This window comes from Drosophila subpulchrella, chromosome 2L, assembly GCF_014743375.2.
Source record: "Drosophila subpulchrella strain 33 F10 #4 breed RU33 chromosome 2L, RU_Dsub_v1.1 Primary Assembly, whole genome shotgun sequence".
Taxonomy (NCBI): domain Eukaryota; kingdom Metazoa; phylum Arthropoda; class Insecta; order Diptera; family Drosophilidae; genus Drosophila; species Drosophila subpulchrella.
The window spans coordinates 678,980-967,337 of record NC_050610.1 but is presented as its reverse complement, the minus strand read 5'-3'; the positions used below and the strand labels follow the sequence as shown (position 1 = coordinate 967,337).

At 39.9% G+C, this 288,358-nt stretch overlaps 17 protein-coding genes and 2 long non-coding RNA genes across 44 annotated transcripts; 7 read left to right on the top strand and 12 right to left on the bottom strand.

The window, feature by feature from the left end:
- Positions 1-59,243: 59,243 nt before the first annotated feature.
- On the bottom strand, positions 59,244-61,025 carry LOC119547806 (52 kDa repressor of the inhibitor of the protein kinase-like). The gene is made up of 2 exons (XM_037854823.1): positions 60,100-61,025; positions 59,244-59,954 (listed from the first exon to the last, which is right to left on the bottom strand). Exons 1-2 carry the CDS (start codon positions 60,598-60,600, stop codon positions 59,619-59,621), a joined length of 837 nt encoding a protein of 278 aa, XP_037710751.1. The 5' UTR covers positions 60,601-61,025; the 3' UTR covers positions 59,244-59,618.
- Positions 61,026-69,536: 8,511 nt separating this feature from the next.
- LOC119548268 lies at positions 69,537-80,231 on the bottom strand. 3 transcript variants are annotated; one of them, XM_037855417.1, is made up of 4 exons: positions 80,181-80,231; positions 71,459-71,872; positions 71,116-71,401; positions 69,537-71,037 (listed from the first exon to the last, which is right to left on the bottom strand). In XM_037855417.1, the coding sequence occupies exons 2-4, from the start codon at positions 71,857-71,859 to the stop codon at positions 69,790-69,792; spliced, it is 1,935 nt and encodes a 644-aa protein (XP_037711345.1). In that variant the 5' UTR covers positions 71,860-71,872; positions 80,181-80,231; the 3' UTR covers positions 69,537-69,789. The 3 variants fall into 3 exon arrangements, with proteins under 3 accessions (XP_037711345.1, XP_037711343.1, XP_037711344.1); XM_037855415.1 differs by lacking the exon at positions 80,181-80,231 and adding an exon at positions 72,616-72,707; XM_037855416.1 differs by lacking the exon at positions 80,181-80,231 and adding an exon at positions 72,616-72,635 and having other exon boundaries at positions 71,459-71,894.
- On the bottom strand, positions 72,553-87,971 carry LOC119548270. Of its 2 annotated transcripts, XM_037855419.1 has the most exons (3): positions 80,526-80,935; positions 80,181-80,466; positions 72,553-74,132 (listed from the first exon to the last, which is right to left on the bottom strand). In XM_037855419.1, exons 1-3 carry the CDS (start codon positions 80,933-80,935, stop codon positions 72,888-72,890), a joined length of 1,941 nt encoding a protein of 646 aa, XP_037711347.1. In that variant the 3' UTR covers positions 72,553-72,887. The 2 variants fall into 2 exon arrangements, with proteins under 2 accessions (XP_037711347.1, XP_037711349.1); XM_037855421.1 differs by lacking the exons at positions 80,181-80,466; positions 80,526-80,935 and adding an exon at positions 87,954-87,971.
- Positions 82,383-85,173, top strand: LOC119548269. The gene is made up of 2 exons (XM_037855418.1): positions 82,383-82,750; positions 82,807-85,173. Exons 1-2 carry the CDS (start codon positions 82,383-82,385, stop codon positions 84,437-84,439), a joined length of 2,001 nt encoding a protein of 666 aa, XP_037711346.1. The 3' UTR covers positions 84,440-85,173.
- A 950-nt stretch (positions 87,972-88,921) lies between the features above and the next one.
- Positions 88,922-96,742, top strand: LOC119547199. Of its 4 annotated transcripts, none has more exons than XM_037853939.1 (2): positions 88,922-89,065; positions 94,725-96,742. In XM_037853939.1, the coding sequence occupies exons 1-2, from the start codon at positions 88,966-88,968 to the stop codon at positions 96,302-96,304; spliced, it is 1,680 nt and encodes a 559-aa protein (XP_037709867.1). In that variant the 5' UTR covers positions 88,922-88,965; the 3' UTR covers positions 96,305-96,742. The 4 variants fall into 4 exon arrangements, with proteins under 4 accessions (XP_037709867.1, XP_037709870.1, XP_037709871.1 ...); XM_037853942.1 differs by lacking the exon at positions 88,922-89,065 and adding an exon at positions 91,470-92,059; XM_037853943.1 differs by lacking the exon at positions 88,922-89,065 and adding an exon at positions 91,470-92,155.
- A 2,623-nt stretch (positions 96,743-99,365) lies between these two features.
- Positions 99,366-111,202, top strand: LOC119546749 (glycoprotein-N-acetylgalactosamine 3-beta-galactosyltransferase 1). Of its 3 annotated transcripts, none has more exons than XM_037853249.1 (4): positions 99,366-99,614; positions 108,800-108,993; positions 109,448-110,340; positions 110,482-111,202. In XM_037853249.1, the coding sequence occupies exons 2-4, from the start codon at positions 108,951-108,953 to the stop codon at positions 110,713-110,715; spliced, it is 1,170 nt and encodes a 389-aa protein (XP_037709177.1). In that variant the 5' UTR covers positions 99,366-99,614; positions 108,800-108,950; the 3' UTR covers positions 110,716-111,202. The 3 variants fall into 3 exon arrangements, with proteins under 3 accessions (XP_037709177.1, XP_037709179.1, XP_037709178.1); XM_037853251.1 differs by lacking the exon at positions 99,366-99,614 and adding an exon at positions 106,474-107,718; XM_037853250.1 differs by lacking the exon at positions 99,366-99,614 and adding an exon at positions 107,964-108,742.
- Positions 111,203-112,255: 1,053 nt separating this feature from the next.
- LOC119547596 (dTTP/UTP pyrophosphatase) lies at positions 112,256-113,544 on the top strand. 2 transcript variants are annotated; one of them, XM_037854516.1, is made up of 4 exons: positions 112,256-112,399; positions 112,464-112,708; positions 112,897-113,043; positions 113,101-113,544. In XM_037854516.1, exons 1-4 carry the CDS (start codon positions 112,310-112,312, stop codon positions 113,243-113,245), a joined length of 627 nt encoding a protein of 208 aa, XP_037710444.1. In that variant the 5' UTR covers positions 112,256-112,309; the 3' UTR covers positions 113,246-113,544. The 2 variants fall into 2 exon arrangements, with proteins under 2 accessions (XP_037710444.1, XP_037710445.1); XM_037854517.1 differs by having other exon boundaries at positions 112,315-112,395.
- Positions 113,545-113,597: 53 nt separating this feature from the next.
- LOC119546081 (argininosuccinate lyase) lies at positions 113,598-117,952 on the top strand. The gene is made up of 4 exons (XM_037852157.1): positions 113,598-113,618; positions 113,771-114,539; positions 115,060-115,460; positions 117,576-117,952. The coding sequence occupies exons 1-4, from the start codon at positions 113,598-113,600 to the stop codon at positions 117,855-117,857; spliced, it is 1,473 nt and encodes a 490-aa protein (XP_037708085.1). The 3' UTR covers positions 117,858-117,952.
- Positions 117,953-119,356: 1,404 nt separating this feature from the next.
- Positions 119,357-123,722, bottom strand: LOC119548479 (tetraspanin-6). The gene is made up of 5 exons (XM_037855750.1): positions 123,686-123,722; positions 123,468-123,579; positions 122,151-122,339; positions 121,716-121,886; positions 119,357-119,993 (listed from the first exon to the last, which is right to left on the bottom strand). The coding sequence occupies exons 2-5, from the start codon at positions 123,546-123,548 to the stop codon at positions 119,508-119,510; spliced, it is 927 nt and encodes a 308-aa protein (XP_037711678.1). The 5' UTR covers positions 123,549-123,579; positions 123,686-123,722; the 3' UTR covers positions 119,357-119,507.
- A 1,265-nt stretch (positions 123,723-124,987) lies between these two features.
- Positions 124,988-128,454, bottom strand: LOC119548761 (CD63 antigen). Of its 2 annotated transcripts, none has more exons than XM_037856300.1 (4): positions 128,317-128,454; positions 127,365-127,455; positions 125,475-126,077; positions 124,988-125,232 (listed from the first exon to the last, which is right to left on the bottom strand). In XM_037856300.1, exons 2-4 carry the CDS (start codon positions 127,431-127,433, stop codon positions 125,158-125,160), a joined length of 747 nt encoding a protein of 248 aa, XP_037712228.1. In that variant the 5' UTR covers positions 127,434-127,455; positions 128,317-128,454; the 3' UTR covers positions 124,988-125,157. The 2 variants fall into 2 exon arrangements, with proteins under 2 accessions (XP_037712228.1, XP_037712229.1); XM_037856301.1 differs by lacking the exon at positions 128,317-128,454 and adding an exon at positions 127,529-127,590.
- Positions 128,455-128,779: 325 nt separating this feature from the next.
- LOC119548759 (pneumococcal serine-rich repeat protein) lies at positions 128,780-168,257 on the bottom strand. Of its 12 annotated transcripts, XM_037856296.1 has the most exons (13): positions 168,094-168,238; positions 148,163-148,633; positions 139,662-140,198; positions 137,490-137,812; positions 136,046-137,417; positions 135,423-135,729; positions 135,208-135,363; positions 134,163-134,858; positions 133,186-133,886; positions 132,094-132,757; positions 131,937-132,003; positions 131,174-131,239; positions 129,316-129,449 (listed from the first exon to the last, which is right to left on the bottom strand). In XM_037856296.1, exons 2-12 carry the CDS (start codon positions 148,373-148,375, stop codon positions 131,221-131,223), a joined length of 5,055 nt encoding a protein of 1,684 aa, XP_037712224.1. In that variant the 5' UTR covers positions 148,376-148,633; positions 168,094-168,238; the 3' UTR covers positions 129,316-129,449; positions 131,174-131,220. The 12 variants fall into 12 exon arrangements, with proteins under 12 accessions (XP_037712220.1, XP_037712226.1, XP_037712225.1 ...); XM_037856292.1 differs by lacking the exon at positions 131,937-132,003 and having other exon boundaries at positions 128,780-129,449; positions 130,999-131,239; XM_037856297.1 differs by lacking the exon at positions 131,937-132,003 and having other exon boundaries at positions 129,279-129,449.
- Positions 168,258-214,480: 46,223 nt separating this feature from the next.
- LOC119547414 lies at positions 214,481-217,481 on the bottom strand. Of its 2 annotated transcripts, XM_037854264.1 has the most exons (3): positions 217,355-217,481; positions 214,820-216,176; positions 214,481-214,747 (listed from the first exon to the last, which is right to left on the bottom strand). In XM_037854264.1, the coding sequence occupies exon 2, from the start codon at positions 216,155-216,157 to the stop codon at positions 215,429-215,431; it is 729 nt and encodes a 242-aa protein (XP_037710192.1). In that variant the 5' UTR covers positions 216,158-216,176; positions 217,355-217,481; the 3' UTR covers positions 214,481-214,747; positions 214,820-215,428. The 2 variants fall into 2 exon arrangements, with proteins under 2 accessions (XP_037710192.1, XP_037710191.1); XM_037854263.1 differs by lacking the exon at positions 217,355-217,481 and having other exon boundaries at positions 214,485-214,747; positions 214,820-216,268.
- Positions 217,482-219,062: 1,581 nt separating this feature from the next.
- On the bottom strand, positions 219,063-219,941 carry LOC119547790. The gene has a single exon (XM_037854804.1). It carries the CDS (start codon positions 219,851-219,853, stop codon positions 219,098-219,100), a length of 756 nt encoding a protein of 251 aa, XP_037710732.1. The 5' UTR covers positions 219,854-219,941; the 3' UTR covers positions 219,063-219,097.
- Positions 219,942-220,081: 140 nt separating this feature from the next.
- Positions 220,082-221,006, bottom strand: LOC119547659. Its single transcript, XM_037854608.1, has one exon. It carries the CDS (start codon positions 220,883-220,885, stop codon positions 220,118-220,120), a length of 768 nt encoding a protein of 255 aa, XP_037710536.1. The 5' UTR covers positions 220,886-221,006; the 3' UTR covers positions 220,082-220,117.
- Positions 221,007-221,154: 148 nt separating this feature from the next.
- On the bottom strand, positions 221,155-222,308 carry LOC119547157. Its single transcript, XM_037853878.1, has one exon. The coding sequence runs from the start codon at positions 222,099-222,101 to the stop codon at positions 221,325-221,327; it is 777 nt and encodes a 258-aa protein (XP_037709806.1). The 5' UTR covers positions 222,102-222,308; the 3' UTR covers positions 221,155-221,324.
- Positions 222,309-222,313: 5 nt separating this feature from the next.
- Positions 222,314-223,371, bottom strand: LOC119547156. Its single transcript, XM_037853877.1, has one exon. The coding sequence runs from the start codon at positions 223,294-223,296 to the stop codon at positions 222,424-222,426; it is 873 nt and encodes a 290-aa protein (XP_037709805.1). The 5' UTR covers positions 223,297-223,371; the 3' UTR covers positions 222,314-222,423.
- Positions 223,372-267,551: 44,180 nt separating this feature from the next.
- On the bottom strand, positions 267,552-271,500 carry LOC119547797 (alpha-protein kinase 1). The gene is given in 1 exon segment (XM_037854813.1): positions 267,552-271,500. A coding segment is annotated over 1 exon segment (2,280 nt). The 5' UTR covers positions 270,723-271,500; the 3' UTR covers positions 267,552-268,442.
- Positions 271,501-272,262: 762 nt separating this feature from the next.
- LOC119547087 lies at positions 272,263-276,912 on the top strand. Of its 2 annotated transcripts, none has more exons than XR_005219211.1 (3): positions 272,263-272,904; positions 272,958-275,909; positions 276,519-276,912. It is a non-coding gene; the product is annotated as an uncharacterized LOC119547087 (long non-coding RNA). The 2 variants fall into 2 exon arrangements; XR_005219210.1 differs by having other exon boundaries at positions 272,267-272,904; positions 272,958-274,202; positions 276,519-276,907.
- A 3,432-nt stretch (positions 276,913-280,344) lies between these two features.
- LOC119547009 lies at positions 280,345-283,952 on the top strand. Of its 3 annotated transcripts, none has more exons than XR_005219204.1 (3): positions 280,345-281,303; positions 282,425-282,491; positions 282,554-283,952. It is a non-coding gene; the product is annotated as an uncharacterized LOC119547009 (long non-coding RNA). The 3 variants fall into 3 exon arrangements; XR_005219205.1 differs by having other exon boundaries at positions 282,363-282,491; positions 282,558-283,952; XR_005219203.1 differs by having other exon boundaries at positions 282,363-282,491.
- Positions 283,953-288,358: the final 4,406 nt, after the last annotated feature.

The following is a 288,358-nucleotide window of genomic DNA, read 5'->3' as shown; positions in this document are numbered from 1 at the left end:
CGAAACGGTTGGGATTTTTAACAAATCCGATGACAGCTGATTTGTCTAATCAAACCAAACCAGTTGCTTCTGCGCCTCTTTTTTCGAATGTGCCCTGTCATCATTGTTTACGCTTTCGTAGTGAATGTTTTAATTTCCACTGTCAAGAAGACGAACTCAGAGTTGCACCGAAAAAACATCGCCCAACTATCGCAAAAAGAGTCTGTCAAAACTGGATGTGGAACTTACTGGGAAATTTTCGGAACGGCCAACCTTTTGGTCCATCCATTGAACGGATGGTAGACGGTGGATGGATCTTTGTGGGAAGACGCTATTAGTGTTGGCCGTGGTCAACTTAGTATATTTCCTGACAAAATCAAAAAAAGGAATAAAGTTGTTTCAATAAAAAGAAAAAAATTAAAAATTAAGAGTACAAATTGTATTTAGTTTTGCGTTGTTTTGTATTTTTTCGGAAAAATTAAATTTGCACCTGCTTTCTCTTCGGATACGGTTTGCTCATGCCGATCAGCTGTCCGCTCTAGCGATTTTTCATGAGAACAAGAAACCGTATAAAATTTCAAACGCGACTGTGCGCAGAGGGTATTATATGAAAAGTTTTCATTGAAAACTTTTCGTCGAATGTCAGAGTGACTGCGAAAATTCTGTCAAAAAAATAATTTTAATAGCATATCAATCACCAAAAATACGCAAAAAATAAGATTTCACAGGGATCCTTTTTACGAAGACTTTTCGATGTTGAGTTGTATATGAAATGAACATGTGCGTCAAATTACGCTGACTTAACGGCGATGGCGGAACGGTGGAATCTGGAACATGGGCCCAATTTTTATTTTTTGATTTTCTCGGCTTCTTGGGGCCGATTCGAAAAATATGAAATGCAAAATTGTTTAGTATGAAAATATCTATCGATCTAGATAGTTTGCAAACATATCCGACTTCTAGAAATTTTTTGAGTTTTTGAGAAAATCGCTTAACAGTGAATGCACCTCGGGTTTTCCCCATATAAAAAAGGGGGGCAAATATTAAATTGCACAGGGCTCCTCACTCAGACGTTGTACCAACATGCACGGTATATTGGCAGATTGGGGATCGCCTAAAGCAAGTTCAGTGAAAAAATCATAAAGATAAAGCCGTCATTTTTTGAGATAATCGCTTTAAAGTGGGGGGAGATAAATAGTTAAAAGAAGTGCCGCCAGATTCAAATTTGAAGATCCTAGACATAAACCACTATGTAAAAAATGTATCCAGGACACAGCCATGTGAAAAAATTATGTTTCGACGCTATCTCTTTTTTCAATTAAATTGACTTTCACAGACGTTAAACCAACATGCACGAAACCTCGTTGGAAAGGAAATTAATTTTACTAATTACTAATGCGGTACGGCAAACGAAAAGGAGTCAGATTTTGAGAAAAAACCATAGTGCGTTGTGGGCATAGTGCGTTTTGTAAAAAAATTGGAACCAGTTCCACCCTGTTCTACGCTCCCAAGACACTAACCATGTGGGAAAAAAGTTACGTTTCGACGCTATCTCTATTTACAATTTATTTGACTTACGCAGACGTTGTACCAACATGCATGGTACCTCGTCGAAAAGGAAATTCATTTTACTAATTAACTAATGCGGTACGGCAATCGAAAAGCCGTCAGTTTTTGAGAAAAAAGCATAGTGCGTTGTGGGCTTCTCATTTGTTCCAAAATTGTAACTAGGAACACATTAACCTTATATCGATACCCTATATCGATACATCGATAAAAACTAAATTATGTTAAAGAATATATGCAGTAAATCTAAATGTAACAATTTTTGAATTTGTATTTGATCTGCAAGAGTATGGCTGGTCGAAACTAGCTGACTTTCTAGTTTTTTTGGGCTTGGGAAATACATTTTTGGAGCGGCACTAGGAAAGATAAAACAATAATATACTAAAACAATAAAACAATAAAAATACAAAAATCCACAGACTAGATATTATTTTAACTTCTATAAAAATGTAGTGCCGCTTATTATATAATTATTTTTATATATTTTTTCAGAAACAAACCTTTTATCGTTCCCCTTCACAAAAAGGGTGCGAAGGCGGATGCCCAGAATTCCAGAATTCCAAATTGTCGGCAATTCCTAAAGCATTTGAACGTATTATTACTTCTCATTTGCAACATTTATGTTTCTCGCTAATATCACCGTGTCAGCATGGTTTTGTTAAGCGAAGATCGACCACCACCAACCTTCTTGAATTGTCATTTATTGTAATTAATGGATTTAAGAAAAAATTCAGACTGACGTTATATATACAGATAGGCCTTTGATTCTGTCAACCACTCTCTTCAATTATTCAAATTATATCAGCTTGGGTTTCCATGTAAGCTATTAACTTGGAGTTCAAGTTATTTGAATGGTAGGACTCAGAGGGTTATATTCAAGAACGCTGTTTCAAAATTGATCTACGTGACATCTGGAGTGCCTCAGGGTAGTCATTTGGGTCCTTTGCTGTTTACTTTGTTTATTAACTATCTTCCCTCTACCATAACACATTCTCGTGTACTAATGTATGCTGATGATATTAAGCTTTGTTTATCATATGATGATATAACGTCGGGTTTTAACTTACAGTCAGATATTGATTGTTTTCAGGGATGGTGTGAGTACAACCTTTTAAATTTGAACTGCCTGAAATGCAACGTTATGACTTTTTATAGGGGTACTCCTTCTTTTGTTAGTTACTCTCTTCAAAATACGACACTCGACCGTATATATTCCGTTAATGACTTAGGCGTTCTTCTGGACCCAAAACTTAAATTTGACTGCTTTCTTGTTCTTGGCTTTATAAAGCGTTGGTCAAAAGAATTTGATGACCCTTATACAACCAAATTATTATTTACCTCCCTTGTCCGTCCTATTTTGGAATATTGTTCTTCGGTTTCGAGTCCACAATATCAAGTGCACATTGACCGTATTGAGTCGGTACAAAAAAAATTTCTTCTTTTGCCCATCGTAGTTTGAACTGGGATCAGAACGTAAGGCTTCCTTCCTATCAGAGTAGATTACTATTGCTTAATTTACCTACACTTGTAAATCGTAGAACAATGCTTGGTACTATTTTTATGCAAAATCTTATTAGAGGTGATATTGATTCTGTAGAACTTGTAAACCGCCTAACTTTCAATGTCCCTGCTAGACTAACACGAAATTGTAATCCCCTTAATTTGCCACGATGTACATCAAATTTTTGTCTGCGCGAGCCCTTTCGCGTTCTATGTAATAATTATAACAATCTTTACCATTTAATGTGCACATCAACTTCTATCCCGATATTAAAAACTAATATTTTAACTTATATGCTTCGTTCTTAGTTGCTTCTTTTATTTTCATTTGTGTCCCGTCTCTATTTGTTTTTTGTATCTTCCCCGCGAACTCTCATTTTTGGCCAAATTGATAGAAGGGCCCCGCGCGTAACAAGCACGTGCTTGGTGTCGTTGGGCCACTTGTTTGTACTGCTCGTAGTGCATCAAAGTCCATCATATAAATTTATCTAAGGCCATAGAAGCCGCTTTAGAACAAGGAGTTATAGTGACGTCAGGTCATTTATCCGATAATGAATATGAACGTATTCTTACGTTTATACGTAAAAATGTTTGTGCTGCCAACAGAGCTAGGGGCCGTCCATATACCACGTGGACATATTTTAAGCACTTAAGCACAAATGCGTTCTAAAATTTAAAAAATAGTTTTTTAGTTAATAAAAATATTTCAAACCAGTAGTAGTTTTTAAGGGAGTACGTACCTTTCAGTACAGGCAGTACTGTAGGGTAGAGCTGTAAAAACATCGATAGTGCCCCTACTCGATGTTTTCGATAGTGATAGTCCAAACCATCGATATTTTCGATAATATCAATCGAATTATTATTTAATTTTTTATTTCGTATTTTAAGCCTATTTGCTTTCAATTTTTTTAATTGCGAGGTATGAATACAGCTGCGACAAAAACCATACAATGTATTAAACTTTTAAACACACATATAAACAAATAGGTTAAAAATTTAAAAGATTTTGATTATAACAATTATATTATATTTTTTTTTTTATTCATAAGTCGGAAAACTTAAAAATTCTCGTATGCTTTAAAAAGTCGTTATAAGCCATTATCGTTTGCCTTCTGATGCTAAAATCGAGAACATTAAAACTATTAATGAAAAACCAAGCACATTTCATAAACTTTTTTTTTTATTGATTATAATTATAAGCGAAAACATGATTATAAATTAAAGTTAAGAACCAGTTAAGATAATAATGATTATAATGAAATTAACAAAAGCGAGATCATCCGTTCCTCGGGAATTACATGATATTGATATAGTTGATTATAAATTAAATAAGGTTAGAACTACTTGAGATTATAATGAATATAATGAGATGAACAAAAGAGAGATCATCCGTTCCTCGGGAATTGTTGTTGATTACGAATTAAACAAAGAAAACGTTTGATAAAAAATAAAATAACAAGTTTAGATAATCCATTCTTTGGAAAACTGCTCTTAATGACTTTGTACCACAAAAAATTAAGTCCAGCAGCCACTGATTTTTGTTAAGCATAAGGAGCGTGTTTAAATGCTTTGGCTTCAAAGAAGTTCGCCTAATTTGACCGGTTCTACTAAACATCCTCTCCGATTCGGTAGATGAAGCCGGGAAGCAGAGGTACCGCTTGACGACTTCAGCCAAGCTTGGGTATTCCAAGAAATGAGTCTGTAGATAAGAAAACGGATACATATATAATTTTTAAACATTTTATATAATTTGAAAAATATTGTTTTTATTAATTACCTTTCAATACGTAAGAGGATCCAGAGACTGCATAGAGTTAGGCTTCTTTGTGTACTGCCTAAGTGCCAAGATTGAGTCCACCCTCTTGTTATACCCTTGCAGAGGGTATATTGATTTCAGTCAGAAGTTTGCAACGCAGTGAAGGAGACGTTTCCGACCCCATAAAGTATATATATTCTTGATCAGCATGACTAGACGAGTCGATCTAGCCATGTCCGTCTGTCCGTCTGTCCGTCTGTCCGTCTGTCCGTCTGTCCGTCTGTCCGTCTGTCCGTCTGTCCGTCCGTTTCTACGCAAACTAGTCTCTCAGTTTTAAAGCTATCGGGCTGAAACTTTCCCAAAAGTCTTATATCTTTTGCAGGTAGTATATAAGTCGGAACCAGCCGGATCGGACAACTATATCTTATAGCTCCCATAGGAATAATCGGACAAAAAAATGAAAAAAAATTATATCTTTGGTGTTTTTTAGCATATAAACTCCTAAGCTTGGAAATAACAATTTTTAAATAATTTTGAATTTTGAATTAAATTTTATCGAAATCGGACGACTATATCATATAGCTGCCATAGGAACGATCGGAAAATTTGTGGAAAAATAATATGAAAAAAATTTTAGCTTCGGTGTTTTTCAACATATAACCTCCAACGCTTGGAAATAACATTTTTTAATTAGTTCTGAATTTCGAATTAAATTTTATCAAAATCGGACGACTATGTCATATAGCTGCCATAGGAACGATCGCAAAATTGGTAGGAAAATAATATGAAACAAATTATAGCTTCGGTGTTTTTTAACATATAACCTCCTACGCTTGGAAATAACATTTTTTAATTAGTTCTGAGTTTCGAATTTAATTTTATCAAAATCGGACGACTATATCATATAGCTGCCATAGGAACGATCGGAAAATTGGTAGGAAAATAATATGAAACAAATTATAGCTTCGGTGTTTTTTGACATATTATCTTATACTATTGGGAATATCATTTTTTGTGTTTTTAAATTTAATAATTATAGCTGCAAGGGTATATAAGCTTCGGCTTGCCGAAGCTAACTTCCTTTCTTGTTTTTGATTTTAGTTTGACATTTTTCTTGAACGTACCCAATTAGGGACAATCCGTCTACCTCTATTTGTGATTGTTCTTCTGGCTCTACTTCGATTGTAGGAGAAAATGTTAGCTCATCCTCTAACGCCTTCATGGCCTCCGCGGCGTTGAAAGGACTTCTAAAGGCCTCCTTCTTAAATCTCGGATCCAACATAGTGGCAATCCTAGTTACCGTCCTTTTATCGAACTGAAACAATCGAGCTTCAACTCCTTTAATAATTCACAGACTTCAAGTCCTTCTGTGGTTTGCAATTTGATTGTAATTTTTTCTAGGTTTAAGTACAATCCGCACGCCACCGGTATTATTAAAGAAATTGTCACCTTTGTATCGCCAGAGACATAATAAAAGCTCGCAAATGTCAGTCAGCAGGTTTATTTCATCTGCATTTAACATCTGCTCCGACTTCGGAGTATTTAACAGAACTGAGCTGATTTCATTTTTCAGTTGCAAAAATCTTTTCAGCATATTGAACGCGCTATTCCAGCGGGTTGACACTTCTTGAATTAGGCTATATGGATTATCACCTTGAGCCGTCTTTAATTTGGCATAAGCAGTGGCGCTACTTTTAAAATACGTCACAAATGCTTTGCACTTACCAAGTGCCGACTTGACAAGCGATGAGGACAAAACATCTTGTACAACAAGATTTAGGGTATGAGCGAAACATCCCAAATGACGCTTCTTAAGAAGTTTGCACGCATTTAACATCGTAGCTGCGTTGTCCGTGACTATAGCAACCACTTTGTTAAAAATATGCCATTCATTCAACGCGAGCTCCAAAGTGTGTGCAATATTTTGCCCGGTGTCATTATGTTCATTGACAAGAGGCATGGTTGACAAAACCACCGACTTCAGCTCAAAATCACTAATGAAGTGGCAGGTTATTGTCAAATAATTAGTGTTCGCTTTTGATGTCCATCCGTCAGTCGTGATTGCACAATATTTTATCTTGCATAAGATGTCTTGAAGTTTTGCGATCATACTTAAATGCATGTTTTTTAGATAGATATCGCGAATCTGGTACCGACTTGGTACTTTATATTTGGGATCAACAATTTGGAAGAGGTTGATAAAACCCTCGTTTTCAACAATTGAAATGGGCTGCGCACTTCCCTATCGCTCGGACATTTTTTTACATGCGCATTTAGGGGACTTACATTTTACGTGCGCTTTTTGGGGACTTACGTTGAAATGTAAAATGAAATGCAAAAAGTAGAAAACGCCCCCGGTGGCCAGATTTGTCCCTACTACTTCTTCTACTACTCTTATACTACTCAACTTTCGTCATTCAATATATCAATTCAAAAAGGTATCCCACATAAAGCTAAATTATTAAACCTAAAGGTCTTAAAGTAGATAAAGCAATAATTTTTTTAAAATCAAATTCAAAATTATCCCCCTATCCAAATGGCAAGATTGTCGATAAGGCCCATTATGTCGGCAATCCAAAACAAAAGTAGATAATGAATATATTATATATATATGTTTATTCGAACAAGTCAGGGAAGGACTCGTCCATTATGAGAGCCATTAAGTCGCCAACGGTCTCCGGCTCCGCGATCGGCTCTGCGTCTTGGGCTTGGGGTTTTATAAAGGCCTGTATAAGGAAATGGAAAGTTATAACCAAATAATATACAATATATATATCCACTTACCATTCTTTTTCTATGAATCAAGCTGGACTTGTGCAGTCTTAAATTGCGCTTCTCGACGAGTGCAGCCACATTCGCAGGCATATTTTTTTTCCTTTGAAATTGGCGGATGTCGATGGTCCCTGTAGCTCCTGATTAAGCAAAACATCTTGGGACACTGTTTGCAATCAAAGGTCCACCGGAAGTGCCTGATCACGTGGTTCCTCAGCTTCGTTTTGTTTCCAGCTTTTGCTCCACAGATTGGACACATAGATTTTACCTTGGAATTAAAAAACTTTTCGATTCGCTCCTCTTCCTGGACGTGGTCGTCCAACTTCTCATGCTCGGCTAGGGCTTTGTGGCTGTGGAGGATGACGCCGCACTCCAAGCAGTCATGAACCCTCTCTAGCCTGTCCCGGTAGACCTTGCGGATCTCATCCACGTTTAGTCCCCATGTGGGCTTGTGGGAACCATGAGACCTCGCCTGCCTTTAGGTCCTCGGTGTTTCGTACTGAAAAATAAGGAAGATTGTACATACTCATGGATCATAATCTCAGAAAAACTTTGCACTTTCAATACCTCCTGGACGAGCAAGTTTAAAGTATGTGCGAAGCACGGCAGATGTTTAATTTTAAGAAGATCGCAAGCTTTTTTCATTGTAGCATCATTGTCCGTCACTATCGTAGTAATCTTGTGCAGCACGGACCATTCTAAAAAAATGTCCTGTAATGTCTCCGCAACATTGGCGGCAGTGTGATTGGTTGGATTAAAAAGCTTTCTGGTGGCAAGGACGGCTGATTTCATTGAAAAATTGGAATCAATAAAATGACATGTCACTGTAATGTAGCCCTCATTGGCTCTTGATGTCCAGCCGTCTGTTGTCACACTTATATGTTCAGTATTTGCCAATATTGACATTAGCTTGCTTTTTAAAGATTGATATTCCGATGGAAGCATTTTGTCTCGAAAATGAGTTTTGCTGGGCATTTTATACCGCGGGTCACAATACTCTGCTAAATCTTTAAAACCATTATCAGTTACTACACTAAATGGCTGCACATCCCGCGTAATCATGAGCATAACCCTTTTGTCAATCCCTACTTTCCTTACAGAATCATTGGAATACAAATTTTCTTTTTCGAAGAAAGGAAAACCATCGATAGTGAGAAAAAACAATCGACTTTCACGAAATTTTGAGACAATCGATACTATCGATGTTTCCATCGATTGTTCTCCAGCTCTACTTTTGAGGACCCCCCCCCCCCCCCCCCCCTCCCCCCAAAACTGTCCTCGTGGTATATGGACGGCCCCTAGTTTTTTACATAAAGCCTAGTACTCACATCGACGAAAACCGCGAGCTAACCATAGGAGTGAGCGAGAGGCAAACAGGCGGCTAAAGGTTTTCGTCGGGTCTGTTTTTCAGCGCGGTACTCAGATGAGCTAAGGAAATACCAGAAAAAATACCAGATTTCGCGAGTGAATTTTCGATGAACGCCGTTAGCCGCGGCCCAAAGAATAAGAAATTTAATCTTTGGCGGTGTTCGTGCAGAAGCGGTGGGGAATTTAAAAATTAAAAATGGAAGAAAAACACCCAAAACGGCTAAAGGTCAGTGCAGATGAAAAAGGACGGCTAATTCAAGGTGTTGTCCATTGTTGTGGGACTTGACCGACAGGAAGCAATACCACAACGGGGCAAATCCGCTGAATAGTTGAAGCGCTGGAGGGGATCCACTAGAGAATCCCAGTGGGAAGGAACATGGAACATCGCTCGATCTCCGACGAGCTCTCCATTGAGGACTCCTCCTTCACCAGCTACTTGGCAGCTGGTGATGGAGCGGAGATAGAGGATGCGCCGGCTTCTATAGGGAGGAGGAAATAAGGTAGCCCGCAAAGGGACAGCTGGAGGAGCCATTACCAGCCATTATTGGCCAGCTCGGAGCTGGACTACAGATGGCGCGGGAAAGATGGCGAAGCATCCGTGGGACGAGAAGGAAGCCTTAAGCTTCTAATTTACATAAATTAAAACATTCGTTGACAATTTCATTTATTTTTATTTTAATTTCTTTGTGCACCAGCAGACTCTTCTTTTTTAAATTGCTCCAATTGATTTGTTTTCCGTTTGTCAACAAACCCAGCTGCTTGACAGTAAGACCATGCCACATGTATGGCGGGTGAACTTTGAAAACTTCGGTCACACTAAAAAGAATAAGATTTTTCGACTAGTGAAACCCTTAGCCGATCTGAGTACTAGGCTTAAGAATGCTCGAAAAAAATGGCCGAAAAAAATTGTCTTGAGCTACAAGATAGTTCTGCAAAAGTTTATTTTAAGGGGGTATTCTAGTCTAGAAATTTAAAAAAATCGAAAATTTTTTTTTTTCATAATTCGATAGTTTAGATATTTAAAAATATCTCCCTAAACGGATTTTTCAAAATTCAAATTATTTTTAAAATTATGGCTGACTAAGAGAATGTAAGTTATACGTGCTATTCTATCAGTTACACTGCCTGAAATTTAACGTAAAACTTTAAACGCGTTTTTCTCCAAACTACTTTTTCTGATACGGTAGCCATAATATTTCAAGTTCTAATCAGCCGATTTACTTAAAATTTGGCATGAATATTCTTTCAATATCTCTCTATCGCATGAACCAACAAAAATTAAGAATTTAAAATTTGTAATATTTTTAAAAAAATTGATAAAAAAAAAAAATTTTTTTTTAGTTTTGCTGGTTCATGACAGCGACATTCGTACTGATTAAGAATCTTTTTTTTTTTTTTTTTTAAGATGACCACAATGGTAGAAATCATGGCGACGAGGACACGGCCTTTTTTTTTCCCCCTCTACTTCAAGGACGCATAACTCGATGAAAAAAAATTTTTTTTTTTAAATTTTATTTTATGTACTCTTCTAAGTTAAATAAACAAATGATAAAAAACCCGACACTAAAAATATCAATTGTTTACTTTTAATTACTTGTTATAAAAGGCTCGAAACTAGAGCCTCTAGACTAGAATACCCCCTTAAATGAAAAAACTTTTTGGAAGAGAAGGCAGAGGAACCAATATCTGAACTATCAGATGTTCCTCTCCCAAGTTCTGTGTCCTTTAAAGACGAACTACGATTAGAAATTGATCCTTAAATTTCTTTAAGCTCTTCTTCAATTCCCAATCCGATAGACGAAAGTCATATATAAGCATCATTAAAGTGTCTTCGAAAAACTTGTCGGATTGGGAATGTGAGTTAAAGTGTTGACGTGGAAATGAAAAATTTCAATCCCAATCGCGAGCGCTTACAGAGTCATGTGCAATTTTAATTGCTGAAATTCAAATTCAGGAGTTTCAAGAAACAGTTCTTAAATGCTGTGCAAAGTTTACAGAGAAACAGAGCATAGAGCACGCAATAAGAGAACATTTTTTTTCTGTAAAAAATGCTTGTTCGATAAACTTTAAGTCTATTCGTCTTAATAAGGCATCCTACGCAGCTTATGAATATTGCAAAGATCCATCCTGCAACTTCTTTTAGTTTCAAGGATCATATAATGGAAATGTTAAAATTTATTCAAATAGAATTGAATTAAAACATTCCATTAATGCACAAAAAGAAATAAATAAAATAAATAATAAATAAAATATATAAATAAATGCCAACGCAAACAGGGCTCTTATTGGCAACGATCAAATTATCAATAAACAATTATCGTGCTACCGAAATTTAATATCAGAGGAGAATGGTAAAGACGATTTTGATCTATAACATTATATTTGATTTTGATTTTGATCTGAAATTGATCTGGTTAAAACACGTCTCCCTGCTTTTTTGTTGATTTGACTTTCCTTTGAGACTGCTGGCTCATGCTCTCCAGGGCATTTGATATTTTTATTAAAATCTAAGAGCTCGTGAACTATGCCTAAGCGGGACACCACTTTAAAAAAAATGCGCCGGTCACTCTACCTCAATGGTGGTGCGGAAACGAGTGAAGCTTTCAAATTTATCGATCACTAACTGCACAAAAAATAAAAGTACAACTAGAAAAATTATCAGAATAGCTCACTTCATAATTTCTCTAAAACAAGGAAAAAACATATGCACTCCTAAAATTTTGTTGTATAATTTTTAAATTACATTTTATTTGGCTTGCGTATGTTGTGCATTTGGGTTTGATTCTTATTTTAACATTAAGGACAGTTTTCTCGTCTGCATGCTAAACTAAATAAAGGAGTGATTCTTTGTGAAACGTATCGAGATTTTCTTTATGGTCTCAAAATGGTTTCATATTTTTATCACGATATTATACCATTTATATAGAATTTAAAAAAAAATATTTATCTATTTGATAGAAGCAAAGATATGGCGATGACTTTTTGTTTTAGATTATGTATAACTTTAAATTACATGGTGTAAAGAAAAATACTCCTTAATTATTATATTTGCCAACCTTTCAGATAAAAATAACTCCCATGAAAGTTTCAAAGCAACTTATAGTCCAAACTTTAAAAAAAATTCAATCGCGGTTTGCTGCAAGTTGGTATTTTTAATTTTTATAAAAAATGAGTATAATGTTCTATACATAATTCTTGTTGAACCCTACAAATATTAAAGTGGGACCTCCATGGGTTTTCCAAAAATTAATTAAAACAGTTTATATTAAATAAAAATCAAAGCAGTCTTTTCTTGTTATTATTTTTAAATTATGTTGTAACGAACTGCTTTCGACCGCTCTACGCGCTTCTTAAACGAAGCGACTAGCCCAGAGATATTGTACGTTTGTCCCACCAAATTTATGTTGCGTAGCAGCCCATGACCCAAGAAAATGCAAGATATCCGATTGGGACAAGTCGGAAAACTTTATTGTTTGTCTTGCGCTGGTAGAATTCATTTTTTATAGGATCATTGACAAAGTAAAAGTTGACAATTTAAAAGTAAAATCTACGAAATCGTTTTTAATTGTGCTTTAAAATTCTAATCAATAGAAAAATGAAAATTTTAAAAAACCGGTGCTTCTATGAATCTTTTCCCGAAATATCATCAGCAAAACGGATAAAAATGCAAGAAAATAACCAGATAGAGAAAACTAACCAATTTTACGAAAAGGTCGGCAGAGAAATGCTCAAGCAGTTAAAGGATACATTTCTCCGGACATGACTAAATCTGAGCAAATTCAGCTATTGACGATGGTTCCTAACAGCTGGAGCGCTTATAAGATAGCCAACTTTTTCAGAACCACTTCTCGGATCGCTCAGAGAGCGAAGTCATTTGCAAACGAAAATGAAGTTATTGCAGCACCGAACATAAGAGGTGGAAAAAAAGGCGAACCACCTTTAAGACAAGATTATAAATTTAAAAAAAAAGAGGAAAACAGTCGAGAAAAGCCTCGGAAGATCGACTATGTTTCGGTGAAACAATCTGATGGGTCACGAAAACAAGTTCAAAAGCGATTAATCAACTGCATCGGTCGTTCAAGGAAGAAAACATCGGACTTGAAGTTAGTTTTTCGGCGTTTGCTAAACTGCGGCCTAAGCATTGCATTCTAGCTGGTGATAGTGGAACCCATACAGTATGTGTTTGGGTTCATCACGAAAATGTAAGACTTATGATAGAGGCAGCCAATAGTGCCCATCAACCACGACGTTTTCACGATTTTATCAATTTAACAATTTGTAAAACTTCCAATTCAAAATGCCACCTGAATGAATTAATCGCATAGAATTTTATATTTTTATTTTCCTGCGATAAAATGATCAAACTTAAAACTCATGCATTTATAGCGAAAATCGGTGCGATTTTCGTTTAAAAATATTTTTCCCTGCGGCGCTTTACTTTCTCGGGTCTTACTATACTCGGTATGTATGTGTGCACCTCATTCTTTTTTTTTACTTGTACATTTCGTAATTTGTAACATAAGCACAATATATCATACAAAAAGTCGAAAAAGGTCCACCACCTAAAATGCTGTTATCGATTAATCGAAACTATCTGACGCCATTTTTATGGCGGGATATTGCTATATTTTTAAATATTCACCTCCCATTTAAAATGTTTCTTTTATGTTTTTTCGAAAACCATTAGGTTTTCGGAAAAAATTATTATAACAAAAAAGAGCCGTTTTATAAATATCTTTTGTTCTTGTCTGAAACATATTTTGATTTTCTTTATATTTTCGTTATTTTTGTTATTTTCCAAGATCCCGTTACTTGCGCCAACTTTGGCCAACTACAGGACCCAAAAACACCTCGATATATGTAGTTTGAACAAAATCGGGCGTTGGAGTTAAACGGAAGTTTATGCAAAAATTTTTCGCTAGCATGAAAATTGTGGGCGCCACAGGCTTGGGCGGTTTGTGGGCTTTAGAGTAGGCGTGGCATATTACCATAACAAACTTGCGCTGCGTACAAAGCTACGGAACCTAAATCTCTATCTTCCCAATTTTCCATCTTTGATAGTTTCCGAGATATCAGCGTTCAAATTTACGATTTTCGTGGGCGGTTTTGGGCGTTAAAGTGGGCGTGGTCATTCGATAGGTATTGAGGAGAAAAATACATTTCAGTTATAAAGTGCAGAAATGAAAAATCAATTTTCCATCTTGTACAAGAACTTAAAATATTAGAAAATAGTATACTGCTAACAACTGACAATGGAGGATTTACAGTTCGCTTTGTTTTGGGTCTAATAGTTGGAGATAATTTGGCTGTTAATGGAATTTATGGCTTCGTGCAGTCATATAATTCCAAAATATATTGCAGAGCTTGTACAAAACCTAAAGAATAATGAAACTGGATACTGAACAGTCAGAGTCCCATCTGAGGAACAGAATTAATTATGCTGAACAACTATAGCCTATAGGCTTTAGCTTAAGAACGCGTTTGCATTTTTAAAGATTTATTCCCACAATTTATGTTCTTGAAAATATTTGTTTCGATATTATGCATGATGTATTTGAGGGCGTGTGTAAATAAGATAAAGGCAACATTTTAGGCGCTCTAGTCAAAGGAAGGAAAATTTCAATATGGATAGACTGAGGTAGGAAATAAATCAAAAAGCATCGAGCTAGAAAAACTTTCATTTGGGGATGAATGAAACTCAAATGTCTTTCTAGTCAATTTCTCAACTTTGCAAATTGGTGATTTATGTCACAGCTTAACAGTGAACGCACCTCGGGTTTTCCCCATATAAAAATGGGGGCAAATATTAAATTGCACAGGGCTCAACTCTCAGACGTTGTACCAACATGCACGGTATATTGGCAGATTGGTGATCGCCTAAAGCAAGTTCAGTGAAAAAATCATAACGATAAAGCCGTCAGTTATTGAGATAATCGCTTTAAAGTGGGGGAAGATAAATAGTTAAAAGAAGTGCCGCCAGATTCAAATTTGAACCACAAAGATCCAAGACATGAACCATTATGGAAAAAATGAATCCAGGACACTAGCCATGTGAAAAAATTATGTTTAATTTTTTCCAAAATTGTAACTGGGAACACATTAACCTTAAATCGATACCCTATATCGATACTTCGATAAAAGCAAGCTGAAAGTGTGGCATCACTCCCGATTTCGCTGAGAGCACATCTTGCATCTCCCTTTTTCACTGACACTTACGTTCGGCCGACACTTACGTTTTCTTACGTCCCGCTCCGAGATTCCTGCTCTCTGTTTTGCTGTTTTGTTTTTTTTTGGTTTTGGTTTTGGTTTTGGTTTTTTGAATTTTTTGAATTGGGAAAGAATTTATTGCAGTATGATTTTTTTATGAGCCGAATAAGCCGAATAACCGAATAAGGCATTTTCGAGCAATAAGAGAAGTCTTGGACTGATCGACGAAGCACCCGGCGGAAGCCATGCCAAGCGCGAGGACCATCTGCTGGATGGACGCAAGGAGGAGCTCTTGGGACACAGGCGGCGGAGACAGGCAGCAACTGGGACTTTTTGTCGACACATCTTTCTCAGACACCCAGAAAGGGGGCCTCCCCCTAGAGACCCTAGAGAGATCCTACAAACCTAGCGAAACCAGTGCTCCAACTGATCCAACTGATGGCCAATAAAATTGATTGAGGACAACGCCGACGAGGTGTTCAAGAAAATCAACCTGAACACCTAAGAAGCATGGGGAAATGGAAGACATATTCAGTGAACCCATGCTACAAAACACACAGCTCTTCTTGGACGCGGTGACCTTATCCGTCCAGTCTTTGCCATTTTACAGATTAAAAGTCCATTCCATTATGCCCTATGATTTTTATCCCAATTTACACTAATTTAAAATAAATTCAGAAAACGACGTTTATTTACTTTCTTTTATTTGCAAATGGAATATTGTATTGGAATACAAATTTTGTTTGTTTTGCTTTGCTTATTACAGATTTACTGATTTTGTAAGTTCAGTTGACCCTGAATTTGCTGCAGCTGGTGCTGGATTGCCTGCAACTGCTGGGACTCCGGGGTGGGCACCTTGATGGCACCTAGGAAACCAGCCACCTTCACTGGATCGTCTATTGCAAGACGAATGAACTCCTTTAAAGTGTCGGTTCCGCCCCCTCCGGCCGCCATGAGGATGCGGGCCATCTCGCGCTCCCGCTCGAGCACCCTTGTCATCTCCCGCCGGAGGATCGGCCGATCCACCGTGGCCTCCCCCTCCGGCACCCTGTCCACCACCACCGCCGCGACGGCCCGCCGGACCTCGCGACCGGCTCTGTTTGGTTGGGGAGCTGGAGCTGCAGCTGGTGGTGCCACGGGAAGTGGGGCGGCCGGTGCAGGGTGTCGGTAGGGCCTGGGAGCAGGTGCCGCGTAGGCGTAGGGTTTTTGGTACCGGCGTGGGTAATATCCGCCCCTTCCACGTTGCATCTGGAAAAATATATGTAATTAATAAATTAAATTAACACCACAACAACACACACTCACTCTTAAACTTTTTTTTCAAAACGAAAAAAACGAAAAAGCCCCGAAAAAAAGCGAAAAGGACGCGCGCCAGAATGCTGGAATGCAATGTTGGAAAACGTTTAGTTGTGAGGTAGATATCGAATATTCGAATATCGAATAATCAAATTGAATATTCTATAAAGTTTAGATTCATTTTTTATTTATTATTATTTTGCTTATTTCATTTGGTCATTTGGATTTATAGATTTTAATTTATTACCATTACTTACATTTTACATAATATTGTATCGAATAATTTTACACCCACGATCGGGTTCCTCACTTCGTTTTGGCACACTGTTTTTTAATAAAAACAAGAAACGAAATGGAAAAGCCAACTTTGTAAGTTTTTTATTTATAATTATTAATTATAACTAAGTTTTTAATTATATTTCGGTTCGGTCGTCGGTCGGGAGCATAAAACGTGTCTGGATTATGTGAGTTAAGTAGTAGTAGTTAAGGTGTCAAAACATCGATGTATTGAGACATCGATGTTTTCGATGTTTTTCACCCAAAACATCGATGAAACATCGATGTTTTAAAAAATTAAAATTAAATTTTGGTAATTCTTAAATAGTCGAGCCGGAACGACCCGACTAATTAACAAAAATCCATATTTAGAGGGCGATGAATCATGAATTTTGATGTAAAAATTATTTTGGGGACGCGCCTAGTTCAGCCAGGAGAAATTTTTAAAGTTAGACCAAATTGCACTTAAAAAACCCTTGGCGATCGCCGAAAACCAACAGCGGGCACGCACACAGACACACCACACACATAATTTTACGTTAATGTTAATGTTTTTCATTTTTTCTTATTGTTTTTAATTTTTGTTTTTGTTGGTTTTATTTTTAGTAATTTGCAATGATTTAAGTTGCATTTAACATGTGTGTTTAAAATAAACACCAATAACTGTAAGTGTATCTTTACTTATACACAAAATATACATACATTTATGCTTATATGTGACAAGTATATAAATCATTTGAAATTTGCAACTCTTTAATGAATATTATGTAGCCCTGAAAAGGGTCGATTTGGTAAGGAGGCAAACTTTAAAAATTTCTCCTGGCTAAACTAAGCGCGTCCCCAAAATAATTTTTACACCAAAATTCTTGTTTCATCGCCCTCTAAATACGAATTTTTGTTAATTAATAATTAATAATTCCGGCCCGACCATTTAAGAATTACCTAAATTTTTTTAATTATTAAAATGCACACTTGTGGTTGTATTAAAAATAGAAAACAAAACATTTATTCACTTGGTGTTTTAGACTGAGAGAGAGATCATTTCGGAGATCATTTCTTATAACTAAATTAAACATTTTTAAGAAAACTATAATTTTTGTTAATAAACATAAGTTTGTCGACGACGTCAGGCTATAGGCGCGTCCTGCGGTCAGAAATAATTTGCCCCGCCTTGCTGAAGGCTCTTTCTGACTCGCTGGAAGTGGCAGGGATACATATAAATTTTTTGACCACTTCTTTAAAGGGCGCCATACTGTTCGACGATTCCTGAAAGTATAATAAATTAATAAAAATAATGACATAAAACAATTTAGAAACTAACCTTCCAATATTGCAACGGCTCGCACACTTCGGCCTCACTTGAAGTTTCAATATGCTGCCTGAGCATAACTATTTGCAATTTTGCTTGCAAGCAAGTGAAATAGTCCGATGGTTAGTCTGGCTTGGTGGTGCAGGCTTTTCCGACGCAGACAACTTTCTTATGGCAATGATGAGCTCCTCCTCCAACCCATGGCATGCCTGGTCGGCATTGCTCCGGGTGCAAAAACCCTGTTTTTTGAACCTGGGCTCAATTATCGTGGCAATCCTTGTTACTGTTCGCAAAGCGTCCATCAATAGCATCAAAGGCTAGTATGACCCCTGGTGTTTTAAAACTGTCCTTTAAGCTAGTTATTTGAATTTGCATTTCGCTAATAATAGGAATAATCAAAGATATCGTGGGGTACTTTTAACCCGAAATCTTGTTTGTCGCTTTGTCGAAAGGACTCAATAACGTGCACAGTTCTTCTAAGATCTCGAGATCCTCTGGCACAAAGGGCAAAGGGGCCTTTGCAGTGCCCAGCAAAGCAATGGTTAGTGCATCCTTAGTGGCCAAAATTCGTTCAATCATATGGTACGCACTGTTCCATCTGGTCGGTACCTCTTGAATTAGAGTTAGGGGGTCTGTGCAATTTTGAGCCACCTTAAACTTGGCCATGGTCGTGGAACTCCGCTCAATAAATGCCACTATCGATTTGCATTTGGTGAGTACAGGGCGAAGAATTTCCATTTTAAGGATTTCTTGCACAAGCAAATTAATTGTGTGTGCAAAACACGGAATGTGCTTCAGAGACATATCCTCGCACGCCTTCTTCATTGTCGCGTCGTTATCCGTCACAATACTTACGACTTTTTTCTGGAACCCCCACTCAGATAAAACTTGCATGAGAGATTCAGCTACGTTCGCTGCTGAGTGATAAGTGGTCGTTGCAAGTGTTGCTGTTGACAAAACTGCTGTAATCAGCTCAAAGTTTTTGTTTACGAAATGGCAAGTTACGGTTATATATGCTTCATTCGCCAGGGAAGTCCATCCGTCTGTTGTGATTGCCACGTAATTGACCACGAACAACTTGGGGAGCATTACGTCGCGGAAGTAATTGCGGCTCGGCAGCTTGTATTTCGGGTCCATCAGAAACATCGATGGTTGAAAAAAAACATCGATGATTTAGAAAATTTCAAAAACATCGATGCATCGATGTTTTCATCGATGTTTTGACACCTCTAGAGGCTATCTCCCTTTTTTACTGACACTGTGGCTTACGTTTTTCGCTATCTTTTTTTTGCCGACACCTTACGTGTCCCACCTCCCGTCTCCTCACCGTGCAATATGAAAATATGAAATAAATCATCCGCCACCGAAACAAAAAAATCTTCATAATCATCGCATTTTTTTGCGTTTTCAGCCTTGCGTCGTGTTTATATTATATATAAGACCGGAGAAAAGATGTCGTTACGAGACGAGGTGTCTCGTTAATCAAATACGTAAGTTTATTAATATGTATTAATAATTAAAATCAAGTTCTAATCATTTATTTATCCTATTTACAGACAATGGGGAGGGGGATTCCCCCCCCCCCCCCCCCCCCCCCCCCCATAACGACGACATCGCCAGGACCAGGAGCCTCGAGAGCGCCGCAGGAATCGGGGCCAACCTCGCGGACAGGAGGCGGCCGTTAACGAGGCTGCTGGCCAGGGAAACATAGCATGTTGGCGGTATAAAAAGCCATAGCACATTCGATTGTATTCGACAATATCCAATTCATTAAATTCTTTTAAAATTGCTCGTATCATAGCAAAACTAACATCGGTAATGATGCGTTGGAAGCTTAATTTTTTTGACTTTACAAAACCTATTCAATTCACCTAAAACGCGACCAATATCATAAGCGCCGTAATTTGATAAAATGGCATGTACCACATTAAACACCATTTTATGCTCGGGAATATGTGAAACCAATGAGTAGAGAAGAATTCTTTTCTTCACAAATTTTATTGATTGCACTAGGCATCCATATGCAATGTGTCCTTCTTGATTTTACTCATGAGGAAACGTATATGCTCTTTGTTCCAGCTTTGTCGATAAAGACTGAATAAAGTGCGAAAAGTGTTGGCATTTCATATCACAGGCGTCTTTAAACGGATCTTTTTCAAAATCGTCTTTACCATTCTCCTCTGATATTAAATTTCGGTAGCACGGTAATTGTTTATTGATAATTTGATCGTTGCCAATAAGAGCCCTGTTTACGTTGGCATTATTAACCAATGTATTCCTAAATTCAAAGGCAGTGGTGCCATTGATTTCCTTTTTCGCCAAAAACCGAATTAACGCCCTGCACTGCGTTATTTTTGTGCATTAATGGAATGTTTTAATTCAATAATATTTGAATAAATCTTAACATTTCCATTATATGATCCTTGAATCTAAAAGAAGTGGCAGGATGGATCTTTGCAATATCCATAAGCTGCGTACGATGCCTTATTAAGACGAATAGACTTAAAGTTTATCGAACAACAGAAAAAAAATGTTCTCTTATTACGTGCTCTATGCTCTGTTTCTCTGTAAACTTTGCATTTAAGAACTGTTTCTTGAAACTCCTGAATTTGAATTTCAGTAATTACAATTTCACATGACTCTGGTATGCGATCCCGATTGGGATTGAAATTTACCATTTCCACGTCAACATTTAAACTTATATTCCCAATCCGAAGTTTTTCGAAGACACTTTAATGATGCTTCAATATGACTTTCGTCTATCGGATTGGGAATTGAAGAAGAGCTCAAAGAAATATAAGGATCAATTTCTAATCCTAGTTCGTATTCACAGGTCATAGAACTTGGGAGGGGAACATCTGATAGTTCAGCTATTGGTTCCTCTGCCTTCTCTTTCAATAAAGTTTTTTCATTTAAATTCAACTTTTGCATAACTCTCTTGTAGGTCAAGACAATTTTGTTCTGCCATTTTTGTTGAGCATTCTTATGTAAAAAACTAGCTCTGTTGGCAGCACAAACATTTTTACGTATAAACGTAAGAATACGTTCATATTCATTATCGGATAAATGACCTGACGTCTCTATAACTCCTTGTTCTAAAGCGGCTTCTATGGCCTTAGATAAATTTAATGGTTCGTTTCTGAAAAAAATATATAAAAACAAGGAAGAACGCTATAGTCGAGTACCTCGCCTATCAGATACCCGTTACTCAGCTAAAGGAACCAAAGGGAAATGGAGATATGCAAGCAGCAAAGTGAGATCGGCGGTAGACAGATTTAAGCGTTATGGTCGTTAGAGTGGGCGTGGCGAATTTTTTTTTGGGTCAATCGATAGGTATTGACGAGACCAATACAGTTCAGTTTTTACATTTTTAAATTTTGTATCTAGCATGAAAATTGTGGGCGCCACAGGCTTTGGCGGTTTGTGGGCGTTAGAGTGGGCGTGGCATATTCGCGTAACAAAAGTGGGCGTGGCAAACTTTTTTTTTTATCAATCAATAGGTATTGATAAGAACAATACATTTCAGTTAAAATTTTTATTCTAGCATCAAAACTGTAGGAGCCACAGTTTCTACTGAAACAAACTTGCGCTGCGTAAGAAGCTCAGGAAACGGGTCGGAAACGCTTCCTTCTGCCTGTTACATACTTTCCGACGAATCTAGTATACCCTTTTACTCTACGAGTAACGGGTATAAAAAGGAAGATCGCTATAGTGGAGTACCTCGACTATCAGATACTCGTTACTCAGCTAAAGGAACCAAAGGGAGATGGAGATATGCAAGCAGCAAAGCGAGATTGCGATATCAATATACGGTTTTGTGGGCAGAAGACAGATTTAAGCGTTATGGGCGTTAGAGTGGGCCTGGTAAACTTTTTTCGGACAATCGATAGGTATTAACGAGACTAATAAATTTCAATTAAACTTTTTTTCTAGCATGAAAATTGTGGGCGCCACAGGCTTGGGTAGCTTGAGGGCGTTAGAGTGTGCGTGGCATATTCGCGTAACAAACAGCGCAAGTTTTACTCAACGAAAAACGGGTATAGAAATAAAATCTAAATTTGGCGTGAACGGGACTGGAACCTCTGACCCTCATACTCGTACACCAAGTACCATACGTGCCGCTAACACTCTGAGCCACGTCCTTACTATTTTTTTGCGGCAGAATACTTTTTTAAGATGTACAGATTTTCATATTTGTATGAGTGATTCTTCGTATCGAGATTTTCTTTATGGTTTCAATAAGATTGCATATTTTTATTACGTATAATTTAAAAAAAAACTACGTGCTACTTAATCGACACGAGTAGCTCAGAGATATGTAGGTTCGTTCCACCAAATTTATGTTGCGTAGCAGCCCGTGAACCAAGAAAATGTAAGATATCCGATTGGGACAAATCGGTTTTTGTTTGTCTTGCGCTGGTAGGACCCATTAGGATCATTGACAATAATATAAAAAAGAAATAAAATGAGAAAGTGGGCTACCATTTAAAAGTAAAAATTGTTTTTAATTGTGATTTTAAATTTTGAACAAAAGAAAAATTAAATTTCTCAAAAACCGGTGCCTCCATGAATCTTTTCCCGAAATATTATCAGCAAAACGGATAAAAATGCAAGAAATAACTAGATAGAGAAAACTAACCAATTTTACGAAAAGGTCGGCAGAGAAATGCTCAAGCAGTTAAAGGATACATTTCTCCGGACATGACTAAATCTGAGCAAATTCAGCTATTGACGATGGTTCCTAAGAGCTGGAGCGCTTATAAGATAGCCAACTTTTTCAGAACCACTTCTCGGATCGCTCAGAGAGCGAAGTCATTTGCAAACGAAAATGAAGTTATGGCAGCACCGAACATAAGAGGTGGAAAAAATAGCGAACCACCTTTTAGACAAGATCATAAATTTTTATAAAAAAGAGGAAAACAGTCTAGAAAAGCCTGGGAAGATCGACTATGTTTCGGTAAAGCAATATGATGGGTCACGAAAACAAGTTCAAAAGCGATTGATCTATTCCAATCTTAAGGAACTGCATAGTCGTTCCAGCAAGAAAACATCGGGCTTGAAGTTAGTTTCTCGGCGTTTGCTAAGGTGCGGCTTAAGCATTGCATTCTAGCTGGTGCTAGTGGAACTCATACAGTATGTGTTTGTATTCATCACGAAAATGTAAACTAAGACATTTTCACGATTTTATCAATTTACCAATTTGTATAAATTCGAAATCAAAATGCCATTTTAATGAATGTCTAAATTGACCTGGGACGAAAGCGGTTTCCGGTTCAAATCAGGAAGTTTTTAATGCTCATGAAATTGATCGCACAGAGTTTTAAAGTTGAACAGAAACGAAGAGAGCTAAGATGAAGGTTAATGTACTGCCAAGTTTCTGCGAAAAAATTATCAAGCTTTAAACTTATGCACCTATAGCGAAGCAGCAAAGTGAGTACTTTGAACAAAAAAAAAAAATTCTTGTGGAGGGACAACTAATCATACAGTGGCATTTTCCCGAAGTATACTCATTCATAGCTCAAAATGAAGTTCAATCCTCGCATTGCAACAATGATCAGTGCACCCTATTACCTGTAGTTTACTACTACAATAAAGACCTAATGATCTTCAACACAATACGACAGCTTTTTATGCTTTTCAACAAAAAATCGTTTCTTTTCTAAGTACGAAACTTAATCTAAAAAAGATTAAATATTTCAGTCCACATATTAAGCTGCACAATATTTTAAGAATAAATATAATTTGATTAGTCTAACAAAACTCTTTGAAGACTTCAAAATGGAAGCAGATTTGAACTTTTTCGGAACTGCTCATGGAAAAGGCAAGCGGCTCGGGCCAGTCTACAGGTAATAACACCCTTCAGAGCAAAATTTGAGTGCCGAATCATTGTTTAAATGGGCTAAGAACAATTTTGAAAAAACGTAAGTTATCATTAGTTATAAGGAAGAGCACTCAAAAGTAGCAGAATACTTAGCGACACGTTATATCCACGCTAAGACATTTCCAGGTTCTCAAAAGTACCCTCATAATACTCTAACACACGATAACAAACTCATATTAAAAAGATACACATTCGCCGAAGACTTCCAAGTTTTCCCAATACACAAGCGCTGTTAGGAGTCCTAAAACTACTTATAGATGTCGAGGCTGGAGAGCGCCAAGCAACAGCGGAGAAGGCGAGAACGCGACGGTGAGTCTTGAGACTAGAAAGAAGGAGCGATGTAAGCCACCGCAACCAGCTGACGAGGTCGAAAAATCCAGCAAAAGTCAAACAAAAAAGTTTTCCGATTTGTCTTAATCGGATATCTTCCATTTTCGGCTGCTACGCAACATAACTTTTAAATTGACTGATTGAATTTTTCTTAAGTTTGGAAACTTTTAAGGGAGCTATTTTTATCTGAAAGGTTGACAAAAAAATTTGTAACGAGTATTTTTTTAATTTACACCATGTAATTAAAAGTTATACATAAACTTAACATAAACAAGGGAGATCGCTATAGTCGAGTACCTCGAGTACCTACTATCAAATACCCGTTACTCAGCTTAAGGGACCAAAGGGAAATGGAGATATGCAAGCAGCAAAGCGTGATTTAAATGCGCCACCTACCGGCGGTCGTTATGGTCGTTAGGGTGGGCGTGGCAATATTTTTTTTGGATCAATCGATAGGTATTGACGAGACCAATACATTTCTGTTAAAATTTTTTATCTACCATGAAAATTGTGGGCGCCACAGACTTGGGCGGTTTGTGGGCGTTAGAGTGGGTGTGGCATATTCGCGTAACAAACTTGCGCTGCATACAAGGCTACGGAATCTAAATATGATATCCCAATTCTCTATCTTTGATAGTTTCCGAGATATCCACGTTCATACTTTCTTGAAGTTTGTGGGCGTTAAAGTAAGCGTGGCAAACTTTTTTTAGGTCAATCGATAGGTATTGATGAGAACAATACATTTCAGTTTTAAATTTTTATTCTAGCATCAAAACTGTAGGAGCCACAGTTTTGGGCGGCTTGTGGGCGTTCGAGTGGGCGTGGCACTCTGCTGAAACAAACTTGCGCTGCGCAGGAATCTCAGGCATCTGCATGTCTAATCCCAGTATTGCAGCTCTTATAGTTTCAGCGTAAAAGGGTATACTAGATTCGTCGGAAAGTATGTCACATGTAGAAGAAGCGTTTCCGACCGCATAAAATGTGGCGTGCAAGTCTGAGTACATGTTTGCAACTATTGACTTTGGGCCCACATAAAAAAGTTATTAGTAAAGTAAATGAAGCCAAATTTTTTGTGTTTATTCCTTGATTATTTATTAACAAATTCTTATACAAAATATTACAAAATAAACTAATTGGTCTCATTAAGAAATAAAAAACCAAATAAACTCACATATACTCAGTTATGCTCAATTTGAACTTTTCAACAAAAGTTGCACAGCTGATTCAATTGAAAGCCTTATTACCGAAATTTACCGTTTGTTTTTTAGAAGCTTCTGTTTTGAAGTGCTTTACGAATGATTTTATCTAAAAACGTACGAAATCTCACGTGTGTTTGTTCTTTTGTATTAAAAATAAAAAAATGAAGAAATTGTCAAGAGACGTTGAAGACTCAGTAGTAAACCTAACTGAAAATGGATGTTCGACACGAATAATATCCAAAAAGTTAAAAATCAGCCAATCAGCAGTCATTCGTGTGCAAAAAAGGCGCAACCCGGTACCCAAGGTACAAATAAGTGGTCCACGTCGAATTTTGACTGATGCAGATGCAAAAATGCAAATGCTTATGATGCAAAAAATTAAAAATGAGAAAAATTGTAAACCCAAGGATGCATCCGCAGCCATAGGGAAGCCCGTCAGCCAGTGGACAGCGTGTCGAGCACTTAGGCGCATTGGATACGCCTCAGAAGTGAAAAAGAGGAAACCGGCCTTGTCCGATAAAAATATAAAAGCGCGATTAAAATTTGCAAGGGCGCATAAAAATTGAAAACTGGATGACTGGAAAAGAGTTATATGGTCTGATGAATCTAAATTCAATCGATACCAGTCGGATGGTAAACAATATTGTTGGAAGAAGCCTGAAGAGTCGTTGCAGAAACGTCACGTACAAGAAACTGTGAAACATGGGGGAGGAAATGTCATGGTCTGGAGCTGTTTTACTTGGTGGAGCGTTGGACCAATTAAGAAAATAGATGGAACTATGAAGAAGGAGGACTATCTTGATATTTTGCAGACCCATCTTTGCGATTTTGTTGACAAATGTGCATATAAGGAGAGTGACATCACATTCCAACAAGATGGCGATCCAAAACACACGTCCAAAGTCGTCAAAGAATGGATCGCAAAGCAACATTTTAAGTTAATGGAGTGGCCAGCACAGAGTCCTGATCTCAATCCTATCGAAAATTTGTGGTCGATAGTGAAAAGACGATTGGGACTCTACGAATCGGTACCAGCAAACCAGCACGAGTTGTGGCAACTATTCCATCAAGAATGGATAATGGAGTGGCCAGCACAGAGTCCTGATCTCAATCCTATCGAAAATTTGTGGTCGATAGTGAAAAGACGATTGGGACTCTACGAATCGGTACCAGCAAACCAGCACGAGTTGTGGCAACTATTCCATCAAGAATGGATAGCTATTCCAAAAGAAATCATACAAAATTTGGCAGAAAGTATGCCAGATCGAATAAATAGCGTAATTATAAACAAGGGTCTTTGGACAAAGTATTAAAAAATAAGCGTTTGTTGAAAAATTCAAATTGAGCATAACTGAGTATATGTGAGTTTATTTGGTTTTTTATTTCTTAACGAGACCAATTAGTTTATTTTGTAATATTTTGTATAAGAATTTGTTAATAAATAATCAAGGAATAAACACAAAAAATTTGGCTTAATTTACTTTACTAATAACTTTTTTATGCGGGCCCAAAGTCAATAGTTGCAAACATGTACTCAGACTTGCACGCCACTGTATATTTGAACAGGATCACTGGCCGAGTCGATCTAGCCATGTCCGTCTGTCCGTATGAACGCTGAGATCTATATACGGCATTTTTGCGAGCCGAAATAAAGGTAGGTTTCATAAATACATTGAAGTAGTGATTCGCTAGACGGGTTAGTGTTATAGTCGCTGTGGGCGTGGCTCCCTGCTGAAACAAACTTGCGCTGCGCAGGAAGCCCAAGAATCCACATGCCAAGTCCTAACACTGTAGCTCAGGCCGGATGAAAAGTCCCCGGTCTGACCCATAGATGGCGTTACTAGATTTTTTTCCATATGATTTTCATTCAGTACCAACCTTCAAACGATACGTGTCGAAATTTGACAGCAATCGGACAATTAGTTCGGGAGTTATAGTGATTTGAGTGAAGCTACTTTTGTTATTGTTGAAAAGATGGAAAAAAAAGAATTTCGTGTGTTAATAAAGTATTGCTTTTTGAAAGGAAAAAATACAGTTGAAGCAAAAGCGTGGCTTGATAAAGAGTTTCCGGGGTCTGCACCAGGAAAATCAACCATCATTGATTGGTATGCTAAGTTTAAACGTGGTGAAATGAGCACTGAAGACGGTGAACGCAGTGGACGCCCAAAAGAGGCTGATACCGACGAAAACATCAAAAAAATCCATAAAATTATTTTGAATGACCGTAAAATGAAGTTAAGCGAGATAGCAGACATTGTGAAGATATCAAAGGAACGTGTACATCATATCATTCGCGAATATTTGGGCATGCGAAAGCTCTGTGCAAAGTGGGTGCCGCGCGAGCTCACAATCGATCAAAAACAACAACGAGTTGATGATTCGGAGCAGTGTTTGGAGATCTTTAAGCGCAATAAAGCCGAATTTTTCCGTCGATATGTGACAATGGATGAAAAATGGCTCCATCACTACACTCCAGAGTCCAATCGTCAATCATCTGAATGGACAGCAAGCGACGAACCCAATCCAAAGCGTGGAAAAACGCAACAGTCGGCTGGAAAGGTTATGGCGTCTGTTTTTTGGGATGCGCATGGAATAATATTCATCGACTATCTCCAGAAGGGACAGACAATCAACAGCGACTATTACATTGCTTTATTGGAGCGGTTGAAAGCCGAAATCGCAAAGAAACGGCCGCATTTGAAGAAGAAAAAAGTGCTGTTCCACCAAGACAATGCACCATGTCACAAGTCTGGAAAAACGATGGCTAAACTTTATGAATTGGGCTACGAATTCCACCGTATTCTCCAGATCTGGCCCCCAGCGACTATTTCCTGTTTGCAGACCTTAAAAGAATGCTCGCTGGCAAGAAATTTAAGACCGATGATGAAGTGATTGCTGAAACTGAGGCCTATTTTGAGGATAAACCGAAAGAGTACTACAAAAGTGGCATCGAAAAGTTGGAAAATCGCTATAATCGCTGTATCGCCCTCGAAGGCAACTATGTTGAATAATAAAATTGAATTTTGAAAAAAAATTTTTTTTACTATGGTAGACCGGGGACTTTTCATCCGGCCTAGTATATACTATGTTTATGCTATGGGAGTAACGATTTCTTGAAAGCGCGATATAGAAATAACCCCTATTTATGCGACACATAATTTGGTGATTTGATTTCAGTATAGATGCCAGACGTGTAAAATTAGGTATTTAGTCTGGTCACACTTTCACAATAAATAAACAAATCAAACAACGCGATGGATAAACTTAAATTCTTCACTACAATCGGCAAATAAGAACAGAAAAATTAATTTCCAAAGTCTCTGAGGCACGAAAGATCGATGGCTTTATTAAAAGCGAGACGGTTTTTGGTGGCCAGGAGTCACAGGATGCTGATGCAGGTTTACCCGGCTGCAACCGCGACTCTCAGCCTGAGGACAACTAGTGTGCGAAGATTCCGGAGCAGGCCAAGAAGCAATGCGTATACAAACTGGCGACCTGTGCCGAGTATTGAGTGGTTGGGGATGTATTTGGAGTACATAAAAGTACTGTGCAAAAGTACTTTCATATTGTTGTTAAAGCAATATTGAAACTTACGAGTGTATTGATTTCATTCCCAAAACTGGATGAATGCATCCAAAGTTCAGGTTCATTTATAAAAATGTGTCATATTCCTAACGTGATTGGAGCTATTGACAGTAAAATGCCTTCTAGAATATTAATTACACATTATAAACGCTATATATCAATTATTTAGGAACACACATTCCTGCTAAAAACCCAAAGATTGGCTACATGGACTTCGTTAATCGAAAGGGGTGGACATCGATGGTCATGCAAGCTGTAGTTGACAACAATTGCTTGTAAGTAAATACATGTTTAGATATTGGTTGTTTTTCTAAATATAATTTATTTTTAGGTTTAGAGACGTCAGCATGAATTTTCCAGATACTCAGATACTCAGCTAAAGGGACCAAAGGAAAATGGAGATATGCAAGCAGCAAATGCGCCACCTACCGGCGGTAGACAAATTTAAGCGTTGTGGGCGTTAGAGTGGGCGTGGCAAAGTTTTTTTAAATCAATCGATAGGTATTGACGAGACCAATACATTTCAGTTAAAATTTTTGTTCTAGCATCAAAACTGAAGGAGCCACAGTTTTGGGCGGTTTGTGGGCGTTAGAGTGGGCGTAGCAGTCTTCTGAAACAAACTTGCGCTGCGCAGGAGTCTCAGAAATCTGCATGCCTAATCCCAGTATTGTAGCTCTTATAGTTTCCGAGATCTCAGCGTTCATACGGACAGACGGACAGATGGACATGGCTAGATCGACTCGGCTAGTGATCCTGATCAAGAATATATATACTTTATGGGGTCGGAAACGCTTCCTTCTGCCTGTTACATACTTTCCGACGAATCTAGTATACCCTTTTACTCTACGAGTAACGGGTATAATTACCATCGTGTTACCGTTAATGAGAATTAATATGCTTACTTGAAGTTTGGCGGCTCCTAGGCATAGATGTCCAGGAGTCCAGGTGCATCAACAGTAGAACTGGTTTCATCAATCTCCTCTGTTTCGGTAAGGGATGTCGAAAATATATAAAAAAAATGAATATATCGATGATATAAAAAAAAAATATTATCAACGCGATATTATTTTAGGCCGAAATATCGAATATCGATATTATTTGTAAGTCATATTTTGGTCATCATTTTAGTCATGATACAATTGCCCGAGGTAGTCTCGACGGCTCACGGCTCACGTCTGCGGACCATTTTCTTGGCAATTTTAACCCTTATGCAAAAATGACTTTTTGCAATGTGTGTCGTAAACACGTGGATGGTGTTAAAGTTCTAAAAGCACCAAAATGTTTAGAAAAAAGAGCGTTGTGGGAAGAATCGCTTGGGTGCAAGTTGGGAGATTACTCTAAAGTTTGCGAACCGCACTTTAGGGATAAACAATGGTTGTTGGCAACAAAAAATGGTCCGAATTTAAAATAAAACGACTGAACGAAGATGCGTTTAATAATAATCTTTATTTCCTAATCAGCCAAGAATACAGAATTATTACCAGGAAATGGGAATGTAGAGGAAGACAATTCAGATAATTGGCTGAATATTGATTTTTCTAAAAGAGAGGTCAAAGACATAGAAGGCGAGTCCGACGATTTAATGATAGATATTGAAAACATCGGAGATGCGGCTGAGATGGATGAGTTGACAGAGGATGCGATGGAATATATAGCGGGCTATATAATTAAAAAATTGCACCTCACCAACGAGCTAGCCAAAAAGGGGACATTCACTTACGTGGATGAAGTGTCGTACGGTGGGCTCCTAAAACCGTCTGTCCAGTTTATAGAAAAACTAAAAAAATTGGAGCAACTATTTTTAGTTTTTGTTAATGATGATTTTCAAAAAAACAAAAATGTTAAGCAAATATTATTAAGATCAGCGGAAAATGTAAATATTAATTTAGATATAAAAAAGTTTTATTTTAAGATTAGAATATATTTTAGAATTAAGAACCTCAACAAACGGCTTGCAAGCCAAAAACAAAAACAACGCCTGTTGTCAAATTCTAAATTATTAAAAATTAAACTATAAAAAAAACCTTCAACTCTTTTTATTACAACACGCAACTTAAAGCCCCACGCACCATCTAAGCGTTAATCCACACACTTAATTGTCGATTCGCTCTCACTTACTGGGCGAGTCCCTCTCACTCGCACTCATTGTAGAGACGAGATTTTGCCGACGGGACTACCTTCAGTAATTGTATCATGATTTTAGTCAACGAGTTATAACCAAAAAAAATTTGCAGTAAATCATCTGTTTTCGCTATAGAAAAAGAAGATAGGTGGCGTTAGGATGCGCTATAGGCTTGGTGTGTTAGTTAATCCTCTACTGCATGAGCATAGAAATAATAAAGGAAAAAATTTTTTGAATGTAATTATGTGTTTATTTAGGCCAAAATAATATATATTTGGACTTTTTTTTTTTGGGGGGCATAGCTTGGGGTGGGGGAAATGGGGCCATATATGGCTTTGTATGCATTCAGCTGATTCCAGAGTTTGCCATGTATGCATGTATACATAACTTCATGTAAAAGTTGGTGAAACAGTTTCTTTTGTCGTTGTAGCATAGAAATACATTGCATTTCTCACAAAAGGTGTATGAGCGGAAAGAACAATCGTTTTTGCAGAGTTGCCTTTGCTTTTTCCAGGTGGGAAAATGCCCAATATGGTCCTCCCGAACAGAATTCAATGGAATTTCCTGGTGCTTTCGTCTTTTGCTGGTAGTAGGAGTACCTTCCCTACTTGTACACGGGGATGAAGTTGGAGTCATCGCAGATCGTCCGCGCTTCTTTACTTTCCTGCCTTGCACAGGTGCTCAGCTACTAAAAGCTTGAAATCGAAGAGTGGCATATATTGATCTGACTTACGACGCCATAGAATCCATGAATTTACTACGCACATATCAATCATGTGAAAAAATATTTTCTTATACCATTTTCTTGAGCGCAATTGAATTCTATAAAGTCCAAGTAAAGAATCCAGTAAGTCAACGCCACCCATATAATTATTGTAAACATCAACTGCCTTAGGAGAGTTGATTTCTACATACTTTTTGTCTTTCTTACTGAATCGTTTTTTTGTTGTAAGAGGATTGCTTCCCACGTAACTAGAAAGAATGTTGACTACTTTACTGCATATAGAGCCATATATGGCGTCCACAGTTTTTTGCATAGAATAGTATATGTGATGCTCACCTATAGTCAAATTCTATTTTTTAAACTTTATATTCTCTTAGAAAAAAAATACTTTTCAGTGATAAAACTGATTTTTAGTGTAGTAATTTTAATTTTAATTTCACCACAATTCACTTTCGTGAAGCACTAAACTGATTGAAACTTGAGATAAGGCAACACAAAGAAGTTCTGAGTATAGACATCTAACAGAAAATAGTTGAAAGAGAATAAGTGATAAAAACGGTTTAGTATATGTACCGTTTTATTGCAAAAAAAAATTATTGAAAGTGAGAAGCCATAAATGGCTTTGTATGCGGTAGAGGGTTAAAAAGTAGAGTTGCTGCAGCTGAGTAACGGGTATCTAATAGTCGAGGCCATCGACTATAGCGTTCTCTTGGTTATGACTGTTTTGGAATGGAACCGCTTTTTGAAAATATTGGGTGGTTAAAGTATTTAAAACTTTACCATCTATAAGTGTCACGTTCAATACGTTCCCCCGGAATTGTTAATGCACTTTGCAGTTTTCGGGTTTTTTTGAACCCCTAATTTAAGAAAATTCCGAAAACACAATCCTTTTCTTGGATACTGTTTTTCTGGCCAAATTCGTGATTATTGCATCAAAATATATAGAGAACCTAAGCTTTCATTTTAGCGTTCTTGTATTTAATAAAAAATGTGAAACTAATTTGATAAAATTCGATTTCTTCATATCTTGTTTGTTTAAGCAACATATTAAGGGTACTGTGCGCTGTGAATTTTAAATGAGCAGCCTGTGATGTCCTCCCTCATTAAAATTTAAATAATTTGAAAAAATATAAAATATCATCTATATATCGATATTATAAATAGATATTGATACGATATTTTTAAAAAATTTGAGAACCATAGTTTCGGTGAAGACTTCATTGGCCAGGTCATCGAAGCCATCAATTGCCAAAAATCCCTCCTCCGATGTGTCCACACCTACACCCTGAGACACCGGGCAAGTCCCATACATCTCATCAAACTCCTCGAAGTGGGTGCACGTTTTCCTGGCAGCCCCACTGACTGCATTGCTGCGTTTCGCAGCTTGGTTTTGATTTGGTCTCCGGATTTGATCATATTTTTAGCCTTCATCGATTCTGCGAGGTCCCTGTAAACTAGGTTGTTTCGCTTGGTCTTCCCATCGAGCTTGTTCAATACATTATTTTCCTTCACCAGGCCAAGCAGCTCGGTTTCCTCGGCGTCTGACCAAAACGATCTTTTCGATTCCATGGCTATTTCAATAATTATTCCCTTTTCTTTCTTTAATTTGCGTTTTAATTTCAACTTTTATGCACGGCGTTGCCACCTGATTTGTATAGCGTTAAGTTGGTTGCGCATCACGAATTCACGCTTTGAGGCTGAAATCATAGTCAACTTTCGTGTGTTGCCGAATTCACGAAATGGCGTTTATGCACACACGAATCGGCTGAAATCGCGAAATGAAAACGTGAATTCGGCATCGCATCACATAAACACAAATACATTAAAGTAGTGATATACATATAATATATAAAATATGACTCCCGATTTTACCCTTATTCACATTAAAAATGGAGTTGGTCCCTTGGTGTTAATTGATGGAATAATGCGAAAGGAACAATATTTAAGAATTTTACCAGAAATTCTTCCAGAAGTCATTCGGAATAAAAGTTTTTCTGCTGAAAAATCCATTTTGTAACAAGACAATGATCCACACGTCCCTTTTTTGGTAAAAAATGGGTTTTCAAGACAAAAATTTCATTCCATGAAGTGGCCCCCACAATCTCCGGATATGAATCCAATAGAAAATTTATGGAGTCATGTGAAATTCGCCGAAATATGCAGTTTCTCCAAGTGGAATGAAGAAGCTGTGGGAGACGAAAAAGGTCGTGTGGTATGCTATTCCCCCGAATTGGTACAACGCTAAACCCAATGCCGAATCGCATAAAGGAACTTAAAAAGTTTAAAGGGCTGCGGGCACATTATTAAAAAATGATTATTTAAAATGTTTGTTTACAAAATAACCGCAGTTTAGCCCAGGTATTTACATTAATAACAAAATGTAATAACTCAATATATAATAATGTGTGTTTATTTAAATATTTGCAGATCATTCAGAAAGTGTGCGACTACATCGTGGAGGAGATGCTAACATCATACAAGAAGCTTCTATCTGCAATTGGTGGACGTCCTGTTAATATACCCTGCCGAAAAACTATTAAGTCGATGTTCAACTAGATATTAATAATATACTTAAAGGTATTCCATTCGTTTGTACAACAGCTGATATATGGAGCGCCAACAACAAAAGTTATTTTGGTGTCACCGCGCATTGCATCGATTCTAATTTAGAGAGGCATTCGGTTGTTCTGGCATGTAAAAGAGTACGTTTTTCTCATACACATTGAAAAAAAACATGCGCTACTAGGTTGAACTCGTTTTACAAAAGCGTTAAACGTATTTTAGAAGTAAAAATCAATAAAATCAGGCCACATTTTACAATAAAGATATTTTTGCAAAGATATCCGTTACTGATTTTCGAAACATAAGTAATGTTAAAAGCATTTAAATTGATTTTCATTATGATTGTTATGGGAAAATGAAAATAAAATGTTCAGCGTATTCCCTAAACTGTTGAATTGCTGAATTGTTGAATTTTGATCAGCTGTTAATCAGCTGCTCCATACAAAGTGAACTGTCAGAAATTTCAGCAATTCAACAGCCTCGGGGCTGTTGAAAATTTTGTTTAATTGCTGAAAACCAGAGTTGTCGCTGTTCTCGACTCAAAGTAAGAGTGTAACTCTGGTCACTTGTAAACATGGAGGAATTGCAATCGTATAAAATATGCATATAAGTTATATCTAATAGGATGCTGCCTGTTAGCAGTTCTGATAGTTTAGTTTTATGGCTTATTTTCGGAATTTTCCTTAATTTTAAACATAATCTTTGGTAAACACAGCCTGGCAATTTTACAATCTGACAAACAGCTGATATAACAGCTGTCATCTTAAAATCGCAAATTCAACAGGGAACTTTTAGGGTCGTTCCTAAATTGCTGAAATTTTCTGTTGAATTTTCAACAATTCAACAGTTTAGGGAATACCCAGGTTATATATTGTCAAAAGGACTGAAACCTGAATCCTAGTCTAATTATACCCGTTACTCGTAGAGTCAAAGGGTATACTAGATTCGTTGGAAAGTATGTAACAGGCAGAAGGAAGCGTTTCCGACCCCATAAAGTATAGGGGAGAGTGGGGATAGGTGAACCACGGGGATAGATGAACCACTACAAATATTTCACCTTCTGTCATGATTTTGTGCGCCATCTATATGTGTGTTGCTTACTTAGTCGATATCCTAACCTCACACGCACGCACAGTCGCGTCAAACGATTGTTGACGTTTTTATCGCTAATCGAAGTTTGTATTCGCCGTTTGCAGCTTCAATTGTGACCTAACGTTTTCTTGGAAAAATTTTATTGTGCTTCGCCAGTGACATTAAACTTCATAAAATTGTATTTTATCGTAAGTAGACGCAAATTATGATATTTCCACGGATAGCTCACGCAGTTTAAATATTTCATGTTTTCTTCAAATCACTTCTAATTGGCTAATGACTTGTGGGGATACATGAACCAGTACTTGTGGGGATACATGAACAAAGGCTAAGCCACGAAAACAGACGACTCGGGGAAGAAAACGAGGAAGGAGTATCATTGCTACAGACTCACCGCAGAAAAATTGATCGCGGAAAAACACAATCAGAAAACTCAAGAAAACCTTTGAAAAAAGAAAGAATAAAAACAAAAATAAGAATAAATAGCAATATTGTAATGTTTGATTTCATTCTGTAAAGGTGCAATGTTTATATTCGAACAGAAAGAAGGCATGCACAAAGAAATAAACTACACTTTTTTTATACAATTGTAGTTTTTGTGTTATCCTGATAGGTGGTTCAACTATCCCCATAGGGTGGTTCAGGTATCCCCACCCGTGAGATCTCGGAAACTATAGATTCCTGAGCTTCTTACGCAGCGCAAGTTTATTTCAACAGAGTGCCACGCCCACTCTAACGCCCACAACCCGCACAAAACTGTGGTTCCTTAAGTTTTCATGCTAGAATAAAAATTTTAACTGAAATGTGCTGTTCTCATCAATACCTATCGTTTGACCAAAAAAAAGTTTGCCACGCCCACTTTAACGCCCACAAAGATAGAGAATTGGGATCTCAGTTTTAGATTCCGTAGCCTTGTACGCAGCGCAAGGTTGTTACGCGAATATGCCACGCCCACTCTAACGCCCATAACGCTTAAATCTGTCTTCCGCCGGTAGGTGGCGTATTTTAATCTCGCTTTGCTGCTAGCATATCTCCATTTCCCTTTGGTCGCTTTAGCTAAGTAACGGGTACGGAGCTGAAACGAGTGGCACTTTTTATCGCTTAATATCTTCCAAACGGTTTTTAGGGCAAGAAGTGTTATATATCAAAAGTTGAGGAATCTTAAGGGCAATATGATTTGAAGTTTAAAAAGAAATCGTTTGACTCAATTTTGAGAAAATAGTCCAAAAGTGGTTTTGAAAAATAACTTTTTGTCATAACTCTAAATCTATTATATTCAGACAATTTTATTATATAAAGGATATTTAGCAAATTAAATTATCTTTTCAAAGATATATAGCACGTTTCTGTATCAATAGTTGTTTAGATACTATAAGCATTTTAAATCTGACTTTTTTTTTTTTCCGCTAAACTAGCGGGTTTTTCCAAATGTCGTAGAACAAACGTCTTCTAATTCAAGTTACTTTATACACCCATAGGGTTTTCAAAACTCTAAAACTAAGATGGGATGCATACAAACCCACAAAGGGAAAAACATTTTTATTTTGGGAAGAAGAAGAAAATCTTGTTTTTTGAATTACTTTTAAACGGGACGGATTCAACAAATGAGGTGTCATTCAACGCGTATTCTTAGTAAGAATAAAACTAGCTAAACAGCCGGGGGCTTTTATCCCCACCGTATCCAGCAGCTCCAATTTTCTAAATTTTTACTTTTACACTTTCACCGCTTTTTCTCCCAAACAAATCTATATTTCGAAAGTCTTGGTATGCAATCTTCTTAGTTTTTGCAATACTTTTCGATTGGTGTATCACTCGTTACGATCGGACCATAATTGCAGATTTTCAATTCTACGGCTATATATAGTAGTTGCCTTCGCACGCTCTCTTGCGCGCTTCGCCACTACGTGTACTGCCGTCCACAGTGATGTACTAAAATTGAATTAGATTTATTAACTGATATAGATCAGTATAAATTTATTCAAAATGGTATTCGTGATGGCTTAGTACAATTTACATGTAGATATGCTAAAGCAAATAACAAATATGTTGAGAATTTTGATAGTACTCAAAAATCATCATATTTGATTTATTTGGATGCAAATAATTTGTATGGTTGGGCTATGTCACAATCTTTACCATACGGAGGTTTTGAATGGATTTCAAGGGGAGAACTTGATAGTATAAACATTACAGAGATTGCAGATGATAGTGAATATGGATACATTTTTGAGGTACATTTAAAATATCCTTTTAAATTGCACAATAAACACAATGATCTTCCATTTTGTTGTAATAATCAGTTACCAACAAAGTCAGATAAAATAAAAAAATTAATTGCTGATTTAAGGGATAAAGAAAAATAATTCATTATAAAAATCACTTTAGGAATGATAACAACCTCTATTTTGAATTAAATAAAGCTTAAAATGTATTCATTTTTAATATTATTAATGTATCTATTTTGATAAATAAAAATAAAAATAAAATTTCATCAAAATCAAACTCAAACCCTTTGTAAGAGATATTTAAATTATACTCCTTTTTTCCAGTAGCACATGAGTATCAGAGAAAACGACAACAATGAGCGTAAGCTTTTAGAACAGTTGACGAAAAGTGAAAATTCATTAAAAAGAAAATTTGATGAATTGAAACAAATAAAAAATGAGAACGTATCAAATTTGGAGGAAACTTTTAAACCTATTACAGAACCTTTACATGAATTACACACTGAAAATAGAAAATTGATTAAAAAAGAATATATCAATGATACACATGATATTAGGACTAAGTTCAAGAAAGAGAAAATAAGAGTAGTTTAATGTAGTGTGTTTAATGTACTACTTTCTGAAAGCTTTTGACTTAATGATGATTTATACCAATAAACCGAGAACAAATAACAGACCTTCCACTGCGCCAAAAAACTAAAAAGTTTATTTTTGGCTTATCAAAATGTTAGGGGACTAAATATGAAGCTACCCAAGCTTTATGCTGACTCCTCTGCATTTACTGCAGATATTTTGGCTGACTTGGCTGAAACCAGAGATATCTGACTCTGAAGTTCTGTCAAATAACTTTAATGCCTATAGGACCGATCGATCCTCACGTAGGGGAGGCGATGTGCTGATTGCCGTTACCACTAGCCTAACATCCGAAAAAATTCACTATGATACCCCTAACGAAATTGAATTTGTAAATGTGAAAGTATCCTTGCAATCCTTATCTATTTTTGTTACATGTTCCTATATTCCACCTGGCTCTGATCTAATAATTTATGAGCACCATCTGTCTGCGATAAAATCTGTTCTATCCCTTCTTTCTAACAGAGGCCTTTTGATTGTTTTGGGTGACTTTAATCTCCTATAGGTCAAATTCTAACTACCCTAATCCCTTAAATAGGGCAAATTGTGTTTTCATCCCTGAAATTACGGAAAGTTCTCTCTTAAGAGACTTAGCAACAAGAACGCCAACTTATTCTCCCGGTCCAGATGGACTCCCCGGGTGTGTGCTTAAGTTTTGTCCGTCATTTTAATTTGTCTATTTCATAATCAGTTTTTCCTACTATCTGGAAGGACTCTTTTTCATTCCACTTCACAAAAAGGGTGCGAAGGCGGATGCCCAGAATTATAGAGGTATTTCCCAACTGTCGGCAATTCCAAAAGCATTTGAACGTATTATTACTTCTCATTTGCAACATTTATGTTCCTCGCTAATATCACCGTGTCAGCATGGTTTTGGTAAGCAAAGATCGACCACCACCAACCTTCTTGAATTGTCATCTATTGTAATTAATGGATTTAAGAAAAAAATGCAGACTGACGTTATGTATACAGATTTTAGCAAGGCCTTTGACTCTGTCAACCACTCTCTTCTATTATTCAAATTAAATCAGCTTGGGTTTTCATGTAATCTATTAACTTGGATTTCATGTTATTTGAAGGGTAGGACTCAGAGGGTTATATTCAAGAACGCTGTTTCAAAATTGATCTACGTGACATCTGGAGTGCCTCAGGGTAGTCATTTGGGTTCTTTGCTGTTTACTTTGTTTATTAACTATCTTCCCTCTACCATAACACATTCTCGTGTACTAATGTATGCTGATGATATTAAGCTTTGTTTATCATATGATGATATAACGTCGGGTTTTAACTTACAGTCAGATATTGATTGTTTTCAGGGATGGTGTGAGTACAACCTTTTAAATTTGAACTGCCTGAAATGCAACGTTATGACTTTTTATAGGGGTACTTCTTCTTTTGTTAGTTACTCTCTTCAAAATACGACACTCGACCGTATATATTCCGTTAATGACTTAGGCGTTCTTCTGGACCCAAAACTTAAATTTGACTGCCACATAATGTCCACTGTCAACAAGGCCATTAGTGTTCTTGGCTTTATAAAGCGTTGGGCAAAAGAATTTGATGACCCTTATACAACCAAATTATTATTTACCTCCCTTGTCCGTCCTATTTTGGAATATTGTTCTTCGGTTTCGAGTCCACAATATGAAGTGCACATTGACCGTATTGAGTCGGAACAAAAAAATTTCTTTTTTTCGGCTTTCGTAGTTTGAACTGGGATCAAAACGTAAGGCTTCCTTCCTATCAGAGTAGATTACTATTGCTTAATTTACCTACACTTGTAAATCGTAGAACAATGCTTGGTACTATTTTTATGCAAAATCTTATTAGAGGTGATATTGATTCTGTAGAACTTGTAAACCGCCTAACTTTCAATGTTCCTGCTAGACTAACACGAAATTATTATCCCCTTAATTTGCCACGATGTACATCAAATTTTTGTCTGCACGAGCCCTTTCGCGTTCTATGTAATAATTATAACAACCTTTACCATTTAATTTGCACTTCAACTTCTATCCCGGTATTAAAAACTAATATTTTAACTCATTTGCTTCATTCTTAGTTGCTTATTTTATTTTTATTTGTGTCCCGTCTCTATTTGTTTTTTGTATCTTCCTCGCCAACTCTCATTTTTGGCCAAATTGATAGAAGGGCCCCGCGCGTAACAAGCACGTGCTTGGTGTCGTTGGGCCACTTGTTTGTACTGCTCGTAGTGCATCAACGTCCATCAATAATAAGAGTACCTAAAAGCAAAAAAAGGCTACACGAGAGAGTAATCGAAAGTGATAGTGAGAGCGATGCTTATGTTGATGCTTTTTCACAAAACTCTCATAAAGATGAATCCGATGTTTCACAACAGTCTCTTATACATAGAAGAATCCGATGTTTCACAACAGTCTCTTATAGATGAATCCGATGTTTCACAACAGTCTCACACAAATGATTTAAATGAAAGTGTATATGAAGAAACCAGGGTGAAGTACAGTCTCAACATTAAGTTAAAGCAAGAAAAGATTTTAGACAATAGTTATGGACCAAGAGAAGAAAATAATATTTTAATGTTGGGTAATAGTACACTTAAAATTAAAACAAGGAAGAACGCTATAGTCGAGTACCTCGACTATCAGATACCCGTTACTCAGCTAAAGGGACCAAAGGGAAATGGAGATATGCAAGCAGCAAAGCGAGATTGAAATGCGCCACCTACCGGCGGTAGACAGATTTAAGCGTTATGGGCGTTAGAGTGGGCGTGGCAACATTTTTTTTGGATCAATCGATAGGTATTGACGAGACCAATACATTTCAGTTTAAATTTTTTATCTAGCATAAAAATTGTTGGCGCCATAGGCTTGGGCGGTTTGTGGGCGTTAGAGTGGGCGTGGCATATTCGCATAACAAACTTGCGCTGCGTACAAGGCTACGGAATCTAAATCTGAAATCCCAATACTCTATCTTTGGTAGTTTCCGAGATATCCGCGTTCATACTAACGATTTTTTAAAGTTTGTGGGCGGTTTGTGGGCGTTAAAGTGGGCGTGGCAAACTTTTTTTTGGGTCAATCGATAGCTATTGATGAGAACAATTCATTTCATTTTTTACTCTAGCATCAAAACTGTAGGGGCCACAGTTTTAGGCGGTTTGTGGGCGTTAGAGTGGGCGTGGCACTCTACTGAAACAAACTTGCGCTGCGTAAGAAGCTCAGGAATCTGCACGCCAAGTCTCAATAGCCTAGCTCTTATAGTTTCCAAGATCTCAGCGTTCATCCGGACAGACAGACAGACGGACAGACGGACATGGCTAGATCGACTCGGCTAGTGATCCTGATCAAGAATATATGTATATACTTTATGGGGTCGGAAACGCTTCCTTCTGCCTGTTACATACTTTCCGACGAATCTAGTATACCCTTTTACTCTACGAGTAACGGGTATAAAAAATGTTATGGAATTAGGAAATGGAAATTTATGGACTCTATCACCAGGTCTATACTCTTTTATAATTTATAACAGTCCTAAGGGTTATACTAATAATGATTTAGAATCATATAAAAACATTTTAATTGAAACAAGTGCTCACAAAAGAAACTATCAACCAGATGGTCAAATAAAAGGAAATCGTTCTAAAAAATATTCTTCAATTATTAAACCGTTAATATCATCTTCAGTAAATGAAGAATATACTCGTTCTGGGAATATGAGACTACAAAAAATACCACCAAACTATGTATATTGTGATAATGTTAATGAACTTGTTGAAAGATTGCAACTCTTAATGGCCTCAAGAGCTGCTGGTAATAATAACCATACTACTGAAATTCTTTCAATAATAGAAGAATTTCGGGAAGCAAAAATAATATATTAATAAATTAGAAAACATTTTCTCATTTTGTTTAATAGTAAAATGTCTATTGACAAGTTTGGTCACTATTCAAATGATAGAGATTTTTCCTCGCTTTTCAAAAGGGAAGTTGAGAGTCTTACAGGTATATATCTAGACACTGATGGTCACATAAATGTTCAGAAAAAAAGAATTAAAAACTCTTCAAAACCAATAAATAAAAATGATTTGGATATTAAATTTTATGTAGATGATAAAATTAATGGAGCGAAATCACATCAAATGGAAACTATAACTAAATCATTTCAACTACGAAATAAAAGAGTATCAGAGCTGGAAAGTAAAGTAATAAAAATGATAGCTCAAATGGGGTACATACATAATTCATTAAAAGAGCTTCTTGATAAATTGGAAAATCTTAACAAATTCATAAACCAACATTTAAAAAACTCTCCACCAATCATTCGTTCTGATCAGATACAAATAGATGGAACAATACTCCGAAAAAGTCAGTTTTCACGTCGTGAAAACGAAGAAGAAGTTTTAACAATTAATGTGGATCATACATAAATATACCATTCTTTATTTTATAATTAAAATGTCAGTTGATAAGTTTGGTTGTTTTTTAAATGAGAAAGAGTACTCAAGGGATATAACAAAAGGTGTAGAAAAATTCCAAAGTATACTTAATGATAATGATAGACATTTAAATGTTCAGAGGAAACGATTTAAAAATTCCCTACCCCCCATTCATGAAAATGATATTGCAACAAAATTTTATATTGATGATGAAATAAGTAAACTAGTACAGAATACATCTAATGAAATTTCTAAGCAACCGCAGAAACAAGAAATCTTTAGATTAAGACCTCGAATCAATAATATTGAGGGAAAAGTGAGTGAAATTTCTAAAAAAATTGAAATTTCTCATGAAAACTATTAATAAGATAGTGGAGGATATAAATTAAATAGAATAACATTTTCAATTATATAATTGCACCAACCTCAGTTTCAAAAAGTGAAACTGAATCTTTAGAGAAGAAACCATTTATACCACATAAAATAAAGCTATGAGTAAACGAGATATTGTAAATGAGTTACATCGCCCATCATTCAAGAATTTCCCAAGACGTAGAGTTATAGTAAAGGCTGTTAATGATTTATGGCAGGCTGATTTGGTTGAAATGGGGGCATATGCATCATCAAATAAAGGCTTTAGGTATTTGTTAACAGTAATAGAAACCTTTTCTAAATATGGATGGGGTGCAGCAATAAAATCAAAAAATGCAGAAGAAGTTACAAAAGCAATGGAAAAAATAATAAAATCTGGTCGTGGAGTACCAAAGAATTTACAAACAGGTAATGGAAATGAATTCTATAATAATGAATTTAGAGAATTGATGAAAAGATATGAAATTAATCATTACTCAAAATTTAGTACTCTTAAAGCATACATATATTGTGGAACGTTTTAATAGAACATTAAAAGAACTTATTTGGCGTGAGTTTAGTTTTAATGGAAAATAAACTTGGCTTCAAATATACAAAGAGTTGATTAATAATTATAATAACAGAAGCATAGAACGATTAAAATGAAGCCCATTAGTGTTAATGCTAAAAATAAAAAACGGATTTTGATGAGATCATACAATCATCTAAAAATATTTACAAATGGGGACTTTAAAGAGGGGGATCATGTACGAATAAGTAAGTATAAATGAAAAAGGCTATACCCCAAACTGGACAACGGAAATTTTTCGAATTCGGAAAGTACAAAATACATCCCCCACCACATATTTACTTAAGGACTTGAAGGGTGATCCAGTTCAAGGTGGTTTCTATAAACAAGAAATTAAAAAAACAAAATTACCTAATACTTATCTTGTTGAAAAGATTCTGAAACAAATAGATGATTATGTGCTTGTGCGTTGGCTAGGCTTTTCAAAATCAGAAGATAGTTGGATTCATAAAAGTGGAACTGTGGCATAGAACAATTAAAATGTAGGCATTGACGTCAATGCGTGAAATCAAATTATGTATCTCACATGTTTCTTCTTCTATTTATAAAGTGTGTGAAGAAAAGCATGTACAGATAAGAATTTGAACGGAACTTGATTATGAACTTGTGCGTGTAGCTAGTCTAAAAGAGCATGTACAGATAAAAATTTGAACGGAACTTGATTATGAGCTTGTGCGTGTGGCTAGACTAAAAGAGTATGTACAGATAAGAAAAGATGATTGTATAGTTGTGTACTGTGTAGACTTTTTAGAACCAAAAGATAGTGGGATTCACAAAAACAACAAGTAAAAGCATAGAAATCAACTCATGTATATATATATTTATATATACCAATCTGGAGGCTATAAAGGGGGAAGAATTTCAAAAAGTATTCAGTTTTCATCTATTCGTTCACGCAACTCAATTTCGGGATCGTTTGCTCGTACGTTCGTTCGTTCGTATGTTCGCTTGTGAAAAGACAAAAAAATGACGGTTTTTATAATATTTTTTTTAATACTTTCCCTCTTTAATCCGATGGTGAAAATGATACCACTCCCCAATGAATAGACTTTAATTGAAAACCCATCGACTTATATGTCAATGTTCCAAAATAAAAAAAATCATTAAAATTGACTTAAAATTTGAGATCCTAGAGGATAGCCATATTTTTATGGATCTCATAAACAAGACAAGTGGTGAAAGTGAGAAAACAAACTTAAAAAGTGAACTCGATACTAAAATATTTAATGCTATTAATTGTAGCATTAATGAAAAAGACTATGGTTGTTTCTTCTTCAACTGTGCTTGCACTTGTTCTTGTTGTTAAGTGCAAGCACAGTTGAAGAAGAAACCACTATAGGAACAACAACAACAACATCAACTACAACTACATCTGCAACAACTACAGCAACTGCAAGTACACCTACAATGAAAAGGGGAATTATGGAGGAGGAAGAAGAAACAACTACATCTTCAACAACTACATCTGCAACAACTACCTTAAAAAGATAAATTCTGGAAGAAGAAACAACAACAACAATATCTTCAACAACTACATCTGCAACAACTACAAGCCCACCCAATCTTTTTGATTTTTATAGCGAAAATACAAATGTTGATCAAATAGAAAATAAAAACATAGGAGATGAAAAATCTCAAAAAATTGTTATGGGTATAAATGATAGTGAGGCAGAATTTGAAAACGTAAGTCGAGCACCTATAATTAGTAATACATCACAAGAATTAGTGTTGGGGATCAATGATAGTGATACAGAATTTGAAAGTGTAAGTCGGGTTCCAATAAAAGAAACACTACTCAAAAATTAAAAAGCACTGAAAACATACACAACTCACAAATCGAATTCACAAAGAGAGGTATAATAGAGAATTTTAAGCAAAAATTAGTCGAAAATGAATGGAGAATAGGAGGACATATGGATTTAGGAAGAAGGGGTCTAAACAGATTCTTCACCGTCCAATACAAAAGTGCTACGGTAGGAGTTAAATGTCATTATAATAATATATATAGAATATCACATTCTAGGCGAAGTCTGAGTAAATCTAATCGTACAAATTTAAAATATTTATCTACCCGCCACCGAAAATCTAAACGCAATATTAATACCCCCTAGCAACGTTAAGAATTAATTGTTTTGAATTTGCAGAAGTTTTGTCCCATTCAGTAATTAATGCAGAGAGACGAAAAGAAAGGATTGTATATGAAAGAAGATCTGCATCTTTCGTTATTCTTTCATAAACACAATGCAGAGAGACGGAAAGATAGGATTGTTTATTTTATCTGTGCTAATCTGACTTTCTTTTTTCTCTTTCTTAAATATATCCCATTAATTCTTTCTGCTTCATCGATTTCAATTTCATGGACTTGTGGACCATCACTAAGATAACCTGTTTCTTCTTCTTCTATCTCTTCTCTTTTTTTGATGCAAAAAGTTTCTGCAAACAAAAATAATAGTAACTGCAAAAAGAATTTTTCAAAAATCATTTTGCTTACATTTTTTATAATTTTTTGAAAATGCTTAGAAACATGCATAGCCATATTTTTCTCTTCTCTGCAAACAAAAATAATAGTAACTGCAAAAAGAATTTTTCAAAAATCATTTTGCTTACATTTTTTATAATTTTTTGAAAATGCTTAGAAACATGCATAGCCATATTTTTCTCTTTTTCATACAAATTTTTTCCGACATTGTCACCTTCAAAAAATCATAAAAAATATAAGCAAAATGATTTTTGAAAAATTCTTTTTGCAGTTACTATTATTTTTGTTTGCAGAAACTTTTTGCATCAAAAAATTTAAGTTTTCAAGTCGAGAAAAAAAGTTCAAAAAGGACATTTTCACACAAATTCGTCCTTTTCAATAAGTACTGAATGGGTTAAGAAATGTATTGTATCATTCAAACGGCATTTAAATTACCTTTCCATTGATGCCAAAGTTAACAAGATGTAAGTTCAAATTATGAGTATATTTAACTTTTTTTTTGTGAAAATACTTTTGACCACCCTTGTATATAGAAGAGCACATTCTAGGCGAAGTCTAAGTAAATCTAAACGTACAAATTTAAAATATTTATCTAGTCGCCACCGCCACCGAAAATCTAAGCGCAATACTAAAACCCCCTTAGCAACGTTAAGAATTAATTGTTTTGAATTTGCAGAAGTTTTATCCCAATCAGTAATTAATGCAGAGAGACGAAAAGATGGGGTTGTTTATGAAAAAATATCAAAGGATGCTGATCTTCTTTCCAAACAAGAGAGTAAAAGAGAAGAGATAGAAGAAGAAGAAACAGGTTATCTTAGTGATGGTCCACAAATCCATGAAATTGAAATCGATGAAGCAGAAAGAATTAATGGGATATATTTAAGAAAGAGAAAAAAGAAAGTCAGATTAGCACAGATAAAATAAACAATCCTATCTTTCCGTCTCTCTGCATTGTGTTTATGAAAGAATAACGAAAGATGCTGATCTTCTTTCATAAACAATCCTATCTTTTCGTCTCTCTGCATTAATTACTGAATGGGACAAAACTTCTGCAAATTCAAAACAATTAATTCTTAACGTTGCTAGGGGGTATTAATATTGCGTTTAGATTTTCGGTGGCGGGTAGATAAATATTTTAAATTTGTACGATTAGATTTACTCAGACTTCGCCTAGAATGTGATATTCTATATATATTATTATAATGACATTTAACTCCTACCGTAGCACTTTTGTATTGGACGGTGAAGAATCTGTTTAGACCCCTTCTTCCTAAATCCATATGTCCTCCTATTCTCCTTTCATTTTCGACTAATTTTTGCTTAAAATTCTCTATTATACCTCTCTTTGTGAATTCGATTTGTGAGTTGTGTATGTTTTCAGTGCTTTTTAATTTATGAGTAGTGTTTCTTTTATTGGAACCCGACTTACACTTTCAAATTCTGTATCACTATCATTGATCCCCAACACTAATTCTTGTGATGTATTACTAATTATAGGTGCTCGACTTACGTTTTTAAATTCTGCCTCACTATCATTTATACCCATAACAATTTTTTGAGATTTTTCATCTCCTATGTTTTTATTTTCTATTTGATCAACATTTGTATTTTCGCTATTAAAGTCAAAAAGATTGGGTGGGTTTGTAGTTGTTGCAGATGTAGTTGTTGAAGATGTTGTTGTTGTTGTTTCTTCTTCCAGAATTTCTCTTTTTAATGTAGTTGTTTCAGATGTAGTTGTTGAAGATGTAGTTATTTCTTCTTCCTTCTCCAGAATTCCCCTTCTCATTGTAGGTGTACTTGCAGTTGCTGTAATTGTTGCAGAATATAAAAAAATGGAAAATAATAGTTCGAGTAAATTAAAAAAAGGTGAGTTTAATATATATACACAAAATAATATTTTTATATATACTAATAATATTTATATTTTCAGAACTCCAAAACATTAATAAAAAAGAGGTTGGCAAAGTTGCTCTTGATTTGTATAATGACGATGATGATGATGATGATGACCACGATGTAATCCTTTATGATGATGATAATCCGGAACCATGTAATCCAAGATCATCTAGTGAGGATGAAACTATTGTTGTTGAGGGTGGTATAGATAACTATGTTCAAACTATACCGTTTAATTTAGATGAAGATAATGATGAATACATTAAATCAATTCACTAAATACAGAAGAAAGTAAGCAAATTGAATGTAATTCCAAGAAAATATTGTAATTGTTCTGTTAAATAAAAATTTTATAATGTTCTGAATTGTAATATTTGGTTAATACATTTTCTTGTTGTGTTCTGAATTGTAATATTTGGGTAATACATTTTCTTAAATTTTAACATTAACCTCTAAGTAAAAGCGATGTTTGTTCTGTTAAATAAAAATATCATTTGTTTTATGTACAATTATAGGTTACATTTATTCTTTTTCACAATTTAGTAAATTTAATTCTAATTCTGTATAAAAAATTTCAAATGTACAATCATCTATACTTTTCTAAAATTTTTCTATTTCAATGTCTTGATAATTATTTCTATTAGGACAATTCTCTATTTCTTTTATTCTTTGTTCATAAACATAAATATTTGAATCTATTTCATTAAGTTTATTTTCTAATCTTTTTTCTTCTTTTTTATAATGTCCATATTGTAGTGTATTAATTTTATTGTTTTGTATAAGAACCTTTGTGTCTTTATGACTGAGAACCACTTTTTTACATTTAACTGTTGATAAAAGATGATTTTTAGATCTAATCATTGATATAGACCCTACCACAAACAAACATTTTTTAAAACTATTAAAAGTTAATTGATCTATTGCATTTCTTTTAACTCCCTTTGATTTTTTCACTGCTTTTTCTGAGTTCTCATTACTATTAGATGTTTTAAAGGCATACATTTTTGATCTCAAACCAACAAACGTGGGGGGTTCTTTCACTGGTATCCCCGTTCGTTTATTTTTTTTATTACTTGTTCAGCAATCCTTGTTCTCGTACTCAGACTAAACATTCGGTTTCTGGTTTCAGAAATGGAGGTCGGTCCTCCTCCGCCGCCGATAAAAAATACCTGGAGCTTCCGTACTCGTTGCCTCGGCTTTCCTGATTTTCGCCCTTTCTAACACCCATCGCTTATCGACATTATCGCAATTCGCCAAGGCACGATCGTCCAGCTGATCATGCTGACCAACACTTGGGTTCCAGGTGCGTGAGAATATTTAAAGGCCAACATAGCCTTTCCCTGGTGCGCGCTAATATTTAAAACTATTTAATTTTATGTATTTAATAAGGGAAACTTAAGAAAAACAGTATGCCTTCACTGGCAGATTGCTGCCTTCAATGGATGAGATGCGTAGAAGTTTTTTTGTTGTCCAACGACGTTGAAACACCAGGATCCACTTTGATATCTTATATTTATCACAATCTGATTGTATATTTTTGTTTACAAATTTGTTAAAAATTAATTCACTTTCTGTTCACTTTCAGTCAGTCAAAAAAGTATTTGTTGCGTAGTGGTTCATAAACAAATTCAGTTTTATTTTTACATTAAAGTAACATATTGATTGTTTTATTCATTTCATGGGTTCTAACACATATTTTATATATAAAACAAAAACAAAGAATGAACAAAAAGTAGCTTCATTGCTGTTTTAAACGAAAAAATTTTAAAAAATTAAAAAGAAACGCGTCACAAAAGAATTCGTTTTTTTGAGTTGCTCATTAATATTTACTTTGTTTTTAAGTTTAATACTTTGTGTGAAAGCAATTATTTTTTTTTTAATGGCTCGACCAATTTTTGGGACCTTTCGGGGGGTATTTTGGACCATTCTTCGAGTAAAACCTCCTTCAAATGGGTCTTTGATGAAATGTTGTGCTCCTGAAGTTTTAGCTTCAAATGACCCCAAAGATTTTCTATAGGGTTGACGTCAGGACTTTGTAACAACTATATTTTGAGATTTCAAGCCGCATGCTTGGGGCCGTTGTCTTGCTGGATAACAAAGATCTCCTTTTCAAGACCCATTTTTTGGACACTAAATATACCTTAAGGTTATTTAGGTAAGTTTCCAAATCCTTGGGCTGACATGCAGCCCCAAACTAGCACGGAACCTCCGCCATGCTTCACTGTTTGTCTTACATTTCTTATGTTAAGTTCCTCACATGACTTTCGCCAAACTTTTCCTTGTCCATGAGACCCGAATATGTTAAATTTGCTCTCATAGCTAAATACTACTTGTCTCCAGTAATCAAAATCCTGGTCTGAGTACGTTTTGGCAAAAGGAAGTCGCTTTGAAATGTTGATAGGCGAAAGCAATGGTTTTTTCCTAGAGCATCTCCCATGCAGATCATGGACTCTAAGTACCCTTCGGACGGTTTCTGTGGAAACGATAGTTCCGAGGAAGTCGAGAGAACGTTATTAATTTTTGGAGCCGATAAATGCGGGTTTTCCCTGTTTTCTTCAAGGACTTTGCGCTCTTCTCTGATACCAAGTGCTTTCGGACGGCCAGAACGCGGCAGATTTTCCAACAAATTTCGAGATTTTATTCTAGAAATTACACTTCTTATAGTTGAAGAACTGCTGTCGAACATTTTACAAATGTATTGGATTGATCGACCCCCATTATGCAGGTGCAGAAATATTTTTTTTGAGATACGCTTAGTTTACTACCTAGTCATTTTGTAGAAGATTTAAACACCAAATAAAAATGCAAGCTTATGTTATTCCCAGAATTCAGTCTCTTAAAAGCAACGTAGGCGAAATCCCAAAAAAAATATCGCGCTAGCCTTAATAAATACTAAAAACTAAATACTAAAACATAAAAATAGACTATATATTACATTTTTGCCTATAGTTTTGTATTAAAAGCAAAAAAGGTTTTTTCATATGTAAAGCCTAGTACTCAGATCGGCTAAGAGTTTGACTAGTCGAAAAATCTTATTCTTTGTAGTGTGACCGAAGTTTTCAAAGTTCACCCGCCATGTAAGTGGCATGGTCTTACTGTCAAGCAGCTGGGCTTGTTGTCAAACGGAAAACAAATCAATTGGAGCAATTTTAAAAAGAAGAGAGCTGGTGCACAAAGAAATTAAAATAAAAATAAATGAAATTGTCAACGAATGTTTTAATTTATGTAAATTAGAAGCTTAAGGCTTCCTTCTCGTCCCACGGATGCTTCGCCATCTTTCCCGCGCCATCTGTAGTCCAGCTCCGAGCTGGCCAATAATGGCTGGTAATGGCTCCTCCAGCTGTCCCTTTGCGGGCTACCTTATTTCCTCCTCCCTATAGAAGCCGGCGCATCCTCTATCTCCGCTCCATCACCAGCTGCCAAGTAGCTGGTGAGGGAGATGTTCTTAATGGAGAGCTCGTCTGAGATCGAGCGATGTCCCATGTTCTTTACCCCTTGGGATTCTCTAGTGGATCTCCTCCAGCGCTTTAACTATTCTGCGGACTTGCCCCGTTGTGGTATTGCTTCCTGTCGGTCAAGTCCCACAATAATGGGCAACAGCTTGGATTAGGCGTCCTTTTTCATCTGCACTAACCTCCTTTAGCCGTTTTGGGTGTTTTTCTTCCATTTTTAATTTTTAAATTCCCCACCGCTTCTGCACGACCACCGCCAAAGATTAAATTTCTTATTCTTTGGGCCGCGGCTTACGTCGTTCATCGAAAATTCACTCGCGAAATCTGGTATTTTTTCTGTTATTTCCTTCGCTCAACTGAGTACCGCGCTGAAAAACAGACCCGACGAAAAGCTCTAGCCGCCTGTTTGCCTCTCGCTCACTCCTATGGTTAGCTCGCGGTTTTCGTCGATGTGAGTACTAGGCTTAAACAAATTTTTATACATGTATAATATTTTCAATCACTATCCGTATTATGAATTTCTGTTTCTGAAAATTTTGTTTTCGTTCCCGGAGTCACAATTTACTAGAAGCTTTTTTTGCTTTTTTGCCACGACCAGACATTTTGCTTTACGAGTATTTCACTTAGTTCACTTTACACACTGGAAACGAATGCTCGACGAGCTTTAAAGGGTTTATTGTCGATTTCAAAATTTTCAGTTACATAGTAAATATATCCATAGATAATACTTAACAAGAGAGAACGCTATAGTCGAGTGTCTCCACTATCAGATACCCGTTACACAGCGTTTAAATTGAAAATATTAAATGCAAAATTGTTTAGAATAAAAATATCTATCGATCTAGATAGTTTGCAAACATATCCGACTTCTAGAAATTTATTAAAAATCTATTTAAGAAATAGGGTCCCCACAATTTTGTTTATTGCTCCCCTCACAGAGGTTGTACCAATATGCACGGTAAACCTGGTTATTGGGCGTTAATTCAAGTTTCTTGTCAGAAAGTATCATTGAGCTAAAGGCAGTCAGTTTTTGAGAAAATAGCTTAACAGTGAACGCACCTCGGGTTTTCCCCATATAAAAATGGGGGCAAATATTAAATTGCACAGGGCTAAACTCTCAGACGTTGTACCAACATGCACGGCATATTGGCAGATTGGTGATCGCCTAAAGCAAGTTCAGTGAAAAAATCATAACGATAAAGCCGTCAGTTATTGAGATAATCGCTTTAAAGTGGGGGAAGATAAATAGTTAAAAGAAGTGCCGCCAGATTCAAATTTGAACCACAAAGATCCAAGACATGAACCATTATGGAAAAAATGAATCCAGGACACTAGCCATGTGAAAAAATTATGTTTAATTTTTTCCAAAATTGTAACTGGGAACACATTAACCTTAAATCGATACCCTATATCGATACTTCGATAAAAGCAAGCTGAAAGTGTGGCATCACTCCCGATTTCGCTGAGAGCACATCTTGCATCTCCCTTTTTCACTGACACTTACGTTCGGCCGACACTTACGTTTTCTTACGTCCCGCTCCGAGATTCCTGCTCTCTGTTTTGCTGTTTTGTTTTGTTTTTGTTTTGGTTTTGGTTTTGGTTTTGGTTTTGGTTTTGGTTTTGGTTTTGGTTTTGGTTTTGGTTTTGGTTTTGGTTTTGGTTTTGGTTTTGGTTTTGGTTTTGGTTTTGGTTTTGGTTTTGGTTTTGGTTTTTTGAATTTTTTGAATTGGGAAAGAATTTGATGCAGAATGATTTTTTGATGAGAATAAGCCGAATAACCGAATAAGGCAATTTCGAGCAATAAGAGAAGTCTTGGACTGATCGACGAAGCACCTGGCGGAAGCCATGCCAAGCGCGAGGACCACCTGCTGGATGGACGCAAGGAGGAGCTCTTGGGACACAGGCGGCGGAGACAGGCGGCAACTGGGACTTTTTGTCGACACATCTTTCTCAGACACCCAGAAAGGGGGCCTCCCCCTAGAGACCCTAGAGAGATCCTACAAACCCAGCGAAACCAGTTCTCCAACTGATCCAACTGATGGCCAATAAAATTGATTGAGGACAACGCTGACGAGGTGTTCAAGAAAATCAACCTGAACACCTAAGAAGCATGGGGAAATGGAAGACATATTCAGTGAACCCATGCTACAAAACACACAGCTCTTCTTGGACGCGGTGACCTTATCCGTCCAGTCTTTGCCATTTTACATATTAAAAGTCCATTCCATTATGCCGTATGATTTTTATCCCAATTTACACTAATTTAAAATAAATTCAGAAAACGACGTTTATTTACTTTCTTTTATTTGCAAATGGAATATTGTATTGGAATACAAATTTTGTTTGTTTTGCTTTGCTTATTACAGATTTACTGATTTTGTAAGTTCAGTTGACCCTGAATTTGCTGCAGCTGGTGCTGGATTGCCTGCAACTGCTGGGACTCCGGGGTGGGCACCTTGATGGCACCTAGGAAACCAGCCACCTTCACTGGATCGTCTATTGCAAGACGAATGAACTCCTTTATAGTGTCGGTTCCGCCCCCTCCGGCCGCCATGAGGATGCGGGCCATCTCGCGCTCCCGCTCGAGCACCCTTGTCATCTCCCGCCGGAGGATCGGCCGATCCACCGTGGCCTCCCCCTCCGGCACCCTGTCCACCACCACCTGCAGCTGGTGGTGCCACTGGAAGTGGGGCGGCCGGTGCAGGGTGTCGGTAGGGCCTGGGAGCAGGTGCCGCGTAGGCGTAGGGTTGTTGGTACCGGCGTGGGTAATATCCGCCCCTTCCACGTTGCATCTGGAAAAATATATGTAATTAATAAATTAAATTAACACCACAACAAGACACACTCACTCTTAAACTTTTTTTTCAAAACGAAAAAAAAACGAAAAAGTTCCGAAAAAAAGCGAAAAGGACGCGCGCCAGAATGCTGGAATGCAATGTTGGAAAACGTTTAGTGGTGAGGTAGATATCGAATATTCGAATATCGAATAATCAAATTGAATATTCTTATATTATTTATACTATAAATAAATGCAATGTTATTAAGTTTAGATTCATTTTTTATTTATTATTATTTTGCTTATTTCATTTGGTCATTTGGATTTATAGATTTTAATTTATTACCATTATGTACATTTTACATAATATTGTATCGAATAATTTTACACCCACGATCGGGTTCCTCACTTCGTTTTGGCACACTGTTTTTTAATAAAAACAAGAAACGAAATGGAAAAGCCAACTTTGTAAGTTTTTTATTTATAATTATTAATTATAACTAAGTTTTTACTTATATTTCGGTTCGGTCGTCGGTCGGGAATATAAAACGTGTCTGGATTATGTGAAAGCTAAGCTTGATATGTAAATTTGTTGTGTTCCTTCCCGCATACATATTTCGGGGTTTTTTTTTTATCAAATGCAGGCAAATTTGCATATCCAAGTGTCCAAGTGTATGAAAATTGTTGTGATTAAAAGTGAAAAGTGAAGTGAAAGATTATATTAGTTAGTAGTTAAGTAGTAGTAGTTAAGGTGTCAAAACATCGATGTATTGATACATCGATGTTTTCGATGTTTTTCACCCAAAACATCGATGAAACATCGATGTTTTAAAAAATTAAAATTAAATTTTGGTAATTCTTAAATAGTCGGGAGGAGAAATGTCGATGGTGCTGCTGATCAAAAGCGTAAGTTATTTATATTATATTATAGATATAATTTAAAATTAAATAATAATTTATTCTTCCCATTTACAGAATATAGACAAGTTTGTCGTTGGAGACAATGGTAAGTGGGGGCTCCCACCCAAAACGCCAACAGGGTGAGGGCAAAAAGCCTCCAAAGCGCCGCAAGAAGGCGGCACTGATGTTGTGCACTGCGCCTGATGTTGTGGTGGCGGCGCCTGATGTTGCGGTGGCGGTGGCGCGACATATGCCTGCGCAGGCTGCCACCCCTGCGCAGGATACCACAGTGGCGGTGGCGTCGCAAATCCTTGGGCAGGATACCACCCCTGCGCAGGATGCCACCCCTGCGCAGGGTACCACTGTGGCTGTGGCGCCACATATGCCTGCGCAGGCTGCCACCCCTGCGCAGGATACTAGTGCGGTAGCGCAGGCGGACGCGTGGCGTGCGCCATGGCCGCCAGACCAGCAGCCTGGACCGCTGCCGGGATTGCTAAATTTTTTTAAAAATAATGATAATAATATATATATATATATAATAATATTAATTAATAATAATAGTAGGGGCCTTTATGATAATGATAAAATATTTCTAAATACTATTAAACTTCTATTTATTTACCATTTTTAAAATTCTCTATAGATATAATTTTTAATAAGTAAAAAAAATTTTCAAAAATTATTTTGCTTATATTTTGTATGATTTTTTGAGGTGACCATGTCGGAAAAAATTTGTATGAAAAAAGGAAAAACATGGCTCAAATTTATTTTTCAAACATTAAAAAAAAAACATTCAAAATATAAGCAAAATGATTTTTGAAAATTTGTATTTTTTAATAAAACTTATGCCGACCAGTGTAGATTCCTTATGGCCAAGGTCGCGAACGTACATTCGTACGCATTTGTGCAAAAAAAAAAAAAGAATATAAACGTTTGCTTAATGTTCTTTTTTGCTATTTGATAGCATTTCTTAAGCTCTTTGCTTAGTATTTGCTAAGTGTTTGCTTAGTTTGCATTTACACTAAGCAAAGAACTAAAAAATGCTATCAAATAGCAAAAAAAACATTAAGCAAACGTTTTTATAAATATTTGTATAATATTGCACAAACACAAACACAAAACCACGAATACAAAATGAAAGTCCACTTTGTACTTACCTTCGTTTAAATTGTTGTTGTTCTCCATTATTTTTGTTTAAGTTTAATTGCGATCACTTAGCACGACCAATAATATTTCTTAAGTGCTTTAAACAACATTTACCGCAATAACCGTGTTATGTTTTATAAAGTCGTCTTGCTCTAAATTGTATGCTGTTGGCCCGTTCCCTCCTGTTAAAAACTTAACATTTTCATCAATAATAATAATCAAAAGCTTTTATCAATATTTTTTTTTATTATTTTACAAGTAAAGACTTTACTTTACTGTAAAGTAAATTTCATAACATAAAATTAAAAATAAGCCCCTGTAAAGAAAATTTTATAAAATTATATAAAACTAAAAATAAGAAATTTTTTTTTAAATATTTAATAAAATTATTTATTTTAAAAAATTAAATTAATAAAGATACGGGTCCTCTGTTATGGCCATCACCGCCACCAAGTTGCCGACGAGGAGGAGTGCCAGCTCCTCATCCTCCGTGACCTCCGGGAACTCCGACAGGGCTTCGGCCATCGCCCCCTCCAACGAGATTGCCCATTTTTGGCCGCTGTCCTCCAGGAGGTCAGCATTCAAGGCTTGAATTGGCCAATATTACATACAGTTTGTTTTTTAACTCCTCATACTGGCTTGGAAGCACTACGTCGCGCAAATGTGATCTGCTGGGCAACTTGTAGCGTGGGTCCATTTCCTTCATCAGCTCTTTAAATCCTTCATCCTCAACTGAAGGGTTGGACATCGACAGCTATCATACGCATCACCTTCATATCCAGACAACGTTTCCGAGTGGAATCATTGCTGTAAAAAAACGGAGCCCTTCCGACATAAACATCCATTGTATTGGTCTGCTGGCTTTTTCCGTCTTTAAGGCGATCAGGATGAACATGCTTCAGATGGTCAAGAAGGTTTGTTGTGTTTCCTGCTGTTTTTATAGCTTTACCGCAGTAGTTGCATATTCCATGCGTTTTTTCAACAGTTTTCTTAAAGTGGTCCCATGCCACGGAAACATCGCGTTTCTTTTTTTTTGGGTCCTCCACATTTTCATCTGCTGCTCGGGTGGTTAATAACTTACTTTTTAGATATCTGTCCATGTCCTCCACTTAACAACCAACACCAACACCACCAGCAACGAACACTAAATTTGTAATATGCTATTAATAATGTATTAGGAAAGAATTAAATTAGTACTTACATTTTATACGACTTTGTTTCGCACCGCGCAGTAGAGATGGAAAAACATCGATGATTCCCTGCCAAACATCGATGCTATCGATGTTTCGAAAACATCGATGTTAGCATCGATGTTTCTCCACCTCTAATTCAAGCTTGTTCCTCCACCTCCGGCACCACCTGGTATATGTTGCGCAGCAGATATGCAGATATTCGATGAGGCCGAACTCTGTGCGAGCGCCGTGTGGTTGGAGCCTATGGCGGTTGTGGCTTTGGTTGCCATTTCGCCCAGGACACGCATGTAGGTACCTTTGCGGAATTTCAGGTGCCTATATGCGTGCTTGAGCATACCGTTAGCCACCCCCAACCGAGCAAGGCGCCCGCACAAGTGCCTGTGGTCGTAAAGGCTTGGCACACCTTTCGCCGAGAAAATCAAAAAATAAAAATTGGCCCCATGTTCCAGAATCCACCGTTCCGCCATCGCCGCTAAGTTGACGGACATCACAAGTTTTCGGTCCTTTTACTGCCTTCAAGTGCTTTTCAACACTGGGTAAACGATCTTCTTCTTTCTTTTAAGCTAATGTGAATGCAATGCATGTCAGAACGGAGAGAGGGATAATGCAAAGAGCAAGAAGCCCTCTTTCGCGACCCTACCTTTGTATCTCATCAATTTAAAGTTTACATTAACCTAATCAGATTTAGATAATTGAAATTGGTATTAAGTTTATTTAATAGTTAAATAGCTATATATGAATCTAATTTTGTAGATCGGGCCCTGTGCCCATACTGTACAAAAGGCTTTTTCGAAGTCAATCTCACAGGCAATTGTAGCGCGTCATCGGTGGATATGTTTGAAAATGAACTTGTTTGTGGCCATTAGGTCGTGGTTTAGGGTTATACCCTCTCGGAATCCATATTGTGTGTTTTTTAGTATATTGCTTGACTTTATTTGTTTTTGCTTGGGCTTATTGCGAGTCTGTTGCCAATAATTTCAAGTTCAGTTTACTTTTTCTGTTTCTTTTATTGCTTTTAATGATCATGTTTTCTTCCATGGTAAAAAGAATTTATTTTCGAAACAACGTGCGTCTTATGCCATTTTCTGTTTTAACAGTTTTAAACATAGTTTGCTCAAGTTTATTGTGTCGGTTGGTTCTGTTTAGTTTTATTTATAGTCTTTGGGATAGCTTGGGGGTTTACTGTTGCTTTAGTGATAATGCCTCAGACCGGCTAAGAGTTTCACTAGTCGAAAAATCTTATTCTTTGTAGTGTGACCGAAGCTTTCAAAATTCACCCGCAATGCATGTTGCATAGTCTTACTGTCAAGAAGCTGGTTTTGTTGCCAAACAGAAAACAGAACAATCGGAGCAATTTAAAAAAGAAGAGTCTGCTGGTGCACAAAGAAATTAACATACAAGTAAATGGAATGTTCAACGAATTTTTTTATTTATGTAAAGTAATACGTAGTAGTTTAAGGCTTCCTTCACGTCCCACGAATGCTTCGCCATCTTTCCCCCGCTATCTGTAGTCCCAGTGGCGGATCCAGAGACGATTCTTGGGGGGGAAATTGAACTTATTCTTCGATTTGGGGTTTAAACTTATTGTTGCGAGAGAAATACAGTTCAAATTATAAAACAAAAATTATCCATCCCAATTTTTAGGTAAACAAAGTGGTTATATTTGAAAAGTCAACCATATGCATGCATTACAGAGTGGCTCATTTTATTCGGAATTCAAACAGAAAAATGCTTTTACATTGCGTGTTTCATAACGCAAAGCGATGGCTGCCAAGTTTTGCGAATCTTTCGATGACTTCTTCGGCGGTGATTTCGATGTTATGATGCGTATAAAGCAACGCTAATCCAACTAGTCTTTCTTGAAGCATGGTCGTCCTAAGCCATGTTTCGATGCGGCGAAGATAAGAGAAAGAACGTTCAGAGCTCACGTTTGTTACGGGAAGTGTACAGAATACTCGGAGATAGGTGTGGATTGTTGGGAATATGTCGACATCACATTTTCTTAGTGTTTCCAGTGCAGAAGTTGGAATTTCGTTGCCTTCAGTTGACTGCTCCGATATCTGACAGCATGACCGCACATCCATCAGTCCCTATCGAAGCGCATTTCTCCATTCGGAGATTCATTTTCTTCATGTCTCCAAGAACAATCCCCCCGATGGCAGATCCAGTTAGAGACAATTCTTCATCGGTTCGATCATTTTTTCCAGCAGTCCTGTAAGCCATTGATCCATCTTCATCCTCGCTTTCTTCTGATTCTGTGCCCTCCGCGAGAGTATTCTTCGAAAGTTGACCGAATGCGTCCAAAAAAGATACAAAGTCTTCTCGTATGCATGCTTCACCAGGAGAAAATTCGACGTATCTGAGTACAACGCTAATCTGTAACGAGAAACATTTTTCAGTAAATTTCTGTTTATTTTCTTGGGAACAACCACTATCCGATAGTTTAGACAATAGGCATCAATTATTATATTTTTACGGAATTTCTACTTCTACGTAATAATTGGCAGGATTAAAGTATTACCTGAGCTTTTCCCGACAGATCTGGAGATTCATCGAAAACAATCGTGTAGAACTCAGCACGAGCCACTCGTTGCAACATTTTGTCCAGTATCTCTGCCCTGCAGCATTCAATTAGTTGGTTCTGAATCGTTTTACTGGTATAGGTTGCTCTTGAAGATGTGCTCCCAAGGTGATGCTCCAGAGTTGTGTCACCTGCATAGATTCTGAATCTCAGCAAAGCCCTGAAATTCCCTTCGTTTTGCACAGGCGTTTTATTTTTCCGAATATCTCCGTCATCTTTATGCCCACGAAGTGGAATATTCTGCTTTTCGCAAAAAATGACCGTTTTCACAATGGGAATAAGTCGTTTTCTGTTCTCTTGCGTTTGCGAAAGATGGTTTTCGTCGAGAAGATTACGGACGCTTCGTTGTGGATTGTGATAGTCTCTCACGAAGTCCTTCCCAGTTGCCATTGCATTCTTATGGTACATATTTTGAGAATGAATTTCTAACACACTCTTCATCCCAACCAAATTTTTGAAATCAGTCAACGGCTGCGTGACAAGTACCCCAAGCGGAGTATTCCCCCGATAACCTTCTTGATTTCGAGGCGTAAACCATGGACAATATTTGCAGAAGCCCTTTCCTCACGTCAGATAGTACGAGCCACTCTGCATGAGAATCCAAGTGTTTGGAAGAGACGTAGTGTTTTATTTCTTTGCCAGAAACAACTCTCGACGAAAATGGGAAAGTATAATTTTTTGGAGGAGTCCAAGGATTTTCAAGCAAAATTTGTTTCACGTGATCGTCAATTTTTTGTCCCACGAAATTCCAACATCATTGGAAATGTTTACAGCAATGGTAGAAACTTGCGCATTGTCGGAGTTTTTGGAAGAAGACGGTGTTTCGCTGCCAGAATTGTCAATGCCTTCATCATGGTTAGGTGGACTGTGCGTCACTGCACGAGGAACCTCGTTTTCTTCTCGATGTACTGTCGCAACATCTTCATCTACTTTTCTTTTTTTCGCAGGTGCAAAGTAGGCCGAGATGGACTTTTGTCGAGATGACTGTAAGATAGGAATTATAAATGTAAAATCAAGTTACCAATTGAATGAAGAAGAAAAATACCAATATTGTATCGTACTGAAAATAACTGAAACTTGTCGCTTTTTATGCTCCCAAAAATGCCAAAAAACGTTCACTAATCATCTTCTCCAAATATTCAAATCCTTGATAGTAAATTTAATATGAAATGACATTCACATTTTTTTAAAGTGAAGCTGCTATGAAAAACTGCACAGCATCCGAAAAAAAAGTTTTCTGAAATTTTGCACCTTATTCGACTTTTTTTTTCAAAATTCTCATTCTATATTGAGATTCCTGAAGTTTGTTACGAAACACCAAGTTAAAACACGGGTTCTATATGCAAAATTGGCTACTACATTTGTTGAATAAGCAAACCTAACCTCAATTTTTATGTAAACACTCGTTTGAATAATGTCAGTGAAATTTCACCACGCACAATAATAAACAGTAAAAACGAAACAACATCGATACTTACCATTTTAGATACTCAAAATTGGGCAACTTATAGTTACTATATCGATAATTCCGCTCAGCTGGGCATAGCGTGATTCTATTGGACAGTCAAGTTGAGGCGTTTTTGGCGAGATAAACGGATTTAAATGAAACGTCACCATGCGTTGAGTGTTTTCATACTCAATAGTGCCAATTGTACAGTATGAGACATAAACTCGTCGTCAACGATACTGTCCGTCGATATATCGATTTTTTTCCCTTGAGTTGCCACCCTTAGCACTACCTGCCAGTGTTCCCAACCGTCACATAATTATCGTATAGGATAATCATGTAACGGTTGGGAACACTGCCAGATAGTGCTAGGGGTGGTAACTCGAGGAAAAAAAATCGATAATCGAACCAAAGTATCGTTGACGACGAGTGTATATGTCTTATACTGAACTCAACACTTCGACTCTTTCTCAATTCAGAATTTAGTACTTCCGCTGTGAGTCGCCCAGTAAAGGGTTAAATAAGTTTAGACAGGTCATATAATGCAATTTATGATAGTATGTTGTTGTGATTTCCATAGCGTATTTGGTGAGAAGAGTGTCACTGTTGTATTTTCATTTTTTTATTGCAGAGAATATTTTTCTAGCAAACAAGTAAAATTTTCAGGTTCTGTGGTTCCAAGGGGGGGGGGGGGGGGTAATTTCTCTAATTTCCCCCCCCGTGGATCCGCCACTACTAGTCCAGCTCCGAATCCCAATAGGCATATTGGACCTTGAGGAAGTGGGAGCCGATTTGGGAACGGGGTTGTTCCGCCTGATGCTGCAGGAAATCATCCAGCATCCTGGCAATGGCTCCTCAAGCTGCTCTGCTCTATGTGCCAAATAGCTGGTGGAGGTGGGGTCCTGTGGTCCCTCAATGGAGAGCTCGTCGGAGATCGTTCTGCTAATAAGATACTTCTACCAGTACAACGTAACCAAATTCTTTTGGCCAGAACTTACTTTCCTTGCGAGGATACGCCCAGCAGGTTGTCCATGTATGGAGTCGATTTTTGTGTTTTCTTTCCATTTTTATACCCGTTACTCGTAGAGTAAAAGGGTATACTAGATTCGTCGGAAAGTATGTAACAGGCAGAAGGAAGCGTTTCCGACCCCATATAGAATATATATTCTTGATCAGGATCACTAACCGAGTCGATCTTGCCATGTCCGTCTGTCCGGATGAACGCAGAAATGTATTGCTCTCGTCAATACCTATCGATTGACCCAAAAAAAAGTTTGCCAAGCCCACTTTAACGCCCACAAACTTCAAAAAATCGTAAATATGAACGTGGATATCTCGGAAACTATCAAAGATAGAGAATTGAATTCTCAGATATAGATTCCGTAACCTTGTAAGCAGCGCAAGTTTGTTACGCTTATATGCCACGCCCACAAACCGCCCAAGCCTGTGGCGCCCACCATTTTCATGCTAGAAAAATTTGCACGCCCACTCTAACGCCCATAACGCTTAAACATGTCTGCCACCGGTAGGTGGCGCATTTCATTTTCGCTTTGCTGTTTGCATATCTCCATTTCCCTTCGGTCCCTTTAGCTGAGTAACGGGTATCTGATAGTCGAGGTACTCGACTATAGCTTTCTTCCTTGTTAATTTTTAATTTTCACACCGTTTTTTGCACGAACGCCGCCAAAGATTAAATTTCTTGTTCTTTGGGCCGCGGCTAACGGCGTTCATCCAAATTGGCCGCATTCAGCAGAACAACATGATCACTGATTACTGATCCATCAGTTTGATCTGCTGAACACTTATGAAACATAACGACTTTAAAAAGTAAAGTATTTTACCTGAAAAAATGCACTATGCAATTCAAATGTCTTTTGAAATTTGTCCTGGTCAAGACAATCACTTTATACATTTGTTATGTTTTTATACCCTTGCAGAGGGTATTATGATTTCAGTCAGAAGTTTGCAACACGGTGAAGGAGACGTATCCGACCTCATAAAATACATATATTCTTGATCAGCATCACTAGACGAGTCGATCTAGCCATGTCCGTCTGTCTGTCCTTTTCTATGCAAGCTAGTCTCTCAGTTTTAAAGCTATCGGGCTGAAACTTTCCCAAAAGTCGTTTTTCTTTTGCAGGTAGTATATAAGTCGGAACCAGCCGGATCGAAAAACTATATCTTATAGCTCCCATAGGAATAATCGGAAAAAAAAAATTTTAAAAAATTATTTCTTTCGTGTTTTTTCACGTAGAAGCTCCAACGCTTGGAAATAACATTTCTTAATTAGTTCTGAATTGCGACTATATCATATAGCTGCCATAGGAACGATCGGAAAATTGGTGGGAAAATAATATGAAACAAACTATAGCTTCGGTGATTTTTGACATATTATCTTTTACTATCATCGTATCATTTTTTGTATTTTTAAATTTAATAATTGTAGCTGCAAGGGTATACAAACTTCGGCTTGCCGAAGCTAACTTATATTCTTGCGGCATCGCGCAGAGCAATCGTGGGCACGTAAACTTTAAAAAGACATGAACAGTTGTAAAGAGTTTAAGCCTAGTACTCACATCGACGAAAACCGCGAGCTAACCATAGGAGTGAGCGAGAGGCAAATACGTGGCTTACGCTTTTCGTCGGGTCTGTTTTTAAGCGCGGTACTCAGATGAGCTAAGGAAATACCAGATTTCGCGAGTGAATTTTCGATGAACGCCGTTAGCCGCGCCCCAAAGCATAAGAAATTTAATCTTTAGCGGTGTTCGTGCAGAAGCGGTGGGGAATTCAAAAATTTTAAATGGAAGAAAAGCCCCAAAAAGGGAGGTGTACGGAGTTCTAATGGAGAGGTCTTCGGAGATCATATTACTAGTGGTTCTGCTAAAAAGATTCTTCTATTAGTAAAACGCAACCAAATTATTTTGGCCAGATCTTACTTTCTTTGCGAGGACACGTCCGGCAGGATGTCCATGTAGAAGCGAAGGCCCACTCGGCATGTTCCTTCCCACTTTGATTCTCTAGTGGATCTCCTAGCGCTTCAACTATTCTGCGGATTTGCCCCGTTGTGGTGGTATTGCTTCCTGTCGGTCAAGTCCCACAATAATGGGTAACAGCTTGAATAAGGCGTCCTTTTTCATCTGCACTGACCTCCTTTAGCCGTCTTGGGTGTTTTTCTTCCATTTTTAATTTTTAAATTCCCCACCGCTTCTGCACGAACACCGCCAAAGATTAAATTTCTAATTCTTTGGGCCGCGGCTAACCGCGTTCATCGAAAATTCACTCTCGAAATCTGGTATTTTTTCTGGTATTTCCTTAGCTCATCTGAGTACCGCGCTGAAAAACAGACCCGACGAAAAGCTTTAGCCGCCTGTTTGCCTCTCGCTCACTCCTATGGTTAGCTCGCGGTTTTCGTCGATGTGAGTACTAGGCTTAACGTCGGGCAGGTATTGGACGTTAGAGCTTGGAAAACATCGAATTTTGTTGGCTAACAATGATGTTCCCGATGTTTTGAACAAAAAAACATCGATACATCGAAGTTTTAAAGTTAAATTTTCCTAGCGCTCTTTATGTCAAATTCAAAACAAAATAACATGGTTTTATTTTACCACAGGGAAATACAAATTTGGTACGTTTCGGTTTTTTATAAACTTATCTATGAGATCGTAGTTCTTGTTCAAGAAAAGTATTTTGTTGACTATTGATAGTTTTAAGCCTAGTACTCAGATCGGCTAAGAGTTTCACTAGTCGAAAAATCTTATTCTTTGTAGTGTGACCGAAGTTTTCAAAGTTCACCCGCAATGCATGTAGCATGGTCTTACTGACAAGCAGCTGGGTTTGTTGCCAAACGGAAAACAAAACAATTGGAAAAATTTAAAAAGGAGGAGTCTGCTGGTACACAAAGAAATTAAATTAAAAATAGGTGGAATGTTCAACGAATGTTTTTATTTATGTAAATTAGTTGTTTAAAGCTTCCTTTTCGTCCCACGGATGCTTCGCCATCTTTCCCGCGCCACCGCAGTCCAGCTCCGAGTCCCAAGAGGCATATTGGACCTTGAGGAAACGGGAGCCGGATTGGGAACAGGGTTGATCCGCTGATGCTGCAGGAATCCCCCAGCATCCTGGCAGTGGCTGGCCATGGCTTCTCCAACTGTTCCTTAACGGGCGCCCTATTTTCCTCCTCCCTGTCGAAGGCAGCGCGTCCTCCAGCTCCGCTTAAGCTACCAAGTAGCTGGTGGTTATGGTGTACGGAGTCCTAATGGAGAGGTCTTCGGAGATCATATTACTGGTGGTTCTGCTGAAAAGATACTTCTATTAGTAAAACGCAAGCAAATTATTTTGGCTAGATCTTACTTTCTTTGCCAGGACACGCCCGGCAGGATGTCCATGTAGAGAGCGAAGTCCCACTCGGCATGTTCCTTCCCACTGGGATTCTCTAGTGGATCTCCCCCAGCACTTCGACTATTCTGCGGATTTGCCCCTGTTGTGGTATTGCTTCCTGTCGGTCAAATCCCACAATAATGGGCAATAGCTTGGATTAGGCGTCCTTTTCCATCTGCACTGACCTCCTTTGACCGTTTTTGGGGTTTTTCTTCCGTTTAAAATTTTTAAATTCCCCACCGCTTCTGCACGAACACCGCCAAAGATTAAATTTCTTATTCTTTGGGCCGCGGCTAACGGCGTTCATCGAAAATTCACTCCCGAAATCTGGTATTTTTTCTGGTATTTCCTTAGCTCATCTGAGTACCACGCTGAAAAACAGACCCGACGAAACCCTTTAGCCGCCTGTTTGCCTCTCGCTCACTCCTATGGTTAGCTCGCGGTTTTCGTCGATGTGAGTACTAGGCTTTAGAGAACATCTGCGATCAGACACCAGTTGTCCTGCTTTGCTGAACAGCCTTTTTATGTTGCAAGACTTTGCAGGCACACACAGATATTTCTTCTCTAGAAATTTGAAAACATCTATGTCGGTATTTTAAGAATAAACAACAAACTAGTTAAGATTTGCATTAAAGACAGTATACTTCCTCGTCGGCAATTATAGAGAAGGGAAAAAAGAAAACGATGTTGGGCAGATACATACATCGATACATCGATGCTTGCTATTTTTTCTGGAACATCGATACATCGATGCATGGGCCTGGCTCTATTCGACGTGTTCTATTTTTGCTTCTAATGTTTTCCAGGAATATTTTATTTCACAGTAGGGGATAAGGTGGAAGTTATGTATAGACTTACTATCGTTGATTACTAGTCGGAATTGGTATATTTAAATAATAATTTGTATTGAGAAATGGTGTGAGGAAAAATTATAGAGTGAGGCGAAAACTATAATTTTTTGTCTAACCCTGTAGGACAATTTAATCGCAGCCTAAATTGCAAAGTTTAAGGTATATTGGGTTAAATTGTACACCGTTTTTTATGCATATTCCTACCGAGATCCCGGGTCTACATAAGACCCCCTTTGTAAGATTTCACCAACTTCTATAGCTGTTATACTATTATACAACAACCGAAAATTCATTTATATTCAACTCAAACCTTTAAAGTTATACAAAAAAATCTTTAAAATGCCCCGACAAAAGTGAACATACGATTTCATTCATAGCACTTTCGAACTTTTTGCTCCAAAATGTCCCAAAGGTGCGCTATAATGTTTAAGTCCGGGCTTTGCCCGATGCTTTCAAATTATGTTCTAATATGGTCTTATATTGAAAACGATCCATAATACCCTCGACGAAGACCGAATTTCCTACTTCCTAGGCTCCAGGAACTATTTTTGAGGTTCGGATATTTCCTATCCTCAATTAAGGCCCAAACAATTTTTCCCGTTTCAAACGGAATGTTGAGATTATTTCTTAAAAAAATTAGCTCTTCTCGTACTAAATCGTCTAAATTACAAATATCACATGTAAGTGGAAAATTATGTAAAGATATTTTATGGAATTCCGATCTTGAAATTTATTTTCTATGTTCTTATGCAGAGACATAATTAGGAATACGAATTGATCTACTTTTCCTAAGCTACTGATACTTAATTCTAAAAATATTGCGTTTGTTTTCTCTAAACTATCTAATTTTCTATTCTCTAATTGATTAATTAATTAAAGTTTTCTATGAAACATATTTATTGATTGCATAATGTCAAAAATTAGTTTGTTTCTTCCTTGAAGGCATAAATTGAGATCATTTAATGTAATGTCACAACAAAAAGCAAAACCTAACAAAATGTCTTAATTTTTAAAAACATTGAGAAGTCCCCTTCTTAAATCAAAAAGGCGATTTAAACATTTTCCCCGACTTAGCCATCTAACTTCTGTATATATGTATAAGTAGATCCCCATAATCTGCATTTAGCTCCTCAATAAATGTCTTAAATTTCCGGTGTGTTAAACTATTATGACCACCTCTAATTTTATTTATTATTTTAACGCAAGTGCTCTTTACGTTAACCATTTTTAGTTCCTTGGCGAAAAGGGCTCTTGATGGATAACGCAATGAAAGAAGGGGTAAGAAAATCCATTTTTTTTGTAAATACCTGCAGGGCATTTGTTTTTTCGGGTCATTACTTTTGCTCCATCTGTGCAAACGCAACTTAGTATAATTTAATTATTTTCCACTAAAACAGTTTTAAAGAGTATCGAATAAAATTTGCCCCGTTACATGTCCGTGAAGAGAAACAACATTCCAAAAAATTTCATAACAATTAAAATTTTCATCCACAAATTTTATAAATATTATTAGTTGGCAAATATTATTTATGTCAGTACTTTCATCCAGGCAAATAGAAAAATATTTTCAGTTTAAAAATTTCTCTTTTGTTGCAGAAAAAAAAATTTGATAATTTTTTTAATTTCTACGGGAATTGGTACTTGGAGATAACGCAATGTTTTCGTACCATTCTAAAATTCTTCTTTCTGTCATTAAATTTAAAAAAAAATTTGCTAAGGCTAACGCTACGACATAAGACGTATTTTTCAAAGCTAAATTGTCTTTATTGGGAATTGTATGGGCAACATGTAATAGAAAATATTTCCCTTTTAGCTCTAACAATTTTCCTTCGCGCCCCTCAAATAAATCCTTAAAGTCCGAATGTTTGACAGAATAATGTCTTTTTATATTATATAATTTACTAATTGGTAATTCGACGGCTGAACAGCAAGTGATTTTGATTTCTGTTGCTCTGCCACGTCGCAGCAGCAAAAAAACGCGCCGAAGCTGAGAAAAATATACACGAAGACCCATGCCGAAGTCACACGAACATCTACGTTATACGTTAGCAATTCCCTATGCTCCCTGCCGACCGCTGACTTACACACACACATGGCTGGCTCTGACGTCATTGCCTTTCTTCTTTGGAGGTGTGTGGGCGTTAAAGTGGGTGTGGCAAACTATTTGGGGGAAAAACGATATGTATTGACGAGAACAATACATTTCAAATAATAATTTTTTTAGCACTTAAACTTAAACCACAATTTTGGGCTGTTTAAGGGTAATAGAGTGGGCGTAGCACCCTGACAAAACCAACTTGCTCTGCGCAGGAATCTCTAGTATTTGCTTCCCTAGTCCCAGTATTGCATCTTTTCCGAGATCACAGCGTTCATACGGACGGACGGACATAGGTAGATCGAATCGTCTAGTGATCCTGAACAAGAATATACATGTATGTATATACTTTATGGGGTCAAAAACGCTTGCTTCTACCTGTTACATACTTTCCGACAAATCTGCATTGCATAATTATCTTCTCGTTGAACTTAGGAAGATAAAGTTTTTAAAGAATTCTTTAAGAAGCCCCGAAAAATTGTATCTGTTTAAATATGCACATTCTTTGAATACGAAGTTTAGAATAAAATACATATTTTAATTGGAATGCCTTCTTAATCATTTTATTGTTTTTGCTTAAAGGATTTATTCACCAAATTCTCCCCGTGGAACCGCGAATGGTTATTGAACGCTAATGATGAACGCTCTGTTAGTTTAGATTAGGTCAGATTTTGGGGAACAACAAAATGTCTTAAACCCATTAAACATTTAAACTATACGGGAATCAAATGAATATGTATTAAACATTTTTTGTAAAATTATATAAGAATTTAATGTTAAGTGGTTCAGTAAACATTTGAATTGATGCAGAAATAGGGTTTTATTTTTGAGAGCGATGCTTAATGACTGAATAAACGATGCTATTTGTATGTCCATATCTTTGATAGGCATATGCAATACAACTTTTGGATCTTATTGTCTAGACACTCCGCATCGGGACCATACTTATTATATCGACCAATAAGTTCCACATTGATTTCGAGCTCCTCGGTTTCTTTATCGTAGAGAGTGGTAGCAAAAAATTCTGCCATATTTTGATTTACCTGGAATTTAGTGTGGTAATGTCGCATTCCCTTTGCTACGTTTACGTCTTCACCGAGCTCTAATATTCTTTCTTCAGTGATGTTAACTACTTTTAGAGTAAGATTGCTACATCGATCCAGCAGATTGTTAACTTGGAGGTACTTGTTGATGCGATCCACCACCAGATCGGCCATGCGCCAGGTCCATGGTTCCTCCTTGATTTCCTCGTAGTTGTGGCAAGCACAGAAGGGCTCCGCTATGGCAGCCTCCGAACAGCTGCGATTCTCGGGCAGAGGGTAAAAGAGGGACTGACACTGGGGGCAGTCGTATGACCATTTTGTTTTTTCTACGACATTCTCAATCTGTAGGATGTGCTTCAAGGTGTTGTAAATGTCGAAGTTTGAGCTCAGTCGATTCTGGTTTAAGGACAGAGCCTCGACGTATTGGGGATACTTAGCCCGGAACCAGGGTGGTAGGTAAATGAACATCATGGGTAGTCGTTCCTCCAAAAATGATTCCATCAAGCGCATCAGAGGACCGAAGCGAGCTCCATGATCGGAGAAGAAGATCATTATAGTATGCTCAAAAGCCCCATCTTTCTCAAAATTGAGCAAGTCGTTTAAGACCTTATGCTGCATGGCAGAGAGCATAAAGATGTCATCGTGACTGAAGTGATTTGACCAAAACATACCCCAAATGGGACGATCGGCCACGAATCGCTGCATAAACTGTCGGCAGTAGTCAAAGATATAGCTATTGGCCAGTCGACGACCCAAACAGTATTTCAGTTTACAATCCCGGCAATATTGGATCATAGTTTCTTTTTCTAGGGCGTTTAAAAAAGGACGGAAATAGAAGTCCGTTGGCCTGTAGGAAAAGCCTGGTTTTAAATAATTGAAGGTGTTTATATTTAGCGAATCTTCAGCATAGGCGGTCAAATATCCTCTTTTTTTCATGTCCTTCCATATGAAGGGTATATTGTCCAAACATCCTTCCTGACTTGTGTTGCAAACCTGAGTTGCAGCCGTCTCCGGGGAAAAGCCAGTTAGCATAGGGAATATGTTAGGGAAGGAATTATCAGCCACCTTAAATAAAAGAAAAAGGAGCTTTTTATTCGACGTCCTTAACTACTAGGAGCATTTAAAAATTGTCAAATTTTGTACCTTGTTGTAACCCATCATTTCGTACCACCCTGGCGACTGTAGGAACTCGTATACCATCGGCATCATCCTACGAAGACTTGTGCGTGACACGGTATCTATACCGTACATGATTACACTGGCCTTTCGATCTGGCTTTAAAATCTGAGGAGTCTCTTTGTATTGTATAAACATAAAAGCGTCCTTTTGCAGGAGTCTCTTATTGTCCGCTGTCCTACAGTCCACCAACATCCCTTCGACATCCAAGGGCACAAAATAGTCCTGAGTGAGTTTGGTTTTGTTCCCCTTCCTGTTTTAAAACATAAATTTTGTTATAGAAGCTCATGTTTACTCGTAGCAACATTACTTATCGTAGCGATCCGGTGATTGACCGTATACAATTTTCTGGTAAAAGCAAGAAAAGTCATTACTTTTCGACTGGGACAGCTTATGAAGCACTTCCTCATTAATATGTACCACATATTGATTAAACATTTTATCGAATTGCACCGTAATGAGATCACTTTGATTGGAGCAGGGTCTAAAGTTTTTTGGTTTGTAAACTTGCATGAACTCAGAATTATAGGGCTCCACGTAGGGTATTTGACATTTTGGGCTATTTACGTAAAATCGTTTTTTGCTCTCCTTATTGTATGTATTAAACTGTTCATTTACTTCGTGGGGCATCATGTTCCACAAAATTAAAAGGCAGAAAATGGGAATGCACCATAGATAACGTTTAGGAGGGACAGCAACAGACTCCTTCATTGTCAATATGATCCTAAAACAAGAAAGCAAGTTAACTTCGGCAATTCGAAGTTGAAGTACCCTAGCAGTTAAATTGGAAATGTTGAATTTTCGAGGATTATTGTTAGCTTCAGTGATATTTATTTAAAAAAAAAAGGAAGAACGCTATAGTCGAGTGCCTCGACTATCAGATACCCGTTACTCAGCTAAAGGGACCAAAGGGAAATGGAGATAAGCAAGCAGCAAAGCGAGATTGAAATGCGCCACCTACCGGCGGTAGACAGATTTAAGCGTTATGGGCGTTAGGGTGGGCGTATTAAATTTTTTTTGGGTCAATCGATAGGTATTGACGAGACCAATACAGTTCAGTTAAAATTTTGTATATAGCATGAAAATAGTGGTGATCAAGAATATATATACTTTATGGGGTCGGAAACGCTTCCTTCTGCCTGTTACATACTTTCCGACGAATCTAGTATACCCTTTTACTCTACGAGTAACGGGTATAATAACGAACTTAATCACGGAAAACATATTCGAAGTTAAATCGCCCACAGAAAACCAAAAGCACACTGATTTCGAATCCATTTTTTCTATTTTCTGTTGCAAAAATAGCAACCGATTTTAACTTGATTGTGTCGTAAACGGGATCTATTTGAATCCATAATAAGTTCAAAAAATGCCATCGCCATAACTTTGAAAAAACTTTGAGGATTTTAAGATTACAAGATTTTTTTATTAAGATCAGTTAATTTAAAAGCGCGGTTGAAAATGTACTTTTTAAGGTAAATATTACGATCCGACTGGGTGGAGTTATAACTAACGACTAACGAGAAATTAAGATCAACAGGCATTGACTTCAATAATTATTATTTGCATGTTCCCATTATGGGGGTGAATTTACAATGAATTTGCGAAAACAACTTCAATTTGTAAATAACTATTTATACTTTTTGTTTGTTTCCTTAAGTTTTATTAGTTCTCCGTTTTTCCGGAGTTATTGTGTATCAGACACGTTTTGCAATTGTTAGTTTCATTTCATTGTAGTGTTATGGTGCTCGAAGCTTTGATAGGCATACACAATATAACTTATGAATCTTATTGTTAATGCATTCTGAATCAGTACCATACATATTAATACGGCTGATGAGTTCCACGTTTATTTTGAGTTCTTCTGTTTCCTTGTTGTACAGAACGGTGGCAAAAAACTCAGCCATATTCTGATGCACCTGAAACTTAGTGTGATAATATCGCATTCCTTTCGGTCGCTTAACATCACCGTCGATCTCCTCCATCCATTGTTCGGTAACGTTGACCACCTTCAAAGTAAGATTGCTGCATTGATTCTGTAGATTGTAAAACCGTAAGTAATTGTTGATGCGATCCACCACCAGATCGGCCATGCGCCAGGTCCATGGTTCCTCCTTGATTTCCTCGTAGTTGTGGCAAGTACAGTAGGCCTCCGCTATGGCAGCCTCCGAACAGCTGCGATTCTCGGGAAGAGGGTAAAAGAGGGACTGACACTGGGGGCAGTCGTATGACCAATTTGTTTCCTCTACAACATTATCAATCTGTAGGATGTGCTTCAAGGTGTTGTAAATGTCGAAGTTTGAGCTCAGACGATTCTGGTTCAGGGACAGAGCCTCAACGTATTGGGGATACTTTGCCCGGAACCAGGGTGGTAGGTAAATGAACATCATAGGTAGTCGTTCCTCCAAAAATGATTCCTTCAAGCGCATCAGAGGACCGAAGCGAGCTCCATGATCGGAGAAGAAGATCATTATAGTATGCTCGAAAGCCCCATCTTTCTCAAAATTGAGCAGGTCGTTTAAGATCTTATGCTGCATGGCAGAAAGCATAAAGAAGTCGTCGTGACTAAAGTGATTTGACCAAAACATACCCCATATGGGACGATCGGCCACGAATCGCTGCATAAACTGTCGGCAATAGTCGAAGATATAGCTGTTGGCCAGTCGACGACCTAGACAATATTTCATCAACGATCCAGCATTATATCTGACCACAGTCTCTTTTTCCAGGGCAGTTAAAAAAGGACGGAAATAGTAATCTGTGGGCTTTACGGCGAAGCCTGGCTTCATATAATTGAAGGTATTTGATATTTCCTCATCTTCGGCATAGGCTGTCAAGTAGCCGTCTTTCTTATATTCCTTCCAAATAAAGGGAATTTTATCCAAACATCCATCTCTATCCGTGTTGCAAACTTGAGTTTCTGCCGTCTCTGGAGAATACCCCGTTAGCATAGCGAATATGTTGGGGAAGGAATTATCTGCCACCTAAAATGAAAATAATTAAAAACCAATACTAAGTTTGGCGTGAAACCGGCCGTCCCACAGTGGGGTATTTGAGCTATGAAATGTAGATTAATTCACACAAGTTGACTTAGAAAATATCAAAAATTAAGGCCAAGACGTAAGAACTACAGCATGCAAGATGTTAAGTTCCAGGTTAGCAATAATATACGATAATATCCCCCTCCCCAGTAGCACAAAGAAGCTCCAAAAAGATCTAAGGGGCAAAATAAGTACTTTTATAGCCCCATAACAATAATATAGACAGCCGTTAAGTATTACAGCATGCTAACAAAATACCACATTCAATTCTTTATAAAACCTACTAATATCCTTTTGCTAAAAATATTTCATTTCTAAATCTCTAACAAATCTAACACACTTCCTTCAAAGAGCAATACTTATTTCAAATTACAAACTTTTATTGGTATTCTCAAATTTAAATTGCATTCATTTGTTTAAAGATATAGCTTCACGGCTTTGCCTCATACTTGTCTGCTACATCTATGAATGCTTTAAAATAAGGGCCTAAAAAAAGGGAAGAAAGTCCTGAAGCCAAAACGGCTTAAGCCTAGTACTCACATCGACAAAAACCTCTAGCTGGAAACAATAAATTAAAAATGTAAGAAAAGCTCCAATAACACATAACACATGAAAAAGGACGCATAATCCAAGCTGTTGCCCAGTATAGTGGAACTTGACCCACAGAAAGCAAAACCACAAAAGGGCAAGTCTGCAGAAGAATAGATGTGCTGGATGTAATCCAATCAAGAAACCCAATTGTGGGACTGCAGAGTAAGGTCTCCATGACTTTCCGTCTCGCTCTAACTTCTGCATGTCTGGGTGAAAAATGTTGGAGTTGGGAGGGGAGCGGTAAATTCGGTAACAGTTTTAAGTAAAAGTTAAAAATTGTTTTTTTTACTTTCAACTAAATATAAGGTAAGGAAGAAGGCCTATATTATTTACATCCTTAAAAAGCTTAAGTTTATATTCAAGTATCGAACATTTTTTTAAGGTTTTTGTTATATTGAATCGTATTTTGCTGCATCATAGCAGATAGATAGAGGAGTGGGTTAGGGAGGTAAAATGAAGTTTCGAAAGTAAAAGTTCATCTTAAAATTTGTTTCATTAGTTTACGGTTTAGGAAATACCACACTGACAACACTATCGTTTTTTGTTTTTAGTCCTTTTTACAACACTCGTAATACTTATTTGTTATTTAACACACATTTATTAAGCTGAAAAATTTTTAAAGGCTTTCTAATGAAACTAAGAAAATGTGCTGAATAAATAAATAACGAGGAAGAACGCTATAGTCGAGTACCTCGACTATCAGATACCCGTTACTCAGCTAAAGGGACCAAAGGGAAAGCAGCAAAAGGGAAGCAGCAAATGAAATGCGCCACCTACCGGCGGTAGTCAGATTTAAGCGTTATGGGCGTTAGAGTTGGCGTGGCAAATCCGCGTAATAAACTTACGCTGCGTACAAGGCTACGAAATCTAAATCTGAGATCCCAATTCTCTATCTTTGATAGTTTCCGAGATATCCACGTTCATACTTTCGATTTTTTGAGCGGTTTGTGGGCGGATAGAATATATATACTTTATGGGGTCGGAAACGCTTCCTTCTGCCTGTTACATACTTTCCGACGAATCTAGTATACCCTTTTACTCTACAAGTAAAGGGTATAAAAAGAATTTGTGTTAAAAAACTTTTTTTAAAAAAAACTGATTAAGTCGAAAACAACAAAAGCCCTAAAACATGGACAGCTTTTAAAATACAGAGCACTCAAAGCTAACCGAAACAACATACAGTGACGAACTTAAGCGTTTCCTACCTTTATAAATGTTTTAAAAAATTCAACAAAATTATGTTGGATAAAGGGAATATTTAACAATCAACTTAATTTTATTCATTAAATTATCTCTTTAAACTAAATTCTTAAAATTAAAAAACCGAAATATAGGCAGATTTTGCTAAACAAAAGTTTTGGCACACTTGTGTTTTTAAGAACTATTTCGTTAAAACTTAACCACTTAGGTTCGTCACTGTAAATGTGTATTACGCAACGCTTTGGTAATAAGCCTTTATATTTCGCAGCCCATGTTAAATATCTCATTATAATTATGATAATTATCATTTGAATATATTTTGAGGTATGAACGGCTACTTAAACCACTACAAACAACTCCAACTCCTGATAAAAAAATACACTCCACAAATTGTATGTCTACAAGAAACTCACCTAATACCCTATAAAAACTTTCCCACTCCAATCAATTACACTATATTTACTCTTAACTCTGCTGTCAATGCCTCTGGAGGCGTTGCTATCCTAGTACACAACTCAATTCAGCACACCGAAATTCATCTTCCACAAGACTTTGAGTCACTCTGCTCTAAAATTCAATCCAAGTATACCTTCAACATAATCTGCTCTTACATCCCACCAAGACAACATTTTACATGCAACAACCTTGAAAATGTATACAGCGATTTATCTACCCCCACCCTCATGAACGGGGACTTCAATAGCTGGCATACCTTATGGGGTTCACCCAAGAATAACAAAAAAGGAAATACACTTGCCCAATTTATTCACCAATCTCCTCTAACCCTACTAAACGATGGTTCTCCCACACATTTCAGCACCCACAACACTCTCACACACGTCGATCTCACTCTCGCATCTGCGACCCTTGCCCTCCAATCCGTTTGGTTCATCGAGTCAAGTACGTTTGGAAGCGACCACTTTCCTATCATCACAACTCTATTTGACACTACTTCTACCCCTACCTTCTTACCTAAATTCAAATTAGATGACGCAAACTGGCCTAAATACGTCGAAGCTAGTAACTACTTCCACCTTTAAAGGCCCATAAGCCACAATCTTAATAAGGAAGCCGCTAACCTTAAAAGAATAGTTCACCAAAGCGCTAACTGTTCTATCCCACAATCCATACCTAATCCCCATTCAAAACGCACAGTTCCATGGTGGAACACTCACCTACAAACACTTAAAGAATCAAAAAACGCTTACTTTAATATCCTTCGACGAAACATCTCCAACACGAACATAATTAACTATAGAAGAGCCAATGCCCTTCTCAAACGCCAAATAAAAATAGCTAAACGTAACTCACTAGAAAAATTCACCTCCGAAATTAATCCAAACTCTTCCACCTCCAAAATTTGGAGTAATCTTCGAAGATTCTGTGGACTTCGACCAAGAATCGTTATCCACTGCATCGCACAACCAAATTCACCCACTAAAATAACAAATAAAATAACCCATCCACCAGAATTACCAGCCTTCCACTAGCGCATTAAAAATCGATTCTCCCACCACCTCCCTTGAACTCAACATAGCCCTGTCAAAGCAAAAAGGAAAGTCCCCAGGTCTCGATCGTGTCTTCTACCAAATGCTAAAGAACCTCCACCCAGCTGTAAAACTCAGACTACGTGATCACTTTAACAATATATTTAACAGCTTTATCCCACAACATTACAAACTTAGTAAAATTATACCAATTCACAAACCTAGTACAGACAAAACATCCCTAAACTCTTATCGTCCCATATCCCTTAATTCATGCTTCGCTAAAACGCTAGACAAAATCATTGCTAATCGGCTATGGTGGTTTGTTTCCTACAACAACTCGATCGACAGTCGTCAAACTGGGTTTCGAAAAGGGAAGTCAATATCAGACAATCTACTAGTTTTAGATCACCTGATATCCTCTTCCTTATCAACGAAGAATCACTTATCAGTGATCTCACTTGATTTTACAAAAGCGTTCGATAAAATTGGAATCCATACTGTTGTCGACGAACTGCAGTCATGGAAAATCGGTCCTAAGATTATAACTTACTGCATTATTTTAATAACCAACAGAAAAATCAAAGTCTATGCCAATAAAAATCTTTCATTCACCCGCCCACAACACAACGGCATTCCCCAGGGTTCGCCACTCTCAGTAATTCTGTTCCTCATCGCGTTTAACAAACTAAATTCAGTTATCCTTAGTCACAAACAGTTCAACTTTTGCGCCTACGCCGACGATTATCACATATTTAAAAAGATAAACAAAGACACACAAATAAATATTGACCCCCTCCTCAATGGTGTGAATACTCCGGCGCTGTCCTCTCAGTCAACAAGTGCAAACACCTTAATTTTTGTAAAAAAACACACCTGCCAACTTCGAATATCCACTACACTTGCACCAATAGACAATACTAACACGTTAAAAATATTAGGAATAACATTTAATATGAAATTCAATTGGACAGATAACGTAGCTAGCCTCGTCTCTTCCCTCTCAAATCGCCTCAATATCATAAAGTGCATATCGAGCAACAGTTTCAACTGCAATCACCTCACCATCTTAAACATTATAAAAGTGCTTATTTTGTCAAAAATCGACTTCGGCTTACCCTTTTACGGTAATTGCACAACATCCACAATTAAGCCAATTAAAAGCATTTACCACTCTGCCATCAGATCAGCACTAGGTGCTTTCCGAACCACCCCTATCCATAACATTCTCTTCGAGTCTAACATGATGCCAATAGATATCCGAACCAAGTTTTGCATTCCCAAAACTATAAAACCCATCCTACTCTCCCATAACTCTCCGCTAAAATCTATAGTTACCAAAATATTAAAAAGAGCCTTGAATTCCGCTGTTGAACTTGATTTACCAACAAAACCACCCATTTCAAAAAAACCCATTTACCCACCCTGGTCGGATGTATCCAATTTGATAGATACAACTCTGCGTAAACTACCGAAAGCCACCACTCCACAACTAGTCTACCAGCAAAAGTTTCTCGCATTCAAAAACAAATACCCGACCAGCACATTCATCTACACCAATGGTTCCAAAAATTTCAGGCGCCACATCCTTTAGCGTAGTATAACGACATAAGCCAACAGCACTTACTACCATACTATAGCTCCATCTTCTTTGCCGAAATCATTGCTATCTATAATGCAGTCCTTTTAGCTCAACGGTCACCAAACTCTTCAGTAATCTGTTCCGACTCTCTGTCGGCGATAAATGGTATAGCAAATCCCTCCAATAATTCCTTCTACCCAGCCACAATCAGACAAATTCTGTTAAAAAACTATAACAAAATAACCATTAAATGGATCCCGGGTCACTGCCGCATACAAGGCAACGAAGATGCTGATGAAACCGCCAAAACCGCCTTTGCACTGCCCCTGACATTGTACGACAACCTGAACATATCCGATATGCTTAAACAAATTAAAAAAATTATAAAATTATAAAGAACTACAGACTTCTCTTTTTAACCAAACAAATACATATTACAAATCAAACAACACAGATAAAAACAATATATACAGTTATGGTCGACTCCAAGCCGACCTATTCATCCCACGTCATACCTTTACAAAAATTATACGTCTTCGGTTAGGACACACTAACTTAACCCATAGCCATCTTTTTACTCGCCCTCCCACAATACCCTCTTGCCCCCTATGCAACAACGAAATAAGAACACCTCGACACATCCTAATAGAATGTTCCCATCTCGATTCCATAAGATCGTCTCTCTTCACTTCCACAAACCCCTTACAATCCATATTTATACCCAGCGCACCACAAATAAAAAAAATTATAAAATTCCTTAGCTCTAATAATATAATTCATGAAATTTAATAAGCTTGTTAACTTATAGATAAATGATGTTATGAAATGAATATTGAAATTTGTTATCTAGTTGTTAAGCTTAAGGCCACGTAGCTATAGCTTAATTTAAGTTCGCCTGTAAATTGTATATTATAGTCGAAAATTTTTATAATAATAATATTTTGAGGAAGGACTTATTTTATTTTCTAACCACTCATTTTCTTAAAATCTTTTTTAAAATATTTATTTTGGCGTAAAATACCCACTGCGCGTATAATTATTATGAAACTTAATTGCTACACCACTTCAAGGTTCGGTTCGACCCATCCTTCATTTCATTAAACAGTAAACAATTGGCAATATTCTTCTTACCTTATTGTAGCCCATCATTTCATACCAGCCCGGTGACTTAAGGTACTCGTATATCATTGGCATCATCCTACGTAGATTTGTGCGTGAAACAGTATCTATGCCGTACATAATAACACTAGCTTTTCGATCTGGACTTAAGTTCTTTGGAGTCCCCTCGTATTGTATAAACATAAAAGCGTCTTGTTGCAGCAGTAACCTTTCGTCCGCTGTTCTGCAGTCCACCAACATCCCTTCGACATCCAAGGGCACCAAATAGTCCTGAGTTAGTTTGGTTTTGTTTCCTTTTCTGTGCTTGAAGAAATATGTTCTAGTGGAAAGTTAAAGTCACTCATATCTCAGCATTACCTATCGTAGCGATCCGCTGATTGACCGTAAATAATTTTCTGGTAAAAGCAAGCAAAGTCGTTACTTTTCGATTGAGACAGCTTATGAAGCACTTCTTCATTTATATGTAGCACATATTGATGGAAAATGTTATCGTAGTGCACAGTAATAAGATCACTTTCATTTGTGCAAGGTATAAATATCTTTGGGTTATTGATTTTCATGAACTCGGCATTAAATGGATCCACATAAGGCAATTCACACTTTTCAGATTTAACGTAGAAGAGTTTTTTCTTTCCGGGAGTTTGCCGAAAACTAATGTTATATTTGTCATCGGGTGTTGAACGAATCTTACTCCAAAGACATATCAAACTTACAACGAGAAAGCACAAAAAAAGTCTTTTAAATTTGCTTGACACCAACCGCGCCATTGTAAATATGTAAGCCAACTGATGTTTTAAGTACCGGCTAAGCTAACGAATACAAATTAATTACACGGTGAATTTTTATTTTTAAAAAGCGGAAAAGTTTATTTTTATACCCGTTACTCGTAGAGTAAAAGGGTATACTAGATTCGTCGGAAAGTATGTAACAGGCAGAAGGAAGCGTTTCCGACCCCATAAAGTATATATATTCTTGATCAGGATCACTAGCCGAGTCGATCTAGCCATGTCCGTCTGTCCGTCTGTCCGTATGAACGCTGAGATCTCGAAAACTATAAGAGCTACAATACTGGGATTTGGCATGCAGATTCCTGAGATTCCTGCGCAGCGCAAGTTTATTTCAAAAGAGTGCCACGCCCACTCTAACGCCCACAAACCGCCCAAAACTGTGGATCCTACAGTTTTGATGCTAGAATAAAAATTTTAACTGAAATGTATTGTTCTCATCAATACCTACCGATTGACCCAAAAAAAAGTTTGCCACGCCTACTATAACGCCCACAAACCGCCCACAAACTTCAAAAAATCGTAAATATGAACGCGGATATCTCGGAAAATATCAAAGATAGAGAAACGGGATTTCAGATTTAGATTCCGTAGGCTTAAGCGCAGCGCAAGTTTGTTACGCGAATATGCCACGCCCACTCTAACGCCCACAAACCGCCCAAGTCTGTGGCGCCCACAATTTTTATGCTAGATAAAAAATGTTAACTGAAATGTATTGGTCTCGTCAATACCTATCGATTGATTTAAAAAAAACTTTGCCACGCCCACTCTAACACCCACAACGCTTAAATCTGTCTACCGCCGGTAGGTGGCGCATTTGCTGCTTGCATATCTCCATTTTCCTTTGGTCCCTTTAGCTGAGTAACGGGTATCTGATAGTCGAGGTACTCGACTATAGCGTTCTTCCTTGTTAGTCTTACAGAGGGTATTTTAATTTTTGGATCTATCAGGGAGACTTTTGTGAACCAATGAAGTATATAGCCAAGTCCATCTCTCCGTCTACTTCTACACAATTTAAAAGTTCAGTTGTGGCGCCCACACTTTTGATGCTTGAATAAAAATGCCAACAGAAATGTATTGGTTTCGCCAATACCTAACAATTTATCCTGTTGTTACTTTTATCTCGGAAAAATTCGATATGCTGCTTGCTCACGTTCTTCCTTGCTTTAAACTTATTGGTCAAATTTTCTTTCTTTCAGGTGTACGTTTTTCGCCATTTCGAGGTAGTAGCCGATAAAATGGGCGAAAGGCGATGCGAGGTAAAACAGAGTTGGAAGTCAATCCAGGAACGATGCACAAGATTCCTGGCGATGTATAATTGGTTTACCAATTTTTACAGTATTGCAGCATGAAAATTGTAATTTACCCTAGACAATAGGCTAGTTTACGATTGTTGCGGAACACCCTATTCCGACTAGTTGAGATAAATATGGAACTAAGTCGGACGCTGCTGTTGTTAACTAACTTATTTGTACTAAGCTACTTGGCTATGACTTCCTTACACGTCAAGCATGAGCACCTTATCAAGACATCGGAGTGCCATATTCCATACTCCCCAAAAAAAATGCAAACTATAAAAAAGTACACTGATAATATCAAATTGTGCTCCGCAGACGATGACTTGATAAGCATTCGCTTTGACGAGAAAATGCAGCAATATGTGTTGAATGTAAACGATAATATTGCCCAGTTGAGACTAGGGGCTATGGAGGAGAAATCCCCCTTAGTAGGCTACAACTGCAGTTATCGCAAAATCCTTAGGGTCAATCGCAATACAACTGCCGATGCACCCGTTTTGTAAGTAGAAAATTTTTATAGATAAAGAACTTGTAAGTAAATTTATTGTAAAAAAGTTTAAGTGAGGAAGTCGCGTTTTCGGATGGCTATGTTGTGCCCCGTGATGTCGAGGGTCTAAAAGCAGCCTGTCGAAATGAACTGGCCGAGGATCTACAATCAGACACTTTTGCCCTTGTGCAACCTCTTCAGACCTATACCCCACTTATTTCGTGGCATAGAAGACCCAATGTTGTTATGATTGGAGTCGATGGCGTTTCCCAAATCAACTTCCGACGCAATATGCCCTTAATATTGAAGCATCTGAGAATGCAGGGGTGGTTCCAAATGGTCGGATATACCAGAGTGGGTGAGGGTGCCCTGCCCAATTTAATGGCTTTACTAACGGGCTACAGTCCTCATACTTGGATGAATCTGAAGTGCGGCTTAAGTAAAATTGGTTGCATTAAGACAATGCCGTTGATATGGAAGCGTTTTAAAAAGAAGGGCTATATCACTGCCTATGCCGAAGGAATGTCCGACTTGACTATATTCAATCTGGACAAGTCTGGATTTTTTAAAAGTCCTATGGACTTTTATGCTCGACCTTTTCTGAAGCAAAACATGAGACGAGACTGCATTGGCAGGCGCTTGAATACCAAGTACATCTACGACTGTTGTGAGCAATATTTAAAGCGACATGCAAACTCAACTCGACCGATGTTTGGAATTTTTTTTGCCAACAGTATAAACTCTGAGCAATCCTATGCTAATGATAAAATGCAAGTTGACCTCATGGAAATGTTGACAAAACTAAAAAAAACGGGTGTTCTTTCCCAGTCGATTGTTATTCTTTTCAGCGATCAGGGACCAATGCGAAAGGGAAAGAATAAGGACTTCCTCGAGGAAAGCCTGCCCATTTTGTTTTTTTGGCTACCACCGTGGTTCAGGGTAATGCATCCGGAAATAGTTCAGTCCTTGAGGATCAATAGTAACCGACTGACTTCCCCATACGACCTACATCTCACCCTGCAGCACCTTTTAGAGCTGGGGGAACGTTGGCCTCGAGTGGTGGACAAGCTAGTGGATTGTCCCACCTGTCAGACTCTCCTTGCTCCAGTCCCCGAGAATCGTACTTGTTCGGATGCCGGAATAGGAGAATCACACTGTCCGTGTGATAGCTACAAGCTGCTTAACGTCAAGCAGATTAAGCAATTGTCCTTGGGAAAGCTACTCGTCCGCAGCATCAACGAATTCCTGCACCATTACAATTTGCAGGAGCTCTGCTCCAATCTCACATTGAAATCAGTCAAAACGGTTCAACAACGAAAGGACAAAAAGGTGTCAGATGGCAGCACCTATCGAGTGCAATTCACTGCCAGCCCGAACAACCCAAGGTTTTCAGCCACTACACGCTACAATCACAAGCACCAAGTTTTGGAATACATAAATGTAGAGTCCGTAAGTCGATTGAATCACTACCAAAATGATTCCGATTGCATGCGCCGAATACGAGGCAGGAAGTTCTGTATTTGCGAGAGCCGAATCGTAAAGGGTAATTCGCAATCAAAGGATAATGCCAAAGAGAAACAGAATAAAATAAAGAAAACGAAGAAAGAAGTTCCGAAGAAGAAAAAAGTAGATGACAGCTTATATGAACTACCAGACATGCAGCCAGAAATCAACGAAGATATTGAAATTATCTCCGTATAGGTGTGTTATGCCAGAAATGAAGTGCAGCTCTCCCTACTTTTAGACTATTTAGTTATAACGGAGTTTAGCAGTAGAGGTCTGCTGTTAATGTTCGTTATTGGTTTTATCCCAACTATCTAGCTTGCTCAGCGTTCTTACGGACGGACAGACGAACATGCGGAAAAACGGACAGACGCACATGGCTAGTCGCCTCAGCTGGTGATCATGACCAAAAATATACTTTATAGGGTCGGAAAAGTTTCATTCAACCTGATACATACTTTCCGACCATTCCAATATACGCTTTTAATCTACGGGTAACGGGTATACAAAACTAAGAATGAACTTTGCCGACTTAACAGCTTATGTGAGTAACCATTGTCCAATTTAATTTCAGCACGTATTTAATTTATTATACAATTTAAAACAAGTAGAAAAATAAAATCTATGGTGTAAAATGCCAAAGGACGTGCCACAGCATAAATCACATAAAAAAAAAATAAAACTTGTGTATAGATTAAAAAGAAAGGTACGTTTTTTTATAGATTTTCGTGGTGTGGTGCACTATGACCTCCACCTCCACCTCCACCAGGCTAAACTGTTAATAAGGAATATTATTTAAGGGTTATTCGTATCATAGTCAGCAACAACTCTTGGTTTTTGCATCACGATAAGGAGATATAAGAAGAAGACGCTAATGGCTATACCGGGAATTGAATAGTTGGCATGTTTCGAGGATTGGAAAAAACGTTGGCTTAAGGGGAATTTATTTGAAGGGGATTACTGTAATGGGTATGAAACTCACATAGAAAAATAAATTCATTTATTTTTGTTTTACAAACAAATTTACAAATTTAAATCATTAATCAAAATCATTAATATGAGCAAAATGATTTTTGAAAAATTCTTTTTGCAGTTACTATTAATTTTGTTTGAAGAAACTTTTTGCATCAAAAAATTTAAGATTTCAAGACGAGGAAAAAAGTTCAAAAAGCAGATTTTCACACAAATTCGTCCTTTTCAATAAGTACTAAATGGGTTAAAAAATGTATTGTATCATTCAAACGGCATTTAAATTACCTTTCCATTGATGCCAAAGCAGTGGCGGATCCAGAGACGATTCTTGGGGGGGGGGAAATTTAACTTATTCTTCGATTTGGGGTTCAAACTTATTATTGCGAGAGAAATACAGTACAAATTATAAAACAAAAATTATCCATCCCAATTTTTAGGTAAACAAAGTGGTTATATTTGAAAAGTCCACCATATGCATGCATTACAGAGTGCATGCATTTCCAGGTTCTGTGGTTCCAAGGGGGGGGAAATTTCCCTATTTCCCCCCCCCCCCCCGTGGATCCGCCACTGTGCCAAAGTTAACAAGAAGTAAGTTCAAATTATGAGTATACTTAACTTTTGTTTTGTGAAAATACTTTTGACCACCCCTGTATTCATTAATCAAATAAAAGTCATTATTATGTGAAGCATAAATTATTATACCCGTTACTCGTAGAGTAAAAGGGTATACTAGATTCGTCGGAAAGTATGTAACAGGCAGAAGGAAGCGTTTCCGACCCCATAAAGTATATATATTCTTGATCAGAATCACTAGCCGAGTCGATCTAGCCATGTCCGTCTGTCCGTCTGTCCGTCTGTCCGTCTGTCCGTCTGTCCGTCTGTCCGTCTGTCTGTCCGGATGAACGCTGAGATCTTGGAAACTATGAGAGCTAGGCTATTGAGATTTGGCGTGCAGATTTCTGAGCTTCTTACGCAGCGCAAGTTTGTTTCAGTAGAGTGCCACGCCCACTTTTACGCCCACAAACCGCCCAAAACTGTGGCTCCTACAGTTTTGATGCTAGAATAAAAATTTTAACTGAAATGTATTGTTCTCATCAATACCTATCGATTGAGTAAAAAAAAGTTTGCCACGCCCACTTTATCGCCCACAAACCGCCCCCAAACTTCAAAAAATCGTAAATATGAACGTGGATATCTCGGAAACTATCAAAGATATAGAATCAGGATTTCAGATTTAGATTCCGTAGCTTTGTACGCAGCGCAATTTTGATACGCGAATATGCCACGCCCACTCTAACGCCCACAAACCGCCCAAGCCTGTGGCGCCCACAATTTTCATGCTAGATACAAAATTTTAACTGAACTGTATCGGTCTCGTCAATACCTATCGATTGACCAAAAAAAAATTTGCCACGCCCACCCTAAAGCCCATAACGCTTAAATCTGTCTACCTCCGGTAGGTGGCGCATTTCAGTCTTGCTTTGCTGCTTGCTTATTTCCATTTCCCTTTGGTCCCTTAAGCTGAGTAACGGGTATCTGATAGTCGAGGCACTCGACTATAGCGTTCTTTCTTGTTTTTAAATGTATTTTTTGTTGACTATATGTAAATTATTCTTTTCTCTAGAATGTTTGTGAACGAAATGGAAATATATTTTTAGATTTTTGTGTGCTTAAGTTAACTGCAATTTTTTTTCTATATTTTGGTCTCTCTTTCTAATAGAAATAATGTTTCCCTTTTTAACAATATTAAAACCAGCTTTTTTGAAAACTTAGGTATTTCAGTGATTAATCTAACAATGTTTGTGCTCACCAAGGAACATTCTTTTTTAAAAATATTTTTCTTAGGTTTAGTAGCAATCGTACTGGTTTTGTCCTATTTATTGAATAATGTTTTTGAATAAAGCTCATTTTCAGATAATTTGTGGTGTAGGCATGATTTGTTCGCGATTCAAGAATGAGCATCATATTCATTCTTAGAACAAGAGAAAATTATACAGTCGACGGCCTCGACTATTAGATACCCGTAACTCAGCTAACAAAAATCGCCACCTATCTTTAATTCATATCGGCTGTTTACGAGATTTCATTAAAGCGCCACATAACGTGAAACCATGGGTGGCGCTAGTGAAATTTTGTAAGCATCCGATTTTCTGTATGAATATTAAAGGTGCAGAAAACTTCTCTTTTCCGATGTTTTAATTGATGTAACATCGAAAAACATCGATGTTTCTGCACCTCTAATAAATATATCTCCATACATCTATCAAGTTTGTTAATTATTAAACATTGTTTGAATAAAAACATGAAATAATTTTCGGCATGTATATGAGTTTTGATAAAAAGAACAAAATCGTTTTTAAATTTTTAGTGTTATAGGCGTTATTGGCGTTAGAGTGGGCGTGGCACCCTGCTGAATCCAACTTGCGCTGTGCAGGAAGCACAAGAATCTGCAAGTCGCAACCATCTAGCTCTTATAGTTACCGAGATCTTAGCGTTTCCACGGACAGATGGACAGGCGGACAAACGGACATGGCTGGATCGGTTCGGCTAGTGATCCTGATCAAGAATATATATACTTTATGGGGTCGGAAACGCTTCCTTCTACCTGTTACATACTTTCCGACGAATCTAGTACATCCTTTACTTTACGAGTAACGTGTATAATTACGTAATCATATGGGGAGTGGGGTGTCAACTTAATGATTTCTCCTGTGAAGATCTACAAATTGCCATATATTACCTTTGTTTGATCCCAGTGCACTTAATTAATCTGACATTTTTGACATCATTCACCACCGAACCACTTGAGAGCGTTGAATCTAATTCCAATGTTTAACGTAGCCTGCAGCCTAAATGCAAAACTTTCCATCTTGACAATACAATATTTTGCAGTAGATAAGATAAACAGTGCTATAAATCCTTAATTTATTTGATGTCTAGAATTTTTAAGTCGGAGATATTGAGGTGGGTGCGACAAGGAATAGTTTTATCTTTGTTTGTAGATGACGCCAACAGCCATTACCTACATGTTTGAGTATCTGATAGGAAACAAGCACTGAAAAACGTTCTTGATACCAAAAGAATATAATTTATATAGGGCAATATACAAATGTTTTAGTAAATTACTTTGTTAATTGACATATGTTTGTGATAAAAACTATTTGTGCACCTTGTAACTCTATATATGTACCATGCCACCCCTTGTAAAAGTTACACTTCTAGTCCTCTTTGCTTTTACTTACCGGAAATTGGGCCATTTAATAATTTCCCCAATTGCTTTTCTCACCGGAACTAGACATTGTCGTAGAAATTATGCCAGCTCAGATATTAAATAACCAATCAATCACGTGAAGCAGTGTGCTAAATATACCACTGTTTCGAAGAGTAAATAATTTTGTCAGATATATTGATATATACACGTATGCCTAGGTTCAAAGCCAGGGCTTCCAGTCTGACAAACAATCACAATTAGTTGCTTATCAATTGAAAAACTTGGGCTGGGTTTATGTTCTGCCTACTTATTACCATTGTTTACTAATTCATTATGATAATAGGCCGACAGCGACTATCAGTATCCGTATCAGTTCAGATGAGGACGGCACCCCCGACGTCTGTTTGGATTAAGCGTCATCGTTATCCCAAACACTGTCCACAGTTTGACTCTCGCACGATTCGGATTAAATTCATTCCGTTAGTTCGCTGCGATATTTCACATGCTTCGGGTCTGCTCTGGCTCCAACTAAATATCCACTATGGCCAACAAAAAGATGTTCAGCAGGACAACGTCAATCAGTCCTGGACAACTGCATTATTATCACACTGATTTTTACTACTCAATGCCGGATTTGCATAGTAAGTATTAGAGAAACTTGGATAAGAGTTAAATCTACTTCTACACAAACTCGAAGACCGCTTTATGTAAATGCATATTCAAATATTTAAAGAAGTAAGTATCTAAAAATTGGTAAAGTAAAAATTGAAGAAATTGCAGTTATAAGAAATAATCCATGTTAGTAACACCATGTTAAATTTTTAAGGATTGTTGCTAGCTTCAGTGATATTTGTGTTAAATTAAATTCGTAATGCTGAAAAGTTAAAATATTCTATATCCCAGAGTAAAAGAAAATACGATCAAAATCAACAAAGCACAATTTATAAAAAAAAAATAATTTAATTTCATTACATCTCTGACCGTTTCTTTGACAGCTATATGTTAGAGTCGTCCGATTTTTATTAATTTTAATTCGAAATTCGTAAAAATACAAAGTTGATCTAGCCATGTCCGTCTGCCCGTCCGTTTCTACGCAAACTCTCTCATTTTAAAAGCTATTGGGCTGAATCTTTCCCAAAAGTCTTCTTTCTTTTGCAGGTAGTATACAAGTCGGAACCAGCCGAATCGGACAACTATATCTTATAGCTCCCATAGGAATAAACGGAAAAAGAAATTTTTTAAAATTATTTCTTTGGTGTTTTTAAACATAAAAACTCCTACGCTTGGAAATAACATTTTTTAATTAGTTTTGAATTTTGAATTTCCGAACTGAAAAAAAAACAAGAGAGAACGCTATAGTCGAGTACCTCGACTATCAGATACCCGTTACTCAGCTAAAGGGACCAAAGGGAAATGGAGATATGCAAGCAGCAAAGCGAGATTGAAATGCGCCACCTACCGGCGGTTTACAGATTTAAGCGTGATGGGCGTTAGAGTGGGCGTGGCAACATTTTCATCAATCATCGATCAATCGATAGGTATTGACGAGACCAATACATTTCAGTTTAAATATTTTATCTAGCATAAAAATTGTGGGTGCCACAGGCTTGGGCGGTTTGTGGGCGTTAGAGTGGGCGTGGCATATTCGCATAACAAACTTGCACTGCGTACAAGGCTACGGAATCTAAATAAGAAATCCCAATACTCTATCTTTGATAGTTTCCGAGATATCCGCGTTCATACTAACGATTTTTTGAAGTTTGTGGGCGGTTTGTGGGCGTAAAAGTGGGCGTGGCAAACTTTTTTTTGTGTCAATCGATAGGTATTGATGAGAACAATACATTTCAGTTAAAATTTTTATTCTAGCATCAAAACTGTAGGATCCACAGTTTTGGACGGTTTGTGGGCGTAAGAGTGGGCGTGGCACTCTACTGAAACAAACTTGCGCTGCGTAAGAAGCTCAGGAATCTGCACGCCAAATCTCAATAGCCTAGCTCTTATAGTTTCCAAGATCTCAGCGTTCATCCGGACAGACAGACAGACGGACAGACGGACATGGCTAGATCGACTCGGCTAGTGATCCTGATCAAGAATATTATACTTTATGGGGTCGGAAACGCTTCCTTCTGCCTGTTTTATACTTTCCGACGAATCTAGTATACCCTTTTACTCTACGAGTAACGGGTATAAACACAAAAATGTTGTGTTGTGTTTTGCAACAAATAAAAATAATTAAAAATTTATATAAAGTATATATATATATTTATATACATTTATTTAAAATATTTCAATTATATTTGGGTATTAATTTACATTTAGGTATTCTTGGTAGATAATGTAATATATTTATAATTCGCAAGCAAAAACCAGATTTATCCAAGTTTTCAACCAAATTCTCAGCGCAGCTAACTTAACGTCAAAACACAGTTCAGTTCTCTTTAAATATTTTGACCAAACGACGATTTTTCCGAGCAGTATTTTTCTCTTCTCACGGACACTGTGAAAACTGAGAGAGGCACTGAAAAAAATGTATACCATACTTGGAAATTTTTATCATTAGTAAATATTTTCAATTGAATTTAAGTTTTTTTTACCTAATTGTAATTATTAATTGTCTGCTATTTTTTTATTAAAATAATTGGTTCTAAAAATTAGTTTTTCTATGATTTTTTAAATTTGTTTCCAAATTTTTTTTTAAGTTTAATTTTTATGAACCTTAAAAGCTAAATTATTCATTTTATGATAATCGGATAAGCTTTCGGAAAGCATATATTTTTTAAGAGAAGTTAATATTTTTCCAAAATAATTTAACAGCACTTTCAAGTAAGCGCTCAAAGAATGATTATGGCAAATAATGGCCCCAAGTACCTACATGTATCTTGAAAAGTTAAATAAGCTCCTATCTCACTTTTAGAAATTACAGCCGGTTGTTTGCAGTGCACCTGAAACAAAGAGCGCAGAGAGCGCATTGCATTGCGCTATCGCGTCGACTATATTTCTTTGGGGTTAAAATTTCCATTGCTTCAGTCTCAGACTCATTTTTTGATGGGCTTTGGGAGTGAATTGAGGCGTTTTGTTTTCCCTGTCGAGTCGAGTGAAAATGTCGTAATAATAATGGTTGATAAATACTTAACGAACTACAAAACGACGGGGAAATGCCGGAAAGTACAATTAAAAGAGCCCTCTAATTTATAAATATTACACGACGTGTCTCAAAAACAAACAAAGATATGCGGAAGCTAAAAACAATGTGCTAAATAAAAGAGAGGAAGAGGGAGAGCGTCGTCGCGATAAGAGCCAGAGAGAGAGAGAAGACAGCAAGTTGTTGATTGAAATGTGTGTCAAAATAAAAGTCAGTTGTTTTTGATAATAAATCATGGGAATCGGCACGTGTGACTCGGGTCTCCTAAATACGAAACAGCATTTTCATCCACATGCATCCGTCTAATTTTGGATATATGCTCACCTCAGCCACTTAGTTGTTAGACAAAAAATAGAAAAACAAACAAATGAAAAGACAAATCGCCAACTGCCTGTGAAATTTAAACAAAATTGCACTTGTCAACACCTTTCGAGTCGACGCTAATCCCAAAGATACAGTGCAAATACAGAACATATACAGAAAAGCTAAGAATGTAAGTGCCAACAGTCCAAGCAAGAGTCACTACTCAAAACTACGTGTGTAAATTTAAAACAAACCAGAATAACATTTCCACAGGTGCTTGCAGCGGGTAAGATAAATATTTCATATGCATATTTCCGCTTCGGCTACAAATGCTTTTTGAAACCAGAAAAAAACCTGATCAGATATTTTCAAGGAGTTTCCCCACTACACTTAAAACAAAGAGAACGGTACAGAAAAGCAATATATATATACACCTATATTTTTTAATGCGTACAAAAATTGGTTGAAATGCTTTCCGTTTTTTTTGTATAACAAATGTTATAACCTAAATTGAAAATTATCGTTTGGGTGAAGAAAGTACAATTTCATAATTCTCTTTAAATTTGTTTCAGTGTTTTCATAACAAGTTATTTTGACACCTAAGAAACGGCCACGAAAAAGAGCATTGTCAAAATTGAACAAACAATGTAAACAAAGTCCCAATAATACGCGACCTATGTCATTTTTTTTTTGTCGTGGGGAAGACCAGAAAAACCTGACAAAGGAAAAGAAAAATCCGCAATTGTATAAAGAAATGGAAAGAAAGAAACATTACTAGGTAGTATCAGTTTAAGGGTTGGTGACAACCATATGTTCTGATGCTATTACTGATAACAGAAAGCAGGGAAGATAGTAACTAGTAAAATTTAACTTATAATTTTGTTAAAATAAAATAGTCTATAATCTCTCAAAGCAAAATACTCCTCTTAATTCATTTATTGACGTCTTATCTATGACATTAAACTATAAATGGTATGTAAACTGCTATAACTTATTTCGAAGATTATTATTCCAACTGTTTAAACTTAGGTCATATAGGTTTGAAATTATAAATTAGCGGATAATTGTTTTAGTTAAATACCTGCACGTTGTTTTACATAAATGATTTCCATTGTTTAATCAATACGGTTGGTTTTAACTCAAGATTTATTTATCTTTCATTCGTTTAAGGTGTAGGATTTTGCATTTATTCTTTAACTCCTACAGTCCGTACATAACATGTACAATGTACATTGTACATATCGTTGATAATCAGAGAGCAGCAAAGTTCGTTTATGATGTTGTTGTTTGGCTCGGAGCACATTTTCAAAAAGCACTCGACAAAAACGTGACAACTAAAAAAACCGTGTGCGCCATAAATACTGTATTTATGTCACATTTTTCTGATCACAACTCACTCGCTCACGTTGATAAGACCCAACTGGTATTAAAATCATTTTCATGAAGAAAAAATAGTGCTTATCAAAGTTGGCATCAATAGGCCGGTAATTACCTTAGCCGCCTGATAAGGTAGTTGAAAAACATGCGTAATCTTGCGAGTTGGAAAGAAAATTAAGCATATCGGTCCCTTTTTGGAGAAAAGATATATGAAATGGAATATGAGTAGAAAAATAGTAGAGTGCTGTAGAACTCCGGCCCCTCTTCACACCAACAGGGCCAGTGGCCACATTGACATTTATATTATAAAATATTTATACCCGTTACTCGAAGAGTAAAGGGGTATATTAGATTCGTCGGAAACTAAGTAACAGGTATAAAGAAGCGTTACCGACATTATAAAGTATGTCTCACGAGCCGAGTCGATCATATCCGTCCGTCCGTCCTATGAATGCTAAGATCTCGGAAACTATAGAATGTTGGAATTAGCCTTGCAAATTCTAGAGATTCTTTATTTCAGCAGAGTGCCACGCCCTTTGACGCCTTTAACCTGTCTAGCGCCCACATTGTTGACTATTTTGTAAAAGTGCAAATGGATTTTGTTTTAATTATCAATACCTAACTACAATTTATCGAACCATCCATTAAAAAGTTAAAACAACTAAAAGTGGCGTGGTGTGCAATCTTGGGAGCAGTCGCTTTAATGCTTGCATATCTCCGATTTCCTCGCACTTCATTTAGCTGAGTAACGGGTAACTGATAGTCGAGGCCATCGACTATAGCGTTCTGTCTTGTTATATTATATTATATGTCTTTCTTATCTCGATCTATAAAATCTCTTTTTAAATAATGGTCCTCAGTATAGACGGCATTTATGTATGACTCTTAGTAAAAATATGACAACCTTACTAATTTAAAAATGGTAGTTTAATTAATGTTGGTAATTACGCACAGTACTTAAAAATCCGCTCCTGCTATAAGCATTACCAAGTCAACAACGATAAGAAAATCTTTGCAAAACAGAGTAGTTTAACAGAGTGATCTGGAGTCGTGGGTTGCTAAACATCGATCAAACATCGGCTGCCACTTGGTTGGCCATCGATCTGAGCCTGCCAATTGAATCTTGTGAATAGCTTAGTTATACACCGGCCAATATCAATAATCGTGTCGGACTGTTGATACAATCTCGCCTCTCACAAATACTCAGCCAAGGAGGGGGAGGCGTGAAAATATGCCGGTCCCAGTCGCCCAGACTAATTTGATAATCGCACAATCAGACAGTGTTCAACAAACCTGGTTGGGAATCAGACGTAGTAGCAGAAAAATTATTCCACAGCAAAAAGGAAATCTTGAGTCACCAAGATGCAGCCCTTAACGGAATATCACTTTGAAGGTGCCCCGTCAGGCCATATAAAATATATGCAGAAACGTTTACTCCCGAGATAGTAATATTTATCTTTCTTCCATTTTTTTCGCAGAAACCCGCAAAATGCACGGAGTAAAGAGGGTGCTGATCTTCTGCCTGATGATTGTTATACTGCCGGCCATACTTATCATTATGCCACTGCATCTGCGAAAGACGGTGTTTGCAGATGTCATCTATCCCATGGCGGAGTCAGATATCATTGAGATTCGGGCGGGAATCTCGTCGGTCTTCTGCTCGAAACACACCCTGCGAATGAACTCCAATTTCAACGCTTTTCAACTTCGTAATAAGCCAGAGATCGCGACGAATCGCAAGCACATAAGGCTGAAGAAGTCTATGACACTGCCGGACGATACCCTGGAGTACTGGGGCTTCTTCTTGCTAAAAGGGGCCAAGGTGCGAGTGAAGTTCTGTTCACGCTTCGATGGATCGCGAATTTTGATCATCCATGGCCACAGGGAACTAAATCTTTGCGGTCTGACCGATCACAATAAAAACAAGCTGGGCGCCAATTATGCCAAGGGACATGAACAGGTCCAGGTGTTCTTCGAAGACAACGTAGAGATCGTGGAGGAGAAGGGCAATCAGGATATTTTAATGGAGCATGAAAATCATGGTGGAGAGGACTTGAGTGAGGATGCCTCACAGCCGCAGTTAAATATACCACTCAAAGAAAGCGTATCGACCCAGCCAAAACTGCTTAGAAAGAAACTTAAGAAGGGAACAATTCATCACAGTGACCCCGACCTGCATGCAGTTACGGATTTGCAGGGATCTCATCACACAGAACACATATTAAATCACCATGATCACAACTCAAGTCCGCATGCACACCATCAAAATCAGTCTTTAAATGGTATTCCCCAACATCAAGATCATGATTTGAATATCACATCTGATGAAGGTAGACACAATTCCGAGCACCTACAAAACGAGAATCATCAAGTTCACAACTCGAGTGAGTCTAATCATAGCTCAGATAATGCGCCCCATCGCGAACGCCTAAAACGACACAACGGAGGAACCCATAGACATCAGAAGAGGCAGGATCTCTACGAGAAACTCTATAAAAGATCAAAGAGGGAGAACGTGTACGATAGGAAGACCATCCACGGCGGAAATGCCATCAACTTTACGGAAACCGATGAGTCCAATTCGGTATCCAGCTTTGAGACAGGACTATTTCAGTGCTTTAATGGAATGATTCTTCTGCAGGAGTTCTTTAAGCCCAAAAATGAGTGCTCAAACCCGCATATAATGGACAGTTCTCCCAACAAGAGTTCTATGGTCGTGCACAATGTGATCGAGGATGGTTACTACTACTACATATTCTACAGTGACAACGACCATGTGCAAAACGAGATACACGCCATATTCGATATTTACAAGCCGACGTATCAGTACTCGAACATGAGCGAATCGCAGAGCTGTCTTAATACCACAAACTGCACTTTCAATATAAGCTTCCTCTCGGACGAGATCGTGGTGGTCGAGGTGCCTACGAGAGATGGAATTGAACACGAAGCGGACGATATAACCAACTTGATCTCCACCTGTCATCCGCGCAGCGAGATATACGCCATATTCCCCATCACGGTGCTAGTCTTGATCCTGTGCTGTTCCTTTCTGTAGTCCTCTTAAATCCAATAATATAAATGTAATATTGTGATATTTTTAGTGAGGTAACTACTGGGTGATATACTCGCATGTGAGTGTGGTAACGTAATGGCCGACCCCAAAACGAGAGCTTTTCTAGTAGCCATGGTATATCCAATATCGATTATACACACGGAATGAACAGTCTGAACAATTCATTATCAATATCTTAGTTTGTAATAGCATAAGACGCAAGCATTTCAAAGTCTACAAATACTGAAATATTTTAGGAGTGTAAGGAAAAATATATAATTGTATTGTGTACAAATAATTGTAGATACAAGTAATTTTAAGGGAATAATGCGGTACTTATTAACACTATTAATAAATATTATTTCATATATACTCGTATTGTATTTGAGCTTTAAATCGTTCTTTTAAAAAAGCAAAAATAAATTGAAAATTAAATTCTTATTTTTCGCTTATATTTTTTAACAATATTACACGTTCATTTAATTGAGTTTTCCCATTTTTCAATGTAGACATTACGCATCAATGGCGCAATCATTGTCAGAATTTTTTCCATTGGCTCTAATTTCAGGACAGAAGACAATTTTGTTGATTCTAGTTATTTTAGATTAATTCACACACACAAGTCAGGCAGGCAATGCTTATTTACCCCCACTTTGTGTGTGACTTGTTATTTTATTTCCTAACTTGGCCACGGGAGTAATGCAAATATTTACACAAAGTGTATGCCTGCAGTTGGCACAATAAATTAATGGAAAATAACGTTGTCATCAGAAATGAATTAATATTTTATTTTTTTTTTGTTTATTGCGCTAAATTAAGCATCGCAAACAAAGTGCCTTGGATAAAAGTAAACTAAATAAAATAAATAAAAAACTAACAGTAATCAACAGCATTTTTTTTATAAAAGAATGTTGGGAAAATTAAAGAAAAACCAGTTTTTTAGGTAAAATATTGCTAAAAGCATCGGCGAACAGAAGCTGACGTCTACGAAATGAAGGTGGCTACATCGACTGATCTACATTATACATTGTAGAATTGTACAAAAAGTATGTAAGATATACGTAACATTTCAAACAAGGTAAGGTAACTTATAATATTTTTTTTTACCCGTTCCTTGTAATTTAAAAGGGTAAATTTGTATTCGTCGAAAGGAATACAGCTGGTTGGGCTTCTCACGCAGCGCAAAATTTGTTTCAATTGAGTGCCATGCCCACTTTACCCATCTACATGATTTGCCAGTGGAATATTATTATTTTAAGAGTTATGATTAACAAAGTTGTTAAGTTAAAAGGAACCAGCACGTTCAGTTTTACTCCTACCGTCCGCTTGGTGGCGCAGTCCAACCAGGCTATTTTGAAGTCAAGGCTAGACAATATACATAGTACACATGTATGAATGAACTCTTCTGAACAAAGTTATTTTAACCAATATTTTATTTAATAATAAACAAGTTGAAGTGGTTAGATGAGTAACTATAGGCGAGGGACTCGACTACAGCGTTCTCTCTTCTTTTATTTTCGATTTCTAGCTCGATAGAAAGATCTTCCCACGAAATGCAATCCTGGGCAAATAACAATATTAATATAATTTTGGTGACCATCGTTATTCTATAATCCTAAAAGTATTAAAAAGAAATTAAATCAACTTGTTTGTAAAATGTAAAACTTCTCCAGTTAACTCAAGCGCCATAGAACGCCGATATGTGTAGGACTAATTAAAAGTTCTAATTCTGCCTTATCTTATTTGTAATACCGGTGTGTACAAGAGAACTTTTGCACCTTATATCTTATCTGAAATGATCGATAGCAAGCAATTATTTGAAACACGCAACTGCACATTCAACAAAAATATAAAGCTGTCTAACATTCTTTGTCAATTTGCCGATAATGATTCTGAAGTTTAAGATCAATAACTTATCTTTAGTGCACTTGGCAATAAAAAAATAGTCATTTTATCAAAAACATTATGACTAATGCGGTTTGGTTCACATTATGGCAAATATTAAAGACTTCAAAGCATCACAGAAGCCGGTTGTTAATGAAGATACCGAATCAAAAAAAAACGTTTCTTAACGAGTTAGCTCTTTAACTTGTTTAATTACTGTCCAATAAGAACAATCAATATGTTCTTAAAAGGTCAATAATTACTCAGTTAGAAAGTACAGTCAAAGTTGTGTACAGTGAAATCTTTACTCATGCGAGTGCTAACCTCCTCAGTGATTCATTTCAACGCGGTTTTTTTTGTGTACATTTCATACTATACGAGTTCATAAGAATTGACAAATCGTGGAATTCACGAAAAAGATTACCTAATTTAAAAAAATTTTATTGAAGTAGTCAAGTGGCTTTTGGAGTTATTTAAGTTCGACTGTATAAAACTGTATATTCCTGAACTTGCGGCATTTAATATATGTGTATACATATGTGCAGTTAGCTTAAAACAGTTTGGAATTTTATACATGACATATTCAACGATCGCATATTAATCTGAAACTTAAGTTTAGGATAGGCTCTTTGAAAAGTATTTAAGTATATTGTATTTAAAGTATATATTTAAAATCTTTATTTTCCTATTTCATGGCGGAAAATGTAAAGCTAAGACATCTAAAAAGTCTATCCTCAGAATTGTAGAGTTACATTTTAAGAGAAATCTAGCTTGAAAATTTCATCCCTTATAAAGAAACCCTTAACCTAGGTAATGTGTATTTCCCAACAGCTGTTTTGCAACATATAAAGAGTCGAAGAGCGGGTGATGATAAAGATAAGCGGTTAATAAATCAAAAGTCAGATCATAATGTGTACTATTTCACTTACAATCCTAACATATAACAGTAGTTTTTATTATCAGCTACTTTGTGAGCGCTCTCTTACTGCCGCTCTCCGCAAAAAGCTTGAGCCGGCTCCTAAGAGAAATCGCCGGCAATCACGCCCTCACCACCCCCCGCCCAAAAAAGAGTGGTGAGAAGAGAAAGAGAGAGTGGAAGAACTCGTAGCGCTCTTAATGCTTTTGGAATCCGAGGGACAGTTCAGAATTTGCGGCAGTTTTAATTTGTTTGTCGCGTTTGCTCGTTCGTTCGCTCGTTCGTTTCATTTAAGCGATTTAAAGCTTGGGCTGCGGATAAGAAAAGGAAAAAGGGGGCGGAAATAGGTTTAATTAAATATTTTGAGTGCCTCGGCTAACACAGCAATTAAGTGAATGTTGAATGTGCCAAACTTGAGAGCGCGTGAAAAGCAAGCCGTCGTGACTCAACAAAGGCTTTCTGGGAGCGTCCTGCGATTGAGAAATCGTGAGAAATTGTGCAAAAAATCAATTCGTAAGTAAACGGACGCCGCGGCAAAGATGCAGTTAAGGCAACCAGAATGAGGGGCGAGTGTCATTTACCAAACCCATTGGTCAGCACAAATTGCATTTTGTGTCAAAACAAAAAGCCCAACGAATTCGTATGTACATCAAAGGGCAAGAACAACGTGCCAGAAAAACCAAAGGAAGGTGAAGAGTGCGAATAAAAACAAAACAATGAAAACGAACAAGTTTAAACGACGAGTAACGCCAAAAACATATATATATTGGTTTCCAACTGGATGGAATGGAATGGAACAGCAACTGAGAACGAGCAGAAGGAAGTGGAGGCCAGGCCCTTTCTTCCAGTTCGGCCGCTCCAACTTTCTAAGCCCCTTTGCTGTAGGGTACTCGTTTATGCCGCCAAGTTATGTGTACTGACTAAATGAGTGAAACAAGTCTGAAACAATTTCAGTACATTTTTGTTTTAGATTATTCTTACATAAAATTGTGCTTTTATATGTGTTCGATTTGTTAGAATTTGTAATACAGTTCACAGAAAAATATTAAAATGTGTTTGAGCTCCTTTGGATGTAAAAATATCAGATAAATTTACACTATAAAGTTTTTTAAAACACATCTGATTCTAATTTGACACAAGGCACAGAATGTTATTTTTTAACAATGTGATTAAATGTCTTATTTTAGTACCTATTAATAGTACTTATTGATGAGAACACTGATAAGAGAGAAGTGTCTTTCGAATTCGTGGTGTCGTATCCTGTTAGTTGTTGTTATTTTTAATGCGATGACAATCCCCCAGCAGCTGCACTTTCCTCTCTTCTCGCTCTCTTCGCTGTCATTTCCGTTATGCGCCCTGGCCGCCCGGGGGTGAACTGCCTGCTGCCAAAGTGCATTTACTTTAATTTATTTGTGGTTCCAATTCTCCCTCTCTTTATCTCGTGAGAGAGCAGCACATGCGATTGCGTCTGTACTTGTCGCCGATTAGCCCCCTCTTATTGCAGTTGTTGCTGGGATAATTCGTATGCAGATTGCACCCGCGATTGCCATTCAAATTCAACTGCAACTGATAAGGAAAGCGGGTGCTTGTACCTACGCTGCAGACTTCTGGTCTTCGCACAGGGTGTGTCGAGATGAAAAACAGTCAAACTTCAAAACAACAAAATTAAGCTTATACATAAACCTAATGCAATCAAAAATACAAAAGTAATAACTTAATACTTATTTAAAAACACTTTAAAGATAAGCCAACTTGCCGATAAAACAGACTATTAAACTTTCAAGAGAGGTTTTTTTTACGATTTCTTTTGTATACCCTTGCGAAGGGTATCACTCAATATTATGACCAGTCAGTATTATAATATCGGTAGACATTTTCGAACCCATAAAGTATATGTATATACACTTCTTCAGCATCAGCCAAAGAAAAAACTCTTAACGAGGTAAAAACTAGTGACGACCGCACCTTTCACATACAAAGGTTCTGAAATCAACTTTTATGACTACGTACCATTTAGCTTATATTGGACAGATAGTTATACCCTTTACTCGTAGAGTAAAAGGGTATACTAGATTCATCGGAAAGTATGTAACAGGCAGAAGGAAGCGTTTCCGACGCCATAAAGTATATATATTCTTGATCAGGATCACTAGCCGAGTCGATCTAGCCATGTCCGTCTGTCCGGATGAACGCTGAGATCTCGGAAACTATTGAAATTTGGCGTGCAGATTCCTGAGCTTGTTACGCAGCGCAAGTTTGTTTCAGCAGAGTGCCACGCCCACAAACACCCAAAACTGTGGCTCCTACAGTTTTGATGCTGGAATAAAAATTTAAACTGAAATGTCAGTGGCGGATCCACAGGGGGGAAGTAGGGAAATTTCCCCCCCCTTGGAACCATAGAACCTGAAAATGCATGCACTCTGTAATGCATGCATATGGTTGACTTTTCAAATATAACCACTTTGTTTACCTAAAAATTGGGATGGATAATTTTTGTTTTATAATTTGTACTGTATTTCTCTCGCAATAATAAGTTTGAACCCCAAATCGAAGAATAAGTTCAATTTCCCCCCCCAAGAATCGTCTCTGGATCCGCCACTGGAAATGTATTGTTCTCATCAATACCTATCGATTGACCCAAAAAAAGTTTGCCACGCCCACAAACTTCAAAAAATCGTAAATATGAACGTGAATATCTCGGAAAATATCAAAGATAGAGAATTGGGAACTCAGATTTAGATTCCGTAGCCTTGCACGCAGCGCAAGTTTTTTACGTGAATATGCCACGCCCACTATAACGCCCACAAACCGCCCAAACCTGTGGCGCCCACAATTTTCATGCTAGATAAAACTTAAATATTTTGGTCTCGTCAATACCTATCAATTGATCCAAAAAAGAATTTGCCACACCCACTCTAACGCCCATGACGTTTAAATCTGTCCACCGCCGGTAGGTGGCGCATTTCAATCTCGCTTTGCTGTGTGCATATCTCCATTTCCCTTTGGTCCCTTTAGCTGAGTATAGCGTTCTTCCTTGTTTAATCTATAAAACTTTAAAACGTGACTAATTGGGACAATGTGCTATATGTGAAAAATTAAGGAATCTTAAGGGCTACACAGATTTAAATTAAAAAGAAAATCGGTACTACAGTTTTGGACAATCAATTGCATTTAGACAACTTCAGTAAGGACATCGTTATTAGGATTTTAAAGCAGCTGAATAATAACTTTCAAACGTGACTTTTTACAACAATGTGGTCAAAGGCTATACAGTTTAAAGTTTAAACAGAAATCGTGAAGGCCGTTTTTCCAATATACATATGTAAACAATTTTTTTTTTAATTTCAATAAAAAGCTTTAAGTTATTGATTTTAAGCTATGGTAATTATACAAATTACGTTGCGAATGCGTACACAGTATTTAAAAATAACTCGTCAAAGACATATAGCACAAGTCTGTAGCTTTAGTAGTTTCGGGCGTACAAATTTTAGCTTATATATATATTTATAGCTGTTTGTGGTAAATTCAAAGTTACTTTATGCAGCTGTTTAACTCCATCTAAAAATTTTAGGACGCTGAAAAATCGTTTTTGGCTTAACACACAAACTGACAAAAAGATTACAATTTTCAATTTGAAACGTCTCCCAAGTCCCTTGCACACTCTCCTGGTGCGTTTCGTCACTACGTGGACTGCTGTCTACAGTGATAGCCAAGTCGACCCTTCTGTCCGTTTGTCTATTGTCCGCTTGTCTATCAGCTCTAAAGCTTTTATAACAAAACTTTTCCAAAAGGTCCTTCTATTTCAGAACGTAACTTATCGGATAACTATGTACATTGATCAATATCGCATAGCTAACATTGGAACGATCGGAAGAATAATAGAACACAAATTCTAGCTTTGTTGTTTTTGGAAATATTTTTCTGTTCTCTAAAGCTAGTATAAGTAGTAGTAGTATTTTAGTATTTTAAAATTTCTAGTTAAACTATTCTTGAATTGCTGTACATAATTATAATCAGACGACAATGTCATACAGCTTTCATAGAAACTATCTGTGTATTTTTTTATACGAATCTGCCTAATATATAAGGATTATACGGATTCTGAAATATACATATATGGATACGTATGATTTTAATTGCGTGTCATGGTTTTATCTGCAAGGGTATATAAACATAGGCTTGTCGTGTCAATTTATATTCTTGTTAGATTTAAAGTAAGAGGGTTATATATACATATTCTATATTTTCTGAAGCTCGAATAAAGCAAAAAGAGTGTCTGGTAATATATCATGTATAGAGAAAACGGTCTGTTTTGAACTTTTGCATTTTTTAAATGTGTATTCACTTTTTGATTTTCAGTTCAATTGTTAGGACAAAAATTTGTATATGAATAGGATGACCCATTAACCCTAAACGGGCTCTTATGCCCCAAGGGCTAAACTGTAGAATTTAGTTCTATAGAACCATGGTTCCACAACTCGTGCCATTTGACGTAAGAATTAGCTGAATAGACCTAGACCGCATTCATCGATCAGCAATCAATTATCTACCAGCAACGATTTTTAATCAATATTTAATTAAGAACTCGAATTCCGACTTTCCTGCTTAACCTGTGCTTTTATCATCGGCGTCTGTCTCTGTTCAACTTAAGTGTTTTTATTGATTGTGACGGAAAATAAGTTGTTATGATTACCCGACAATGCTTTCAGATTAAACAGAACAAACTGTAAAAAAATTTCATTTCAGCCGTATTAAAAATAGTTCAATGGTGCTATTCATTTAATTGGAATTCAGGCTTATCAGGCGTGTTAGATATATAACAATCTCTATCAAGGGACATTTTTGACTTACATATATGGCGTTCATAAAACTCATTTTATGTAATAAAAACATGTTTGACAGATTTAAGACTCTAGAAGTTTGATAACTATGTACTTGTATAAGCTTTTTACATATTTTTTCACCGCTCCTTCAAAACAATTTGTCATTGATTAGTCATCAAAATGCGTTCTTGATATAAGAAATAAAAAAATTGTTTTTAGAAATACATATGTGGTCACTGAATGAGCAAAGCAACTGAGTTTCGAAATCGGATGCCAGCCAAGCCATATTTCTTCTTTGTGCTGGATAACAATTCCCGCAGTCCAGTTCCATGTTGATAAGCAGCAGCCATCTATTGTGCGACCAGTTACTGTATTGTTTATCTGAAAGGGAAGTTACTGAAAGTGAATTAAAATAAAACGAGAGCCGTAGAGCCGATTCATTTATCGTAGGGTACTTTGTGCATACTGGCTCCTGGCTCCAAAAATAAAAAACATCAACTAAATTGAAATATGTGCGGGATCGCAGAGCGTGGCTGATTTTATTGACCGCAGATGAACAGCGGCCTAACAAAACAATTTTACAATTGTTTTGGTTTCTGCTTTTGGTTCTGGTTTGGTCTTTTGCTTTTTTTCGAAATGTGATGAATGGACTGTCACGCCAATGTGAGTATAGGGCAAATCAACTCTATTAACTGAATGGGATAATAATAAATTAATTTCAACGGAATTTCCACTAACCGAAGCTCTATTAGCCGTTACTAAAAATAAAATTACTTTCAATATATAGCAATATACAAGTATAATTATATTATTTGATACGTAAGATGCCATTACGATCATTTGACCAATTCTTTCATGATTATTTATTTTTTTAAATTATCGATTCTTAAGCATTTTTAAGACAATATTTTGTTAGTTGGTTCTGTAGGCCGTCCAATTAATTCCTATCTAAGATAAGGTATGTTAGATAATACTTTTTATGTCACGGCCTTGAACAACTTAACTGGAAGACACATTTATAATTTACAACCCGACAAAAATGTATTTTTTATCTTTTTACGGTAATTTTTGTTGTTTCTTCTCGACCAACTGTGCTATAAGGTTATACTATCTATTTCGTTATCTGAATACCCCATTAAAATTTTCAATGATAACTACACGAAAGCGAAATTGTATGAATAAAACTAATCACCGTAGATATCAAATGGAACATAAAAATAGATTGCTATACAGGATGAATTATATACATACACGTTCATATTCGTGTTACTCTACTACATGTGATTATATAATTTTCTTTTTTGTTCAACTACTAATTTTTCAATTGGCAGCTGCAGTGCATGAGAATAATTTTAGGTTGGCAATGTGTCTAATATTAGAACATTTGTAGATAAAATATTTGCTATGAATCGTGAATTCTTGTTTGCTATTCTCTCCACGCAAATCGGGCATCCAGAATGCAGTTGAATCTGCTCAGTCGGCTACAATGATAAGCAAATATGCCGTAAAATTGCGTGTAATTGCAATTGTAAATTGAATTGGAACGGCACTGGAGATCTGAAATGTTGTTCATGCCTAAATTTAATTAATTTGCAATTACAATTGCAATTTAGCCAACCAAGTAGGGTGAACATTGAGGTCTCTGTCCCACCCACACATGGTGGAATTGCATTCCCACAAAACAACAGTTTGCAATTGATGATTACTGGGTTCAAGGGTTTATCTCAGATTTTCCAAGTCCTTGACCTCCTAATTGTGCATCTTGAGTCGGATTCAATCTGAAGTTATCAAAGTCATCGATGCGCAGCGGAATAGACACGAGCTTAGCCAGGCCGAAAAACACCAGTAAGCACAAGAGAATGGTAAAAATCAATCGACTTGGCGGCACTGAAATGGGCAAAATATGTTACTTAATTAAAGGAAACAATATTTAAGCTCCACAGACCTTTAGCACTGGCGAAAGGCAGCTGAATCTTGGATGATATCATTTTTTATCCCACTTCACTCTTTGATGACTGAATTCAAAATGAGATATAAAGTCAAATGAAAATATCGAGATCTTAAAAGCAGCCGGCTGATCAAACAAATACCACGTTAACAATGTTTAAGGTTATTTTACCCATGTACCGTCAGTGTTTTACCTTATTTTATGGAACTTTGAACTTCTTACCTTATATTTAATTATTTTTTGAAGCTGACTAAAATAGAACTTGTACAACGCGACAAAGTAACTCATAAAAAACCGCTATAGTCTATGGCCTCGACTCATAGATACCCGTTACTCAGCTAAATGGTGTGCGGGAGGGATGGTGATATGCTTGCAACAAATCTGCTATTTTCACTAACACACCTAGCCTATAGCGCCATCTAGCGTATATCGCCACCTAGCCTATAGTGTCACCTAGCCTGCTGAAACAAACTTGCGCTGCGCAAGAAGCTAAAGAAATACATGCCAAATCCCAACTTTCTAGCTTTAAAGTTTCCGAGATCTCAGCGTACATACGGACATGGCTAGATCGACTCGGCTAGTGATCGTGATCAAGAATATATATTCTTTATAGGGCCGGAAACGCTACCTTTTAGCTGTCACATACTTTCCGACAAATCTAGTATACCCTTTTACCCTACGAGTATCGGGTATTAAGAGTAGCCACGACTCCGGCCGACCGAGTAGTCTGAATTTAAGCGAGAACGCTTACTTTGAGTGCCTTTACTATCAGATACCCGTTACTCTGTTATGCCTCCAGATGGTGCCACTACTGACAGTTTTTTTTGTTCCTTAAAAATATGCTGGATGAGAGTCTGCATGTTAAATTTAAACTCGGAGAAAAACATGACACTAGCATTTACTATTGTCTTTAAATATATAAAAAACTCCATTAAATTTCTACTTTCCAAAAGAATCGGTTCCCTAAACCCATTTTACAGAATATTTAAAAAAATATTATGGATTCAGTATCCGTCTTTTTTTTCGTCGGGTCAGCTGGTGATACTTTTGGGGAATATGTATTCATATATTACATTATAAGCTCATCAACGCTTGAAAAAAGTTCAATTTTTTGAGTCGGGAAAAAACCACACATTTTTAAAGATAAATTATGTATATGTGTTCTATCTTTTGCTTTCTTGAAAAAGTTAAAGCCCTTGTAATAAATAGTCAACGATCATATAGATAGGAAAACCTTCAAAAAGCTTAAGATAAGATTACCATTTGAAAGAAATCTTGAAAGTATGTTTCTATTGATAAGGGTAACTCCTCAAAAGCAATTTAGTTAATAGATCATACAAACGCCTATCGTGATGGCGAAAATTTACCCACAATTTTGTGTTACTAAAAAACCCGTGAAGAAAAACTAGTGATAAAGGGTAATTGTTTGTCTGATAACGCAAAGTAGTGGCTTAACGATAAGCACCGTCCATGATATTGGACACAGTTCACGTGATTCACCGAAAATCAATTACAAAAATGCCTATGCCATTATCTGCATACATGCATTTACAATTCCCCTTGTTTCGGTGTTTCTTTATTTTAACTGATAAGCGGAAACTACCGCGAAAAACAAAACAGAACAAACCTGAGAACTGGCGAAAAATGCAATTGTGAATTGCTTAAAAAACTCTGCTTTTCTGTTTTCTGGCTGCATTTATTAACGAAGTGTCGAGTCGTTCGGGTTCAGAGCCGCAGCAAGTTTTGATTTGTTTTAGCCCCAATCGGTTGTCGCAGCTGTTTTGCATCTTCCGCGCTATTGTTATTACCAATATTGTTGCTTTACCCATGCAAACAAAATTATTAAGTAAGTGTTAAACAAAAGATTTGCTAAACAATGACTCCGGTAAAATAAAACAAAGAGGTGTTCGTTCATGCTCAAATCAAAGAATTAATTGTTTTAACATATGTGACGTTTCCTTCGTCAACTTGATCAATTGAAAGTACATAATAAAACTTAAAAAAGGTATTAGTCCGTAAGAGAAATCATCTCTTTTCTGTTCTGGTACATGTCCAAAGTGAAAGTGAAAAGAATCAAGAAACTTTGTCTTTGTTTTTAGCTCAGGTTAATTAGAAAAAGTTTCATTTTTTCCATTATATGGTATTTCTAAACAGAATTTCCAACTAAGCGTCATTTCGAAATGAGAATGCAAACGATTTCCAAATGAAGATAGTTTATTAATAAACATTAATTAAGCAACTAACACTAAATGAGTGCTTAGTTCAACGACTCTAGCCCAAAAAGTTATATTATATTCGTATTTGTTAAGCTCGTTCCGAACTAATCAAAAGTGTGAAACTAAAGCAAGCCCATGACGAGCAAAATTGTCTTTATTACGGTGTCAAAAGTGTAATTGCTTTTCTATTTGCAGTTCGCAGCAAACTAGGCAAAAATTCTTAGGATCCCAGATTTGAAGACATTTGTTATGTTGTCTGCTAGTTTTATGACGCAAACTCGAAAATAGCAAAACTCTTTGCATAGGCTCTTGACGATTTAGCCATGTTTACGTATGCCAAAAAGCCAACGTTTTGCAGTTATCTTGGTAGGGAAACAAAAACATACACAGCCACGTGCAAAATTAAAAAGAGTAAATAAAAAAAAAATTAAAATGCTTTCTGAAATAAATATTTATCAGCAACGACTTCTACGGCTGTTGCAGAATGCAACCCCGAGCAGAGGCAATTGTCACGTTTTGCATGAGATTAGCACAGTTCGACCAAACCGGGCGGAGGCGAGCCAATCCGAGCAGAACCAGCTCAATGTTCAGATAGTTGACACTAATGACCGAGTGCAGATGCGGACCGAAAAACGCAGAGTACACACGCTATATGTGATTTTCTATATATACACGTGGCTAAAATCTGGAATTTACTCTTTTTGATTGCAGAAAATGTAAGGAAAAGACGAGGTGGATTTCCCAGCTGAAGAAACGCAACCAAAGAAGCTGCCAGTCCTCAAAATCCGCTTTTTGCCACCCCTCAGGCTGAAGTTCCTGAGTTCCTTTCATCCTCATACCAGTAAACTTAAAACAAAGCCAAATGACTGCCAACAGTCTGCTTGGGAGGTCCATACTCAATGAAGGTGGGTAGAGAGATATTCCAATGATCTGTCAATTAAAAAACAAATAAAATTAATGACATCCAGGTATTATCGAAAATTGCGAGTAATTGTTTTATAGGTACATATGTACCAACAGTTTTCGAAGTTGTGCCAAATCAGCAGAGTTGTTCTCAATTTATAGCTTCAAATTAAATGATTATAAGTATAAGAAATAAATCATATATTTATTTTTAAATTTCAAGAAAAATATTTGAAAAATCTGCATTACTGTAAATTGTCTAGATTTTACTTGTTGGTTTTGCATTGAAACGATCATTAAAATTTGTATATCAGATTGAGAATAGAAACAAATAATTTTATAATGTAAACTACTAAGGAACGATTTAGAATATTTTAATAAGGTGATTCCTTTTTCTTATGTTTAGTATGGCTACTAAATGTTGATGCATAAAATAATTACTTTTGTTACCTGCAGGACGCTCGAATAAGCGCTCTTTTGTGTCCCTTATTGTGGGCCTGATCGTGGGCTTCTGCCTGGCGGAGCTGTTCGTGTACTCCTCGACGCCGGAACGAAGTGAATTCATGCCGTACGATGGCCACCGGCACGGCGATGTCAACGACGCCCATCACAGCCACGACATGATGGAGGTCTCTGGGCCGGAACAGGATGTGGGCGGACACGAGCACGTCCACGAGAACTCGACCATTGCGGAGCGACTGTACAGTGAGGTGCGAGTGCTCTGCTGGATAATGACCAATCCGAGCAACCACCAGAAGAAGGCCCGACATGTGAAGCGCACCTGGGGCAAGCGGTGCAACAAGCTGATCTTCATGAGCTCGGAAAAGGACGAAGAACTGGACGCAGTGGCTCTGCCGGTGGGCGAGGGGCGGAACAACCTGTGGGGTAAGACAAAGGAGGCCTTCAAGTATATCTACGAGCACCACATCAACGACGCCGATTGGTTTCTGAAGGCCGACGACGACACCTACACGATAGTGGAGAACATGCGGTACATGCTGTATCCCTACAATCCGGAGACCCCGGTCTACTTTGGCTGCAAGTTCAAGCCGTACGTGAAACAGGGCTACATGTCCGGCGGTGCCGGATACGTCCTCAGCCGGGAGGCAGTCCGTCGGTTTGTTGTCGAAGCCCTGCCCAATCCAAAGCTGTGCAAGGAGGATAACACAGGTGCCGAGGACGTTGAGATCGGCAAATGTCTGCAGAATGTAAAGGTTCTGGCGGGGGATTCCCGGGACTCCAACGGACGAGGTCGCTTCTTTCCGTTTGTTCCGGAGCACCATCTGATTCCATCGCACACGGACAAGAAGTTCTGGTACTGGCAGTACATCTTCTACAAAACCGATGAGGTAAGACCTCGTGCATACAACTACAATTACGTAAATACGTAATTTAATTAATATATTTATTCTCAGTAGGTTATTTTTTCGAAATCCAATGAGTCTTTGTCTCAGTTTAAATACTTTACTTATTGTTCATTTTTATTCCAGGGTCTTGACTGCTGCTCGGATAATGCCATATCATTCCATTACGTCTCTCCTAATCAAATGTACGTGCTGGACTATCTGATCTATCATCTGAGACCCTACGGTATTATAAACACACCCGAGGCATTGCCCAATAAGCTAACCGTGGGCGAGCTGATGCCGGTGATCAAGGAACAACCAACGGAAAGCACGAGTGACGGGGTCTCCAAGAGGTCCGCCGATACAAAGACGCAATAATAGGGACAGACGGATAGACTCTTAATGTACATAGATAGCTTTTGTATATATTTAAAGATAATTTTGTAACCCCACATGATGAGTCATAATAAGCTGTGCTAGCATTGCCATTACCAATTCCATAAGCCTTTTTTATGTCGTCGGTCCTTTGAATTATGTAGTTTAATTTTCTCCATATCCTCGAAAGGTCTCGTGTGTGTTCTATTGCAGAGCCGGTTCCTTTTGTACAAATACCAAACCTAGATATAATTTAGATCTGTTACTATAGTTTGTAATTAAACCTAGGTTGTACAATTATAAAATCATCACTAATAGGGCGCATTCACTATTCTACTCTGGTTTCCCGTCACTAAGTTATACACTTGCATCTTTATAAGTCGCCTAAGTAAATCCTATATATGTGTAAGTAGCTATATATTTTATCTCTTTTGTGATTGAGATTATTACGTATTATAGATATTAAACGTCTACATGTATTTAATAAAATGCAAATGAATTACAAAGAAATGGATCTGTTTTGATTGTCTTCAGATAATAATTTCTTAAAAATGTAGATTGTAGTCGAGACTGTTACGAAAATTGATATGATATATAACGTAACCGCCAAATTTAAAAATCATATTCAACAGTGATTACGCGAATGCAGGGTCGAATGCAGGATCTAGTGGAAAGTGCGGCAGTGTGGGTGCCCAGCATATAACCTCCACGTCCACGCTTCGGGTCGGCATCTAAGAGAGAGACCTCAGCGAGCGTCAGCAGCGTCTCCAGCGTTGGTGTCAGTTAATGAAGTCCTCATCCCCTATGGTAAATGGTGAGCATTTATTTAAACATTATATTAATATTTTGTTGATACCCCCCTCAACATAAGTTTAAATTTGCTATAATTTACGCGCCAAACTGACCGTATTTTTAGCCGTGAGCGAAATACCGTACCGTGTGTTACTATGGTTAATTTTTAGTATTTTTAGAGAGACCATTTCTAGTGATAGGCGATAGTACGATAAGATACCAAAATACCGATAAATCAACCGCCGATACCAATAGCTATAGTCGATATCAGGAGGCGTGAAAACCCATACTCGATAGTTTGTCTTGCTAGTATTTTTAGCTTAGCGCGCACTCGAACCAATACAGGTGTTAGGGAACTTTTATACAAAACTAGGGTATATTATATTTTACACGTGTTATACCCCTTAACCGTAGAGTTGAAGGGGTAATTTAATTCGTTAAAAAGTTGGGTTTTAGATATCTGTTTTATAGCTTTTTCACACAGGGGGATTCCACTTCGGCGACCAAATTTCGTTTCAGCCATTTTTTTCCGCTCAGCGGAAAACGTAAGAGCTAAGGTGTTTAAGTTATCTCATCATAAATATTGTAAATGCACTAAAATTTTTTTCGGTAAAAACTCTTTGCACGTCCCCTCTCCCTTCGGATACGTTAGGTTATGTCGACCAGCTGTTCGTTTCAGCGATTCTCTACGTGAAAAAGAATCCGCGGCTGTGTGCAGAGGCTATATTTACGGTAATCGTTAGGCTATCGTTGGTATCCCATCCCTTTGACACATGGTATTTGTTTATAAATAAAAGTGGTTATAATGTTGGCGCCAATTAAGCATTTATTGGGAAATTATCGCATTGTTTTGGCCAGCGGATCCCCAAGAAGGCAGGAACTGGTCAAAATGTTGGTGTGTTGCAGTAGAAATCACATTCATTTTGAAGTCTAACCTTTATAAGAATTTGTAATTTTAGGGCCTCAATGCGGAACTATGTCCTTCAACATTTGAAGAGAATTTAGACCTGGAGGACTTCAAGGAGTTCTCAGATTACATAGAGGCCACTGCACTGGGAAAAGCGGAAGAGGTTTTCTCGAGACTGAGTTCCTCGGGGGATTATAAAAACTTAATTGTGATAGCTGCAGATACGATGGTGACCTTGGGGAAGGAGATTTATGGAAAGCCCAAGGACTCTACGGATGCAATACGCATGCTAACCAAGTAATAATTTTTTTATATATGTATAGCTTTGACAGATTCTTCTATATTTATAGAATTATAACAGGTACATGTTGATAGAAACTAGTATATTACTAATATTTTAGAACTACTTATTGTATTACCGTCACTAATCGGCCCTGTTTTAGATGTAATTGTAATACCTACTTCCCTGTTATAATCTCCTGTAGTTTATCTGGAACCTCTAATCGGGTTTTTACCGGAGTTGTACTGAAACATGCCCATGGAATTCGCAAATTTACGGATACAGCTGACGTATACTTTGGTGACCTGCTGCCAGATCAAATTCAGAGCTATGTGGATTCCGGTGATCCCCTGTAAGCTGCTAAAACTCAAGATTTTGTCAATAGTTGGTTTTCATTTTTCCACTGCAGAGATAAAGCTGGAGCTTATGGGGTTCAAGGTCCTGGAGGTGCTCTCATTCACCGGATTGACGGCGACTTTTACTGTGTGATGGGACTACCGCTGCATCGCCTGTGCTGTGAATTGAACAAGCTGTTCCTGGAGGATCTTTCGTAGATGTTTTTGAATCAGATCTTGTGATTTTAATCTTTGCTGATAAGCGGCTGTATCTCCCCGACGCTCTGGGCTTATTTGTTTTTGTTTTTTTTAGCCCAAGTCAATTAAAAATACAAATCATATAACAGCGAGCAAAAATCAGATGGCTTTTGAGAGAGCAAGGCACAGTGGTCATGTTGCTGTGTATTTGCCCTACAAAACACATGTTCCGAATTTAGATGTAATGTAATTTGACTTTTTGACACTTTCGTTTAAAGTTGTTAAGATTATCAAAAATAATAGTTGACAAATACTTGAAACATTTTTCATGAGTGCCCTTACTCTTCTATTTTTTTAAAGAATTAAGCTGCGAATGGATTATAGCTGGTTTGAGGTGTAGTAAAATCTTTAACACTCACCACTGTTCCCACAGAGAGAATCTCGCTTGTGAAGTGGTCTAATCATATAAAACGGAGCCACATATTATTTTGAAAGATAACACTGCTATATGACACAATAATGTATTGTATTCGTGAGCTGGGCTAGGGAATTACCAACGCCAGTAGTGTTCAAACGTGTACGCCAACCGGATCCATCATGTCCCAGAGCTCCTATAAGATGTGGGGTGGTCGCTTCAGCGAGAAGCCCCATGAAGCACTCCAGTCGCTTAACAATAGTCTGCCCTACGATTCTCGCTTGTATGCGGATGACCTGGATGCCAGCAAGGCGTATGCAGAGGCGCTCCACAGAGCGGGTCACCTGAACGAAGCCGAAGCCGATAAGCTGGTGAAGAATCTCGAGTTGCTGCGATTCGACTGGATCGAAGGGTCTGTGAAGTTCCTGCCTGGTGATGAGGATGTCCACACGGTTAACGAACGGCTTTTGGTGGGAATAACCGGCGAGCTGGGCCAGCGGCTTCACACGGGGAGGAGCAGAAATGACCAGGTGGTCACCGACATGAAGCTTTGGCTTCGCAAGGCCATCCGCGAGACCTTGGGCCGCTTGAGTCGGGTCATTGAAGCTGCCACCCGGCAGGCGGAACTCCACCTGGGCGTCCTTATGCCAGGATACACGCATCTACAGCGGGCCCAGACCGTCCAGTTCTCGCACTGGCTGCTGTCCCACGCATTCGCCTTGAGGGAGGATGCCCAGCGACTGGTGCAGCTAAGGGATCGGTCTAATGTCCTCCCCCTGGGAAGTGGCGCCCTGGCGGGCAATCCGCTCGGCATCGATCGGCTGTGGCTAGCTGAGAGGCTGGGATTCTCAGGAGTCACGGCCAACAGCATGCACGCTGTTGGAGACCGCGATTTTGTGGGTGAGTCTTTTAAGGAACGCCCACTTAAGTCATTTCAAAGTCGTTGATACTGCAATTTGGGTGCGATAGATTTCTTATCTACGTACTGCTCGACATTTTATTTTTCAGGGGAGACGCTGATAAGCCCGGCTAGTACACTTTATTGCTTAACAATTTAAAAAATCGTTCATACGATTTGTTTTCTTTGCAATCGGTCTGATCGATAATTGCTATAATCTAAAAGATAGCGTTGCTCTTTTGTCAGTTTTGTTTTTTTCGCTATTTCAAATCTTGTCACTTGTACATATATATAACATTATAAAACTATGGCTTTACCAAAGGATATCTAAAACAGTAATGCTTAAAAGATTATTTTTAAAGGGGTAAAACTAAAAAATATATTTTTGTTCTGCAACTGTAAACGTACATATGTAACTGCAACTGCCGGGTCAAACTGATTTCCTAGGAGATTGCAAAATGAACACAATGGCTTCGCAGAACTTTTACCTGACCTGGTATTTTAATCGCTTCGCGCTTTCAGTTGACTTTATATATTGCTGCTCTATGGTGAGCCTACATCTGTCCCGATTGGCCGAGGATCTCATCATATATAGCACCAAAGAGTTCGATTTCATCCGACTGGCTGATGGCTTTTCCAGTGGCAGCAGCCTGATGCCCCAGAAACGCAATCCGGACAGTTTGGAGCTCATTCGCGGAATGTCCGGAGTGATCACCTCCAATCTTACGGGTATTATGATGACCATCAAGGGCACTCCGTCCACCTACAACAAGGATTTGCAGTTTGACAAGGAGTACTGCTTCCATTCCTTCGATAAGCTGTCCCAGGTGCTCGATGTGACCGACGGAGTTTTACAGACGATGCATGTGAAACAGGAATCGATGGAGGCGGCTCTTAGTACGGACATGTTGGCCACTGATTGGGTATGGTGATTTGATGAGTATTAGCTTGCCGTTTGTGTATATTTGTTAAAATCACTTAGGAATAACCTTTTAAGAGACTGTTTACCCTTCCAAAATGTTTTTTGAAAACATTATAAAACAGTTTGTGAAATCCTAAAAGTATTAATCATGCAGAAGTGTAATATTCAATTTATTATACCCGTTACTCGTAGAGTAAAAGGGTATACTAGATTCGTCGGAAAGTATGTAACAGGCAGAAGGAAGCGTTTCCGACCCCATAAAGTATATATATTCTTGATCAGGATCACTAGCCGAGTCGATCTAGCCATGTCCGTCTGTCCGTCTGTCCGTCTGTCCGTCTGTCCGGATGAACGCTGAGATCTTGGAGTGCAGACTCCTGAGCTTCTTACGCAGCGCAAGTTTGTTTCAGTAGAGTGCCACGCCCACTTTTACGCCCACAAACCGCCCAAAACTGTGGCTCCTACAGGTTTGATGCTTGAACAAAAATTTTAACTGAAATGTATTGTTCTCATTAATACCTACCGATTGACCTAAAAAAAAGTTTGCCACGCCCACTTTATCGCCCACAAACCGCTCCCAAATTTCAAAAAATCGTAAATATGAACGTAGATATCTCGGAAACTATCAAAGATAGAGAATCAGGATTTCAGATTTAGATTCCGTAGCTTTGTACGCAGCGCTAATTTGATACGCGAATATGCCACGCCCACTCTAACGCCCACAAACCGCCCAAGCCTGTGGCGCCCACAATTTTCATGCTAGATACAAAATTTTAACTGAACTGTATAGGTCTCGTCAATACCTATCGATTGACCCAAAAAAAAATTTGCCACGCCCACCCTAACGCTCATAACGCTTAAATCTGTCTACCGCCGGTAGGTGGCGCATTTCAGTCTTGCTTTGCTGCTTGCTTATTTTCATTTCCCTTTGATCCCTTTAGCTGAGTAACGGGTATCTGATAGTCGAGGTACTTGACTATAGCGTTCTTTCTTGTTATACCCGTTACTCGTAGAGTAAAAGGGTATACTAGATTCGTCGGAAAGTATGTAACAGGCAGAAGGAAGCGTTTCCGACCCCATAAAGTATATATATTCTTGATCAGGATCACTAGCCGAGTCGATCTAGCCATGTCCGTCTGTCCGTCTGTCCGTCTGTCCGTCTGTCCGGATGAACGCTGAGATCTTGGAAACTATGAGAACTAGGCTATTGAGATTTGGCGTGCAGACTCCTGAGCTTCTTACGCAGCGCAAGTTTGTTTCAGTAGAGTGCCACGCCCACTTTTACGCCCACAAACCGCCCAAAACTGTGGCTCCTACAGGTTTGATGCTAGAACAAAAATTTTAACTGAAATGTATTGTTCTCATTAATACCTACCGATTGACCTAAAAAAAAGTTTGCCACGCCCACTTTATCGCCCACAAACCGCTCTCAAATTTCAAAAAATCGTAAATATGAACGTAGATATCTCGGAAACTATCAAAGATAGAGAATCAGGATTTCAGATTTAGATTCCGTAGCTTTGTACGCAGCGCTAATTTGATACGCGAATATGCCACGCCCACTCTAACGCCCACAAACCGCCCAAGCCTGTGGCGCCCACAATTTTCATGCTAGATACAAAATTTTAACTGAACTGTATAGGTCTCGTCAATACCTATCGATTGACCCAAAAAAAAATTTGCCACGCCCACCCTAACGCCCATAACGCTTAAATCTGTCTACCGCCGGTAGGTGGCGCATTTCAGTCTTGCTTTGCTGCTTGCTTATTTTCATTTCCCTTTGATCCCTTTAGCTGAGTAACGGGTATCTGATAGTCGAGGTACTTGACTATAGCGTTCTTTCTTGTTTTGAATTGATTTCATTTAAAAAGGGTATGTTTTATTTATTTAATTTTTGTAGCTTTTTAATATTGATGATGATGCCAATGTGCATTTTTTCATAAAAAAAACTTTCTAAATTCTTTGTTTTTAAACTTTTTAAAACGAAAAATTTAAATTTTTAAATGTATTTTTTGGTCGTAAAGATAAAATTGACGTTAATACGATTTCACGTAGTTCGTTTGAAAGGCAGTGAATAAATTATAAAAACGAATAATACTTTTTATGTTCTTTTCAGGCCTACTATCTGGTGAAAAAGGGTATTCCCTTCCGCCAGGCGCACCACATTATCGGTCGCGTGGTTACAGAGGCTGAAAACCGGGGCGTGGACATTACGGATCTGCCACTGGGCGAGCTGCAGGCCTTTAGCCCTGTATTTGGATCGGATATCGTTCAAGTGGCCGACTACTCCAACAATGTGCAGCAGTACAACGCGATCGGCGGAACCGCCAGTAGCAGCGTCGTGGAGCAGTTGCGATTGCTCAATAAGTTCGTCAAGGAACTGCGCAAACAGTCATAGGGATCTCAAGTTCATTCAATTTTCCTTTGTGTAACATATGTATATATCTTATTACTCGTGATTATTAAATTCACTCAATAATTTACAACGATTAACCGCGCGTTAAACTCGTTTTGACCTTGTGGTGTATCTTATACGTTTTTTTGTACGCTGAATGGCTGGATTGTCAGGACTTTTAACTTTGCATTATGGAGTTTTTGCTTGTTATCATTAAAAGTGATTTCAGGATCCCGCAACAAAAATTATTTCAAGAAACCCCGATAAAAACACATCAAGGTCACAATTTGTAATTGACCAAAGACTCCAGGCAGTTGTCGCAAAATTAATGAATGCAATGCGGAAAAGGTACGTCGGAAAAGCTTATTTCTGTCGCTTGTTTACCCTAGATTATAATATCTGGAACACTTTCGAGGATAATCTTCATGTATTTCTTCATTCGCGGTCAATCAAGAATAGTATTTTCGAGAAATTCGGAGGTCAGGACCGTAAACTAGAGTATTGATGAAATATTTTATTTACATAATTAGTTAATAATGTTATGATCTTGAACATATAAAATATTATACAGCAGTTCAATATTTATGTCAGTCAGTCAGAAGTTTGCAACGCAGTGAAGGAGACATTTATGACCCTATAAAGAATATATACATATGTATTCTTGATTAGCACCACTAGACTAGTCGATCTTGCCATGTGAATCTGTGCCTCCGTCTTTCGGGTTGAAACTTTCTTTCTATTGCAGGTAGTAAAAGTAGGAACGAAAAAATCGGAAAAGAAATAAAAACAAGAGAGTACGCTATAGTCGAATGCCTAGACTATTACATACCCGTTATTCAGCTAGCCACTTATAAACATATAATCATCTTTTGGCAAATCTAGCGTCAATATTGTGGGCTCCAAAGCGACAGTTTTCGATTTCGCAAACAACTCCATCTACTGCAAAAACTTTAATTGCTCATAACTTTTTAAGATTGTACCATGTATGGACATTTTTAAGGACCTACTCTCATCTGCCTATTTCAATCAAAAAATTTTTGTTTTTGAAAACTTGAATCAACCATGTAAAGGGGTGAGAGCAATATTTCCTTTTTTTGGACCGCCATAATGTACATAGATGGGTAATGATAAACATGATAAAAATCTTCAAAAATGTGGAAATGCTTAAGCAAAGTGGGCGTTCGAATGGGCATGTGTGCTCAATCAGAAGCTAAGAAATCTAAATCTATTATCCAAACTCATAGAGCTCTTACAGTTTCCGAGATCACTGCGCTTACATATTTTCCGACGAATCTAGTATACCCTTTTACTCTACAAGTAACGGGTTTTAAAATACATACTACTTGTATTTTACATTCTTTTCTCCGAATGCAATATACTCTGACTGAAATTATATTACCCTCTGCAAGGCTATAAATATGGTTGCGTAAATATTATTTTTGCCAGAAATTTTATTTATATGATATCACTAAAAAAAATTGTTTTTCCTTACTCAATAATTTGCTTCGATAACTTCAGCAAGTAGTCCTAGGACAACTGCGTTTATTTCGTTTTACTACATTTTTTAGTTAACAAATTATAAAGTTACATTTACAAGCGGATCTCTTTGGGTATGCTATGTGGTATAAATAGGGCTCCGATCATTATCGACTCCTAGTTAACGCTGGGGCTCTGGGGCGTGTAGGTGTAGGGTTCCTGGGTGCCCAGTTCGCCGTTGTCCAGCTGCTGGTAGCCGGTGACCGCCGAGTTCTGGGGCGGACCCATCTTTCCCCCGGAGATGAGGACGCCCAGGCTCTGCTGCAGCTGCCAGCGGCGGGCTTCGCGGATGGACTTGTTCCGGCGGAGTGTCTTGGCCAACATGAAGGCGCACAGGACGCCCAACAGCTGGACAAAGGCCACCGTGGTGGCTCCGGTGGCGTTTAACATGGCGCTCTGTGACACTATGAAGTTCATCTTGCGGAAGCAGCCGTAATCGAATGTTTCAAGACAGGTCACCTGGCTGGCGTCGCTCAAATCCACGCCCGGGCGACCGCAGCACGAGTTGGGCACGACCACGTCGTCCGCTCCAAGTGTCGAATTCTTGTTGGGACCGTAGCAGTCCTTCCAATCCTCCGGCTCATCCACTCCGCAGCACTCAAGCTTTAATCAAGTGAAAACATTATTGAATAAGTTAATATTCATAAAAATTCTTTAACTAAATGAGTAATACTTTTGTGTAAGTTATAATCAATTTTTCGAAAATAAACTTCTGTTGTTTTGAACAATTTTGGCGAAGTTCCTTTAAACCTTGCCTTTATGCCTAAAAATTTGACTTTAAGTTCGACAGTTGTTTAAACTTGCCTTTAAAAATTTGTATTAAGTGCTTCGATTACATATACCCGTTACTCAGTTAAAGGGCGACTTTTTCTGAGAATGCGAGGGCGCAACCTAGCGGCAATTACAATGTTTCTTCTAAACGAATGGTCCGATTTGCAGAATATGTAGATGAACGAAATAAAATCACATTTTTATACCCGTTACTCGTAGAGTAAAAGGGTGTACTAGATTCGTCGGAAAGTATGTAACAGGCAGAAGCATGCGTTTCCGACCCCATAAAGTATATATATTCTTGATCAGGATCACTAGCCGAGTCGATCTAGCCATGTCCGTCTGTCCGTCTGTCTATCCGGATGAACGCTGAGATCTCGGAAACTATAAGAGCTAGGCTATTGAGATTCCTTGGCATGCAGATTCCTGAGCTTCTTACGTAGCGCCCACAAACCGCCCAAAACGGTGGTTCCTACAGTTTTGATGCTAGAATACAAATTTTAACTGAAACGTGTTGTTCTCATCAGTACCTATTGATTGACCCAAAAAAAAGTTTGCCACACACAAGCCCACAAACCGCCCACAAACTTCAATAAATCGTAAGTATGAACGTGGATATCTCGGAAAATATCAAAGATAGTGAATTGGAAACTCAGATTTAGATTCCGTAGCCTAATACGCAGCGCAATTTCGTTACGCGAATATGCCACGCCCACTCTTACGCCCACAAACCGCCCAAGCCTATGACGCCCACAATTTTCATGCTAGATAAAAAATTTTAACTGAAATGTATTGGTCTCGTCAATACCTATCGATTGTTAAAAAAAAAGTTTGCCTTGCCCACTCTAACGCCCATAACGCTTAAATCTGTCTACCGCCGGTAGGTGGCGCATTTTAATCTCGCTTTGCTGCTAGCATATCTCCATTTCCCTTTGGTCCCGTTAGCTGAGTAACGGGTATCTGATAGTCGAGGTACTCGACTATAGCGTTCTTCATTGTTACTTTTATAAAATCTTTACAAATGAGGGCGCCATACACATTTAGCATTAGAGTGGGCGCTCAATATTTTTCAGGGAACATTTGACGGAAGTTGAATAAATAGGTCTATAATTTAATGAGTTAAATTTGATAGCTGATTCGATTATTATTGTTAATATTTTATTTTTTTACATCTATTATATATATATTTTTTTAGCATCAAAACTGTGTGCTTCACAGCTTAGGGCTGCTTGTGGACGGACGGACAGACATGGCTAGTTCAATTCGGCTAGTCATTCTGATCAGAATATACATATATACATTTTTGAGTCGGAAACGTTTCCTTTCACCTGTTACATATTTTTTGATAAATATAATATAATACACTCTTTTACTCTACTCTACGAGGAACAGTTATGAAGGTTACCAAATTTTTAAAAGAAAATGGATTATTTTTATCACGCCAATTCCTTAATTTAATGATATTATTTTATTTGTTGTTCATACATTACTTTGTGGTTTTTGTACCTGCGTCTCTTTTGAGCAGGGAAACGTTACATTATTTATTAAACTTACCCCAGACTGCATGAAGTCCACTCCAGCTGCCACATAGGGATCGTTGTCGTATTCCTGCAGGGCCTGGTGCATTGTTCGGACCAGCATGCCTCTAACCTGGGATTGCATCACGAAGGCGGCGATGGCTGCAGAAACCTCAAGGATGAAAACCAGGAACAGGCACACTCCGTACTGAAGAGGAGTAAGACTATTATTCCACAGTTGCACAGAACAGATAGTAAACAAATCTATAATTTCATTTCTACTAAGAAACTGCAGTTAATGTTAATTCTAGAACTAGCATCTTCCTCAAAATAGTACACCCATCAATAGGACATCTTACTTGAATTATATTTTTACTATTTAGTAATAGTATTATAATATAACTTGCTTGTACTGCTGTTAGTGCATCAACGATCAAAAATTTATAAACTGAGTTGAAGGTCTTCCACTCACCAGATTAATGACCATCACACTCTCCTTGACGGCTCCATAAGCTCCCAGAGTGGCCACTGCGATCAGAATAAATCCAATGGCGATAAGGAGAGCCGGAGGCGAAGAGAAGTGTCCATCAATAAACAGGCTGAAGTCGCCGAAAATAGTCTGGATGGTAGTTCCCACCATTATCAGTAAGATGGCGGTTAGCTGCGAGGAAAGGGGAAACGGGTTAAGAATTGCATGCTAAAGCTTATTTGGGGCCGCATCCTCAGTGTGACATTTCGTGATTGAAGGCTAGCTGGCCCAACCGAGAAGACGATATGAGTTTTTTAAAATGACCCCCTAGTAGTATTCTCAAATTAACAAAATAAAATACCAATTTTGACTCAATTTAAGAACATTCGGACATGACTTCTTAATTTTAGACTGTTTTGTCTATATGTGGGTATTATTATTATGTCGATCAACTAAAAACCTAATCTAGAAGATCTAACATTGGCAAACTGCTTCGATTTTTAATAATCTACTAATTAATTCTTCTAATATTACTTGTGTACTGCAGAGATAAACTTTTTTCGCATTATGTTTGCTAATATAATTTGTAAACTTTAAAAGCATTCGAGCTTCAGCTGCACCCCTCCAAGTTTACAAATATTTGTTTGTTTAAAAGCAAGTATGTAAATATTTGAAAATTGTTGATTAACAACAATAAAATTACCTGTAGACAATGTTGTAAAACATTATATTACCTGGCACGGAAATGCACTCGCATTTTTATGTGATTTCACCAACACAGTTAAATATCTTTTTGTCTTGTTATCTTATCAAAATGAGTAATTGTTTTACTGTTTAAACTTTAAAGGTAACTGAGCTATTTAAAGAATGGTGAAATATGGGAAAAAAATTACAATAAAATATTAGTTACTTACAATTATTATTAGTAAAGTTGAATTCTTAAGAATGGAAATCGAAATCTATTGTTACCAACGATATATTCGAAATACTTTCAAGAGATTTTAGTCTTAATGTTATTTCTTTTTAAAAGCTTCAGAAAACAGTTGGTAAGAGAAATTGTTTAATTTGTTTTTGACCTGTTTTTCTCTCTCTTTCTGATTTCCCAGTTTGCTCTTATTTATTTTTTAAGCGACTTACGTATGCGCAAAATGATTCACAAAAAAACAACACCCACACATTTGTTTTCCTCTAAGGCTGATAAGAATAGGTGTGTTATATGATAAAACAACTAAACGCAGAAAATGGAATATAAATCAAGATGGCGGAATTGTGATTCATGGGAAAGCAATATTGAATGATTAAGATCCAGGATCAACTCACCGCAAACATAAAGCTCACGATGATGAGCATGTATTTGGCGCACTTCATGCCGGAATTCAGCTGTAAGTCCCGGTTCGCCATTCTGCTATTCCAATTCTTGCTCGAATGTCAGCTGCAATGTGAAAAAGTGTTAGTATAGGCAGATTCCGATATATGGAATGATATAGTATATATCGCTCGCTTTAATGTGTCGCCGACCGACTTTCCAGTGAACGTACTTTAACTTTTGCTAGTCACACGTGAACTGAGTGGCAAAACGGTAAACGCAATCGACGAACTCGTTGCGAGTCGTTGGTCTCTCTCCCACGCTCTGAAAGGGGCCGTCCGGCCTTGCCACCCACTCCCGTTCACTCTCCCTCTTACACTGCGAGAAAATTCTTACGCAAGGATTGAGCACAAAAGATTCTATAAAAGATTTAAGAGCCTGTGTAGCTCCCGCATTGTTATAAATTTTGTAAATGAGTAATGAAAAATACTATTGAACTAATCATTTAAATAATTATTTGCTTTATAGGCTGTTAAAACGTTAACTATTTGGTCTACCCTGCATAAGTTATTTTGGTCATCAATCAGGTTTTCGTATAGGTTTCATATATTATTTTGAAACGATTTTGGGAACTTTTCCATTTTTTGCGGTGCACTTGGCACTTCTACTCTCTGGATAGCTTATCAGGCAGCAATTGTTCTAGTCTGTCAGTTAAACAAATATCAGATAAGATAACAACTGCCTTGTTCTCATTAGCCGAGTTTTCGCAATATAACGTAAACTAAGTTATCGAATATTGGGGCGACTCAATGAAATATTCAGTTTTTTTCTTATATTTAACTTACTATGTATAACTGACAAACTAACTATCTACTAGAGTAGGTGTCGTCTACACTCCCCTTCATTTTAATATACATTGCTGGTCAAGTTCACTTGTCAAGGCCATTCGCTCAATCGAGTATATTATCGATTCAAATTCAGTTTTAAGTGAGTCAACTTCTATGTTTTATCGATTTTTTAATCGCATTGCACTTCCGAATAGCTTCAATTATTCAAAGGTAAACACAGGTGTGCTTGCTCATAACTGTGCTAGCTGTTTGTCTGACTTGGGTGGGAAACAAAAGTTGTATTGGTTCGGAATAGGGTTTTTAAAAATATGGCTTCTTTGGATATTTAGAATATAAAGACTATGAAGGCAACTTAATGTTCTGCAGTCTTAGGGATATTGGATGCGTTGGCCAGCGCGATCTCCATCGCCAAAGATAAATACATTGTATGTTTTTTGGGACCTAATATTTGTCCAGGGTTATCAGTTGCTATTTACTGCGCATTATTCTTTATCGTTAAACTTTTGTGTCTTAACTTATTTCATAAGTATATACATATGGTCGAACGATTTGATTGTGTAGATCAATGCACATGCAATCATATAGACCGCAATACCCTATAGGATCGATAAGATTGGATTTTTATAATCCAACCAATATAAACCCATTATGCCAGATAAGCTTTTATAAATCAAACAATCTATAAATTTGGTACAATTTTTGTTCAAAACACTATATTTTTATTAACACAAGCAGAAGAAAATTTCAATAAAGGACTAAAAACATTCATGGGTTTAATAAAGTCTTAAAAGTAAGCAGCTGAGCTTGGCTTCCTAAGTTCCTGTCTCGCATTGCACAGAATCCAGATCCTTAGGACTTACATAAAGCCAGTAATGCCGTTGCGTATCTTGATCTCACGCGCGATATAGCAAGCAAAGATGACTCCGAAGAACTGGTGAGAAGAAAGGAACATAAATTTGGTATTTGGTTTTTAATAAACGTTGAATATTCATTTGTAATACAACCCTTAGCTAAAGTAGAAAAAAAGGGCAGCTTGAAAATACTTAATTTCATAGTTGTTGGTTTGCTAGGGATATATACATTCACTATCAGATCTTATTTAACGAGGTCTTTAGTCTTCTTTATGTAGTTACACAAGCATGATAGGACTACCCCTAAATCGAACCAACTCACCTGCAGTATGGCGATGACCACGCCCGCCGCTCCCAGGCTGACCGCGTGGGCGGAAATGTAGCTGGAGAATCCGTCGAGGCAGCCGTACCCGTGGCGTACGTCGACGCTGGTCACGTTGGCCCAGCAGTTGAAGCTGCCCACAGCGCCCACGGGAACGGTGCAGCAGGAGATGGGCAGCAGATCGTCGGAGAAGGTCACGTTCCAGTCACTGTAAGAGGTCACACCACAGCAGTCGAATTCCCGCTGCACATCGTCCCAGAGTCGAGTGGTGGCATTCTGGTTGTCACCACCATACTCCTTCAGCGAAGTAGTCAGCGATGTTTGGATCAACTTGGAGGCGTCGTTGCGCAGCACATAGCCGCTAATGCCAGCAGCCAGCTCCAGGATAAAGATGATGGCCAGCATGATCGAGAAGCTGAGCACCAGGCAGTAGTTCTCCTTCAGGGCACCCCAGCACCCGAAAAACGAGATCACGATGATAAACGATCCGATCACGATCAGGAACGTGGGGATCGAGAAGAACTTGCCGGCCAGGAAGAGCTCATAGCCAGTGTAGACGGCCCCAACTCCGGCTCCAACGGCAATCAGAATGATGCCGGTAATCTGGGAGCATAATTAAATGATCGATATTAATATCTTAACATTTAGTGTCTGAACAAGAATGGGTTTTATGTTTGGTAACTAATAATATTTGGTTACAGTTAGCTGATTTACAAATATTTTCACGAAATGTACTAAATATTTGTTCCAGAGGCGGATCCAGGATTTGGTTGTGACGTTTATATAATATGTTTTGTGTAAAAATAAAAAATTTCGAATAAAATACATATTTCAATTGTAATTAATTAATTAATTAATGTTTTTGTTGCTTTAAGTTTTTAACCCGAGTGGGACAATACCCCCGGATGCTGGCGCATGATTTATCCCTTAAACTAAACAAGTTTATATAGTCTTCGACGTTGACAGTTGTTTGAAATTTAGACAAGATAATGCTCTCGTGATTCTTCAGACATTGTAAGACCAATAAAATACGAATGTTTTTTAATGGAGTATAGGTTTCTAGTATGTTTTATTAAATGCCCATAACAATTTATTTCGCAATGCAGAATGATTTTGTATTTTTATACCCTTGAAGAGGGTATAATGTTTTCAGTCAGAAGTTTGCAACGCAGTGAAAATTTCCGATCCCATATATATATTCTTGATAGTGATGTTGACACTAGACGAGTCGATCTAGCCAAGTCCGTCTGTCCGTTCCTACGCAAACTAGTCTCTCAGATTGAAAGCTATCGGGATAAAACCTTCCCAAAAGTCTTATTTCTATTGCAGGTAGTATATAAGTCGGAACGACCCGGATCAGACCACTATATCCAATAACCCCCATAAGAGACAAAAAATATTTAAAAAAAAAAATTCAAAAAATTTTAACTTTGGTGTTTTTTGACATATTAACTTCTACTCTTGGGACTGTCATTCTATTAATATTTCAGAGTTTTGAATAAAATTAAAAAAAATCGGACTACTTTATCTTATATCTGCCATAGGAACGATCGGATAAATAACTTCAAAACAATACACAGATCGTTATGTTTCATTTTCGGTAAACGTATACGGTAGTAAATTGAAATGGAACATTTTCTTTCTTTGTAGTTTTCTAAAAATCGAAAAGCTCTGTACATACAATGCTCTCATGTGAACGACCTGCAAGGGTATAGAAAACTCAGCGCGCCGAAGTAAGCTTCCTTTCTTGTTACTTTATAGAATTGATCGTACATGTGATTCCCCTGTTACCAGTGACGATTGATCACTTGCCCAATCTAATCGCCAGCTTCATTATCAGGGACTTTGAATGGTGACTCATCCAAACAATAAAATATATCAATTACTTACCAAAAAGATCAAGTTGAATCCAAACAGCGTATATTTCACCGCATTGGCGCTGCCCGTTAGAATCGACATCGTTCCTTTTTTAGTTTAGGCTCTGTAAAATCAATAGTATTAAAGTTCATTGTTAAATATTAAAGTATTTTTATAACTAGGACTGCTTGACTAACTTCTTGGACGAACACAAAATTAAACACAACCGTTGCGAATCGATTGGGAAAGTTAAATGAAGTGTACCGAAGTGCAAACTAAGACACCAAGGAAGGTTCTACTTCTAATCAACCAAAATCTATATATATACTTTTTTCTTATCAGTAAATAATATAGTACTCTGCTTTTGTTTAAGCCAAATGTGGTCAACTACCTGCTGTTTTTCATGTGCTGATGTTACCTAGACCGCCATTTCAGACAAGATAAACGAACTTTTGAAACCGATAAGATACGTTATAATTAGATAAAAAGTTTGCAGTTTATTTTATAGCAAAAACAAAACAAATGTGATATTGGTATTTCTTTTACAATTTTAAAATGTGAATAAAAAATCTAGAGAATTTAAAAAGTATCTTAAAGGAGGTCAAACTTTGTTACTAATTTGATTAACACCCGAAGTCTGAGCAGCCATCAATACAGGTGTTTTCCGCAGTCAACTTTATAAAACACACATATACTCTTTGTTAAGTTTGATAATAACGATTATCTTCATATTGTTAGATAGGAAACCAAATACCAAAGGTTTCCCTGGCTATTTAATCTATACCGATGACTCATTTATGTGTCACACCAGTGGATCAGAGTATCTAAAATCACCAGACTCGTTGGAAAACATAGTAATGTGGAGCACTGAAAGATATTCCTATAGATATGTACGCTTTTTCCTTATCGGTGTCCCCATTGGAGCATAATGCAGTGGCACTTCACATTTATTTTATCAGCTTTCATTCTTTTTCATTCTACTCACAGCACAGAAAGTGGACAATTGTAGTTCGACGTGACGGCAGTTGGACAACAACTGAGAGCCTCTTCCATTTACCGGAACGCTCACGTAGGATTATTACTACGAGCACCCATAAGCTTTGCTACCTATCACAACGTTGATTGGTGTGAGTTAGTGATAAAAAGTAAAATATATAATAAAGTACTTGGCGGAAAAGCTGCCAAAAGCTTTTCCCAGAGTTAGCACGGGTCTGCGAAAAGAGAACTTCCACGTAGTTTAACGAGTTTCATGAGCGATGTTTTCCATTTTGTCTTTTGCTTAGGTAAATGGTTTTTGAGGCAGATTTATTAAATCACTTTGAATTCATTGTTTTTCCAACAAACATAACCTTTAATGAAATACCGACCTTTTTAAATGTATCTAAATTGTGTACTTGCACTCCCGTTTCATCATCCTATTAAAGGAAGCCACTTGTGTTCAAAAAAAATATATTTGAAAAATGTATTATATTTATTTCCATTCACTTTTGCTTTTCGTATACTAAATGCTATCGAAGAATATATATGAGTATCATTTGTTATTTATATGTTTAGTTTTTAGTTTCATTAAGGGGAATTGCTGGCATAATTTTAATACTTGAATTTCGAGTGCAATGCCAAAGCGTTTTTTGTGGCGGTGAGGGGAAATGTGTATGGAAATGCGAACAGGAACTGGGAACTGGAACATTTTCAAAGTCACATTCTGCAATATCGAAGAGTTAGTAAATCGGTTAGGCTTGGATCCGTCAACCATGAGTAATTTGTTTGAAATTTTTTCACAATGCCAGAAAATTTCGCAAATTACCAAAAGAAAGTCTCATCGAATTGGGTTGGTCGTTCAGGTGTTAGTACGTATTACAAATGTAGATATATATCTTTAAATTGGGTGTTTATTTTTAGTAGTTCGTTGCTTTCTCGCTGGAGTTCCTTGTAGTATCCTACTTCCTATCCTTGCCGTGGCGATCGCGCTGATGTCTGCTGTTCGCAATCGACGAAGTGGTCAGGCTGTGCACGTGATGTGGCTGCTCCCGATGACCATGTCCAGATCCTTGATGCTTGCCGCTGCTGCTGTGCTGGTGCTGGTGATGTTGGTGTCCATTCAGTGTGCTTTTACCGTGTCTGGGGAGACAGAGAACAGACCGTTAGACTTACGATTCAATTACAAAGATTATTAATATGTTTCTAGTGGTTTTTCTACGGTTTTTGGTTTTTCTTAGGATAGTACTTCCAAATTTCTACTTCAACTACGTAGTTCCAGTTGCTAAAGAAAATAGAGTAGAGCAAGGCTGTTGATGTTGTGTTTCGTTTTTTTTAAATCCAATTTCATTGATGAGTTCTGTTGAGTTTTTTCTGGTGTCCAGCAACATGTTCATAGTCAGTTTTTAGAGTTGATTCTACTGATAGAGCGCAGTGTGCATGAGGTTAGAAGTTTAAGTGGTGTGAGATTAGTAATTGAATATTAAGAAAACTAAGTGGTTAAAATATTTAAGTATGGTAATTGGTTGAGTTTGGATTGTTTTTGAACAAAAGGTTTTATATAACGCTACTTTTGATAGTCTGGAGATTAGGTGAAATCAGTTATACCCACTTCCAAACCACTTCTTTTACTTTCCCATAAAACCCAACATGCAATACTGAGGGTTATAAAAGAAAACGAAATTTGGAACAAAACGCTTACGCTGTGAGAAGTAAAAACAGAACCCAGATAGGCCCTTTTTCTTTTGTGCTTGTGTGCTTTGGCCGAGTTTTTGATTGTGTGTGCGCTCCGAATCAAGTAATAATCAAAGTGAACAAACTAAAATCTCTCACACTTGAGTATTATTTTTGGGGTTTTAGTATTAGTAGGGGGAACACAGTGGTTGGGTGGTTTTTGGGGTTAGGAAAATGCAGTTCGCTGTCGGCCAGGCAGTGGGATATCAAACGTATTCGTGCATTTGGGATTATTTGGATGTGTGTGGTTTTGGTGACGAGATCCTGGCTGCCAAGAAATATGTAATATATTTATTTATTCTGATTTTTGGTTTCTTGAGGGCTTTCCCGCGCTGACTATGAACATGTGCAGATGCCAAAGGGCTGGTGGGTGGACACACTGCTGCGAACTTGCCGCATTTTCAGCCTCCTTGGCCAGCCGCCCAGGCGACCACGCCCCTCCCTGGCCACCGCCCCTGGCGCACCGCCGCCAAAAAGCTGCGCATGCTCATTGCTCAGATTGTTTTGATAGGGACGCAGTTTTTCCGACTTTCCCAATTCCTCGCTGGTGGCGTACAGCAGGTAGTTGTCATAGACATAGCTAACACTCGAGTTCCGCTTGGCAGGCAAATAGGGCAGGAAGGCGAAACTCGAGCTGGTCGATTGGGTGGCCTTCAGGGAGGGTTTCTTGCGGGCCAGGCTGCGACACCTCAGGGTGGACTGATTCGAGTAGCTGGCCGGTATCATCTGCAGCTTGGTGCGATACTCATAGCTGGCGGGCTGATTCACTGGAACGGGTATCAGAGATCTCTTCCGTTTGCTACGCGGCGGGGGCTGAGGTGTTTTCGACACCTCCACCTCATCGATACTGGCGTAGTCAGCCTCGTTAACTGGTTCCCAGGCACTTTCGGGTGGTTTTCCTGGTGACTCCTCGCTGGTTTCGGTATGGGTATTGGCTAAATTCGTTACGTATACGTACGTCAGTTCGTGGTGCGATGTGGTTGGTGCTGTTGCTGTGGTGCTGGCTGATGCGGATGGTTTATGCGTTGTGGTTTTCGATGATTTCGAACTGGCTGTTGTGCTCGTGCCTGTCGCTGAGGACTTTTTGTGTGCCGTCGTTGAGTCGTGGCTACTGCGACTCGATCTCGTCTTACTTGGCCGACTGCTCTCCCGGGTTCCCGACGACGGGTGCTCACTGTGCCTAGAGCGACTGGAGTGACCTGTAGCGGAAAATAGGGAATATTGTCAATTTCAACTGAAAACTGAGCTTATGGGTCGTTCTCTCGATCATATGCTAATAAAGAATTAGGTTTTAACCGAAGAAAACGTGGGAGGTTAGAACATTAAACATGCTTTTTATTTACCATACGGACTAGGAAACGGTCTTTAGAAAACTTTAAGGTTTAATGAATGTTTAACAAAAAACATGCTGAAGCTAAAAGCTTAATTCGGCATTTCAATAGTGATGTTGAACTTTATAAGTCTGTTAAATAAAACACGAAACTTATACGTTTAGATTTCTATACTTTGTGTAGATATGTGTGTGAATTTAGATGTAATATAACTAAAAATACTTCATTAACTTCCGAAATTGTCATTTCGAATTAATCTTGTTGCATTTCAGTTTTATCTTTTATTTAAATGGTTTTAACAACATTTGTTTAACTTTTTACTGTGTTAACTGTGTTACAACTAAGTCCTCAAAGGTGTTAGAAATGTTGAAATTTATCCTAGCTAAATTTAATTTGAACTTTATTAGTTTTTATTAAAATCGTGTCTTTCTGTGAGTGTGAAAGAAATCTAAGTGTGCTGACGAAGACCAAGCGAGAAAACCTCGCTCAAAGATAATTGCTTGTGCTCAAGTGTGATGTTTAGGTGTTAACCGATCTGATCGCAACTGAAACTCATTTGGCGAACCTAAAACGTTTGTTCAGCCTCTGCGGCTGTGTGGCACCCATAATGAGCAAGCCCAAAACAAGAAGTTCTGCAAGAGACACGATCGGATTAACCGGATACATATAGCACTCGTTTTGATCCTGTTTGAATAGCGGGCAGGAGTCTTGTTATAACTTACCCCTGGATCGTGTGAGTTCTTCGCGGTGCTTTTCGGTTCCTCGGGAGCGTTCCCGATCGCGTTCCTTCTCCCGATCCCGATGGCTGCTCTGTCTCGGACGGCTGTCGTCCGCCACCCGGGAAGATCTCATCAAGCGGCTGGAAGAGGAGGTCTTGGTCTCGGTGGAGTGATCCACCTCCCGGCTGTGGCGACTGTGATGTGAGCTCCGCTTGGACTCCAGGGAAGATGATCCTGCTGCAGTGGCACCCGAACCGCTCCTTGGCTTACTGCTGTGCCGGTTGATTCGAACTTCGATTGGTTCGTGGCGCGATTTCTCTCGCTTGGGGGTGCGCATGCGCAGACGCTCGGCTCGCTGTTTGTTGGCCACCTGGTCATCGGAGGACCCACCGCCGTGGGTCATTGACTCCCGCGAGCTAGAGCGCGATCGATCACGCGGACAGCACTCGATGGACGACTGGGATGAGCTGCGTGCCCTCGATGGCGACGGAGTGGACTGCCGGGAGTTGCGACGTGCCTCCGAGGCGAAGGTGCCGCGGGCCACGCCCATCGATTGGGGGTAAGCCTTCACCTTCTCGTCAATGGTTTCCAGGGGCTTGGCGCTGCGACGCTGCAGGGAACAGGATCTGCGCCGCTGATCCTTGATGGCTGCCTCATCGGAGAGAGCCTGTATAAATAGTAGTGTTATTACTGGATCAGAGTTGAAGTTATAGACTAAAAATTCTTAAATGTTTCTATTAACCTAATCAGCAGTTAGTTTCTGTTTACCAAAAACGTATCCAAAATTGGGAAAATAAAATTACTAAACATTAATTGTAAGCCTTTTATGTTTATCGAATGCGAGCCAAATAGTAAATAGTTTAAACAAGGCACAGATTTCCTTAAATAGGAATTTTAGGTGTCTAAAAGTATGCAAAAACATATTTCAAAGTCAGGTACATCGAGTTCATGTAGAAAGACGACCATCGCTGCATTCTTGTAGAATAAATGGCATTTAAAAGTGATTTTGAAGTTCTAGGTTTATGTAAGGCGCCCTTGATAAGATTCGAATTTTGATTAATTTTAATGGCTACTACCGCTTTCCATTTCACTAACCTTCAAAGTCTGATCAGCGTTGCGGGTCATTTCGCTCAGGATCTGAGCGTCCCTCTGCAGGTCGGTCTTCCGCTCGTAGCTGCCTGGCGATCGGGATCGGTCCGGGGAACGCGAGGGCGATTTTACCCTGAAGGTCGTGGTCAGCTCGGTAGCAATGTTCTCGTAGCAGTGCTCCTCGTCCTCATCGAGGTCGCCATCATCCTGGTCGTAGTCGTTGGTCGGTCCATTGTCGTTCTGCTGGGGACTGCTGTGCCTCAGCAGGTCGGGTCGATCGTTGAGCAGTTGCCACTTGGTAGTGGTCGTGGTGTTGGTGTGGGTGTGGGCGTGGGTGTTACTGCTGTCCTTGGTCTCATCACTGTGGTCCATTTTGCTGCGGCTGGGCAGTGTCCTTCTGGGGTTCGTGGTGGTGGTCGAGAGTTTGGTCTGCTGCTGCTGCTTCTGTTGCACTCCAAAGTAGGAGAGTTCATGTTCACGCAGCTTGCGAGCACCGCGTGCCTCTTTTACAATCTTCAAGGACTCGCTGCCCGATTCATCGCCATTATCAACGATGTTCTGCGTTTGGACTTGCGGCTGAATGAACAGTGTCCTTGGCTTGGCAACGGGAATAAGCTGGCCAATTCGAAGGGTTGGGGGCGCGGCCTTGGGCTTCTCGATTCGGGGAGCATGGAGCGATATGTTCATCACATTGGACTTGGGAAGATCTGGAAGGGTAATTACAAAGTTTTGAGTAAGTAAATTAATAAAACAATGAAAACTTGAAGTATCATTTGATTTGGCTTGCAAACACTGATAAATAGGTATACATATACTTATATTCAAAACAGTTTTTTAGTTATATTTTAATTGCTTATTTCCCGAACTAGAAAACATAAAACGATATTCATTTTTAAAAAAAAATTTTACTTTAAAGTTCTCCCTAAATGGAACTCCTCTAACTCAACCCTGCATGTCTCTGTGTTTTATTTAGCAGGCGTTACCTGCTCGCTGAATCATTTGATCTTGTGCCTCGATTTTCCAGATTGTTCGCTTGGCCTTGAGGCGACTCCAACTGCTGGAGTACTCGCTGCCCTTGAAGGACTCCGTTGGCTGCTGGTCTGGCGAGGAGCTCCCTTGGGTTCCTCCCCCGCTGTCACTGTTGCTGTCCCGGAAGTACCGCTTCACCTCCTCGTCGGCACTGTCTTCCGGATCCTGCTCGGCGGCATCGTAGAGCCTCCGGAGCTGGGTCAACTGCTGGCTGACCGGGATTTGGGTGTTCCCCAGCAGCTTGAGGCGTGGAGGGGCCAGCGGAGTCCGGGGCAGGGAGTCGTACAAGGCACTGCCGAAGAGATCGCTGCTCGTTATGGATGTGGTGGACACGGTGGAGGGACGCCGCGTGGGGGAGTAGGACCCCGACCCTTGCTCCTGGTAGCTGTGCGATCGCAACATGGGCGTGGGCACCACAATCGTGGGTTGCACCAGAGCGGACTCAATCGAAGCTATGCTCAAGCGACGCATGGCCTCATCGAACTCGCTGGCCGATCGCATGGTCCTCATGATCAGCGAGGTGGACTTCAGACCCTCGTCCAGGATGCGCTGATGCTGGCGCAGATCCTCCAGCAACAGCTCCTGGGCACTGGGACGTCGGTACTGGCGGTATTTCGAGCTGGGACTGGGATGATGATGCATGGCGGTGCCTGTGTGGGAAATGTGCGGAAAGTGTCGTTGGTGGGTTTGGTAATTCATGTTTCTTTCGTTTTGGTTGTATGTTTTAGAGCGTGGTTATCGGGCTGAGCTTAGCGAGTGGTGTTAGATGTGGCATTAGATGTGGTTTAGAGAAGCGGCAGTCAGAGATCGCAACATGCATTACAAATTCAATTCAGAGTTCAGAGAGTTCGAGTCAAGTAGAGGAGTCCATGGCTAAGCCCAGGTAGACTAGATAATACAAAGTTTTTCAGTGGACAAGGTACTACAAACTACGGGCATTCCAACTAGCTAATCAAATGTACAACTAAGTATAACTGGGGGTATTTTTAAAGTGCCAACCTGGTTCTGTCCAATCCTCGGAGCCCAGGCTCACGTTGATCTTGGTGGAATATCCATTGCCGCCCGGCGAGGGTTGCTTCAGCTGTTGGCGCTGCTCCACGATGCGAATCCTTTCGGCCACCGACTTGGGGCTAACGGGTGAGTCACTGATGGTTCCTTTTTGGATTTCAGTTCATAAATACAAATTACATTGGAGGATTTTGGGGACTGCTTACCACTATCCCTAGCTGAGGGGCTTTCCCGATCCATTTTCATGGCCGGCACACTCCACAGGACATCGGCGCTTTCGATGTTTTCGCCCAGGTGGTAGGGCTTCGGCTTTACTGGTTTGTTCTTCAGGATCCCCCGAATACTGGACAGCTCATCGGTCTCGTTGTCCGTGGTATCCACCCCACTGGTGGAGGTGTAGCTGTTCCGGGAAGTGGACTCGATCAGACTGTATCGTGGTTCACGCACCGGCTTGTCCACTGTGGTAACCGTCACTTGGGTGCTGCTCGTGGTGCTGCTACTGCTACTGGATATCTGCCAAAACAGAAAGATAAAATTATTTCGGTTATCTACACTAATGTATTTATCTTTTTATAAAAATAGCACAACCATTATGGGTATCAAACGGAAATATATAATGGGCTTATACTTTGGCCCTAAAAAAGAAAGTAAGCCCCAGTGTACATCTTCAAGGATCGTCCAAAATAATCAATTTCAGGTTCCTAAGGCAATCCTTATATTTAAAGGGATTACTTGTAAAGATACTTAATAAGGCATCTTTAAAAGTAAAACCATATCAAATCAATTTCGAAATTAACTGACTAGTTAGTTATTTTGGCAGAGTACTCACCGGTTGGCTAACCACCTCCGGCGGATCCATGAGTGTGGCTCGGTAGGCCACGGTGCTGGTGGCTATCGTCTTGCGACGATCCACGGGGTCGCCAAAGTGGGTCACCTCGCTGGTCTGCGTGGTGGTGCCACCGCCGGAACAACCGGCACTGGCTGACTTAACCAGACTCTGGAGCGGACCGCTGGCGGTTGTGGAGCGGCGGCGTCGGCGAAAGTTTTGCGTGGGCGGCGGCTTGCCATCGGTCTCCACGATATTAACGCGACCCGATTCGGCGGCAAAGTGCACCTCCGTCTTGCAAAACTCCACTCGCTTCTGGGCGCTGCCCTTGTGCAGGTGGCTGGTGGTGTTGGAGTGGCTGGAGACGGCGGTTCCTCCGTTCACATGCACCTGCGATGTTTTGCGGACGTCGCGCCAGGTCTCCTCCACGGCTATCGAATGCCGCTTGCTCAGCTCTCCATCTGTGGGACTGGCCGATGATGATGGGATAGCGGGTTTCAGGGACCGGCCAAAGTGCACGATGGTTCCACCGTGCTGGTGTGCCGCTGTCGCATTCCTTTCGTTCCGCTCCCGCTCCCTTTCGGTGGGCGACCAGTTGCCCAGCTGTTCACCGGATCTGCCCAGGCCACTATCCGTGGATGCATCCACCCGGAAGATGCTCTTATCCTCGGGCGGCGACATCTTCTCGAAGCCGTAGGACTTGCGCCGCAAGTGCCACTCGCTGGAACTGGTGTCCTTCTGCCGCTGGCGGGACTCCAGGCTGTGGGTGTTATGGACTGGTCGAAAGGCCGATGGGGTCGGCTGAGCCGGTGGCGAGGGGTCTACCTGCTCCACGCTGATCTCCCGCACCGCCACTGGCTTCTTCTGGTGGTAGGCCAGGAAGTCCTCCTTGTAGAGACTTTCGTCCGAGAGCTTCTTCAGCTTGCCGCGTATCTCCTGCAGAGACTCGGCGGTGAGGAAGGTGTTCCTCTTGGCCACTGTGGGCTTGGCCGACGGCGTGTTCAATATGTTGTCTAGGGCGGCCAGGTCCACGTGATTGTTCCGCATGGCCGTGTGCAGGCGACGTCCGTTCTCCAGTTCCGCCCGCAAACGGGCCACGCTCACCGAGTTTCCCGGCAGATCCAGGGGCCGAGGTCGAGTCGAGGGGCCCGGACTCTTGTAGTGATCCTGCGACTGGAAGGAGCGACGCAGCTTGCTGACCCTGCGCCACTCGCCCACCGGCTGCTCGGCGGCGTCCTCTCGCTCCCAGTCGTTGCTGAGATCATCCGTGGAAATGGAGCGGGAGCGCTGGAGCAAACTGGATCCTATCGAGGGCACTGGAGGGGCGTAGACCGACTGGGACACCTGCTGACGGCGCTGGTGACGAGCGGTGAGTCTGTTTCAGAGAGGATGTGTTGCTGCATTCAGGGCCGATCGTTCAATGGACAGAAATGTCTGTGTTACTTACCGCAGATCGTCGTCGTCATCGTTATAATGCCGGAAACTTTCCAAATCACGAAGTTGCGTTGGCGGGGCCACGGCTACGTCAGCATCACCAGCACCAGCACCACCAGAACCACCCACGCCGCCTGGGAGTTGGCCATATAAGTCAGCCTGCTTGGCCCAAACCGCTGACAATGACGATGATGATAATGATGATGATGATGATTCTGGTCCCACAATTGCATGTAGGCTTATTTTGCCCGTACTTCTGTGGGTGTTGCTCGCCTGAGCTGCAGTTGTTAAGTTCGAATTGTTGCTGCTCTGGCTGGAAATGCTCGAACTGCTTTTCTGTAAATGGCAAGCACAACAGCGAGGGGCGAAAATTAAAAACAAAATCCAACGAAAAATCAACAAAATCAAAATCAAGCACAAAGAAGAGCTCAGTCGGACTGAGCGCATTATATAGCCGAGCTATATGGTGATCTCGAGTGCGGGTGTCTTTCGTATGGTTATTGTTACTGATGCCGTTGTTACTGGAAGTGTTATGCTACAGAGGAGTGGGTGCAGTGTTTGACAGGAACTGCTTAAGGAAGCTGAGCTCTTAAGTCGCATTTAAGGCGCACACAGCAGCTTGGGTGCTAAATAAGCCATGGCAAATTAACTTCCGCATTGGAGGCAAATGGTTAGATGGGTATTAGGTCCTAGAATAAATTGAGATCCAATAGATACATAGATAGTTCCATAGAGAGCTTAGAATAATGCAGATTTTTTTTTTTTGGTTCTTAATAAGTGCTAATAAAGGGGCTTAATGTTGCTAGCCATGGTAAATTAAGCACAGTAAATATAATGACATAAATGACTTGAAATATTTAATTTGCGGAAAAAGAATTTACGATATTTCTTTATAATTTACGTTAACAAATACTCCATGGATTTCCGATATAAAATAATATAAATCTTTTTTCTCAATAAAGTGTGTTTTCAGTGTGTTTATTTTGTTCCAAGCTTAGCAGTTTAAGAAACAAAACGAAATGCCTCGGAGAAATTTTCGGAGCAAGATTGATGAGAATAATTTTTAAGTGACTGTGGGCGTTGATCTTGTCTCAAGACACTTTCGCATCTCTTTTTTGTTGCCCAATAATTAGACACTTTTTACCATTCGGCCCAATGAGGGAATCGCGTTTTGGGAGAGTTGGCGTACAAATTTCCTTTGTGGTCATGACCCAAATGTCCAGCTGAAGTGCTAAGCACCGCCTCTGTGAGTAGGTCTATTATTAAATATTTTATATCCATTCGATTTCGATTCGATTGATGAGTCAAAGATTCTGCAGAACCAGACGGTTTGTAGAGATTTAGTTTGATATATGGCTTCTGACCAATTGCAGAAAATCTGACATTTTTCTATTTTTTTGGGAAGTTGTGTTCTTGAACGACACTTCCATTTACTTACACCCAATTTTTCTGGCAAGCACGAATTCATCTTAGTATAAAATCCCCTAAATTAATGTATGGTTGATAAACATAGATAATTTATGGGTGATGTATAAACCAATAGGCTCACTCATTACGTCATACAAAGTAGTTGCCCCCTTTTCTTATAAATGCTAAGGCCATTTCAAATTGTAACAATTTTTTTCTTATTCATTAGTACTTTCTAGGCCCCTGTTCATTACATGTTTCCCTGATCTTACCAGGGGTTCAGAGCCAAGCATTTTCCTCCGAACAAGACATTCGACGACTGTTCACATGGTCATGGTCACAGGATTACTCCTCGAATATGGCGAATGTAAAAACGGGATGGAAGAAAGAAAACATTGGATCATGCTAATGAGCTGACTAAACAAAGCGAACTACACTGAGTAAATAAAACGGAGATATGACTGTGGTCAAACTGCAATATTTTGCAATGCCAGTATTGCATTTTGTTTACCTGCTAATTTTCTTATTCTGAATATGTTGATACCTTTAAAATGCATTGAACGGATTCTATAGATCTTGGGTCCGTAATGCGACAGTAGTTTGTTATGTGAAAATTGAGTACTTGAGAAATAATATTAGATTAAACAATTCTTCTATATACTTTTGGAAATACTATGTTGGGCAGCACAAGATATTTTTCAGTGGTTACCCGTGTAGCAAGTAGAAGCAAGACCCTGACTGCGGACTGCCGCATTTGAACCTGGCCCAGGCGACTTACCATTAGATTGCTCAATTTAAGACTCGGCGCCGTATCGGGTAACAAATTGTGGCCGCCTTTTTGCAAATGCTCGTCGGCAGCGTCCTCTTGATCGCTCGCGCCGCCATTAATCACAACAAAATCAACATGATCGTCGATGAGCTCCCGGCTCAGTGCGGATGCGGATGTGGAGGCGGAGGCAGTGGCGGATGAGGATGTGACTGCGGATGCGGATGCGGTACGAACGATGCCAGCATCGCTGCCACTGAGGCTGCAGTCGTCGCTAAGTTCGCAAATGTCAACACCCTGGTCGGTTGGGGACAGGATAGTGGGCATGAGGGGGGGATCTTGGCCATTGCTGTTACTCGTGCGGAGGTGGGTGGTGGATGTGGTTGTGGTGGATGCGGAGGAGGACCACGAGGACGAGCTCTTTTGTACTGTCTGGGTGCGGATCACCTGCACGGCGCCGTTGGCGGTGCGGGCCTTCAGCACCTCCAACTGTTTGCGCTGCGTGTGCTGTGTGCCGTTCGGCTGTGAGATGTTTTGGGAGTCGGATATCTGGGGAGAGATCGGAGAGAGAGTGGGGTTCAGTGGTGGCAGGATAATGAGTGGAAGATCGAGGAGTCGGGCAAGGGTCTACGATAATACAGTGGCGGCTTGTGTTAAGTATTAGGATTTTAGTACGACTGAATGTTTAAGTGGGACTTGGTGTAGTTTTCAACTGGCTTCCTAGCTCCATATTACATTACTTATTGCTTATATGTATGGCTTAGCATTAGCAATCTGAGATACATACTTACATTCAAGGATTGCAGGTTACATCTACACATCGTCTTATATTCAGCCTAACCTAAGCGAGCTAAGTACTCGCAAGTCTGCCTGATATAATTAATACGTCAACAAATGCCTTGTTATATCGATTCCTTTCTCATAATAACATTCAAATCTGTTAAAAACTAAGATAAATAAAACAATGACAAGCGATTCCAATGTGACTGTCTAAATTTCAGTATGGGTGTGGGTGTGTCCCATGTGGGGCGTAAAGTTGCTATGTCGCACGGCATTCGGCCGTTGGCAACGGGGCGTATGAAAGTTGCCAGACGAAACACTTGACCGTCAAGCCACCCTTTCCCCCTTATACGTGTAAGCCCCTCCCCCACCAAAATGGGTAGATGCCTCTTATCTCGACAGCTGGGCGTGCTTAGTTCGCCCGCTCGGCACACGTGACCAAACGCCAGCCACAAATCAAAAGACTCTTGAGAGCAACTGCAATTGCAATAGCAACTGCACCCTTTTGTAGTCATGCACTCAAAGAAATAGTTTCTTTAGAACATACAAATAAGGGGCCGTCCGTATACCACGTGGACAAATTTTAAGCACTTTTTGAACCCCCCTCCCCCCTCGTGGACAATCGTGGATTTTTAACTAACCCCCCCCCCCCCCTAATTTTTGTCCACGTGGACTTTTTTATTGAAATTTTTTTTAAATTAAAATTTAAAAGTGGAATAAATAACATAAAGGTTAAAATTAAATTTTTACTATGTCCACGTGGACATTTACCTCGACCCCCCTTCCCCCCTCGTGAAAAATCGAGGACTTTTGACGAACCCCCCCTCCCCCCAAATCTGTCCACGTGGTATATGGACGGCCCCTAACATGCTGGTTTACTTGCAGAGCATTTAAATCAAGTTTTAGAAAGATAGAAGTTTCAGAAATTAAAAAATAAATAGTGTCTCGTTGAAGCATAGTACTGTAATATTTGTGCAATTTTATTTTAAAAAAGATTTTCTATCTATCTATCTACGCCTATTTTTTTGACCGTGCAAAGACTCTAACAATTAGCAGATCCGTTCATTGGATCGTGCCATGACACACCATCGAAGGAAGGAAACATAAAATGAAATAAAAACCACACTCGAACCGGCCCAAAAGATCGATTGGGGCAATCGATTGCATTGATGATTTATAGTGCTAAAATGCATAATATGCTCCAAATGAAAACTTTAACCTGCCGGTGTCCAGTTCGCCGAGTATTCGTGTCAATGACCAAAATGCAGCCGCACATTTGACTATGAGTCAAAGTGCAGCATTGTTTTTATGGAATATAAAAATTTGAATGTTCTCCAAGCTGGGCGAAACAAAGCAAAATGCATATTGTATCCGAGTTGAGGGTTGAGTCACCTCAAAGTTCTTGGTTCTCACTTGGGGTCTAGTATTTCGGTGCTGTAACTCATAACTTGGCGAATGGCGCAGATAATGCCTGTGGCTCTACCGTTGTAATTAGCTTGATTAGATGGGAATTTGCTCGGGTTGCTGAACAAAGAATTGTTTATTAAAGGGTTTAAGAATAACGATGTACGTGCATATTCATGTAACATATTTTCACTGATTTGTGGTTTTGTTTCGTATATCAACGTATAATACTCTCTATAGAATACTAGTAGGAGATATAATGTAAAAACCACCGTAGCCTCATATTTCTGCCATGCACTGTACTTGAGTTCAGGGTTATCCCTTCCAAAGTTCTCAATCAGGGGGTTTCACTTATTATCTTCACTTCGGTTCGGTTTCAGTCTGGCTTGGTAGGTTGCTGATTTTGATTCGGCGTCCGTCTCTTCGAGCTTCCCAATGACCCGAGGGCAACCGACAATGCATAATAATTTCAGCGGCTCCCTAAAGTCACACTCATCCTTGGGACTGTGACTGAGAAAAAGAGTGCAGAATAGCGTGGCAGACATAAATTATAAGCCGAGTTGGCACCCGCGGGCCATGCACGTTCTGCCGGAGTTTCTCACGATGGTCAGAAGGAGACTCGGCGATCTGGGTCCGCTTTTCCGTAATGCCTTGCAATTTACTGTACAGTGCCCGCTGCAATATGTGTGTGCCTGCCTGTCCATCTACCGATGACCTCTTTTCGCCTGTTCGCCGATTTTCCGGCTGGCTGCGCCGTTTTAGTTCAGGGTGGCATGTGCAGGCTGCTTGGTTGCTCTTGATCTTGGCCGGGCTAATTAAGTGCTGGCTTCACCAATCTGCATGGCCCGGGGGTGGCTCAACCGCTGCAACTGGCCCAGCAACACACAGCTGGCGAAGAAAGAAAGCCAACTGTAAATGAATTATTTAGACCTGGCCAAAATTAGCCAGCGATCAGTGTCATGATCTTGTACTGCCTCCGCGGCCAGCTGATGCCGATAAAAACATATACCCGGCTTAAAAAAGGAAACCACGAAATTGAAAACGCTGAATCCGAAACCGAACTGAACCGAACCGAAGCGCAAAGTCAAGTTGAAGGTTCAATGAAATGCAGAGACTTGCCACGACTTCCACAGAGCCCAGCACTCGCATATATTATGTGCCAGCCAAAGTCGTGATGATGTAGAGGAAGACTATGCTATCGGCTTACACTTAGAAAAAAACCGGATACCGGAGGGGCTAACATTTTCCCGAAAGCAAAGAGCAGTTTTACAATTATTGAATTTTATATAAAGCAAGGTGTAGGTGTGTTTTCTAACAAATTTCAGATATTTATAAATTAACAGTACCGAAAAATAATGAAACCATTCAAGATCCCATTTATGTGAAAAAACTTTTTCACATTATAACGTGTGATTGCTAGGCCCAATCTCTCATCTTTATTACCATATAAGTTATAAACTTGCCATGAGAGCCAGAACTAATTCCTAGTGATTTTAGATCAAAGTTACCAGGAAAATCATAGAATTTTTTCCTGTACACGAATATGCCAAAATATTTTGTTGCCTGCGCTTGAAACGAATTTAATGATGCTGCACCATCATCATCACGGTCGTCGCAATCGTCTGCCTGGTCGTGGTCGTCTGTCTGTGGCCATAAGATTGACTGTCTATCTCTCCGACTCCGACTGTGGTGTGTGACTCGGTGACTCCGACTCTGACTCTGCCATATGCCCCATGTCGGTCCACGTCTATCCGGCATCCAGTCCGACCCTCGGTCCATCTGTCCCTATGTTCGTGGCATGCATGTCGTTTTTTCTGGCTCTTTTGGCTTTTCTCGCTGGCAGCTCGCTCAGATCGCCTGCATACACATGCCAAAGCGTTGACTCTTTTATTTTTAGCTGGCACTGACTTTGGTACTTTGCAGCAGAGCTCCGCACAGTGGGATGCGTTTTCTTGGCTCTAGGTAATGTCAAATCAGATGTCTAACTTGCCTTATTCGCCAATTTATGTATCCAAACCTGAAGTACCGGCCTTTTAAAGTGACTAAAAAGGGTTAGTTCAGACAAAGAAAATTTGAGATTTCAACGGGAATTAGCCTTTGTTTTTAAATATAACCAATCCGATGCCGCCCCACCGTAATGTTGTGTTCTCCAGTCTGGTTTGGGCCACTTTCTGAACTTATTGCCTTGCGATCTGTGCTTTCAAGCTATAATAATATACATTTTTATATGCATTATTTCTGTCACGATCTGGTTGGCTTTATATCTCTATATGCTCGAGCTTCGGAGTGCAGCTAGAAAATCATAAAAGAGCCGGTGTTTGCGTCATTGAAGCCACCTCTGCCTCAATCTTACTTTGGGTTTGGTTCGGTGTGGAGTTCATTAGCGGCATAGGAAGCACTTAATTGAGGCAAGACACGTCAGTTGACATCCTCAATTAGTTGCAAGTAATTTACGTGTGTCCGCCAAATGGCTTGGGGAGCACTTGGGAAAAAGACAAATGAAATGCTGCTGACCACGGGTAAATCTCTCAAGCGACCGGCTGCATCTTCACCGCGGGCAGCATCTATGTTTTTTCCTTCGTATTTTTCTGGTTAGACTTGTGGCAACCCAGTGACCCACAAAGGCGGCGGCATTGCCCGCGGTTCGGTACCGTTAGGCGGCAACATTGTGGCAACATGGCCAGGAACAGAAACAGAAACCCCGACTGCGATGCAACTGCAATGCTGGCAAATAATTCAGACGCTGCGCTTGCATGCTGCACAAAATCTTGCAAAATGTAAATTTCTGCTTTGCCTTTCCCTCTTCACAGTCCGCAAACCGCCATCCATAATGCTAATGAAGAAGTTGTCAGGGATCTATCCGTCTATCTCTTGCCTAACGGTGTCTGGGTGCGTCTGCATAAAGATCTGCTCTGCAATGGACCCGGCTATTTGATATTGGATATTATGGATATCGCCAAATTGATTTCCCTGAGATCCGTGGCGGCAGTCGCTGCCTTTGACTTTGTCTTTGTCGGCAAAAGCGCTTCAGATGAACAGCGGGAAGCCGGTGATATAAATCCCGGAGTTGGCCATCAAATGGAGTCGAGTCGAGCTCTTTAAACCGAAACTAATGCGGACTGGGACCAGCGATGGCAAGTACCATTAAATACATTTGAATAAAGAAAACCTGGAGAGTTAAGGCTATAGCTTTCAGCTTTATTATAATGAATATAATGAATATAAAAATATATAATGTATCTAAAGACTATTACGTAAATCGTATGTACATTTTGCGTACAATATGTAAAAAGATACTGGGACTAGACGTTTCATTGTTCTCAGAGATCCTTTTTTAATTTTGATCTGAAGATTTAACGAAAGATTTTTCATGCAAAATCATGATACCTAAAAACTGTGTATTTAGAAGACATCAAAATATGGCTTATTTTTAAGGACTCCGAAACAGCTCATACTATGTTTTACCTAAATAAAATTCGCGATAAAAGAGAACAATTGACTTTGAACGGTTGTATATTTATTTATTTATTAACAGATTTCTTAAGTCAAGTCGGTTTTACTTAAAGCTAAAGAGGGAACCTTCTCCCATCACTGGCAAGGACTTGGTGTCTTCTTTCGGCTGATCGTTTCGAATTGATTGTATTGATCGCTTCCCTGGCCCACCCCCCTCACTCTATTACCCTTTCATCTTTTAGCCAGGCTCTCAGCATCGTCAGCCGCAGTGGCAACAAAGTTCAATCGCGATAAGATACAAAGTCAGCGGAATGAAACAACTTTCAATGGTATTTTTCTTTTGGTTTCGGTGTTTCTCCGCCGAATACCCTGCAGCAATAAAAGTAAGGCTGAAAAAGGGCATATCAACACTGATCGGGTGAATGTAACAGTTGCCAAGTTGAGTGACTGTGCGGCCATTAAATGATCTCGAATTGAGCTCGAGGAAAAATGCATTTGAAATGTCAACTTTGAACTGATCCCTAGTGGGTCGCTAATTGCGAAAAGGGGGAGCGAATTGATCATTTCAAATGTGCTCTATGCGAATATATAAACTTTACCCACATTCTACCTAGTGCTCCCAAAACAGATTAAAGACAAATTTCTCGAATGGCTGAGAAATCCTACGGGCAACACTTTTTAGATATTTCACTATGATCTCATCGGCGGGGCAATAGGATATTCTAACGTTTCGTAAGCCGATCAGTATTCAATGGCAAAAAATCACTTAATTATTTGGATCAATCTCTTCACTTTGAGTGCGGCAATACCAAAGCAATGATGTCATTGCATTTGATGGACGTTCCCGGCAGACCCAAGCGAATGGCTCGCAGTTGGCCAGAGTATCTTTAAGTCCAGATCTCGTTAAGTATGTTGTGCTATTTCAGTTTGGCCGGACCAGATCGCGACCACGAACGAGCCACGAACTAAGATTCAAGATTCCATTTCGAGTTGGTTCTGGCCAGCATTTGAGGCGAACTCCAACTTGACCACACACACAACACACCATGGCCAGATGACTAGGTGACTAGATGACCAGATGATGATGGCTGCCAGTGGATGAAGCAGCATAAAATTAACGATAGGCCCCGAAGTGCTGCTGTGCCATCCAGCCGAAGGCATTTATAGTCAACCGACAAATTCTAGAGCAATCAGTGCTGAAGCGTAGCCCAAAGACAAGTGAAACCTGATGCAGAATAGCACGAATTAATTACGGAATGGCCGCACCGAAAACCCCAGAAGATATTCGCCCATTGCTGAAGTCTCTCCGCTGAGAAATCAAATCGTAAGTGGCACAGCGTGTGCAACTGCGTTAAAGCTCTTTAGTTTCCTTTCTTTTTATTTCCATTTAATTTTATTTTCAGCAGCAATTGGGGCTCGCATCCAACTTATCAGAGCCGTGCGTGTGACCCGTTAATTATGGTTGAGTAAAGACGGTCAACGGATCTCCGTCGAAATCTGCGGTTTGATAGGCACTCGAGGAAAAGCCGCCTGACACTCAAAACGATCATAACTGGCCGAATGGACTTGCGGTATTCAGTACTCACCAGTATTCAGTAACCAGCACAAGCAGCTGACGGGTTCTCAAGCGATTAAGCGTGCAATGCGTAGTTAGCGTTCCGTTCTTGCCGAATTATTAAAATCCAGATGTTTGACTTTTCATCTGGAGAATTTGTGTTGAATTTAATTGAGTTTATACTTTTCAAGTGCTTTGGAGCTCTTGAAAGTCTCTTGATAATTCTATTTGAAAAACATTTAATAGCTTTGCATTGACTGCAGAAAATGTAAAAATTCCTACATTTGATTATTTGATCAAAACAGTATTCATTTTCAACGGTAGAAAACATAATTCAGTTTTATTTTAATACTTAAAATTGTTTTGAATTTGCTTTATAGATACGTACCATAAGGGTTTAAAAAAATTTCGATTGAATTTTCGAATCACATTAGAAACTTTAATCGATACATTTCTGTTCCTTGCCTCCGACTCTTAGAGCCAGGCTTTGGGTACTCAACTAAATAAACTATTAACTGATTAAAATCGAAAAGCAAGGAAAACAAAACTAGCAATCAAGCCGCAATTGCCACAGACTCTACTAAATTAGTGAACGCCTTCCCATTTAGAGAGTCTGGACCTTTCAATTTCATTTAAAATACGATGGACAAACACAGAGCCCAGCAATTAGGTCTAGACCCGAGGGGAGCCAAATAGGCTAGGGCGTCCAGCATCACAGACTGGAGCCACGGGTTCCATCAATCAGAGCCAAAAGTAATCCCATTGCGGTCGGGGCTATGTTTCAGGGATGAGCGCTTAACTCGTGACCGGATGAACTGCTACCGGTGTTTGTGAAGAAACTAATGACTGCGTTTCAAAATTGTTGAAATAAAATTTTCATTTTACGATAAATACTATACTATTACACAGAAATAAGTAGAAACGAAATTTTAAACTTACAAAAGGGCAAAAGTTCTATTTTTAACTTGATTGAAATGTAAAAAAAACTAGGTTTAGAAAAACATTTATCGAATAAATTATTTTTTTTAAATGTAAAATTTGTCGAGCAAAAAAATTTGAAAAAAATGTTTAAAATAATTTTATTTGATCAAGATAACTCCCGAAATTAAAAAAAATAATCAAAATAGGCTAATAATGGACCGTACTTTTAAAACTATTTTCTTTTTAGTATTGACATTTAAAGTTGGTTAGGCCGACGCCGTTTCCCATCTTCGGATGGCCTACAAAGGGCGTTTCTGGGAGGTTCCCTCTATTCCCGGAAACATATCCACTGGTGGGTAACTTCGGATCACGCTACCACCTTTAGTCTAGAGCCACTCACCTTGCCGTAGCTGTTCAGCGGTCCATTTATCCAGCGGCCTGCCTCCAAGCGTCCGCTGAAGAGGGCCCCGGTATTGGGATCGATGCGTTGCCATTCACGCACCTCCCTCTGGAAGGGGGACCGCGAGCCCCCCGAGCCACCCGAAGGCTGCAGATGATGGTTATGATGATGATGATGGCTCTGGCTGTGATTGCTTGTTGTGGCCACTTCCATGACGAGAAGATGGGGCCGGGGCTACTGTGGTGCGCTTTTAATTTGCACGCTCGATGCGCTCGAGCTGCCTTTTCCGCTTTTCTCGCTGCTCCTCTGGAACGGAGGCTGCACTTGGCCACTTCTTTGTGGTCGTCTTCTGCTCTTCGGTGCTCGCCTATTTCAAATTATTATTTATTGTTATTACGCTACCGTCTGCGTCCACGTTCACGTCCACGTCTTTGCGGCCGCTTCCCAGGCCTCGTTCGCGTTCCGTTTTGGCTAAATTAATGGCAACTTTAATTTATTATCATAATAATAATTTTCTAGCTATTCTAGGCCTGCTACTGTGTGCACGTGGCTGCCCCTCTGCCCGTCTACCCCTCCAGAGCCCCTAAAAAAGTGTAATTTCGTTGGCTTTTCCTTTTGCACGCTTTGCTGGTTATTTGCTTTGCGGCTTTCACGGTCTAATTTGAGACTTCTCTGTGTACCTTTCTGTGAGCTTGCTGAAATGACAAGAGCAGAGTGGATAGAAATTTCGTTAGTTAATTATGTTGCAAGGTGTGAGGAGATATAGGGAATATGTATAGTGTCTTTTTGCAGATGTATGGCGGAAGCAAAAGTGCTTTGAACTGCCGTCGCTCAGATTCCTAATTAAATTTGCGGACAACGGCCAGCGGATATGAGACGGGTCTACAGACTGACTTATACCCAGAGAGACTGATAGCCCCCAGCGGCAGAGGCTTGGATTCTTTGATTCTCCTCTCTCGCTGTCAGCGGATGTCACAGTCTATTTCCGCCTCAGAGACCCCTCAACAATTTGCGGACATGTGTGTCCACTTGTTTGTTTGTTTCATTTAATTTAATCTGTGGCTTCGTTATTATTTCAGGTAGTCGGGCGAAAAGTCCGCATCTCCAATGCGTGACTTTTTTCGGGGCTCGTCGTCATATGTCAGACACATCATTTGTAATTGTCAAAGTTATGCAAGAACTTCATTTGTTTTGGGGCACAGTGGTTGGTCTTCGATTTAAGGTTAAGGTGCCAAAGAGTTATTAGGCTAAATTAATGATTTTATGTTTTAATGGAGTTTTGGTGATGCAACGCTGGAATTAATGATTATACTTCTCTAGACATTATCTATTCATATACAAATTTTTTAGCTGAGTGACATTTAAAAGCCAGTTCTGCTTATGAATAAAATAGTTTATACAGTGGGAGTTTTTGAATTCATGAAGTTCGTTGCTTAAGTCTTTTGTTTAGGAAGTTATAAACGCCTAAAGATATTCCAATAACTTTATTTCATGATGTTTTTGAGAAAGTTCAAGTAGAAGTCAGCTAGGAATGCCTACTGCATCTATTTTGCCCTAAAATAGCGTATGTCGCCCCACTGTTCCGCCCATTAAGGCTGTCCAAATAAGTGCCGGTCGGCATTAACACTGAAATACTTGTGTCTTACAGCTCTGGCAAAATGAAGCGAAAATGAAACGAATTAAAACCCAAATTCAGCACAATCCAGCCCGAAGACCCGAGTCGAAAGCAGAGCAGCGGATGCAATTGGGTGGACACCCCGCCTCCCCCGCCAAAAACACCCACAAAGGAGAGAGAAAAGCAATTTTCGGAATACTTTATGCTGCTTCGACCGACCGCTAAATAGTAACTGTTACTAAGTTTTCCACAGCTCCACTTGGCTTTGGCTTCGCTTTTGGTTAGCCGAGCTGCTCAGGCATTAACTTCCTCATATGCCCAAAGAGCAGGCAGTGGAAACCCGTTTTCCCCGTTGAACTTGCACTCGTTTTGGTTTTGGTTTTGGTTTCGGTTTTGCGAGTGCGTCGCTGAATCTTTTAGCACTTTGGCTAGAAATAAAAGTTGCTCGAAATTGTGGTTTGCGATTTTATTTCTTCGGCACGCAGACTTACTCCACATTCACAAATTGGATTCGTATTTCGGACACGTTTTGCCGGTTTTCCTCGGTGACTTTGTGTGTATGCATCCCAGTGTGTGCGAGCTAGTTGATTGTGTTAATTAAAATTTAACTAGGCGTAATTTAGTGTAATTAAGCGATGGCATAAATTTAATGACATGGAACTGGGCGCTGCGGGCACTAGGGCGTAAGCATGGCCAATTTATTAATGCGATCCCATCGCCTGACTTATACATTTTGGCGACTAGCCAAAAGGTTTCGCTGATGGCGCATAAAAAACCAATTGGATGCCGTAAAGCTGCGGGAAATGTAAATAATGAGGTGATCAAGTTCGTTGCCTAGGTCTTTGGTTTGGACCTATTTCGAAAATTCTTAAAAAGTCAATCTAATGGTAAACTTTAGTCCAAATAAATAATGTTTTCAGCTTTGGCACAAAGGAGATTGCATTTTGATTACTTCTTAAATACACTTTTTACAACTTTTTATGTTATCTAGTAGTCGTGCTCTTGCCACAAGGAAAAATAACCACAGAAATACAATTTTCAACTTGAGTTGTTCACGTCCACTTGGCGACTTTAGACACAATACCAACAATGAAGTGACGATGAAGGTCAGTGTAATTATTACTATTATATTTTTACAGTTTGGCTGTCACCCGACCGCAGTAAGGAAATATCCACAACTGTGGCCGTTCACAACGGTTATGTTTGTTACAATACTCGCCCAAAACGAAAGTCATTTTGCTTGAGGTTTCTGCGGTTGATTTTGTATTGGGTTCCAGTATTTCAATATCAATTTGATGCGTAATTCGCCAGAAATTCGATTGAATTTGTTTTCGTCACGGCGTAAAGTGTCCCTATGTAGGTTAATCCCTCATTTTTGGTTTTGCATTACAATTTTTACTCACCCACTCGCCATTTATTTAAAAATAGTTCAAATGGAGTGGGCCGTCAAGGAAAACAATAGGTCTATGTTTATTAATAAATATTAAAACTGAACCCTAAAAGGTGACAGCTAAGGTGTGAGGGTGTTCAATTGGCATTGAACGTGAGTTACACTACATATATTTGCTTAAAATAATTTGAACGACATATTGGAATTTTAATTCACACTTTTTTGTGTATTTGCAACGCGTGCGCAGACCACGAATATCGTGCAACAATTGACCGATATGCAAATCGTTCTTGTTATTTCAGAGGCAGAATATCGGACAGACTGACGGACAGCTAAAAATTTGCATAATTGGCTCGCATTCGCGTGTTTTCGTGTGTTCTAATTTGAATTTGATTTGTGCGACACCGAAACAGAAGCAGCACACTCCACAAGACTTGGACAGCAAGTGTGAACAGGAAAGTTGGCACAACAATAAATTGTCAGTTCTGTTTTAACGAAGCCTTGTAAAACTGTAAAGACAGCTGATATAGGATATATCTATTGATGGTATACACATGACAAAGGTATTAATTTTAATCATAAAATGAATATTTCATAACATTTTATAGAATTTTAACAAAAACATAAATAGTTAAAGACTCGTTCTTTAATCTGAACTGGATATTCATCGTTTCAAGTTTTAATTCAATTTTTTCTTTGTTCTGATTTGTTCAAACATTAATATCTCCCATTCTTACCCTCTAATAATTATTTATTTCTCACTTATCTCTCTTTACCTTTCAACAGAGATCTATAACCTCATGATTTGTGAGACTCCATCTACTCTTGATGCTTGGCTTAATATTTCAACAAAAGCAATCTTTTTTTGCGTTGCTACAATTCAATTATGAGAGTATAAAAAACTTTTTGATTGCCGCCACAATTGAAAAGCAACGCCTCTATGTGTCTATTGATATATCTAACCATAAATATATTTATCTACATATGAAAGAAACCACAATTGAGACTAGCTTCCGTCTGTTAATACCTGGGCTGGGTTTTTAATACTTTATTTTTTATGACTGAATGAATGGTTTCCATGCGGCCTGGAAAGTAATTCACATTTAATATATTTTTTTCTGATTTGCAAATTTAAAGCTGAACTTGTATAGGGGCAGGCTTTCGTTTAGCAGTCGTTATTAGTCACACGCAAAATAATCTTTGTGTCTTTGTTTGACTTCCGTGTGAGGCATGCGGTGTTATAGACAAATGCGCAAATCGACTAATTATATAGGCGGCAGAATATTCTAATGATGACCGCCAATCAGCAGCACCCGCGCTTGATTTACCCGTAGAAGGTATGTATGCTTTCCCATTTTTATTTAATTAGGCAAATGAGCTGGTCTGCTGTAATCGAGTTGACAATTTAAAGACCAGAAACTTATGATTCGCAATATATTGTACAACTAGATGGTTCCTTCGAGCATTTCACTCGAATTACACAATTACATTAATGTAGCTTGGGCTCGCCAGAGTGCCAAAAGCGGAGACAGGTTCCAGCCTCTAAGCCATTCGCACTCTACCCACGAAACAGGTAATTGTGGACGATGTTTTTGTTGCCGTGTCTCAAGTGTACAGACATATCACAGATATAAGTATAATGATATATATACTTGTTCCGTCCAATGAAAATTGTAATTTTATGATTTCCTGCTGACGCCCACAAGCAGCCCGTGCGATCAATTTTCCGCTACCTGCACCCCAAACACAACACATAAGTCAGTGCGTATGCGTAATATGCATACGACGCGTATGCGTAATGCTCAATTTCGTATCCACCTTGTGTAACATCTCTTTGCCAACGGAAAAGTTGAAAGCTAATTTTGCGAAAGTCTTCGGCCGTCTTCAATATTTATGACTCTCTACAATTAAACATTTTTCGAATGTTAATCATCCTGATACCGTTAGCTTTAACACTTGCACTTGTCTTGGCTTGGGGAAAAATATTGGACTTATTAATTAGCAAGTTCGCAGAAAATCAATAGTGTTCATAAATAAAACGCTATGTTAGCTTTAACAATCACGTTGGCATTCGTTGAGGAACTAAGTAATGCAGATATTGTGACTGTCTTAGATTACTTTATTAAAGATTGATAAATTTCTTTTGACTTGGAATCTTTAAATGTCATCAACAAAATCAAAGATCTCAGGACTGACAGCCAGTTATTTATTTCCAAGACACTTTTGGAAACTAAAAGATGGACTTGTGTTCGAAATGCCGCATGGTGGTTTAATATTCCCTTTTGAAATACTAAACTTATTTATTCTTGACTCACGTTCAAATACCTGATGAGTCATTGAACAGTCCTTGCTTAAGACATTAGTCTTTGCATTTAAACAATAACACATCACAGTGCTGTCCTGGTGAACTAAAGCATAATTCGTCTCATAAATACCATTCAGCGGGACAACAAATTGAGTTGCATGCCGCGGCGCCTGCAATTGTCGGCCACATTTACAACTAACCGCCCTCGCAGCGGTTTGCCCCGAAAGTGAAACAGGCCAATAAATAAAGCCAACATCCAGGGTTTATCAGACTTCAACGATCAGGCTACAAAATGTATGTATGTAGCCTACTGCCGCCCTTCTTTTTCTCGCTCCCACATGCATTTCGGGCTTCAATGTGACAAAATAAATGAGCCGTTTGGCAATGCGAGCAGACAGACCGAAAAGAAAAAGCGAATCAAAATCAGGAACTGCATATTAAATGAAGCGTAACGAAGAAAAACGACAACGGGAAGGGGTTACCGCACAGGAGGATGAGGTATTCAGTGGAAAAAGGGTCGCTTCAGGGCCCAAAGTTAATTACAAGTGACGCCTACAATCCATCTGGGTGGCCCATAAGCTCCTCGACTTGCGGCTTACTCTTTGCCTGTTTCGCATAACTGAAATATGAGCCGTAAACATATATTTTTTCCATGAATTTTTCATGGTTTCCTTTTTGTCAGCCGCTGAAACATAATTTCATCATTGTTTAACACTTTTACTTTTTGGCAAGGCAGCCCGACAGTAAGAAATTATAATTTACATAATAATTTGGCGCTATTTGCTGATTGATTTGCGCTGCTTGTTGCTCATTTCTTGTCGCTAGCTAATCTCCAGCCTTGAACACCTCGAACAAGCTGTGTGCGCGCATTTGTCCCCAGTCTTTTGTTTGGCTTTAATTGGTTTCGATTTTGGCAAGAGAAGGTAGAGAAAAACATGCAAATGTTGCCAATAGATACCGAGAGAAAGAAAAAACAATGAAAGAGTGGCCAAATTTGCATATGGAGTTGGCGATAGCACGATAAATTGACATGGGTGGTGTGCGAATTTTGTTTGCAGATCAAGATAGATGGGGCTGTTATTTGCATAAATGGAGTTAAATATGGTGAAGACTCCAGCCGACGAACACCCACGATTATTAGAATCTTAATTGACAGCAAGAGATATGCTTTTAAATTAGATTTAAAATTGTTTTTATGACCAGCACATCAATACGATTTTTGGCAATTCCAAGAATGTAAGTTCAAAAATATTTTATTTAAGTTTTAAGGGTTCAAAATCGAATTTCATTATTTCGATCTTTACTTTCGATTTTCCAAGCTGTAAACTGAATTAGTTAAAGAGAGTTACATTTGAAAATTCCCCAGGACACTCCAACATCAAAGGAAACGAACTCGCAGACAAAACGGCCAAAGAAGCAACGAAAATGCCACTTATATATACGAAAAACGAAAATATAAATGACATAAACAAACTTCTAAAAAATCACCTAACGCAAGAAAAGGAAACCCTAATAAACAAATGCAACACATGGTACAAAAACATTAACACAAACAACACCCACATATCAACACTCGCTAACATAATTCAAGAAGAAATTACCAGAGTTGACCAAATCAAATTTATAAGACTCCGCCTTGGACATTCAATCATAACACACAAACACCTTCTCGATCCTAACACCTCTCGCAACTGCCCTCTCTGCCAATCAACTCCAGTTAACATGGAACACATCCTAGATTCATGCCCAGCAATAACCCAGGACAAGCAACTACTTTTTAAAAATCTCAAAGCCACCGACTACCTCATGCACCCAACAGCAGAAAATATAACAACTATTATAAATTTCCTAAAAAAAACCAACTTATACAAATTAATCTAAAACCAAAATTTAAAATATTCTTAAATTAAGTTCACTTACTAAAAATTACGTAGTCGAAGGCCCCGCAGCTAGTACTACAACCCCCTATGTTAGTTTTAGTTTTGTAAATTTGACTAACATCTTTAATAAATAAATAAATAAAACATTTGAAAATTGTTGTTTTTAAAACAAATTAATGGTAATCTGACTACAAGGGGTTTGGTTTGCTAAAAAAATAAGGAATTAAAATTATAATATTTAATAATAACAAAAGTGCTTAAAAGTCTGACACTCTTTTTGAGAACTTATGCTGGCTTTATTAGGCTTACCTAATTTACTGCCGCTAATGTAGAATTTCAGCTCAAAAACATTTCTTTAATCTCCTCATTTCCCTTATCCAAAAACATAACTTTCATTCTTCAATTCGTCGGCACTGATCGTGTCTTTCAATGTCATTACAGAAAATTATATGCCCGAGCATCTAAAGTACCCCTACACAGTGGAATACCGAAAAGCAAACGACTTTCACCCAACAGCTGGCAGCTGCTACCAGATACCATTGCTACTGCTGTGAAAAATCTCTGACATTTCTCCCGATTTCAGTTCACTTTATTTTGCACCATTTTATGACACATTCTTCTCGTCGCTTTTCTGTCTAATGCGGTTCACAGACAACTCGCACAATAGGTGCCATGGCTTTAACAGAAAGCAAAAGCGGAAAGTACTTTGGTAGTAGAATGGCATCAGTCTTGTGATCGTAATTATATTCACGGTAAGAGTAAAGTATGGTAAAGTGGTGTATCAGTCAACGTGATACTTATTTGAGACAGCCAGAAGAAAGTCAAATGATTTGTCAGGCGTGACAGAATACTATTTCAAGCGAAGTTGGCATTACTTGAGGGTTCTTTGGCCCCTCTGAGTTTTTAACAATGGAAGGGGAAAGTGTTCTACGAGTATTCCCCCTTTGTTTGCCTAATTTCATGCAACAGAAGCAGTTTATGGCCTATTAGATATGCAAATTGAACACGATTCGCAATCAGCCTTATCACATAAATTATTTAACAAGTCGCTGTCGCTTTTGTTGTTTTGTATGCCCAACTAAGCTTAGCTCAGCTTCGGCTTGTTTTGTTTGCTTTGTCATTGCCATATACAGATTAATATGGTTGTAGAATACCTATCTTATCGCCCAAACCTTTCCTGAACCATTCCTTGATGGCATGAGTACGTCATTGAACTTGACTTTGAAGGCGTTCCACTTTATAATACCATGTTTAGCTTCGGATCTTCACCAGAGCTAGCATACTGGCACTCGGTGTCAGTTGGAAACGCATTCGAAGTCACATCTGTTGGCCAGAGAAAACCAGTTTCCTAAGCGTCTGCTGGCCCGCCCGATGGTCACTCACTTGGTCGCTCGGTTGAAAATTAAAGTTAATTTCTTGCCTTTTTACTTTGCTGATCATCTGGCAATGTGGGGGCGTCATCAGACAGAAAGAACTGGGGGCAAAGTTGCCTGCCGTCTCATGGCTGCTCGCATCAATATGCTAATTAAAACTGGAAACTGGAAATCATCCACCGACAGAGACAAATAAAATGTGATTTTTTAGCCTTTTCGTTTTGTCATGAAATTTCCCCCTTTGGCCCATCGGTGCGTTCCCATTGAGTCACAGTTATATCGTTCTTTATTTTTGGTTAACAACTTTTATGCGCCCATTTCGACAAGTTCGTCGCTTAAGTCTTTTGTTTTTTCACTTACTCATTCCAGAACTGGGAGGAAAAATCCCTGTTAATAAAACGGAATGACTTGTTAAAACAAAAATTTTGAATTGCCGTTAGCATTTTTGGTGAAATTACACAACTTAACGGTCAATTTCGTATTTTTTTGCGTAATTTGCGTTTTGTTTGTCCGGACAAAACGAAATAACGAGCGCAAAGGGCAACTTTGCGGCGTTTGTTGCACTTAATGAAAGAGAAAAACCGAAATGAAAACAGACGGGGCTAAATAAAAGACAAAACGGTCGAGCAATCCGTCAGACTGACAGGCTTTTGACAGCTGAAATGCTTTTGACGGAATTTCGCTTCGCTCTTTGTTCGTTCTTTGTCTCGGTCGAAAAAAATTTCAATTTTCATTATTTATTTATTTTGCTTTTCGGTCTCAATGTTTCACAGTTGCACGCGGAAATAATTCAGATAATCGATGACAGCTTCATTTTTACGTTGCTTGAATGGCCAGTAGTGGTTTTGAAGAAATACTTTGTTTACAGGATAAGCTGCTTCAAAGAAACCGTTCTTAGCTCCGATGGCGTTCTTAAAATGATTTATAATTATATATTTCTGTAAGGTCCTTATTTTCACATAATTAATGCATCAAGTCAAACTGTTATAACAAACTTTAAATATATGCATTTCAATTTTCAAATTGCTTATATAATTTTTAATAACATTTCTGTGTAACGCTGATCTTATCTGACCATTAAGATGGTTTAATTTCTAGCTCCGATTAGGTTGTTTCTTCATTGGCTTGTCTAATTTCCATATTGATTGTCCGTCACACGGCTGGGGACTTTATCTTCTTTCTTTTTTTTGGAGAATTCGCCGTTAAGTCATGAAACGTTGACCCGTAGAACTTGTTTGCTTAGGCTTTGCCATCAGTTGGCTAGATCTCCAATTGAGTATGGTTAGGTTGGGCTGAACCGAGACGCAAATGGGACTCTGATGGATGTCAGTCAATAAACGAGAGCTAAAGATCAGATTTCTGAGTGTTCTATCGTAATCCCGTTGCGTGGGCGATGACAAATTTTTTCGGGGCACACGTGCCTGTGCGAAAAGATCAAACGAAAAGTTTCTGTTGAATATGTCGCCATATTGCGTCATTTGAATTATTCCGCATGGGTCGCCACACGCTCGCCATAAAACTGCAGTTTATGGGTTTGTGAATGGGGGTCCACAGTGGTTGCGATGGAGGAAACCATAGCAAGGAACTGGTAGTTAGCGTGGCCAAAAACTAGACTGACATTAACACTGCACGTCTTTGCTCTGAAGATCCGAATCGCCTTTGGCGGATGGACCGAAAAACTGCATGGATGTGGTAGAATCTCTTTTTTATAGAAATTCTAGTTCTTCGACCTTTTGAGCCCAGTACAATACGAGCTCGCAACAATGCAATGCACATACCAAATAGATTGTGATTCAGCCGTTTGATTAGCACTGACACTTTTCCCATAAATAACCAGGTAAAACATGTGCCCCCAAAGGCAGCCAAAGAACAGCCGAGTCGAATGCGCCCCTGACACGCAAAAGTACTTAACAATGACCAAAGTACTTAAAAGGCTAAAAATGGTCAATACTACAAGTACGTGGTACGTTCAGCGACAAACTTGAAATGGCAGAAAACAGACAGCAGCTGGACTGGCTGGCTAACAAGCTCTGATGCCTTTTGGCCAAAAGACAAAAGGATGCGAAGCCCCTTAGAACTGGCTGTGCAGAATGGAAATAGCAGCATCAGCAGCAGGAAATAAGCTGCAGCTCCTTTTAAAGCTAACCAAGGCCTTAAACAAACAGCCATTGGGACCGGGCCCTCCTGCTCCTCCCCCAGAATCACCGGAGAACCCGAGGAAGAGGTCTTGGCCAAAGCCTCCTAAGTGCTGCAGCTTGTTAGGGCCCAAACTCCCCGGTTTTCGCCATCTCTGTCTCGCTGTGTGAGAAATCATTTCAAGGTGTCTTTTGATTGCCGTGCTTAGTCAGTTAATGAAGGAGTATATTGATTGGAGACATGCCTAACAAATGTTGATGAGTACCCAAACCTAATATTATTTATATTTAATACCTAGTATCTAATTTATAAATACAATTTTAGTAAATATTGATGTCCAGTCACTGGGTCGAATTGACTTACTTATTTATTTAAGCATTTGATTCTTGTTTTTCCAAGATAATCTAAATTGGTTTTGCTAACTATTTGATGCCAAGTTGCTTGGTCCCTATACGCCCCTTGGTAAATATTCCTAGGGCATCAATTTGCCCTAACCCCATAATATTTTCCTGTTGCTATTGCCTGTGCGGCTGCTGCGTTGCTAGTTCCTTTTGTGGCTGTCTTTAAAAATAGTTTATCGCCCGATCGCGCATTTATTTCGTTTGTCTCTGTCGAAGTGTTGCCCCCACCCCCTCCACTGCCCCTTGGGCCCCGGTAGACTCCAAAGTTAACGCTGTCAGATAGCAAAAAGGGAAATCAATGCAGCAGCTTGTTTGGACTGGGCTCTAAGGGCTCCTTCTACCTCTTACCGCTTTTTCCCCCAGATGTCTGTCGTTGTGTGAGTTACATGATAAATGCAACAGCTGTGCCACCAACAACAGCTACAAAGTGTCCAAGAAACAGGAAATGAAATCTGGGCCCTCCACTCGGGATCTTTTGTACTGGGCTTTATGGCCCCAAAGAGGAAAAACAAACTGCAAGCAAAAAAATATTCTAAATTGCTGATTAACACGCCGCCATTTGCGGGCTCGATCGAATGCGAAGTATAGCTTTCAAACTAAACATAATGAGGTGGCTTTTGCAATGGCCATAAACTCAAATGCAAATACAGCCAGAGGATGACTTGGCCTTTTGCTTAATAATGTTGGCCAGCAATCAGTGGGGGAAATTGCAAAATTGGGGAAGATTTCCTTTGCACTCGAATAACAAATCGGTGTTGCAAGCACAAAGCGAACATTCGAAAATTATTTCTAGAAAATAATATTTCTGAAATTCTCTGAAGATAAGACTGTATAATATAGAAAAATATAAACCTTATTTGCCCATAATTATACAAATATAAGTTTTTTTTTTGGGAAAGCAACAAAACAAACAAAGATCTTAAGTAATCTTGTAAAACATTTATCCTAAAAACTATTTGTGTGAAATCTGATACCGAAATCTGCACACCTGAATAGTAATGGTTGTACTTTTCCCATCCCAAATACGTAGTCTTTTATTGAAACTTTCGCCACACTCGATTTATCACCTACGACGACACTCAATCACACCGCATCACGGTTAAAGTCATATTTAGAGCGCTAGCATAAAAGATTTCAATCCATCCACAGACCTAATGACTTTCAAAATGTTCACTCTGTGCAGCCGGTTATTTTCAGATGCTTCCATTTCTTTCAACAATTAAATCATAAAGCGCAAAAATTAATTATAACTAATGGCGAAACGAAAACTTTTCATTTCAAAAGCACAGAAAAAAGCACATGGACCAAAATGAGAGCAATAATCAATAATCGATACAAAAGTAAGTTGTTAAGGAAAAGTGAACAGCGGAATGGAAAAGTGAAAGCCGCCAAAACGCAGAATGAAGTTGAAAAAGTTTAAGGAAATTATGTTTGACTGTCTGTGAGTGTCGGGCTCAACCGCCAGACATAGGAAAATTATATCTTAGTTCCGCATTTGGTATTGAGTAACCAAAAACACTGCACCCTGACAGATAACTGAACTTGCTGGGCTGTTGGACTCATTAAAACCTGACTAAGCAAGTCGTCAATAATGTATAGAGATAGAGAGAAGTATTGAGTATTCCCCCGCTGTAAAAAGTCAATTAATTTTCAGGGTCAGGGCCCAGAAAAAAAGCCAAAAACTGAACTGAAATTGCTTATTTCCGAGCCCAGTTATCACACCTCAATAGTCGTACAAAAGCCATTTTTGTCTTTACTTCTAGGTCAGCGCCGACCTTCACATGCGCCGACAAAAAATTAGCATATCGTCCCATATTAACGTTGTTATATGATTCCACCCAATTAGCCCGCAATATTAAATTTCAACTTGAACTTTTCTAACGACCGAAATGTAAACAGAGGAAATTGGCGCTACGAAAATGAAGATAGTTACAACATCTTGGGAAACCACGAAATTTAGTAATCATTTTATTGCAAGGGCAAGTAGTACGTAAATTGGTTTTGCTTAAGTCTTTAATAATAATACAAGATTTTATCCGTTTTATTATACCCGTTACTCGTGGAGTAAAACGGTATATTGTATTTGTTGGAAAGTATGCAACAGGTAGAAGAAAAGTTTCCGAACCTGTAAAGTAAATATATTCTTGATCAGGATCCCTAACAAAGGTGATCTAGCCATGTCCGTCTGCCCATCTGTCCATGTGAGCGCTGTGCTCTCGAAAACTATACAAGCTTGAATGTTGGAATTAAGCATACGTATTCTAGGGGTTCTTACGCAGTGCAAGTTTGTTTCAGCGTAGTGCCCCGCCCACAACGCCCTTAACGCTAGACTCTGTTTGGCGCCCACATTGTTAAAGATATTGTTAAAGAGTAAGTGGGATTTTGTTTCGTTTGTAATACCATCATATGCCTGCACGAAAAATAATTAAACTAAGGATCAATTTGAGATTGCGTCTGAAATTAACCTGAGTAGGAGCGAGGCAGCAATATTCGGAGCTCTCCAAACGGAAAAAGAGAGCAAAAAGCAAGATACCGAACCTATTAAACTGATACGCACCGTATAATGTATCAAATCGCACAATTCATTAAAAAGTTATGATCAATTTAAGTTTTCACCGCTAGGTGGAGCCAGTTGTGAAGTCGCTTGCCGCTTGCAGGCCTGCATCTAGCTCAGTTACGGGTGTCTAATAGTCGAGATGCTCGACTAAAGCGTACTCTCTTCTTTTTTTAAAAGCCAAATTAGTAGATAAAAGTTATTAATTTTAGCTTTTAAGAATTCAATGTAGCTAGAGTATAAGATTACAATTTTTATTACATTTATTAACATGTTCTTATTTTTTTTGCTATGGCATAACAAGACTAGCTAAGAGCAGGATTCCCAAAAAATAATAATTAAAATTTGTACTGCCAAATGTGGGCTAAAAAATTATTTTATTTTTTTTATGCTACGCGTGCTGCATTCAATTTGTCAGTTCGCTTTTAATTAGCTTGATGGCAATTAAGCTTCGAAGTTTGGCTATTATTTACCTACACTAGCTTCTAACTAACGGATGGGAAACTATTAAAACAAGTAAATGCAAATAGCGTTGAATTTATTTAAGCTGATTAATGGATTGTGCTTACAGCTAATTAAAACATTAAATTAAAAACGGTAAAACATCTGTACAAACAATTGTTGAACCAAGGTATGTGGGTTAACGGAAAACTCCGATCGACTGTCAAAGTTTTCCATTTAGAAATCGTGTAAAAGTTAATTGCGATTGGAGATCAGAGTTAATTGAAAAAAATTGTTGCTGTCGGCCGTCAGTTTCTTGCATCGATGACAGAAAGTGCAAGTGGGAAATGCTTGAACAATTTAATGAAAATGGCTGGAAAACAAATGTATCCCGATGCTATGCTATCTCTATTAACTCTTGCACATTGTACAACCATTTTCATTGCCATATCTTAAGCGTTTCGCAAGCCAATCAATTCAAGAGCGTGAAAGACGTTCACCAAATATTAGGAAAAAACGCTCAAGAAGAAAAAATAAGCAATAATAAGTAATTTAATTGCTTGAATTCATGGGATAAGCAACGACGAACAAATTAAGACCATGAAAAACAAGTCATAAATGGAATAACCAACCCGAAATGAAATAACAACATCAACTGAGACAACAGCAAAATGTTACAAATTTTCTAGCTGTTGTAGTGGTTTTTGGTGCTGCTAAGATTGCGCAGTCAAAGACCTTCATGCTCGTAATTGGCAGCCCCACATTAAGCCCATACCCGAAAATCCCCCAAAACTGAACAGAAAAGCGAAAGACAAGAGCCCAAAGGTGATGTCCCCCTGAACAAGAGAATATCGTGAACATAATTTATGCAGGCGAGGTAAAATAAATATACAAAAAGCTAGGCTTGAGACAGGAGCCACGTCAGGACAGAGGCGAACTGAGCCCTCAACTAATGGGGTATATTATGGCTTCTCTGCACCCATATGATAGCTACAAGAAGTTAACCCCTGATCAAAGCTAATGTGCTCCACAAACTCTGGCCAAATCTCAGACAAGACAATACCCAGAGTTTGATGTCCGCGAAATGGTATCCAATGATGCCCAAGGGGTATTTGCTTTTGTAAGGCAGCCTCAGTTAAATGGTGTTCACAAGAGCAGTATAGAAAACAATTGGTCATAACACGCCAGTTCAATATTTTCCTATTATATATCAATGAAATTTCCAGTTAACTACTTGGTTTGACTGATTTAAAAATTGCATATTGGTTTACAAGAAATTAAAATGTAACTGCACCGAGATTGGATGATAAGCTATATTTGATTCAGTTAGCCAACTCTTCGGATTACGGGGTATTCAAAAGTCGGTGCTAGCCACTACCTCCCCATGGCTCTCATTTTTTCCACCTCGCTTTAGTGCCTCTGTAATTGTTCGCAATTATTACAATTCGCAAGCAGTTTTTGGCGTTGGCTTTGGCTATGGCCCAGCGGGTGGCGTTGGCTGGCCTGCCCACTCCCTCGGATCCTCCCGCCAAAAACCCGGACAGAGCCTGGATTTTCTCCACATTAAAAGTTTTTTGCCTGTCGGCTTGTTGGTTCCATGGAATGACGTCAATAAACACATTTCGGCTTTTTGTTCGCTGTCATTTGGCTTAGGTTTCTGGTTTTAGTTTAAGTTTTTTAGCCTTTTTCATTCCTCTATTTTATGACACTTGGCCGCGTAAATAATTGTCATTTGGCATTGCTTGGCTTGTCATCAATCCTGCGCGTTGACGACTGTAAACTAAGAGTGTTTTTGTGACTTTTGTAAGCGGCTTTGATTTGTTGGTTCAATGACACAGCTCAGGAGACGCGTCTCGGTTGGGGTGCCGATTTGATGGCTCATTTAAATGGTACCAGCAGGATGGCAGGCGGATTGAAGTGACAGTTGACGAGAGCAGACACTTTGATATTTAGACGATTGGCAATGGACAACTTTCACTTAGAGCACTGAGTCGCTGGTTTGGATAAAGAGATTAATTATATGCATTTTCGGTAAGGCAATGTTTTCCAAGTTTGTGTCCTAAGTCTTTTGTATTGGCCTCGCTGGCAAAGCTGTTTGTTAACGGCTTTGTCTAAACTTAGTTATTTTTGCAGAGGATTTGCATCTTTTAGGTTATTGACATCTTTATTTTTCAGAGGATAAGTCATTGCAAAATGTGAAAATGCTTTATGACATTAATGTATTAAAACAAGCCAATGTTTAATATTGTAAAGGGAATGACGTTTTAGTCTTATTTATAATTTTAGGCAATAAAAATTGTTTGTAAGTATATTACAATGTCGACGAATGGTCTCTTAATACATACATTTCATGTCGTTTTTATTGACCATGATCAAAGGAAATCGATCAGAAAAACTATTAATCGCATTTATGATCAGCTTAAAAAGACATCAAAAACTCACTCAGAGCTACAATAAATTCTAATCACAGTCTCCCTAGCCCCTACCAATCTGTCGGCACTCGATTCTCCATCAAGTCACTTTATGACTCAAGGGGAAATTAGCATTTTTATAAACCCAAAACAGAGCCGACACCCACCACAGACCCCTTTCAAAGTCTAAAACTCTGGCCATTATGCATATCGAATGAAGCTATTAAATGTTTAATTGCAGCATTGGCCAACTCTGAAGTTAGATATGCATGCATCCATTTCAGACTCGGGAATCTAAACAAATTAGTGGCATTTTCCTCATTTGCATTTCATTTATGCAGATGCCGAGCCGAAGACTTTTCGCAATGTCCACGAGACCGCGAACAAAGAGCCTAATTGAAGGTAATTTAAATTGATTAAACATGTCTATAGGTTGGGCCTCCACCACCGTACAGTGAGCACTGTTCACTGTTCAATGGATCGTGGTCACTGTCTGTTTTGCGGAGGTGTTTGTTTGCTGCAGTTTTTTGGCTGCTCAATGATTTGGCATTGTCTTGGAAAAAATGAAAAATGAACCAAGAAAACGTTGTCGTGTGGGTCGTTTGGCAGTTGCGATTGGTGGGTCGCCACCACGGTGTGTGGGGTTCTGTGGAGTGTTGAATGTGGTAGCATGTTTTGAGGTGTTTATAGTTTAATTAAGGCTGGCGATGATGAAAAATGAAAGAACTGAAAAACAGCAGACAAAAGAAAAGCAATTCCTTTAGCCAAATTTCAAGCCTTCTGAGCTCATCATTGCCAGCAAATAGCCTTGGCACAGGCTTTAATTCCACCTTTTTTTATGAATCACATTTGTACGTCCTGTTCAAACCCAAAAGTTAATGCCAAAAGATAAATATTTCGTTGCGAAACGCAAACAAATTGCAAACGACCTGGCTAAGTTCATTGGAAGCGTTAGCTAGAAAATGATTTATAAAGAATTTTATGTATGCCTTAGCCATAAATGGCAAAGCTAATAATTATAAATGTGAAATGCTTTGTTTTTATTTTGTGTGTTTTATTTGAAAAAATACAACAATAGAAATACATTTTGATCCTCACTCAATGATGTCGAAAATATAATTAAAAATGGTTGAAAATGCAAAACGAAATTCCACATAATATGAATTTTGGGCAGCATCAACCATTAAACCTTTTGTGGTCATAAAGGGTGTGTAAAGTGGAGTGTCATTTGCAATTTTGGCATGCAAAATGAGACAATATACGTGAGTAGCTCGAGTAATTTGCGGTTCATACAATAGGGACTTTTGAGGAGTTTTTACCTGCCTTCAGCCTAATTAAAAAGTCTCTCGCTGCGGTGTTGAAATGGTCTTAATGTCAACCTCCGCTGCCATGGGCAACTCAAGTTCTAACTCTGACATTCAGCATGACCGATAAAACTACCAAAAGGCGCGTGCCCATAAAAATACATATAAAAGACGGTGTAGAAGTAACGAAATCAACTATTATCGCGCTTTTTGACGAGGTAATGCAATATGCCATAAGCTCGGAGTTCCGCACCCAGTTTTCCGTTTCAATGTCTTTCGGAGGTGACAATTGGGGCCAACACCTTTTGAGTCAAAATGGTAATTTGCACTAATGCATGCCACAAGTTCCTAAGGCGACATTTGTCGTCCGCGATACCACTGGATATAGACATAGATGTTGTTTACGTTTTGGTCTACATATTATGAATCCGTTAGGACTCGATTTCTTATATAAGTAAACATGTAAAATAAATACAAAGAAGCAAAACCAGACAACTATCCCCATATGGCGAGAGTGAGAGATCCGAGCTGGTCTGGACTCTCTGATGACTAATGGGCAATCTGTGAAATCATGCCCAGCACTAGAATCATTGAACCTCAATTGTTCAAAAATACACTAATGAATCATTATATATTCATTGGGTTATTTGGATCTCCAGCGAAGCCTGATCAGTTGGGTGGAAGTGGTAATATGATAAATTGGCCAACTTTGAGGTATAAAAAATATCAAGTCAGGCAAAAATAATGTGCAGACCAAATAATTAACTGAGAAAAATAACTTCATAGTTCAGACAAAGGAAAGCGTAAAAATATTCTCTTCTTTGTTGGCTTCTTAAAAATAGAGCAGTGCAAAAGGGGTTCGGAAATCATAATTATAATTATGGGAATGGTTTCTTGGCATAAAAGAGAATGTATTTCTTTCGTTTGAAATGTTTTCTTTAGTTTTGAAAAAGAAATAAATTAGCAGCGAGTCAAAATAAAATTTTATAGTCAATGACCCCACTTATAAGTTTTATTCTAATTATATCACGAACAATTGAAGTAGTCCGCTTGTGTACGCTTAGTTTGTTATAGAAGTTTAATGGAAATAAAATGGCCATATAGCAACTATTAATTAATGTAATATTAATTTTCGATAATCTGTATACTTATCATCTAAGCTCTGCTCAATTTTCTAACTGACTTATTGCATCATCAGCCTTAGCGTTTCACTCATTAGATTTTGATTTTTGGGTAGCAATTTGTCTAAGGTACTAACTCCTCTCACCGAATTTCCGATAAAATGCATGCTTCAATGTCTAGTAAATCTAGCCAGATATACAGACAATTTATTGCTTTGAGTTCAATTGAAATAAATCAAAATGAGACGAATTGCACGTACCTGTCCGTTTGATATCTCTTTTCAGCTGGAAGTCCACTGAAGGCGTTTTAGCTTATATTTTATTTGGCTTTATTTCATTATATTCTGGTCCGATGCAAAAGCAACAACAAATGCACTGGCGATTGGCATCAATGTCGCTTGGCCGCTTTTTTCCTTTTTTTGCCGTGCTCCGTTGATTGTATTCACCAACACACACGTACGCACAGGCTCACACACAAAGGCACACAGACAAGGGGCTCAATGATTCAATGGCAATTCGACTTAATAAAAAACGCGTGGTATACGGGAATTTTTTACTTTGATTTTAAACAATTTTTGTCAGCTCTCGATGAATACAAAACGCGCAGTCAGCTAGGCATTGGACGAAAATTATTGAAAATGTTTTTGCTGGCAAAAAGATTCAATGATCAGTGGGCGATTGTCTGAGTGTAACAGCTGTTTTTCGGGGGAGGCAGTGGGGCCTAATCGTTGCACCTGACGGAGCATCTAAAGAAAAACCCGAGTAGCCACAACCTTTCCCTTTCTCGGACTTTTCCTTTTGTCGCTGATCTTTCACTTTCTTCGCAATTGTTTTCGGGACTCGGGCTGCTCAGTCTTCGAGACGGACTCAGTACTCTCGGGGTCTTGAATTCGCCAGTTTTGCATTTCACACTCTACGCTTGGCTTCACTCGAAGTCACAACAGCCAACAACCACTGTTTAATGTTTACTCGTGTTTTTGTTTCTAGATTATTTGTATACTTTTATTTTCGGCACCGAAAAGAGTGTGTTCATACGGTGTCTGCTCACAGCTCACAGCTATATACACATGAAGACTTGCTTTATAACTAACTCGTTTTGGAGTTTTGGAGCTGCCCAGAAAACCGAACAACCGACTGTCTCGCACGCCAACGCTGTACTAAAAGAGTTTGGCGCTCGCCCCGCGCATTAAATACTCGAAGCCTTCCCTCCGACAATCTGGCTATAGTTTTTCAACTTGGCCAGGTCCGCAGACTGGGTCTCTCGATGATGTCAGCCCCGTTGGGAGCGGCTCTCCGGTAGAAAGAGACTGTGTACACCAGATGCAAAGACACAAAGAGACCTAGTCGAAGCCGCTCTTCAGCTAAGTTCCACTTTTTCGCAGGGGGATAAGCGTATTTATTATGGCTTACAAAAACCATACCTACACACTGTGCTTAACTCATTGTAGTGAGTGTTGATTTATTGTGTCGTTCTCAAAAAGGAGCTGCACAACAAAAGTTAACAACAATTGAAATGGATCTGTAGGTTAAACGCCAACAAATGAAGTCATGTCGTATCCTCGACGCACCTATATTCCTAAATAAAAAATGTTAGCCTTATGAAAGCCAAGTAGTTATTGCTAAGAATATTATTCAAATATATTTTTAATTTTCCTACCTGCCTTTTAAGTTGCTGTGAATCGTTGCGCACTTCGACAACCCTGGTCGCGCTCTCTTACCAATTTGCTCTTTTTAACCGGCTTTTGTCTGACGTACAACCGGCATTTTTAACGTAACGTAAGCCCAGTCGGAGCTTCACGTATCGAGTGTGCCATTGAACCAGACTTTATGGGTCTTGCACCGAAATTGGGCTTTATTACAATATTTTTACGGAGCCTGTGGCTCTGGCTAATTAAACATTTATTGTTTTCGGCCTTAAGGTGTCATTGAAACACGCTGGGCGAGCAAATTAAGCCATTAATTAGAACAGCGCACTCTCGATATGCGAGTATCTCAATGCTGAGCGTGGGACGAGCCCAATGCAGTCTAGACTGATTACTACCCTACCTACAGCACTAGTGCAACACGCACCAGCCGGTTAATCGCGATCGAATCGGAGATCGGGGATCGGGGGTCTGAGACCATACATCTACGAGAGTCTATATGCATGTCAAGTTCAGACGCAAGTAAGGTCTCGCCACGCACTGGGGCATGAAGATCGAATGCTCGGCTGGGAGATCGGTTCTCCTCGGCTTGGAAACCCTTCAGTGGGCGGCCATATATGCCAGGCATAATCGTTTGATAGGGTTTTGGATCGGCTACCGCTGGCAGCGGCTTAAGGTTTTAGCCATGGCTGCGCTACACGCGCCACTTGACCCTTTCGGGGTTGCACAGTTCAAAACGTGGCTCTGGCTGCCGCATTCGCAATGCAACTGAAATTGGATTTGGACTTATTCGGACCCCCGAAATTAGTTGCACAGTTGGTTGTTTTTTTGGCTGGTAGCATGGCCAACTCTGTCACGCCGTTCTCTTCCCTCAACTCCATCTGCAACAAATTTTTTAACAAATCGCATTTGAAAGTTATGGCACGAGTTGTGGGCTGTCGACGCTCGGCCTACAAATTGCAATTCAAAGTGTTATTTTTTCCCTGTGTTTGGTGGTTTCTTGTAACAGTTTCAGTGTTCCGTTTTTGGTCCTCAATTTCTTTGCTTATGGACTGAAATTTTATGGTTTTGAAGGGTAGGTAATTATACTTGATTTTGTGTTTAATATATCCACAAAAAAGTCAATTCCTCAATGTAAGTTCAAGTGCCAATGACTTGTCAAAGAGCAAGCGACAAAAAGTCTGAGCTTCACACATTAATGCTTCAACTAATGGGCACCAATGGGCGTAACCGATAATATCACTCCATCATTTGGTCTACCACGTGCCACACGCAGATATATAATAAATAAAAAACTGAAAACATGCAAATAAGCAAACAAAATTCCCATAAGCTCATATTTTTGTGTGTTCACCTGGGTGCTTCCTTAAACAAGTTGCTGTACGTGTTTTGACAATCTTCCTGATTTTAACTAGAAGGTGCATGCCTGACTAATTGCTAAACACAAAACAAAAGAAAAAACAAAACAGAAGTTCAAGCCTGTGCAGTATTAAATGTTTAGATACACTTTGCAAACATGAGAATATATTATTGTTCAAGTCTCACTTATTTTTGTTAGGTAATACAATTTAATTTGATAATTACACCGTGCGACAGAGATGTTAAAATTTCTTTGATCTTTCCATTATTTAAAATTAAATAGCTTGGCTTAACTTTTGCTTGAAGAAGTATCAGGTTACAGTTTTTATTTTATAGATGGCAAAAATAAAAAAATTGATGTTACTCTATTTCTACAGAAACTTGGACTGCTTAAGACTGCAAATCACAGTACCCTAGAAAAGGGTATAAAAACACAGAAGATGTTTAATTAGCCGCAAAGCATGAAGAAGAGCTTTTTGTTGTTTTTTTCATGTTGGATTTTGAGACACGCCTTGGTAATGGGCAAAGGTTCAACTGTTGACGTTTGCCTTCGGCTTCCGGTGCCTGAGTCTCCATTAAGCAGGTGAGACAGCTGATTTGAAATCATAAAATTTAGGAAGCGCTTGGCTATTTATTAATTGCAATTTCTCTCAATCTTGCATTAGCAATAAGGCCCAATCCATTACTATAATTTCCCAGAACTGAAAATATTGCAGCCTTTTATTTTAAAAGCAATAGTCGAAAAATAAAAAAAGCATACATACTAAATAAATAAAGTATACACACATTCACCTGGCATTACTTTAACATGTTCGACATTTAGCATTCCTTAGTCTCACAAGTGTTTCTCGTCTAGTGCGAATTTATGTTTTATTTGCTTCTCATTTGTATTTATCGCAAACTACAAACGTGCCCTTTTTGTCAAAAGCTCAAATCGTAAAAAGGAATCGTGTATTTATGAGACATTTGTGGTGGGAATATGCTTTGAATATTTTATTACAGATCGACTTTGGCCACGCGCTAGACTTGCCCGAGATTTGGGATGTGGCCTGATGGAAAACAATCCAGGATCATTGTGTCTGTAGGGATATAAAAACTCGGATGGTTTCATGGATGATTTCAGTACTAAGCCTTTGAATTTAAAATCAAACTTTTAATAAGCCAAAATAAAACTCTCAACTCTTGGAGGCCCACAAATTGAGTCATATTGTGCGGTTTTTCTGTCTAAGCCTATGTGCCAAAAGTTTCGCTTTCGGTTAGCTCACCTGGTTTGGCTCACGATTAGCCCCCGTAAACTTTGACCCCGGCTAATCACTGTTCATCTCCGGCCCTGATGTGTGTGGTGTGGCATGCCCCAAAAGACTTCAGCCAAGTTGGCTGCCGAACAACTTGGTTCGCCTGGCTAAACTAAACTGCAGCTCACATGCTCTATAAGTAAATACTTAGTCGCATACATAACACTTTGCTGACCCAATTCAAGAGTCGAGAGTGTGCTTGGGCTCTGAACCTTTTAAAGAGCTATTACATGTTGCAGCCAAAGATTAAATGGGGTCCCAAAAGCGAGCTGACATCAGAAACAACAGCGAATGCCACAGTTAAGCCAGGCTAAAAAATATTGCGTTGTCTTGGGCTGACTGACAAGACAGAAGTCGGCACAAAAAACTCTTTGGAAATTGAAAAGAGCGAGCGTTGAGATTGTATGAATTTAAGACGGATGGAAAGGGTAAGCTAAGTGTATATTTAATTTATGATACTAAAGGGGCATAGTAAATACAACAATTTTGAAAGGCACTTGCACAATTTCTTTTTTGCACCAAGTGTATCCAAGTATGTTTGTTTAAGTTTTTGAGCATCAACATTCAAACCGCTTCCTTCCTGTTCTTTTCATAAAGTTCAAGGTAATTTTCTTCGTTTCGTTGGATTAAGCAGTTTTGTGATCACTTAATTAACTTGAATTGTGGATATTTGAACTTTCTTACTGCTTCAGCAGAAGATCAAGCGATAAAAATCTTCGAGCTATATGGGAAGCAGCCTAAGAGATGCTGCCAACAAGAAACGTCAAATAGTTTAGGCCAAATACAGCTAAACTAATTGGCTTCCTGGACAACCAAAATGGCAAAGACCACATCTGCGGCTAAATAAACAATTTAATTATAAATAAATAATTAAATAAATGCCCGACACGGACAGCCAATTTACATGGCATGTAAATGTTTTTGCTCTGCTCAATTCTGGCCAAATTCTATAAATAAAATTCATATAAATCAGTCAGTCAAACGGTTTTGGACAAGTTCAAGTTTTTACGGAGAAGCGCTTTTGTACGTGGCATTTATACAGTGCTTTGCTCTAGCTCATTGTACAAATTAGAATAATAAAAGAAATTAAAAACACAAATGCTTTTGCATTGCAAAAGTTGAATTAATTGTAGTTATGTGATTTATGCCTGCGATAGGAACTGTATATTTGGCATAGGCTGACAGTGGATCGATCTGCCTTGTACGGCAACTGGACCATGTGGCAAAAGTGAATATCAATTCGAATTTCAACTTGTTCAAGTATTTCTATATCGCTCGCTCTCGCTCGTTCGATCGTCTCAGTCTGAGACCTGGGATCTGAGACCCACGCGTGTTAATTACAAATTGTTTGTTGTGCTCGTTTTTGATGTGGTTCTTGCCATTGTGGGCATTATTTTGTAGTATACTTTGTATTTTTAATTTTTTTAATTTTATTCTTCTCCATAGTTTGAGGCGCGCAACTTGTGTCACATTTAGACTCAACGTATTTGTCATGTCAGCAATTAATCAACGGAATTTTATAATTTCATGCAAGTTACATGGAATCTTCTGGGGCTGATTTAAAATTTTCGACTTAGATATATTTAGTATTATGATCTAAAATGGTTACCGTAAATGATTGCCATCGCAGAGTTGTAGGTTGGTTTCTCAAGAACCTATTTTATTAAAGGGTACTAAAATTAAGAAAAATGCATTGGTATCATTGCTTGGTTGGAGACCAAACTTCTTTCTCAGGGTTTCGTAATTATTCAATTCATTTTCATTGGGGGACAGGACAAGCATTGTGGCTTTCGCAATTTTTCTTCATCTTTAGTGAGTACAGCATGCCATAAAGTCTGTTCCAGTCAGTCCCAGCCAGTTACTCATTCAGCCAGGCAGTTATTCATTAGGTCGCCGTAAATGGTCAGCAAAAAATACTTCAGTTGTTAAATGGTTAAATGCGAATTTCTTGTTTTTCTTACCAGCTAAGAAAGCTTTACTGGGCCATGATCTAATCAAAAAGCGATAAAGTACATGTTGAAATGGATCACTATGCCACAGAGGAATCTAAGATTTCTTGGATAAAAGAATCCTAAAAAAGCAGGGACCTCATTAGCTGGGAAACATTATTTAATTTAGGAAAATATACACAAATCATATATTACAACACTACTTGTACTCTATATCTTTGCCATTTACTACATCTTTGGAGCCTAGTTTTGGTATTATTATATAATCCAATTAAGATGTGGAAACAGTAACTTAAAGGCAATATTAAATGTTACCCACTGAAGCCGTAGTAGATAATTAAACACTGTTAATTGCCGTAAGTGTATGAAGTCGAAGAAGGCGTTTCTTCCTCTTTACATGAACACCTTTGGCTCGATTTTCGGGTTGCCCAATGGCACGGCTGGGGTCCACCAAGAGCTGTTACAATTGCGCACTCCATTTGTGCCACGGGTCTCGGAAGCTGATTCACCTGCATTAGTTAATTATGCGCCCCATTAAGCCCGATGATTGCGACCCAAACGACGGGAGTTGGGCGAGGGGGCGGGTCAGTTGTTGGGCAATACTCTACTAGACAATTGTCTCTGGTATATCTGGCATCTTCATTGCTCGAGCGAGTAAGCAGTCCACACCCGAGTGACAGTGAGCTCTACGGCGAAAGAAATGGTTCTGATGCTCAATACAGGAAGAAAATAATTAAGTATTTGCTCACTTTAACCTTGACTGTAAATGGGTTTAAGACACCTTTTTAATGTGTGGATTAATGCAGGAAAATAAAATTACGCATAAAGTTATTAAATTTAAAAATATGCTAAGCCACTTACATATTTTTCTAATTACTTCCAAATATGGTTTAGAAAAATCGCGTTTTATTTAATTTAATTACCAGCAATTTCAATTTTACTACTTACTAATTTTAAAATCAGCTTTGTAACTCAAGGTTTAATTTAATTTTTCAAAAAGTTTTTACTGTACTGAGCCCCCTATTGTTGTCGCTCGTTGGCGCTGATGGCACCATTTCAGCAGCTTCACCAAATCTGCAAGGCACATGCAACGTCTGCTCTTTTGTAATTTAACATTTTGGCTGGTGGGAAGCTCACTGCCTTATTGACTGACTGAATGACTTACTGACTGAAAGACTGACTTACCGGCTGCTCCCTCGAACTCCACGCGATTCAATTCAACGTTGGCATAAAGTTCGTCGCTTAAGTCTTTCTCCATTTTAATTATTCATTCAATTGTGTTAATTGTATGCGTGCCACACACTGCACAACGATTCAATTTTCTATAAGCCCCAGACATAATGGCAGCATTCGATACACGAGTTGCGTGGGCGGCGTTTCATGAAAAAATTCGAGAATTAATTTTTGAAAAGATGCTAATGATTGATTGCGTTTGCATCGGTGAATCTCTAAAAGATATTTGGCTAAATGTCAAACTGCATTGCGTGTGTTTCTCTCGTAATTGCTTTTATTTTGAGTTTTGGTGGGCTGATTAATTTGGGTGCAGCATTGTGTGCTGCGCTGGATTACACAATTGTCTGGTACTTCAGTCTAATGCGTTTTTCTAGGTTAGTATATATAACTAATTTAAAAAGAGTCAATCTTTTAGTCTGGAGTACTTGTTTAGCCACAAAGTAGCTTAAGTTACATCATACAATAAATATCTCTAATTCATAATCTAAAATGTTAAAATTATATATATAGTCTAATAGATAGATTAATTTTTCAGCACATCGTGTATACAAATATATTTATTACCGACATTAAGTGCTACATAAGGGTACCACAATAATGGTTTGTCAATGCATACAGCTTGAAAGTGATTAAAATTTCTTTTTGCATGCGACTACATTATGCCAGAAAATATGTTGTGGGGATAATTGTTCACGATTGTCGAACGCAGGCCCGTTAACAATCTATCAAAGAGAAATAGCGGCTTTTATGTTTTGTTACATGGTTGAAGTGCCAAATGTCATCATTGGGCGCTCTGTTACAATAAGTTTTTGACAAACTCCTTCGTCCTTACCGCCATGCCGTCAGGAAAGCCCACTTAAAGGTGAATTCAATATTAACAAATGTTTCATTACAAGTTATTGAGGTTTAACTTATAAGAAAGGCCTGTGCACCTTTGGGCAAAACTAAGGGAAAAAAAAATGTTTATTTTATGTGATATATTTTTGAAAGACCGATTTTTATATGGGTAATAATGGCAATATTGCAATACTTTGCGATGAGCACTTCCCACGTTTCATGTTTTGAACATGGCGGAAACAATGAATATTACATTCCATAAAACAGTTACTTTACTTTACAATCATTTTTGTTTAACAAACGTCAGCTATATTTTTATTAAGAAGATATATTTAATACTCATAGTACAGAATCATTGTTTCTGTTCCTATTCCTTTTTGAGAGATTTTCATATAAAGTTACCTCATAATGAAAGTATGACAGTTAGTCAATAAACTTACATATCATTTGACCCATGTTTCTTTGAAAGTGGTCGTATAAAAATCTCCGGGACATGACAGAATTAGCTTCGACCAAGTAAGTAAAATAAAAAAATAAGATGAGCCATGTAACGCCCACAAAAAAGTGGATTTAACTTCAAAGCAGGTACCCTAAAAGCGGGACTCAATCTTTAAAACTGACATAAACCTAATGGAAATGCTCGCCTTGTGATGCCAAGTATCCATAAAAATCAGAATTTTATTGTCCATCATGTCTGGGCAATCGAAATCACACGACTTGGCACCGATTCGTCTGCCAACGCGAGCTCTCAGACGCAGAAAGTTATCGATATCTATATGGATATGGAAAACAGCGATGATTGATTGCCATTGGAGATTCATAACGGGATCGCCTTTGTCTGTAACTGCGATTTGGCACCAACTTGGCAATGGTGTCATCATTCCATCAATCATACGCCCCAGCTGCAAAGAGTCGAGCTCCAGATCAGTGCAGCTGCCACCTTCCGACGAATGCATTGGTTACGGATCTCGGAATGACTTTAAAGTTACAAAGATGTTTTTTGTTTTCCATATAGGAGAAAGTATAAGCAAGAATTTAAAATCACCTCCAACACCCACACAAGAAGGCGCCGAGTAAGCTACAGTACTTGAAGAAAATGTTCCTATGACGATTGTCTGAAGACGATTAGATGTTAAGGCCTCTTTTAAGATTCAAACTTGAAGCCTATTTGAATAACACTATACTATTACGTATAGGTATACATTAATTGGAAGGTCAATATTCAAAGTATACTTACTATTCAATCCATTTAAATTATGTTTCTAGTTGACCGGCAACACTTAGAAGAATATACTTTTGTTCTCATTGTTCTTTTTTTTTGGTTTTGTTGTCCCTTTTTTAGTGGTTTTTTTAGATAATGGTTCTTTGATTTAATTGGAGAAAACTGTTTAAACCTAATAATATATTTATTCAACCAGCTGTGTCAATCCTGTTGCTAACTGCTTTTAGAGCTGACCAAATTCTTTTGAAATATTTTATTGGCATATATTTGTCAAATTTCCGTAAAATGTCAAACTGTCTTGTTTTTTCCTAATTTGGCTGGGGATTGATGCTAACCATTTTATGTTACCATATAATCCACCAAATACACATTGAAGTTTACTTAGCCGAGGAAATGTAATAACTCATTGTGATTTTGGCAAATTTTAGTCTATCTTAATAACTTAATACTTTATTATAATAATATTATAAGTTTAATATTCAAAACCTTTAAGTAACCATTAAACATATAATTAATTAACTATTGTTTTCTATTCTTCACTTGTCTGAAAATCTAAGCGCCGTTCGCATTATAGTCAATATAAATTTTTTATTGATTTCTTATATTTGTTTACATTGGATTTCTTTGTTTAGTGCCTCACGACACCTTCCAACGCAGAGTTGGGGGTGTGGGAAGCAGGGGGCCATTTATTTGAATGATTTGACAGTTCTTTAAGACGATTGAATCAACTCGTAAAGCCGTATATATTTGAATTGCTCAAAGAAATACTATTAAATAATAATAGTTTGAGTACATGCTGTGCAAGCTAAGTTGAAACTCGAAATTCTTATCTTTAATGTCTTAATGAAAAGTCAGGAAATATGAAACCAACTACCGAAGAAGGGAGGGATATTAAAAATTGAATATGAGTTTTTTAGATCGATGATGGTGCCACCAAAGGGCCTTCAAATTGACACTCAAACGTGTTTCCTTATACATGGACGGCCGCATTCATTTAGCTATAAAAACATTGTAAGTGAATAAAACTCGGTGGCCAGCAGCTGTCGGTCCAATCTGGACTTCCTTATGGCTGCCGATGATCTATTGTCTGCTAAGATCGTAAGTCGAAGCGAATCAAAGCATATTACAATAAAAGATGCACGTTCTTTATTGTTCAGAGTGTTACTGTGGGAAAAAAGTAGTGTGAATTTGTTTTCGATTTTCGTGGTGTGGTGCAAACTGTTTATAAGTAATATTATTTGAGCGTTATGCGTCGTTTGCATGAACCAATTCGTCTAAAAAGATCAGAATTATGGCAACAACTCTTGCTTTTTTCCTCGTGACCATTTCGCCAAAAATTCCGCAACCACCGTATTCGCCTGATTTGGCTTCGTGTGACTTCTCGCTATTTACTCAAGAGACCACTGCGAGGAGTCGTTTTAAGTCGATTGATGAGATAAATCGGAGAAGGCACTGATGGCAATACCGAAAAAGGACTATTTAGCATCTTTCGAGGATGGGAAAAAACGTTGGCATAGATGTATTTTATCGAGAGGGGATTACTTTAAAGGGGATTAAGTTTATTTTTGAAGAATAAATAACGATTTTCATTTTACAAACAAATTCACCTTTCTTTTTGCCCCCAGTAGTATATGTATAATTATACCAGTTACTCGTAGAGTAAAAGGGTATACTAGATTCGTCGGATAGTATGTAAGAGGTAGAAGGAAGCTTTTCCGACCCCATAAAGTATATATGTACATTGTACAATGTACATTGTACACATATTCTTGATCAGGATCACTAGCCGACTGGATCCAGCCATGTCCGTCTGTCCGAATGAACGCTGTGATCTCGGAAACTATTAAAGCTGCCATACTGGGATTAGGCATGCAGATTCTAGAGATTCCTGCGCAGCGCAAGTTTGTTTCGTCAGTGTTCCACGCCCACTCTAACTCCCACAAGCCGAACAAAACTGTGGCTCCTACAGATTTAGTGCTAGAATAAAAATGAAATATTCCCATCAATACCTATCGATTGACCCAAAAAAATGTTTGCCACGCCCACTTTAACGCCCACAAAGTTCAAAAAATCATAAGTATGAAATCGTATATCTCGGAAACTATCCAAGAATTGGGATTTCAGATTTATGTTCCGTTGCCTTGTACGCAGCGCAAGTTTGTAACGCGAATATGCCACGCCCACTCTAACGCCCGATCCTGTGGCGCCCACACTTTGCATTGCTTTTAGCATTTCATAAGCGGCAGTCGTTAAAACAAATTCTGAAAACTTATTTCTATTGCCGCTTTGTAAAGAAATAACATGTTAAGGGATTTGTTTACTTCTTCCGATTGGCGTTTTTTTACAAACGGAAAACATGGTTTTATTCCACTTCAAACTTTACTTTTATTTCACAAGCATTTACCATTTTAAAAAAGTAAGGAAATGTTATTCTTAAGGCCTAGTAGTCACATCGACGAAAACCGCGAGCTAACCATAGGAGTGAGCGAGAGGCAAGTACGCGGCTAACGCTTTTCGTTGGGTCTGTTTTTCAGCGCGGTACTCAGATGAGCTAAGGAAATACCAGAAAAAATACCTGATTTAGCGAGTGAATTTCGATGAACGCCGTTAGCCGCGACCCAAAGAATAAGAAATTTAATCTTTGGCGGTGTTCGTGCAAAAGCGTTGTGGAAACAAAAAATTACACATGGAAGGAAAACCCCGAAAACGCCTGCAGAATGTTAGTGGGACTTCCTCGACTGGAAGCAATACCACAACAGGTCAAATCCTCAGAATAGTTGAAGTGCATAAGAAGATCCACTAGAGAGTCCCAGTGGGAAGGAACATACCGAGTGGGACTTTGCTCCCTACATGGACATACTGCCAGTTCTGGCCAAAAGAATTTGGTTACGTTGTGCTAATAGAAGTATCTTTTTAGAAGAACCACCAGAACGATCTCCGACGAGCTCTCCATTTGGAACCACAGGACTCCACCTCCACCAGCTACTTGGCAGCTAAAGCGAAGATGGAGGACGCTCTGGCTTCTATAGGGAGGAGGGAAAAAAGGCGTCTGATAAGAGACAGTTGGAGGAGCCATTGCCAGGATGGTGGGTCCTGCAGCATCGGGCGGAAAAACACCGTTCCCAATCCTGCTCGCAACTTCTTAGGGTCCAATATGCCTACTGGGACTCGGAGCTGGACAGATGGCGCAGGAAAGATGGCGAAGCATCCGTGGGCCGAGAAAGAAGCTTTAAACTACTAATTTACATAAAAAAAAACATTCCTTGAACATTCCTTTTTTTTATTTTCGGTCACACTACAAAAAATCAGATTTTTCGACAAGTGAAACTGCTAGCCAATCTGAGTATTAGGCTTAATGCCTAAAAAAAAATTAATTTTAATTTACAAACAAATTTATTTGGCTGCAAAGTGCATCCAAAACAAGGAAGAACGCTATAGTCGAGTGCCTCGACTATCAGATACCCGTTACTCAGCTAAAGGGACCAAAGGGAAATGGAGATAAGCATACAGCAAAGCGAGATTGAAATGCGCCACCTACCGGCGGTAGACAGACTTAAGCGTTATGGGCGTTAGGGTGGGCGTGGCAAATTAGGCAAATAGGTATTGACGAGACCAATACAGTTCAGTTAAAATTTTGTATCTAGCATTAAAATTGTGGGCGCCACAGGCTTGGGCGGTTTGTGGGCGTTAGAGTGGGCGTGTCATATTCGCGTAACAAACTTCCGCTGCGCACAAGGCTACGGAATTTAAATCTGAGATCCCAATTCTCTATCATTGATAGTTTCCGAGATATCCACGTTCATATTTACGATTTTTTGAAGATTGTGGGCGGTTTGTGGGCGTGGCAAACTTTTTTTTTTATCAATCGATAGGTATTGATGAGAACAATACATTTCAGTTAAAATTTGTATTCTAGCATCAAAACTGTAGGAGCCACAGTTTTGGGCGGTTAGAGTGGGCGTGGCACTCTACTGAAACAAACTTGCGCTGCGTAAGAAGCTCAGGAATCTGCACGCCAAATCTCAATAGCTTAGCTCTTATAGTTTCCGAGATCTCAGCGTTCATCCGGACAGACAGACAGACGGACGGACATGGCTAGATCGACTCGGCTAGTGATCCTGATCAAGATAATATATACTTTATGGGGTCGGAAAAGCTTCCTTCTGCCTGTTACATACTTTCCTACGAATCTAGTATACCCTTTTACTCTACGAGTAACGGGTTACTCAGCTAAAGGGAGCAAAAGGGAGATGGATATATACAAGCAGAAAAGCGAGATTGTAAAGCGCCACCTGCACGCACTTTCAATAAAGGTAACGTGGGCGGCAGACAGACTTAAGCTTTATGGGTGTTAAAGTGGGCGTGGCAAACTTTTTTTAGGTCATTTGAGACGAGATCAATACATTTCAGTTAAAATTTGTATTCTACCATAAAAACTGTGGTCGTCGCATAATATATTTAAGTTACAATTTTTTGTAGCACTAAATCTGTAGGATCCACTGTTTTGGCGTCGGAGTAGGAGTGGGAGCCCGGTGGATTTGCAGTTAACATCATAGAGCGTCACAGGATTATCTAAAAAAAACAAACACGAACAAACAAAGTTAATGAATTTTTAAGCAAATATAGGGTTTTTTTTACAAAATGTTGAACAAAAATACTAAAAGTCTCGAAGATGATGCAATAATAAAAGCAAGTCATGTATTGGTGCTTGGTACATGTAGTGTACTTACATATTATTACTTTTAAGAATATTTTATATCGCCAGCCAATAATATCACTAGTGACATGGATTAATTTGAATTGCCGCCCAAGGAAGAGCGACCTCTAGCGGCTTATTCTGAAAGAGAAAAAGTGCGCTGCTAGACGGTCTTTCACTTCGCACCTATTCGTCGTCTACTCATCGAATTCCCCGGACTTAGACCCTTGTGTAGCGCCACCTAGTGTTTGACAGTAAGACGAAAATTTGGTTTGTGTCTAGATAACTAGCGCCATCTGGCCTCGAAATCCTAAATGTAAAATTCTTGTGTATATCTTACATTTAGGCGAATTCGATGTAGACGGCTTATTTCGAGTTCGCGGTGAAATAAAGAATACCATGGGCGGTCTGGCAGCCTTGGCATGGAAAACGGCCGTTTGTTGGTAGCCTCATTTTTGTGCAACGGGTCCAACGGAAATTCGGACTCTTTATAAAAACCTTAAATTGATTTTTGCCGTGCAAAATTGTCCAATATAATAGAAAAAGGTCCACAACCATCGAATTGTTAAAATTACCCATCAAATAAGAGTTACTATAAAAAATGGTTGTGTATCTTTAAAAAACGGTAACTATGTTTATAGTTATCAAAGTGAATTGTACGATGGTCTCTCTGGTTTTCAAATTGCAGTTTTACAGGTGACTTCCAGCTAGTGTGAAAGTATGTTGAATACTTTTAAAAATAGTATGGATTGGGAGTCTATGTATACGAGACGCTAGACCCAGTTGGGCATTATAAGCCATACTTTGAAGAACATTTAGTAAAGTTATTGTTACATACTTAAAGTTAAGATAACCATTTTTGATAGTTTAGTAACTATTTACTATTGCAATAACAAAATACACACATGACGTGAACGTAACTATTATAGTACTGGCTTAACTAATAAATAGTAATATAAACAAAGACAAATACATGCACAACCATTTAAAATAGTGAAGTACAATCTTTTATAGTTACTGAACTATCTGCATTGGTCAATTTTGCCATTTTTTGTGTGTACTTCTCCTGTCTTCTTGATGTGTCCCGGGGTTTGGATGTGCCTCTGCAGGGGCGCCTTGCCTTACATGTTAAATATGGTGAACTCCACGTCCTACGCGGGTCCGCTCCCTTGAAGCTCGGTTCAAACGCACGACCGTCCGTATATTGCTGCCGAAACTAATAATTTATTGATAATAAATTCGCCAAATAATTTTTTTAAACATAAAATCATTTTGATTCACGGGAGTAACTTTTTGACTGGATCCCTTGGGAGTTTACGTAATATTTGGAGGACGGCTACAACGAAAGTTCCGGGGAATTAAACATCAGTATTGTAGTACATACATACATATGTGTTGACATCTTAGCTTGATATTTTCAAACCTAGGATGATGCATAACCTCGAGTTAGGTAAAAAATTCATCAGATATTCTCCTATGTTTCGTTGTTGAACGTTCAATGTTTTGTATTTTTGTTATATTTTGATCATATTTTAATTCATAAAATCTGCAATCTGCGTTTGCGTTTTACCTTAAGACCAATATGTTTAAGTCGTGTCATTCCCAAAAGGAGCTTAAAAATAGAATAGTAGAATAAACTTGTGGCTTCTAATATTTACAGAGTGCAGCTCTTTCGTGCATTTTATGGTGTAGACGCAATATCTGTACCTTTTGGGCTGTCTCGAACCGGTTCTACAGTATATCGCGTTAACAGCCGGACGCCCCCAACGAGGGACTCCGACGCGGAGCTTCGAGTCCGCCTCAGGTGTCAATGTACGTGTTGGGCAATTCTAATTAATTAATAAATTAAGAATGACAAATGATTTTCAAATGCCTTAATTAATCATTTTTAACGCACCAGCGACAGCTTCGAACGTGCGTTTGACAGGTGACGCCGACCAAAATGGTCAAGGAAGGTGCCAACGAAACTTACGTTTTCTTTTGGTGGGCTGCACACGATGAAAAATTCGTTTAGTGGTTAATTAGAAAGCGGGTAGAATATTAAAATAATCACGTTGAACTATTACACTAATGAAGAGAAGCACAAAAGGAATTTAAAAACTAAAATACATTTTATCGCTTATTTTGCCCATGGGTCAGTGGTTTTAAACTGCCGTAAGCATATATATAGTTTACGAATTAACAAACTGATAAATGATATCATTTAATGTCCACTGTAATGCCACCAAATTTACACTGTATTCAGGGCATATTTTGGCTTGATCTTTCGCTTGGATACAATCACAATCAGTTTGGTAACCATTTAATTGGCCGACAACAGAGCTGTTCAGACCCGGGAAAATGTCAGGCGTGGAATGCCGGGTAAATTCGGCGGCTAATCAGAGACTGAGGGCCACAAAGAGCCATGTGAGTGGAGGCCAGTCCCATGATCGATTGCAGTCACCTCAGCGCGAGGTGACAGTCACCGTCCGTGTCACAGTTGACACACAATCGGCGATCGACAGTAGACAGTAGACAGCCGACAGGGCGAGGCAGCGATATTCCACAGCCACTTCTAGCTCCACATCCACGCCGATTTCCATTTCAAATGGGAGCATTTACAAAGCGACCCCCGACCCATTTGACACTCTTTGCCCGGTGAATGTTGATTAATTAGATCGAGTTGGATTGGCCAAGATGGCGGGGGCCTCCTCCCCTCGGAGATTAGCGCATCTCGAGAGGATGGGGTCCCAAGATATACATATATAGGTGTACATGTAAACACAAATATCAGGCGTCGGCACAGGGCATTTGATCCACGATGACTCGGTTGTATTACGGAAAAATGCTGACTCTTGGTCTTCGGGCTCGAATCGTATCGATCGCCAAACACTTTTTGGAGTAATTTCAATTTCATAATTCGTTGCGCTAATCTCGTCTTTCCCATGATCGCAGAGAACTCGCCGCTGAGTCAGTGCATCTCCATCTCCATCTCCATCCCTGTCCCCATCTACTATCCATCTCGATAGCAGATCCCAGATCCCAGATCCATTTCCAGCTACTTCGTTTTGTGCCCCATCATGCAAATGGATCCGCGCCTCTGATTGATACATAAACACGCGCAAAACTCCTTCTCCGATCGGATCTGTATCTATTCGGTTCCATCGGCGGCACCTCTAATAGAAATGTCGGGGCCCACAGAAATCAGAAGACTTTCGATTTCCCCCGGCATACTTTGTTGTGGGCTGCTTCTGCCGTCGGCTGCCTTTTGACTGTCTAAGTCCTTCCGCTGCCTTTATCAATAAGCCAAGCCAGTCGAGATAAGCTTTGGGGCTCGGTGAAGGACTCGAGCGACCCTGCTTCCTTGGCATGTCAGCTATTTTGCATAAATGACAGTCGCACTCATACCTACAGGAACGGCACACACTCAGACTCAGAACAAACAATCAAATGCTGTCTGGTGCCAGGAATGGGCGTTCCAAGGGAGTTTCCCGCCCTAACTTCTGCGCACGGTGGATACCATTTATGTGTTTATGTCCTTTAGGAAATATATTTGGTTGAATGTAATTCTAGGTTCTAAAGACCTATAGGAGAGCTATGCATGGAATAACATCGATCTGTATCTTAGTTTTAGATGCCGTGTTACATGGCTACGTACTCCAAGGATTTAAAATAATGTGTGACTAAAATAATTAAAAATATTTATGCAGCACAATTTAATAACGTAAATATATATATTTTATAACACAAAGATACCTAAGAAATGTTTGATTTATAGTCTTCTGCAATCCTACTATTTTGTATAATAATTAGACTTACTTAGTTTATGGCTGTAGCTAGCACTATAATCCCTTATGTTAGTCCTAGGTTTCCAAACTTAATCATCATCTTTAATAAAATACACAAATAAATAACTGTGTTGCACACAGCCCACAACATGTTTTATTCTTATATGCACCATTTTTTATACTAAAAATTAAATTCCACAGTGCGATTTCTGGGTCCGCCCAGTCGGGCTGAGAAGGGGGCGTTTTTGCGGGTGGTGGGCGTGGTCGGGGTGGGGCCGTGGCTTCACTTGTGGTTGTTGCTGCCGCCGTTGTTGCTCTGGCTGCGTATTTGGCGCTTCCTTCTTTTGCATACATGAATACGTAATTGAATTTTGCGGCGCGTTGTCGATTTTGTTTTTCCCGCCAGCATTTGAACTGTTTTCCATCCCCTCTCTCCCTGATTTCCACCCACAGCTGTGCTTTTCCTTGACTTTGTTGCACACTTGCCAGCGCATCCACTTAATTTGAAGACTTTTCCTTTCCGCTGACAGAAGTCCCTGCACCGACTTGTTGCATCAGGGTCAACACGAACTGAATAATATTGGGCTAATTTGCAGCTTATTAAGAAAGAAAATATGCTATTTATGATGTTGGGTTTTTTTCTGAAATTGTTCTTACCACCAACACTCATTGTCAAAATGTAGTAGACCGACTTTTGGAAAGAATCTGAATTGTTGACTTTGAAAAACTAGATCCTAGACTCTAATCAATTTACTAATGCTGGGGCTTCCCCTAGAAACCGTGAAGGATTTTTGATTACTAGCCGGATTTCGCCCGTCACCTGACTTAATTGCAATTGGCAATGGGAGTGACTTCGGGTTGGTTGAGAAGTTGGAACAGAGCTTTAGCGGAGAACTCTAATGCAGTCGGCATAATAATTATCTGCAGCATCAGACGAGAAAGAGAAACGGCCAGAAGTCTGTGACATGAAATTGAAATTAAATATGAGTACTTCATGTGTGTGTTATTTTCCTATGGCGCAGACCCGTAACGACGTGCCTGGTATGTTTAATTATTTAGGATGATATTCAAAATTGGAATGAGTGAGAAAAGATGAGTAGGAATACCGATTTTTATATGCGCTGCGATGACCGTTTAATAAAATCCGAAATTAGCGGCGCACAAATGTGAGATCTCGATCTCCGGTCTCCGTTCTCCGTCTGAGTCAGACATTCCGACGTCTATGCGGACTTATCTCCAGCACTTATCTCCGGGAACTCGAAGACTGGATGCTGTGGACTCCAAACACGCGATGGAGAATTGTGAAGACTCCATTTAATTGCGGGACCCGAGATGCAGCACTTTGGGTGATTGCATCGGTGCACTGACAGTTGATTATGCGTGCAATTAGATCGCATCATCACTCACCATTTTTTAACACTTTCCGACCCTCCCCGCTCCTGCCCACAACTAATGCCCTAATGTCCGTTCATCAATCAGATTGGCGGCTTGGTAGAACTACATACTTTTCCCCGACATATATCTCTGCTTCGACTAAAATCATTGCCATATACATAGGCGCACTCGGGGCTGGAGTCATTATTTCCACATTTACCTTGCTCATTTATCAGTATTTTCTCTCCCTCTGCAGATTGCGCCCACACTTTACCCACAAAAAGGGGGAAAAGTAGGGGAAAATTTCAAATTTCGGGCTGTTACTTTTTGGTTTTGAAAAATGTACCGCATTTCTTGTTGGCTTTGTAATTTAGACATTAATATAAGTGTCTCACTCATTTGGCTGGTCTCTTGTTGGGCCGTTTTCTACCTTTTTTGGGATCATCTGAGGCTGTTTTAATGAAAGTAATTATCGCGCAGTATTTGAAAATTGGAGGAGTAGGGGAGGACATATTACATTTTTTAGGAAGAAGCAAATATGATTTACTTCCTTAAGTCCCTGGAAAATCCCCTCAAATCAGCCCACAGCTGTTATAACTAGACTCTGCCAAATTGAATTCGACACTAAAGTGATATATCGATGAGCGGCTTTGAGGTCATTTAGTGGCATTAGCCTGGGAGCATCATCAGTCGGCCTGATCCGCTCAAATTACCGCAGTGGGCTTAGCTCCGTTTTTTACCACTTGCCACCCCTCGTTTCGATGGGCCGTAAAAAATGACAAGTGCAAGGTGAAAAGGGGTGCATAAATTTAGCCAAAATGTATCGCATTGTTTCTTCCCGTTTCTGGGTGTTTAGCAACCCTCGCAACTGTTCGAAGAGGGTGGAAATAGGACGACTGACTGAACGTGGGTGCTTCGCTGCCGCGTAGCATGTGTTTATGGGTTTGACTTTTCATTTGATTTAATTTGCCATGCCCAGGCCCATTCCCATTCCCATTCCCAGCCCCCGAGGGGAGGAACTGTGGCCCCAGATTAACTGTTAGCTTTTGGCACGTTCATCAGAAACAATAAAATCAAATAAAATCCTCAACGCCCACTTAGTTATGGTTGTTGTCACTTCATTAAGAATGAGCTGTGAATATTTAATATATGGTTGCAGGGAAAAGCCGGTTGGGGGAAACAATGAAAATCTATCAATACTTGAAATATATGCAATTATTTTTACAGATTACGGTGTCGGGAGTGAGCCCCTAAATAATAAAGGGTGAATGAAAGTATGAACTCCAACTGAAAATATTTGAAATATTCTAATCTCAAAATTTTTGAAGCAGCTGGAATTCACTATGATACCTTATATTTAAAATATTAGAGTCCAAAATGAACTTAAATAATTTCAGCTAAAGACATCTGGTCTCTGTTTACTTGACTCGGAACTTAGGTTTGCTTAGACCAAGATCATTTTGGCTGAACTAGTAGCTATTCTATTTTCTTTCCATTCGGCACCCACGCAAATGTCATCTCGGGATCCGAGGTTTCAGCCCGCAATTTGCAATCTGTTGGCCTTGCGGTCAGGGGTGCATGCCATATATTATGGGGGTCTCGCCGCAAAACCCTTTTTTCAGCAGCTCTTTGCACTTATCTTTTTTGCTCGCCAATTCATTTATTCATAATTTGCGGTTGGCAATTCCAGCAGCTGGAGGGCAGCACTTGTTGGCTGAAAAGGATCAGAGGATCAACACCGGCGGCAGACTGGAAATGTGATTTAGGGGCTTGGATTTGGCTGCAATTGCCTGAGGCCAGTGCCACTGGGTACTTTGCAATGCGGTTTTTCTGGGCCCAACCAGATGTCTGATAGTTTCCCCGGGCCTGACTTTTGCAATGGGTCGTGCGGTTTCTCGAATCGGTCATGGCCCAAAACGAATTTCGTGCCAATCACGATAATATCTGTGTCACTAGAGCGTTTCTAAGCTGGTGGCCCGGTGGCCTCCGCAAACAATGGCTGTTGTCCAATGCCCAGTAGTAGCCCCCGAAAAGATGTCGGCGGCCAATTAGTGATAGGGCCCAGAACAGCACAGACTTCGACTTACTTTCTCCGTACTCCTTCCATTCCACCTCGCTCCGAAATAAGAGTATTTCGCGAACAATGACAAATTCTGCGGCGATTCCGATTTCCAGCATTTTTTATTTGCCGAATTCATAGTCACGCTAGCGTTTTCGCTCTAAGCGGCTTACCTTGTTGGCGCAGTCAGCAACGGTCGACTTTAATTAACAGCTCATCAAGATGAAGTTGTTCGCATTAATTACATCTCACCTGGCCTTCGCCTTTCCAGCCATATCGTCTGCCTGTCGGCGGCTTCCCTCCCACATCAAATCAAGTGGCAGCAAGAAGCCATCCAAACATCTTCAAATAAGAAAATCAAATAACTTAAGCAACAAACTTGTTTTGTTGCCTTTAGCAAAGTTTAAATGGAGAAAAATTAAAACTATTAGAACTATGAATCGGTACAAGCCAATGCCAATACTTAAAATTGTTGAATCCTGTTTTTATGTTTTACTTCATATACCTACAATGTAGGTCCTACATGTATTATTAAGTTCTTAAAAAAATATATAAATCCTATTTTCCTAAAAGCTCTGTTTTAGATTACATTTATTTACGTCAAATTTTAAGTAAGTTGTTCCTAGGATTAAATTTATACTTAATTTGTGATATATCCCAATAAAACATTTTAATCAATATTTTCCATCCAAAATTGCAAAAGCCCCTCTCGTGTTTAGGATACTTAAAGAACTTAAAGAACTCCCCTCGCACTCCCTGATCGTTCCACTTACTCGCTCGCTGATGCAGGCATCCCAAAGATCCGACAACGATGTGTAAATCGATTCATCGTTTGATGCCGGCGATCGTGGATGCTGATGCTGATGATGATTTGGTGATTTTCTTTATTATTATTACTGTTTTTAACCAACTTCTTATTACAGAGAGTTTTTAGTTTTTTTTTCGTTTTGGGCTTGTTGTTTTTTCCTCGAGAGGTGTTGAAGACTTGGCGGTGCCAGATAAAAGGCGCTACAAAATTGCTTTCTACCCGCCGCGCCTCCACCAACTGGGCGTTAGAGAGGGAAAGGGCACCGGAGTCGAAACGAGATGGAGCTAGAGATTCCACACATCAATTCATTTGGACTGCCATGGACTGCGGAATATCCAAAGTGTGAGGGAAAAAACTACCGTTTGGCAATCAAAAAGCCATGGAGTACCGCCGGCTGATGATGTTGCCAGTCGGTAGGTGAGGTAGGATGATGAAAAAGTGGGCTGTAAGGCGTTAATTGCTCATTATTGGGCACACTTCATGTCACACACAAAATGCAGACGCAGAAATTTATACGCTGATTGAGTTGTCCAAGCCGACAATGATCGTCATTATTACGATGAGGATGACGCACTCCTCCAGTTACCTTTTTTTAATTTCTTCCACCTCCGCTGCCGCCCTCCTTTTTAACACATCGTCTGCTTCTTGTTCAAGTACTAAATTACATAGTTTTTCAAGTGGAAAAACTCAAGAAATTAAGTTTAGGCTGCTGTAGCTGTTGATGTTGCTGTGGCCTTTGTTAATTGTAGGCTTTGGACCTGCTGCTGCCGATGGAGCAGTCGCTCATGATATTCTGCACTTGGAATTAAAACCGTTCCTAATATAAAACATGTGTCTTGTTTTTGTTTAAAACATAAGGATTTAAAATTGTCTTAACATGCTCTTGGACAACATTTTACATTTGTTTTCAGTGGCTATTTAGTTCTAACTAATAATGCAAAATCGTGAATAATCTTTAAAAACTAAAATTTAAATTGATGTATGGTGTTTTTTAATTGGTGTTTTTTCTGTAAGCAAGGTAACAGATAAGTGCTATAATCTTTAATAAAATGAAATATTTTTAAGAATATAAAAAAATAAGTCCAATATTATATTTATTATTCTTAATGCCACTGCAAAAGTAAATAAAAGGTCCTGATATTTCGCTTTAGTATGAGTATTGATTATTTTCAAAGACCGGGAACTTTTTCAGAGTGTATGGCTGTTGCATTTGGCTGGACGTCAGCTCACGTCCGGGGCTAGTCCGATGGATGGATAGATGGATGGACGGTCCACTGACCATGCGCAGCTGCGTTTTGCGGCGGCGAAAAATCTAAGTTCCCCGGACTTGAGTTTGACTTTAATTGCTCTTGACAGTCATCACTGTCAGCGGCGGCAACTGCGCCCCCCATCATCGTAATCATCGCCATCATCGCCTTCGCCGTCATCATCGTCATTTTGGACATCATCATCGTGGTAACGTGGCAACAGTGGTTGCCGTTTGCCAATCTCGCTGCCCCAATCAACATGCGCTTGTCAAACCAGACTGGGCCCGTAATTTCTGGTTGGGTTAGACCAACCGACTGGGGCTGGTAGATGTTAAGGCAGAGGTAGTGTTACCGGTACTGGGTCTGGAGTCGCGGGTCTTGGGCATGGGCTTCTTGCCTAATATGGCCGCCATTTTGCAGAGTCATTTGCGTTAATGGCGGCTCCGTCTTTGCCGACTTGGCTCTGACTTCTCGGCTCTGTGGCCTGAACAGGCGCTATCCCATGCATACCATGTAATTAAATGAAAATTTAGAAATTAACATTTAATGAATACAATTAGAGAGTGCGATATTAAATGTAGCCAAATTTGAACATACACCGAATTCGAATCTAGAACTGACTTTTACTCTTCAGATAAAATATTTTATATTTTAAAGAATTAAATAATGTTGAGTTTCAAGTTAATCGACACTCGCAGTGAAATGATTTAAACTATGAATTTTAGAATTGTATATAGAAAACCTTACATCCGTCCATGTTTTCGTGGCACTCCTAATTAATGAATAATTATAGTGATTAGTAGATAAAATGCAACAAAAAGTTCATTAACACTTTGTTTAAATACATTTGGCAAAAAAGGCCTGGTCATTAAAGTTATTTCCCATCAAATAACTGTTCGCCTAAATATAAGGCGCTACCAGTCAAAATTTCTATTGTATTCGCCGTTGATAAATTGTCGAAGATTAACTGCCTGGATAAGCCTTGAGGGTTAAGACAAAGAGAAATGAGACTCGAGGCACTTTAAAACGGTTCTCCCAACTAATAATATATTTATTTAAATTCCTACAACATTTTTGTAATGCTGAAAGCATTTTAATTTTAACTTAATGTTGCTAATTTGTCAAACATGCTTTGTTCGATTTTGCAAAAAGTCCGTTGTTTACCAAACTTGTATTGTTGTTCGTGTTTTTTATTTTCCATACATCGATTCCCACTCGTTTGTTAATTGTGACTCATTCTAAGGCGTAAATTATTAATTTTCCAATTTCAGAAATTTATTCACATATTTCTATGATTTATGTTTATTAATGTGAAGTTCATAAACCGTTACATTTTTTTGTTTTAGCTGAAATCATTATTATGAAAAATTATTACGTTTTATTGTACGTTGTTTTTTGTTGGTTGAAAACTATGATTTTATTGTTGGCTTTTGGTTGTAATTAATGTTGACACATTTGTTGTTGTCAATGTTTACAACTAATCTTGTACAAAGGTACACGTAAAGCCAAAGTAAGAATAATTTAAATCTCCATTTGTTAAATAAACGTGCGTGATGGGATTTGGCTTGAGATCTATTTCTTACATTAAAAGGTTATCCCTTGAACCGGATTTTAATATTTGACTTTTTAAGTTAAATAACTTTCCTTGAATTTCCTAATTTAATCAGACGCATCTATAGCTAAATGCATATCTGTCCATTAACATTTGTCGCTGTCAATATTTTCCGAACGACCCCATAAACCCCGCTACCTCCGCCCTTAGATCCCATCCCATTTCCATTGCGACAAAACAAAATATTGAAATGCGCATACCAAATTATTCAAATGCGTTAAGTTATGAAGTTATCTCGATGCCACTTCTGCTCCAGCAATCCCCAGGCCGAACCGATCCGAACCGAACCACTGAGTGACAGTGACAATGGGTTTTCCTCACGCCAAGCACCCCGTGGTCAGATTTTTTAGATGTTTTAGTGGGTATGAGCGATCGGCCCTGGACTCGCGTGTATATCCCATTGTCGAGGGCATTTGTTTTTGTGCGCTACAATTTCGTTGAGCGACTCCCCTGCCAGGCATTTATTTATGGGGTATTAGGCGGCCCATAGCGATCCGCTTCTTGGCCCAGCTCACTCCCCGCTTATTTTGACAGTAACAAGTTGGCCAGCAAATATATGAGCCGGGACAGTCACTAACTGTCGTCGATCGCCGTTCGCCGCGCCGTATCGCTTCGCTTCGCTTTGGTACATATTTCATCGATTCGTTTTAAAGATGAAGTTATGAACGCCAAAGCCGAATTCCAATTTAAATATTTGATTGGGACGCTCGCGAGCTGCGAGTTCCAAGTCAAGCTCCCCAGCACAATCATCAATTTATGCGGCGTGAACGGTTATCGTTTGTTGTTGGCTGTTTTAAGGTAGCCGTGGAAGCTTGCCAAGAGGAGGAGTGCTACGTGACATGTGCAGGTGTTCCAACCATCGATCCACCTATCCAAAAACGGAAGTTGCCTAAATGGGTCTTGGTCAAGGGTGGTGTTGCCAAAATGAATATGCATTTTGAACATACTCGATTTCGCAGATATTGTCAGGTAGGGCATTTAAAAATTTTACTTAGGTAAGGAGTCGAAGATTACTTGCAAAGGTACTTACTTAAAAAAATGGTTTATACCCACACTCATAAAATTATTTTTCTAAATACTAGTACTGTCGCCCTAAATGTGAGATCGGTCAAAATAAAAAAAAATGTATATTTTTAAGGTAGGTAAGTGCTGAATATGAGAAAATTCGCCGTAACAAATATTGTTAAAAGTAAGTTTTCTAAAAATGCCAAATGTTTCTATAGTTAAGGGCGAAGTTTTTCGAGCAGATGCTATTAAAACTTTTTCTAAAATCGCCGAAAAAACTAGAAAATCGCCCATAAATTATAAAATCGGTGGCCTAGCATTCTAATGCCTTGCATAGTGCACTTTCACATTCATCTGAATGGCGTGAGTTCAAGCCCACGAAAAGTCAAGATTTGTTTTTTTTATTTTGTGCAACTTTTTATACCCGTTACTCGTAGAGTAAAAGGGTATACTAGATTCGTCGGAAAGTATGTAACAGGCAGAAGGAAGCGTTTCCGACCCCATAAAGTATATATATTCTTGATCAGGATCACTAGCCGAGTCGATCTAGCCATGTCCGTCTGTCCGTCTGTCCGTCTGTCCGTCTGTCCGTCTGTCCGTCTGTCCGTCTGTCCGGATGAACGCTGAGATCTCGGAAACTATGAGAGCTAGGCTATTGAGATTTGGCGAGCAGATTCCTGAGCTTCTTACGCAGCGCAAGTTTGTTTCAGTAGAGTGCCACGCCCACTCTAACGCCCACAAACCGCCCAAAACTGTGGCTCCTACAGTTTTGATGTTAGATAGAAAATTTTAACTGAAATGTATTAGTCTTGTCCATACCTATCGATTGACCCAAAAAAAATTTTTCTACGCCCACTCTAACGCCCACAAACCTCCCAAGAAAAAAAGCTATGACGTCAGAGCCAGACAGTGCGAAATGTTTTTACGCGTGTATGTGTGTGTATGTAAATAGTTGCCGGCCGAACTTAGCGGCAAAGAGAAAAGCACTGCCGGCGCTCAGAGAGAGCAAAGTGCGCGGCTAACTTATTCTATTGAACAATGAATTTGTCACGCCTACCCTGACGCACACAACGCTTAAATCTGTCTTCCGCCGGTAGGTGGCGCATTTAAATCTCGCTTTGCTGCTTGCATATCTCCATTTCCCTTTGGTCGCTTAAGCTGAGTAACGGGTATCTGATAGTCGAGGTACTCGACTATAGCGTTCTCCCTTGTTTAAATTATATTCTTGATAATAAGAACAAAATAGCATTTACATTTTTACAAAAAATAACAAATGTGGGCGTTAGACGTGTTCTAGCCTTATGGGCGATTGTGGTCTTTAGAGTGGGCGTGGCACTCTGCTGATAGTTTCCGAGATCTCAGCGTTCATACGGACAGACGGACAGACTGATAGACGGACGTGGCTATATCGACTCTGCTAGCTGATCAAAAATATATATATTCTTTCTGAAGACGAAAACGATTCCTTTCGTTTATAGCTTCGTTTAAAAATCTTAAAATTATTTTGTTTGTTAAGTTCGATAGATAAGGAGTGGCACTTTTCAAATGATTTGACAAACTAACAAGCCAAAAATCCGTTTGCTTGTAACTGCGACTCAAAAGCAAAAAACAGATTTTTTTATCTTTGAGGTCCGTTTTTTCAGAATCCATGCGTAGGGTAATTTTTTGGTGAATAAATTTTAAAATGGGTATTCAAAGCGAATAGGATTTCTTTGCAGTAAAATTAATAAATTTTGTAACACAGTGCTATCAGAATAAAAAAATAATCGGACAATAGAAAGGATCAGAAAATGTATGTCAAAATAATACAAAAATTAATTAATTTAAAAAATGCAATGCTAAATAATGGGGGGAAATAAATAAATATCTGTAGAACTTAAAGCGATACTATTTATACCCGTTACTTGTAGAGTAAAAGGGTATATAGATTCGTCGGAAAGTACTCATGTAACAGTTAGAAGGAAGAGTTTCCGACCCCATAAAGTATATACATTCTTGATCACGATCACTATCCGAGACGATCTAGCCATATCCGTTGTCCGCCTGTCCCTATGAACGCTGAGATCCCAGAAACTATAAGAGCAAGAAGGTTGGGACTTGGCATGCAGTTTTTGTGCTTCCTGCAGAGGGCATGTTTGTTTCAATAGGGTGCCACGCCAACTCTAACGCCCACAAACGACTGTAACACTAAAGCTTGTTTAGGGCCTACATTTTTTTAATATTTTAAATTTAAATGTAAAAAAAAGGGTACCATTTATAAAAAGGTGTAAAGTTCGAGTTCAATGAAAAAAAGAACTCATTACTTCTGGCAAAACTAACGCTATCAGAAAATATTTTAATTTCTATTGAAAAATACATTGTTAATGATTATTTTCATTAGAAATTATAAAGGTAATGAAAAATGTTAAAATTTAATAGAACATATTAGCCCATTTTAATTGAACGTGTCTGGGGGTCAGGAAAAGCTTAAGCTATGCCAAATTAAGTCCAAACCAATTAAAAATCTCAAGTATTCGCCGTTTTTCGTTATACACCTGTAAAGTGCGCACATAAAACATTGGATCAGCACTTAAAATTACATAAATAGCCCATTAGCAGCCTCTTCAGCTTTAATAAACCCTCCAAGGTAAGTTCAATTCAAATGAACTGATATTTTCTATTTAATTGTAAATTTTTTCATTACCATTATAATTTCTAATGGAAAATAATTATTAGCATTATATATTTCAATCAAACAAAAACACCTCTTAACGAGGTAAAAGTAGTGGCGAACGCGCCTTTAACAAAAATGTCTGATATCAACAATTGTGATGGAAAATTATATTACATTCGATAAAATAAATAAACTATATTAAATTTATGATTTCGGCCCGCAACATTAACCTACATTTAAATTTTCTGTTGTAGCGTGCCGAATACATAAATTTAATATAGTTTATTTATTTTATCGAGTGTAATATCATTTTTCGTCACAATTGTTGATATCTGAAATTTTTGTTCAAGGCGCGATCGCCACTACTTTTTAAGAGGTGTTAACTTTTTAAGAGGTGTTTTTGTTTGATATCAGAAGTTTTTTTTTGCACAAGAGTTTAAGAACCCCAATACCATGACTAGGATTCGTCCCCATATGGCTTGGCTAATCTTAGCTGGACGCCACCTTAAATTAGGCACAACAAGTTTTATCGCTTCAATTACCTATTTTAATAGCACAAGTTTGGAATCTCAAGGGCTGTATAGTTTCAGATTCCAAGAGAAATCTGTCGTATCTTACATTTCCCGCCGAACTAGCGGGTTTTTCCAAGGTGGTAGAACAAATAGATCAAGTTTCCTATTTCGATTAGCTTCATGCAAGTAAAGGACCCTAAAACCATAACAGATTTTCCGTTTGAAAAAATCTAATAAGAATATTTTTCATCAAATTGGTTTTTTCTTGTTTATTCCAATAAGTATGAAATATTCCGTATACGGAGCTGAAATGAGTTGCACATTTTATCGCTTAACGGTTATTTTTAAGGCAAAAAGTGTTATAAATCAAAAGTTGAGGAATGTCAAGGGCTATATGATTTAAAATTTAAAAAGAAATCGTTCGACTCAATTTTGAGAAAATAGTCTAAAAGTGGTTTTAAAAAATAACTTTTTGTCATAACTCTAAATCTATTATATTCAGACCATTTTACTATAAAAAGAATATTTAGCAAATTTAATTATCTTTTCAGAGATATATAGTACGTTTCTGTAGCATTAATTGTTTAGATACTATAAGCATTTTAAATCTGGTTTTTTTTGCATTTTCCGCTAAACTAGCGGGTTTTTCCAAAAGTCGTAGAACAAACGTATTCTATTTCAAGCTACTTTATACTCTCATAGAGTTTTTAAAACCCTAAAACTAAGATGGGATGCATACAAACCCACAAACAAAGGGACAAACATTTTCATTTTGGGAAGAAGAAGAAAATCTTGTTACTTGAATTACTTTTGAACGGGACATCGGATTTCAACAAATGTGGTGTCATTCGACGCGTATTCTCAGTAAGAACAAAACTAGCTAAACAGACGGGGGCTTTTATCCCCACCGTATCCAGCAGCTTTAATTTTCTAAATTTTTACTTTTATACTTTCACCGCTATTTCTCCCAAACAAATCTATATTTCAGAAGTCTTGGTATGCAATCTTCTTAGTTTTTGCAATACCTTTCGATTGGTGTATCACTCGTTACGATCGGACCATAATGGCAGATTTTCAATTCTGCGGCTATATATAGTAGTTGTCTTCGCACGCTCTCTTGCGCGCTTCGCCACTACGTGTACTGCCGTCGACAGTGATTACGAACTATTTTTTCATTAGCATTAGCTTTGCCCGAAGTAAAGAGTTATTTTTTCATTGAATTCGAAAGTAATTGAATTTTTTTTCCATTGGCGTTATATTTTTGAAAAGTAATGTAATGCTGTGCCATTAGCACTACTTTTTCAAAACTATTGAAATGCTGTTCCATTAGGCTTACTTGTTTTTAAAATAACGAATTGGTTTCTCATTAGCAGTTCCTTTTCAAAAGTAAATCATTATTTAGCATTATTTTTTTGATGCTTAAAGGATCAAGTAAACTCAGCCTCAGCGACCAGATGTTGCTGTACAAGTCGATTGTGGTGCCTTCAATGACATATTGCATCCAAGTATGAGGTACCGCTTCAGACCGGGCGCTATGTACATACGATTGCGAATGCGCCGTTGTATGTTAGAAACGAGCCGTTACAATGACCGTCTACTAGCCCACACCAACCAACTAGCAGCATCATTGGCAAATCCAACTACGAGAAGAAGACTGAAGCGTTGGCAACCTGGCGATCTCTGGTCACGAGGAGGTCATCAAAACCGCGTCTTGAGACAATAATTTAGTATTGTCTCTGATAAAAAATGACTATTTTAATTCTAATAAAATTGCTAATTCATTACAAAAGTAATTCATTGAGAAAAACTCTGCAACAAGCCAGTCACCTTTTTAATATCGCTAAGGTAAGCAAAATTTCTTAAAATCTAAAAATGCATAGCTACACTCAGGGAAAAACATCGTGCTAAAAACAAGTACAAACAGCCTTGATTTTAGAAAAATTGCATGCTTGATATTTAAGAACTTTCGTGCTCAAAAATTCTCATATTGAGCACTTTTTGCAATTTTAATGTCTGCCAACTCTAATAATTCCCAATTGTTTGTTCTGAAAGTACTCGGTATATAAGGCGCATAAATTAGACATTGTTAATGCCCGTGAGAGGCACTTCGCAAGTAAACTAAAAATATTAATATTATTTATATATATCTCATTTATTTCGTTTCAGTTTCCAATACTTATTTCTTTTACTAGCATTAAATAAAAATTCATTTTAATTTCATAATATTTATATGTTGATTTAAGAATTATTTGTCCTTAAATCATACCTGCAACTTTCTTACTTTATTATTAAATCGTTCTTGTTTTTAGTCCAAATATGACTTTATTTAAGAATTATTCATACTTGATTGAAGACCGAAGGGTTCTTAAATCTAGTATTTTCGGTCTTGAAAATTCGTGCTCAAGAGTAGTATTTTGTTCTCTCGTTCTGTATTTTCCATGCTTGGCGAAGTTTTGACACCGAAAATACTAGGTTCCAGCACGAAATACTTGATTTTTTTTCTGAGTGTAACAATAACTTTTTGCCTATAACTTCAAGGGTGTATAAACTTCGGCTTGTCGAAGCTAACTGCCTTTCATGTTATACCCGTTACTCGTAGAGTAAAAATGTATACTAGATTCGTCGGAAAGTATGTAACAGGCAGGCAGGCATTCGGCCAAAGAGCTAGTGGGATGGCTCTGAGGGCGCCGAGCTGAAGGCTACCGAACGGGTCGCAGGTTGCGGATAGCGAGCGCCCTGGTTCTCCAGGGTAGCTACGAATAAGCGTGGAAGTTGGACACGGCCCGGCTACCGCCAAGCCCCCAACACGAAGCGTAAATAAGTAGCCCCGGACAGTCAGCGGGTATCTGCGCCGTAGCAGTACCGACGTCGCGCTTGTGCTGCCGCCTCCGACAAATAGCTCACACACACCCCTTCCCACACTCTTTGAACCTACCTCTTCCCTACCCACACAACTCATCTCACCCCGGGCTGGACTAAGGTGTCACTCGTACCGTGCCGAGAGTCAATCTGGCTGGGAGCCCGAGTCATCAAATAACTCAGTCTCAAACGGTGAGCTCAGGCAAGTGGCGACCGCCTGTTCTAAGTCAGCCTTACCCGGGTACGGCGGATCTCTGCCCGGGTGGACCTGTCCTTTCTCCGCAGCTCGTGGGATTTAACATGGAGAACTCAAATAACAATAAACAAACAGACTGCACAAAACGAGAGCCCGACACTCTTATAAAGTCGGAAGTCGTAACCAACGACGAAAGAAAGAGCAAGATCACGGCTCTGACTACCCCAGTCCACGTGACGTCTACCCCTGCCAAGGCCAGCGAACAACGCAGCCGGCTAAGCCCAACTCGCCATAGCGACAAGCCCAAGCCTCCCACCAGCGTAGGTGTGGCTAACCAGTCACTCCAACCTGAGGGGAGCGCCAAAGCCGGTCTCGTGGTGAGTACCAGGGCAAAGGAGTTCAAGAGGGTTCCACCTAACCAGGCTGGACCTCTTGAAAGAAAGAAGGCTTCCAGGATCCTCAAACGGCTGGCCACCAATCCGATACGTGAGGATCAGACTTCGAAATTGGATTACCAGAAAATCCAAGAGGACATAGCCTGGGCGAAGGCAGTTATCCCAGATTTCGACATCGCTATGACTACCAGCAACAAGCGTGAGAGGTCGATGGAGTCAGCTCAACCAGCGAGCAAGAAGGCCAAAGTAACCAACCGCGGCACATGGTCGAGATCCTTTGCGGAAGTGGTAAAGGATCGGAAGATCATTGGAGTCATCGACCAGAGCGATGAAGGCGGAAGGATCCCAAGAAACCATTGGGGTCTGGTTAGACGGGCCCTTGCGACAGTGGCCTTGAAAGTGCTGGACGAAAACCCAGGACCGCCACCCGATTGCACAGATGCAGGGTGGTACCAGGGCAACGTAAAGTTGATCGCCTGCGAAGACGAGAGATCGGCAGCACTCTACAAGGCTGCAATTGACAAAGTCGGCGAGGTCTACCCCGGGGCCAAGCTGGCAGTTTGTGAGGCTGCAGACATCCCGTCTCGACCGAGAGCGAGGGTGTGGCTGCCGTCTGAACCATCGGAACCAGAGGCTATACTCAGCCTGCTGACCAGGTTCAACCCAAAACTTCCAACAGACGGTTGGAAGGTGGTCAAGGTGGAGAAGACCGAGCGAGTCACCATGAGCGTGGTCATCCTCCTGAACCAGGCATGCTTGGAACCCCTCGCAGCCCAGCAGCACCGAGTGAACTACGGGTTCGATAAGGTGCAGCTTCGTATTTACGACACAGACAAGATAGCGGCAGACAACCTGGCTGCCTGTGCGTCGTACGAACCCCCGAGCGACGACGAACCAGATCACGAGGAGGCCACCCTCACCGGCTACGTGTCAACCGACTCGGAGCTGACGGAGAGCCTGAAACAGCTGTGCACCCAGGACACAGCCCGACCAGGGCGCTCTGTCCTCCAGGACATAGCGGAGGAAGCGGAGGGAACCCAGCCCGACCCCAGTCCCAAAGATGGTGCAGTTTCTGCAAATTAATCTGCACCACAGCAAGGCAGCATCCGCTGCCCTCCTCACCCGCCTGGCAACAGGCAACATAGACGTAGTCCTCATTCAAGAGCCATGGATTGTTGGTAACAACATCTGTGGCTTATCAACCCCCCTATACAAGCTTTTTTACACCAAGGACAAGGGTAAAACCAGAACCTGCATTCTCACAAAAACACACTTTAACACATTTCTTATTCCACAGTTTAGCGAAGGCGACCTTACCACGGTCAGGCTGGAGCTAAGCGAACACACCCATCACACCATAGCATCATTCTATCTGGCTCACGACCACGAAGGGCCACTACCAAACACCACTACACAACAACTCATACACACACACTCATCTAAGGAACTCATCCTGGGTGGGGACGCTAACTCTCACCACACACAATGGGGAAGTACAAACACCAACGAAAGGGGTGAGTTACTCTACGATTATCTCCTTCAATCAAATCTATTCATCTGCAACAAAGGTAATGACCCAACTTTCATCACTAGAAATAGGAGGGAAGTACTAGACATTACTCTAATATCTGATCCCCTACTTAACCAACTTGAAACGTGGAAGGTGGGGACCGAACACTCATTCTCAGACCACCGGTACATAGAATTTACAATAAGTCTAGACCATCCTCCAGCCGAGAACATCACTAATCTAAGATTAACCAACTGGGGATACTACAAAAATCTCCTCAGCAGGAACCTACTCGCTCCCCCGACACGCATACACAACCGTCAAGAATTAGATAACCTAGTTAACACTTTTACCGATATCTGCGGGGAGGCCTTAAAAAGGGCTTGCCCAAGTAGAACAGGCAAAACAAAGCACAAACCCCCATGGTGGAACCCAACCCTGGCGAACCTTAAAAGAGAGTGTAGAACTTACTTCAATAAAGCTAAATATAACAATAGCGAATCCTCCTGGAATCTATATCATTCAAAACTAAGCCTATACTTGTACGCAGCGCAAGTTTGTTACGCGAATATGCCACGCCCACGCTTGTCTACCGCCCATATAACCATAAATTAAGATCACGGGTAGGTGGAGCATTTCAATCTCGCTTTGCTGCTTGCATATCCATATCCATTTCCCTTTGGTTCCTTTAGCTGAGTAACGGGTATCTGATAGTCGGGGTACTCGACTATAGCGTTCTTCCTTAATTTATTACTATATAGTGTTGTTAAATTTTTGAATATTTTTAAATCCCCGTTTACACTACCGTGTAAAATTGCAATTTTCCCCAAATCTTTTAAAAATTACACCCTTAATAGTTTTCCCGTTAAGTTTTAAATTTAAAAGAAGATTACACTTTATTTTTCAAAATAATTGTAAAATTCAGTGCGAATACTTTTTTGAGGGTAAGACCGTATTGTTTAAGGAATCTGAAGTCGGTGTGAGGTTTGTCAAACCACTTAATTCAGATTCTAAGTTGTAGCTGGCACCTGATATATGCCTCTGATAAACCGTTGACAACTGATCTGTTAGGTCAAGTGCGTCCAAGTCGTATATAAGGTTTATAGTCGCTTTTACAGGGCTTATCAGATCGGGGCGGCACTCTGCCGTTCGACAGCCGACAACTTAATTTTCTCACCTCAAGTCAAAAATGTAGCCGGGCTTATAGGCGTGAATAAATCAACGCGTCCACCAGGCTGCGACAATGGGTCAAAGGCAAGAGATCATGGCATCTGCACATCATGGCTAACGGTAATGGGACTTCAGTGTGATGAGATCGCGCTGGAATCGAAATCGGAGTCGCAGTCGCGTTTGAGATGGATGCTTGCTTCATTTAAATTTACAAGAGGCAACCACCTCAGACATCAACTACTTAACGCAGCCATTACACGATCGATGATGAGGCCCAGTCGATTGGGATGGCGATGGGGATAGGGACTTGGTAACTTCATTACCGCACTCAAGACCCCCAGATCCCAAGCCCGTTGGTTCCCCCACTCCGGCAGCTACTCAATAGTCAGGTCGGTTGTGCGGTTCGGTCTCGTTTCATTTTTCGAACATTCGTGCACTAATGACACTTTAATAAATCATTCGAAAGGTGAGACATCGAGTGCAAGTTAAAGTCGATGATGGTCCAGAAGGGTGTTCACAAGAGAAACTGAAAAACCAAATCCAACACCAAATGAGAAATGCGGTTTCTCGGCTCGTTCAGCAGAACAGAGAAATACCTCCGTCGAATGATATTTCACGGCTAGTGGCAGGCTTCAGGACCGAAGCAGTGAGTTATGTAAGTATTCGAGACCGTAGTTATGAGGAATTGAAACGTCTTGTCGATCCATTCGTAATGTGATACCATGCGGAGAACATAAAATGTAAATGAAAAAAATACTCAAGACAAAAAACATAAATGGCTCTATGGAAATGAATTGAATATTCCTATATCCTAGGAGTATACAAATTCAAAAATCAATCAATACTATACAAGTGCGCTGAGATATTTAAGTAACAAATAATTATAATTATCCTGACACAAACTCGCCCGTTGAATAAAATTCACTTCATTCATTCGACGAGCTTTTTGACCATCTAGTGCAGGCTAGTTTTAAAGGGTTTTTAAGTCTAAATTATGATAGCTTCTGCATAAAAACAATAGCTCAACAAAGAGATCCAAAAAGTCCAAAACAAGGCAAAACAACCTGCCTCGGCTTAAAAAGATTATACCAAATTCGACTTATTTACGAAATTAACATTTTCTCGTTGACATCTTATTAATACTTCACACCTTTTTCTTCGGGGTTAAAATCGATTGATATTTTATTAAAATTAGTCAACGCGCCGCAGACAGAAAAAAGTCTCCATGGAAGAAGAAACTATAAAAGTCAAAGGCCAGACCTGAGACGATGCTCTACGATAACGGGTTAAGTTTTAGATCCAGAACTAAAACTGAACGGACGGCTCAACTGAGGGCAGTGGAACAGGATAGGATGACATGGGTTTGTTCCCCCAAGAAATCAGAGGGTTTATTGAATGTTTGTGAATTGTTGTTGCAATTTAAATATTTTTTTAGATTGTTGCCGCTGTATTTAAAATTATGATCACTGGCAGCTTTGACGCCGCTTCGCTTGTTTTAATATTAATTAGTTACTGGGTGCTGCTTATTATATATTCGTGGAGCTATATAAATAAATATTAAATTAAGGCAGTCTCGCTGGGAGCCCCACTCAACATTATTGAAATATTAATAATGTACGCACACAACGAGCGTAGCCGACAAATGGAAAATAAAGCAAAACGCTTATGCATAATCCTAATTCGGTGGTGTGAGGTTCTCGGGCAAACGCGACAAATTAAAAATTCACATAAAATATATTAAAAATTGATCGTAAATTTCATGCACTCAGCAAACACGAAAACTCCCTCACAAAACCACTAATGCCCCTGTAGCCGTTTTTGTTCATGGTTATTAAGCTGTATTAATTTTGCATTTCTCGCTTTTGTGTATCTTTTAATCTTTCCTTAATGAAGTGTAGGAAGAAAATGTAATTGAATTAAATACTTTGCTGATTTCAGTTGCAATTAATTCATCATAACTTAACCTTATTGGCTGGTAAAAGAGAAATAAAGTGGTATATTATTGAGAATAACTTATTTGAGTAACGAAAAACCTTAAGTTCATGAAGCATATTTTTCAAGATTTTTTAGATTCTTGGAGTGTTGTGTTATTGTATTCTACCTATTCTTTTTGGAAGCAAGCAAATTTTTTAACGAAAGCGCTCAAAAGGGTGGGTTCACTGAAAACCGATAACAGTTTTTTATGTAGTTTTGTACATTCAATATTTAAGCAACATGTGGGAGTGTCTTCAGCCCGTCCTAACCAATTTACGACAGTTTGGCTGAGCGTATGACGGGCCCTATAAATCAGCTTTCGTCCGGCTGACAAACCAAAATCATATTTAATTTATTTTGGCCAAATGATTTGGCATAAATCGTCGGCAGGGCCGATGCTTTATGAAGGGACCCGCTTTAAATGACCATGACTGTGAAAATTTCTGGCAATGAAAAACATTTGTCATATGCGCGGGGAGTACCTGGGAGGCGGGGTGGCGGTAAGGTTGGGGTGGACCCGGAACCAGGGGATCCGAGGAGCATATTCCCCCTGAAATTACCATGGAAAGTGCTGCATCATCGATGGCAAAAGCAACTAACTGCCTGGCTCGTTAATGTCCTCGTCCTCATCGTTGTCCTTGCCTGGCTTTATCTTTTTTCCCCCGTCTCTCTGTCGTTATATACTTGTATTCCGAGTTTGTGTTTGTGTCTGTGACTAATGTGCACACCTGAATCGTCGCAGGACGCGCACAGGTGCAGGATTTCGGGTTTCGGGCAGAAGCAGCAGGCAGCAGGCAGCCCGAGGACCTGAAGGCCTGGAAGCGGAACATTAACGCCAGGCTGTCTGCTGCATCGCCTCGGGCCTGATCGATATATTCCGATTAATCAGTCGACTTTTGTCGCCTTGGTCCTGGGACTTCCAACAGCGACGGAGGTGTGAAAGATCTCACGATCCCTCGGTGGGTTTCGCCAGAAAGTGCCCACCCCGCTGGGCGGTGGGGTCCGTGATCGTGCTGTGTGTCCTGGAATTCCGGGACCCACCTGGTGTGGGAAATTTCTTCACTGCTCTGTGCGAATATTTGACTATTTTCTGCATTCCCATGCCTATGCGTCTCCCAAATATTCCTTTTGGTAACTTTACTAGGGTGAGAATGTAACTAACTGTAATGTTACTCGACAGCCTTAGCTATTATGTGTTAATATACATAGAAATGTTCAACGGCCCGCAGTACAAATAATATTTCTTAAAATGGTTTTTATATTATGGTAGATTTTATACCCTTTACTCGTAGAGGAAAAGGGTACTTAAGGTTCGACGAAAAGAATGTAACAGTTAGAGGGAAGCGTTTCCGATATATTCTTAATTAGGATCACTAGCCGAGTCGATCAGCCATGCATGTCTCCCTCGCACTCCCGTTAGCTGAGTAAGGGCCTGATAGTAAATGGCATCGACATAGCGTTCATCATTGTTTTTTTTTTTTTTGGGGTTCCAAGCCAGGCACTTCATCTGAAAATTAGAAAGTGTATCCAATTTGAATAGCGTACCAAAAAATGTATAGCGAATTTTTCTTAGAAATATAAATTTGTTCTTAGTTCTATTCCGATGTTGAAAATTTATTCAGTAAGCTTGAACTGGTGTCAAAGGTATTAAAGTGAGCGTGTCAAAAATGTTCGATTAATTCGGATTTCCCTATTTTCATTATTACATATAGTTAAGAGGTTACACTAACCTTTATAAATTATGAAATAATTGAACGTTCCAAACTAGGCTAAAACGATAGCAAGCACTTTCAGATGCATTTGACCACCATAATATTTGGCCATCCCGTAATTTGTTTTCATTTATTTCTGTGGACTTTTCGCAATTACTCACAGACACTTCTACCCCGGGATTGAAGGGGATGAGCAGTTGGTGGTCGACTGGCGGGGATTGATATTGACTTAAACCGCCGGGTCGGTGGTCGGTTGACATTACCAGAACCGAGCCCGAGCTCGTCGCCCCCAATGGCAAATGGCGAATGGCAAATGACAGATGCTGTCAGCCACAAAATGCATAAACAAATACGCATACATGTCCGGGGGGAGTGGGTGGCGGGCTGGTTTTCGGGCCTCGGGCGGTGGCTTTGGCATATGCATTTTGTGCACGAGGCCGCAGCGGACGCTCATTAATTATGAAGGTATTAATATTGGACCGGAGCACACACATTCTGTCACAAAAGGACGGAGTTGCATACATATATGCGCAAACATACGTATATGGGCATAAATTTTGAGCAAACATAATTTATTACAACACACATTGGTTGTTGCTGCCGGGCTGTCGCTGCTGCCTGTGACTTTGTTTATTTGTTTGTCGGTTTTAACGCTCAAAATATTGTTTGCCCAGGGCAGAAAAAAATTAGCACAAACACACATGCCCAGCAGAGTTGGGGTCACCGCACCGATGGCAGTCGCCATTTTGTCCACTTGGGTGCCATTTTTGTTGGCGCCGGAAAAACTCTTGGTGAGAATTCAGCAAATGAAACTAGAATTGCTTTTAGTAAACATGAACCATTGAAAATCCCTTGGTGATAAAAAACAAATACTTGGAATTAAATGTTTTTTGTACATATACTTCTTTAAGGGATTGTAAGATAATACGATATCAGCTTAATATCACGTGCCTTAAGATCTGTTTGACAACTCACAGTCTATTGCTATTTTGAGAGTATTTGCTGAACTAATAGCAAGCATAAACAAAAGTTTATTTTCTAGTGATAAACAAAAGACGTACAACTAAAATAATATTTAACCAGCTTGCCCGAAAGTAGAGATCTATCACCGTCAAATTTCGTGCTTATCTAAAGGCAAGTGCCCAGTAGAAAAAAATGTACAAGACTCCGAGCTGAACTTGACATTACTTAAGCGCCTACTGCAATTACCTTCAGAACCCTGTCGAGGCAATATCTATAATTTTTTTCGTCCGGGCCAAGTAAATGGCTTCTATAAGCCACTCGAGGAAGCCACAAAAAATGGCTTAATTAAAAAAGCAATATGAAATATGAAATGAAAAATGTGATGAAAGGTTTAGCCATCAGCGAGTCAGGCAGCCGTGAACCCTGACAATTATCTTCACACATTTGCAGGGGGGCTGGGGGTCCGGACATAAGGGTACCGGGGTATCGGGGGAATGAGGATAATCCGCTGGCAGTCGCATCGAGTTCTTGTGTGTGACCTCCTTTTGTGCCATCTCGATTGGGATTGGGTGAGACAACGCCTAAGTCGTGGAAGATAACTCGCGTTCAATCACGGCCGCTGAAAAGAATATGAAAGCAGACTTCTACATACAATAATCGAATAAGCCGCGTATTCATTGCGCGAAAGTAGAAAAAGAATAAATCCGCACATGTCCGTTGGGAAGGAGCCGAGCTGAAGATATCCAGATACAAAGACGCTCGAGATACAAAAAACCGGGAGTTGCAGGCGTTGCAGCAGTTGCTGATGCATCAAAAGCCTAACACGGGGATTTGTCTTTTCAAATGCTCTTCGGAAGAAAGGGGTGCGGGATGGGGTTCTGCCATTACGGCTTAGGCCCGATAGATATAGATATAATAGCCTTATAAGCTGCTCGGTGCCAATTTCAACTGGCCTGGCCTCATCCGCTTAGCACTCGGATGGAGATGGATATGGATGGGGGGAAAATCAAGGGTTGGCGCGGTTTGGGGTCGCTTTACATGATTTTTATTGCCAATGAAATGGCAAGAGGAAAATCAAATTAAAATATACATTTTTAATGACCACTGGGATGGCTCTCTGGCCAGGTCTTTTGTTCTTGGCCCATAACATTTCGCCAGTTCAGTTCTGTTGAGTTCAGCTCGGCTTGGTTCGGTTCGCTGGTTCAATCTGCGATATGACATAATGCGTTTGGCGTCACGTTACGTTGCGTTGCAACTGTCCACGGGGCAGACTGCTCCCATTTCCTACCCTTTACGTAATTCATTAAAAAAGTTAATTTTTACCATCCGCTCAGTCGTCCGTGGGCCTGATTGTGTGCTGATTATGACCACAGGCCCAAGCCCGAAAGGATATGCCGCCTTATTGGGTCTGGCTGGTGGTCAGATAGTTCGTAATGATTATGCGGCCTGGACAACGCGAACACACAACACACTTGGGACACATAATTTCATCGGCGAAGATTTAAATTCTGAGATATGGAAATGAATAGCAAGCTGAAGCCTTGACCTGAACTACACAATTTGTTTAACATTGGGTGTATAAATAAATAGCGCCTTAAAACAAGTACTAGCTGAGCAGTGGCTCCCTAATAAATGCGAATCTCCATCCCTAGCACTTTTTGCCCGTCCATCGAAACGAATCAGTGACCCCTACCGCACCTTTTTGCATGCCTTCGTAACTGCCTTTACGCACCTTTTTTAGTTCTTTCGGGCTACCATAAAAATATTTTAATTAAATTTCACATCTATGCCCACGATATCCTTTTGCCGAGTGCCGGACAGACCCGGCAAACCTTCAACTGTGACCGGAACACTGGCATAAAGCGCAGCCCATTAATCATTCAAATTACCCATACATCATCATTACCCACAGCTCTCAAAGTCCCTCTGCAGTTTGCCCTCTCCTCTGCCTTTGGCCCCTTTTTGTCTACGGAGAATCTCGGCTACGGTCTACAAAAAAACGAAAGAAAAATCCTCTGAAATTATTCAATGAGGGCGGTCTCAATTAGTTTTAGGCGTTTCACGGCCTCAGTAAACAGGTAGAGGTCGCTTCTGCGGGGGGCACAGAAAAACTGTTCAGTTACCTGACTCGGGCAGTTGGCCAAGTGGAAGTTCTTAGACAGAATGGCGTCTACGACGTTTTCCTCGAATTGGCCTAAGCTGCTTGCAAATTATATCTGTCCAAGTGGAATGAATTTTGAGGATGTCGGATCACCTGGCGCTAAATGCAGATTACATTCTGGGACATTCCTGGATAACTGTAAGCGTTACAAAAGTATGTAAAGGCCCTTCTCATTTTTTGAACATTTACTTCTAGTTAATGATCCCACAACACAAACTTTTTTCTAAGTTGTAAATATCCCGATTTTAACAAAAAATCCTTAGTTCCAAGGCAAACGAGCTATACTCTCCACATTCTGTCAATTACTTCCAGGAATTTTAAAAGTTTAAAAATTAAAAAAAACACTTTAATGATTTTATTTTAGGGACTGTATATAACGATTATTGATCTGTTCGAAATATGCAGAAACGGAAAATTTCCTACAGATTATCTTTAGTTAGTCTTTCCATTTTCATCATAATTTTTATGTTTGTGATTATTATTATATTCCTCAAAAATAGTCAATATTTTTGAGTTTCGTAATACAAATTTATTTACTTTTATTATTTTTAAAGAGGTAACATCTAAACTTTTTGTTCAAATGTAAGGTGTTTAGCCAAAGCAGTTTCCCCGTCTCCCGGCTTTAAAAAAGTGGGTTGCAACTCAAGTGCTGCACTCGCCTCATTTGTGTTAATTCCATCTGCGATATCTGAGTCCCCTGCCACCCCATTTGGCAGCCTGCGGTTGTCGCGCTTTCATCGCTAAAGAGCGTTAACTAACCGCAGCGAATGATCAAATATCGAAAATCAATTCCGCAGGCCATTGTCACCCATAATTAAAGTCCTCGGAACCGAATGCCCGCTGAGGTGGTGTCACATTCGAATTCGCCGCCAAGAGGAAATCAGTGGCTGCAGGGAAGTCAGTCGAGCGATTCGAGGTCTGCGGTGCTGGGAATTCTCTCACGAGTGCCACTCCAGGCCGTGATAAGGATATGGGATAAGGACAGGGAACAGGGGACGGGGACAGGGGTCCGACCCACGGAACGAACAAATTGGAAAGACATTTAAATGCGTCCACCACTAAAACAAAACCCAAGGAGCTACCCTCTTTCGGGGTCTGAGGCTCGGTTCGGTTCGGTCGACCGCAGCTTCCGAAACCTATTTGGGTTAGTTTTTGAGTTTTCAGTTACTCTGGCCGGTCTCAATGTCAACTGTAAAAATTTCCCAAGCGTAACAAGAAATAAGTTACATGACTTTCAACGGAAGTTGTGCGAATGTATCAGTTCACCCCAAAGGAAGGTAGGAATATATATGCATGTACCTCCGAGGGTCGGCTTACGACTGTCTGATCTGGTCTAGTCCACTTCGTTGGCAACTTGATTCTTAATTATTGCATTTATGCTCTGCCGACAAATTTGCGGTAATTGAATATTCCGAGATCTGGTTCTGGGCCCGACTATTAGAGTGATGAAGTCAATGTGCAATTGCCATTTGGTCAGACCCAACCACCTTTGTCTCTCCCGTAATTAGTGCGTTGAGTTATAGTTTATTTGGGGTTAGAACTTGTTATCCTTCTGGATAGCGTTTTGGGTGATTTTTATACCGGAATAGGACCACCCGGGTCTGCCTGTAACAAGATTAGGCTTGTAAAAGTCCCAGACTTCAGAAGTGGGTTAATGAGGCTATTGAGGATCTGGTTAAAAATGTACATGGTTCAAAAGTGACGTCAAATCGTTACAGTAGGAAGACTTCTGGAACTTTTTATAGGATGAAGTGTTTTACCCTTCCCCTGGAATAGAGTTTTCCCTTTTTTCTTAGTTCTCCAAATTGTTTTTACATTTAATTTGTCTTATTCAGAGTTAATAAAATTGTGATTAATCCCCTTAACAAGAATTTACAATTCATTTTTTGGAATGCGTTATAAAATGCTATTTTAGCATTTTGTATTGATATTAAGGTGCTGCCATTATCATATATATTTATTATTTTTGAACTCTTTCCTAATCAATTTCCGTAGGATCTCTAATCCCCCTACTGGAATGAATCCTTTCCCACCGCTTTCTAACGCTCTTTTTTAAACTGAAAAAATCGATTAAATTGTTTTTTAATTTATTTTGAAACACGGAGCACTCTCCAAGTCCATTACGAATTCAAATTGTATCTTTTGCTTTAATTGGTTTACTTGTTTGTTATTTGTTGCAGAGTATATTTCGCCTCAGGTGCAGACACAACCACTTCCGCTCCCTTCCGCCAGTCGCATTTGTCAATATTTTGGTCCGGAACTGCAGGGCCAGAGGATTGGAGGACTGGAGGGCTTTGGGCAAACAAACATGCTTAAAATAACAAATTAGCATAGGCCGGGGGAACGCGGCCCTGGGACTACGGACTAAAACAACAAATATACAGCCCTAAGGTTTTCGGGATGAGGGCTGAGGAAATGGCTCGGAAGGGGCTGCCAGCAAGCTACCAATTCGGTACACTCACTCGAGATCGGGTTCCAAGTGGTGCTGGCTGGCTCAAAAGTTACATCAATCACCATCAACACTCAACAACTCATCGACATCGAAATACCAAAATGGCGCATTGGCTGGTGTTAATGATGCCGACTTTGAAATTTTACCGACGCGCCCACAAGAGTTTTTTGCAAAAAAAAATACGCCAAAAAGCAAACAAGGCAAGTGTCGTTTTGAAGTTTTCATCATCATCACCATCACCACCATCGTTCGTCATTGGAGGGTCACATTCGTCATTGGGCAAACAAATGAAGGGGACGTCGAGCTGACAGATAATTTTTTCCAGCCTGTGCTGAATGATGTGCGAACAAGTTGTAATTATTTCGCATTAAGCCACGAATCGCTACGGAACGAAGATGTGTTGATGACGCCGAGGAAATGGCCATTGGTTCTGGTATTTCCCCTGTACATTTATTTTTATGAAGTTAATAGTTGCATTGGAGCTTAAAATTTAAACCTGAAATAAAATTGTGGTTAACTTAATAAATGCCTTGCTTATTGTGACATATTCATTTTCCGATTGGTCTACTTAAATATGAAATTGTTTGGCTTTAAACAAACTTAAAAAATTAAGGAAATGTTCTTACCAGTTAGATCACTTACATTATCCATATTCTTTTCATTTTCCTGTACTTTTGGTTGTGCTTGCGTAGAAGGCTAAAGCGCTAAAGCTAATGAGGATTATCATGACATAAGAATATATTCCCAGACCCCATACAGTTGCATCGCCAAAGGGAATAACATTCCGACGTCCATGAATGTATTGCGACTGATAAAGACCCATGGTTACCACCAGAATAATTAGGACAAGGGATATTAACAAACATATAACTGGGCTTCTTAGAGAAAACATAAGTATTCCCAGTGTAAAGAGTAGAATTATACATATGGCCATAACAATACTAGCGGCGAATTCATTGGGTAGCATTTTCAACGGACATTTGGCCCCACAAACACTCAACAGCACTACGAACGATCCACTGGCCATCAGAGCAACCAGAAGGACCCATACATTAATCATAAACATGTAATAGGATCCGCAGAGGGTTATTAGCAAAACCGTGGTGAAGGTAAGAATTCGATTGCAGGGGTACTTGAAGCGTACCTGGCCACAACAACTCAGTATTACCAGGCAGATGAAGGCCAACATGAGCCAGACGAAAGATGGCACAGGAATGGATTGGCCCACGACAACGCCAGTAGCTGAAATTATCAGCCAAGGGACCATCGATAGCAGGCAGAACAATATGGCGAAAAAATACACTTGCAGTACAAACTCTTTCAGCATCATAAGATCACTGATTATTATAGTGTCCATCAGACCACATTCTAATGCCGAATAGTAGAATATGTTGACCTTAATATACAGCAAATATGAGATTGACATTTCTACCTTTGCTGCTAGATGAAGCGAAAACTAAATTCTGATGAAAAATTCAAATGGCATAGAATATGGAAATACTCATTTTAGGATTTTAGTTAGGAACTAGAACGATTCGTTTTTCCAAGATTATATTTTGAGGACTTATGAATTAATTATTAGGCCTGGCCAGGCTTCAAAACATCTTTCGCACGGTGATGTGTTTGCAATTTATGATAGAATAGAGTTTTCATCATTAAAATCATTCGCCGGATATGTCTTTAAAGTACCCGAAAACTACTCGGACTGCGTTGGCCATTAGGACTACGACCTAATGTAAATGATTATGTCGAATTCCACCACCCTGTACTCGGTTATCTGGGGAGAAATCAAACTGCTGCTGCCACATTTCGTTGCATTTAATTATGCGAAAGCCTTCGACAGCCAGCTACCAGTTGACATTGAAGTCCGGGTTTCCCACGTTAAGGCACACACAACCGCCTACCAAAGTCGTTAGCAGAAGTTGGGCGGAAAACCGAGGCCCCTTCCCCCTGCTCGATTTACAATGCTTCCGCGTTTTTGTCACCGGAAAGGTAAATCACGAGCTGACCACGCAACAAGCGGAATTATTCCTTTTTTCCCCCATTTTCCACTCTTACTCTTACGTTTTGAGGGTGAAAATGGGAGTTAGGAAAACGCGCAAGTTTTCCGCGCGCATTAACAACCCCTGGCCATCGGGATTGGGTTTCGGGTGGCAAAGTAACCACCGCGACACGTCGCGAACATTTAATTGCATTCGATATGCGCTTTTGGGAATTTTCCCACGATTTTCGTGTAAGATTTTCCGAAAGGTAACTAGCTCAGGTCATTTCGGCGTAGATCGGGTCCAGATGCTTGGATCGAAAGCTGCTGCGAGTGATAATGCCGGTACACTCGTATAAAATATTTTACAGCGATATACCTCAAACATTATTTAACATGCATATAAAGTTACTTTAGATCTGGAAAATAAATTTAGTCAGTGTATATACATTTAAAAGTAAAGCTGGTGAAAGCTATTTTTCCTATTTTCCAAGCAGATATTTTAGGCTATAACTAACAGGTATTGTGTAAATAGTGCACCCAAAATATCGAACTACACATATTTTCAGTTTAGCTTTCCCACTATAACCTCTTGGTACTCCATTATTTCTGGCAGTGTTAATGGTGGTGGCAGCCGTTGATCATCACCATCATCATCACTATCGCTAGGTACACAATCATCCTGATAATCAACATTTATGGCCGCTGATTGTTTTCGCGACTGACCGCGACGCCTTCGAATAAAGGGTTGCTATTTCCACTGCTAGGAGATACGGATGGATAAGACGGGCGGATACTTGGATGGACTGAAGCCCCTCGCAGCGAAGTCTGAGATTTGTGTGACTCATAACGAGTTTCCTCTCGCCTCGCTTGGACCTTAAGTGGATATTGCATTGTTGAGGGACCCGCGATCTTTTGTCTCGCCCAGCTGCCGCTTTGTTTGGTCTTGGACAGTCCAGTACCCTGCTCTATTAATCCTGTTTCCAGTGGCACTTCTTCGGTTACGGCAGCTTATCAAATAGAAGAAGTGGAGTAGAGGATACTTTATGTAAATTTCATATATGAGTTACTTTTCTCCTCACCTAATCCAGTTCTAATCGATGCGCGAGTTTCTTATTAAAGCTAGACCGGGGATGGCTAGGACTTCGGACGAACGGATTTCCCAGGGAGTAAGCTCTTTGCCATGCCGAAATGATAAAATTTCAATACACAGGAAGCCGTTTCGGTTATTTACTCAGATTGTTTCAAGCAAATAATATAAGTCTTTTGAAACTGAATTATTACGAAATTTATGGCAAATTTTTATCCGGTTTCCTCTGCTTGCTGTTTACCTACTTTATAAAGACTGCTGAATCACATGTGCCATCAAAATTGAAACACGTTGCACTGCCAGTTTAGCAGTTTATTTATTAATTTCACCTCAATACAATCCTCCATTGTCTGGATCTGGCGCATGCCACGGAACTCTGTCCGAAGTTTCAAAACAATGAGCCGAAAGTTTCCGTCAGAACAATACAGTAACCGCATGGACAATATGCATCAAGCATGGGAAAAATACCGAAATTATCTGTTCACTTTGAGATCGCTCAATTTTTAGCTTATTGGATAATTTTGTTTACCTCATGAGCCAATTAATAAATGTTCTGATATTTTCAAATGATAAAGAAGAGATAACGAACCGCGAGCTGCGTTTAACAAGAGATTGTACGAGTACTGTGATAGGCGATGGCCAGGATACGCTCATGCAGGATCATATATGAGAAGAACTGCAGGACACTGAGGAACAGGTACTCGTTCTTGGGCACATCGAACTGGCGATCATGGATAATGGTGGCCGTGTACATAACCATGCAGACCGCCACGAGGGCGAATATGTTTCGGACCGCGTAGTATATCCCCTGGTAGTCGATGAAGAGGGCGTTGATGAAGAATATAATCATCATTATGTTAGCTATGGCCACCAAAATGCTGAGCACCAGGTCGCCCGGCACAATGAACATGGGAAAGTAGGCGCCCCAAAAAATGGAGGCCAGCATCAAGGCCACCACCACGACGCCAGCGTAGACGTTGACCAACTTGTTGGCGCTGTGTTTCTGCTCCATGGCAATGTATATGGTGGAGCTCTCCACGATGGCTCCGATAATGATGTAGTTGAACGGCACCTTGCGGCCAAGCTTGGTCCAGGACAAGGTGGCCACGCCGAAGAAGGTGCACAGAAGCCACCAGCCGTAACGCTCCTCGGATCTATCGTGTATCATCACATCGGTCAGACTAATTATTACCCACTGCGTCAGGGCGATCATGGCCAGGATGACACTCAGCCCGTAGATCCGTGCTGCGTGGCTGATTCTCTGAACCGGCGGTTCACCATAGACCTCCGGCTCGTTGGTTCGAAAGGTGGTTCTGCCAAATTGAGGCATTGAACGGGTACTGCACTGGCTGCATAAATTTATTGATTTCGGAATTTTATGTTTGATATTTTGAAAAGTTAATGATAAACAACTACAGAAAAACCAAATTCCTACTGAGGTAATTCGATAAATGTACACAAATTTGGAGGACCTTCGAAGCGAAATTTGCAAATACAACATCTAATTAAGTTTATTATTTATCAAGAAAAAACACCCGTAACGAGGTAAGGGGTCGGGACGATCGCACGTTCAACATACAAATGTTCTGATATACGCCATTCATTAATTTCTGATATCAACAATTGTGACGAAAAATGATATTACATTCAATAAAATAAATAAACTATATTAAATGTATGTACTCGGCACTCTACAACAAAAAATTTACGTGTAGGTAAATAAATATTTACTGTTGCGGGCCGAAATCATAAATTTAATATATATGCTGATGGCATAGCATTGCATTTATTTTCAAAATAAATAATTTTAATGGAAAAACTATGAAAAAAAGAACTCACTACTTCTGGCAAAACTAACGCTAACAGAAAATATTTTAATTTTTATTGAAAAATATAATGTTAATGATTATTTTCATTAGAAATTATAAAGGTAATGAAAAATGTTAAAATTTAATAGAACATATTAGCCCATTTTAATTGAACGTGTCTTGGGGGTCAGGAAAAGTTTAAGCTATGCCAAATTAAGTCCAATCCAATTAAAAATACTAATTTAATATAGTTTATTTATTTTATCGAATGTAATATCATTCTTCGTCACAATTGTTGATATCAGAAGTTTTTGAAAAGACGCGTTCGCCACTACTTTTTAACTCGTTAAGAGGTGTTTTTGTTATGCAATCTTCTTGGTTTTTGCGATACCTTTCTATTGGTGTATGACTCGTTACGATCGGACCATAGTGGCAGATTTTCAATTCTGCGGCTATATATAGTAGTTGTCTTCGCACGCTCTCTTGCGCGCTTCGCCACTACGTGTACTGCCGTCCACAGTGATAATGGAATATTCTATTGTAGCGACAGAAAAATGTATATCAGAACTATTGTACATATGTTGAAGGTGCGATCGTCACGACCCCTTACCTCGTTTAAAGGCGTTTTGTTTGATATCAGAATTTTTTTTTTCACTTTTGTTGTAATACTCATATTCGTATTAGCTATTGTAATAACGTTAAATCTAATATATATATACTTGCGTTGTCAAGGCCAAGTCGAAGCCCACTTCTAAATGGTTTCCCTTTACTTAAAAAGTATCTATTAAGAATTCAAGTATTAAGTGTTTTTCATACTAAACTGAAACGGATTTCGAATTGTTTATCGCGTAATATCTTTAAAACTGTAACTTTAATGACAAAAAGTGGTTAGTACCAAAAGTTAAGAAATTTAAAAAAAAAATGGGCGTTAACTTTAAATTTATAGTATTTAGACAAATTAAGCAGAGGTAGCGTGATTAGCATATTCTATAACCTTTTCAGCGTCATATATAACGTATCTGTAGCATAAGCTGTTTAGAAACTATAAGCCCTTAAAATCTAGCCACTTTTTCTGATTTCCCCCTACACTAGCGGGTTATTCCAAAAGTCGTAGAACAAAGGTTTTTTATATCAAGCTTCTTAATACACCAATAGGGGTCCCAATACCCTAAAACCAAAAAGGGATTCATACAAACCCACAAACAAAAAGTCAAGCATTTTCATTTCGAAAAATCCCCAAAATTTTAATTTTGGAACAGCTTTTAAACGGAGCATTGGATCTTACCAAATACTGTGTTATTCGACGCGAATTCTTAGTAAGAATATAACTTGGGTAATAACCTCGTCAATTTATGCCCACCAGCCCCAACAGCTTAAATTTCCAAAAATTCACTTTTATACTTTCATCGCTTTTTCTTCTAAACAAATTGAAACTACTTATGTCTTTATGTACCAAGCCCGTGTTTGTTACGCGAGGGCCCATTCTATTTTGGGCAAATACGGTTAAGGTACATGGAACAAAGAAAGACAGGACAAAACATAGATCAACTAAGACTAAAGCAAATGAGCTAAAATTTTAGTTTAATAGAAGACTACAACACAGGGATAGAAGTTGAGGAACAAATTAAATGATATAGGGTGTTATAGCTATTAGAAAGAACGCGAAAGATCTCTTTACTCGAAAAGTAAAAAGGCATACTAGTTTCGTCGGAAAATGTGTAACAAGTAGAAGGAAGCGTTTCCGACCCCATAATTTATATATATTCTTGATCAGGATCACTAGCCGAGTCGACCTAGCCTTGTTCGTCTGATCGCATGTAGATTCCTGAGCATACTGCGCAGCGCAAGTTTGTTTCAGCAGGGTGCCACGCCCATTTTAACGCCCACAAACTTCCAAAAATCGTAATTATGAACGCGGATATCTCGGAAACTATCAATGATAGAGAATTGGGATTTTAGATTTAGATTCCGTAGCCTTGTACGCAGCGCAAGCTTATTACGCGAATAAGCCACGCCCACTTTAACGACCACAAGCCGCCCAAGCCTGTGCTGCACACATTTTTGATGCTAGATAAAAAGATTTAACTGATATGTATTAGTCTCGTCAATACCTATCGATTGATCTAAAAAAAGTTGCCACGCGCACTCTAACGCCCATAACGCTTAAATCTGTATAACGCCCACATAACCATATATTGAGATCGCGGGTAGGTGGCGCATTTTAATCTCGCTTTGCAGCTTGCATATCTCCATTTGCCTTTGGTCCCTTCAGCTAAGTAACGGGTATCTGATAGTCGAGGTACTCGACTATAGCGTTCTTCCTTGTTTTGTTTTAACTTAGTGGCTTATCATATAATGCGTTTTAAAACGTTATACTTGTACTTTAACCTCCGTATTTTTCTCCAGTTCCGTTACATAAGTATTTATTATGCTAAACGTAGCTATGAGGTGAGCTTCCTCGCTTACCTAGGAACAGTAGACAAGCCTGCCAAGTGCTCCGGATAATCGCCAATAAGCTCTACTTCAATGGTACAAACGAACACGCATATACAGAAGACCAAGATCCATGCGTCAATGAAAAATGCCAGGGAGCAGATCGGCTCGAGGTCAAGTGGCTCGTAGCGCAGGCGTCCGTGGATGAACTGGGCTTGCAAGGGGAGGATGATGACCCCCAGGACGAACAAGACGGCGGAGAAGGCCACGAAGTAGTACCGGTGGGAGAGTAGCGCCAGGATGCCCAGCGGAAAGAGTGCCACCAGGCAGAGGCACACAATCACTACGGTGAAGAGGATGTTCGGAAGACACGGCTTGCGGCACTTGGCTCCGCAGATCAGCAACGGGATCATCACGAGCATCATGCTTGCTATGTATATCACCAAGTCCGTGACGTCGTAGACCCTCACATAGCACGCCCCGGTCAGCGTTACGAGAGCCACAATTCCGCAGACCATTGACCAAATCACCAGTTTACGGAGCCGTCGAACGGGCAGGCAGGCGAGGACCACCAGGATGCCGAGGGCGAGGAGCAGCCAAATGTAGGGCGGAACCGGAAGTACACTGACTACGCTGAACTTAAGTGACGAGATGATCATCAGCAGAAAGGCCGACACGGAACACAAAACTACCGCCTTTATGTATACGGTGTGTGCGAATACCCGCAGCTCATTCGCTTCCGAGGGGTCTTCCGTAGTCCTGCGCCATCGCGAACAACAAGGCATCGATCAGACTTTTCCCGACTGAAAGTTAAACGTATGTATGATGTATTTCTACATTTTGCTCGGATTGGGTGTAATTTCAAAGGTGTTTGTTAGGCTCGATGTTTTGGAAGGCCTACTGGAATTTTTAACTTATTTGCGATGAACAATACGGTAAAAAGCAAGTATATCTCTTAAATAAAAAACACGCAACACCCTTTATAGTATACACCGTCTTAGATATATTTCCTTACTACTTAGACTACCCCCAAAACGGAACTGTTCCTCTCATTTATTTACCGACTTATAGTAAATGACAAAGATCAGCATGCAGCAGAGCAGGAAGACGAAGTGCAGGTAGATTCCGTTGGCGGAGCTGGCGGTCTCCCCGTAGGGCACTTGCTGCAGCCTTCCACAGATGTAGCGGGCCTGGAAGGGAGCCATGAAGATGATCAGGATGACGAAGACAATGGCGAAGCCGAGCATGTAGCGCAGGTCGTGGATGACCAGGAAGAGGATGAGGAGCACGACCATAGTGATGGTGGCCAGCAGGAAGACGCAGCACGTGCAGATTAGGTTGGGCAGCAGAATGTCCGGACACTTGGCCCCGTACAGGTGCAGCAGGGCAAGAAGGGCGCCGGCTAGCACCATGGCCACCAGGAGGACCCACACGTTCACCAGATGCATGTAGTATGATCCGTACAGGGTGACGAAGAACAAGGATCCCAGGACCAATCCCCAGCAGAACAGGGTCAGGGCGGGCGTCTGCCGGATGCAGCTGAGCACCGTAAGAATGATCAGGGACAATAGCAGCCACACGAACGGCGGCACCGGAATATCCTGGTACACGTTCACCACGAGCGCCGACAGGACGATCCACGGAATCGCCGAAAGGAGGCACAGCCCGACGGTGGACAGGTACACCCGGTAGATGAACGCCCGCAGCTCCCGCTCGTTGATGACTATGATCTCCGGCCCCTCCGGCGGTTGGCCTTCGGCACCGCCTCTTCCGCCCCCAAGGCCGTACGGCGCCCAACGCGCATTCTGGTTATTCATGTGTTGACCAAGGATTTCGTATCAATTTACTGGGATTTTGACAAAGGAAGCGTGGCTGTCTAAATACAATGCACTGGGGTCTGTAAAGAATTCCTACTTATTTTCCAATAGCTCCACTCGAATACTTTTTTGTAATATGTATTTAATTTCTTGCTAAATATGGCCTAAACCTTTTTTTATAATTGTATCTATTCTTAGGAAATTTGTTTTCTTGCAATGCTGAATTTTCAAAACTCTCGGCTCTATTTAAAATGCCTTATCACAGCGATATTAGGAATATATTTCTGTCACTTTCATATTATCAAGGCAAGACTACACAGTACGGGAAGATCAGACAGAATGACTGGGTTCAATAATCAACCTCGATCACGGACTCTGAAGTCTTTGGATCTACGCCGCGGCGAACTCGGACCCGTCAGAATTAACACAGAAGGATTTCTCAATCGAAGTCATTTTCGACGGTCATCCCATTCCTGGGATCCAGCGTTGTCGCGGTGGAGGCCTTTCTCTCGTCCACCAGTATGAAGTAGCATACGCAGCAGAAGAACATCATGGAGTGCAGGTACAAGGTCAGGGTGCAGACCATAAGGTGCTCCCTGGGAATCACCTCCACGACGTCCAGGCGGCCGTGGTTGAACTGCGCCTGGATGGGGATCGCGATGATCAGCATTACAAACAGGATGCTGACGAAGGCGTCCAGCAGCTCCACGTTCCCGGTGCACAGCTGGGCGATTCCCACGGCGATCAGGACCAGCAGCAGGGCCATCATCAGCAGCGTGGAGCAGACGCCGCCGGGCAGGAACTCCTGCGGGCACTTGGCCCCCGAGAAGTTGAGCACCAGGATGATCAGGGCAACCCCGATCATCACCAGGCTGATGGTCAGCATGCTGAGCTCGTCGATTATGCAGCAGCCGGCGACGATGGTGCACAGCACCACCAGGCTCGTCATTATCCACTTGCTGGGCGAGTAGTAGGATAGTCTGGGGAGGCAGTGCATGGTCACCATTGCCACGAAGATGATGATGCCCAGGACGTAGGTGGGGAACGGCAGGTACCTGTGCGGGTGGACATTGGTCAGCAGGAGCAGCAGCCAGGCGGCCACCGTCACTCCGATGACGATTAGACTCAGGTTGTAGATGCTGCGGATGAACTGGGTCATCGGGTCCAGATCAGCGATCGTCGGCCGGACGTTGTCCTGGTGGTAGATGTTGTCCATCCCGTCGAGATCCCTGTGGATCGAGTGTCGAGACTGGGTCTGCCTGCGCCCTGACAACTGCCGCTCGGCAAAGCTGCTCCCTTCCAGAACTTTTATAATGGAACATTTTTCCTATATGTGCAGTTTCGTTTAAATTGAGCTGAAAGACTTGTCTGGAACCCACCATTATTCAATTAGTTTCGTTAAAAAAGATATCGAAAATGTAAGCTTTATTAGCCAAAGACAGTATACTCAACTCAAATCCGAGCCGAATTTCCACATTTAAACTCCAGCCGTTGTGATGGTGTCCAGCCACCTGAAGAAGCCGTAGGCCCAGAAGTGATCACCACCTGGGTGTCCAGATGAGGTAGTAAAAGGCTGTGAAGGACAACAGAAAGTGCAGATAGACTGTGACGGCGCAAATAACGAACTCGTAGACGGGAAGCTTGAACCGCCTGCCGTGAACCACCTGAGCATGGTACAGGGCTGTGGGAATCACCATAATGGCCAAAAAAATGAAGTACAACAGTTGGTAGATCCTCCTGTTCGTGAAGACAAACATGATCAGCACGAAGATGGAGGCCACCACGAAGACGAAGACCAGGAGCAATATGGTTGCCTCGCCAGGGAGAACGATCCTGGGCAGCCAGGCTCCAGCAAAATAGCAGATCACAATCACGGCGGAGGCAGCCAGAAGGGCGAGGCACACGACCACTAGGTTTCGTTCCAGGAGAACCAGGATCACGCTCACGCCAGCAAGACTCGAGAACATGCCTGCCAGGATGAAACTGAACCAGTAGAACTTCCGGCACTTGGTTCCGATGCAGAGCACGAAAAGTACGAAAAGGGACACCACTCCGCAAATAAAGCCGGGCAGCACGAGATCGGCTTCTAAAGGAAGGGCCTTCGACAGGATCATTGCCATGATCGCGGTGGTGACTGAGAATAGGCCGGCCATCATGTAGCAGCGCCGCATGAAAATCACTTCCGGCTTGGGCCCATTTCCGGTCTCCGGGGAACTGGAGGCATCGGCATCGGGAACAGTCCGTGGTGCTCTCAAGCGATGGGGTGCGATGCGGAGCTGGTGACCCGGAGGATACTCAAAGTGAACCGCCGGACGGGGGACCTGCTCCTGCTGCTGCTGCGAAGGAAAGTTGAGCAGCTGAAGGGCGGGCGGCCAAAACACCCAGTAATTCCTCGAACTGCCACCGATCATTCTCTTTGGGAGCTCTTGGAAGGGCAATAACTGCTTAATTTTGACAATATATTCAAGGCCCTGCTAGATGGAAATCCAGGCCATTCCATTCTCTAGAACCTGGTAATCCACAGGTCAAAATTCCTAACAATTAATGTAATGTTCTTTATAACCATAAAGTTTAATATCAAAGCTGTTGCTACAACTATTGTTATATTTTATTTAAAACTATTTATAACTATTTTAAGAATATTTTATATTTATAAATTCTTAATTTAACAATAAAGGAAGTTAACTCTCATAGCAAAGTGCGACTTGGGATTTGAAAGAGATTCGGAAACCATGTATTGCCTTCGCTTCAAGATTAAGATTCACTACAGAGATAATTCTGGTGTCTTGACGAGCATAAATATTTTACATTATCCAAAACTTAACCGTGTTATGCCTTTCGATCAGGGCGGAAAACTCACCGAGGCATGCGAAAATCCACGGAGACTACAAAGCCAGCATGGAAAATGCTAAGTAGCTGCGATCAAAGCTAAGAAAACAGCCACAAAGGAAGCCTACTCCTTCCCCGCTCACATTGTTTGTTGTTATTTTGCTGATCGCTTGAGTGACACGCAAAGGATACAGACAAGGAGTAGAAAGGAGTTCCCGAGATGTGTTCAGTGCCGCATCTGCGGCCTCGATCACGATCACTTTCACAGACGGTGGATGCTTGATGGCTGACGGCTGGACGGCATTGTTCGGGAATGACTCAATCTCAATCAGCTGGCTACGCTTATCCTTGATCCCCGCTAAAGACATGCAAATGCCAAGGAGCAGACGATCGGGGAGAATGTCAGTTATCTGGCAGCTGCACTCGGTGCAATAGATACGGTTACTACTCAAGGAAGTAACCCTTGAGTTGCCAATCAAATCGTTAACTTTTTCTGGTCCTCCTGATTGGATTATTGATTCGATGGAAAGTAAAACACGGTCCAGTTTTTCGGATCTCGATGTATTGCTTTAAAGTTATTTTTGTGTTTCATGGAATCCGAAGAAGGCTTAGAAGCCTAAAGTATCATTACTTACACTTTCCCATTTACCAAAACGCATCTAATATTTGGAATTAGGTTAAAGTATCCCCTAAAATAGTTGTAGTTGTTGCAGCTGGGGTTGTATAAAAACGTTCATGCCTTGATTATTGATTTTTCTCTTGCAGATTCTGGCCTTGGGATAACTATATACATATGCAGTATGCATGTTCTACAACGGACTCTTCAGTGCAGGTCAATGTACCCACAGTGTAACTTTTTCGGCTTCCATTTTTTGCCATGGACTGCGATGAAAGGGCCCGCAAGAGGTCGGGAGGAAAGTGAAAGCGGCGGCAAGTGCTTGACAACAACGACATGCAAGCGTATGCAGTGGACCAGGCCGGGTCTAAGCTGCCACCACCCCTCCCCGCCGGGCGAACTAACGGCATTTCCCCCGCCGACTGTCCCCAGCCCTAACTCCATTTGGGATTTTGCATGCGAACACGAAATGTTCGGGAGCCGCAAAAAGCACAAGCCAAAAAGCTTACAGAAGCGTAACGAACGAGAACTGTCCGGAGACTTCGGCGGAGGGAAGGGGCCACCGTCATCCGTGGGTCAGTGGAGAAGACAGGTTGTCTCATTCTATGTGCCCTGGGCACGATTTATAATATTCTATTAGTTCCACGACTCGAGCCCGAGCCCGAGACCGAGCCCCAGCTCGACTTTTGGGCCCAGCCCAGCCCAGCCCCGACCGGCTCTGACTGACTGTTGTGTGTGGCAGCGCAGTTAGCGCAGATAATACATCCGTTTCCGGTTAAGCCCATATTTTTGTGTCATTTAGTCGGCGGGCGGCGGGGAGGTGGAAGGCAGGGGGCGGGGCAGTGCGGCAAGTGGCGACCCTGCGTGTGTGGGAGTGGAATAGACAGCTACAGATGCTGGCTACACTGACAAAATATGCCACGTATAATAGGTGGGTTTATTGAGGAACTCATGCTTTTAGTGGAAGTGGTGCTGCACACAAAAATGTATATACTGCAGTACTGTGACCAATGATCAAATGATGGAATTTTAAACCCTTTTTTTTTACCAACAAAGTTTGTTTGAATTTACTGCTGATTACAACTACTTGTACTTCGTAAATTTAGCCATCATTTGTCGGTTAAAGCCTTTTTACCAGCAGAATTGTTGTTTATCAGTAAATTTATTTCAATGCTCGTACAAGTTCTTTGTTTTGAACGTGGGTAGAAAGTTCGAAAACTATTAAAACACATCCAAAGGTGACTAGTATTTTTCTCAGCGTAGTCGCAGGGCTTACAATGCCGCTGACATGCCAGCTAACGAGGGGTGGAAGGGAGGATGGGGTGGCCCGTGGGTGGGATATAGACGGGCAGGGAAAGGGGCAGTGGCATGTGCATGGACACGGACACGGGCTGGAACTGGAACTGAAACTGAAAATGGGGCTGGGCGCATCAAGTGATGCGACAAGTGCAGCAGACGCTGGAGCGGAATCGTCAACGCTTCCGCATATTTCTCATTTCCACAATTAAACATTGCGAGTGGAGCGTTATGGCGAATGCTCCAAGGGTTGCATAAGTTTCTGGGGGTTAGGGCGCTAGGGGGTTCAGGCGTTTCAGGGGTGCCGGCACTGAGGTCGGCTGGAGCCTGCTCCTTAGATAAATCAAAGGCAAAGCAATTAATAATGCATTTTTGGGGCGGGGAAACGGAATGAGGGATTGGTAAATTTGCTGCATTTGCTCCAGAACGGAAGCTCAAATGGAGCTTGCAGCTAGGAAAGTCGGGTAATTATGCTCGCAGCCCCTTCGTAAACTCCCCCACTGAAACGGAAGTTCTGCATGACTTTCCCTGTTATATCTTATCGGGAAATCCAGCTCCGAGGCAGCTGGTAATGCATGGTTCCCTGTCCAGCATTACATGTTATTAATGAGTTATTGTATAACACCTTCTGATTCGACGGCTGCTGTTTCGGTGCCTTCCTAGTTCGTCACCGAAAATGTTTACAAGTTGAGCAAATAAACAATATTGTGTCAACAATGCAGGCAAGCTGTTCAAACACACACCCACCAGAAAGTGAAAAGGTTTCATACAAATAAAATTGTAATCAAAATTTTACAAGGCATGGAAGTGTTTTTGGAGCTAGCCACCTGTCGTGCATTTACAATTTTATTTCCTATGCAACTGGTTTTTATTTTAACTAAAAATTAATTCTCCACAATTCTTCTTCTTTTTAACCACTAAAGCTTTAAGTAACATGGAAAGTTATGGTGTTCTAATTATGATATAATACCTGTAGTCTACAATACTTGAATTATTTCCAGCGCAACGGAAAATGAACCGAGTATAAAAAGCGCCCTCCACACGGCGTTACTAATTACATTTGTGCTAATGTTAATTTGTTACAATTTCCGGAATTTCGCTAATTTATTTTTTCAACATTTTTATTAGTGGAATAAATTTACGTGCTAGAAGCATGGGGGTGGCGGAGAACTTCCTCTTCAATTCAACCGAATATATCAACACTGAAGGAAATACATTAGCATATTTTATATGAAGGTGTAGAACGGGGAAATGTAATTTATGATATACATTAAACACACTGGCCAAAAAGTGATGTTGAATCGAAAAGGAGGTAGTATTTAGTAAAATACTCTCAGTCGAAGCCCTAATAATCCAATTATTGAGCCATTACTATCACTTTTCTCTGAGACCCACAACTGACCCACTGAAGGCCCACACAAATCCGTCGGCCTGACGATCGATTCAAATAATCATATTGTTGTGTCTTTTGTTTGCACTCGCTCTGGGTGAATAATACTTTTCGTGGGTGTTTGAATTTATGAACCGTTTATGGGTTATGGGCGAATTTTGCACTCGTCCAACCGGAACGCGCCGGCCGAACGGTTATGCCTTGAATTTTGATTGATTTTCAAGATATTAATATTTATTTATTTTATTTCTTTCTTCCATTTGCCCCCTTGGCTACATTTTTTTTACTTTTTATGGCTGGGCAAAATGTTGAAATAAACACGTTGTATTGGCGCTGTTAATGGCCGCATAAATTGTTGTCAGATATTAGTAATAAATATATATATTTTTCATATGTGTCACTGTTTGTTTATTTATCATAACAAATTTGTCGGTATTTCTCCGCACGTGCCAGTAATTTTGAGGCCCAAAGCCTCTCTAATGTATTAGCAGTGCATTAGTACCCATTAATCGAAGCTACAAGAAATCGTTCGCTGCAGGGCGAAAAGGTTAAAAGCGTGCTCTCTGTTGGCATTTTGCCATCGTGAAATGCGCAAGGAAGCCAAACTACTGGTGCCCTATAGACCATATCCTGGCAGCCCTAGGAATATGAATCGATTTAGTGGGTCGGTTCTAGGGGGTGTACCATGGGATATTATGGGATCTAAATTGTTTGCTTTTAGCTGCGCGGCTTCCTCGCACGTGACTGGGGAAATTGACTGTGGCAGACTCATTAAGTGTTGTAATTTTCCAAGTTAATGCATTGAAGACAGTGGTAAATTGTTTGATTTCAGTAACTAAATGCTTAAAAAGACAAACCCAAGCCTAAGCACTCAAAAAGTGTTATATTTGCTTTTATAATTTCTTAAGTGTTAATAAATCGCTTAAATATCGATTTATTTAAAGAAACTGAAATATCTTAAATGATTTTATGTTTTTTGAAACTATTCTTTTAATAAATGTCTACTTAAAATCAGCTACAGCTAAAGTTCTGACTACGCCATGCCATCCAATAGAATTTAAAGTTGAAAAGCAACGAATTTGGTTGCTTTTCCGGATCCTCGCCCAACTGAATGATGGTTGACACCCATGGCTCTGAATCAGTAGTCATTGATAGGCGACTGGTTGGTTGCCAGTGATGCCATGGTTCATTAGAACCCATTAAGGTAAACCCAACAAAGAACCGACCTGCAGAAGTAGAGATGCCAGCAATTCAGTTCCATCTACTCATAAAATTTCGCAGTCCGTGGAGGGCAGCTGAGCGCCAAAGGCCGAAAACAAAATCCAAGTTGAACGAAGCGTACAAAATCATTTCCTACTAAAATCAACGAAACGGACATGCCGCAGAGGTGGAGTCGCCCATGTCGGCGGATTGTTTAAGTGGACGCGCGGAGGTGGTATGGGATCTGGATGGTCAGTGGTGGGGGTTGTGCCACTCCATACTCCCTACTCCATCTCGGACACCGGCTCGACTCAAAATGCGTGACTGCGACTAATGACCCGCACGTGTTCGGACTGGCAGCGGTACGAGTTCTACGATGACTATGCGTCGCGCTGGCTGAGAATTGATTACGATCGCTGGACGCATATTAATTGTGGCAGCCAGCCGGCGTAAAGGATACCCGAAAAGGACACTGAGTACTCCCCGGTGGAGCCTCGCTGCGCATATGATTAACAACTTAATGGATTCTCGGATGGGGATACTTTGCTCTGGGCCATCCAGAGTTCGTGTTGCTGCAGGTAAACAGCGCATTTGTCGATCGTCGCCAGCCACACACCGAGATCAGTATTTTCCGGCCATCCGGGGAATCGGCAACGCGATGACCGAAAATTTGTCACACCCTCGAGGTTGGGGACCCCGACACCCCGAGACCCCCACCGATCGCCTCTATGAGTGATGATCCACGGAGTCGGCCCAACCGACGTGTTGGCGATCTTATCCGATAGTTTGGCGGGCTGCCACGCACCCCGACAGAGGTGATCAAAAATGGTAATAAGTGCTAATTAAATAATTTATTATAGCAGGCCTGGGACTGTGTCAGGCATCCGCAATGAGCAGGATCATGCGAAGAGTTTAGAATAGTTTTGCAAAATAATACAAAGGCATACAAGATTTGCATAAATAATGTTATTTGTGAGGTGCCGCTTAAAGCTGATTTATATTTGTTACCTTTAATTTTTTCTCTCATATTTAATATAACGTAAGTCCACAAATTTCCCAGAATTATTTATTTGATTTATGAGGAAAATGTCAATAAAACTTCTTATTTTTTTATTTTGTACAACTGAAATTTCTATGCGCCTTAAAAGACCTTACAATTCTTATCAACAAAAATATAGAGGGATTTTCTTAGTAGTAACTATAAAAATCATTTTTAATATCTGTCGGTGTCCCCAAATTTAATAATTTAAAGTACTTTACAAAAAACGGTCGTATTAACTTTAATGCAAATTAGGTTTAAAATTCCACTATTAGGCACAAATCAAAATAATTTTTGTCCAAGTGTAAATGAATTCCGTAAACACTTGAGCGCCTATCAATCAGGGGATCTTGATAAGCCAAAACAAGCGCCGGCTTACAATCCTTCGCGGGGCGATTTCAAATGAAACTGTAACAGAAGCTCAACCTCCAACCGAGAGCCAACCCAAAACAGCCTCACCAGAGAGCCAACATGACAAACTATAAACGCAATTACCTAGACAAACGGCAGCGCGGCAACAAAGGCGACTACATTGCCTGGCCAAAAGAAGGACAGAAAGCCGAGAAAGCCCAAAGCCAAGGCGGCCGCACTACCAAGTTACTCGGGTTACAATGAAATTTGTCTGAGGCGAGTAAACATTGCCACCGCACGTTGGCCGAGCTGCAAGTCGCAAGTTGCTGCTGCGCAGGCGTGCAGAAAATGGAGTTTCGGTTTCGGTAGCCAAGGGATCCTGAGTGCGAGGCGACAGGAAGCCCAAGGAAAGGAGGCCGAACATCATGATGAGGAATGTGCTGGCCGCACGTCTTTTGCTAATAACCATCATAAATTTTGCAGCGGCAACAAATTGAAATTAAACGAACAGACACCGAACGGAAGGCACCGTGGAGAAGAATCTCCCCCGGAGAATCTCCCCAGCAGAATCTGCCCAGCAGAATCTTTAGCCGCAGAATGCAATCAGAGGAGAGACCGGGAACTCACGAGACCGAGAGCTCGTGATTTTGTGTGTGGGGTATGAAAAGGAGTGTAACTACTTTGTTGTTGTCATGTAGTTAGCACTTGAAGATTTATCCGCGTGAATTAATTGCGATCTTGTTGCGCAGATTCGCCGGCCACATGTGGCGTCGGTGTCCCTGTCCCTTATCAAGCTTAAACGGTAGCCCAGCTGGTGGTGTGCCATATTCCGAAATCGGTATATCCGTACACCAGGGTCCAGTTTCTCGGGACCCCAAGCGGTAGCTACTTGTTGGCCATACAGACGGCCATGACAATTATGGGGGCCATAAATCGCCGACTGCAGTTCCCGGCGAGATCAAGCGGCCCTACACCCCAAAATCACATTCGGAATTATTCCCCGCCATTGTCGGCCATTGCCTCGTAAATCACTCGATTCCATTTCAATTCAGCGCATTTCTCTTCGATTTGTGCCTCGTTTTCGCAATCCTCTGATGTGTCACAAGCCGTTGAACTGACGTGACAACATTATTAGGCGAGATCAGCGATGGACGATCAGCGGTCGACACTTGGCGACATTATGGATTATGGATTATGGCGCTCGCGTGCTGCTTATGTATGCCAGTCGAATAATTTCGCAAAAATATTATCACGCTACGTGGTTCGATGGGTGAGCGTCGATGTCGATCCATGCCGATCCTCCGATGATCGTTCATCAGCATGCAGCGCATCGTCATCTCCATCATCATCGTTAACGTTATTGGGAATGCACGGGGAAAAATAAGAATATATTGATGTTTTAATGCTTAAGGATTGCTGTGGGGTACTACATGGCATCAAGACCTAATGAGCATTTTTTGAATTAAGGTTATTAACAAATTAAGTCAATTAAAATTGGAATGTTTCAAATGTTTTGTTTATTAAATATTGCCAGTTTATAATTTTAAATAATTCATAATTTAAATAAATGGTTAAATGGTAAAAACATTGCTAGTTTATAATTTTAAATAATTCATAATTTAAATAGTTTTGATGGTAAAAACATAATAAATTAGATAAACTGAAAGAGGTTTATAATTTGATAGAAGAACGTCCAATGGATTCCCACGAAATTTAAAAACATGTTTTCCTGTGTGCCGGAAAGGCGGTTCAGCTTCAGCATGGACTGCTGATCAATCAGCGCCTTAAAAAGAGAACTGCAGTCTCACCCTTCCATACCAGTCTCTTATTACCAAGTTGGCCCCAACCGCTTCACATTTGGCAAATACATTTTCGCGCATTTCGCGACGTTTACAAATTGCCGCCATTAATTAGGCAAAAAACGCACGCACCGCCAACGCTTCGAGAGCCCCTAAAACCCCTCGCGTAGTCGTGTAGGCGAACCCACAAAAAATATACAAAAACATATACTCGAAAGCTGAAGCTTGGAGCAGTGCTACCAGACAACCGATCTGGGGGACTGGAGCCGGCGATGTGGGACTCACATAATAATCAGCGGGTGGACAGCAACCAGGATTGGTTTTGGCATGCGTTCGAAATTAATTACCCCCCGACATTCTTGGTCTTGGTGTGCAAGTGCTTTTTGCTGCTCCCTGCTTGCTAATTAAGTTGTTTACGTTGCTGAGTTATTGAACCGCGATTTCGCCTATCGGAAAAGGGGTTTGGCGGGGCTTCTGATTTGGGACAGGGCCCTTAGCCTGCTCCCAGATACGTGGCGGAATGCAGTTCAGAAGGGAGGTGCTGGTAGCCAATCCGCGGGGAATTATGGTATATATAGTTTCATTTTAACCTTCTTAACATACAAGCACAACCTCTGTAAATATCTCTACACTCAGGTCGTCCAATATGTAATATAATATATAAATATATACATATGTACCATAAGAAATTATTTCATATGTATGGTAATATGTATGGTAAGTAAGTCGAGCGCTCGACTGAAGCATAATTGCTGTTAAGGCAAGGTCCATTACATAGAAAATAAATATAAATAAATGCGAGCATCAAATTTGGATCTACATCCTCATCGGCTAGGTAGCTAATCAACATGTCTCAAATGAATAATTGTGGTTTACTTATCCATATTGCAAACATGTTGTCAGAACCCGCCCTTCAGAGAGACATCTATTCCACATTGCCTATCTTTCCAGCCCGATTCTCCCTCACGCGACTTATACGTTTCCCTCGCTTGACTAAGTTGTCAACCTGTCTGCCAAGCCAACTGTCAGTTGTTGCATTTTTCAGTTCAAAACGAGTATCGCGTGCCCAGTCCGACTCGGAAACATGGAGCTGGAGTTACTCCCTGACCACTGGGCCGTGGCCCATCGTCAAGAAATTAAGATGCACTTTGACTGTCAACGCTGTGTTTGTTGTTGCCACGACCTGTTGTCGTCATTTGTTTCTGCTTTTTGTCCGTGCCCCTCAAATCGAATCTTATACCGAAACAGACATCACATAATTAGTATCTCTAAATAAATCAGTCTGCCTCCTTTTCGGGAAATAGGTTCTCCGACCAAGGCACTTGATTTGTTTTCTGGTCATTCGGGCTTGTGGTTTCTTTTTTCTCTCGTTATCGCCGCTTGTCGCTCAGGTGATTTAAGTGGTTTTCCCTCTGATCCCTAACCAATTTGATGTCTCAATTTCAGAGTCGGCAGGAATGATTACCGATGTTTTCGGAATCGGAATGGTTCTTCTACACTTTCCCCTGCGACGCAAGGCGGCGCTTTCGTTTTGATTCGAATGTAAATTTGGTAACTTTGGAATTGGTTTTCTATTAAGTGCGGCCCGTGTTCCTGTTCCCCGAGCCATTCCATTCAGATGGGATAAGATAATCTGTTTTTAAAAGCTTGTAAAATGTGCGTCTGTCTGAAGTCTCTCGTCTGGCGTTCCACTTAAAGCGGCGAACATCAACAATAGCGAGGCGACAACATTAGGGCGAGCCATTCAGCCCGTTATCAATAACCACATTAATTTGATTAATAACCACCTGCAAATCATTTCCACACTGCGCCCCACACAAAAGACCTCAAGAATGACAAAAAATAAGTATATATACGTTTTCCGAAATATCGCACCCCACTAAGTAGCGAAAATGTCAGCAACAAATGCTGATGATGCCGAGATGCAGAGCTGGCGAGATGAGAAGTGCCATTACAGCAGAAGCCACATCAATTTACGCATCGACTTGGCAACCCTTTTCCACGGCCCTCGCACATAAATCGCTATCTTTATGGAATTTTTATGGGCAATCTCCTTGCAGGCATCCCAGCACAACCGCAGCCCCACACGCCTGGCTAATACACCGCATCCTGAGTCCTGAATCCAACATCCCCCATCCCCATTCCAGATCCTGAACCCTGATTCCTGAACCATCACCAAATCGGAAAAAAGGTGCACGCGACACTTGCGCATCATCATTATGTGGGATGTGGCCACGACGGGCGAAAGGTGAGGGCTGTGGAGATTTGGGGTCCGGGTTAAGTGGTGGGGTTGCCAAATAAAATTTCCTGCCCCAATACTCGGCGATTCTGCGCCTGCTGCTGGCAGTGCAATTTGTTTTGATAACACAAAAACCAATCCTCAAAGCACCCGTATTCTATCGCGTGGGTTTGGGGAGATAGATAGTTTGTGGATGGGGAAAGAAAAACCCCCATCCGTTTAATCGGTTCAAGCTCTGCAAATCGGTTAGGGAAAGAAACTGGGAAAGTCTAATTTTGTTGAAAGATAAAACATGTATGTAAATGAAATCGGCATATTATAATTTATACTTTCGTGAAATGTTGAATTGGAATCCGGATTTTATAAACAAGATATATAACTAAATATGCTCCCCTAAAAAAAATACTTTTCAGTATTAGCATTTGTGGTATTCAGTTAGGACTAAAACACTCGAAACCATAAAATGCTTTAAAGATAAGTAACTAAATTAAACTGATTCTAAATATAGATAATTAAAAAGTATATGCCAGCCTTCTTTTTTATATTTTTGTGTGTATTTTATTTTATCTATCCTTTCTTTAGGTGTGGTAAAGTGAGGAAGACAATACCTTTATTAAACATCTTAATATTTTACCATCACTAGGATAAGTACACTTGCAAGCTCTGTGGTCATTTTTCTAATAATACTTACAGATGGGATTACAAGCTCTGCACCTGCTAGGCGAAAAAATGCGTGGGATAAGGGGTCACCTTTCTGACGGTTATGTGTCAGTTGTTCAGGGGCACACACTCCCCCGCACCTTGTCACAACAAATATGGGTCGAAACATGTCAATGGGATGTCAAAGGTCTTAACCCCAACCTGCCAGCCCCCGCCACACGCTAATTGGTTAATGTAAACAAGTAGCAAGCCGATCGAACCGAAAAGAAGAAGTGCGGCACTGGGAATGTTTCAAATTTCAAGTGTTGACGCGGCGCAGAAACAACAACCATGGAAAAACAAACAGACGACAGGCGGCGACGCCGATGACGACAACACACTGAACAAATACTTCAATTAATAAACAGACACGCGTCCATCGATAAATAAGTATGTATGCTCGCACAATGTGTTACTTACAGCGCAGATCCCGAACATCAGACGATGAACCCGACCCCAAGGGTCTCATCTGTGGGCTGTTCCAGAACGGACTGCGGTGGTGTAACCAAACACCGAAAACCAAACACCAAGCCTCGAACCTCGAGCCCCGCCCCACCGCAAAACAGCCAGATAAAAGCCTGCCAAGAGCCAGAGACAAGGACTTGGGACATGTCGGCTGACGAGCACTTCTCGAAGAGCCTTCGAGGGTGTCCGAGCTATGTAATATTGGATTATGGTTGCATCTTCATGGGTATTCCGATACCACGCACATCTTCTGTAAAAAACACTTTTATACTCCTGCTGGCAAAAATGTCATCCTTGTTAACCAGAGCTCAATAGAAAGGACTACAAATTAAATAAGCAATAAATACCGTCGAAACTAAGTAACTATGCCAATCAAGTCAAACAAGTGCCTTTCGCAAATGCTAAAGTTGTAAAATAAAAACTGATCATAATAAAACTTCTTAACATTTTCGACCACAGCCTATAGCTCGCTAGTTTTTATATTTTTTCACGACAACTAAAAATATCTGTATGTACTACAAAATAACTTCGAAGCTATGACATTATTAGAAATAAGCACCCTAAATATAAATTGGTTGATGATTAACGTATTTTGTTTTGATGTCTTCGAGCATTTAGTTCCCAAATAGGTTAAACAAATTGGTTAATGCCCTTTTTATATTCGGCGAAGAAACTCCCTTCGCCACTACGCGATAAGCCTATTAGATGGGCCTAAATATATTTATTCAACAGTCGCCGAATTCCAGCCGAACTCTTAGCTCTGACTATTTGAAATCAAATTTAGTTCCATTCACATTTTCTGGCTGTCAACTGACAACTTCTTTAAGTATAAGTTATGGGCCAATATAGTCGAAATGCAGGAACAAAAATGGTGAGAAGGGGGAAACAAAGAGTTGGTAACCTGTCTTTGGATTAGGATGTCATACAAATGTTTTCGTTGTCTTGACCATAATTTGGCAATCATTAACTAACAGTTAAATTTAAATATTTAACTTTATAGAACTGAAGGGTATAAAAGGTCAATAAAAATATGTTACAGAAAGTTCTACTCTTTGGTCAATTCAGATCATTCATAAAGCGCTACAGCTGTTGTCCCCACAAGAAAAATACGCATTAAGTTCCGAATATGTTAATGGTCTGAAAGTCGTATCTGATATCGCATAGATTCGCTGCTCTGAATGCAGATAAGTCCGGGAACTGTCCACGATTTTTTAGCATGTCGCCAATCATTAGCGTTAAGTGTTGATTTTGCATAAATTTTGATTGGAGTGTGTTGGATTTGATTTGCAAAGCAAGTCTCTCAATCTCCTGACTTGGGGCCATGTATTATGTTAACTGGGGTTTATCGACTAATTTGTATACCATTTTCGGAGCTGTGCATTTAAGCGTGGGTTGATGTTGAACTATATTACCAAGTAGCCGGTAGTTTGATTTGTTTGATTTGTTGTTGACTTGCGGCGTGATCGAATAACTTTATTTTAAGACCCCATGGTGGCGTGTTTATATGCCTGCCAAACAGCTTGATTTAATATGTGAATATTAAACGAAAAATCATTTTGCGTACGATTCCCATGACAGAACTCCCTATTTGGCTGTGCGCTCTTTAAGCGAGATTATCTTGGCTGCGAAACCTGTAAGCGTAAGCTTCTTTTGGCCAAAGTCTAGCATCGGAAATTCCAGCCATATCATATTTTCTTCTATAAATTTCGCTTTTTGTGCGCTGTACCTTTCCTGGAGATTGCAAATACATTAACACTTTTTTATGGTTCCGGCTGGACTGCAAACTTCCAGCCCAGCTCCGAAGTCCGGACACCGGCGTCAGTGCCTGGCGGGTGGCGAGTGGCTACGGTTTCTCGCATCATTTGTTGCCCGGCCCGCTGGCCTGGGAACCCCCATATGTTGCTGCTACATTAGAGCAGCCCCTGCCAGTGGCTTTCATATTTCGTTTTTTCCACTCCTGGTTTTGTGGCACAAGCTTGCGCATCATTGATTTCAATTTGAAGCTCGAGTTGTCGTCTTGGCAGGACAGCACGGGAATCAGGACCCCCGAACTATCGGCATTAAATGTTATGTGCTGCGTCGACGGACTCCTTCCCCTCCACCAGATGTCCGTAGTCGTGTCCGTGCGTTATCTGTTTCCGCAACATGATGCCGCAAAGTGTGGGCGATGGGGCAGCGACAACGTTGTCGTTCTGCTGATAATGATTATTGAAGTTGCGAGCGGGCACCCACACACACTCGGATACTTTTATATGTATTTATGATGTATGCGATTTGGTCCAGCTGAAAAATTTCAACGCATAAAAATATCTTGGACCTGCCACCCTCTACCATCCCCCTGTCCCACCTTACCACCAGTTTCCCCCTATTTCCCCACCATGTTGCTGTCGTCGACACTGTGAGCAAGATGGACTTCCGGTTTCCTGTTTCCGTCTGTCGAAGTTCTTTACTTTTTTCAATGCTTCGGCACACACACTCGCACAGCAACACCCTGTCATATGTACAACAATTTTTATATCGCTTTTGCTCTTCTTCATCATTGTGGGCGGGCGGCTGCCGGGGCGTGGCATTGGTTGTGGGGCATCCTTGCATCGACATCTGATGTTGCCCAGTTGGGTGTGAGTCCTGTGAAAGTTAAACGCAGCTTTCCTAATAAATCGATTAAAGCAAAATCTGAGTTACGGTCCTTTGAGGTGGAATTTAAGCGACTCAGCTGGTATTTCGGAGGATTTCAAATCGCAATAAGTCTAGCAGAGTCCGCAAAATAGTCGCCAATCATGTTTAGTGGCAGCTAAAGGCAGCCTTGAAATGCCCAAGTAGAGAAATGCACCTTCGGATGGCCAAACACCGGGCAAGCCTAATGACAATTCGACTCAAGCATCATTAGGGCTCTTTGGCCATGACTTTCACAATTACCCGAGAACTCAGCCCAGACGACATGACGCTGCCAACTGTTTGGGAGATTCCACATTCCACAGACACCTGCACCTTGAACTCCAATACAACTGCAACTTCCTCGGCCCTTACAATCCCATGCTGTGCAGCGAATCTGCAGTCCAGCCGTTTTCCCTGCACTTTAAACGGGGCGTCTAGCTGTCTGGCGATGTTTTAGGACCTTTCCTTGTCGAGATCGCTCGCTGGGAGTTGGCCTTGGTGCGAGGACACACAGCGAACTGTCCGGGAAGCCGATCCCGCGAAGAAACCCTTGGCCACTGTTCTTCCAGTGGAATTGCTAGACACTCAGGCGTCTGGAAATTCGGCACGGATCAGGTAAAACAGTAACAGATCGCGAGATAAATTCAAAAACTAAACTAACTAACCAAATTTGATCCAAAATTCAAGCCTCTACTAGTAATATAAGTAAATATAACAAAACAAACAAAAGAAATGCCGCTTGGGCAGAGTTTTAATAAAAGACATGAGGCTTTCTAAGTCAAATTAAATGTTAACGTTTACATTTTGTTTCACCGCGCACGATACCCATTTCCTTCCTATCAGCTAATGCTGACTAATAGATCATGTTCGAGGTATAAATAAAAAACCAAACCGAGTTGAAAGCATACACTTGCTTTAAAGTAGTCCACCCTTTTCATTTGGCTTATCAATTAATGGTCACTAATAGATCATAATAGAATGCCATAAAATCAGCATAGAAAACACACTTTTAGCTACTTAAAGATGTAGGTAGTCTTTGTGTGTGGCGAGCTTTAAAATCGAAGATATTGTCATCCGTATGGCACTTTGCAGCATACAACATTTTGTGTATTTTTTATTCTTTCTAAGTATAGGGGCCGCCGATAGGCTAATTTTGATGAGGCAATACTACGAACTTATCAACGATGATTTGGGTCCATTTAATTTGAATTAAATTTTTATTAGACTTTATGAGCCGTAGAATTTTGGGAAACCGGACTGGATATCCTCAAACAGCGAAAAATATAGAAAATACATGTTGAACGATATTTTTTATTGATTTTTTACGAGCACTCTCGGATTCCAGACAAAAAGAACTATCGCTGGTACTCATAGATTTGCATAATTTCCGAATTTCGGGACGGGGTCACCAGAGGGACGAGGGTCGGCGTTAAACGATTTGTTCGATCCGCGAGGATCAGGCGTGTGATCGTAAAACAGAAACATTTAACATACGAGAGAAGCGATCTTTGTTCGATGCGACTGTCTCGAAATGTCGACCAAAAAGTCGTAAAGCCATATCAAAAAGTCACAACAGAGCTGGTTCCAAAGACCATTTCGCACCTGCGATAGGTCGATCGGTAGATTGAAAACTTTTTACGACCCCCGATCAGTTTGTTCGATCTTAGCGGCATCCATAAAACCAATGAACCGCCTTCTCTAGGGCCTCGGCCCCCAATAATCAGTGACTTATGTGACATTATTGATCGTTAAGGCCGCTACATTTGAGTTGCGAAGGGACTTGTCATTTAGCGTAATTTTGTAATTTGTTTTCCAAATGTCTTTCGACTACTTAGAATCGTATCAGACCGCGGAGATCCGTGCCGGTGGTCCTCTCTCTCTTCTTGGGTGCGATTTCCAAATTTTCAATAAGATATTGTTTTTATGCCGACCTGGTGAGTTGGGCCAAGCCGAGTTGAGTAGAGTTAAGTTGAGCTTTTATGTCGCCAACGTTTTTATGATCGACTTTTATGAGGTGCGATGACTTAGAGATTGCCTTGAACTCGATTTTAGTATAGGTCTTGGCTTGGGGATTCGGTCGCTGGTGGGCTTATAACGGTACTAGCGTTGACTCTATATGGTATATGGTATGTATAGAAATATGACATGTTGTTAGTTCATGAGACTAGAAACTGTGTTTATTTTTAAATCGAACAGATATGTAGCAGAGTCCATTAGTTGGTCATTCGACGCCAAACTCTAAGGAAAATGCTGATTATAGGGGTTCATAAAAGTGGTAAATACTTAAATTGAGATTTTTGAGATCTCAGTGACAAATGGGAAAAATTAATCAGCGACAGCCCGATTGTTTGAACAGCCTCCATGAGCCCATTTGACAATATTATTATTTACATAGAAGTGAGTCCCTGAAGAGCCACAAACATGGCCGAATAGAAACTGCAGCTGCTTAGTTTTCAACTCTACGGGGATCCTCCGAGAACCTTCAAGTAAATTTCATTGCACCGAGAGGTGGTGGACATTTCTCCCATTGTTCCACATATTTTTGGGGGAAAATTATTGGAAAATGTTAAGTAGGCTGAACATTGGACAAAATGAATCCAATGATTTCATTCTTGACTTTCGGTTCTGGACATGTGGGTTAACTTTTTGACATGGGTTTTATGGATCGTGGCGATCTTGCTCTGCTTCCTTTTCTCGTTCTCATTCTCCGTCGCAGTCCCTCCCTCAAAGTGCAGCGCAAAGTGTGAAGAAACAGGAATAAAAATCGAAACACATATTATTTATGAGGTTCATCAGGAGTTTACGACGGCTCAATGCTCATTCAGAGTCGCCGGAGAGAAGGAGAACCCCTGGAAAAAATACCTGACCGGACCATAAAAATTATAAAAGTAACGTATGCATCTGCCCCGACCACTCGAGCACCTCCAGGGGAACCTCACGCTGTGAGGAAGGTTCTCCGACTTGTCTGGTCGGCACAGACTTCATGACGTCCCCGCTTAATGTCCGCCGTTGTAACGAAAGTAAATTTTTCATAACTCGCCGATGGATGAGCCGATCGATAAATATTTCCAGACTGCAGCAGGTAGGTAGTTCGGCTCGATCGGTTCGGGCCCGGTAGGTAGGCCACCGTCTTCTGGCCAGGTTATTTACTCTTTTCAGTTCCATATCTCGGACCAGACAAACTGGCAGCAGCATCATTAGCAACTGTATGCGTGTGCGTCTCCTCAATGAGAAAACAGGAATCCGGGGAAGAAGATGCGGGCCCCTCGTATTTGCGTTGGGTGTTGGCATTGGGTCTTCCCTCGCAAGGGAGTTGTGCCTGGAGCCCGGTCGTAAATGACTAATCAAATTGGTAGCCAAATGCTTAACTGTCAGGAGACTGGAGAAATGTAGACTTACTTCAGGATCTTCGAGTCCGAGTCAGGATAATTTATTCGGACTAAAAACGTATTGAAATGTTATACTATTATTTATTTTCATAAATATCAAAATGACTTTAAAAACCCCTTAAGGGAATGAGAAGTACATCCTAACGTATTATTTTTGAGCGGATCTACTGCCCATTTAAATAAACGTGAGTTTATTTCACACATATCTCCCTGAAACCAAAACACTTGTCATGCCTTTTAGGATTTTTTCCATCTACAGATACCTTGTCCTTCACCTTCGGTTCACACATTTCAAGTGCTTCATGTTATTGCTATTTGCTTAAGGTCAGAGGGCTTGGCAAATGCAAATAGATCATAAAACTCTAGAATATTTGGTTGTCGTGCCAAAAAAGGTGTCAGGTGCTTGGTGAAAATGCGTGGAAAGGGTCGCCAGGGTGGCTACCACGGTCAAATAAACACGACTCTCTATGTAAATATGTTCTGACTAACAGTTGAATAAATACGTGGAAAAAGAAACGAGAACCTTGTTGCCAAGCATTAAGCACCCAAAGGTAGGGTTTCATTCTTTGATTGCCATTGATTATAATTACTTTTTGTTTGTTACTTTCTCCTACTGTGGTCTACAAATCTAAAGCACCAATTAGGATGTAAGATAAGAGTAATTTAAGGATTAAAAAACTAGGTAAATAACGAGTTCCCACCCCGATGTTATGGATATAACATCATAATTCTTATAATGTTGCAGGGGCCAACCAATTAGAGTCGACAGGTGGCTTATGCTGGAATCGGACCTCTTCAAGTATGCACAAATCGCGTTAATTGGCATCGCCGATTTTCACTGAGTAGCCGAGCCCACAAAAGGATAATATTCTTGCGGCTGTTGGCTAATTAGGCGCACATGCCACGTTCACGTTTGTCTGACAAGCGGATTGTGTGCCACATTTCTGGTCGCTTGATATAAATTGCGCAAATGTTGCGAAGCCAATCAATCGGTTGTTGTCATGGCTAGCACCTGCCCCGCCACTCTCCACAAACAGAGCACCCTCAGCCCTTTCGGGCAACTTATGCGGCACGGGTGCCGTGTTGCCAAGGTGCACTGCCAATTAAACGGCTTTACGCAAAGAGCGCTACGCAAATGCGACCCCTCTTCGACTTTTGATTGGTACGCAGACACAATACTAGGAAGGTGGGTGGTGAAGAGATACGAGCTCCAATAATAAATATCTTGAACAAAATTACTAACAAGGAAAGGAAACAAATAGTTTGTAATGTGGCTTAAGGTATTTGTTGATGCAGGACTTAATAGTGTTCATAACTTACCTTTTATTTTCTTGCATACAATATATGTACATTTCAATAACTTTATAACAACAAAAACCATATATAAATGCTAGGACATCATTTTGTTTTTCGCCTTCTCAACGTTTATTATAACCTAAAATGCACGTTTAAATTAAAAGAATTCTTCAACATAGCTGTTTTTTGCTATAACCTTATCAGGTAGGACTGTATGTACCCTCGAACACAAATATCAAGTTTCCAGACGAAGACCTCAACCAGCCCAGCTTGAGTGCCGTGGTCCACTTGAAATTATGCCAAGAGATGCTCGAGTGGGCACAGCCGCCAATAACCACGCACAACACTCATCCAGATCCAGATTCACTCCCCAGAGCAGAAAGAACACAATCCAATCCAGTCCAATCCAACCAGACCAGACCGAAAACCAGACCGCAAACAACCCTCGAGGTCCAAGAGCTGGCACTACAATTCATCTTAGGGGTTGCGGGGGATTGGCTGGGTTCTCAATCAAAGCTGCGCCGATCTTTCTACTTCGCTAAATGTTTCGGGCCTGCCTGAATCTGAATCCGAATCTGGATCTGTCAGTCAGTTGCGGCCGGATTGGAAATTGCCAGCAATTAAGCATTCCATTTGTGTACTTTCCTCCAGTATTTGGCGGCCATCTGCATTGTTGGCATAATTATAGGCTTAACGCAAATTATTGACAAGTGAATTAGAAAAAATATTTTTGTTTGAAATCGTACGCATTCTTTGTTTGCCACCGAATCGCTTGTAAGGCGCAATGAACCGGAAAGTTTTAGGGGAATGTGTGAAACTATTTTGAATCACAAAAAGGACTAAACGGTTCCCTCGGAAAGAGGTCACTTGGAAGGGGGTCTACTGTGCAAAACATATGTAGTTAATCAGTTTAAACAAGCACCAAGTTAAAGTTATAAGGCACTGAGAAAAGTCCTTTTTTTATCCAATATAATCTCATTTACAATGGCAGAACTTCCAACTATTTCACCCAATTCTATTTAGCTACAATCAAGCCGATGAACTCAGTGCAATTAAATGGCAGTCCTTGTTTAGATAAGCCACTGATCGTTTAGAGAACTAAACCTGTCATTCAGCCACTCCTACAGTCGCAATAAAATATCTTAAAAATAACAGGGTGACAACAGACGCCAACGCACCCGGCCAGCCAATTAATATTCACAAGAATTTCGTTACGCTCTTGCCACAAGTAGGAGAAAAAACTACACAGTCACCGTCAAAAGTTGTATCGCCCTCCCGCACCCACTCGAAAATATATTCAAAATCCAAGAACGAAATGGGGAAAAACGCCGAGCACAAAGCACTTACCTCAACCACTCGGCGGTGCATGTAGTAGGAACACAATCGTCGGAGGGGTCCGAAAGTACTGCACTGAACTGGAGTAGACAGAGCTGACATGGGCGGCGGCTTAGAGGGTGGTTCGAGCGGGATCGAGAGGGGAGTAAAATGTTATAACAAACGTAACGAATCGAATGTGGTAGGCTTGTCTGTCCAACCGAGATTCCCAAGCCGAAAACTCAAATTGTGAAGCCTTGATGTAGCTGGGGGAAAAGTGTTAATTCGTCATGATGACGTCACGGCTGGGAAAATTGATTACCTACGGGGACAGAGCGTATCCTTGAACATCCTAGTTCTAGTAGCCACCCCAAAAATATGTACTGGAATATGGGCTATAAAATGGGCTGGCTGCCAATGTCGCCGCCTCTCCGAACTGCCACATAAATTGCCGCGTATGAATAAACATTTTGACAGATTTTTGTTTGGTTTTCGGATCTAAATTGAATAGTTTGCCGAAATTCGTGTTACTATTTTGAAATTTAAATTTTATATCGAGTTTCTGCCTCACGCTGTTTCTTGGGACGTATGCTGAAAGCTGTAAATAGCATTTTATGCATGCATACGGATTAGTCTGGTTTCTGATTTTCTACGGGTCATTTAAGCACTCGACGAAACGACCAATAAAATTTGAGTCGGAGAAAACTTGTTAAATTTATAATGATTTATGAATGCTAAATGAATTCACATAATACTTATACATGTGGAGTTCTTGAACTTGAAAATGTCTGTTCATCGCTATCAGTAGGTCCAACAAGTGTTTAATTGGCCCTTAAGATCTCTTTAAAGTGCTTAGGCTACAAAATCCATCAATGAGGATCAACTCATTTGAAGAAGACCCTCGATGTCGCCCTTTAAAGGCTTACAAACTGCTTTTCCCACACTGCTTTCGTTTCTCCCCAGCCAAAGACATCTTTCGTACACTATCACGATTTTCACATTTCATATCAGTTGAAAGTAAACAATTTATGCGCCCACACTGACGTCTGACTGGCTGATTATACTGTCCCAACATAATCTACATCAGCGGAGAGTCTGCAGCCCCGGGCACAAAATTATCGTCTCGCCCACGTGGGAACGACACCTGAGTCCGCATTTAGGGGACCCCTTTGGAGCAGGATGATAAAAGTAAGGGTTCTGCATTGACGGTCCATGATAACTCTGAACTCCTCCCGTTCTGTTTGCCCAGACATTCGCCGAGTTTTTGTTATGCTAATTGGCATTTACACAGATCCAAGCGCGAACCATCTCCAGTCGACGCCCTACTGCCACCATCCTCTTGGCAGGGTCCATCCGCACGCACTCACCTATCCGGCCAGAACTCACCTCTCAGATACAGACGGACGGACCCTAAAACGCTTAACCAAACAACAGCAAATAGTTTCACTTTTCACTTTTTCCATGCGAAAAAACGAAAGAAGCCCCAGCTTCAGTTGTAAGTGAGAAGCGAGTGTTGCCATTTTGTTGGATTGCAGCGAATGGGTTCTATGGAGTTGTGTGCTATGCACGGAGAGAAATTTTCAGGTAACATTTTCAGTAAATACAATTTTTAATGACTAAGAAAGAAAGATATAGAACAGAAACTGTCTTGAATATTTTAGCCTTTATTTAGAGCGGAATGTTAGTTAATGTGCTGTTCCCGAATCTACTATAAGAGGTTTCATACAAAAAATCATAAATAAATAAAATGTTATTAATGAGTAAATATTTTTGATGTTTTTAACCCCCAATTAAAATTATAAAAGTGTACTTCTTCTTATGTTTAAAATTCCACTTCAAGCTAGGTACGGACGGGTTTTTGTGGCAGTGCTCGGCAGTTGGGCCATGTTTGTGTTGGCTGTTAAACTCAGTGCTATTAAAGGCTAAGGCCGACTTTTTGTCAGCCATTATGGTGCACACCTTTTGTGCTCCCCGTGTTGTTGTTGCTGCCGTGGCCTTAGTTGGCAGTAGTAGTTTTCCAGGGAAACCGTCACACATACAGCTACAGACACTGATAGGAACACAGATGCAGATACAGTTGCTAGCTCACTCGTATATCGCATTCATGAAATGTGTAGGATAATAAATCTCTACCTAGACGCAGGACGAGGGACATATTTTACGCCAATGCTCCGCAGGTAGCACCGAGTTTTTGCCACCTTTGCACACAGGATGTAACAGGCAGGGACTGCGTAGGAGTATTTTCGTCGGAGGGTAGGTCCTGTCGAAATCCTGGAGGAGGGGGTTGGTCCTGGCTTTTCTGGGAACTACGAATCCTCGCATTTTTACGTACCATTTTACGATTTCGATTCTTATCTGCACTCCTCTGTGATCCCGGTGTGTTTTTTGCGGTATTTGAGATAGGAGACAAAGGGCGCACTGTGCATGGGTAATCATTGCTTGCGGACTACTGTGCACTCGATCTAGCTCCGAATCGATCGATCGTGTTCCTCTGTTTGCGGTTCGTTTGATTCGGCGATCTCTTGTCGATAGTTGCATCGTCAGCGGCGATAAGATTAGCTGGGCGGACAGTCGGCAGACTGCCTGTCGCTTTCCATTGAAATCTGCGGCTTGGATGCGGCTTGGGATTTCCGGGGAGGTCTGTTTTGGGTCAGAGGCGTTCAGACATAAGGGCGCACAGAAAGAGATAAGCCAAATCGCAGATGAAGTGAAGTCCTGGCAATTGGTTATGACTGAACCGTAGATCCTGATTGGGAGTAAGCTCAGATTTTAACTTTTGTATATCCCTTTATTTATCAGTCAGAAGCTTGCAACGCTGGGAAGGAGACTCTTCGGACCCGAAGTAGCTTGTTGTTTTAACTTAAATATTCATATATGTTCCATAAAATGTCATAGCCAAATAATTTAGTTTTAGTCAATTAATGTGAACGACTCGATTTTAAATTTGTTACCTAGCAGAACATACCTAAGTTAGAAAAGGATCAAATTGGCACTAGAAGGAATTTTCTCTCCTACCACTCATAGCATTTTTATTGGTGTATAGAACCGATCGAATTGAATTTGGAAGATGTGCGTATCACAAAAAACAGTAGCGCCAAAATTAAAAAATATATTTTTATACCCGTTACTCGTAGAGTAAAAGGGTATACTAGATTCGTCGGAAAGTATGTAACAGGCAGAAGGAAGCGTTTCCGACCCCATAAAGTATATATATTCTTGATCAGGATCACTAGCCGAGTCGATCTAGCCATGTCCGTCTGTCCGTCTGTCCGTCTGTCCGTCTGTCCGTCTGTCCGTCTGTCCGTCTGTCCGTATGAACGCTGAGATCTTGGAAACTATAAGAGCTACAATACTGGGATTAGGCATGCAGATTGCTGAGATTCCTGCGCAGCGCAAGTTTGTTTCAAAAGAGTGCCACGCCCACTCTAACGCCCACAAACCGCCCAAAACTGTGGCTCCTACAGTTTTGATCCTAGAACAAAAATTTTAACTGAAATGTATTGTTCTCATCAATACCTACCGACTGACCTAAAAAAAAGTTTGCCACGCCCACTTTAACGCCCACAAACCGCCCACAAACTTCAAAAAATCGTAAATATGAACGCGGATATCTCGGAAAATATCAAAGATAGAGAAACGAGTTTTAAGATTTAGATTCCGTAGGCTTGAGCGCAGCGCAAGTTTATTACGCGAATATGCCACGCCCACTCCAACGCCCACAAACCGCCCAAGTCTGTGGCGCCCACAATTTTCATGGTAGATAAAAAATTTAAACTGAAATGTATTGGTCTCGTCAATACCTATCGATTGATTTAAAAAAAAACTTTGCCACGCCCACTCTAATGCCCACAACGCTTAAATCTGTCTACCGCCGGTAGGTGGCGCATTTGCTGCTTGCATATCTCCATTTTCCTTTGGTCCCTTTAGCTGAGTAACGGGTATCTGATAGTCGAGGTACTCGACTATAGCGTTCTTCCTTGTTTTTGTATCGTTATGTATGTTTTTATAACCTTCGAATGCCCTATAAAAGTCTATCGCGTCTTGTTGGCCTAGGTCAGAAGAAATTGTCCAATAATAATTCCCAAACAGAACTACGACAAGCCAACTATTCTGGCTATGTTTTCACTTTTCATCAAAACGAGTGGAAACTTTTCCGATGGGAGCACTAAAGCAGATTGCAACAGCTAGAAAGCCTCGACTCCCAGTGCATTTATGAGCATTAAGTTTCCAGCAACGGGCCCTAGCATTTTCGAAATTTTCATAAAAACCAGTTTGGCGACGTTTTCGCCGGCAGGCTGATCCATCGATTGAAAATCCAGAGTGAAATAAATAAGCGCGTTGATTTTTAAGTGTTGTGCATAATTTTAAATACAAATGTTTGGCTCTTGCCTCTATTTTGGTTGTGACTGGTCCCTGGGACCGTAGTTTTGTGTTAAAAGCCGGTGACTGACGTTTATTTTCTGTTTTAATTTAAAGCTCTACGCGCTAGCCAAGCTCAACGAGTTGACAGGCGGGTTTCTAGTTTTCGGTTTCAGTCGCTGTTTTGGTATTGGGGTTGCGAATGAGTTTTGATCTGCCGGCTACGGCGCTGCGAAACCGTTAACACCCATAATAAGTACCGCTACATACCCTAATTATGTGAAGACGATGGCATCCAAAAGTTGAGCGAGCAGCAGCCAGTTTTAATGGCCCCATCTCATGCATAATAACCCGAGCTCCATCTCCACGAACCTTTTTAGAGAAATCGTCGAAGGGGCATTGAACAGCATTTCTCGATTCCAGATTGAGATTCGATCCCAGACTTTCCGTGGCAATATTTCTAGTTGATTTGTGAAATGCATTCAGCAATGCGTGACTTTACTCTGAACTTGACTGAAGAACTTTTTCCCTTGCCCTCGTACTTTTTTATTTATTTTTTTTTGGTTGGCGGCGAGGGCGGAAATTATTTAATGGCGCGTACATGGGCGACATCGCTGGGCGGAAATCACGCACAGCAGCCGAATTCTGTCGCCGTGGGGAGGCTGCGTGAAATTTTTATTTAATTTTATGCGTTCGTTTTGAAGACTTTTATTAGCCCCGAGCCGCTGCTGCCTGCAGAAATGCCAATTTTGGCTTGGCAAATTATTTGTCACGCATATTTTTCAAATTTATTGGTTTTTAGTTTCAGCAGAAGGGGCCGAAGGTTGCGGTTGAGTGGTGGGCGGACGAAAAATATAAATTGAATATTTGAAATTCCTGAAGTAATGGATGTATGCAATTATTTGGCTGGTTGGATGGGTAGTGTTTTAAAAAATGAGATCTTAAGAATCGTCTAGAAGTAATTGTTTGACTTTAATTGTTTTCAGTATTGAATTCACTTAGATTAGAAAGAAATTCTAAGAAATATGAATTAATGAAAACTTTGTTTTGACAAAGTATACCGCGCCGAATTCATACTGATGCAACTTTTGCCCCGATTGTATTTCATCTAAATTATTTATGTTATATTAAACGTAGTCGATATGTGTAATATACTCGTGCAGTATTTAATTTAATAGTTTGAATTCTTTTTATGTAATAAATGTACTAATTTATATACCACAGTTAAAATATTTTGTTCCTTGGAGATCTCTAATGGCTTGGACATTGCTCAAACCCACATTCAGCCCCAAGTTGCTTAGATAAATCTGCACCTGGCTTTCTCCGATCGAACCGTATTCTGGCAACTGCTGGGCAAACATGGCCGGCATCTTGATTCACCTGCAATCAGACATCTCACACTCATTACCGGCAGCAGAAGGCGAAGTCACCTGGAGGACATCGAGTGGGCCCCCTGAAAGCGACCTGAGTGGCAGGGAAAATCAGACAACGCTGCGTATGAGCAATGCGATGTGCCGAGACAGTTGTGTAATTGTCGCAATGTCAATGCTGGCGACGCACCACTTGAAAATTAGTTGCAAATTACCTACTTAAGTTTGTTTGCCGTCGCAGGACATGTGCACAATTGCGGACAGTTGGTCTCGAGGCTGCCACGCCCATTGCTGAGGACACAAGTTTGTCTTATGCAGCAATGGTACTTATGCAAGCTGGACACTTGGCCAGCAACCTGTTATCACACAATCAACAAGTGCAATTAGCAGCCCTGGTTCGGCACAATGGAGCGTGTGACAGAGCAAACAAATTGGCAAGCGGCAAACAAATAAACAAACACAAGCGAGCGAGCAAACACAATTGCACATGCAACTGAAACTAAACTGCAGCGAATGCAATTGTGTGGAATAGCGTCTTCGAGGCAAGCGCCTTTGTGCGTTGTCATCGATAAAGTTATGAAAGGTCTGGCATTGGCTGCTACCAATTGTCCTAGCCATCCTGCCAGGTATTCAACCACTATGTATGCAGTCTGTGGCCAAGACAGCTTGGTTGCGCAAAACTTATCCGGCTGTCTGAGACAGGCCCATTGAAATGGCAATTATCGGCCCCGAAATGAGCATGTGTCGGGTGGCCAGAAAACGTGACCCAATGGGTTGTGTGCTGTAAACTAGCCCGCTTCCAAGGAACCCAGAGTCGTAATCTACGCACCATTCTGGGGTATAAAAATACTAATAAGTGAAGGGTCGCCCTGAACCGCATAGAAATACTAAGCATCTTGAATAAAATACTTCTTATTACTCTCTATGCTATTACTGGTCATATAGCAAAAAGTATATAAAAACACACTTAAGTAGGTAAAAATAACTTATAAGTCCTAAAAATTATATTATTCTGACGAAAGCTGTATACCTCATGCGTTGAATTCTTTTAGGACGAGTTACTTTTTTATACAAGTGTTTTCATTTGTGAACTTATGTTCAATTTTATGTGTTATTTTCTTTAACAGAGGAAACCATACATTTAATTTTCCATTCGATAATGTCCTGTTCCCTCTCTTCTCACCTGGCTATCGGTGATTACCCTGTGCGCGGAAGGGAATCTTCAAAAACGCATTAGCAACTTCACACCCTGACCCCCAGTCCCTTTGGTGGCTTATTTAAATGCAACTCCAATTTATTGTCAACGCGCGGGCATTTCATTCATTCATGCCCATTGTCCTGGTCCGTCCTTCCTCCTCGCCTGGGTAATCCTTTGGCCCTCGGGCGACTCCTTGCCACATTAGCCGCCTCGTATCGCGTATTTCGAGCCGCCTTGGAACGTCTCGACCTAACGACTTCCGTTTGAGCTTTGCGCACGCGCGAATCGCCTGGAGTCCTCGTTGGGATTGGGGATCTGGAATCGAGTCGGGCCCCTTTCCCATTCCCTTTCCCCCCGCCTGCACCCACAGCTTTTAATGATAATCTCCTGAGTTATGTGTTTTTAAATATAATTTCGTTGTTGGCGTGCAGACGACGGAGCCATAACTCACATAGCGCCAAGACCAAGTCACGAACTGTCAGACTCGGGCTGAAACCGAGCCTGGGACTCAGGAGCAGATATTCGGCAAAGAGGGTACGCGGGGGAGGAGTGTGAAGGTACTTAAAGGTACTGGCGTCCAGCAATTTGATCTAAATGCTTACATGTGTTACATGTTTGCACTCCCACGGCAGCCCATTAATTGCCGTATAAAATAATGACTCGGCTGCAGGGAGCGAAAGTCTTATTACCATATAAGGTGGGAATATTTTTGGGGATACACTGGGGGAAAAGTGTAAGAAGTACACAAATTACAAAGCTGGGATAACGTTTGTATGTCTCATTTAATATTTGTAATTATTTGCGTTCATTGTTGGCACTTTACTCATTGCATTTATTCACTCCTCTAGGAACATCTATCAAATTTTTAAATGGAACATTCCTAGGTGTTAAAAGATTAAATAGAATTATGCATTGATTAAAATGCCTTGATATGTGATACACTGAATGTTACTTTAAACTTAAACCAACAATTTCCCAGGCTACAAGCCCTTCATTTAATTATTTCATTGCTTAATTTGACCTCATTTAGTTTATTCCATACACTTAATCTGCACACTAAGCCGATTACCGCATGTATTTATCACCCCGAAGTTCTTGCTGTGTAAGATACTTTTTCGGACAGGGGATTGCGTGTCTCCCTGGCATTTGCAAGGGGAGCGTTTAACTTTTCACAACTTTCGCACTGTGTGTTATGGTTTGGCACCCAATTTATCAAGCGAGAGCATTTGTCGTCGCACTTTTTCTGGAGCTGCGAGTGCGTGGGAACCCGGCCAGTTGAGCGATGGACTCGGCCTCATCCCATCGATTTTTGATGGGAAAGCAGGGAGTTGGGGGGTATTTAGCATTGATTGGGAGCTGGCGCACCAGTCTAGCGCTATTAATGCGAATTACTGTCCAGAACAGGCAGCTGCTGTTGTAATCCTGCCGGCAAGCTCAAGTCAGCGGTAAAAGGGGTTCTCGGTGGGAAGCTGGGTGGAAACGGTGGGGTGGAATCGTGCATATGGATGGCAATGGAACCACCCTCCCCCGATGGTCGCCTGCTGGGCTACCCGCGCTCGAATCGAATGAAATCAAATCAAACAAAAATTAAAATCCACTTTGAGCCTATTAAAGTGGGCCAGCTCTCCCACAGGACTCGTCCACGTCCTCGTCCTCATCCCGTCGCCGTTCCTGTCACTGTCAGTCGCCTAGTTTTAATTGACACGCAAGTCAGCGTCCAGCCGTCGGCGACATGTCAATCAAAAACTGCATCCCTCCCATGTGTCACCCCCCGAAAAACTCAGCCTCATTATGGGCTGCGGTTTGTTGACAACACTCCTCTGCAGCTGCCGTCTTTTCCAATTTTTTATTGCTAAAACTCCCTTTGCGTTATTAACTGATCGCCTGGCCAGCCCACATTTTTGGGAATTTAATTGCTTCACTCAACGGCCAACTAGTCAGAAAACTAATTTAGCCTAAGTGGATTGCCACAAGTGGATTAAGTGAGGCGAGCTAATGATTAATTGGCTACTAGTTACTGTGGCTTGAATTGGGAGGGACAAATATTGGTTGGGGGAAAGACAAAAGAGCACACTTACGGCTCTGTTGAACATTATAAAACACATAGTACAAATAATAAAAAAAATATTTGTTCGGCAGAAGTTTTTTTCTAATAATTACTCGTAAAACTCACCATATGTCTAAGTAAATATTATATTTAAAAGTATATATTTGGAGATCAGTTCTTGGAACAAACCAACGATGTAACTTTATTGCTTTAGCTCCCACCTTGATTATTAAAATTAAAGTGCGTTCTGTTATATAAAATTAATTTAATCTTTTTATATTCCATCTATACACACAAAGTAGATCCCTGCATTAAAGTCCGAAGTGGGACGTGATTCGTATGATTTGAAACAAATCACACAGTGTGATACATATGATTCGTCTCGAAAATGAAGTAGAGATAAAAGCCACAAAAGATAATTGTAAGTACAAGCTTAAACAAGGGAGAACGCTATAGTCGAGTACCTCGACTATCAGATACCCGTTACTCAGCTTAAGGGACCAAAGGGAAATGGAGATATGCAAGCAGCAAAGCAAGATTTAAATGCGCCACCTATCGGCGGAAGGCAGATTTAAGCGTTATGGGCGTTAGAGTGGGCGTGGCAAAATTTTTTTTTGGGTCAATCGATAGGTATTGACGAGCCCAATACAGTTCAGTTAAAATTTTGTATCTAGCATGAAAATTGTGGGCGCCACAGGCTTGGGCGGTTTGTGGGCGTTAGAGTGGGCATGGAATATTTACGTAACAAACTTGCGCTGCGTACAAGGCTACGGAATCTAAATCTGAGATCCCAATTCTCTATCCTTGATAGTTTCCGAGATATTTACGTTCATATTTACAATTTTTTGAATTTTGTGGGCGGTTTGTGGGCGTAAAAGTGGGCGTGGCAAACTTTTTTTTTATCAATCGATAGGTATTGATGAGAACAATACATTTCAGTTAAAATTTTTATTCTAGCATCAAAACTTAAGGAGCCACAGTTCTGGGCGGTTTGTGGGCGTTAGAGTGGGCGTGGCACTCTACTGAAACAAACTTGCGCTGCGTAAGAAGCTCAGGAATCTGCACGCCAAATCTAAATAGCCTAGCTCTCATAGTTTCCGAGATCTCAGCGTTCATCCGGACAGACAGACGGACAGACGGACAGACGGACAGACGAACATGGCTAGATCGACTCGGCTAGTGATCCTGATCAAGAATATATATACTTTATGGGGTCGGAAACGCTTCCTTCTGCCTGTTACATACTTTCCGACGAATCTAGTATACCCTTTTACTCTACGAGTAACGGGTATAAAAACATGTGATACCTAAATTGTGAATATTGGTGTTACACCTCATAGAGAAGTCAAGTAATTTAAGGTTTTTGGTATGATTGTGATATTAAGCCACTCTTTCTTGTCATGTTGGATCTTCCTCTTCTTACTTTGGGCCACCGAAATCAAGGAGTTCCATTTTAGATCGGAGAGCTTGCTTAATTTAATTTCTTATTCTTATGTATATTCCTCCACTTAATTTTTACACAGTGCTGTAAAAATAACACAATGTAAAGGGAACGAACTGAAATTATTACCATCATTTCGCAATGTTTCGTGACATACAACAACTGACAAAAGGGACATCACAGCTATGATCGAAACATACCGTTTATGTATGCAGTGCCCTGTTTTATGCGTATATGTAAACGTAATATAAACATGTTTGATTAAGTGTTCAGCACTCTTATGTGTTGTGAGCTGTTAAGTTTTGGCAAACGTATTCATAGATATTTGGCAACATCAACGCCACCTGATACGATCAACCTATCACCCGACAAAAAACAGCAGAGTTCACTCGCGACATGAGTGGGCCATAAATCTGTGCTTTATCGCTCAGATCGAGCAACTCTTGGTCAGAAATCATTGTTAGAGGGGCAATTCATCGAATCGTTAATTAATGCTGTGGACGGAGCCCTACAGCCGAGCTAGCACGCTTAGGGCTTAGTTCAAGTTACATTTGGCTGGAAAGAAAGTTCGAAATATTTAGGATGCCAATACAGAGAGGAAATGATAAATTTGGCGTTTAAAATGCCATAAAGCGACAACGAAATCGGGCTATTCAATGCAGGGCTGTGTGCGGTACGATGCCCCGTCGAGTTTTCTCATAAACAAATAAACTGAAGCTCTTCGCAGGTCCCATTGTTTTCTTGAGTCGGTCGATTCATCTGAAAAACGGTATTTTGGCGCACGCTAAATTATAAGTCTTAATTTGTTATGCTTTTTGTCAAGTCTCGTTTGGTATTTTAAATATTTATTTTTATCATCGCGTCGCTCGGATTTTCGTATTCTTCGGTCAGCGTCTTTGTTTTTGGATCATTGGTATTCTGGTTTCCTATTGTTGATAGGCCTAAATGTGTGAAAACAGTTATTTTGATTTGTGGATGTGTTTACCACACTTTTGAAGAGTGTCCTCAACAGTTGGGCTTTAAGCTAGGAATCTATAAACGATGGGCTTTACTCAGTTGATATCGATTGAGTTGTACTAGGGAGGAGAGACTGAGAAGATTAGTTTATGGCGGTTTGCCTGGCGGGCAACCAAGTAAACCAGTTTAGCCCGACATGACATCATGTTGTGCGTTAAACTCATATGTTCATCCTGACTTCCGATGGGAATTCAGATAGCTTTGACATTTTTACCTATATATTAAAATTAAATTATATCCCCACGTAATTAAGTTTAGTCGCAGCGCAGCACAACGTTTTAATTATATACTTTACTCTTCGTTGCGGATCTTATATACTCTCGTAGCATATATATACCATATGTACATTACGTTGTATGTATATTTTGCCATATAAATCCCAGTGGCTTGGCCTGGCTTTTGAGGCTAGTCGGGCCAACAAACATAAGCAAATTAATTAAAGTTGCCACTTCAGTTGAATTTTCCAGGTGAGTGATGCGGAACAAATAATCAATCAATCAGCGCACACACATGCCTGCAAAAAGCTGCACGCCCTATCTAGACGGCACAGACGTCGGCTTTCATTGGTCACTGCGACAGTCGATCAATCCAACAGTCCGTCAGTCAGTCAGTCAGCCAGTCAGTCATTCATTGGGGCTGACATTGCCGTTCAAACGACGTCGTTTGGCCGGACATGGCGAAATGTTCGAAATAAGTATGAGACGGTGTGTGCGTATGTAAATGTGCCCCGCCCATTCCCATTTTGCCCCTCTTAATGCAACATAAGCTACGACCGAATTGCCATTGCACAGTGATTAGAGGCGTATTTAAATTGATTTAAATTTTAAAAGATACTTTTTGTATAGTTAGAACTCTAAGTTATAGAATATATCCTCTAATTTGATCACTTTTATAATTGCTATTCCTTAAAACATTTAACTTTATATGGTATACCTAGATAAAATCCGTTCAAAACGTTTAAAAATCAAGGCCTAACGGGGTCATAAAGTGCGTAAGCCCGTTTGTTGTTATACCCGTTACTCGTAGAGTAAAAGGGTATACTAGATTCGTCGGAAAGTATGTAACAGGCAGAAGGAAGCGTTTCCGACCCCATAAAGTATATATATTCTTGATCAGGATCACTAGCCGAGTCGATCTAGCCATGTCCGTCTGTCCGTCTGTCCGTCCGTCCGGATGAACGCTGAGATCTCGGAAACTATGAGAGCTAGGCTATTTAGATTTGGCGTGCAGATTCCTGAGCTTCTCACGCAGCGCAAGTTCATATTTACGATTTTTTGAAGTTTGTGGGCGGATTGTGGGCGTTAAAGTGGGCGTGGCAAACTTTTTTTTTTAATTAAATCGATAGGTATTGAGGAGAGCAATACAATTCAGTTAAAATTTTTATTCTAGCATCAAAACTGTAGCTTGTGGGCATTAGAGTGGGCGTGGCACTCTGCTGAAACAAACTTGCGCTGCGTAAGAAGCTCAGAAATCTGCACGCCAAATCTCAATAGCCTAGCTCTCATAGTTTCCGAGATCTCAGCGTTCATCCGGACGGACAGACAGACGGACATGGCTAGATCGACTTGGCTAGTGATCCTGATCAAGAATATATATACTTTATGGGGTCGGAAACGCTTCCTTTTGCCTGTTACATACTTTCCGACGAATCTAATATACCCTTTTACTCTACGAGTAACGGGTATAATTAACGTTTGGTCTTAGTTCTTCCTATTCGATTTAGCGTCGCTTGTGAACGGTTGTGTTTACTCTTGTGCTCTGAATTTTTGTCTATTCTGTGATTTTTTGCGAGTGTTTTGTGTTTGTTTATTAACAAAGCTCAGTCTAACCGCTGGGTAAGTGTGTTTAGTGTTTTTTACTAGATCTCCCAGTGATTATAGTTATTTTAACATTTATATTAGATTTGTTTAATCTCCTAGCTTTGTTAGTGTAATTTTATACTCACTAAACTCTTTGATTTTCACTCTCTCTCCCGCTCTATATTACAACTGTAACTTAAACTCTCTCTGAACCTGCCAAATTTCTGGTAGACTTTTAGTGTGCTATTCTCTTGTCTCTCTCTCTCTCTCTCTCTCTCTTGCTTGCTTTACATTGTAACTGTTCCTGCGTAAAGTTGTCAGTGTCCCACAAGCAACGCTCAATCGATAAAAGATTTATTCTCTCGTGCTCTCTTACGTTTAAAATAATACGCGATCTCGCGCTCTTATTTGTTTTCGTGTTTTGTGCCTTTGTGGTTTTGGAATTTGATCCCAGTGCCAAATTTACTTGAGGTATTTTTCATATATTACTTTATTTTATTTCATTTCCTTTAAATGGCTCTTGTTTGCTCAAAGAAAAATTGTACTCTTTCGTGTTCAACTAAAGACCCTTTTATTTTCTGCTGGCTCTGTGAATCGATGATGCACGTTAAATGCGCAGGATTTACTGGTAGAGTCAAAGACTTCATTGATCAGAATTCTGGACTCATGTGGTCATGCGGATCCTGCAAGGAAATGGTTGTTGAGATGAGCGGCTTTATGAAGCAGACTCGAGACAGCCTTTTGAATCTCTCTGGTGCTTTTAAACAGCTCAATGAGGGGTTCAATTCCGTTTGTGCCCAATTTAATAATAAAAAATTACTAACTGAGTCGCCTAAACGTAAAAAAACCAGCTTAGCGGCAGTTAATACGGTCACGGTATCCACCCCAAATCCGAACTTGGTGGCTGCAGCAGTCTCTGTTAACACTGTGCTAAGTGAACCTACTGCGCCTATGGATACAGCTGTTTCAGGTGAAGTCACTGCTTCTCGAAGTCGGGTGGTAAAGAAACCTTCAGTGCCGGCTACGGTGCCGACCGTACCTATAGGTACAGAAGTTACTGTTTCTGGCTCTCAGCTTAGTGAGGTGCAATCTGCTGCTGGGGGACGTAAGAAATTATCAGTTGTTCCACATAGAAAACAATTATTTGTTTCGAGATTCACCCCAGATACCACATCTGAGGATGTTTTGGAATTTATTCGTGAAAAATTCCCATCCGAGAATATTTCAGTTGAACAATTTAGATTTTCTTATGCTCGTAGTATATCGTCTTTTAAAATATTTGCTCCGCCTGATGTGTTTAAGGTACTACTTTCTGAAAGCTTTTGGCTTAATGATGATTTAGTAATAAAAGAATTTGTTCCCAATAAACCGAGAACAAATAACAGACCTTCCACTGCGCCAAAAAACTAAAAAGTTTATTTTTGGCTTATCAAAATGTTAGGGGACTAAATATGAAGCTACCCAAGCTTTATGCTGACTCCTCTGCATTTACTGCTGATATTTTGGCTTTTACGGAAACTTGGCTGAAACCAGAGATATCTGACAATGAAGTTCTGTCTAACAATTTTAATGCCTATAGGACCGATCGCTCCTCACGTAGGGGAGGCGGTGTGCTGATTGCCGTTAGCACTAGCCTAACATCCGAGAGAATTCACTCTGATGCTCCTAATGAAATTGAATTTATTAGTGTGAAAGTTTCCTTGCAGTCATTTTCAATATTTGTTACATGTTCCTATATTCCACCTGGCTCTGATATAATAATTTATGAGCACCACCTGTCTGCGATAAAATCTGTTCTATCGCTTCTTTCTAACAGTGACCTTTTGATTGTTTTGGGTGACTTTAATCTCCCGGATATTTCTTGGTCTCCTCCTACTGACTCACTAGTCGCTATACCTCTATCCGCCCATGATTTTGTAGATGGTCTTCTAGAATTATCGTTACAGCAAGTAAGCTTTATACGGAATTCATTAAATAGACAACTAGATCTCGTGTTTGTTTCAGACCCGTCTGAAGTCACGGTATCTAGAATTGACGCTCTTGTTGTACCTGAAGACCGATATCATCCAACAATGGAATTGACAATCTGCCTCCCATGCGTTGATACCCCCTCTCCTTTAGTTTCTCAAACTAAAGTGAGATGTTTCCGAAAATGTGACTATAAAAAACTTAACGACATGATTTCTCAATATAATTGGACAGAATTGTACAATTGTATGGATATTGAAAGTGCCACTGAACACTTCTATATAGTGTTAAATACCTTTTTTAATGAATGCGTTCCTGATAGGTTTCCTTCAAAGACAAACAGGCCACCTTGGTTTACCAATGCGCTTCAAAGACTTAAAAACCTTAAGACAAACACTTATAAAAAGTATAAGAAATCGGGTGCGCCATCTGATTTTTCGAAATATGTGGTGGCTCGATCGGATTTTAATGTTCTCAATAGTCATTGCTATTCTATGTATTTAAGTCGATGTAAATTTGAATTTTCAAATGATCCGAAGCAGTTTTATAACTTTGTCAATGCCAAGCGTAAGTCGTCAGCATTGCCTTCATCGGTACGTTTTAACTCAATGGAGGCATCGACGGATTCTGAAATTGCTGATTTATTTGCCGAGTTTTTCCAAACTACTTATAGTTCGGCTGCTTGGTCAAATTCTAACTACCCTAATCCCTTAAATAAGGCAAATTGTATCTTTACCCCTGAAATTACGGAAATTTCTCTCGTAAGAGACTTAGAAAAAACAACGCCATCTTATTCTCCCGGTCCTGATGGACTCCCCGGGTGTGTGCTTAAGTTTTGTGCTTCAACCATATGTAAACCGATTCTTAAACTCTTTAATTTATCTATTTCATCGTCAGTTTTTCCTACTATCTGGAAGGACTCTTTTATCATTCCACTTCACAAAAAGGGTGCGAAGGCGGATGCCCAGAATTACAGAGGTATTTCTAAATTGTCGGCAATTCCTAAAGCATTTGAACGTATTATTACTTCTCATTTGCAACATTTATGTTCCTCGCTAATATCACCGTGTCAGCATGGTTTTGTTAAGCGAAGATCGACCACCACCAATCTTCTGGAATTGTCATCTATTGTAATTAATGGATTTAAGAATAAAATGCAGACTGACGTTATATACACCGATTTTAGTAAGGCCTTTGACTCTGTCAACCACTCTCTTCTCTTATTTAAATTAAATCAGCTTGGGTTTCCATGTAATCTATTAACTTGGATTTCAAGTTATTTGAATGGTAGGACTCAGAGGGTTATATTCAAGAACTTTGCCTCAAAACTGATCTATGTGACATCTGGAGTGCCTCAGGGTAGTCATTTGGGCCCTTTGCTGTTTACTTTGTTTATTAACGATCTTCCCTCTATCATAACACACTCTCGTGTACTAATGTATGCTGATGATGTTAAGCTTTGTTTATCACATAATGATACAGCGTCGAGTTTCAACTTACAGTCAGATATAGATTGTTTTCAGGGATGGTGTGAGTATAACCTTTTAAATTTGAACTGCCTTAAATGCAACGTTATGACTTTTCATAGGGGTACTCCTACTTTTGTTAGTTACTCTCTTAAAAATACGCCACTCGACCGCATATATTCAGTTAATGACTTAGGCGTTCTTCTGGACCCAAAACTTAAATTTGACTGCCACATAATGTCCACTGTCAGCAAGGCCATGAGTGTTCTTGGGTTTATAAAGCGTTGGTCAAAAGAATTTGATGACCCTTATACAACCAAATTATTATTTACCTCCCTTGTCCGTCCTATTTTGGAATACTGTTCTTCAGTTTGGAGTCCACAATATCAAGTGCACATTGACCGTATTGAGTCGGTACAAAAAAAATTTCTTCTTTTTGCCCTTCGTAGTTTGAACTGGGATCAAAACGTAAGGCTACCTTCCTATCAGAGTAGATTACTATTGCTTAATTTACCTACCCTTGCAAATCGTAGAACAATGCTTGGTACTATTTTTATGCAAAATCTTATAAGAGGTGATATTGATTCTGTAGAACTTGTAAGCCGCCTAACTTTCAATGTTCCTGTTAGACTTACACGAAATTATTATCCCCTAAATTTGCCACGATGTACATCTAATTTTTGTCTGCACGAGCCCTTTCGCGTTCTATGTAATAATTATAATAACCTTTATCATTTACTTTGCACTTCAACTTCTATCCCGGTATTAAAAACTAATATTTTAACTCATTTGCTTCTTTCTTAGATGCTTCTTTTATTTTCATTTGTGTTCCGTCTCTATTTGTTTATTGTATCTTCCTCGCGAACTCGTATTTTTGCCCAAATTGATAAAAGGGCCCCGCGCGTAACAAGCACGTGCTTGGTGTCGTTGGGCCACTTGTTTGTACTGCTCGTAGTGCATCAACGTCCATCAATAAATTAAAAAAAAAAATATTTTTTGGGGTACACACATAAATTTTCTTTGATTATTATTGTTATAATAATTTCTGCATTTTATGGAGGAAATAAAGTTTTTGATTATAAAATTATACTTTTATTTTTTTCTAATCATAGAATATCCTTCTTTTTTCTAAATCTGTAGCAGAAAAATAACTTTTAGACCACTGTGCATAGGTCAGCATGATTGCAGTGCTGCATATTCCAACGTCGTCGCATTTATCGGCAGCTTTTGCACTTATGTGTCTGTGATTCTGGTCCTGCATAGTCAGAGTCGGAGGTTCGGAGTCCGGTCAGGTCGAATACGACTATAGCGCCATTTCGGGATAGGGTCTCCCAATTTCCCAAGCCCATTCGCATCCCCAAACCAGACTGTGTGTGCGTTTGAACTTTTCCAATTTGCAAGCGAAAAATTGAAAATGCGACGACGACGAATGTGATGAGCGGTGATGGATGCGGAAAAAGGGGGTACATACAGGGAACGGCTACGTCAAGTAAATAAATCCATACGGTTCATAAAAAGAGTTGTGTACCATATATAAAAACAATCTGTAGCTGCTTTGCGGCTCAACAAACTGCCGGACATTCGAAATGAAAGCCACTGAAAATGTTAAGCGTTTGTGTCTGGGCGCGGTTGATTAAAAATATATACATAAAAGTACACAGCCATATATATTTATATAAAACACACCGCAGCACACACGACCATGTACAAATTGTGGAAAAAATTGGTTAGTAAAATCGATTTGAGTGGCGAAAAGGTGGAGAGAGTGAGGTAAAAAATTGTAATTAAAATTGAATTTCAGTTAGTGGGTGTGTTTTTTAACCATGGGGCCATGGGCAGTTGCATGGACCACGCCCTCGAACAACAGCATCCAGGGCTGACTAACGAAAAAATTTGTGAGAGATTTGTGTAGAGCTGGGAGTTGTCATGGGGCCACCAGCCCGAAGAGGGTGCAATTTATTTAATTAGATGCATAAAAACTCATTAAGATAAGAGCTGCTGCTGCTGGTTGTTGTGCCTCCAGCCCCTCGCCCTTCCCTACGGTCCATCACCGTCACGTTGTTCAAGTGCGCGAATCAACAAATGCGCCAAAGTGCAGGACTCAGGACTCGGCATCCTGGGAGGAGTGGGGAATTGTTATGCTCACTTGCAGCCAGTTGAAAAGTAGTGCCTTCCACAGGTAGGGATTTGCCGGGGGATTGAGTAGGAGTCATCCTCAGCCACCTCCTCTGAGTAATTAACTTGAGCAACGATGCTGCGATGACGACAATAAAACGTCGACTTAATTAAGTGACACAAGTGCATCGCGTTGTTGCTGCTCTTGTCACCAGGAGTTGTTGTTGCATCCTACCTTAAAACTTATTACGATTTTAAGTTATGTGTTACTTGAATAAGAACGGTGTAGTATAGGGTTAATTATGAAGTTGAAATACCCATCTCTACCAATTGAAGTGGCTTACTAAAGTCAATGAAAGCTGTAAGAAGGTGTAAAACAAAAAAAATACTTGTTGACTACATAAGGTTTAGTTGTATAGTCTTGCGGGTGGATCTTCAACGATATACATATGTACAATAAGTTTATAATCATCTTCAACAAGTCCACTGCACAGGCCTTCAGTTCAAAATTTTTGGGCAGTTTGATTATTAAACATACTTTTTAAATCAACTTAACTGGCTCAAAAATACCATAAGAATAATATCATTTTATCAGATTTTACAAAGATTAGTACACTCGAAAAAATTTGGTTGTTAATATTGACCAATGCTGACAGTTTATTACCTATTCAAAAATTGTACTTTACCTTTTAGAATAGTTGTATTTGTATTTGTTTTTGCCTTGCTAACGATTTAACAGATATTTTTGTTATGTGGCTTCTTACGTATTTCGTAAGAGTAACTATTTGGTGGGTAAAATAACTTATACTGGTCATTTCTTTCCAATCGGTTATTCTGTGTAGTTTTCAAAGATATTTGCATATAATCTTTTTATTTTACGAATAAATCTGTATTATAAGAAAATTTTTAATTTATAAGTGGTATGTAAAATCAGGTTGCGGACTACTAAATATACGCGAAGAAATAAAAATCTGATGTGGTGGTCGGATTGCATGGTGCAATATAGTAAGCAAGAAGCTGTGAGATTTTTATGAAGCTCGCTGAACGGGCACAATTTAGAAAGTATAACATATTTATTTAATATATTACTTTTCATCACAAAGATAGATACCAGAACTTTTGTGTGTTGAAGGTGCGTTCGTTAAGAGATGTTTTTATTTGATATACTGTTTTATACATAAGTACACTCAGAAGAAATTCAAGTATTTCGTGCAGGAATCATGTATTTTCGTTGTCAAAACTTCGCCAAGCATCGAAAATCCCGATCTCGAGAACAAAATGCAGCTTTGAATTACTAATTTTCAAGACAGAAAATACTCGACTTACGTTTTCAGAACCTTTTGGTCTGCAATCAAGTATGTATTATTCTCAACTCTTGTGATATTTGTACTAAACACAATTACGGCTAGTAAACAAAGTTGCAGACAAATATTTTTTAAGTCAAAATACATATATTTTAAATTTTAATCGGGTTTGAATTATGTGCAAGTAAGAAAATTCAAGCTGGAAACTGAAGATGGGTGAAGGAGATATAAAAAAATTACAATAATCTTATATACTGAGCACTTTCAAAATAAACATTTGGGAATTTTTAGAGTTGATTGTTAATTAAATCCAAATTGTGCTTAATTTAAGACCATTCCAGTACGAACGTTCTTAAAATGTTAAGCATGAAATTGTTCTTAAATCAAGACTATTTGCACGTGATTTTAGCACGTCGTTTTTTCTGCGTGTATCCCAAAAAGCGCATCGGAATTGAAGTCGTCCCCTCTGACATCGCATATCATGTTCCCTTCTGGTTATCTGCATATTTTTCCCCACCCCCATGTCAGTTGTATCACTAAGCCAGCCCGCATAGTTTACAGGGCCTCAGTTCCGTCTAGTACATAACACTCACCGTAACTGAGCAATCGAACGGACGGAGTATCAATGACAAATCAGGGCGTGACTAATCGCCTAATTGCAAAACAAACCGCAGCCGAAACAGAAACGGCCTTGGCAGTTCCTCCCCCTCTCTTGGCCCATTCGAAAAGCCCAGACCCTTAGCGATAAAAATGCAAAATTATAATTAGACAGCGATTAGCCAGTGGGCCCATGGGACTCAGATTGCGCATTTTATGCAGGCTCTCCTCCCCTCCGAGGAATCATAGAACTGATATTGAATTACACTCAGCGAAAATGCGGGTGGAGGTCGAGGATGGAATACCGGGAATTGTCGAGATACCCCGAGAGAGCATTATGCAGATAAACTTTGAGTTTAGAATGACCACAAATCCCTGAATGCAACCGAGGGGCCGAAATGGGTAGCAGTGGATTAGTATGTGACTAGGGTTTTATTGGTGATTATGATAATATGCACTGCGATCTATGGGGACTTATTGTCGGTCCTGTTTGTTTAGCCCTTTATTGCCCAAAAACGAGGATGTGGATCCGAGCATCCGCTTGAGGATTTGCGAGGCGTGGATTTTAGAGGTTCATTATCCGAGCTCAGGTATGCACTTCGACCTGCCAGTGGTTCTGGGTTTTCCCACTTTCCGGTGCAGGTGGACGTCCCGTCAGCTTATCTCCGGGGTCGCCAGGCAGTCTGAAAATTTGCATGTAGTGCCCCGAAAAGTTACCTGTTGTATTTATCTGGTACCTGGTCGTAAATCATCGAGCCTATCGATCAAATCACCGGCCTATAAATTCTTGCGCCTGCCACACATCCATCAAATGCTCTTTTTTTCCATCTAATGCCAGTTGAAAATTGTTAACCGTTTTGGTTTGGGGCCCACAGCTAATTGGATTTTTGTCAACTAATCCGATTTGTTTATGTACTTGCATCTTGGAAACGAATAGCCATCAGCCAGCCGAAAAATAAAACTTGTAAAAACAGACCCGTCTCCGAATTGGTTACAGTTTTGGGCTTACGAATCAACTCGATTTCGTAGCATGTCTCACTCGGCTAACCTACATTTCAGAAAATGTGTCAACCGGCCTAAAACGAAAACACGAACCACTCAATTCTACTACTTACTGCCCAGACTGAAGTCGAAGTAACGACATTTGTTTGCCCACTTTTCGCCATTGTTCAAGTTTAATTAGTTGTTCAACTCTATCTATCTATCTTTGCATCCCTCTGGCCGTCCCTGTCTGGCATTCGCCGAGCTTTAGCTGTCGTAATTGAAGGGTTGAAGGCAGTCCCCAAAAGAAAGGGAGAGTAAGCACAGATGGGTTGGATGTATCAGATTAGAAAACCCCACGCAGAAATACTTGTGCAAAGTTCTGAGAAATAACCAAGTCAAAAGCCAAGCACACAATTTATTCAATCCCCAGGTATGCTCTTTAAATGTAATAAATAAATCAAATTAAAGATGGTAAACACTTGACAAGTCTGTTAACCAGTTAAACAAAACTATTATGGCTAATTAATGAACTAAATCAAAAGAGCCAAAACAAAGCCGCACGAAAAACTCTCACGATCTGCGATGCTGACTCAGCTGCAGCCAAAAGGCAAAGCTAAGCACCTGTCCCCACTATAAAGCCATCAAAAAAAAAAACAGATCGAAGTCTGAAACCACCAAATAAACAGACACAAAACAAAATCTTGTTAAACGTGTGATTAGCTCTTAATTTTAATGGCAAGCCAGCAGCAATAAAAATGTTGTCATCGGGATTTCGTTTAATTTTCTCACTGATTGCAACAAATGACAGAACCACAAAAAATTAGTTGGAGAAATAAAATTAAAATAGAACAGAATACAGAACAGAGAACAATTTTTAAGCTAATTAAAAGTAAGCAAACACAGCTGGCTGACAAGAGAACAAAGTAAATAAATTTCGAAATAAATCCAAATCAAATATCAGGCTCAGCTGACTAAAACGATCTCTCACTGCCGATTTGCATGTCAAACGACGTCGCATTTTTAGCTAGATTTTATCTGTTGCAGCTTAGCTCAAATGACACCCATATAGCATTAATAAACTTTTCAAAACACTACAAAATTATGCATGTATCTCGAACATGGGACTCGGTAATCTCGCATTTCAACACACATAAACAGGCCTCAAAAATCGAAGATAAGCGGGGCCCACTAAAAAGTCTGTGAATATTATGAAAATTGCGACAAATGCAAATCGACGCTCGTTTTTTATGTATGCGAACTATTTAAAGCACAGAAAATTATAATGGGCATTTTAAAGCGGAGGAAAGGGTTAAATATTTTTCATCAACCCTGGGCAGGGGTTAGGCACTCGTAGAGAGAAATAATTTAGATGTAAAATTTTATAATTAAAAATCGTTGCTCACTAATTGATTGCAAAGTCGGAATAATGGAAGCAAGCAGAGGAAAGGTGGTGAAAATTGGAAATATATTAATTGAAATTCCGCGGCAGCTTTCATTTTAAGCCGAAGCATTTACTGAAATTATAATAATCAGCAGCTTTTGAATGACACAAAAAATGTAGTAAACAGTGTATAACGTTTGCACATAATAAATAAATTGTTTTGTAGCCGAATTTGCTGTTCGGCGATGTTTGTTTTTGAGCCCTGTCGCTCTGAATTTGCAATTTTCATTAATAATACATATCATAATTTTTATGAGCTTTTTGAAATGTTGGCTAGCGCGTGGGCCAGATGTGATGGTCTGGCCAGCATAAATTAGCCGTATTAAGTGGATATTATGGGGTTTGTAGGCCCATTCACCGTCGGCCGAGTGATTGGACAATCTGGGTTTCTGGTGAGCGGCTCAGAAAAAGCATATATATATCGGCGTGCATATTATCAAAATTCCAAATAATAGAGTTTCAACCTTGATGCATGATCAGTGGAATTAGTTCGGACGGTGTCGGCTACAAAGCTTCGCCTTCCGGTCACGAAAATTGCAGTTAATCATTGACAAAATGCACTTAAATAAATATTGAAATGACAGATTACAGCATGCGATAGACGTGAAGTCCCCAGATAATAGGTGTAGCTGGAGTTAAAAATATCAAATATATGTACAACATTTTATGGGAATCTGATTTCACGATTTGTTCTAATTTGTCAATGCTTTTAATGACTTCCACTAACACTTTATTTATGTTGACAATGCGTGAATTTCATTTGAGTTTTACTACTCTAATCGCCTTTGTCTTAGGAATTACGCATCCCACTTAACAATAAGCGGAGCCATAAAAACAAACTGGAATGTGAAGCATCTTCACACACTAAAAACCTGCATATCGAGTCGCTATGCAAAATTCACGGATCCAAAGTCTGCATCGCTTTTCCCAGTTTAGCCGACGGTAAAAAGTAAAAATAAAAATGTTACATTTTTTGTAAAGATTTTTCTTTTATTTGTTTTTTTGTGGGTTTTTGTCGATTTTGTTTTTATTATTTCCAGGTGCTTGGCAATGATTTTGTTGAATTTGTTTGTTTTCTCTGCCTTGCTCCACGTTTCACAATCACGTTTTGCACGCTTCTTGGTTTTGTTTTTACTAAATTTTCTTTAGGTTTACTAACATTTTTCTGGTTGTGTTTGTATTATGCAGTAGATGCTGTCTTCCTTTCGATTTATGATTTAATAATAATAATAATTTTGTTTTTCGCTTTATTACAATTAATTATGGTTGTCTTGTCTTGTATTTGTAAGCATAATTAATAATTAAATTGTTTATATAATAGATAATAATTATAATTACTTAATGCATAAGAGAATTTATAAAATAGAATGTTTTTGACATTTTCCTTTGCTCCTCTGAAATGTTTTCATCGCATCAATTGTCTTTACTCCTATTAAACTGTCTTCGCCTCTGCGCCTCGGCTGCTTTCTCTGTCGAACGCACATTTAATGTCTGAGAATGTTTTGTACAGCAAAAGTGGGTGAAAATGAAATGCTAAATCAAACGACTTGTTGTCCCAGTAATTGGCAACAATTTATTTGTATCACACAATTGTTTTAGCTATGCAGCGAGCGGAAAATAAAGGAAATCGAAGCGAACAGTGTGGAATGCAAGTGAGTTGTCATCTTCCCATTGTGGTACAACAGTGCGTATGCTTCATTTAAATGACTAAACATTAACCCTATTCATTTATTTATGTATGCGTGTGTGTTACTCTGCAATTCGAATTAAACCTGCTTAAGAACTAAGGCTAAAATTGTCTCTGTGTGTGGTTGGGGTGTGGGTTTGGTTGAGGGTGTGCGTATCCTAGGGCTTTAGTTAATATTTTCAATAATTTACAATGTGGATATATCCAAGAGGCCAGCACTGGCGGCCACCGCTGCCTCGTGGCCAGGATGGTAGTGATGGTACAGCTGGTGCTGCTGCTGCTGCTGCGGGAGATGTTGCTGCTGCTGCTGGTAGTGCTGTTGCTGCTGCTGCTGGTAGTGCAGATGGTGGTGCTGCTGCTGCTCCTCGAGATGTTGCTGCTGCATGTCCAGCATGCTGGCCGAGGCGGCGAAGGAGCTGCCTGCGGCGGCGGCAGCAGCAACAGCCGCCGCGGTCGCCGCCGCAGCAACAGCAGCGGTGGCGGAGGGGGCGGCAGCGGTGGGGGTCAGCTGGTAGGCGGCTGCCAAGGCGGGTGAATGCGCGGCGTTGTGGCCACTGGAATGCGCCGAGGAGCGGCCGCCCGACGACCCCGATGCCGTCGGACTAGGCCGTCCGTTGAGCAGCTGTTGCTGCTGCTGTTGTTGCTGCTGTTGCTGCTGCTGCGGGGCCGTCGGCATGTACGGCGGCAGTGGGGGCGACACGCTCACACTGGAGCCTGCTGCTCCATAGGCGCTGGCCATTTCTCACATGTGTGCCAGCGGCGCCATTGTCCGCAGCGACTGCTGGTGCTGCAGGTGGTGCTGCTGCTGCTGCTGCTGCAACGTCTGGTGTTGCTGCGGGATCTGCTGGTGCTGCTGCGGGAGGTGTTGCTGCGGGAGGTGCTGCTGCTGCTGCTGCTGTTGCATCGCCTGGTGCTGCTGCTGCAGGTCGGGCGAGTCAGTCTGGTAGTGCAGCAGGTGGCGCTGCTCGTCCGGCAGATGGTACATGTTCATCAGGTGATTCAGCTCCCCTCCGCCGGCGGCTGCTGCCGCTGCTGCTGCCGCCGCCGCCGCTGCCGCCGAGCTGTACTCCCGCTTCATGATGTGGTTGTTGTTGATGTTATTGTTGTTGTTGAGCGCTATGGCACTGGGGCTGGGCGACACGGGCTCGGACTTGATGCTCGAGTCGCTGGGGCTGTGGCTCTGGCAGGAGACCTGGCCGCCGCCCCCTCCTCCGCCGTAGGGAGCCGGGCTGCCCGGCTGCTGCTGCAGACTGCTGCCGCCGTAGGGCGACGGCGATCCCGGCTGCTGCAGACTGCTGCCGTACGGCGAGGTCTGGCCGCCCGACACCGTCTGGTACATCGCGTACCCGTTGTTGTACATGTGGCCCATGTCGTACCGCTGCGCCGCGTAGTGCTGGCCCATGTAGGAGGTCTGGTAGGCGGCCGCTCCGGCCGGATCCGCGTGCATCATGTAGCCGTTGGGCATGTATCCGTTGGGCGCGTTCATCTGGTACATATCCTGGCGAGCCTGCTGCGCGGCCGCTGCCGCCGCCGCCGCCGCCGCTGCCGCACTGCCTCCGCTGCCGTTGAGCGACTGATTCTGGCCCGGCTGACCCTGCACCCTTGTGGGCGTTACCGGCTCGCCCGGCGCCCCGCCGCCCACCGCCTGACCGGGCATCAGTCCGCCCATCGGGTACTTCTCCTTGGTCTTGGTCAGCGTTTTGGTCTTGCGGCGCGGCCGGTACTTGTAGTCCGGATGCTCCTTCATGTGCACGGCCCGCAGCCGCTTGGCTTCGTCGATGAAGGGCCGCTTCTCCGACTCCGAGAGGTCCTTCCACTGGGCGCCCAGGCGCTTCGAGATCTCCGAGTTGTGCATCTTCGGGTTGTCCGAGGCCATCTTCCGCCGCTGGCCCCGGGACCACACCATGAACGCGTTCATGGGCCGCTTCACGCGGTCCGCGTGCTGCTGGTTCTTGTTGGCCGTGGCGCTGTTGTTGTTATTGTTGCTGGAGCCGCCCGTGAGGCTGCTCAGGGCGGACCCGGCGGCCAGGTGCTGCTGCTGGGAGTGCTGCTGCTGCTGCTGCTGCTGCTGCGTGTGCTGCTGGTGGCTGACCGGCGAGGTCATGTGGTGGCTGCCAATGCTGCTCTGGGTGGGACTCAGTTCACTGGAGCTGTGCAGCGGGGAGCTCTGCTGCTGCTGCTGCTGCTGACCCACCTGGCTGCCGTTGAGGGTGTTCGCCATCGAGGACTGCAGCGAGCTGAGCGGGTTGGGGCTCTGGCTGGCCGCGATGTGGGCGCTCATGTGGTGGTGGTGGTGGTTGTGGTGGCTCAGCTGCGAGTGGGTCAGGTGCGACTGGCCCAGGTTCATCAGCGGGGCCAGCGCCGAGTAGGGCGATGCCGCATGGCCGTGCAGCGCGGCACTGGTGTGGTGCGGCGGCATGGTGGCGTGCAGCAGGCTGCCCTTCATATCCGATTCCATGGTCAGCATCTTGCGCGGACTGCTGCTGCTCCTGCTTCCAGTTTTCAGTGGGCTGAAGAAGGTCTAGTGGGGCTCCGTGGATCCGCTCGATTCTCGCTTTCCTGCAGTTACTCTGTGGTTGCTTGGGCTACTCCTTAGTTAGACACTTTGAACATTTTGTGGGAAACCATGTTGCACTTGTGATATTTTTCTTGGCTATAGTTTGCAGCTGCTCTCGCTTAGAATTGCATAACAAATTCGTATTTTTCGATTACTTCGCGTATAAAAATTTTGGCTCTCTTTGGGTGCTTAGCTGAACAGCTCGAGTTGCTTTTTGCCACAGTCACAGGTATTTGCGAACAAACAGGAGGCGGCAAAACACTTGCAAATTGTTGTTAAAACCCGACGCGAAAGTGCCCCAGAGAGTGGTTGTGTTATTTATTTTGTTGGGTTTGGTTTTATTTTGTGGTACGATTCTTATGAGCGGGAACACCGAAAAAATACCTCCACACTGGGCGGAATTGAGCACCTTTCTGTTTCTCCGGACGACGGCGAAACCTGTTCGAGGTGCGTTCTACGCTGCTTTTCCCTGGCTACAATCGCTTGGGTTTCTGCTGCTCTGATGACGAGGCACACGAACCGATGCGATGCGAAACGATACGATACGATGCGACCTGGTACGAGACGAAACCGAAATCGAGGCAACGAGCAGCCGAGTTGCTGCTGGCCTGGAGTTGCTGCCGTGCTGCTGCTGTTGCTGCCGTGCGCTGCGTGTTGCGTGTTGCGTGCGCGTGTGCTGACGACGGCGAATGCGAGAGTCGAATGAGAGACGGTCTGCCGCTGGCCGCTCGAGCAGGCGGTAAGTGCGGTCCGCCAGACAGGGTGGCTGGAAAAACTGGTCTCGGCCGCGTCCGTGTGCTCGCCGCTCGCGTGTGTGCGTCGGCATTTCCAGGGCGGACTGCCTGTGCGAGAGCGGGACGAGCATAGCTGCGCGGCCCTGCTAATAAATCAAATAAGCGCGCCTGCCCGCCTGTGCGAGTGTCTGTGTGCCGGAGCGCTGGCTGGGTTGGATTTTGCGCAGAGCCCTGCGCCAATCAGCGGGCCGAGCGAGCGGTGCGGCTCTAGTGCCGTCCCGCTCCGGCGCTCCATCGATCCGCGCTGCGCCCGGCGCTGCCATAAAAATGTCGTCTTGCGTTTATGGCAAGCGCTGTTGCCGCTTTTCCGCGCAGCTCCCAAACTCTGGAGGAATGTTTCGTGTAAATTTCGAGCTTTAAACATGGCCGATATGGGGTCTGCCCACCCAGTCCAGGGATCCTTGGGATCCTGGGACCCAGGGCCTTAGTGTTTACGGCGTTTTCGCCGTTGGAGCGCGTCTCACGCGCATAGTTTTTGCTGGGTTTCCTCTTTTTTGGGGCCCAGCTATACATAAAATATATATGCATATATATATCTGTCTATCTATCGCTGCAGTCTCTCTGCGTCTTGTGCAGCGCTTCTTATTAACCTAATGGGTTCGCCAAGGTAGCTGACGAATAATTGTGCAGGCAGGCAGTCGGCAGGTGGAAAAATGTATTAAGCAAGTGCACTGCAGTCGGCGACTGGAAATGTGCCTTGCAGTCGGTAGCTCAGAACTTTGATGCGGTTTGGCATCCGCTCACGTATCCACCACACGAGCTGGTCCGTCCTCCGGCATTGTCTTAGGGGCCTGTTCTCGGTTCTCTGTTCTCGGTTCTCCACCCGCCCACTTTGGCCCCTTTTAATTTACCCTTCCCCGATTAATGCGTTTTTAGCTGGCTCTGGTATTCACTTTTTGGCCTGCCCATGAGTAAATCTCGGTTTTGTTTTGTTCGACTTTCAGCGGCGCAAAGTGATTGGATTCCAGTTCCCAGCTGGCTAGCACTACTCACTGCCAAGCAATGCAAAAATATTTAGTTTATCTTTGCTAACACTTGGCCACATACTAAAGAGTCTTGAAAGTGTCCAAACTTAAATTACCATATAGCAAAGAACTACAAATGCTTGTAAAGTGCTCCCTAAAAATGTGTGGATGTTTGATTTATCGACTTTTGAGAAAATGGTTTGCTTCTTATTTAATTCATTTTTTGGAATGTCTCTGCGAGTTCTTAGCCAACTGACAAAGGGTATTAAATATATGCAACTTGATTAATAAAACAGATACATTTTACAACGTAAAATTGGGATTCCTGGATAAGTAAGATACAAAGTGAATAATAAATTATAAACTATACTCTTCCCTTTGAGCAGGCCCAAATCCCTCTTGAGAAATTCGTTAAGCATCTTCGTCTGGTTTCCTGCAAAGTCATCGAACACTTGAAGCGAGCTACTAACCCATTAAAAATGTATAAGGCAAACAAAGCCGATATGTGGGCCCGGCTGCCTGATGAATTTATGGCCAATTGCAAATCATTTGACAATGAAGCGAAAACACAGGGTAACAGGCATAATAATAAAGGCAAGACCGGCAAACAATGCGAAACCTGCCCCAGTAACTGACCTACAACAAAGCAGCATCGAAAACCGAAACCAGAACGCAAATCTTAACCGCAAAAAGTTGGCCAAAGAAGAGGAACAAGTCAAAGTCGTTGTTGATTCTACGGGGTCCATTGTGTAATGGCAATACAAATGCAGAAGAATGAGAACACATTCTCCGTTCATTATCAATGTACTTGCCCTGCCCGTTTGTTATTCTTGTGCGATTTCGAGTACGTTCGGCAGGCATCGATTCTTTTGATGGGAAGACTGTTGCTCTCTTCGGAAAGCCTTTGCTACCGGGATGGAAAAGCCGGTACCCGAAATCATAGGACCGAAAACCGAACCAGACCAAACCCAGACTTAGACTCAGACCCAGACTCCGATTCGGATTCGGATTCGGATTCAGATTCGGGTCCAGAATGAGCGACGAGTAGACACTCAGACGGCTTTGTTGCTGCTATTTGTGTTTTATGTTTTATGTTTGACGTTCGAGCGTGCTGGGCGCGTGTGAATGAAAAGGAAGCTCACTCACAAACACTCGCAGCAGAGCCATGAGCCATTCAAAAACAAAGTCAAGGTCATTGCAAAGAGTTTTAATTGTTCACACACAAAAAACACAAATAAAATAAAAATACTCTCTCGCACACACCACTGGGAAATAAAGCAGAAAAACACAATGGGCGGGAGCGCACTGCACAAACAAACGGGCAAACATTCGTACAAAATAAAAGAAATAAAACGCAACAACAACTTCGGGAGCGGACAATGGCAAAATGGCAACCAGAGGAGCAGCGCCATCAGCAACAACAAAGGGAAGAACTGGCGAGCAAACAAGTTGGGCAAATCCGAGTAAGCCTATTGGGACCATGTGGATAAGGAGCCGCTCAAGACTCTGGCTAAACCTATTTCCATAGCCAGCACAGTATCTATTAATATCTGGAATTTCTACTCAAGACTGGGAATATATTTTCATCTCATTCTGGGCTCTGATGTTGTGTTCCCCATACTGTGTCAGTGGTAAGTTGTATCTATTGCATCACAGAAAAGGTGGAAACTAAAAACCCATCCTTATATTATAAGCCTAAGTCTTATTCACTACTTAGGTTGACTAAATGGATAATAATAATAACATTTGTCCAAAAATATAACATAAAATATTTAACAATTAGGGTGCTTCGAACTAATAAAACATCCATTATTATATTGGGGTAATATAGAAGATTCAAATTATTGGCTTCCTCGTCATGTTAATCATTTGCATTTCGTTTGCAGCACATAATAGTAAAAACCTTTTCCTGCCCTTCTGCGACCCCAATCAAAAGTTCCTCGAGGACATCGATAGCCTTCCACTGATATGAACCATATTGCATCCGTTTTGTTGGCCAAACTTTGGGCCACTCCCTGCTGCCGCATTCTGCGAAACTCGTCCTCTCTCTTTCCTATTCTGCCGCCGTGTTGACTCTAAACTCGGATCTGAATGTTCCCTAAATGCTTTGCTCTCGCAACTTTGCCGGCAACTGTTTTACGAGTTTATCCGTTTAACAACGCCCGAAAAAGAAAGTGGCGAAAAAATAAAAATCTGCAAACACTCACCCGGCCGAGAACAAAAACAAGTGCAGAAAAACGTATATTACGTATACGACCCGTCTCGACACTTGTAGACGTACCCACACTCGTTGGCAGGGCGAGCAAGCGAGAGGGGGCTAGTGTGCGAGGGAGAGGCACTCACACTCACTCACACAGACAGAGAAACAGACACAGACCCTATTCAGACTTATTCATTTTACACATTCATTTCCTCATTCAATTCGCAATTGTATACGAAATTTCAATTGTTTGTTGAATGTATTATATGCGTTGTGGCTATGGGAAGGCAAAGGCCCTGTTGTTGCTACAGATGGTGATGGTGATGATGATGACGTTGTTGAAAATTGCATTCCCGGCGAAGTTCAGGTCGTTTTCGCATGTGTATGGGTATGTTGATATGAGTGTATGGATATTTGGCAACAGGTTGTTCTGCTCGGCGTCTAGCTTTTGAAATCCTGCCACTGGGAGACAAAAGGCTCTGGCTCTCTGGGTGTGTATTCGTGTGTATATCCTGATTGCATGATGGTGATAAGCGCGAAGTTCTGGCCATTGAAATTGCCAACGTGTTGATGAGTACCGCATTCATTCATTCGTTCATTCAGTCAGTCAGTCAGTCACTCCCCGCCTTGATTGTCGGGGCCTCCATTCTTCGTTCCCCATTCTGCTCCGGCTGGTAAAAGTGAAAGTCGGTCGCTCGGGCAGGAATCGGAATCGGAATAGTTAGGATGGTCTGTCTGTCGCCAGCAGAACAATAAAATGGCATTAGTTTTTGGGCTCTGAACTTGATGCTAGGGCACTGCGAACAATAAAGGTGGTAGTGGGATGAAGGCCTGTCATCGATTTTGTGCGGTCAAACGAGAGGGATATACACACACAGAGTGAGAGAGAGGGAAAGAGAGAACTGCCCCACATTCCATATAGTCTATTCACAGGACGAACCCCCAAAGAGTTGAAAAGTGAAAGATGCAAATAATGGCTCGGTTCAGTTCAGTTCAGAGCAGCCTTCCAGTACTGCCATCCCTCTCGTAGACGGGGCGTGTTTGTCAGCCGGGGCGAACAATGAGCCAAAGATATAATATCTTATTGTTATTCTGTATTATTTTTGTGTCATTGAACTTATTTCGCCATAAAGGAAAAGTAAGTAAGGCCACCGGAATATGAATGAGCGGGATGGCTAGACGGCGCAAGAGGGACAGCAGGACAGGCTAACGCAATCATAATCAATACAAAGGATGCAATTGTTTTTGCCAGCCTGTTTTTATACCGCTCTTCCTTACTTTCTGAAAGCTCATTGAGCGCCCACACAATAGGAAATTTAACTGTTTCACAGACCACCGCCAGACAGATCGCTAGACAATTTTGCGGCCGACATTCAGCGATTAGGAAATTGATTTTTCATTGCTGAGCACTTTAACTCGCTGATGCCGTCCATTTTATAGTTTAAATTTCGTCATGGGGTAAAAATTTGTGAAATATATTTAGCAAGTTGAGGAAATCTATCAAATCCAACTTTAAATTACTTGAATCGATTGGTACAGATTTTGAACCACTTGAACACCTGATTCCTGGAACATATAACAACTCAAAACTTTTAAATTTCATTTGTTTAAGCTTTCTTTCCTTGTTTATATTGACACGTTCATAAAATATAATAAATTACTGATAAGTTTCTTTAAGTGTTAATGGACAATGTTGAGTTGATTTATTAAAATCCGTTTCGTATCTAGTTCAAATGTTTTTTTTCAGATCTCCTGGAGAACGGGGACTTACACCGCTTACTAAAATGACATGGTCTACCCAAAACCAAAGCAACAAAAAAATTCAATAATAATAATAATAAATAAAAGTGCTGAAAATTACCATTTTAAAAAATTACAGCTTCTAAAATGTTTTCATTCTGTCCTCTTCAGCGATATATTTGACCTTATCGGATATAAAGTGAGAATATTTTAGATGGGGCACCTATTTAGTCGCATGTACAAACATTTTCGTCCCACAATTTGATATCAGAACTTTTGTATGTTGAAGGTGCGATCGTCGACCCCTTACCTCGTTAAGAGGTTTTTTGTTTGATATCAGAAGTTTTTAAATAAATAATCAATTTACAAATTATTATACCTCAATACCAAGACCAGAAGTCAGACCGATAAGCATCTAAACCCTATTGTAAGCGCAACCTTATAAACAATTCTGCGCGTTTATGGCTCATATCGATAGTTTCACATAATCGATAAGTCGAAAATAAACTTAATGATACCAAATGAATTAATTATTCGGGAACTGAGGATTAAGCGATTTCTAAGGCACCCCTGATTGTCGTTTAATGTTTTTGTAGACAAAATGGGCTTTAAATTAGAGTACAATATTCTGCCCATATCCACAAAAAGGAGCGCGGCAAATTTAAATACCATTGTAAATTGTTTTATGAATTGTACCAATATAAGAAGATGTTGAGGATTCGCAAAATATATCAAACTAACAAAAAATGCTTATATTTTTAGATTTTTAACGCCGTAGATGATTTTTTTAATAATATGTTTTAGCATTTCAGTTCCTTTTGTCCATACCTACTTTAACTTGAAAGGGCGATCGGTGTAAGAGATCAAAATTCAATTCAAATTTGTCTTCTAACTTTAAGTCGCTATAATAAGACCCAAACAAAATCTAAGCCAGCCGTACGTGAATTTTGTGGTTACATTTCAAAACCCAAAAAATTATTGACAGTGTTATTTATTGTTATTTCAATTCTAAACTGCGTTCTCTTTTAATAAAAAAAGATTTTATATTTCACAAATCGGGGTTGCGTAGTTTTCAGCGCATTCGAATAAACCTGAAGGGTTATTTGCTCTGAACTGAGTTCTAGTTTTTGACGCTCAAGAATTTCTAAGCTTCTCAAATTCCTATAAGTTCTGAGGGAGTTTTCAAAATCGACTGTCCAGTTTTTGAAAAAATACCAAAAAAAACCTGAACTCAAAAAATTAATTTAGCTTTTATTTCGCAGGCATTTCAGTAAGATCAATTATCTCAAAGTAATGTGCTTAGATCTTAATTTTAGCTTTCCAATGACATTTAAAACATGTCTTGGAATATGGCGTTTAGGAGCTGTAACCCTTTGATTTTTAGCCATTTCTAGCTTTTTTCCCGGTAAGCTAGCAGGTTTTTCAAAAAGTTTTAGAACAAAGGTTTTTCAACTCAATCGAACAATACGACAAAAATATTCCAGCTCCGTAAAACAAAAATGGCAAGTCGACAAACATACTTTAAGGTTTCAGTATGAAAATGACACCTTAATTGTGAAAATCGAATGCTCCGTTCAAAAGTTATTCCAAAAACAAGTTTTTGGGGGACTTTCCAAAATGAAAATGTTTGTCCCTTTGTTTGTGGGTTTGTATGAATCCGTTTTTGGTTTTAGGGTCTTGGGACTCATATGGCTGTATTAAGAAGCTCGATATAGAAAAGTGTATTTAGTCGAACTTAAAAGCACTTTGTGTCACCAAATTTGATATCAGATCCTGAACGTGCTATTGTCATGAACCCTTACTCCGTTAAGAGCTGTTATTATTTGATATATAGTAGTCGCCTTCGCGCACTCTCCTGAAGCGCTTCCTCACTACGTTGACTGCCGAACTTAGCTTTTATTATTTTAATAATAATCAAATACTGACTATAATATTTGATCCAAATACTTTGCATTTCCCTATGAATGTTGAGACGTATGAACAGAAGAAGACTTAAAACATTGCACATATCAGACAATTGGGTATTTGACAGCCCGCAAGTCGGAGACTCGTTTAAGAATTATACGCAAGTTCATACTGCCCATTTTTTGTGATTGGTTTTTTTTTATTACACTACATGTTAATCTTACCATGGGTGAAAGTGAATTGAATTTCACGAAACACACACAAATAAAACTTATTGCTTGCATATCAAAAATTAATATAGTAGTAAAAGTAATGCTCTCTTCAGCTCTTGAGTCCGTTAATACTTGCTACAAGACCCGTTTATTTGAAATATTTTCTGCGCCTTCATGTCCAAATCGGAATTGCTCATTTATTCAAACTAATAAAAGTTGTCGAGTTGCGGGAGCTAAAGAATGAATAGTAGGTGCAGGAAAATGCTCACAAAGATGGAATACGAAGACCGCGGTGACTGTCGCCATATTTCCATTTAGTCGCTCTTGGGCGGATACAACCAATTGAGTGTGGCGACTGCAGAAGTTGTTTGTTCATGTGCTGGGCGTAATTTATCGCATCATTATCATTATTATCAACGTGATGTGGGGACGAGCTCGTTAAAGGTTGTTTTCGCTCGCTTACTCCGATTGGCGATGCCGCGCAAATTGCAGCCATTTAATTCAATTTAAATAAATTTAAAATGCGTTGAACTAGTTGAGAGTCCCTCCGGCAGACCGTATTTCTCAGGGTGTTTATCGTTTAAGATTGAGTGCCACAATTGAAATAAGTTGAGATAAAATATGTAAGAGGTGAAACGACAATTGCTTAAAGTGTGTGAATCATTTTTAGTGTTCCCGCTCAGACCTAAATCCAAAATGGTAGCTTGTATTTTTTATAAATGTAAAAAAATCAATAAGGCGTAAGATAAAACCTAAGACGTACAATCTTGCTTACTTGTTGGGAAAAAAACTTTTTTTTCGGGTGTTGGATTTTGTGTGCAAGTTTTTATAATCGTTTGTGAGAACAAATAGCCTCATAAAATATTTTTTTAATGGCAATTTTAAAGTTTCTGTAGACTAACGGATTGATAATAAAATGTATCATGTTTTAGTACTGTCTAATATTTTCTTAGGAAGTTACATAATTACATATTTATACTGTTATGCCTATTTTAATTAGTTAAAGTAGACTAGATTATACTCCCAAAACTTCAATTTGATCGGAACAATAATTTAGTCTTTGAAAGTTATGTTCTTCAGGTCGTTTACCTTGACGTAACGCATTTTCATCTCGTTTTTCTCAAAAGCACGACTTGGAAGTCGGTGATCACGATAACTCAAGAACGATAACCCTTGAACCATTTTTAAATATTATTATTATACCCGTTACTCGTAGAGTAAAAGGGTATACTAGATTCGTCGGAAAGTATGTAACAGGCAGAAGGAAGCGTTTCCGACCCCATACAGTATATATATTCTTGATCAGGATCACTAGCCGAGTCAATCTAGCCATGTCCGTCTGTCCGTCTGTCCGTCTGCCCGGATGAACGCTGAGATCTCGGAAACTATGAGAGCTAGGCTATTCAGATTTGGCGTGCAGGTTCCTGAGCTTCTTACGCAGCTCAAGTTTGTTTCAGTAGACTGCCACGCCCACTCAAACGCCCACAAACCGCCCAAAATTGTGGCTCCTACAGTTTTGATGCTAGAATAAAAATTTTAACTGAAATGTATTGTTCTCATCAATACCTATCGATTGATAAAAAAAGTTTGCCACGCCCACTTGAACGCCCACAAACTTCAAAAAATCGTAAATATGAACGTGGATATCTCGGAAACTATCAAGGATAGAAAAAAAAAAAAAAAATTAAATAAGTTTATGGTTTTGGGGCAGAAACTCTATGTAGCCTATTAAATTTACATCAATTTTACTTCGAAGTTTTTGGATAAAATTAGTTAAACGGCCGAGTGACAAATCGCTGACTTTTAAGCCGAGCCCAACAATTCGAAACGGACAGAAGGGGCAGACAGGGAAGCCCAGTGTGAAGAGTCTTCAGTTGTAGGGCTCCGCTGCCTTGTCGAAAGCGTCAAACTTGTGACCAGAAACTGGAAGGCAAACAACAAGGAAGGGATCATCTAGCGCTTCGCTCCGGGCGTGAATAAATGAAGTTTGCAAATTGCACCACGCCTGACCACCACCGAAACATTTCTCCCAAAGTCGCTGCAGCTCAGTGCAGTCTGAGTCTCAGTTCGCAGTCCGCAGTCCGCATTACGAATGCAAAACTTTGTCCTCATTACTCGAGATGTCGAGATGTTGGGATGTCGGGAATGGGAGTGGTAGTGGTGCGACAAGGAGGAAGCTGCCCCTGGGTTAAGGCGTTGCTCTACGGCCCAAGTTATGGCGTCTGTCAAAGTCGTTGGGCGGGCAAGAAAAACTTGTCGTCATCGCATTGTCCGGTGGTCCAAGTTCTCGGCAGCTGCAGAGCCTTCGAAGGACAACGAGAATCGCCACGATGACGACAACATCTGTACTTCCAGCATCCCGGTCCCAATCCTCGTCCCCCGGATCTCGATTCCCGACTCACGATTCCCGACTCCCGGCCAAAGTCCAGCAGCTGTCAGCCCGTCTAACAAGTGTCACAGCAAGTTTTTGTTGCCCTCCTCTGGACACCGAACTGGACATGGACATGGATATATATACCATATACTCGTACTATATTCGTACATATTCCGGCCGAGTCCTCGGACTGTGGACTTTTTGTGAAAGATTAAAATCTGCAAACAGTTGTCATCCCAGTTTGAGTTTTGCAAATATGCCAAACGGCCCCGGGACTTTCATGCTGATTAAATGATTTAAGGTCAGTTGAATTTTGTTTGGTTTTCTACTTACTGGTTAGCCTGCTCACAAATTCATGAGTAATTAGTAAGCAAAACTTTTGTAATTGATTTAAGCTTGATCTAGTTGTCAACCGAAGCGAGCCTTTGTTTTAAGTTAAATATGCCTTTGGCTCTTGCGGTTTATGTTTAACTTCTAATGTCTTCTTTCATTTAATTAAGTATTTACATGGTCTTAATTTTCCACTTTTAAGTAAGTGCATGTATTGTTGTTGAGAATCATATTAAAGGAATATTAATGGTTTATTTGGACATATACCACTGTGTGCAAAAAGTAAGATGAATTTGTTTGTAAAATGAAAAATCCTTATAAGTTCTTCTTAATTAATTTCATTCCGTTTAAAGTTATCCCCTCCCGATAAAATACGCTTATGCCATTGTTTTTTCTAATTCTGGAAACATGCGAAATAGTCTCTTTCCTCAATCGACTTGAAACGCGATTCCCGAAGAGGTCTCTTATGATTTGAGAATAGCCAGAAGTCACAGGGAGCCAAATTAGGCGACTACGGTGTTTAGGGAACGATGTTCGTCGAGTTTTTGGCAAAGTAGTCACGAAGTGTGAGTGGCTCATAGGTGCATTTCGTTATGCAAAAACTAAGAGTTGTTGTTTCCCATAATTCTGGTCTTTTTAGACCAATTGCTTCACGTAAACTGCGGATAACCCTCAAATAATATTCCTTATTAACAGTTTGGCTGGGTGGATGGAATTTATAGTGCACCACACCACGAAAATCGAAAAAACAAATTCACCTTACTTTTTGACCACAGTAGTAGTTTTTAAAATTAGTGAAATTTTTCGTTTTGAAATGAATATGAATTGTTGTAGATCTGCTGAAAGAATAGTTTAGAAATTAAGGCTTTTCATAGAACTATTTTAAACGCTTTCTCAAACATTATATTAATTTACTAAAGGGTTACCAGATTTATTTTTAATAAGTAATGTGTCACAGTAATGTGTTACATTGTTGATAGTGTTCATAATACTTCAAATTAATTGTATTATTTGTATACTTTTCTATTAGGACGAAGAAGATTTAATTTAAATATTGTGAGCTAATCAAGAAAATGTACAAAATAATTACAGTCTTATGCTCTGGCCAGGACCAAATCTTAGATGATATTCTTGAGAATTCTTAGAGCAGCCTTTGAAGGTAATACATTTAAATGTGAACATTTTTGAGGTCTAACTGTAATCGATTCCGTCTTATATAAGACAGATAATAGGACCACCTGTGTTGCCGCTATCGCCCGATCGAATCTCTTTATCCCCAATGTAGACATAAAATTACGAACAGCCTAAGTATCGTTTAGGGTAACATTAATCTAAATACCCATAGAAACCCATGACCGCATGAAATTAAAGACAACAAACAAAGCGATGGGAAATTGAAGTCCCCGGCAATTTACAAACTAGTTACTCATCGATAGGGACTCGAGATCAATCAGCAAGGGATCGCTCAAATTTAGCAGAAAGTACACTGCGAAAAATCCTAGCGGCTGACAGCTGGCAATTGGGACACGCAAATTTGTTCGTGCTGTGCCACGTAAACCCGAAACCCTCGTCGGTCAGGATTTTCTGGAGTATGGGTAGGGGTGGCACCAGTGCCAGTACCAGTACCAGTAGCAATGCCAGTAGCGACCCGAGATCCGATGCTAAGTCTCAGTAATTTGAGTCGATTTTTCCGGCATGCTGTTCGCTTCGTCTGAAATCATCTAGATGCTCTGGGATGGGCTGCTTTGCCCGTGGTTCCATTTTAATTGCAGTCGCCGGGCTGGGCAAAAAAAGAAGAAAAAGGTCGCCCCGTTCTGCAATTAGATCCAAGAACGTAAAACGAAGCCGCAGCCGAAGGATCGTAAGAGAGATCGCAAGATGTGTACCCAGCGATATGCTCCTCATCTCTGGCCCTTACAGCGATCTCCCTGTAATTATGAATCTCGTCGTGAGAAGTGACCTGCCCATCACCATACCGAGAATCCCGATCCCATCCGATCTGAAGCCCAGCGACCCTCGCCCGCTTTTATCCAGCAAATTAATGGCATTTGAATGACAATGACAATGCAATAAGAAATCCGTTGGCGGAAGTTTGGTTTTAAATATTTTGTAAATTTTGTGGGCGTCCACCCGTGTGCTGGAACCCACCAGGAGTTTTATTTAATAATCGAATTAGGCGCTTGAAAATGGCGCAGCTCAAGAAACATACCTACATACACACACTGTGCACTCAAGCATGCCAAAGTTTGAGGAGCCCGTCTTGGACACTCCCCTCTCGGGCTTGGATTTTATGGCACATCGGGCGAGGGGAGGAGGCAACCCCACAGCTCATTCCAGTTGGCTGGTGATGAGTTTTTAATGGCTGGCGCTGACTGCGGCCAATGTGAATTATGGTTTTCATATATGCCGCACGAAACTGGTTATGGTCGTCGGATTTGAAACGCTGAAGTCGCCAAGCAAACTGGAGCTAATCGTGTAGCGCGACCGTTCGAGCTTTTGCTTTGTTTAGCTGAAAGTTGCTCCTAAATTTTTACGTATAAGGAATATTGAAATTCTAGGTTAGCAGTCCTCTGTCAAAATTATGTACCTTTTAATGAAACAACAAGAAATATAAATTTAAGTCCATTATAAAATCGCATCTAATTAAACTGTCATACAAACACAAAACACTTGGTTATTTCAATCATTATTAATTAAGGTCAGCAATAGTTGAGCTTATAAGTGGCTGTAATCGTTCTTATTTTTTTAGTCCAACTCCGAATGGTTAGTCTTTATAAAAGTTCATAGAAGTATTGAGAAAAGCGCACAAACAAGTCGGTATAATTAGCAGCCTATCCAGCTTTCATCACTTGGGCTACCAAAACCTAAACATTTCAGACATATGTACCGTCACAATACAGCCTTTTGCCCTAAACTACCTGTCATCTGTGACTTCACATGCTCCAAAGATCTCAGAGATCCGTTTATATGTTAATTCATATTGATAAAATATCGGAGAGAACCGAAAAGCAGATTTGCCCTTTTCATTAAATGCCATAGGCCTAAGACTTTGTAATTTACAACGCATACAGTTAAGGCTCAATGGCCATATATTATACACTTTATTTGAACTGGAAACTTATGTACCCATGCCCGTAGATATTCGAAGATTTCGCATAACTTATCCAGAGGTCGTGATTAAAAATGCAAAAAGTAAGAGGTTGAAGAGCAGCATCAGATTCCAATAAATATCCGATGATATTGGAGAGCCTGTCACATTAATTGTTTTCAACACGAACACCTCTCTCGATATAGAAAAATTCCAATCTCTCCATATAAATTTATATTAATATCAATGAACTATGAATTAATTTGGCTGCCTCATGGCGACACATATTAATAATTTCGCTTATGTCTTTATTCAGTGAAAATAAAATACGAGAATAACGAGCCGTATAACGAAGAATTCTTCTAAAACACTTTGAGCAGCCCAAGACAAGAAAAAACCAAGCGCACCAGAAAGAACTTTTAATGGCTGTAATAAATAACTTCCAAAAATTCAAATACTTTGCTAATATCTGAGGAAATTAATTCATAATTAGGCAACTTCACGCCACCATCACACACCGATATCCAACTCCCAATTCCTCTTGGGGAGGCAAACAAAAGTGGACAGTGATTGGGGCATAAATTATGAGCCCCTTCGTTTTCGGGCAGTTGCTGGATCTTTTTCGATCTGAGGACGGATTGGGTCAAAGCTGGAACTGGACTGGCGGAGTGTGAGATTAGACAAACATAAATTAGACGGTGGTCTGCCGCACTATGGAATGATTATGATTTCATTTGATTTTTTAAAACCTATAAATGCTAAGAAAATAATATAAATTAATATATACAGGAACCCTTTAAATAATTAAAACAACTTTTTTAAAAGGTATAAAAGAAAACTCATTATATTTACGTAATAACTGTAACACAGTAACAGTATTCACCGTTAAATACTTTTAGTTAGCACATATTACTACTGAAGTGGTTTGAACTTCACTTGATTAAACGATTTAAAGATTTATCTTTAAAATGACACGATAAAAGCTTATTGAATAATTAAAAAAAAATTGTTTACTCATTTCAGATTAAAAAAGATATACTATAGGGTTTTTCTGATCGTGTTCATGAATTAAGAAGAGTCTAAAATTTGGATTTCAGTGCCTTTAGAGTTTAAAACCCAGTTGGGCACAAACTTTAGGCTTAGGATCCACTGTGAATAGTCACTTGATGTGGACAGATGACTTTGACTGCCAGTGGCGACTCTCGTATGCGAGCACGCACTTGGAGGGAACAAAGAACTTGCTGACCGCAGAGCATGTGGCATTCGTTTCGATGGACCCCGGATTACAGGGGATCGGGAGTGGATTGGGATTCGGGTGGAGAGTGGAGGTTGGAGGTTGGAGAATGGGAGATGGGAATGGGGATGCTGCGGTTCCTTCTGCAATAGGCGAGTAACAAGTAATAAGCAAGCCGCTGTCGCCGCCATTGAAATGCTGTTACAAGTCACTGAAAATGCGAACAAAGAGCGCTCGCCGGCCGGTCGGGGAACAATGAATGCCAAGCCCCAAGACTGAACCCTGCTCCACCTCTTGGATGTTATTAATATGGCTGACAATTTGTCGTCGTCGTCGGTCCACGTCGGTCAATGAAACGGAATGTCTCTAAAATAAAAAGCCAGAGCAGCTGAAATTGTCGCACTTGGAATCCGCCATTTGCCATTTTATTCAATTAACTTGCAGGACAAATAATACAAATCGGATATATATGTAAGGGGCAGCCAATATATGTGGGGGTGTGGGTGGTACATACGTCTGCATCTTGTAGGAGCCATTTGCAATCTGCTGCTTTCAGCAGTTTCGGCATCCGACTGAAAGGAAGTGCATCATCAGCATTTGCATTCAAAGGCGGCCAGAGTCTTGAAACTTGAAATTACTTGAGCTCGTTAAAGTGGGAATGGAGATGATGGTGGGGGTGCCAGGGATCGCAGGACGAGGGCGTAAATTACCAAAAAAGAGGGATAAATAAAAGCACAGAAATGAAATGGCCACTGGCAATTGACACCACCAATAATCCACCTCGAACAAAGGCAAAAGTTCGGCAGGCTGATGGAATTTTCGCTGAGCTCCGCACTTGCTTTGTTTGCCATGCGGAGCGGTAACTTTCTGTGTTACAACTTGTGTTGGAATATATTTTGCTCACATTTTAGCTGCTGCTGTGCGACTATTTGTGCTTTGCATTTGACCGCTTCTAATTGCCAGAACCGAAACGTTCCAATTTTCTGCTTGATTGAAGCCCAGTTGCTCAGCTAATTACAGGGAGGGACTAAAACAAACAGCGGTATGGAGCCAATTTGGTTCGAGTGGGATTGGTTTACTTTGCAGCGATTTCATGGTTGGAAATACCTACAAATAACTAGAAATTAGCAGAGCCTTATGACGGTTACTGTTAGATTACAAAAAGTACGTACTGGTAATTTTTTTTAGTTTATCATTTAAATGATCTTTGTAGATTTTGAAACATTATTCGGAGTTTCTGGAAGCGTGTAAGTCATCCCATATATTAACTTAACTTTTTGAGAGAAAATTATTTTCCAAAACAGGCAAAAATAAATTCCCCAAAGACAAAGATCGAGTAATAATTTTTCCTTTATTTTTTCATCATTGGTTTGTTCTTTGAGTTTCCATTATCGTAACAAGCACCTGGATCAACTGGGGAACAATCGACCCTGTCTGTGATTACTTCAATCTACTTTGCGCACTTTCCGAGCAATTTCATCCAAAGCAGCAGAATAATGCATAGGGCTAGAAGCTGGGGATGGAATAAAAATCAGAAGCAAAACAAAATCAATCAAAAATCTCAGACATTTGCTTTTGATTCAAAGTAATTTGAAAGCAATCTCCGACAAAACAACAAACAAACAAACTCTGGAGATACCAGGGCCATGTTGGTGCCTCTGCAGGTGCTTCGGAACGGATCCCTTCCCTAGAACAGGCAAAAGCACTTTGGCTTTTGGTTCGCTGGGAGGATGGGGATGGACCCCAACCCCGACTTAACCCGGGCATCATCAAGTGGGCCACCTCGTCATAAGTAAGCCAAGCACTTTGCCTGAGCAAATGTGCAAACAGGCAGCGCGGTGACTCCCAAACTGCGTTCCGCCAAGTGCAACGAACGTTGCAGGTTGCAGGTTGTTGGTTGCTGGTTGCTGCTTGCAAGTTGCAGGTTGCTGGCAAGGGCACATTGCACATCCCACATGGGCACAACTAGACGCATTCATCCCCTCGCCTGCCACTCGCATTCTATTTTTGCACATGAGTTATTTTACTTAAGTTCTAGCGTTGCACTCTCAAGGCACATGCACCTTGTCCAAACCCCTTGTGCGCCCCACCAGTCTGGCCAAAACGTTGCCAAACGCGGCTCGAATGTCAGAGGCAGCTTCTCCGGGAGGGGGTTTTATAGAAGGAGGCACTGCAACTGTTGTTATTCAGTGATCGAGTAATCAGTGCTACTGTCGCTCATTGTTTGTCCGCCGCCGTTGCAGTCGCATTTTCAGTCGGCGGTGTCTGTTTCGGAGTAAGCATTGCGACCACAGTGGGTCGGTCTCAAAAATAAAGATAAACAATTAAATCGGAGAAATGCTGCTCGGAAACACACCAATATCTATCTAGATATTTTGTTTGTTTTTCAAACGAATCATCCCCAAAAACCGTCTGAGGTAACCAAGACCCCGACAAAATTTTTTTATGAAGTATTTTATTAAAATTACAAGCCATTTCTGTATGGCTTTTTTATTATTAATTGTACGTTTAAGCAAAACTTACTACTGTACTGTCTTGTATTTATCAAGGAAGAACAGTACAACAATTTTTATAACTCGTAGAATATTTTATAGGCTTTCAGGGTTCTTTCCACATTTCAACCCACTGTGTCGCAGCAATGGCGGTTAGTCTGACTCGGGGTCTGGGTTTTGATATGGTCTGGGACTTGGCAATGAGTCGTTTC

Excerpts from the sequence above, each read along its gene's own strand:
- LOC119548269 (XM_037855418.1), top strand. The coding sequence starts at position 82,383 with ATGGAACTAAGTCGGACGCTGCTGTTGTTAACTAACTTATTTGTACTA. Across the intron at positions 82,751-82,806 it reads ACTGCCGATGCACCCGTTTT|TTTAAGTGAGGAAGTCGCGT; the intron begins GTAAGTAGAAAA and ends ATTGTAAAAAAG.
- LOC119548268 (XM_037855415.1), bottom strand. The coding sequence starts at position 72,692 with ATGCCTGTTGATCTTAATTTCTCGTTAGTCGTTAGTTATAACTCCACC. Across the intron at positions 71,873-72,615 it reads CGTAATATTTACCTTAAAAA|GATCATATTGACAATGAAGG; the intron begins GTACATTTTCAA and ends TTCTTGTTTTAG. Across the intron at positions 71,402-71,458 it reads TCACCGGATCGCTACGATAA|GAAGGGGAACAAAACCAAAC; the intron begins GTAATGTTGCTA and ends GTTTTAAAACAG.
- LOC119548761 (XM_037856300.1), bottom strand. The coding sequence starts at position 127,433 with ATGTCGATTCTAACGGGCAGCGCCAATGCGGTGAAATATACGCTGTTT. Across the intron at positions 126,078-127,364 it reads GATTCAACTTGATCTTTTTG|ATTACCGGCATCATTCTGAT; the intron begins GTAAGTAATTGA and ends TTATGCTCCCAG. Across the intron at positions 125,233-125,474 it reads TGGTCATCGCCATACTGCAG|TTCTTCGGAGTCATCTTTGC; the intron begins GTGAGTTGGTTC and ends TCTTCTCACCAG.
- LOC119547659 (XM_037854608.1), bottom strand. The coding sequence starts at position 220,885 with ATGAATAACCAGAATGCGCGTTGGGCGCCGTACGGCCTTGGGGGCGGA.
- LOC119547199 (XM_037853939.1), top strand. The coding sequence starts at position 88,966 with ATGGCCAACAAAAAGATGTTCAGCAGGACAACGTCAATCAGTCCTGGA. Across the intron at positions 89,066-94,724 it reads CTCAATGCCGGATTTGCATA|AAACCCGCAAAATGCACGGA; the intron begins GTAAGTATTAGA and ends TTTTTTTCGCAG.
- LOC119546749 (XM_037853249.1), top strand. The coding sequence starts at position 108,951 with ATGACTGCCAACAGTCTGCTTGGGAGGTCCATACTCAATGAAG. Across the intron at positions 108,994-109,447 it reads GAGGTCCATACTCAATGAAG|GACGCTCGAATAAGCGCTCT; the intron begins GTGGGTAGAGAG and ends TGTTACCTGCAG. Across the intron at positions 110,341-110,481 it reads TCTTCTACAAAACCGATGAG|GGTCTTGACTGCTGCTCGGA; the intron begins GTAAGACCTCGT and ends TTTTTATTCCAG.
- LOC119547790 (XM_037854804.1), bottom strand. The coding sequence starts at position 219,853 with ATGCCTTGTTGTTCGCGATGGCGCAGGACTACGGAAGACCCCTCGGAA.
- LOC119547156 (XM_037853877.1), bottom strand. The coding sequence starts at position 223,296 with ATGATCGGTGGCAGTTCGAGGAATTACTGGGTGTTTTGGCCGCCCGCC.
- LOC119548479 (XM_037855750.1), bottom strand. The coding sequence starts at position 123,548 with ATGGCGAACCGGGACTTACAGCTGAATTCCGGCATGAAGTGCGCCAAA. Across the intron at positions 121,887-122,150 it reads GTGTGATGGTCATTAATCTG|TACGGAGTGTGCCTGTTCCT; the intron begins GTGAGTGGAAGA and ends ACTCCTCTTCAG. Across the intron at positions 119,994-121,715 it reads TGGACTTCATGCAGTCTGGG|CTTGAGTGCTGCGGAGTGGA; the intron begins GTAAGTTTAATA and ends ACTTGATTAAAG.
- LOC119548270 (XM_037855419.1), bottom strand. The coding sequence starts at position 80,935 with ATGGCGCGGTTGGTGTCAAGCAAATTTAAAAGACTTTTTTTGTGCTTT. Across the intron at positions 80,467-80,525 it reads TCAGCGGATCGCTACGATAG|AAAAGGAAACAAAACCAAAC; the intron begins GTAATGCTGAGA and ends CTTCAAGCACAG. Across the intron at positions 74,133-80,180 it reads AAATGATGGGCTACAATAAG|GTGGCAGATAATTCCTTCCC; the intron begins GTAAGAAGAATA and ends TTTTCATTTTAG.
- LOC119547596 (XM_037854516.1), top strand. The coding sequence starts at position 112,310 with ATGTTGGCGCCAATTAAGCATTTATTGGGAAATTATCGCATTGTTTTG. Across the intron at positions 112,400-112,463 it reads AGGAACTGGTCAAAATGTTG|GGCCTCAATGCGGAACTATG; the intron begins GTGTGTTGCAGT and ends TTGTAATTTTAG. Across the intron at positions 113,044-113,100 it reads GTGGATTCCGGTGATCCCCT|AGATAAAGCTGGAGCTTATG; the intron begins GTAAGCTGCTAA and ends TTTCCACTGCAG.
- LOC119547806 (XM_037854823.1), bottom strand. The coding sequence starts at position 60,600 with ATGAAGAGTGTGTTAGAAATTCATTCTCAAAATATGTACCATAAGAAT. Across the intron at positions 59,955-60,099 it reads ATCTGTCGGGAAAAGCTCAG|ATTAGCGTTGTACTCAGATA; the intron begins GTAATACTTTAA and ends TTCTCGTTACAG.
- LOC119547414 (XM_037854264.1), bottom strand. The coding sequence starts at position 216,157 with ATGCCTCAATTTGGCAGAACCACCTTTCGAACCAACGAGCCGGAGGTC.
- LOC119548759 (XM_037856290.1), bottom strand. The coding sequence starts at position 148,375 with ATGGAAGTGGCCACAACAAGCAATCACAGCCAGAGCCATCATCATCAT. Across the intron at positions 137,418-137,489 it reads GATGACGACGACGATCTGCG|ACTCACCGCTCGTCACCAGC; the intron begins GTAAGTAACACA and ends TCTCTGAAACAG. Across the intron at positions 133,887-134,162 it reads TCAAATGATTCAGCGAGCAG|ATCTTCCCAAGTCCAATGTG; the intron begins GTAACGCCTGCT and ends TTACCCTTCCAG.
- LOC119547157 (XM_037853878.1), bottom strand. The coding sequence starts at position 222,101 with ATGGACAACATCTACCACCAGGACAACGTCCGGCCGACGATCGCTGAT.
- LOC119546081 (XM_037852157.1), top strand. The coding sequence starts at position 113,598 with ATGGATTATAGCTGGTTTGAG. Across the intron at positions 113,619-113,770 it reads TGGATTATAGCTGGTTTGAG|GGAATTACCAACGCCAGTAG; the intron begins GTGTAGTAAAAT and ends GAGCTGGGCTAG. Across the intron at positions 114,540-115,059 it reads TGGAGACCGCGATTTTGTGG|TTGACTTTATATATTGCTGC; the intron begins GTGAGTCTTTTA and ends TCGCGCTTTCAG.